This window comes from Rissa tridactyla, chromosome 15 (genome assembly GCF_028500815.1).
Source record: "Rissa tridactyla isolate bRisTri1 chromosome 15, bRisTri1.patW.cur.20221130, whole genome shotgun sequence".
Classification (NCBI taxonomy): Eukaryota; Metazoa; Chordata; class Aves; order Charadriiformes; family Laridae; genus Rissa; species Rissa tridactyla.
In genome coordinates, this window is record NC_071480.1 from 10,061,411 (window position 1) to 10,349,768 (window position 288,358).

Genomic DNA, 288,358 nt, shown 5'->3' on the forward strand with positions numbered 1-288,358 from the left:
TCCTGGGGCACAGACTCTCCCCCGCTCCCCCACGGGCATTAGCTCATTGACAGCAGCAGTGTAATTAGAGAATGTTAAAAATGATACTCCTGGGCTGCCAACCTGCAGTAAACATCAAACTACTGCGTATGTAAAAGCCAATAGTAACCTGCTTTGCCAAAACCACAGAAATTGGCATAGTATTCTGTCGCTTCAGATCTTTACTATTATTTCACATGAGGGTGAGCAAGGTTAGGAGAAAGTGTAAAAAGCTGCCAGTTTCTTTCCAAGGCAAAACTGCATTTCTAGGTGAAGGTCTGTACCCAGCAGTGTAGGATGCAGAGTAGGCACTGGACTTTTCACAATAGCAAACTGGGATCTGCCCTGCTTCTGGTCATAAAGGACTACACCAGCAAATACCAGTCTAGCCGCTGGGAATCTGTTCCATTATACTTAATTGAAATGCAAAATGGCATAATAGTTTTTTTTTTTCATTTTGTTCCATGTCTGAGAACAGTAGGGGGAGAGCAGGAAGGTTGATCCATAAACTGCCAGTAACATATTAATAGCTCTGGAGAAATGTTCTTAAGAACTATCCACATGGATATCGTGGCACTTAGCTCCACCAGGGAGTGGAGCACAGCATCAAAAGGCAGGACCCTGTGCTCCCTCTCCAGCTCTGCCACTGACTCCTCACGGAGCTGTAGGCCGCTCACTGCAGTGCTTCTGGGCTGTAAAGATCATTCCCACCCTGGACAGCAGGCAGCTGCAGCTGTAAATCTAAATGCAACCAGTTCATAGTGATGCTGGGACTCTTCCCATGGTTGGAAAGTGATCCAGGACACTTAGGTGCGAAAGGCGCTGTGGCAGGTGTGATGTATTTTTACATCTATTCTGCTTTGCAAGCAGTAAGCTAGTCCTAAAAAATGGGAGAAACCTGAGCAGAATTAGAAATAATATTAGAAATGGCACAAAACTTGGGCTAAAATCATGAGATGTCTCAAGTTGGAACTACCCTGAAGGAGAGGGGATGTATCATATTACCACTCGAGGAATGTCACTTAAAGATGTGTATATGATGAACCTAAGGTTAAACACGCTCATATGCTGACTAGTTAAATATCTTAAGTGTTTTTCTAGGTAAGCACTTTCTTCATGATCATGGTTAATTGACACGCTTGTGTTCAGATCTATGACATCTTTTCCATCTGCTATGATTCTGCAGTCTTTTATAGAGCCTTTGCAAGGTCTTCACGCAGATACATCCAGTGTGAGTTTGTGCAGAATGTTCTGCAATCCAGAACAGAGATTTCAATTTTTTATTTTTTTTTTTCTTCTGTCGGTATCCCTGCTGTTTAGCAAGAAATGGTAGAGTTAGTCACTCACACAAAATTAAAGCTACTTTTACTTATTAGTTGCTGAAATGCAAGCATATTCTTAGCTGTCTTTGGTAACGCACCTAAGATATTAGGTAAACACTACAAATTAGATGTAAATGGAATCAGAGAAACAGCTGTCACCTCTCTTGCTAGCTGATTATTTTTTTTCTGAGTGATAACAATTCCATTTCAGCATGTTACGCCCATCAGACTCTTTAAATCCTGACTGCAGTGGTTGCCACTCCTGCCTGCTGGTAGGCTGGGGGGGGGCAGGCCCGTGGCGGTGAATTTCGATGTCTCTCCAAAGCGTTTAGCAGACCCTCACCTTAGCGACACTTAGCAGTGCCCCCCGCCCCGAATCTTCTCCCCTCGATTCTACCTGCTGCACACAGGAGCCACGATGCGCTGAACCGTGCGTGGGCAGTTACTTACTGACTCCGAATTTCCTGGAGGAAATGTCTCCAGACCCCCAGCCTGTTTGCGAGCACCAGGGGCTCAGCCAGGCATTTCTTAGCTTCCACTGTCCTCTAGCGGTACTTCATCTCCAAAACCTCCTGTCGGCTGCTGGTCGCGCTCCAAGCCCTGTCCTCGCCATCTATCTGGACATGCGGTTTCTCCAGGAGCTGGATTCAGAGCCAGGCTTGAGCAAGAGAGATGCTGGGAGTTGTGTTGGTCCCTGGCACACGGGTGGGTTCCTCTGATGAGAAATGCTGTCTCTATGGAGCTGCTTTCCTACACCTCTTCCCGCTCACCAGCCCCTTCCATTGACACTCCAGGCTTTGTAGCCCGAAAGATGGAAAGCTTGAATGTGTGTCTCCAGCTCTTCTCCAAATTTTATCTCACGTAGTGGTGTCTAAGCCATTGCTTTGAAGCACAGTTTCCTAGATGAGGAGATATTAGGAGATACCCTAATACAGATAACAGCACATTCAGTTTTCCTGGTTGCCATTCATTTCCGTGGGAATGGGGTTTTTTTTGACCGGGATGTAATTATTGAGTTAATAGGGATGTGAGCTAACAGGAGTGAGAATTTAGATGAAATTTCATGGGTTCATTTTGTGCCTCGTGAGGGGGCTGCCACCGATGTGTGCTGTGGCAGCTGGGGACTCCGCTGAGAGCTTTGCAACTGGGCTCGCAGGAGGAGGGACTGCATTTAAGATATTGTCAGCATGTAGCTTGCAAAATGCTGTAGGGCATTAGTGGGAAAAGATGCTTGCAAATATAAAATATTAACTAGCCTTTGTTTTTAATAAGCCTGATTACTCTAAGGGAATGAATAAAGTTTGTCATAATGTGACTAAGTTTGTTGTGTTTCCTGGACTCATTTTATGAGTATCTGTCTTATCCCTCACCTGCATTAGGAGACCAGCCGAATATTTTATCAAATCAGTGTTTCTGAAATATTCAAATTACTGTATCGGTATTCCTACAGATGATGCAATATATAACAAAATGAATAATTCTCAGAAAGCTATTTATTCAACAAACCTAAGCCCAAATTCCCCAGAGACTTAGGTGTACACTTAACATTTCTCAGGGGAGTAATCCTGTTGGATTCAATGTCAATATTTGCATGAGTGAATGTTGACACATTTAGGGCTTCCTCCTTTTCTGATATCTATTTACATAATGCTACAACCTTGAATTAATTAGATGACTGATTCTTTGAAAATTTTCTTTACTTCCTTCTTTGAGCTGACTGACTAGCCGAGCTGTGATTCGGGTTGGGTGGCTACGATAGCGTAGCTATGATCTTGCTGGTTTGCATCAGGATAAATATACAGACACTTCTAGCAAAAATGCTTGCGCGCCAGGGTTATTTTGTTTGGTTTTCGTTGGTTGGTTTTTTTTTTGTAAAAGCTTGCATGGAAAGGAAGGTAAGCCATTAATTTGGCTTTTGTTGAACAAAGGATAAGGTGTTCTCCCATCCTTTATCTGGCTTTCCTAGCACACGTACTCTGCAGTGGAGACATTCTCTCTCTCCGGATAGGTTTTGTATCCTACCTTAAGCCTTTATTATAGAATTTATCCTATAACAATAATGAAATTTTGATATTGGTTGTCTTTCTCTGAAATTCCTTGAGTACTGGCAAGAAGTGAGATATAGCAGGGTGACTGGTGGAGACTAGTTTAAGGATACAGCGATCAAAATGATCATGGCAGTAAAAATCCAGGAGGATATTGATATCATCTAGTCCAGTACCTGCGGCTGCAGTTTCATAACTGCTTTAGGGTGATCTAAACACAAGCTGCTACTGAGCTGTTGCCTCCCTTGTGCCAGGGCTGGCACCTTGGTGCTTGTGTGGGCAATTCAGTCCAGGAGCCATCCCAGATGAAAAACAATTGAAAATTTAAAAAAAAAAAAAAAAAGTAGAAACACTGGGGTTGACTTAGAACAGGCATGAAGATACCCCAGTTCAATTGTCCTCAATCACTGTCTGAAGTGGCCTGAAGGCCGCAGTCTGTATAGGATCCAGACTCCCAACTTTGCATGCTCTGAATTGAATCCCAGTCAAATAGCTGAAGTAGATGGTGTGAGGCCCCTGTTCACCCTGGTTAATGTACCTGGGCTCCCATTACAGTTAATGAAGACAGGATCCTACACCTCAGAGGCTACTCCTAGCAAGAACTTAATTTAGCTGCTTCGACTTATCATCTGGGAGGGCCTGTCTTTCTTTACTGACTGCAAAGAGGAGCCTAAGGAGTTTAACCTCACCAGGCTGGCAGCAGCCCTTACGAATCCCCACTATCTCTGCATTGCCTCAGTTGATTTTTTTTTTTTTCTCTTTTTTCTGTGTCTTGCTACAGTGCAATGACTATTTGTAATGGAAATAACGCCCTTGGGAACTGCAACAAGTTCTTGCAAGACTTAATACCAGGGGTGTAATGGAGATACACAACCCCAGCACATGAACAGGTATAAGAAAGGAAAAAAAACTAGCCGTGCTACTATGGCCATGCTATTTACTCTCCTGCATTGTTGTTTGGATGTCAATATGAAAGGTATTTATTATGCCCTTCAGCAAATATTGTTCTCGTCAATATTTACGAGTGTATCAGCTATGGATTAGCAGTATTTATTCTCTCTGGAATAATGTTTTTGGTTCTCACTGGAGGGCCTTCAAAAAGAATATCTTTAACCTTTGCAAGCAGCTTTTTCTACCCTTTTGCTTCCCATGAGAGAAAAAGAGCATCTGAGATTTGATTAAATCTGTGTGCGGGGAACTCAGGGGCAGCCAAAACACCACAAAGCTGCTAGAACAAATTAATCTTTGGTGTAAATCCACATTTCTGGAAAAGACCTGTTAGCAGAATCTTGCCATGCAAGCCCTTCACGATTTCATAGAAGCTATATCTCCTCCATAAAACTGTAGGTCTTTAAAATGTGCAATGGAATTGCGCTGTTGGGTATCTGACCCACGATATGGTGGTCCTCAGGGTGGGACCCCCGTGCACTAAGGAATGGTGTCTGCCTGAGGTGTCTGTGGGATTCTTAACGTCAGCCTCCAAAATCAATGCTGTGTTGAAAACAAGAAGAAAAAGAATCCAGAATCTCCAGTGTCTTCAGTTTTCTTTCTTATTTGCACTTTCAGTGCTGCATTTCAAGGGGAATTAAATACAAAATATATCTTTTTATTTAGCCAACACTCTAGTATGCTAGTATTAACAGCAAAATACTGCTCAGGAAAGTGCTTGTCGGGATGTGTGTGTGTGTGAACTTTTGTCCAGCCTTGTAGAGGTGTTGAGATATTTTAGGAGAAATAACAGTAATTTCCCTCATGGTTTAATTCCATTGGTTTATTTCTCTAAGTTATGCCATAAGCTTCTTCAGGGGAACCTGAAGAGCCAGATTTATAAAGGGAATGGATAATTTCATTGCAAAAAGACAAAACTAGCATTATGCATGTTAAGTTAAGGGTAAACAAATCTCATGCTTCAGGGCACAAAATGATTTCCTATTGGGCTCGGGAAAGCTGTTTTTCTTCATGTAAAGCATTGTACGGTTGGCTAGACATATTACTAAGGGGTTTATTTATTCTTTTGCTGCCCTCTGAAGCATCAGTTTAGGAAGCTTCGTTTTAGGTTATGCTTAGAGGCAGGATGCCAGACGTTGTTATAATTTTATTTAGCATCAAGAGCACGCACTATAAACTTCTTGTGCCAGCAGACCTGTGATGTCTACAGATGCATAATGGAGTTCCTCAAATGCAGGCCAGACTCTCCAACCACGTGATGCAGTATTGATGGGTCCGTACAAGGATGGAGATGCTACTTCCTTATAGTCAGAAAGGAAAAGATGTAGGATTCATCTAACCCGTTTTCCTACTGTAATACTGCTCTTATCTCCTGCTTCTAGGGTGAAAGCAGTTCCTGTAGACGTGTAAGATTCCCAAGATGCGTTATCACAGAATCACAGAATCTTCAGAGTTGGAAGGGACCACTAGAGATCATCTAGTCCCACTCCCCTGCTAGAGCAGGATTGCCCAGAGCACATTACTCAGCACTGCATCCAGGCGAGTCTTGAAAGTCTCCAGAGAAGGGGACTCCACAACCTCCCTGGGCAGCCTGTTCCAGTGCTCTGTCACCCTCACCGTAAAGAAGTTTTTCTGTGTATTTGAACGGAACATCCTATGTTCTAGCTTGTGCCCATTGCCCCTCGTCCTGTTACTGGGAACCATTGAAGAGAGTCTGGCACCATCCTCCTTAAACCCACCCTTTAGATACTTGTAAACATTAATAAGGTCTCCCCTCAGCCTTCTCTTCTCCAGGCTAAAGAGTCCCAGCTCTTTCAGCCTTTCCTCATAAGGGAGATGCTCCAGTCCCTCAGTCATCTTAGTTGCCCTTCGCTGGACTCGCTCCAGCAGTTCCCTGTCCCTCTTGAACTGGGGAGCCCAAAACTGGACACAGTATTCCAGTTGTAGCCTCACCAGTGCAGAGTAGAGGGGGAGAATGACCTCCTTTGACCTGCTGGCCACAGTCTTCCCTATGCAGCCCAGGATTCCATTGGCCTTTTTGGCCACAAGGGCACATTGTTGGCTCATGGATAATTTACTGTCTACCAGGACCCCCAGGTCCTTCTCCTCAGAGCTGCTTCCCAGCATGTCCGCCCCTAACCTATACTGGTGTTTGGCATTCTTCCTTCCCAGGTGCAGAACCCTACACTTGCTTTTGTTGAACCTCATTAGGTTCTTCTCTGCCCAGCTCTCCAGCCTGTCCAGGTCACGCTGGATGGCAGCACGGCCCTCTGGAGTGTCAGCCACCCCTCCCAGCTTGGTATCATCAGCAAACTTGCTGAGGATACACTCTGTCCCCTCATCCAGGTCATTAATGAATATATTGAACAAAATTGGACCAAGTATTGACCCCTGGGGGACACCACTGGTTACAGGCCTCCAACTAGACTCTGTGCCGCTGATCACAACCCTCTGAGTTCTGTCACTCAGCCAGCTCTCGATCCACCTCACTGTCCCCTCGTCTAGCCCATACTTCCTCAGCTTCCTAATGAGGATGTTAGGGGAGACAGCGTCAAAAGCCTTGCTAAAGCCAAGTTATGATGGGAGTGGTATTCAACCATGCCAGTGCCTGCTTGCCAGGCTCACCTAAATACCCCAAACCAGCTCCCGTCGATGGAGCATGCAGAATTTTAGGTCAGTCTTTCAGCTGAGGGCCGGGAGCACCCTGCCTGCTCTGTGCAGGGAAAGTGCCTGTAGCTGCTACCCAAGAACGCCCCCACGCTACCAGGATTCGCGCTCTGCCCAGCCTTCTGTGCCAGCAGTAATTCAGCCTGTGACTTTAGCACAAAGATGGGCGGACATAAAAGCAACTTTGAAAGTTCCCACAAGAACTGCCTTTGTATTTGATGCCTGGAGTCAGTTTCCTTTAAGGAAATGGAAAGAGAGAGAAATAACTCTAACAGCCTTGGTAGTTTTTGCTTCTAAGTGGGCAGCCTACAAAATTTGGTAGAAACAGAAGGAACCCGAATCTGTGAATGCAGCAAAAGCCACAGGAATTTAGATGTATGCAGTCGGGAAATTCACTGACAGGAAAGGGAAGGCTTTCAGTTAAAACATTCCCATATACCATCTGATATCAAATTCAGTTCATGTGTTTGTCATGCTTGTTTTGTAGAAGTCACGTCTTCTCTCCATGCCTGTATTTTGCATCTGTAAAATGAGGGTGACAACACCACCGCTTCCCAATTTAGGTTGCAAGCTGCTATGGCCTGGGAGAGTTGCTTTATACAGAGCTTAAGACAATATTTAATATAAATAGCCATAATGCTTTCTAGACAGAAATAATCTCGTTGAGAATAAGGCTGAAACGTTTTTTCCCCATTTAAAATGTCGGGGGTTTTGTTGTTCTCTGGCATTTCCTCTTCTTTCTAGCCTGACTGTTACGTTTTTGAAACCTCTGACAGTTCCGTGAGTTAATTGCAACCATCAGACTGGGTACAGGTATTTTATAATGATCTGAATGAACCTGCTGGGGGAGGGGAGGTCTGCCTGTAGATCACTAGCGTTTTATTTGGGTGATGAGTTTGACAGCTTCGTGTCTCAGGGTCTGCCAGGGTGAGGATTAATCGTGTTGAGCTGTATTTGCAGCCTTTAGGGTAAACCCACCTTTCACGAGGGGGCCGGGGCTGTCTCCATTACTGCGCTCTCGCTGCCACCGTTCTGTGACTCAGCCAAGGCTTTCTCTGCTCTGCACCAGTTCCTGCAAACAGGGTCGCTCGGGCTGTGGCTGAGTGACAACTGGAGTAAGGAACACAGCTCTTGTAGGCATGGCTGAGCTACTTTGGGTGAAAAACAGAGTTCATGGCAACTCACACTTTACTCCTACTTTTCTGAGTTTGTGTAGGAGCTGGGGTGGCGATGGGACATCAGTCCATGCTGAAATCCATGCCGACACGTTTTTATGCAGAGTGGTTAGGTTAAAGCAGGCTCGTGTGCATCTCGGTGTTCACCCCTTGTAGCCTGACGTATAATTTTTTGGTCTCTGTGTCTCCGTTACCACTACAGGGGTCTTCCGAGGGCCATGTAGACATATTTGGCTTGTGCAGAGATCAGGAGGAGAGTCTGTTTATTCTGGACCCCTGACAGAGGAGGGAAGGATGTCCTTTGGCAGGAGGATGTTACAGGATGATGAGAAGATGCTTCCTCATGCAGACGATGTCTGGGAGATTTAATACTGTCTGTTTCCAAATGTTTGCCTTGTAGTTATCCCCACATTCCATTTGCTGCGCAGCAGAACTGGGATGATCTGGAACTGGAAAGGATTTGTCTTGAAGAATGGGAAATACAGCTGCATGGAACAGGATCTGCGTGCTACAAAGGGAGGTGGCCGTGAAATCAGATCAACAGCTGTTTTATTATGACGCTACTAGCGGCTGGAAGAGACGCCTTGTTTGAAGGTTAACTGGCTTACCTTTTTTATTTGAAATACATGTATATTCTGCTTGAGGCACTTTTGTTATCATAAAACTACATATATTTTTTTGTAGAGAAGGTAGAAAGCTATAATTTCCTGAAATTTAAAACTTCTGAAGAGCAGCAGATTGCAATTTCAGGGGCACCTTGTCCTTAATAGATACAAATATTGCATCTCTATTGAGAATTGCTCTTCAAATTAGAAATTCAACCCTTAATCTTTCAATCAAACAGCACTAAATAAAAACAGCATTTAACTTTTGCTGTCGCTCTTCCTTGAAATAGAAGATAAAAAGGAGAAACTGTGTTGCTGGAGCCTACTCCAGAAATTCCACATTCTGAATTGCAAATAGCTGGGCTTAGAAGTAATTAAAGAATTCCTACAACACTTCAACCAAGGACCTTAACACCCCACACAAAGTTACTTTAAAAGAGGCAGCTGAGATAAGTGGGGAAATTGGGGAACAGGAGACAAGGTCATCCTTGGAAGAGCTGTGTTATCACTTGTAGTGCAGCTGAGGCCACAGAACCCACCGAGACTGGGACATCTGAGAGCACAGCGTGATAAAAGCACCAACTAAAAAACAGTTCCTGCCTTGAGGACCTTGCAGTCCACACTGAGAGCAGGACACAGGGGCAATTCCAGTCGCCAGGTTGTAGGTAGGAAACTGAGGCAGGGGGCAAAACTCATGTCATGGGTCTGTAGCAGGAATTGTGCTTTCTTCATGAAATGACTGGTGTGTTAATCACAGGATCTTGTTTGTTCCTTCTGCTTGTGGTACGACTCTTCTGTATGAAAGTGGGGGACTTGTAGCCTCGAGAATATCAGCTCCTTGCATATGGAATTAAAGGTATCCATCCGTAGATGTCTACATGTCAACTTACTGTCTAGGCAAATATAATCAGTTGTGGTAACTGAGGACTTGTAAATTTATCTCATCTTACCCTTTGCTACTAGGGTGGACTCCACAGCAAAAACTTCAAAGTCGAGTTCCCTTCAGAACTGCTGTGAGTTGATTAGAGGTCAGGTTTTCCAGGCGCCGTTCATTTCTGTGCAAGGCCCCTCTCTTTTTGAGGCCATGCATTTTGCCGTTACTAGCGCTGAGAGATTCTCGCAGCTCTTGGCACAAACCAGGAGGCTTTCGCTCCCTCCCTTAGTAGTTCTTGTTCAGGAATACGAGGTAATGTCTTCTCCACAGTGGTAGAATGGAGCCATAAATGGAGCAGATGTGCCCACCATGAAATAACTTCAGTGCATGGAAATATCAGAAATATGGATGCGTAATGGCGGTTACGGTTAGAGCTCTGCAACCCCAGCTGCTGCAATAGCTCCCGCAGCTTTGCCACAGCAGAGCAAGGTAAATCAGGTCTGACTTGGAGGTACTTTATGCCCCAAATCAGGGAGGACCGTGGAGAGGCAAGAGTCTCTGTGAACTTGTCTGCCTTCAACAGAGCTTGGACAGAGGAGAAAATTGGCTGAATACATTTTATCCTTTTCATTTAACACTTTGCTGGGTTTTTTGCATGGGGTTAGTTCAATATATAAGAAAAATAAGCTCTGAGGTGCAAATGTCTCCCAACATAAGAATTTACCTGAAGAGGGCGGGAAACCATTAGGTCAGAAACAACTTCTGTCTCTTAGCTGCCAAATTTTGACGATAAAGGATTCTTGCAGGAGATGTCAGACCAAATTTGTATTTGACTTAATTTTGCGAACGTACGGAGAATGCTCGGTGTATGATAGGAGTTGTCTGGAAAATGCTATTCCAGGAGGATTAGGAAGCAATGAGCAGTTGTGCCAGGTGGCACTTTTGGAGGACATTTGCTACCTGCTAAAGGGGATTGCTTGAGCAGTCCGTCCCAGGCAGGCAGGCAGGACGGACGTTTGCGGTCCAGCACTGGGCTGTGTGACAGTGTAGAAAGCTTTGTTTCTTGGTTGGTTTTTTTTTTGTTTTCCATGTTTCCATGCAGTGAAAATAACAGTGAACAAACCAAGTGGTTTTGAAATACTTACCCTAGGGTCAGCAGTATGAGAAACAGCGCAGGCAGTTTTTTATTAATAAAGGAAAGGCTGTTGCAAGTAGAGTGTGACTGATGCAGGTTAAAGACCCGCTCCCCAGATTTCCAATCAAGGACAGCGTGAGTATTCAAAACCTATATGTGCAGTTACAACAGGAAGATTTCAAAATTTTTTTTTTTTTTCAAGTTGGCTTCACAGGTGAGTTACAAAAACTGGCGTTAGAAGCTGGCCCAGCCTGTGCAGTGAGGCTGCTGCATGCGAGAGGTCTCCAGCCCAGTCACACTCTGGCTCTCTACAAACCTCACTGCATTTCTGTGGTCTGAGTCCGTGGGCCTCCCCCTGGGCCCATCTTTAAGCTCCCTGGGGCAGGACTGGCCTCAGCAGGGCCACAGCTTCTGACTTCCTCCTCTAACAAGTGTATTTATTGATTTCTTCTTTTCCTTAACATGATTTTGTGAAGTTAAGACCCTCCAGGGAAGCAGTTGTTGAGTTCTTCCCAGAGAAGGAATGCTTTCTTCTAGTTTGTAAGTACCCACGGTAATAGCTGTTCCTTGTTAGCACCGAGAGGGCTTAAATTAGTGTGGTCTGGATCCTTCTGGGGCTCGCACATCAAAAAGGCATTTCTTCTGTGCTTTAATTTTTCCTTCTTCAGTATCAGTACCAAGAAGAGATGGCACAACTGCAGGCCGTGTAACAGGCTGTGTGGGCAGACAGATATAGCATCTTCTGTTTTGTTATTGGCAAGGAGAATCGAGTTGAGATTTGATTTCCGAAATGGAAAAGTTGGCTCATCTGAAGATTTATGAAACCAAATACCCAAAAGAAAAATTCGATGGCTCCTTTACTCATTTCTTCCTGACTGCTCATCCAGTTCTTTCTTGCTGTTGTAATCTCGCTTTGAAGCCCTCTGTTACCTCCACGGGGTCTGCAGAAAGTCTCGGTGCTGCTCACGAGAGCCCTGAGGGTGTTTGTGGGGAATGGGATAGTTACACCAGCTTCCATCCCGTACCAGCAGCTGCCAAACAAACTTCCCATAAAGAGTTTTTACAAAATCAGGAGGAATTCTTTGTCATTCAAGTGGCAATGAATAGAAGAAAAATAGCCCCAGAAAGAACCTTTTATCTGAACTCCCTCTTTCTCTCTGGTTTGGGGCAGAGAAACCAGTGCTTGGATGTTCTGGCCAGAGGCATGGAAATTTATTACATCTGCCGTGTACTGTGAGTGCAATTTTCTGAGAGTCTGCTGTGTGCTGAAAACAGCTCCATCTTGGTTTTGCTCCAAATGTATTGAGAGAAACCCACTGTGCTTTGTCATTGTTCTTACTTCTGCATCTCACCATCTAAAAATAATTTAAGCTGAAAGGATATGAATTTTGTTTGTGCATGGAAAAAACCATAATGGATTCAACTACTGTGATTTTTGGGAAACAAAGATAACAATAACTTACAAAGTCAGTCTGCCTGTGTTACCTATGGATTCAAGGAATGTTTAAAGCAATGAAATTTAGTGCCGTTTTTCCCATCGCTTACACCTAAACAAGTGAAGTCAAAAGCAAGTATAAATCAGTGCGCAATTGGACCAAAGCAAGTAGTTTAAGAAAACAGAAGAGGCTAGCAATTGTCTCAAAGATAAAATGGCTTTAGATTTAAATTCAGTAACAGAAGTTGGTGGGATTCATGGTGGAAAGTTTGTAGTTTTCTTCTAAGCCTCTATTCTTTTTTCTTTTTCTTTACCATTGTAGCAACTCTTTAGGAAGCAATATATACTGTGGATGAAGCTTGCTGAACTGGAGAATGGAGTATTTCCCTGGTGTCTCTGAAAAACTATGGAACAAATTGGACTGGGTACGACAAGCTGCACAGTGTTATTTTAGTTGCTGTAGATAACTGAATTTCTCCTTCTAGGCATTGAGTGTCACTAGTTCATGTATTAAGGGTCAGAGCCTGCAGGCGGCCACAGCGGTGTGAGTGTGAAGGATCTCCAGTGGAGACGAGGGGGTGACCGGGGAAACTCAGGATTTATTGCTGTGCCATCCAGAGCAGGGGCTGCCTCTCAGGGCTTGTACATGAGCAAACATGGCAGTTCGTAGCCAAGTAAAAACTTCATTTGCTTTTCAAGGCTGTGCAAATTCTCAACTGTTTAATACAGATGTAATTTATTTGTACAGGTCCGTCACGATGATAGAGGCAAAAGGCCAGATTTTCAATTGTCCTGGACCAGAACAGTTTGTTAGTTAATGATACTCTTGTGATTTGGTTTCACGTGTGGTGCTCTACGTGTGTTGTGAGTTGTGCAGCTTCTCCAATACCCTGTCTGTGTACTGCAAAAGGAGGGTTATTGTGCTTGGGAAGGAGAGAGCCTGGTGACTTTGAGCCAGGGCTGATATTAAAGACGTCTGGGCTCTTTTCCTGCTGCTGCCATTGATTTCTGGTGTGACTTTGAGCAAGTAATTCTGCACGTTGGTCTGAGCAAGCCTATGGGAATGCTGCAAGCCAGCTCCAAAACCAGCAGCAAGGTAGTTGTATGAGGGTAACGGGGCTAATTAGCCCTGTTTTTTTGGACCTGAGTAGTGCCTTGACATAGTACCGTGCACTGGGCAAAACTGCTTGTGGCAGCTGTTAGACACAAACACATATTCCCTAAAACTGTATTCACCATGCTCCATTGCACAGTGCAGACGTGTCCTTAAACTCTTTGTAGCTCAATCCCAGGTTATTCTGCTCATCTGGTTTGCTATCGGGGGAAGTGAAAGGGTGGTTACGTGTCTTGCAAACGAGAGTGAAGGGGAGTTAACAGAAATACACGGTAAGATATACCAGAGAATAACTCCCTGCCCCACTGTTTAAACTGGGATCTGAAGAAAAAAGGCTCATGAGCCATATAGGAAGCAAGACAGGACATACGTGAGCAGTAATTTGAAAATGAATCAAAATAATTCACAGAAAGCCCCTCGGACATATTTATAATCATACCATTGGTCTGTTATAGCAGCTACAGTGTTTAAAATGCAACACGTTTACTGATGATCAGTAGTTGCCTCCAGCAATTTACATCTGCTAATGCAAAAATGGATAAACTTGTCTCGCAAGTACTGGTGACAAAAGCTGGCATCAACAACTTCTTTAGTACCTAAACACATGCAAGATTTTATGAATCGAGAACAGTGTATGCCATCTCCAAACACAGACTGCAGTAAGAGCGTAGCCAAATTTTTTCTTTATTGCACTTTGAAGTACTATTTCATTAGTGGAGGAAAGAACAAATTTACTTTTTATCTCTTCCTTTACATTGAATTAAATCAGGTACTTTTAAATTATGGACCTGAAATTACCGACACTTTGGACTCATGCAGTTTCCCATTAAATGTGCTAATCAGTGAGTTACGTAACGTGCATTATTTCAGGTGGATTAATATGTCAGATCTGTCTGTATTCATTTGGTATCTCCTTAACAGTGTAAATATATTTGATCTGGGACAAGATTTATATTTTTTTATGTGTAATGGTGAGTTGGCAAAATTTCTTGGATCTTTCACATCCATTTGTATCTCAGAACGATTAAGGTCAAATAGAAGTTACTGCCACATCTCTCACCAGATAACAACTGAGTGCGAAATTAAATATTTACTACCAGAACCTCCCACAAAAGTTAGCTCCATGTGCAGTGTTCAGATAGAGCTGTTTGCTCTGCTCTTGAATTTGTTTTAAGAGTGGGCGGTTGTTTGAATATTTGGTGGGGTTTTTTTATCCACTAGACTGTGAGGATTTCAGTTCATAGTTAATAAGAATACTTGTTCTCTAATTAATTGTAAATTTTGTGATCATATGTATTAGGCTAAAAATATCTTCTAATTTAAAATTCAAAGAAGGCCTTAATAATATATAAAGTGCAGTCCTGACTAAGTTCATCTGTAAATAACGCGGAGAGGTCACGTGTAAGCAGGAGCTGACATCCTGGCGGTAGGCTGGCTCGAGCACAAGCATGGGCACATGGAGGCCATTCCCCTTCTGGGTGACCATCTGATTTTCCTGAACTACCATCAAATGCGAGTGTCCGTTTTTGTACGAGACCACAAAGAACATGGGCCACAGGTATTAAAGCACAGCCCCCGGACCTGTGCATTGCGTCACGTTGGTAAATGTCCACTCAGCGGGGAAGGTGGAGGAGCTTGCATGGTCCCTAAGCTTAGAAAATACCAGTTTTCCCTGATGGTTAGATGCTAATGCCTGAAATCAGGGGAGTAGCAAAACAGGAATGAGTTTTGCAAAGGTTTATACTTTGCTTGTCTTTATTAACTGCTGCCGTTGAAACTTTTAACAGCCACTCTGGAAATTGGGCGGACAAGAGGGAAAAGCGGCAAGGATCATAATCTTCTGAAGGACGCCATAAAGATGAAACTAAAACTCCCACTGAATTACCTTTCTCGTATACGCACACATTATAATAGAATTAGTAATTCTCATGATTCACCAAAATGACAGTTTCTTGCCCAGCATGATTTAATGGGGTGGTTGTTCTCTGCCAAGGGCTGCCACCTAAAATACTGAATTTATGAGCTAGCTCACTAACTGAAACTCTGTAAGCTCCCATTTTTTAAAACAAAGATCCTTGAATAATCTAGGTTGGTTCTCTCACGTTTGGGAGAACTGGTGGAGAGGTAAAATGAGTTGCATAGAGTAGCCCTGCAGAAATGTTTCTGACGTGAATATCCTTCTAATAACCAGTACAGCCATCACTGCGATATCGAGGCATCAGGGAACTGTATTATTTTTCATTTCTGTCTATAAGAATTTAATCAAAAAGCCACTGGAACTTATTTCTTTCCTCTGAAGGACTTCTACCATGTGCTGTTAGCCCAGCTTTATCTCCAGAAGGTCTGTTATAGTGTTATAAAAGACTGATGAGAAGAGGGAATTTTCCTACTAAAATGAGAATAAATCATCGTTTTTCATTCTGTAAGACTTGCTCATACAAACGGGATACTGCTACAATACAAAGAAAAATTGCTTCATGTTACTGCTTTAGTCACCGAGTCCAAATTACCTCTGGAAGTTGCAGGTTGAGGCCCGTCCTTCAGGTGCTTTCTCGGGCCGAGCTCATGTGCCAGACAGAACAAAGTCATTTCCCTTTTGCAGTTGCAGGACTCTAATGGTTGTTAATGGAATAAGCAGCATAACGGCCGGGGCTGTGAAAGCCGAACATATTTTAGCAAAGATTGAAGTCGTTAACGCAAGTGCTTGTGCTCTCCACGGTTGAGCAGTAAAACAGTGTAAAGGGCTGGACCACCGGGAAGGCGAAGGGCGCTGGGCTGGAGCTGGCTCCTTCCCAGGAGCCTGGGGAGGCTCCCCGGGAACCTGCATCCCTGGGGTTTGGGCAGGGGCACTCAAGGGCTAATTAAAGGAATTTTGCGCCACCTTTCCTATAATAGCAGGGAAGTGGATTCAGTGAGTCGAGAGGCTCCATCTATCTCTGGGATTGCTTGTTGCTGAGGGGCCTGAGCTAAAGTCAAGGTCTTGCCCTTGGTTCCTGCCCTGTTGCAGACTTTGAGAGATCCTGAAGCCCAGACTTTGTCACTGTAATGGCCGCACCATAAAATTAGAACAGATTCGAACAGCATTTTTTCCAGTGGAGACAGTTCTTGGATTTAGCAGAGATGATCATCTGGTTGTCAAGGAGCTCCTTTAAAGTAGGTTAATTTCTATTAAATCACTGAAGATTCAGACACAGAGCTGTGCAGGGAAAATCTGGGACATCATCTTTTTCAAGAAGCAGAGCCATTTCTTACTTTTTATGAGTTTTTTCTGGCCTAATCATATTACCTCCGCTGCTGGAGCATATCCACCTGCTGCTGAACATATAAGCACGCCATACACTGTGCTTTCACAGGAAGAGCACAATGTTAATCCAGGAACTGAGAATAAGGCTGTGGTCTTTCTAACAACGTCTTAATTTTTATTTTGCAGTAAATATATGTCCTAGAAATTGATTTAGTTTTAAAGCAGGTTCTTTTATATTCCACATACGTACAGCCAACCTAAAATGTAATTGTGCTAACGCTGCACCTATTATGATACAATAAATCCCTTACACTATGTATTGCATTCAGAATTGTATGTGAGACTTGACTGGACTCTAGGTTTAGTGAAATCATTAACCATGAAAGAAAGGAAAAAGGAACAGAAAGGCATGGATTGTCCCTGCAACCTGCCAGATGCTGGTCAGTCCACTTCCCTGTACCATGGTGTCCCCTTTGGGAAAATGGTACAGGCTGTCTGATCTCATATGAATATGTTGCACAAGTACAGAATATTGACATAAAAGTCCTACTTAGCAGCAGTTTTCTATCTAAGAGAGACTGAATTCATCGTGATGGATGCCTGTGTTAGGTTGTATAGCTTGCCATGTTATACGGACACTTTGCTGAGTAGACTGAGGCTGCAATCTATGAGAAAGCTGTATCTGAACCTCTTTTGGATGTTAAGTGGAAGGCCAAAATAACGTACGTCCTGGTGCTTGTTTTTTCAAATACCAGCTCTCTTCATTCTAGAGTAGCAAAGACAGCTTTGCAGTGTCTTCCAGCTGAACCTGATACACAGAGCAAGAGCCATCCTGTCAGTAGGATGGAGTATGTGGAATTCTCCCTTGGCGCGCAAGAGTTATAGGCTATGTTTATGTCCCTTGGAAAGTCCCACTGAGAGACTGCAGGGCCCAGGAACGTGGCAGGAAGCTCCTTTGCTGCATTGCTGTTGCTGAGCTGTAGCATAAAATTTGACATAGGATAATCTTTCTATAATCATCTTAGCTGCAGGAGACGCTGGGGAAGGTTACTTTGGTGTGCTGAACTAATATGGAGTTAAGAGGCAAATGACGTGTGCACTGACTCTTACCATCATTATTTTAAAATAATTGAACTAGGAATATTCCGCTCCGTGTCTTTTATCTGCTTATGCAGCAAATGCATTAGAGAGACAAAGAAATCCTTCTGCTCGTGCAGTAAACCAGACTCCCCCATGTGCTCAGTGGTGACGGCTGCCCAGCTGGGTTGCACGGAGGTGGATAAACTCCCTCCTCGCGGAGCAAATGGCTAATTTGCTGCAAGTGTGCTGGGAAGCACACAAGTAAAAAGCTGCTGTTGTCAGCTTTGTGTTGTGTCACATAAAGTCTTTTGTTCCAGAAATGTTACATAAAAAGGCCAGAGCATAAATTTGTTGCTGCCCAAAAGCCACTCTACCCAGGGAACAGCCGTACCCAAGAAATTTTATGTTCAATCAAAGAAATGAAAACTACTTACAATTGCAACCTTGGCATCAGTGATAGCTCTCAGGTAGGGAATGTGTCTTCAAAGAAGAAACGTGCTTTCAAATTTATTTTTTTTATGTACCCACATGTCAGCTTCAGTCCTATAAACTGGTTTGTAGAGACCTTTGAAGTCTTGGTCTCTCGGCCTCCATCTCCCACGTCCAGACAGCAGAGCTGCGGGCGCAATGTTTCAGTCTGTTCTCTCTTTAGCACCCCGTGCATCTCGGGCAGAGTCGATGAGCAGTGTCTGACGCGAGCCAGGCGGAGGACCGGCACCATGCTGCGGCTGAGACACGCAGGCGTGGAGACACGCGCTGCCTCTTGAAGTCAGGGTCTCTGCTCCTAAGAACTCAGAAAGTACCAATATGGATTCAGACTGGCATCCAGGGCATCACTGTAGACTTTCTTCTCTCTCTGAAAGTACTGAATTATTTTATAGTATCATATATCCAGATACAGTAATGAAGAAATATATCTTCCAGACTTTTGCCCTTATTCCCGGTTACTGAGTTTTAAGCATTCTGTTCGTGCTGCTTCAAGGACGATATTAACATGCAGCTTATTTCACCACAGAGCTCTCTGCAAGGGGGTTTAGATGGGCACAGTTATAAGGAGCTTTAGCTCAAAACTGTGCAGTTTTCAGGCGTCATTATTTCTTTTGTTTTGGGGTTCCCCCCCTCCCCTCCCTCCCCCCAATGCCCCAAGGTGAACTGAAAATATTTTATATTTGAATTTCTTCCATTCTTTTTGTTGAAGGTATATACTGGGGAAAGAAGGGGGAATGAATGCAAGACTGGTCCCTTGTGGTATAAAACCTCATTCCTCCCTCTGATAATCTTCCAGGCAGCTGCTGTCTAAAATTCTCAAAGAAGTGTCTTTAAAATAGGTGGCAAGAGCTGCCCGCTGTGCTGGTGATGCTCCCCAGTGCATAGTGGCTGTTGGTGGGAAGCCACCCCAGACATGCTGGGAAATGGGAAAAGCAAGGGAGAATCGGTATTCCGCTGTCTGCTCCCCATCTGGCTGGACGTGCGTGGTGGTGGCCTGATAACGTTGGCGTCCATGTCCTACACACAAATGGCACCGGCAAAAGCAATAGTGGAGGATCCTTGGCATTAGAGAACCAGGAACGGGGCTGGTGAGGTCTCCCTGGCAGAGGCCGAAGTCATTGAGACTGGGACTTTTGGCATCTGACTCCTCTTCCCCCAGCCTCCCTGAGAAGCCTTTTCATCCCCCGCACTCCTTCATGGGGCTAACGGCACTTGCTTCTTTTGTAAAGCCCTTTGGGATCTTCTTTTGAAGGAACTGTTTATTATTCTATGAAGTTACCAAGGGTCGGTTATATTTTTAATTGCTTGTATGTGTTGGGTCCTGTATTCTTCAGTAAGCACTTGGAGGCAAAGCTGACATAATGCGCTTCCCTCGGGCTGCTTAACTGAGCATCGCAGTGAGCTGGGCCTCTCCGCAGGGCCAGGGACGTGGGCCACAGGCTGCAAGCACGGGGTGTCACCTCCAGCGTCCGGAGCTCTTGTGTTCCTGGGATGGAAACAAACTTTGGGGTGGGGGTGGCCACAGCAGCTAATGATACTGCTGGCGCCTTCTCTTCTTCTCTGCTTGGCTTGAATGAGCAAGTCTGCGTAAGAGCAGTCTGGGCTGAAGCACAGAGCCGTCCCAGGGGACAGTGAGGTTCCCGCTTTCCTTAGGAACGACGAAGAAATCTAGAGGGGCATTGATGGCTTTTAATGCAGGAGGGAATTAAGGATCGCAGTGCCTTGGCTCTGTGATGTCTTGCTGTGTAACCCTGGACAGACATTGCCATAAAAAGTAACAGCTCTCTTATTTCATTATTCTTCCCTCTAACGTGAAACCTTCTTTCTTACTTTTAGGCGTTGCATACCATTATTAATATTTATAAACTGCTTTGTTGTTTTCTGATAGACCAAATTCCAGTGTAGCAGTCACCGGCAACTGTCTTCCAGTTGTGCCTTTCGTAACTAGTGTTACTGTGCTATTCCCTAGACCTACCTGGTACCATGGCAACATTATTTAATTGCAGAGTCAACTGGCCCACTCTTGAAGATAACTACTGTGCGGTGTAGTACGGCTTGACTCCTGTGTTGATTCTGGTCTCAGTGCTATCAGGGGTAATTTCATGTTTTATTCTAAATCTGTAATAATTATAATTTCAAATTATTAAGCAAAAAGTACCGGAAAAGGAAAATAAGAATAATTAACTTCTCATCGATGTCAGGGCTAAAAATGAGGCTTTCAAATAGTAAATAACATAAGTGGGTTGTAATTCAGGGTGCCTTAAGAGATGTCACAGGGGAACGCAATTCTAAAGAAACATACAAACAAGAGGCTTTGAGACTCCATAAATTTAATGGAAAAGTCCCATTAGTTTCAATGGGAGAAAGAAGATGATTGTGTGTCAGAATATTACTAAATTAAAATTAAGTGGGGTTAGAACATTACCTATAGACATTGCTGACGCTGGCAGGAGGTAAGCAGTTTCGCATTAGCATCAGATAATTTTTTCAGTAGCGACCGCCTTGCACATCGTGAGTTTTCCTCCTCTTCTGGCAGGAGAGATGCCACAGTGATTATTATAACGTAACTTATCCTTTCTGGGTCTATGAAGATGTTGAAGCAATTATTTTATAGGTTGCTTTTTTTTACTCCGCACGAGGATCAGCCATACCAATTAGGGATAAATGTGCACGCATGGAAACGCTGCAGAAAAGCTCAGCCTAAGACAGAAAGTCGGCAAGGGGAAGTCTGGTTTAAGCCTGGCAAAGTTACTAACAACAGAAAACAAGGTCTTGTAATGGAAAACGTCAGGCAGTTGCACTCAGAGGGACTGCGACCTGGCCTGCCTAAGGTGGATATTTTATGTAACCAAATAACAAGATAAGCATTATTTTTCTTTTTACTCCCATTAATTGCTCTGCTGTTGCAAACGTGTAATGCAAGTTGACAGGAAGGGGGTTTGGGAAAGAAGGGAGGAAAGGAGAAAACTCTTCTTTTGTGGTATATTTAAAGGGTTATTTTCCTTTTTTGGTGCCTATCTCAGGGCTGTCTTGTGCTCAGACAATGCCAGCTCTTCTGCCTCTCCTGGTCTTCTGCCCAGAACATGGTGTTATTTCAGACAGACCGGGAGTTCTCCTAATTAAAGTAGCTGTTTTATTGTGCTCACATCCAGTTGGATCCCAGATAATTTGGTCAGAGAAACTGGAGTTGCAGGAAAACACTGAATTTATCCCCACTTTTAGTTTTTGATTGTCCCTCTCTTCCTTCCCGTAATGTTTTAATCTGACCCTGATTTGACCCAGTGCAATTCAGCAGGAACATACGCAGCACCTTGTTCTGCAGTTCCCCATATGGCACAGTGAGGGAAGGAAAGCTGGTGCCAATTGCAGATCCAATTATAGCCAAGCAAGGTTGCTCCATTATTGCATTTGAAGCCATAATTAAATTCGCTAACCGTGAAGAGGTGCCAAACCTGCCATTTCTTTGGAATATGGGACATCTGTTTAGTGCTAATGCTAACATGGGATTTGAGAGGAAACATCAAAACTTCCATCAGATTCCGCTGTTTCATTTCTTCATTAAAAAAAATCTTCCAGTTAGTAGCTCCTTGGTTTCGGTTTTAAATTTCTTAAGGCGTTTCTAAACTGATGGTTGCAAAAGCTCTGGGTCCTGTGTAAGCCAGATCCCTTCTGGAACTCGAGAGAGACGCATTAAGGCAGCGCTGTTCCAGAGCTAAAATACCCCGGGGTGTTTTCTCTGCACACCTGGAGCTGATGCAGCTAAATGGCTGCTATTCAGCCGGCTGCGCGCAGGAGCTGGTGTGCCCTGCCTGTATCCATACTCCCAGTCCTTCTTAAATGTGGTTCCCTGACAGATTTTCTAATAAATGGTTATTTTTTTAGTATGACAGCATCTTGAAGCGTGACCGTGTTTTGCAGTCGTTGGCTTTCCCCTGCTCCACGGCATCGTGTGGCCTTGAGTTTGTCGGCTCTCCGTCTGCCCAAAGCTGCCTCCTGCCTTTCCCTGAAGGCGAACACACCCCTAAAGGCACAGTTAAAATTCCAAGCGTTTTGGGTGAATTCAAAAGTTCCTTGCTGTCTGTTGCTAGTACCACCTCGGCGTGGGGCAGGGTTTCCGATGGGAGACTACAGCAACCCTTACGCTGTGGGGACTCGTTACACCTTCCACCGCAGGCACGCTCCCACCAAATTGCTGTGCAAAAAACGAACTGTATTTTTCTTGCATCTGTCAGCATGAGAAAACCACGTGTACCTTAAAGTACCTGAAGTGGTAATTTTTCTGCCACCTGACCCACTGGTGTCAGTGCAATGCGGGACGGATTTTGTGCCCACTGGCCCTTTGCAGCCTCGAGCGCGTGGTGTCCAGGTAAATGAGAACAAACTTCCCAGCAAAGCGGGGGTGCCAAGGGCTGGGCAGGGAAAGAAAGAGTGTGAACAAGAGCAGATGCAGGGTAATGCCAACACCTGAAAGCTTTAAGTATATTTTAGTGATTGGGAGAAACATATGAGCAGCCGTTATTGCTGTCAGTGATGAGAGCTGCCCTTTAGCATTTCAGCATCCAGGTCTTTTGTGGGGGAGAAAAAGCTCTGTGCTTTGGCACTCAGCTCTGACATCATTTAAAACAGACTTGATACGTGTATCTGTCTTTACGTTTTTTCTTCACATGCCTTGCAGTTGTTCAGAGCTGAGATTACTCTTAAAACGATAACACAATTTGCGAAGTGGAACGTCAAAATACATGGGGGAGTGGGATGCACTCTCTCAGTATATTTTTCCCCCAATGAGTTATTGTTAATATACAGCCTGGTTATAAAAAATCAAAATATAGCAAGTCTGTGTAGGAGGGAGAAAAAGCAGCAAGGTTCAGGTAAAACGCCTCTAGAGATTCAGTTGGAGACAGGATGATGGATTCAGCCGTTCATTCCCAAAATATATAATGGCTGTAAGAACAGGCACTGAAAATATTAAAAATTAAAACATGGATTTCCATTATTACCTTCAAATGGCAGTTGAAAAATGTGTGAGGTTTAGGGTTGAGAGTGCATATCTTATGATCTGGCCTATAAGAGCCCCATTTGCTGCTGACAGGTATCAAAATGCAAAGTAATTACACCTCTAATCAGACGTGCATGTTTCATAATCACATAACACTTCCAAATGCATTTTTCCTCTTGGAGATTTAGAGAGAGAGAGAGATACAACCTGAGACCCAAGAGACTGCAACACGGATATAGTTATAAGGACTTTGAAGCATGGGTTTGGCTGGCAGCCTCCGAAGTGAAAAAACAGCGTCCGGTGGTTTGGAGCACCTGCCTGGAAAGCAAAATCTCATCATTCTTTCCTCACCAGTCCCCTCAATGAGAGGGTCCACGCGCAAACCAGGTAACGCCTTGGCTCTTTTTACTGGCCGACTAGAAATTCTAGTTACCCAGCAGAGTCTGAGTGGTTTCTAAAATCGCAGCATACTCTGCAATTCTTTTCAGTATTAGAAAACGTTTAAAGACTGCAATGAACAAACAAATGGTGCATCAAAGACCGTAAAATGTCTGTGGCCAATTCATTTACAAGAATACCAAAGGAATAAAAATAATGGTACAATAGTGCTATTGATATTACAGTCCTTTGCAACTCAGTAAGTTCTTCCTACGGCTTGGCCTGCTGTGCGAATGGGAACTGGTGTTGCCATCTGTTACTGTTAGGGAGCTCCTTCCGCTCCCGTGTGCTTCAAAGGCAATGCCCGCGGTCCCGAGTGTCACTCATGGAGACACGAAGCAACATTTTCAAGTTCATAGTGCATTAGACAACGGCAGGGAGGGCACTGAGGGCACTGGAGCTTGGAGGAAAAAGGCTGCAAGGGATTTTCATTTTTTAAATGACCCTGCAGAGAAGACAGCACATGTGGCCGCTAATGTCTTGTCCGAAAATTCGTCTTTTCTGCTCACCAGACATTTGTGATTTGAGTATTTGTTTTATGGAACCTCACAAAGCCTGTGCCAGTGCCAGGACCGAGTGCACTGTCAATGCTTCTGGACTCTGTTTGATAGCATAAATTTATAACGTAGATTAGCTTTTGAGGCTTTTTTTTTTACCTGTGACAGCTTTCATTTTATTGTGGACAGTCAGGGGTTTGTAAATCCAGGGGGATGCCGCCGAATGGAGTTCAGCTTCTGGGGATATTTCTAGTTTATGTGTCTTTTATGCGATTTCCTGCAGTTGCGGGGAAGTGGCTCAGCGACCTAAAGGATCCTTTCCTGTCACTAAGACAAATGCTTCCGTATTGAATCTATAATGATCCAATTTCATATAATGAATCGCTGCTACCGGCTTGGCATAAAACAATTTAAAAATATGCAAGAGGACAAAAGTATAAAATGATATACCAAATAGCAGTTTTCCATACCCAGTTTCTTTTATTTCCAGGACTTTGGGGGGTTTTGCTTGTGTTTTTGTTTCAACAAAGATTAATATGTGTTTAGAAATATTTTACAGAAGAGAAGTTCTAAGCTTTGATGAGCTCTGCAAAGTAAATAGAGGTTTGAAACATGCGTAACTTTGAATGGTGAGCTGCAACCCAGGCAAGACTGGGCGCGTGGTTCCTAGCTAGAGAGATGAGATACTTCAAAGCTGTTATTTTACCTCTCAGATCAATTGTTCTAATGGATCCGTCCCTCTGGTGTCGACCAAGTGAAAGCAGCAAAAGATTATGCACCCTCTTAGTTAACTTGGGGTTAACTTATGAAAGGGGTTTTTGGGAAACCCATTGCTCTTGTAATGGGGCCGTAAGCTCGTGGTTGCTGTCGTTCTGCAGCATTGCAGCTCACCTGGGTGACATTTGTGAGTGCCCAGATCTGCTCTCGTGTGTTAGCTGCTGTGCAGCTTCAGGAAAAAAAAGGTAAAGTCAGTCCAGGCAGTGAAATGTCTCATTGCAGGGCATTTATTATGCGGAAAGAAATATTGCAAATATGCCGGTTTCCTACTGGACTCTCTTGCTGACGGCATTAGTTTTTAAGTCATTTCTAGTGGATCCTCAGGGGCACTGAGGCATTAACCTACACAATTAATGGACGTCTTGCATCATAGAGGAGTTTTGGCAAGTTCAGCCGGGCAGTCGGCGAGGCTGGGTTTTGAGGTGTCTGCCAGGAGCAGAGGCCCATTGAGCATTGAAGGGATTTGAGTTCCTAAATCGCTCTTACACTTCTGGAAAATCTCCCTTGTAGTCTGTGAGTCTGGTCACACAGCAAGTTACAGCTGTGAGCAAGTGAACTTTAAGTGCTAAGATTGCTACAGAACAGCTGCTTTCTCATCTTTTTTTTTTTTTCCCCTCCTTCTTTTTCAAAGAGACTGGCCTTAAAGCAGTATCCACGTCAGCAGATTAAAAGGGATTGTTCACAACAGAAAGTCCAGCAGGAGGAACTTCCCTGAAATAAGCTGTTCTGGGAGGAAGCCAAGTTAATAGTTTTTTTATCAGTACTATAACAAGGCAGTAGGGTTACTCTAATTACCAGTGCTTAATGAGCAGCCCAACACTATATGAGGGAGAATAATAGTCCTGAGTCTTGTGGCCATTAAGGATGTAATTTTTAAAATATTTTTTGGGTTTCAGTCTTTTGGTTTTTTGATGCCACTTGCTTCCCACCAAGCCAACCTTGCCATACGAGCACCACCCTCATTCACCATTGCAGGTTCCAAACAAGAGCCAAACTTCAAGGTACAAATTCCTAGAAATGAAACTTGAGTGTTTCAGCTGTTCACAAAACTAACTACACATTCTTCAGTTAAAAATAAAAGAATTGCCTAAAGGGTGGAGCAAGAAGAACACGATTTGACCAGGTCTTCAGCTGGTATAACAAGATAGAGACCATTGACACGTGTCATTGAAAATATCATCTGAAGCGGAACTGTGGTCAAAAAACTTTCAATAATCACACAAGCCTTAAAGAGTGAAAAGCAATAATTATTTCAAAAATGCCGAAGACCATTCTTTTAGGAGAATCTTTAATTTGCTGATGACTTACTGTACATAGGGATTTAGATAATTGCTGAAGTGATGTCAATATTCACTAACAAAGAAACTTTCGGGAAGTAGCAAGAGGTCTGCAGGTCTCATCACCATCGTTACTGCCATCTGTGGACAACGGTGGTCAGCGCGTGCTGCAGCCGGAGAGCCGGATCTCTGGCCTATCGGTTCTTGCAGGTGACGAGGGGGTGTATGGTCAGGCTTCAGCAGGGTTTTTGGTTGTTTTCATTTGGAAGTACCTTGATTTAGTAGAGCGTGCTGCATGAGACACAGAGAAACATTTTTTGTGAGCTTCTATGTTCTGGACTCTGATAGGTATTGGAAAATATTATTGAAACTATGCAAAATGGATTATCCAAACTTTTTGTTCAATTTCCTGACTTTTGGGGAAAAAAAAAAGTCCTGAGAACAAATAATATCTCATTATACCACGTCAGATGACATTAGAATAAAATTGATGTGATGAATAACATCAAGAATCAGTTTTTATGCTTGGAATTAATTTTCTGAATAGTGATCCACTGAACGTTGCCATAATTAATGCATTCCTCGTAAACCTATTAGCACATCTTTTTTAGGGGTGAATTCACCATGCAGTTACAGCTCCACTTTTAAGTGCTCACCATCATCAGCTGCAGCCAGAATTTCAAGAGCACAGTTTTAATATTGACACCAAGAATGTGGCCAATGCATTTCTAGATCTAAGAGGGAGCTCAGTGTATTTTTTTCATTTCAACTGATCACCACTTCTTTAAACAAAAATTAAGTAACTTATGGTTTGTTCTGTGGGCTTTTCAGTATTCCCAGGACACTAAAGTAAGGCCTGAGGCTTGTGGGCTCAGTCCTGTCCATTGAAATGGGAAGACGACACAAGATTCTCATACAGGTTTTCAGTGAGCATCTCAAGATGGAGCATTGATTGCACATTCTGCCCCCACGCTGGCTTTGTCTCCAGGAGAGTTAGCATTCGTGGTGTCACTCAAAGTGAACTTTTACTGCCCACAACAAGCTATTTCTGTAGCAAAGGTCAGATTTGTTATCTATCAGGATGTAGCAGCACAGTCGAATAATGAGTTGCCACAATGAACCGGCCTTTTTACCTTCTGAATGGGCTTCTAAATCAAGCAGAGGGAGCACTGACTGAAAATCATTGGGTCTGTCTACTTGAAAGGTCATAGTCTGAAATACTGCAAGATAATTTCACCCTGGTTTATATAGTGAAACAATCTCTAGCACAAAACCCACCACCTACACCAGTTGTTCGGTTCTCTAGCCTTTTGGGGATTTGAGATAGTAATCAGAAAAAAGAAAGACTACTTGGATCTGTCACAGACCTAAATTAGTCAAGGAAAGATAGAAAACAATAATGATTTGGCTTTTTTTAAATTTATTTTTTGCTCTGTGGTGAAAGCCACCATAGCTTGCAATGACTTTCCCTAGAGAAGGCACATGCTTCCTTAATGCCTTCCTTGGCCAAGGGAGGAGGTCACCACAGCCCATGTGGGGGCTGCACATCTTTCCAGGCCTTGCTTTCGGTAAGCAGTTTATTTTGTCGTGCTCAATACTCAGTTAAATATACCCATTTCCTTTCAACCTTACCCCTCTGTTCTAAGGCCCTTCTCTTTACACTCCTCAGTCTAGACAAGGTATTTCTTAAACACAGGGCTGCGACTTCCAGCATAGCCAAAGACAGACGTGCAATTCACACGTTCTCTTGGCCTGTGACAGCAACCTCCGGTTTTCAACCAGTCAAACATTCATCAGCTTTGTCAAATGGAGACGCAACATCCTTAGGTGTGTAAAAGCAATACTCAACATTATAAAAGTAAAAAATAGACTTCAGTAACTGGTAAATTAAGCTCTTAATAAATACAAATGCTTCTTGATCGGTTTTGGAAGGGTGTTCGGCCCTTGGCATATGGATGAACATCCGATATTAGGCAAAAAATTCTCTGTCTTTCCTAAGCCAAACAAAGTTCGTTGTCAGTAGCACTGGAAACGAACAAAATTCTGCTGTTTAAGTGAAGAATATCAGTCTAGACAGGGTCCAATTCTCTACCTGAAGTTGGCTTTGCACTGCTGTGTTATTTACCTTTATGATGTTACATCGCTACATCCAGCTTTTTCCAACAGCCATAAAAATATTTAGTTTTACTGCTGCAGGACAATGTTATGACTTGCAAAATATCCTGAGCTCCTGGACCTGAGAGTGAATTTGTGAATTTCCACCTGAGTGAATCTGTCCTCCTCTGATGCAAGGCAATTTCGCCTCTTTGGTGCGGGAGGCAGAGCTTTTTTGGCTACTGATCTGAGGCTGCAAAGCAAAGTACTAAGAGTAAATGATTACCACAGACCTTTCCATCTTCCCTATCAAAACCCACCAGGTATCTCTGAATTACTCTTCTTCACCGAATGCCGAACAGTGGGTAAAAAAAAAAACAACAAAAAAAACCAACAAAAAAACCCAAAACCACATGCACCCTGTGAAAATAAAAAAAGAGCGCTCCATGTCTCACACGGTGCTCTCCAGAGGCAGGATGAAAGAAAAGAGAATAAACCATGTCTGACAGATGTTAATGAAACACAGAGACACATTTTAATGAAGCACTGGAAAGTGGCCAGTCTATTGTAGTTAAGACATTATAAGCCAAACAGGAAAAGGAAAAGACACAAAGAATTTTATCTTTTTTCTAAAAAGTATCCTTCTTTAATGATGCTTGGAAGAGTTCTGTATGGTTGTCACAGGGCATCTTCATGGATACAGAAGCAGAAACCCTTACCTCCTGAGAGGCAGAAAAGTGCTCTGATGACAGTAAGGTTCTCGGGCACCAGCACAGCTCCATCCAGATCTGCTTGTTAAATCCTCCTGTAGCTACCTGGGGAACGGTTTCAAAAGGTCAGTAAGCACCACAAATTCCAAATGACCGTTCCTGAATTTGGTTTAAAAAAAATCCTGGATTTTTCTCTGTTGTCCCACAGTAAATGCTACTCAAGCAGTTTAGAGTGATGCTGCAGAACAGCTCTTCCCAGGGACACCCAAAAACTTCCCACTGTTCTCTGAAAAGGTATCATCTGGTGACATGGCCGCTGTTGCTTGGAGCAATACAAGACTGTGCCTGGCTGCTTTGAACTGGATCTTGTGTTGCATTCAGCCCACTTTTGTGTTATCTGCCATCACCTAGGGAGGTTATGATATTTAAACGTATTAGATTTGAAACAATATTAGGAGGAATAAAATATTAAACTAAATGTAATAAAGGGATAAAGAAACACGTGCACAAGGTAAAATGCTAACTTTAAATATTAAAAACCAAACCAACACAAATGAGTTGAGGGAACTTGTGGACTAGCAGTCTCAAGATTTATTCCACATTATTATATTAACTTCAGGATTTAAATTTGGCTTTTGTTCCAAGTAGACTCCTTAAGGAGTTGTGGCTAATTTTCAACATACTTAAAAGTGTACACTGAGCCCTCCCAAAAGAGTAATTTCATTAATTGCTTGGTACTGCTGCTGCTTGGATTTATAATCCTTTTTTTAATACAAAGAGTATTCAAGCCAAGACATCTTCCCTACATGAAGCACCACAAAAGATTACCCTCTATGATTCTGTTGACACAGTGGTCCTCTGCAAATTTCATGATATTTCTGGAGAGGGATCTGTTTATAATAATATTAATGTGCACATGATCCCTACAAGCCTTCGCTTTAATCTTGGTTAAATAGCCATGTTATTAAGTAGTAATTCTTGGTGCTGGAAGAACATCATAATCCCGTGAGACAAAACAGGAACAGGGAACGTATAAGGCACTGGCATTTTAAAGCTAATTTAAGGAGGATTTATCACAATTAGAAAAAGAGATAATGAGGGACATATGCAAATTGTCTGGCTAATAGTGATCCGCATTCTACCACCGTCATCAAGCGGAAGCATAGGTTAGAAAGGCAAACTCCTGCCCTGTCTGCAAACACTGATGTGACTGCCTCGGCACAAGCCAAGCGTCTCCAACACCACTTTCCGAAGAATCAGTGCAAGAGCAGCTGTGAGTAGTATTTAATAGCCCAAGACAACTGAAATGTTATTGAAAAGAATAAGAGAATTTCTGTGTCTTAAGGCAATAAAATTAACCCTGCCTTCCCCTCTGGTTTATCTACAGAAGAAATTTTACCTAGGACAAATTTTATCGACTGCACTCATGATTTCTGCAAAGAAAGGTTTGTGAAGAGGCGAATGCTGGCTTAAGTCTTCAGGATTAAGAAGTAGCTTAAGTACTATCTCACAGGCGTTCTGCATCTCCTGCTAGAGCTGCCCGTCTGTCTCTACTGAACAGGTGGGAGCGCAGGTACCAAGCTCAATGCCATTAATACTCCACAGGCTCCGATTTCAGGCCTGCCTTCTAAAACTTCTGGTTCCTAGTCCCCTTTTAGTGATTATATAGACTTTATTCCTGTCCATGCTAAAACTGTGTTTTCTCTGTAAAGCTAAAAGTCTGTGTGTGTGTGAATGGATCAGTGGGTGAATGGAAGGAAGAAAGTAAAGCAAGCAAGCAAGGCACACAAGCAAAATGCTAGGGGTTTTGAGCTCCCTCCAGAAGTGGCATTAGTATTATGTGAGAATGGCAGCTGTGCTTGGCAAGAGCTGAGCTGAAATCCGCATCGATGAATGGTAGGGAAAAAAAAATAAAATTGGGCCGTGGAAAGGAAGCCATCTGATGGATGTGAGAGAGGTGGATATTTGAGAAGGTTAATCCTAATAGAGAAAGCAACAAAACATATGAAAGGAGTCTAATGTGTGCCAGTTCCCAGGAAAAAAACATTTTTAACAACCGTTCTGCTACAGGGGCAAGCTCTAAATAATGGGCAAGCACTGTCAAAGATTTGGCTGACTAGATTCTTCTCTGCAGCAATACAAACCACGCTGCTTATAGAAAAGAAATTAGTAACAGAATCTGATGTTCCAGGTTTTATTACTTTTGGCTAGTTGTAGTTGAAGGTGAATCTTGCAGAAGACCTCTTCAGAGTCTGGGGATCCATGTGAAATGAAAACCCCAGGTCTAATGAAAACCCCAGGTACATTACCTAAATGTATGCAAAAAAAAAAAAATAGTAACTTTGGTGTCAGTGTTAGCAGTGGGTTTTGTTATATTTTGCTGTGTGTTTTTCTTGGGATTATGGAAAAGAAATACCAGGATCTTTAAAATACATTAGCCCAAATTTGGAATACTTACTTTATCCATTGCCTCCGTGTGGCAAATTAAATTTCAGGGCAACATGAATTAGATTTTGGAGCAAGTAAAAGGGTCAGCCTGAGGGTCTGTAGCCCCATCAATAATAGAACTTGTGTTCTAATATGAAATTAATTCAGCACATCCTGTTTTACGTGGATAATTTAACACAGCAGCTTTCAAATTTGCTGAGACTGAAGGCTAAAGTCTCAATAAGTCATTTAAAACATTTTCAAAAAATTGAGATGTAGTAATTTTTCAGCTTACCTGACTCACAACTAGGTTATGTGCCAAAACTATGGAATAGAATCACTTCATTCCTTTTTAAGCCCTGCACTGGTTAGAGCCTGTACTGATTTATTTTTTTTAAAGTGAAGCTATAAACCATTTTTTGTGACTGATAAGAAGGGCAGCAAGAAACACACTGTGTCTTTGTAGCTTCCAAGTGTGCTTACTACTATAAAAACCAGCTTGATGCAAACTTAAACCCAAGCTGCTGATGCAGACTTAGCAGGAAAGCCCTCAGAGGAAGGGATGTGCATAGAAGAAAAGCAGAATTGACTGAAACAAGTAGGTCTGAAATTAAATGCAATGTTTCTAGTCTTTCTTACAAAATCAAGAGATGGTTCCTTTCCATCTTGAATTCTCCAGATGTGTCTGACCTTATTTTTCTCCTGTTGGATATATTTTTTTCTATGGAATCATCTAGAAATTATTCAGGGAGGTTTTGCTTGTGTTTGTGGGATATTGTAGGTTAGATAAAAATTTGGTATGTGCTTCAAATAAATTTAAAACTTGAAACAGTTTGATCTTTCATTATCTTTCTGTATTAACTCTGTTGCTAAATTCTTCTTGTTGCTCTAGTGAGGCTGAATTTGCCCTTTCAGTAATTCTGCAGAACTAAATCCAGAGGTAAAACAGAATCAATATTAATCTTCTTATGCCAAGGGGAAAACAAGTGTCTGCCCCTGTGGTCCGTCTCTAGGCTAGAACTGGAAGAGCTCCCACTTTGTTTAGTGCAGTTTAAACTTGTCACTGTAAGTGGATTTTTGCCAGCCTAGTCTCAAAGTCTGTCCCTGCGGCCCCTGCAGCCTCTTGCAACTTCAGCTCCCGTTGTGTCCTCTTCTCTAGAGATCCTCATACCATTTTCCTCACCTTAGAGATTTTCAGTACTGCACTAAATTACATGACTAAAATCTCACAGGCATGGTTTGTTTCTTCAGTAAGTACCAAGAGATGGGAGTCAGAAATAGAGCACTCGCTGTGCCACAGGGAAAATGTGGTAACGTGAATACAGTCTCCAGCTCCTTTCAACTTGTGGAGTTTTCCTCTCCTCCACCCTCCCGGTCCCACAGCTCTGTGACTGTGTAGGGAATATTAAGAAAAACAGGTAACCAATATAGTACAAACATTCTAAAGGAAACACACAGTTACTGAAGCCTGAAATAACTTGGTCTTGACATAAAATCCCCACCAGGTGAGCAAATCCAGTTGCCCTTAGCAAGTAATGGTTAATATACGGCAAATCTTGCTTTGAGCAACACTAACTACTAAAACAAGACTGAAAACCATGTCCAGTCCCACACGTGTTTCTGCTTCTTGGCCATTTCAGTTGTTTCTTCATCAAATTAGCTCTCTAGAGTCAAGATAAAGATACAGATGTCTTGGGTCTGTTTACATGGTGCATCAGAGATCTCTGACCCGCTCTGTTCCACACACACAGACCTGCACAGCTCTGCATAAAGATGCCAGCTCAAGTCCCAAAAGCAACACATAAGCTGCATCTGGCGTCATCTGGCATATGCTTCAGGCTTACTTCTCAGAGCGGGCTGTAGATGCAGCGAGGATCTCTCCCAATTCTAAAGCCAGGCTGGCCCTGCACATGTACAGATCCCCGTGTTGACTGATTTTTAGAATCCTTGTTTTCCAACAGGGAAACAGAGTTTGTTTCTGATTTGGAGCACTTTCATGTCTCTCGTGGAATAGGGTCAATTTGAAGTGTTACTTTTAATTCTAGCAATTTTCTGATCATAAATACAAGGTTTTCTAAATGGAAATTTGTTTTGAAATAAAAAATAAGTTGTTTTCAAACAACATTCAGAGGACAGAGAAGTGTTGAGCATTTGATAAATTTTAATTGGTTCTTATTCCTTAAAAGCTAGAGGCTAAAATCATCATTAGCACCTAAAGACAGACATTAACAAGGCCTGAAAGCAGGTGGAAAATACCGCATCACTTACTCCATATACTTACTTTCTATTAAAAAAATACAAGTAGGCATAACCAAAAATCAATATAAATGGGAAAAAATTCACAGCTGTAGGGAGTGGCAGTAGGTGTGTGCCCAAGCCCTTTGAGTGCTATGTTGCTGCTGTGCCGCACTGGAAAGAGGGGCTGCACAGAACTCCAGAGTGGGTGTTACCCTGTGGGACAGAAAGGAAAGGGAAAGGACAGCCAAAAGGTCTTGCTGTGATTCTGAGAAAGAGTTGAGGGTGTCTTCACATGTACTAACATTGTTCACACAAATAAAGCATTTGGAAATGACTTCTTTCCCGAATGCGTATTAATCAAAATGGTTCAATCTGCAATAAATTCTAAACATGCAAGAAATATCAGGGATTTCTATCACTGTGTACTGGCCCACTGTGCACAGTAGTAAATCTTCCGCTAGATTTGAATTTCAGCAGGAGTCCATGAAAGGACATGTCACTGTTACTCTGCACTTATTTTTGCACAGCAGATTTGTGCCTTCCTGGAATAGACCTGCTAGTCAGCAGCAGCATCTGGTATCGTCAGAAAGTTCTAAAAAAATATAGTATTAGATCAATCTGTTCATCCTAGAAGAAATTTAGTTCATTTTGCTGTTTGTATTTATGGGGCGGTTGTTCTTTTACCACGTACAGCTTGCACAGATATACAGATAAAGCAGCAGAACAAACAGGTTATTTTTTTTTCATTTAAGGATGTAAGTTACTAAATCATTTAAGCATACGCCTAAACTCAGTGGGTTTTAATAAGATTTAGCCACATGCTTAAGGTAAGTAGGTATTTAATGCCATATGAAAAAAATGGCTACCTAAGGAAAGCACCTAGTGATATAACAGTACTTTTTTACTGCATCTAAGAGGCTTCAGTTCAATGCACAGCATGGTATTAAACTTCTGAGATCAATCTACTTAGTTCTTTTGCATGCTGCAGAAAGACAGAGATGGACAGCAGTCGTGGTTGTCCATGTTTTTATGTATTTTATAATAGTAGTGATCCCTTAGTCTCCTGTCCTAGTCTAATGTCTGAGCCGTCCACTCCTGCAGGCCGAGGGGGTGTATCTGGATAACTCTCCCAGTTCCACACCGAGCTGCTTTAAAAGGTGATTGTTTTTCTCGACGTATGATACCACAATTATCTGGGTACTCGAATTTCATGGCCAGTGGTCACCTTCATGAATAAAATTTCATGACAGTGGCCTAGGCTGTCTTTGCCAAGCTGTTCGCCTGGCTCCACTCTATAAAACTATAACACGTGCAGTACAGTAGGTTAATGATTGCACAAGTGAAACTACTGTTACCTTCCCAGCTGAAGGTTATCAGCTTTGACAGCGTTTGCTGATGTCCAGTGAACCATAAGCCATATTCTAAGAGTACTTATCACTTTACGGTCTTACTGCCAAGGCAATTCATGAGCAGTTTGTGAGGAAAAAATGTGAACAGGGCTGAGGAGGACACATGAAATTTTGGAGGGGAAAAATAAAGTATTAGGCAATGCTAACTCATCAAAATAGGCCATGAAATAGGCTATAAAAGAGATGAAACAATAAGAGAGACATCATAGTGGAAATAACTACAGGACCATCCGTGTCAGTTTGGTACATACTTTTCACTCGCTCCCATACCTGCCTGATTTGAAAGCAATCTTTGACATTTGGGCTCTGTTAGGACACTTCTTGCCATGAGATCACTCTATAGTTTCACAAATATTGAAGTCTCTCACAGTGCCTGTGAGGTAGATCAATGAAGTTATCTCATTTTTTCAGATGAATAAATTACAACATAGAGGTGAGTGATATTTTTTTTCTTTTTCTTTTTTCCCCTGAGACCACAGCAAGCCAGCCATAAAGCCAGGAGCAAGATCCCAAGAGTCCTGGCTCCTTCATCCTGGTTTTATAACCTGCACTGTGCTACCTCTGATTTAAGAGAGCCCTGGTAAGGAATTTTTGTGTGTTAAATATCATGTCTGATTATGAGTCAGATGTGTCTATACGTGGTGCTACTCCCTATGCATTAAAAGAGAAGGAGGATGTGCTGCTCAATGGGATTATAGTTATGCCAATCAGCTACAGAAATGTGGATTGACTGGAAATAATATATTTTGCATTAGATAAAGTATACATTAAGTAAAACATTTTTATTCCGGAATGTAGCAAGAATACTGAATGGCTGTTTATTTGTAGAGGTTTGATTGACAACATTGTGGTCCTAATCAAAAAGAAACCCCTAATAAGTTTCCTTTTGAAAAGCAAAGGGGTAAGCACTAAGATTTTCTGGCTAAAAATATAAAATCAGTCATTCTGTAGAATGTATATTTACAATCAGTTATTAGAAATATAGAAAGAACTGAAAAAAATTACAGGGGAATAAAGATCGACTCAACTGATAGCTGAATATTAAATATTAACAATGTTCATAAGAACGAGGGAAATTACGAAGGGCTTGCCAAACTGTGAATTGTCCAAAATGACTGACTGAACCACGAAGTTAAACATCCTCGGGCAAGGCAAACTATATACCAGCAAAGGTCATTACAGTTTCCTCATCGGGTTTTGCTCTTTCACTTTGCAGTTGAGCTGGGTTCTTTAAAATAGTTTTGAGTATGCAGATGTAAAGGTCTTGGTCTGTGTTAAACAGAGAGGCTTTGAAACCAATTCCCCCTAACAGTTGTTAATGAATACTAGCAGGTTATTAGGATGTTACTTGTTGCAGCTTCACTGTGTGTGAAGGCTGCATCAGCCACACAATGGTTAAAGATCACAGGTTTAATTAGCTGTATTTTATGGGGCTTGCCTTTAGGCCTCAGAAATAAAAGGACTGAAAGAAGAGCAAAGGAAAGATTTTTCTGTCTTCCATGGCTGCAGTCTCAGGATGGCGGCCTGCCAGAGTGCTCTGCACTGCATCTATGCCATTGCACCTATTACCATCGCATTGCTGTTTCAGATTGTGGCAATAGAATTGATTTCCTTTATTATGTCTGTATTCCATTTGCACAGGATTTACTAAAAAACTAGAACTGATGTGAAACACTGAGAAACTTGTGATCACTTTCCTCATGTGTAGGTAAACATACATCTATATTCAGAAGTCTGCTGACAATATTGCAGAATATTGCATATTTTCTGCGATTGATTTGAGCAACAGGAACAGCGGGAGTCTAACGGCAGCTCAAGTACCCTGTTCACAAGATAATGGTGCACTGTTAACTGAATCAAAGCTAAGACTAAGCAATACTTGAAGCTTATTACCATTCAGCTGAGACCAGTTAAAAAGCGAGCACCAATTTAGAGCTAGTGACCTTGAGGTGTGAGTGTTGTATTATCGGATACAGCTAAATATGGATCTGGCTCAGCTGAGGGGTAGGCACGAACTCACAGTAAAGAAATTATAAGTAACAAGGTACTGCATGAGAGGCTCTGTCTGCCTTGCTTTCAGCCCTCATTCCCCACGAAATCAGAAAATTGATGGTAAATGCACAACATCTTATCGTCTATGGGTGGTTAGAGAATTCCAAATTGAAAGGGGCTGAGGTTATTCTTGCCTAGCAGATGAAACGCTAACTATATTTCAGTGCATTTATGTATAGCAATGGAAAACATAATTTATCTGGGATGTCAGGAACGACATTGCTTTTCATTAACCTTAAGTAATGTTATGAGGCTTTGCTCTACTACTGTGTAGGTACACGTACTGCCAATTTCTGTGCATATATATAGATACAGAATTAAGACTGTTGGAAATTCCTCAAAACCTTGCTAGGAGAAACCTGTTAAGAGCTTGTAGCAGGTATTTATTTTGTGTTTTAAAAATTCAATAGCCTCAAATTAATCTGCCCTCTGGTAATCCACAGAATAGTGATTGAGCCAGACACTTAGCTGGTGTAATGTAGTGAAGCTCTCCTGAAAGCAACAGTTAGGCTGCTACTCTAAGATATAAGAGGCTTAGGCTCAATTCCCTAATTTACCACCGATCTCTTGTGAAACCTTGGGCAAATTCTGTATTTCTAGATGAAAAAAGGGTTTACAGGCATCGAACAAAGTTTGAATCCTGACAATGCTCAGACTTCCTACATGATGCGTTAAGGACAGCAAAGCTCATTACATGGAATGCTCCTTAGCATCCTCACATAATTTCTATGTGCCTTTAGGAAGCCAATTCTATGATATTCCCAATAAGAATCCTCTGGTACTGCTTACATCAAGAGCGGAGCACCTAGTTTCTTGCTGCTCCTGAAGACAGGCAAGAATTAGGAGCCAAGCTATTAAGTACAGCCATGATAAAAGCCTTTGTGGACAGGCTCCGGTCAAGCCACAGCTGAGAGCATGTTTCAAGCACCAGATCTCTGGAATTGGGCATCAGAAGAGAGACTTCAGAGAAATTAATGATTCTAACATTTAACCTTTCTATTGTTGCTTCACGACCTCAATATGGAATTGGAAGGTAAATGCATTAAGGAGTATAAAGCATTCAGTTATGGTAGCAATGGGGACCATATAAGTAGCTAAAATTAATAGATGCTGTCATTTATAACTGCTGAGAGTTTGAGTGCCAGAGTGCACTACAAGTGAGGATGGGGTGAAGGTCTGAGCACTTCAGAGTTAATAGCCTGATCTCTGATCCATACAGGTAGAGCTGGCTGGGGGGCCATTCTATGGAGATGAGACAAACCATAAAGGTCTACCCGGCAGGCAAGACTGCAGAATAGGCACCTTCATAGCAGCAAAGCAAATACTGGATGTAGATGCTCTGTAAGCAAATGGTCAAGTTAGCAGTGATGTCAGCGCCCTTTCTGTAGCTTTGTTTTTCAGTTCATAATGGAAGAAATCTTTATTGTGGACACAGTTCCAGGTATAAGTGGATGGAAAACATTTTAGGGAACAATCTGTCATAAGAAAGGGTGGAAAAATGGGCCTGGCAACAATTTTAGAGGCCAAAAGAAAATGAGAAACAAGCAGGAGAAAATATTAAATCAAATGAGAAATGTATGGTAGGCCTTCTGTGAAATTAGAGAAATGTTTTTGGGCAAATTCAGCAAAATTACCACAGGACAAGTATCTAAGGAAGACGGGTGTGTAAGCATGCGTGTAGTACATCAGAAAACAAGTTTTTAACGCTTCCCACCTACAGGATACTGCTTTGTCAAACGACATCTCAGCACGAACTGAAAAGCTATTTGCTCTCTGTTACTTTTGATGTTGACAGCATTTTCTCCAGCCTCATCTTCTCCCCCTCTTCACGTCTGACCAAGGACAGGTATTGGTATCCACTTTGACTATTCAGGAACATTTTCTGACACAAAATCTCACTTTGAGAGAAGTGGGGCAATATATGGATGAGTTACTTATTGCTGGGTTTCAAAAGCTCCTTTAAGTAGGACTACCAAAAGACAATGATTTCTCAAGTGTGTTAGTGGGAGCCAAGCATTGTCCTTAGTGATGAGAAAAACTTGCACCGAACTATTGATAACTCCTGGCATTAGGCTTTGCATAGAATGAAGCATGCACAGGAGAGCTCCAGCCGTCTTAAAGTGCTCCTTCTGTACAAGACAAGCAGAAAAGGCTGAAACAATTACAGCTCTGCAGCTGGCGTATTTTCCTTGTACATTGTATGTGCTGTTAAACTGCACAAAGTCCCTACCAAAATCAGCATGAACTCTGCTATGCATCCCTGTCTCTGTAACGGGGATTGTTCAGGCAGGGAATTCCTGTCCAAACTGGTGCTCCTGAGCAGGCATTTGCACCATCCAGCATGTGTCTAATGAGTCGCTGCCTTTGCCTCTCCCTGTGACCTCTGATACCTGCTTCTATAGGCGATGCAAATACCCACGTCCCTTCTCCTCCCTGCCAGGGCTGCTGTTCAGCGGTCAGCCGGAATAAACACAGACCAGGACTGAGCAGGGACCCAGTTCAGGTCTCCTGCATCCTAGCCTGGTTTCACAAAGACTGCTTTCATGCTGTAATTCAGCGATGGTTTTCAGAAAGCATCAGTGCAAAGCCAAGGCTTATGGTTCTTCCAACCATAAGCTGACCTAAGCTGAGAGGTCAAAAGTATAGTTCAGCTCTGAATTTCATGCATCGTTTCAAGCAGAGCTATGTGTACAGTTTAGTGGTCTTTCTGCTCACAAGATCAGAAGTAGGGAGTGCACATAAATGAATGTCATTGCAAGGAAAAATGAGTGTCCTAAATTAGCAGAAAAGATGGAAGAACTCTTGTTTGTTTTCAAAACTAACCACATTAGTAAGCACCAACAGACTTGGTGTAATGATGTATGAGAAGACCTCTGACACATTGATCGTGGTAGAAAAAGCAGTTCTTGGAGGCTCTTCCTCACAGCTGTCTTCACCACAAATAGTTCAAATAATTTTTATACTCTTCTAGTGTATTAAATATTTCAGTAAAAAATTCCTATATTGTTGACAAACTCAAGTACAGACAAGCTGAAATTTCCAGTTTGCCTACAGAACATGTGCTGTCTGTTAGAGTGAGCATGCCCAGTGCATCCAAAACTATTCTCTGGTTTTGGAAATACCAGTGGGATTCCTGCAGTGTGTGAACTGTACCTTTTAGACATAATGAGAATTGTTTCACATAGCATTAAATTACTGGTAGCTGCACGGTCTTGCAAATGCCAGTGCACCAGCTCCCTGGGTAAAATGTACTGCAGAGAAATGTTTGCCAAAAACATCGGTATGGAGAAGCAGCCAAAGCAGCAAGTATATTTTGAGGTTTACAGCTGTTTTGAGCAGAGATTCAGAGATTTTTACCTTAAGTTTCAGAGCAACAAGCAATAATTTCACCCTGCTCCATCCTGATACAGGGGATGTACCTTCTGCAATTGCTTTCCTTACTGAACTTAATTACAGTGAGCTCACGCTCCATGACAGGTTGCTGTACAACCTGTTCCGTTTATATACATGCTGCAAAACCCAGTGAACTGCAATGCAAACTAAGAGTCTGAACTCCATGAGAAATGTGTGCGATTCTCCTGCTCCACAGTACTTGAGGCTCAGCATCACACAGAGGTGACAATGCCATAAATCTCCATTTAGGCCACGTGCATTAATCTATGAGCACCAACTGTGCAGAGAGCCCGTAGGTCAGAGCCACGCATGTTGGAGAGCAGTCACTAACCACGCAGAAGTGCGGTGGAAGTAAAAGAAATCTGAATAATTTCTTCCTCAGAAGGGGGCTCAGTCCAAACATGGGCACACTTTATTTCTGTGTTCAGGCTAAGAAACCAGATGAACGTTTGCCTCCCTTAGCAACAGGGAAAGATATTTTTCAGCTTTCATTGAGTTATGGCATTAAAATCTGCATTTGTTTCTTCTATTAACAGGTGGATATATAGCCGAGTCTTTCCATTTAACAAGTTGGCAAAATTTTCTCTACGTCTTCCACAGTAGGAAAATCACTGCCTTTCAAGTGGGCCTTTTGGTAGGTCCCCATAGCTCTGTCTCCACTATTGGAAAGATGTTTTGTTTTCTTTTTTAACTTTCTGTTAGCTCTGAAGCAATGAACGTGTGGTAAAATCTACACCTGGGGGGGGATTTTTCCAACAAAACCCCTCTGATAAGCAAATACTGATTTGTCATATCAAAACTGTTCCTGGGAATCTGTTTTCATTCAATTCTAGTTCTGAAATTGTCAGCGTATCTGGTTCTGCATTCTCAAAATGAAAGCTAATGTTTTTTGGCTTTGAAAATTTTTTTGATTGACTTGGACGAAAAGTGTAGTTTGAACTGTCCTTTTGTTAAAGAAAAAAACCAACAAAACCACTACGGAAATCCTAACATGGGCAAAATACTTTGTCATTTTTTATATGGTACAAAATAGCTCATACGTGTGTTCAGTTTAAATAAAACAAATAAAAACATACAAACATTGTAACATTTCCTTCCCTAACAGAAAAAAAAAAACAAATCAGGGACAGAGAACCCGTATCCAAATGACCCTCTTTAATAACGAACTGTCTACTGAAAGACTGTTTCCTCAGTTCAACTAAGAGACTTCGTGATAGATGAGACTTGCTGAGACCTCGGATAAAGGCTCCTGTGGAAGAGCGTAACTGATGGAGAGCTCAAAATCACGGCACTGGCTGCTTCTTGCTTTCCCTAAAATCCTGACCTTGGTAGCTTTTCAGGCCGTGCCTGTGTTTCCTATAACGCATTTATTTGATGTGAGCTAACATTCTTCTAAGCTGCTTTGTCAAGAGATTGAAGTTATTAGTAAAATTATGACAACATTTGTTGTCCCTTATGAGAGATGGAAATTAATCTTTTACTTCATGTTATATATATATACTCAGTTTGAGTAACAATAATTATAGTATCCAAGTAGTTCCTTCATTTACTTTGGCATCACACAATTTTTTTAAAACTAAAAACCTAAGAAAATAGTAGATTTTATTTTTAGAAGGAAGAGGAGTAAAATGAACCCAGCAAAGGCTATAAACAAAATTAAGAACACAGATTTGTAAGCTTCTTTACCTTTAAAAACTAGACAGAGCAAAATCTGTTGCTATTGTTATTTTTATCCTGAGAAGTCACCCTGCGCTACAATATACTAAGTGGTACTATGTACACTGCTCACTGTAAAACAGCTAAACATCCATGAGTCATTTGTTTAATCATTTCTGAGTTTTTATGCCAAGCACCTGCCTTTTAATTTGCTATGACCAACCTGAAACATCTGTCAATTTTTTCCCCATGAATTAATAACTCTGTAATTAAAATCCAGCAGAGAGCTCAGCTGAGACTCCTGGTTAATTAGGACAGGAGATAGCCATGTGAGCGGCATGGCATTACATTAGTTGGAGGAGGCTTGGATTTGAACCAGGGCTCTGTGGGTGACACGGAGCTACCAGTCCAGGATTTAACTACGAAGCTTTTGGATATTTGTTCCAGTAGCCAGTACATCTATTTGTGGGCAATCAAATATTGCTGAAATTATTTAATCAGGATGCAGTACCTGAAAACTATTTTCTTTAAATGTGTATTTTTAAAGGATCTGCTTTTAGTTATTGCTATTCTCCAAATACTAAGAAAATGAGAAGAAACAGTGCTGAACAAAGCTCTTGCCTAGAGCTGTTTTTGCACTTCAAGTGGCAGTGGGAGTGTCAGGAAGAGAAAAATAGCTTTCTTGGTAAAGGCCATACCTGCCGCTAATGTGCAAAGTTGAAGATTTTAGTTTCTTCCTGGATTGCTTTCTACACTGATAATTGCAATGGTGTCCAAATAATCCAGGTTGTTTCGGGTACTGAAAACATCAGCTTGATGCAGGTTGATTCCTGCATATTTTGAAAGGATTCATATACCACATACTTGATACATAAGGATTTGGCGATTGTTTTTTGCTTTTTGTTTTGTTTTAAAACAGTAGACAAAAATATTTGTTGTCATATCACATCTCAGCCCATGTATAGATGAAAACATCTGAAGACCTCATCACTTGTCAAGTCTTTTTTTAATTTTAAAAAGTGCACCAATTAATATCACAGGATTTTTCAAACTTTTTCACTGAAGGCAAAGAAATTTGTATTGCAGCTAAGAGTGAAATACGAAAGATTTTTATCATAAGCTTCAATAATAAGAAAACAAAATTAAACTAAACTTGTAGCACACAATAATGTATACCGTATGTAATATGAGTGTCCTGCTGTGTACCACAGAGGCAAAAAGTGTCGTGGTAACTCAGAAAGCATTCCTGTTTTAATTGGACAATTGTGTTTTACTACTGTCCAAATTCACAAAGGATCTTCTGTGAAATAAACTTCTTTAAATAACCTCTAATGTAAAGAGATGTTTGGCCAATTCACATATTCATTGTTAGCTTAAATATGAAACAATTATTTGCCATTTTCCTTTGCAGAGAAGATGATAGAGAGGTTCCCAAGTTATGATATGCTAGTCTGCTGTAAATCTTGAGTTAGTGAGTTCATACCTTATTTTCCCTTTTGAGCTTGCACTTTATGCAGCAGTGTATATATATAGAGAAGTTGCATGCCATTCATGGGGAAAATATCTACAATTTAAGATTCAGGAAGTTTTTTGTTTCTTCTTAAGTCTTCCTGTGAGATTCAAGCAGAGGATTCTACCTACCAGTGGATAAGGTATATTTAATAATTAACCTCATACAGGAAAGTTGAGTCAAGACTTGCAATATTCTGCAGTATAATAACGATTTCATCGTTTCTTTCTAAATCTAGACTCTATTGACAGAAAATACGCCTCTGGAGAGAAGCTGGGGGAACTGGATGATGCATCTTTGAGAAGGTGAACTTGAGAAAAGGCTTTGGTAAGTTTCCTAAATATACGACAGAATATTTATCTCCAGCCTTGATCCAGGGAAAAGGGAGGATTGTTTCCTGAAAGGGAGGAGAGGTAGGAAAGCTTTTGGATTAACAACACATCATGAGGGTAGAATCCCAGAGGGAGGTAATGTGTAATATCTTTAAAAAATTAAAAAAAGCTAATAGATATAAAATACTTGTTTCTGAAAGATTTTACACTCAGCCTTATGTAAAAGAAGGTATACGTTGTTTTAGTTTCAAATTAGCTGTGACTCCCATAGTGTGTTATTAAAAAAAAATAAAAATGTTTTTCACTTGGAATTCTCAGCATTTTAGAAGGGGGAGAAATACAGATTGTCCAACTTCATGTGAAAGTCCCAGGGAAGTGACACGTGCTGAGGCTGTGGGGTCCAGGAATTGTAGCACAGAACCGAGAGTGAGAAAACCTGTCATCCACTTGTCAGTCCTGAAAACTACCACATCTCTTACCTTCCTCTGCCTTCTGAGATCTTTGCATTGCATATACAAGATTATTTTTTTTTAATCTCAAATTAAAAGAACGCATTGTAACGCTAAAGAGCTGCATCTGAACCACATCGTGTATATGAGAAAACCCAATATGGCTGATAGGGTATTGCCTTTTCGATAGACCATCCTTCACTTCGAGTAGCCACTGCATGAAAAATGAGGATATTCGTTGAACAAGATTGCCCTCTGCAGGCCTCAGACACCTCCCGCCTTTGCTGCGATGCTTGTTCCCCTTTTCTACACAGCCAAATTAAATATGCTGCTAACATAATGGGGTTTGGATTTGAAAAAAAATAAAACAGTAATTACTTAAAGAGATATTTGGGGACAGCTCTTTATTCTTAGTGAGACCAGGTCCCAAACATTAATTTAATTTGCCTAAATAGCTCCTGATTAGGTTTGCTGTTATCTGAAGGCAATGAGCTAATGGAGATGATGCAGAAGGGATTTGATTTAGCCCTCTAGCTGTTTGTTCAAGTTGAGCTACCAGCACAGGCCATAACCAGCATCTGGTCTAATGAGCTACAGTGAGAATCCCGCTGATTGTATCTTTGTTGTACTGGATAACAAGGAAGAATCACACTAAAATAGACTTCTGGTAAAGGCTGTGAGAGTAAATACAGCTCTTGGGAGATAGAGGAGGGAATACTTTGCAACTCCTCACCTAATCTCTGCTGAATAATGATCTTTTAAGAATCTCTCTCGTTTTTAAACTAAACCAAAAATCATCTCCATGGTTTATAATTTTCATATAACAAGTAACAGCAGGTACGAGTCAGTATCATAAAACAGTGTATGAATACGACAGCTGTTTAAGTATTTCACTCGATGTGTTGTGTCTATGTGATTCCTTGAAAATAGGACTGAAGACTAAGGTAAAGGTGGGATTTTTAAAAAACTAAATCAATTATATATAACTCTGAACTTTAAAACCAGCAAAACTAGGTTGAACCAATATTTGCATAGCTATAGCAATTAGGGATGTGATTTTGTATTTTTAATTGACATAGCAACATCAACAAAACCTCTAGTACAAATAAAATTACATTGAGAAACCTGCTTATGTAGATCTAATACATGTTAGCTCAAGCGGCAGACAAGCTATGCCACTAAAGACTCCCATTTCAAAACATTTTGCAGAGAGAAATTATTTAGCCTCGTCCTTCTTTCCTTTTATAACATACTATTGTGTGCTGGCAAGAGATGGAAAATGTCCCTTAATAGTAATAATTAATACTATATCTGCAATAATAGTAAAATTGCAAAGAGTGCAGTAGGACTCTCCTGGGACTCTTTGCTCACTGACTCATAAATAGCAAGGACTCCAGCCCAGAGAAGGCTGAAGAGTCAGGCAGCCTTGTTTCAAGCAGAACCTGAAGCCCACTAGGAGTTCATAGATCTAGACTAGTAGCTGATTTCAATAAGTAACTTTAATCAGTAAATTCCAATGAAAAAAGACTTCATCAGATTTTTTTCCCCTGAGTAGCTCAATAAAATACACTCTCTGAAACAAGATCTGACTCAAATTGCAGGTTTAACAACGGCTAATTTAAATAGGCCCTTATTTCAGTTTTGGTATTAAAAGAGCAAATGAAATAAACACCTAAGTTTAGAGGACGACTTCTGCAACGAAGAATAAATAAACAAACTCCTGTTTTGACAGATGATGTCTGGCTTATAACCAATTGACAAGAATAACAGAAGCATGGAAAATTGAGGTGCTTTCATTAGAAACAGTCTCAAATGGAACCTCACCAAGCTGTATGAGGAACTCTGCCCACTTACTATAGAAAAAGTAAGAAAAAGACTTAGCTGCTACATTCATTGTACACGATCAACTTGCCTAAAAGTTCTCATAGTAACTTGGTTTTTTTAGAGATGCTTGCAGGTACACGAAAGTGTTCTTCTCCAGCCTTTATGTTAAAACCATCCAGTAGATGGGGCCATAGAGTTATTCAAAATGCGAAAGTAAAATGAGTTTATCCTAGGAAGAACGCTCATAATCAGTGCAAATACAGCTTTGTTAATTCATGAAATTCTAATGTCAGGCAAACAATTTATTTGGTTATATCATGTTCTGACTGTATGACTGATTAAGCTGTATTCAAATGCTAGTTAATATGATTCCGTATTTGTTTGATACTGAAATAATTACAACTCCCAGTCAACAAAAATTACAGCAGAGGTTTTAATTTTCATTCATGCTACATTCGTTCCCAGGTTTTGTACAGGTCTGAGATAGACTTGTGATGAAGTGACACAATGGAAGTCATTGATAGTAATTGTAACAAGAAAGTCCCACGCGTGGAAACGTATATGTGGCGAGAGGAACGTGTTAGTGGTTCCTACATAATACAAAGGTTGACTATGAATGTAACTTACGTGCACTAGGGTTTTTTTCTCTGTTTCTTTGAGATCTTTACATCTGTTCCCGTTAAATCTGTGAAACAGAAAAGAACATGGGTTTCAGAAAACAGGTATGAATGTTGCAGGAGCAGTGGTCAGCCCCAGTGATTTCATGGTGGTAGGCACTAAAGTCTGCGTCTGCATACAGGGTGCAGTATGGTGTAGCAGAAGTTGTCACTCTTGCTGTGTTTGCAGTCATCTTTTAAAATGAATTAATTGTGTGTAATCAACCAGCAAATTGCATCAGGTATCAGTTTAAAAGTGTACATTCTATTTTGCTGCCTTTGAAAACCCTGATTTTCTGTGGTCTTGTACCTGAAGTGAAGGTCTTAACATTTGTATCATAAAGCTGATCCTTTGAATCAGTTCTGCTGTAAAAAGTTCTTCAAAATACATGAAAACCAAAATTACCATTGGTCTCGTGCGTCACTGAACAGATCCATGGGGTGAGTGCTGCAAGGCAGGTATTTTTTTCCCCTTTCCACTGAAGTAAACACAGATTTCCAACTCACAGGTGCCAACAGGCACGTTGGAGCCCCTCGGTAGGTTCGACCCAGGTGTTCTGAGCTTTGCCTTACGAAAGGCCAAGTTTCTCGTGGTTTCAGCTATTAATCCCCATTTAGGAGGTGGCTGAGGGACCTCTGAGTTTGCCATAAGCCGGGGGTCACACGTTAAACACTGGCCAAGGAGCAGGGAAAGGAGGTCGTGGCCACGCGATGGACTCAGTGGGGCGCTCTGGGCCCGCGGCCGAGGCGCGGGGCCCACCCGACGGTGGGGCACAGCCGTGAGGGGCCGGGCTGCCCCAGCCCTGGGGCCGAGCGGGGCCGCTCCCCGCCCCGCGTTAGCACTTACCCCGCCGCTCCGCGGGCGCAGCAGCCCTGTAGTCCTGCGGGGGCGGCGCTGCCCGCCCAGCCCGGCTCGGCCTGGCCCGCGATCAGCAGCGAGGAGCCGCGACGGCACCTGGAGGCGGCTCCGCCCCAGTCCCAGGAAGGGAGCGACCAGCGGGGCGGGAGGGGAGCGGCCGGATCCGGCGGGACGGGACGGGGCTGCCGCCCCTCAGAGGCCGCGCGACTCTATCGGCAGCGGCCATGGCTTTCGGGAAGGCTCCGAAAGACCCTTTCGGCACCGCCGTGGGCAGCCTGGTCGGTGAGTAACGAGGGGGCGCCGCCGCCCGCGCGCCCTGCCCCGCCGCCCCCCTGAGGGGAGCCGGGCGCCGCCGTTTCCCGCTTCGCTGCCCGGGCTGTGAGGGGCGCGGCGGGACGGCGCCTCCCCGCTCTTCCCGCCTGGCGGGGCTCGGCGGCCCGCGGGGTCCCCGGGCGTTGCTGTACGGCGGCTCCCCTTGTCCTTTCAGACCGGGCGACGTGCGGAGCGCTGCAGACGGAGGAGTGGGGACAGTTCATGCACATCTGCGACGTGATCAACGCGACGGAGGAGGGGTGAGCGCGGCGGGGGCTGTGGGCCCGGGGGTCTCTCTGGGCCGGAGGGTCGGCCGGTGCCGTCACCTGTGGGAAAGGAGAACAGCCGGGTTTTCGTCTTAGAGGTAGCAGGCGGCGTACGACGCATATGTAAAGTTACCCAAGTGTGAGTAGCAGCAGGGAGCAGGTATCCTTGGCTCTTAGGGAAGAGTTTTGCCTGTTTGCGCTCCTTACTCAGCCATCAGGACTCGTAGGGATTAGACTTGTAGGTGCTATCCCATAGACGAGCGCTAGAGAAAGGTTATCACATGGGTTCTTACTTGAGCCTGGCATATTTTATGTAACCTGCACTGCCAGTCAGTGCCCTTGTGCTCTGCAAAACCCATTTGGTTGCCTACAACGCTGTTTAAAACTGTGTGCTTTCAACTTAACCACAGTTCCCCACCATGCATTTTCTCAACCAACCTACCGCACAGCAGGAGCGAAGCGATGGCTGGGTTTCTGTTCAGTGGGATCTGTTGTATCAGTATATGTACCTGGGACTCCTGGCACAGAGGTGGCCTCTTGACTGAATGGCCACATTCTGGTTTGCTCAGCCACTTGCTGCTTTGTGCTTCCTTGTTCGCACCTGTAAAAAGGGGAAAAGAAAATTTGTTCTCATGTAAGATCTGCTTCAGCATTGCATTGCAAGAACTCACTGCTAGCAGTGGCATGTTTTCACACCGACTGGAGAGCTTTCTCTAGGAGAATGAGGTATGCCTTAGTTTCTGCACAGGTATCTTTTTTTTATATCAGCTTTTCCTTCCTTTCATTTTTTATGGATCCCACACTCTCACCTGTGGCTCTTAGAGCTTGGAAGGTCAGTAATAACTCCCCTCTGGTTATTGCCATAAGCAACACCATGCCTTGACCTTCAGTGTTAGTTTTTATGTGGAGCTTCTATGTAACAGAGCTTTTTTTAATAAACAGTTTCCTCTTGTGCGCAGCTTATGCTAACAGAGGAACTCGTTATAACTTCCTCCTAAGCAACTACTGCTAGTCACAGTCTGTAACAGGATACTAGGAACAGCAAAACTGCTGTATCTAATTAGGCGAATGGTTATTTTAATGCAATATCCAGCTCCTGAGCAGAGTGTTTCCAGATGCTTCAGTGAGAGAAGCAAGAAGCAGGAGTGGAATAGTAATAGTACGGCTTTCTGTAAGGGAAAGTTTTCCTCTCCAGTCTCGTGCTCCCATCTGTCACTAGATTCTCTACTGGTATGACATAGGATTAAGAAAAATAGAGAAATCTCTTCTTTTTTCCTGATGAAGTACGACAACATTTCAAACTGAAAAATGCAGTAATGGTAAATAGCTATTTAATGTCATTGGCTTTGAAATATTTTCAACAAAGATTTCTTTTTTTCTTATTAAAACACTGCATTTATGCATATTGCTCCATCTTAGATTCTAGAGAGATCCTAAAGAGACTTTAGGACATCTTGTTTTTGTTGATCATGAGCATTGAGCTGGCTTTAATAATTGTACACATACAATTGTAATTGTATGATAGCCCATATTAATCAGGCAAAACTGTTTTCCACGTGTGATAAGCTTGATGCCATCTTCCACCCTTTTCCTCCTACATAGATAGTTAAAAGATAGGGGGTGTATTTATAGAAATCAAAATGACTGTTCTAGAAATGCCACTATCTCTGGGGTGGAATGGGTTGTCCACCTGTACATGGTAATTATTCAGATGAGTTAAAAGCATCCTGCAATTATAAGATTGGAAGTTAGCCAAGACACCCCAACTCCTGACAGCTCTCCCAGGAGAATATTTTTTAATTGCATCATACATGAAAAGTAGGTACCAGTCAACTCTTGATGCAGCTGGCAATTGATACACCCTTTCATAGCAATAAAAGCTAGATAAGTAAATCTATTGTACAACAGTGAAATAATATAATTTTGGAGGAGACTTTGCAGAGGAGCGTAACTTTATTTCTCTGCACAAGTCTCTGGAGTAACGCACAGTCTGCAGTAGCAAACCTGATTCACCACTCCAACTCAATGCTTAAGTGATTTTGCTGAAATCAATGGGGCAATTGCTCTCGTTCTATGTGGGTGTAAATACAGAGATGAATATGGCCCCATATCTCAGGCTGGTTTTTTTGGCTCTTGGATGAAGTTACAAACTAGAAAAACAGTCTGACTTCACTGGTAACTTTTTCTACTTAATTTCTTGTCACAGGCCTAAAGATGCAGTTAAAGCGCTAAAGAAAAAGCTTTCAAAAAACTGTAACCACAAGGAGATCAGGCTTACCCTGTCCGTAAGTACAGCTATATTTATATTAATTAGACACTGAGAAGGAAAACATTTTAAACGATAAGGTGGCATGCAAATTATCACTGACACAACTCTCCGGGATGTTTTCTATCTTTGTGTGTACAGCACTACCACAGTGTAGATCAGGTGGTCTGCTGGTGTTCTGGAGAGTCCTGGATGATGCGAATTCTTAAATTTATTGTTGCGATTTAGGTTTTTTTTAAACTTGTACTACGTAAAAGTAGTATAGTTGTTATTTACTCCAGTGATTGTACTTCCATGAGTGCCCCACCTGTTTGTGAAAGATATGGAGGTTGGGATATTACATAAAAGCTACATTTGACCATTCTGTTACCTTGTGGTACTGAGCTTAGTTAAACTAAGCTTGGTATGCAGCAGGGTGGAACGTGTGTTATCGTGTATAAATGAGAAACTTGAATGAAAGGGTAACAATGGCGAGTTAAGCAAGGCAGCAAGACACAGGATAAGCTACATAAGATTCAGATGTTATGACTAAAGGTTGGAGTGGCTGGGAATATCCTTGTTTGAGATAATCTGGCCTCCAGAATCTGACAGTGTTTCTGAACTATCCCGGAGTTTGGGGAAGTGATGTGATTTCAGTCAATTTAAGGTTTACTGAAGTATGTTAACGTAGTTCTCTGTTCTCCACTACACCAATAATGTAGGTAATAGCAGGAAGTTCCTAACACTGTCAAAAGTCCAGAGTTCACAGATTGAATTACTCTTGACTAACAATAGTGCAACTATGAGGAGAATCATACCACTTGTATTTTAAGTTGTTGGGGATTTGTGTCTGTCATTATTTGTCTAGAAGTATTTTCTTCACCATTTCCTTTTTTGAGGTTGGAGAGGCCTGTCTGCATTACACTGAGTACTATTACTCATGGGTTTGGTATTTGTTGTGCAAAATCATTATCTATATCAATATGTGCTGAGAAGTGATTAAGGAAGATGGGTGGTTGATAGTGTCAAATTGTAGGTCACTTAGCAATTGCCCAAGTGTCTCCTGACAAGTTAGAGATGCAGATAGATGTGTTAAACATACCGATGTATACCTTCACCTCGTTCCATTTCCGCACTTCTTTCCTGGCTTCCTTCTCCACTGTCTTATGAGTCACCTTTTTGTGTGTTGTATGTGTTTGCATAACAGAAACACTCGGTTTCCACTGTAATTGCAATCCCTGTATCAGATCTGCTTTCTTTCTCCTACAGTCTTTGTGCACCTAGGTCCTTTTCTGAGTATCTAACACAGTCAACTGTAGTTATGATAACCTAGTGCTTAGATTTAGGAGCCTTTCTTTGGATATTTACTCTGCAGATACACCCAAGGTGACATTATAGCTTAGCTCTTAAGAACATAAAAGTGGGAGAAGGGTCTTGTTTCAGGTGTATCCATGGAAGAACTTTATCACATTGACCTGGAAGCTCGTTGTATTTGCTCGCAGATGGAGATTGTACCACGTTTCAGTTGTGCTCGTAGTTCAACACCTTCTCACGGTATCTTTACCGTTCCAGGCCCCTTTCTCCATGTCTGTTCTCACCTACCCACACGTACGCATGTAACTGTGCCTGCCAGGCAATCACATCCTTTTGGCACAGCTTCTGTTTTCTGACTGCAGGTTTTTTCTCCCTGAGTTCCTTTATCTTTTTGTTGTTGTTGTTTTGGGGTGTTTTTAATAAGTGCCAGCCTTTCCTGTAACTCTCTTCCTGCTTCTGTTCATATGTAAAAATCTTCCATCCTTGCCTCTACCTCTGCTCCGGCTCCTTTCCTTTTTCTGGTTTTCTTCCGGTACTGCCATCAGTTTAACATGTGTGAAACCTTTGCTTTGAGGACCTCATTGCTGACCGTGTATGACTTTTAACTCCTTTGTTCCTAAATCAGTCTTTCTATGTGCTGTGTCTGCTGGTTTGGGTTCTTGATTGCCTCAATGAAGTCGTTCCTGTTTCCCATTTTGAAATGTTTACATTGGAACAGCAAATCATTACAAATGGAAAAACAGAAATAATTTTCAATTCCTAAAACACAAGCCTCCCCCCATGCAGCTCTTATCTCTTAAAAATTGTTTTTCTCCCAAATTTCTAGAAAAGTAAGGACTCTTTGATGAACTCTGAGTTTACTTACTGTGTGTCCTACAGTAATTGTGGTCCTCCTGCTTTTGAGACTGTACATCAGTTTGTCTCTCCTACCTACATTAGAAACAACTAAGAAGGCAACAGATCTACAAATCACTTTTCTTTTGAAACGTACTTTTTTCCATTTTTATTTACTCCACCTTGAAATTCTAGAATTTAATCTTTCTAATGACACTGCTTAAGGAGCTTATTCCCAGAGAATACACATAGAGGAAAATGTGAAAGTCTTTATCTGAAGTAGCACAACTGCACATGTTGTCTCTGGTTCTGTCATCAAGACGTGTTATATCTCAACAGCGTCTTCCTTTCTGGCTCATAGATGCATGTTTATTTACTTGGAGGAAGAAGGGTGAGTGCCAGCTTTATAGTGTGTTGGTTGCGGCTTGACTTCATGTACTCTGATCTAGTGACGTTACCTGTTGCTTGTGAAGTCATGTGGATTGAGGTGTATGCATATCAGGCCATGAAGTTGTTTCATGCACAGTCTTTGATAAAGCCAAGAGATCAGGCTTGATAGTGGTGATTTTGCAATCAGAGTGAAGAGATTAGAACTTCTGAGCAGGAACTCAAAAAAGTGTGTGTTAATTGACTCCTTATTACTAATAGACTTCAGATACTAAACTCTGTTTACGAAGTGAATGCTGAGATACCTGTTCAGTTGTCTTGGTTTTGTAAAACACTTAACTGCAGTTCCCTGGTTCTGATCCCTGTAAGGTCTTAGGAACTGAACAGCACATGGGGAAGTAGTTTATTGAATGTGTCTCTCTGTACCTGTGTCCACGCACACACACGCTCTTACATACAAAGCAGTGGGCAGAAATTTAAGATGGAATTATTGTTTCATTTTTTCATTACATTGTTGGAAAATATTTTAAAAGAAGTCATTGGATAGGTTTAAATCTTGGAGTTTGTTTTTTTTTTTACCTTAGGCTTTTTTCTAGTTTTCTTTTTAATATTCTGTAAGTTTTCAGATGTAAAAAAATAATAAATTAGCATGGCAAATGTGACCTTCATATTTTCCTTTAAGTTAACATTTCACAAAGCAGAGGATCTTAAAAACGTGAGGGAGCCCTCCAGCTCCTCAATCAAAAAAGTCCTAGTCAATTTTTTTACAATTTATGATATATATAGGCAAAGAGGAAAAGGAAAGGAGCATTGAGTGGGAGTAAAAGAAATCCATATTTCAATATCTTATATATATATATATATATATATAAAATTTGAAAAATTCAAGACTTCTGAAAAAGTACTAATTTTGAAATGCAGAATCTTGGTAAAGTCTACATAGCCACCACACTATAAACGATGAATGGGAGCTGAAAAAGCTGCTCGTATAGGTTCCTTTTAAATACTGGCACTTGGAAATAGTGCCTTGGTGTTCAAAAACTCTACTGGGTAGACATCAGTATATGTTTAGTAGAGTGTAATCCTGGAGATAGATTAATGACTTGTTCCCTTTGAGTCAGAAAGACAAAGAAGCAAACTGTTTATCTGTGTTTTCTTGCATTCACCTTAGGTCTGAGAAGTATCCGTCACAGTTTGGTGGACCATACCTGTCTGCTTTAGATGAGTAGATAGTCCTACTGAACTCTTGAGTGTGGCCTCTTACTGACAGGGAATGTAGCTGACTCTCTGTTATCCCCATGAACGTCTGCCTTTTTTGTGTCTGCCTTACAGTTTGTCTTCACCTCTGTTCAGATGCATTTTATTGTTTTCATTTTGTGTTGCTGTCACATGATCCAGAGAGCTTTGATTCTGCAGTTTGCCCTCCTTTTTGCTCAGTGCACATCTCTTTTCAACTGGATGTCTGGGATCAGCTAGCCAGGAACATAGCAGCTCTGTCAATTCCAACAGTTCTCAGGTCCTGCCTATCATTTAGAGGAAGTTTAATGGTTTGCTTGAAGTTAATTTGCCTGTTCTGTTATTAAAACAAGTTTCTATTGAGATTCCATTGTGCTATGTGGAGCAGTGGTTGATTTGGCCACCTTGGATCTATTCATTCCAATGGAACTGCTTGGGAAGGTGAAGTCCTATTTGCAACAATAAATAACTATATTGAAATTCTAATGAAAGATGTTATTAGCATGAAAGTGGCTTGTTCATGAATGGTCCAGTTAAAAATAATTGAATCAAATTCTTCTTTTTTTTACACCAGCTTAGTTTTACTCTGAGTGGCGCGTACTGGCGTAATTGAGCGGAGGATCTAGCCTATTAGTTCAGTACTTTCATTCAGAGCATAAATACGCAGTCCCTTAAGTAGAGAATTAATAATAGGGAGTAGCATACCAAATTTCCCATGCACTGGGTTGAAAATTTTTTACACAGACCATCTTTGAAGTAGTGCACAGGCAAATTATTTGGTTTATTAGCATATGTTTCATGTACTCTTTCAAATGAAAAATAATGATTCGAGCCAAGATTTTTTTGTAATTATCTCTCAGTTAGTTTTTTGCACAGCAGTCTGCCAGTGTCTCTTTGTTCTACCCTGTTTTCATTTCAGCAATATGTTTTCTTCTGGTTTCAAACATCTCCCATAAGTTCCTGATCACACTGGGAAAAAAATCCCCAAGTCCTGAGGCTAGAACATGAGTTACTAAAATTATTTCAACTTAGTCAAATATAGTCTGCTCTGAATAGGAAAGTATATTTAACCTACTTTTATCAAGATTACAATAGTGTCCTTTAAAATCTGTGTATCCTTTTGAGAATATATCCTGTCTGTTATGTGATTCAGGGGAAGTTTTGTCTCAAAACACATGAAATTTTGGAAACTTTTCTTAATTTCTACACTTTGCTTTCACCTTTCCATGTTCCCTCTTAAATCGAGAGGAGAAAATAAAGGTACGGTAGAAGAGCAAAAAGCACAAGAGCACATTTTTCTTTACGTGGGGCATCATAGTCCTGTCATTGATCTCCTGATTTGAGCCAGGCAAGATGAGTTCTGTTCCTGATTCTGCACCTGATTTGACTAACCGTAGTTTCCTGTTAAGACTTGCGTTAACCTGATTTCGGGTGACTGGGACGCAGCGACTGCTTTTGATATCTCTTCTGTAAAATGGGAATTGTAATCAGCTACCTCCAGGTGTACAAGGGAGAAGTATTATGTTATTATCACATACTGCTATATTTGATAGGGCAGACATGTTGCTTGCACAGATCCTACACTGAGCATTCCAAGCAGAGTTTTGGAAGTAGGCTTCTTTTGTGAAGATGAATCTGACAATTGGAACAATTCAACTTTTCTGTTCCAAATCAATGTGACCTTTAAAACGTGTGAAGAAATCGTAGTCCAAGTTGTTGAATTTGTTCTTTTCCATTTTTTCATTAGTCTCTGGCTTACAGGACAAATTACAAGAAAGGCATTTAGTAATCTTATTTCCTCTCTTGTAGAGCTCTTCAGAATCTGTCAGACTAGGATATCTATGTGCTAGGCAGTGAATTAATTCTATTACTGAATCTGTACAAGTCGTTTTTTAAGCTATGGGCGGCTTTCATGCTGTTAAGGTACCGTATGTTCAGTAACTGCTATGACATGGAAACAAGTGTGACCATACTTCTCTGTTAAAAATAGTTTAACTCTGGCTAACACATCTCATTTTGTATTGCATAGGTATAACAGTGTGCACAGTGAGCTACTGTTTCCCTGTAGTAACCTTATCAGACGTTCTGGTGAGATTGCTGGCCATAATCTGTTCATATCCATTCGTACTCTTCCCCATAACACCTTGGAACAAAAGGAAACAAAAGCAGTTAAGTTGTGTTTTTTTCCCTAGTATCTGTGTAACAGAAGCTTTTTGTGTGCGCAGCTGCTTGACATGTGCATAGAGAACTGTGGCCCAAGATTCCAATCTTTAGTTGTGAAGAAAGATTTCTGTAAAGACAAGCTGGTGAAACTACTGAATCCAAGATACAACCTGCCAATTGACATGCAGGAGAAAATCTTGACCTTTATCATGGTAAGTCCAGAGCAAACAGTAGATGTTTATGTCTGTGCTATGTGGTAAGCATTTAATGATGCAGCCTATTCCTGTAACATACTTATCGGAACCTCTTCCTAAAGCAGACTTTATTCTTGCTGCTCCTGCTTCATGCAGGAATAGCACAGACTGGAAGACAAAGAGAGGGAACTGGAAAACTGTCAGCTTCCACCTTTTATATTCCCTTCACGGTCTGTGTATGTGCTCCCTCTGTGGTTGCACTTAGCAAGCAGGATGAGAGGTAACTTTGGAGCTTTCGTGGTTCCTGCTCCTTTGAATGGAGTTAGCTGGAGTGGATGGACGGAATGACCTGTCTTTAGGACCACATGTTTTAGAAGCGCTTGTCTGATCCACCGACTGTCCATTTTTGTGACTGTTACTGTTCCTGTTATTTCAAAACTAGACATGGGCCCGAGGTTTCCAAGGAATGGTGGATGTGAGCGAAGTAAAAGAAGTTTATCTAGAATTGCTCAAGAAAGGAGTGGAATTTCCATCTTCTGACACCAACAGAGGGGGACCTAAGGTGGGGATACACAAGGATATTTCGTTAACTTTTGTAAATCAGAAATGGGATGTGTTAATTGTATGAGTTCTGTAGACAATGAAGGTGTGTTTGTTTAGGGGTTTGTTTTTTTTTTTTATTTGAATGCTCCAGGGCAGAATGTGACCAACCTACTTAAGCATATGATCAGGAATTGGTTTCAATTATAAGAGCCAAGATAACAAAGAAACCTGGCCTATATAATAGTTTATTTTATTTCAAACCACAGATTAGTGGATATGTTCTCAAAAAGGAAGTATCTCTCTCTTGAGGCTTTCAAAGTGTGTAAAGGATTTGCGCATGCTGTTTACCTCAAAATGAGTGAGAGTAGAGCGCTCCAAATGCATCAACTTCTGAAAGCCTCAACTAAAACGAGAAAGATTTTAATGAAAACACGTACTGTTCAGAATATGAGTATTATCTGTCTTTAAACCAAGAGAGGTAGGAATCTTTAAGAAAATATTATTGTCTATATATGTCTCCAGCTGTTTGCACAGCCTGTACACAATAAATGTTATTTAAGCATATGTCATAGGTATCATTGTGTAGCATCTAGGACATTAAGCATGCCATGAGCATTGGACATCAGCTGAAAATACAGTGCATGTTTTAAGGCTGTTCTTTCCAGAATTTTTTGCCCTATGAGAAAAGTTTTCACAACAGTTTTGGGATGTGTGAAAGCCATCCACCACTGTGTGGAACCTTGCAATTACAGAATTAAATGTCTGCAGTCAGTGCAGACAGGAATGGCTCAGGTTTATCCTGAGTTTGATTTGATGATTGAATAGTGGAGTGCACAGAAGCTTATGTATTCAAAGGTTTTTTGAACAAGCTGTATGGAGAATGCCCTCAATAAACAATATTTCCTTTTTCTCACCAAGTACAGTAGACAAAATTCTGTCTACCATGTGTATCTGCCAGTTAAAATCAGTGGCAAACTTTCTGCTTATCTCGGCAACAGCAGACCTGAACACAATTTTTAGCTCTGTCTCTAGGAAGTGAAGGACTTGAAGTGTGTAGTCTTGTGTAGGTTGGGTTTTGGATTTGGATTTTTTTTTTTTTTTATAGCAGTCAGTTCAAATGCAGTGCAAGTGAAGTGAAAGTGTTCTAGCTTTTCGTCCCAGAAGGCCTTCGTAGTTGATCATCTGTAGAGCCCTAGACTTAACCCCCCCACTGGTTCCAAGTATGATCGCATTCTAAACTATCCTTTGTAAAGTTGCCGTGGCAGTTTGGGAAGGACTCTTGGCTATTAAATGGCTTAAGAGCTCAAGAAGCTAGCCTGTTCTTAGCCATTCCCGCTTCATCCTGTGGAATTTACTTGCAAACCCATTTAAAAGATATCTGAATTCCAAACCTCATTTCATTACGAAGTAGCCATTAGATTTATTCTTGAAAATAGACCTTGCTCAACAAATTCCCTGGGAGCATTGATTATGAAAAGGCTGATGCCCAGTTGTTTAGTCTGAAAAAGATGTTTTGTAGCTCAAGCTGTGTTCTTTTGTCTCTCCACAGACTTCATCTCAGCCGTCTACCAAGCCATCACCATCTTCTGCTACTCCTGCAAAACGTTCTTTACTGCCTCTTCCCACAGGACCAACATTATTGTTGACTCCTGAGCAGGTGCAGTACTACAGGTTTAGAGGGGGGCGGGTCCACTTGAAATGTACTAGTAGCCTGTGATTTCAACAACCTGGGTGCATAGACCACGGGAAGGGAGCATCAGTTCAAGTGGCATAGTTCTATATTTCTGGTTTTAGGCTTGTTCTCCTGAAGATGTTTTATATGGTGATGTGCCAAAGCAGAGTAGGCAGAAGTGAGTTCAGTAAATGCCAGGCTGTACCCCAACCAGAAAGTGGAATCATTTACTCAAGTGTGAGAATATCTAATGATCTCTGACAATGTTGTTATGCAAATTGATAAAAGTTACCTCAAAGATAAGTGAGGAAGCCAAACTTACTTTTGCATAAGACTTGTGTGAAGAGATTATTCTAAAAAGAAGAAAGGAAAGGACAGTTCACTTCCATTCCTGCTTGGCCTGTAGGTAACTAAGAAAAGTAACAGCAACATTAGTGAGAGGGATTAACTGTAAGAAAAATGAGTAGTACTATCAGATTTGTATTTTAGTTTGATTGCACATACAAAAGCTGAGCTAACTCCTTCCTTTTCGTGGCATGTCACAAGAGTAAAATAATGCTAATTTGGCCCATATTATACCTAATAATAAAGAAACTACATATTAGGGGTAAGAATTGTTCTGCTCACTCTGTTCACCTACACAATATTCTCTCATGTTGAACCCAACAGATTGGGAAACTGTACAGTGAACTGGATATGGCAAAAATGAACGTAAGAGTCATGTCATCAATATTAAAAGAAAATGTTCCTGGATCTGAAAATCCAGATGATATGAACCTTTTACAGGTATGTGATAATTCATTGGTAGGGGCTATTGTTTTGATTTGGTCAAAGTTGATTTTAAAACATGTTGAGTCCTTTCTTGTAACGTCTGGATTCAGATTGCCACATAGAATCCAACAGCAGGTTTCAGTCTCTGCTTTTGCTCTGCTTTCTCTTGTCTTCTTCACCTTCCCTTGACATCTAGATAGTCAGGAAAGGACAATACAGCTTGCAATGCAAATTTAAGCTCTAGGGAATTCCAAGGGCAAAGGAATTTCATAATGAAGTGTTCTCTGTTAAGCGTGTTTTGTCAAACAGCCCCGAGAACATTCCAGTTGAACGCAGTTGGCTTGTGGGAAAATAGATGATGACACAGTCTGTCTCTCATATCCGTCCTGGAGTTTTCAGTGCCCTTTTTATTATTACCGGTACCTTAAGGCAGACTGAAGGCCAGTGAAGAATATGAAACATTGGGTTTATATGCGTGACCTCAAAGATTGGGAGCTGTGCTGTAGATGAATCCACGTGCTCTTAAAGTGTAGCCTGAAGGAAGTGTATTGCAATAGTCCAGTTTAGGTTTGACAGTGAACATGTAGATGTTATTCTTTCTGTGATGTCATTTCTTCTACTTGCTCATGCTGTATTTTCTATTTTAGAAATTAAAAATGCAGTATTACTTTAGCATTTCAATAGCAACCTGTCCCTGGACGTTTTTGTATTTCATACTGTCTGCAAGAATTTAAAAAGCTTCTGTTGCACCCTTCTGTTTCTAAACTTACCTCTGAACTTTTATTACGAGGAAGCATTTTTGGTAATTTGTCAGCATTGAATGTGTTGGAGAAGTGATTGGTGTGCTACTTTTGCCCAGTGGAGAATTTTTCCTTTGCAAGGAACCCTCATTGGGTGCTCTTGGTTTGCCTTCAAGGTCATGCTGTTCAGCTGTGTCCGTTTATGGATTGGTTTGCAACTGGAGGTGAGATATGGAGAGATAGCAGCAGTTTGCCACTATCTCTCATCTTTAATGACAGGCAGTGCTGCTGGTCTGGGGAAACCAGACAGGAGATGGGCTCAATCTCTCAGTATTTTTTGTTCCCCTGGAAATTGCTCACATCCCCAACAGTGTTTCCCTTGCAGAGATTTGTGGAGCTACAAGTCCAAGGAGGAAGGGCTGGCGAAGGAGGGTCTGAGCCAGAGTAGGCTTTAAAACATGGGCAAGTAGCTGTTGCAGTAGAGTGCAGAGGGCTTGCCTTGCCTGCACTAAAGGATTGAGTATAGGTTGTTCCAGCAATGGGTGCCACCAGCTAATCTATGGCTGTTCTATGCACAGTACTTTACCTCTGTGGTGGTGCTTCCAACAGGGAGGTTGCCAGTACACTGGTTTAACATACTTGGCAACCTCTGTCCAGTCCATGACAAGGTAAGTGTTTCTGGTTGTGAAACGGGAAAAGTATGTCTTTTATTTCCTGTCTCCTACCATAGCCCTTATGCATGTGAACGCACGGATAAGGTTGCCCACGCTAAACCAGTGAATTCTTATTGACACTCCCAGTAATAAAATTGTTGGCAAAAATTTGAGAACAGGGTGTGGAGTTCCCATTTGTGGGCAAGTGACTAAAAACTCATTTCTTCTATGTTAATTTCACTGTTGTTCTTTCTCTTCTTTTCCCCTGTGCACTGAGTGGTATAAAGCATCAAGCATGGCTAGCCTATTAATAAACAATGTTTAATGTTCCCTTTTGTTTGTAGCTCTACTTGGATTGCTTGGATTAGGCTTTTGTTGTCAAAGAACAGTCCTTTACTAAAAAGAGGTGCTCGTTTAGGCTTTGACTTGGAGACATTAATTTCAGTCCTTCTGATTGTCTGGAGTCTCTCAATAAAAGCTGTAGCAGGGTAAACTGCTACAGTAAAACAACATATTTTCAGTTCTGTAGCGTCATTAGTGGCTAGGCTCCTCCCTTTCTCCACCCTGTTCTGGGCAAGGCTTAAGATCGCAGATCTGACTTGAAATATTGTGCAGACCAGTAACATAAGTTAAAGAATAGCTAAAGCTCAGTATCAGGCAAGAAGAGTAACAAACTTTTGTACTGGATAATGAATAGGCATGCTTGATGGACATGCAGGAATTTGCGTCCAGATCATCAGCTGGTAAGAATTAGCACAAATTCATTGGAATCACTGATGATTACTGTACCAACTGGTTGTCCATCATTGTAGAACTCCAGGTTTCAAAACATAAGACCACAGGCATCGTTGTGGATAGGAGCAAAGCCTACCAAATCCACGCTTGAAATGAGTGTCTCAATTTTCTTCTCTAGTGAATATTAATCTGTACAAAGGAGCTAGTCCGTCTGTATAATGGAGTCATAAGAAATACACGTTTTTTTTAAATGTAGATCAGGTAGTAAAGCGTGGAGTTGGAGAGGTTTTAAATTTCATTACAGACATTAAACTGAATACGTTTTTCTGTGTTTTATCCTGGGCTATGAAGATTGAGTACTGGAAGGTACAATACTCTGTAATCCTTGTGCAGATTTGGCAAAGGAGTGCAAAACTTCTTTTTACAGAAATAAAATCATTTATTTACATGAAGTATATGTTTTTTGATGAAAAATCAGATCACTTTGAAAGTAATACCAGAGCAATTTCTGAATAGCAGTGTGCAGATAGAGTAATTTCCCCCCCCCCTTTTTTTTTTTTGTTTCCTCCTTAAGTGGAGCCTGCCAGCATTTGCAAATGCACTGTGGGGGGGAATAAAATGTTGGCTGAGTTGAGGTTCCTGTTGCTAAAGAATTTGTTTCTTTGAACATGCAAAATCTGCAGTAGAGAGGAATATAAATAAACTATCTTGCATTTCAACTGGCAATAATGCAAAAATCTGCTCAATAAACTCTCATAATTCTCCTATCAACTGATTCTGCTAGGTTTGTGTTAGTTTCTCAGAAAGTGCATAGGTTAAGTGCATCCAAACTTCCCCACTTAGAGCAATACTTAGAGCTAGAGACTTGTGTCACAGAGCACTTCTGCCCTTTGGACTGCTATTGTTTTTTCTTCAAGCAGATGTTTAACAGGATCACATTCATTACATCCATGTGAAGTATCCTGCTGAGTTTAATCGGCTTCAAACAGGATCAAATCAAATTTGCTCTGCATCGCCCAGAGGGGTCGTTGTTATTTTGCAATTTGTAATTTTGACTTTAGAGATAGATATATCTCTAGAAATAAAGGTGGGTCAAGAGGTAGGGATTAGGTAGGAGTGCTGGCTGTGATGATAGTAGATGTCACCCTGCCTTGCAGAGATCAAAGACATGAAAATTATGCTATTTGCAATGTTTGGTATGTGTGTGGTTTGTGTAAATTAAGGAATGTTACCTGTGAGTCTGCAGTGCTCAAGTGTCTTGTCGTTTTTCTCCAGAACTGACAAATTGGGAGACCACAGTTACGATTCTTTTTTTTTCTTCCCCTGCCTTCGGCAGAAACTGTATAAGACCTGTCGGATGATGCAGGAGAGGATCATGGAGTTGTTGGTGACAGTGGAGAATGAAGATGTGATAGTTGAATTAATACAAGTAAATGAAGATCTAAATAATGTCCTTCTGGGACATGAAAGGTAAGTACAGGACTTCTCTCCTCGCGTTTTTGGTATCCTAACCGAGTAAGGGTACTTAATGCTCTATGTCTAATGTTGATCCTCAACAAGGAGACAGATTTTATCCTTAAATCCAGAAAAGAAACGTGATTGCAAAAAGAGAAGATTGTGTATTTGTCTTCTCCTAAACACTTCAGGAACAGCTTATAAAGGTGGTTAGAAAACCATTATACTGGGGTAAAACAAGTTAACAGCACAGGCAGGAAATCAGATGGATGCACACAAACAAAAATTATTTTGGAATTTGATGTTCCTTTTTGGTACTGCACAGAGAATTTGTCATCAGTCTGCTACAAACCTTTTGGTACTGGTGATGGTCCTTATCTCTGTTAAGCGTATACACTTCCAGAAAAGAACACTAGTTCTCCTTTCTGAACAACTTTGACAGTTTTACTGCAGAAATTGGCCATGGAATGGCATTCTGCTTCATTGCATGCTAAAGAGAGTCGCTTGCTTTTCTCAACTGTATTGAAACACGCTGTTCTACTTGTCTTACAGCACAAAATGTTTCTTTCTTTCACACATGGAAGCACCGCAGTGCTTGTGTTGACATTCTGTGTTTGCATCTATTATGTCATTGGTGGCATTACTAGATGCTAGCAAAACTGAAATTAACTTTAAACTCCAAATTTGAGTATTATCCTTCAAAATATCACAGTGAGTATACTCTCAGAGAGTATTCTGGTTTAATAGGAAATAGCCTTCCATGTTAAGTAGTTTACATCTTCTCCATGGCTAAGAAATGTTATAGAAATCTTTATACATCAAGTGCAATGGTTCATCATAGTCATCTTTTCTTTTTAAACCTCTTCTGAATGCTGCACTGAAAATATCAGTAGTGTTTCTAAGCGTCACAGCACGAACTTTGGTTCTAATGTTGACAACATTTAGTTTTTGTTTATGGTTAAATCTTATGTCTACAGCAGTGTTGACATTTTTTACAGTAAGTGCCTTGAAAAAATAGCGTGCGCACTTCTTGCTTTAGGAGGTTTTTCATTTTAGTAAAGCAAAACTAGAATTCTGTTCAGCTTCTCTAAATCAACTGAAGTCAGATGCGGGCTTACGTTTTTGTTACAACGGCTGAATACTGGCAAGGCCAAAAACCTCTTAACTATCAATAGTAGCTTGTGGGTATAATTCAAGCAATTCCTTACGAAAGACTCACCTGGTGATTTAAGGAGCAGTTAATTGGCTGTTGTGAAACTGGACAGAAAACTACTGCGTTTTAGCAGTGTAATGTTATGGTTTATGTGTGATGAGTCTCCCTGGGTGCAGAGGCACTGATTGCACTTCAGATTTGGTAGGTATTGAAATGTATTGGGTTAATGTTTGCAGCAGAAGATTTGTTCTTTGGAACTCCCTCTGAACAATGAGATCTGTAAAGGGCAGACCGATTTTAACTAGCTGCATCTGTTTCAGACTATGGGTATTGTTTGAATACAAGTCATGCTGCATTTGCTGTTCTGATTGTTAATGTAGAGTCTAAATGAAACCAGGAGCAATCACCATTGTGCAATAAACCGGCCTCATGTATGTAGCAATGACTCCCTCTAGTGGCTCTAACAACTTTTCAGTTCTTCCTGTAGTTCAGATAAATATTTTATGTTCTGCAGCTGGAAAAGTTTTTTGGTTTTTTTTTTCTCCTGTTCCTCCCTGCATATATACTGTCTTTGTGGGCTTCACCAGTTCAGTAACCCAGAATAGCAAGTGCAGTTGTGTAGACAGTCTCATGTCCATACCACTTGGGGCTCTTCTGAAATGGATTGGCTTATGGATGCTGAATATCACTTAGCTGTGTCTCCTCTAGCTCTAGTGCTTGTTTAGCACTTCTGGAATCCTTTGATAGTCAAGCTTTGATTATAACTGGTTTCATATTCTTACAAATGACATCACAGAAATGTAAGAATGAGCACTTAACTCTGCAACTTCAACAGGTTTTCTCGAAACAGAGTTCGTTTTTTGGAGAATCAAAGAATACAACGTGAACGCACAGAGGTGAGTAATTATAGATGAACTCGTGAATCGCAGGACTGTAAACATTCCTTTTTCCGTTCATTGTGAAAAATACACTTTTAATAGCAGAATTTTATTCTCTAGTTGAGCGGTACAGGAGACAGCAGGCTGATACTACTCTTACTGATTTTCTGAAGTCTCACTTGCAGAATTTCATGCAAATTCATGTAACTAAAGTAACAAATAATGTAAAATTGAAAATGGAAGTTTGGTCAGGAAAAATGAGATCTATTCAAATGAGAGTTTATTACCTCTACAGCTAAGCGCTATTATCTGCCATATACAAAATGAGGAACCATAATGTTTCTTTTCATTTGCTCTCTGTTAAGCATTTATAGGCTGAAATACTATTACGCTATCAGAATTCACTATTACTGATGTCTTTTTCTGAGTCAAAGCTTTTTTGGAATTGTGAATAATGGCTTGTAGCAAAGCTTTAATGACTATCCTTTATTGATTGATAATTGTGGAGTCATCTAGGACTCAATATGAAAATGACTGCATTGTGACTGCTGAAATACAGCTGACAATTATTGAAAAAAACGTAGAAGAGTGTCTTGTTCTCCTTGAAAAGCCACTATTACTACATTCTGATTATGTAGGTGGATGTTTTTGCTTGATGGATGTGCGGTTGGATTCGTTAATAGTCAAAATGGTGCAGTCTGTGCATTTTTGTATTATTCAGGAGTCTCCAAGTTTAAAATACATCATCTTTTTCTTTTTTAAATCTGGTGTGACCAAACCCATATGATTCAAGCATGTTGTTTTATTAAAATCTTTGGTTAGCTACATTTTTAATTCTAACATATTCACAGGAGGAACAAAGGGAACCCTTTTCTGTGTCCTAGCAAATATTGTTGTGGTTTTGAACTTTTCCTATCAAAACAGGACTGAAAAAAATCTGTTCCCTAAGCGTGTATCAAATCTCAATAACACCAATAAGTAGCATAAAAATAGTTGTATAGGATCAGTCAGAAGATTGGTATGAAACTTGTATCTAAACAAGTTCACAATTGCTTTTTAGAACTGAGTTTGCACTGTTTCCTACTTCGGAATTGTTTTCCTTAACTTTTTGAAAAAGCAGCCTTGCTGAAACTGATCTTTTCTGGAAAGCATTTAATATTTCATTAGCTATCTTTCACGCACAAAAAAAAAAAAATAATCCTGGTCGTCTTTCATACTTGCCAATTTTTAATATTATGATTTTTAAAGTTTATATTCTGTGAAAATAGCAATTTGTTTAACACTATACAAGTTCCTTTAAAAGAAAAAACAAAAAACCACAACCGAGAAACTCCAAACAACTTTATTCCTTTTCAAATGTTAAGCTGTACAGGAAACAGCCATCTGCTCCCTCAAGTGATCTACTTGACCTCTCCATAGATTCTCCATCTCCTGTGTCAACAGTGGTGCAAACTGACTCTGCAGCGTCTCCTTCAGGCCTTAGTAAGTGATGAATGCACATTGCCCTTGCAGTCTGGCTTCCTAAAGCAAACCAAGAGCTTAGTGGAGGAATCAAGAAGTTTCTTGTAAGAAAGAAAACAAAGACACTCCTTAACTTTAATGATGTTCCTTAAATCTCCTTAAAAGGAGAACTGATGCGTTTACATAGGAAAAAAATGTAAGCTAGTATAAGATTGCCTGTGTTTTCTTTACAGTGGAAGCAACAATCTTTTCTCCCATTACATAAATTTGAACAGTAGAACATGCTCTGGTTTCTATTACAATGAAGTCTGTAAAACAGCTCTGTAGGCTTGGAAGAAAGAAAGAAAGAGAGATACGCTTTTCTGATACCCTCTTGATGTCCTGAGTTTTTTCAGGAGGCCCTTGGTGTTAGAAACAGTTCACCTTGAGAAAGGTATTTATCTCCTCTAACTTTAGACTTCTTTCATTGTCAGAGGAGTGAGCTACTAACTTTTGGTACCCTGAATTACTGTTTGCAGAAGCTCCTCCTAGGGGAGTCTGTATACAGAAGTTAAAGGTGAGAATTTCCACCTGGGTATAAATGCCTGTAATTCCATTTTAATCTTTTAGAAATAGTGAAAGCGATCTTAAGTGGTGTCTACCATATATAGCACTACTGATGGTTTTCTGACGTTTTAAGGAAATAAATACATTGCATCTCAAACCTTTTCATGCCTTTCATGTGATAAAAAGCAATTTGTTTCAGATTCTTTATATGCCTTCCAAACAAAACTTTACCTTGCAGTGTTCATAGTACAAGTAACTAACATTTGCTTAAAAACGTTTAAATGATCATTAATTATCACTTTGAATTTCAGATTGCGTATCTGCAGATAAAAACAGGCATCATCCATCAATTTATCCACAGCTAGATTTAGCAACTACTACAAACGCTCAGCAATTCCTGTGAGTAATCTCTTAACAAAAAATGGTAACAGATAACAGAACTTCAGAGGTATTAGTACTCTGATTCATCTGAGGAATTTATAGAAAGCTCTGAGAACACAGATTTCCTACTTTTACACATTAGTCCAGTAAAACAACTCAAAACTACCTGTGTACTAGACGTTGCTTAAAAATGCACTGCTCCTGCAGCACTGTTTAGTCATAGATATAAATTTATCTCAACAGTCAAAACGTACTTGAGGTATATATAACTTTCTGCTTGAGTGTTGCCAATGCTGCAATGAAAGGGAGAAGCAGATGAATTGTACAGGTCAATAAGAAGAGTTTAAGACAGGAGAGGTGTCCTTGTAGTTCCCTCTTACATGAATGGGACAGTGGCCCACCTCCCCATGCTGCTCTCAGTTGTGACATAAGATAAAGACAGACCAGTAAAAAAATAATGTAACAATTGGAATATCCAGTTTTGATAGTTTCTCAGTTACTTTCAATGTATTACTCTCTCCTAGATTTGCAGCTGAAGCACAAAACAATAGTGTAAGCAACCCAGCTGGACATTCATATTGCAATGTGAGTAACACTCATGTTCAGAGTAATCATTCTTTGCTGGCAACTGTCAAAATGAGAACTGTTTGGATTTATCCCGGCTACTGTCCAAATGGGATACAAAGATCTGTTCTGTGGCTCTTCTCCATACATCAGGGAACACTGTATTTGGTGAACAGGGCAACTTTCCTCTTTTGATACCACAGCCGCTAATATGAAATCATATTTTCTTGGGTCCAGCACAATCTCAGGGGAGTTTGCAGAAAGCAGTTACTCTATTGGTTGTGTTTAATCTGTTTAATCTGTTGCTGTGTGAAATAAGATGAGATCTCCCCCAAAAAACCCCACAAGCACCAAACAACACACCAAAAAGCCCAAACACTTAAAAACCAGGTACAGTTTAGGACAGATGGCATGTGCTGCAGGCAAAACACCCGTAACAGAAGGAATGCAAAGAATATGAAGGGGCTTTGAAGGTAATGTTATGAATTTCAGTGCTATTCTGTGGTAGGCAGCATGAAATAGAAAAGATGAGAAGCAGGCCCCAAACACACCTGCATGTACCCTGTTTTAAACGGCAAGTGAAAGCACGTATCTGTATTGTGAATACTGCGGTCTTTGAGTCTGTGTAGTGTAACAAATTACACAGAAGTAAATTGTACAAATGTGCTATAGATAACACTAAAAGATGTTTGAACTTTGTGCGAAGAATGGAGATTAATGAGATTAGTAACTGTTGACCTTAAAATTTACGTGCTATAGTCTCAGAGTTTAAAGATAAGTCAGCAGTTATGTAAGTTAAGTCAAACTGGTTCTCATGGAACGATCTGTTCATGCTCTGTTTTGCTTGATGTCCTTAGTTGGCGACTCTTTTAAGCCCGGTGCCTCTGAATCCAGTAAATCCGCAGACTGGACATACTACATCATTAAATGGACTGTCACCAGCAGGTAATAAATACTGCAGACCACCTAACTTTCATGGAGATATATTTTTCTTGTTAGAACTTAAGGGCTTTACATAATGACTGTTAAAGACTAGCAGCAGCATCAAACATCGACGAAATCTCATATGCTCGTGGCTTCTCTTAGACATGTCTGTCTATTTTAGCATTTAAAGCAACTAGATGCATAGGAGATAGTCTGCTGCTTTCAGGAAGATATATTCTGTAAGCGTGCTTGTCATTCACATTTAAATCTGGATTATATCTGCCTCTCTATTCTTCAGCTGCATCAAAGAACAAGTCACAGTCACCTCATTACTACGAGATCATGGAATTTGATCCTTTGGCTCCCACTGAGTAAGTAACTTTTAAAATAGATACTATACAGTTTTCTGAAGTGCTGAAGGCAAGATGGCTTTTTCTTCTGAGTGAGAACACAGACCACACTATTTGAACTGCGTTAGCTGACCAACTGGATCACTAACGTAAATGAGAGTGACTGCATTTTGTACGTTTTCTTCCAATACTTCTGGCATAACGAATTAAGGAATGAACTCCTATAGTGTGTTCATTATGGTGTCTGTGAAACTGGTGGAGTAATTCGGTGTCAAAAATGATCTACTAAAATCCTATCCAGTGATATGAGAAGATGAATAAAGCTTGAATAAGGGTCCTGGTGGAGGAAGCTGATTGACGCTTCAACACAGGTAGTTCTGGAGCAAGGTAACGAAAGTGATTCCTGTTCACAGGAAATGTTTTTTAAGAATGTTGTTCTACTGCATATCAAGAAAATCCTCAATTTGAATATGAGCTACAAAGTTGGGGGGAGGATGCTGGGACTCTCCAGAGGCCCAAATAGTCAGAAAACTAATATGAAACTAAACGGATGGCAGAACTCTCTACCAGTAAATTGCAAAAAAAAATTGAGCCATCTACACAAAACTTATTTCCCAGGAACTGTCAAATTCTGAGGTAGAAAAATCTCAACAAAGTTTTTTCTTTATTTTTTTTTTAACTAGCGCAGTAACTGCATGCCATGTGGTATGCTTGCCACTTGCATTTTGCAGTCCTGTTCCCAAATCCATTTTGTCAAAATTGACAATGTCCAGAGGTGTCTCGTTAAATGTATAATCACAGGCGCCCCGCGGGATTGGCTCTTTGTTACCATGGAAACTTGGGCATCCTGCAGCTGATGCTACTCCATTTGGCAAACACTATGAACTCCTGGCAGTTTATGCTTGGGCAGGACTTCGTTAGTGCGTTTTGTCAAAATGAAACTGCTGTGATGTAGGTGTTGCCCTGTTCCCCTCTTTCAGAGCTATTTATGAAGAAATTGATGTCGTGCTGAAGACAGAAGTTAAAAAGGATACAGAATGCTGAAGGTGGAGTCTTTTACTGAACACACATTATTCTTTGATGCTGGTCCTGTGCAGCGCTTCTTGTAACGTACAAGTGAATAACAGAACAGGCTTTGTATGTATCGGAATACTAAACTGTGTGGAAGTTGAACAGTTACTTGGATCTACACTTGATAATTTGTCCTAAATGTTCAACTGTGTGTTCTTCAAGGTGACTTGCATGATTATTTTTGAAGTATTTTTGAGGCCTTTAAAATATGATTTCCAAATTCACCTGCGTATGAAATAACACTTGACACACAACACATGTAAACAAAAAGGACGCTTGCAAGTATTGAGGAAAGCTTTTCTTCCAAGTTAACTGTTCCTTTGCATTGTTTTACCGCTTTATGCAGCAAACAAAACAAAACGTTATTGTTTACAGAAACTGCAGAATCCAGTTTCTATTTTGGCCTCATTGCTGTCTGCTGATCTCCCTAGAAATTTATAAAGGGGGTTTGATATGTAGGACTTTTCTAAAATTGGGCCTCTTGATAGCTGTCTGGGGACATGCAGTGATACTTTCCTACATTCATATTCTGAATACAGATTTTGTTTTCTTCCTAAAAGCCTACAATATAGTTGGATTTTTGTCTTGCTAAGAAGCTGTGCTGGGACATGAGGTGCCGTCATCCATGATTAACAGAACAGGAAAAAACCCTGCTTGTTCCTATGTTGTTGTTGTTGCTGCTTTTATTTACGCAGTAAATATTGGAGGGGGATCAATCATTTCTTTCAATGTTCCTGCCCTGCAGAGACTGCTGTTCTGGTGAAGGAAAATATAATCATCTACAATGCAGATGAACAATAGTTACACATTTATTTTAGTCAAGTTGTTTAACCCTGTTAATAACAGTTTTATCTTTTAATAAGTGAAGTGCCTTATCTATTTTAATGCTGAATGTAAAGCGTGCACTTTAACAGATACAGTTCTCTGAATTTATAATTGATATAAAATTTGGGAACTTAGTTCATGTTCATAGCTCATAAGCTAACTTTGTGAAATACTGCATTATAAATGTTTGTTATGTTAACTGTTTAAGGGATAAGAAGTTCTCAGTCAGTTTTGCAATTTTTGTAGCATAAAATTCCAAATAAAAGCAAATGCTTACTGAGACATTAACATCATCGTTTCTGAGTTTTTACCAGATGACACGCGTATTCCGTGAAATACTAAATGTAGACAGTATCGGAAGTATTTTAGTGTGAATTTGTGGTGTTTCATCGCATAGTTAGCAATTTTGCAGTTTGCTGTAGGACCATTAGAACCCCTTACTTCCATCAAAAACAACCTTGAAGTAGTTCGGGGGGGTTTGTAAGCAGAGATGAAAAGGTAAGCTACTTTATTATTCTTTTTCTTGTATTATTTGCAATGGTCTGGCCAGCAGCCTGAGAAAACTGCTGAAAATAGGATTTGAGGTGGATTGATTTTTCCCTGCAGCTTAGTTGTATTGGTAAAACCCTTGCACACTGAAGTGTAACAAATTAAAATGCGCTATTTCAGTATGGTAATCCATAATGGATGATTGCTAACTGAACTTTTCCGTATTAAAGAAGCAAAATGATCACAGACAGATGAAAGGGAACTGGCTAATTACTGAGGTTAGAGCTTGTTTTATATTTGGAACGTGCTCAGTATCTGTGCAAACTTAGGCCTTCAAAGTCGGGGGGGGGAAACCGTTTTTATGAAACCGGCGCTTGCCAAGGGGATATTCCTTTTCTTCTGAAGAACGTGGCCGCAATAAAACAATGTGTGGACAACTGTCATAATCACTTCAACTTTCAAAAAGACAATGGACTAAAGACAGCCCAGGTAAGAATTTTTTTTTTCCTAGCCTGGATTCAAAGATTTGTCTTGATATTTTTATTAATTTTTTTTCTGAAGCATTACTGGAATTAAAGATCATACATCTGCATGAAGATAGCAGCAAGCTTTATCTCACTTGTGTGGGCTCCACATGTTCTGCTGGGTAAAATGCATTAGAGAGATGAAAGAATTAAAAATTTTAAAACTTTAATACATACACAGTGAAGACCTGATACGAATGTCATCCAGAATCTATTTAAACAACACATAGAAATGGGTACAATAATGCATTTTAAAGGTAGCATCCATTTATTTTCAAAAAAAACACTTTTTAAATTATTGTATGCAAACAGAATTGAGATAAAAATAACTGGAAGTTATTTCTGATATACCTATTACCTTTTTAGAGTCCAAACAAACCAACACTAGTCTGTCTTTGTTAGATCTCATTTGCCGAATGGGGTAGAAAGAACTGGCCTAGCAGATGAGATACTTGGCTGAGATTAATTCCTGTCTGAAAATGAGCAGGTCATTTAAACTCGCTCTGCAACTCCTCCTTTCCAAAGCTATGATAGTTATCCCTACCTCACAGATAATGATGAAAAGTTACATAAATGCAGGCTTACGTGTTCTGGTGGTAAACAGAGAACCCAGGTGTACCGCTGAGCAACTGATGCTGCTGGGCAGGCTTTGTTGGACTTAATCTCTGAATGGGCTTGATTTCCTTTGGGTTTCTGAGGAGACTCCTATGCTAGTAATTTAGCCTGCAATTTAGAGCAGTTGTTTATGGCGCTGCCTTTCCCTTCAAAGCATTTCATACATAAGCCAAGCTTGTCTCTGTGTAGAGATGCGTGGTGTACAGCCCTCTGCCGAGTGAAAGAGCAGTCATTAGCAGTACAGGTATTTTAAATGAATTGAACACAACATGGAAATTTGAAGATGGTATTTCTAAATGGAAACCATACCACAGCTTTGACGTGCTTACATTTAAATTACTGTTCCTCATTCAAATGATAACAGTTTTAGAGCAGTCTGCTCTTACCAAATGAACTACTGATTCAGTAATAATTCGAGAGGGTGCAGTGTATTCTGACTCATCATATCCTCCTGTGCCACGGGAGGGTTACATAGCAATACAGTCTAACTTTGTTTAGTTTTGAGAGTTCATGAGCTGATTACCTGTTTTTACCTTTTTATAAAGTATCTTACATGGAAGTTATTCTTTAGAGACAGCAATGCAATTTAAGGTGCTTAATAAACTGATTTGTTCCTCTATATTCAAATGAAGATCTCAATTTACACTTAGGTTTAAAAATTTGCCTCACAGTATTTAGATAACATGTATCATCTTATAAAAAGATGGCTTGAGAAAACCCCCTCTCTTCCAGGAACAGCATGTTCCCTTCTATTGTCTGATGAAGAAATACTATCCCTAAGAAGAAATATTACAACTACGTTAAGTTTTTGTAAACAAAAAAAAAAAATAGAAATATATCCTTTCAGAACAGTAGCATGGGCCCATGGTGCTTTAATAATATAATGTCATATGGCACAGTACTCCCGCAGTTTTTCCTTCCATTGAAAAATGGTTTCAAAACTGGTGGTCAGGTAGCAGAAGTCCAATTGTCTAGAGATTGCCCATTACTGATATCCAGGAAGTGGTAACTTCTGTCCTTCCTTGGCTTCAAAAAAGGTGTAAGAGAGGGTGATCAAATCAACTTTAGCCATTTTAGGGTCCTCTGCAAATTCTGGATCAATGTAGAAAAAGACCGGCATGTCCACTTCTTCTTGAGGATTTAGCCGCTGTTCTTCAAAGCAAAAACACTGCATGAGGGAGGAAAAAAACCCAAAAGAATGAGACAATAGCTATGGTAAACTTTGTCTCTGACAACATGACAGAAAGCTTCATATTTTAAAATCAACTTGCATTCCTTGTATGTCCCTAAAATCCTGGGAAGGATCAACCATATGAGCAACAAGACAGTAATTCTGTTCTTCTTGTGTTACAGGGGGGAAAAAAAAAAGCTTTTAATTAAGTGTCCAAATGTGTAAATTGTCCAGGCTAGCTCACATTGTTACCGCCTGCCCTCAATGTCACTACTACTAAATACCATATATTTGGGAGCCACTCTTAATTTGACGTGTACTACAGCTTGCTATGAAGACAGACAGGCTAAGAATGAACTGTTGCACCGTCATTTGAAAAAAATCAACGTATTTTCTTCAAATGCTGGCATACAAAGGAATGGTATTCAGGATTAAAATGAGAAAAAGTTAATCTATGGATCACAATGCTCATTCATGTAAAGGAAAATGTAATCTTTGTTCACACTTACTTGTATTTTATTGAAATACTGTCCTGCTTCAAAGGGTATTACGTTGTAGGTAGAGATTCCAATTATTGGTTTGTCAGTAGGATTTTTTGCTTTATAAAAGGCCAGTGCGGTCTCTCCTGGTACCACCTGTATAAAGTAATTGCATGGTGATTTTTAATCCACTGCAGCCTTCCACCCCTCAAGAGGTCTTTAGACTTTAGCTAGAATTAGTTCATTTTCTCTTTTGCTGTTTCAAGCTGGTTACTTCACCACTATTTTGCTGATAGGCAATCCACCCCATTCAAAGCATTAATGTTATGTTACATGTGTGCATTCTGTTTTTCTCTGCAGTTTATCAGCATGCAGAGGTTTTTAATATGCAGATTTATATATGGTGTATGTTTCATTTTTAAGGTGATGATTCTTTCAGTACTGGACTCAGAAACCAATTAAGAAGCATGACTCCTTTTGTGAGTTTTTATTAAGTAATTTTAAAGAGGAAAGTTAGATTAAAATCTTTGTTTTTTAAAATATAGCAACAGTCCTCCAATGATAGGAGTAAAAAAAGAAGGTACTAGGGCTACCCACAGGTACTTACAAATATAGGTTTCATAATGGTCCTTTTTTGGCTGTTTGAGGGGGTGGCAGGGGCCACTTTAACGACAATGCAAGAGACAATAAAAGCTCTGCCTTCCCAGCCAGCACCGACGATTAAGTTCTGCAGTGGCAGTACGGGGGTGGCACCCGGACGAACGGGACACCACACGGGCTCTGTGACTCCCACACCGGGGCCCAGCGCCATCGCGGGGCCGGGGGACAAAAAGGTACGAGGCCAAACCCTGCGTTTTCCCCCTCCCGGCGTCGGCCGTTCCGTGCGGGGGGGGAACGCAGCCGGTCACTCACGTAGATTTCGCTCTGCTGGGGCTTGAAGTTCCACTGGATGCTGGAATGCACGTCCGCGTTGAAGGTGACCCTGATGACGCGGTCCCGCACCGGCTCCATCCTCTCGATCTGCTCCGCGCTGTGGCCCGCGCCCGTCGTTCCGCCCAGCCCCGTCGCCTGGCAGAAAGGGACGGCGGTGAGTGACCGGCGCCGGCCCGCCCGCCTTCCCCCCTCCCTGCCTCCCGGCTACCTGGCAGTACAGGCGGTAGAGCGGCACGGCCGCGTACGACATGCCCACCATGCCCACGGCGGCGGCCGCGATGTAGGCCAGCGCCGACCGGTTCCGGCGCCGCCATTCTTCCTCCTGCCTGCGGGTGAAGGGGTTGGAGCTCCGCAACCCGCGGGTCCCCCGCGGGGCCGCCGCCCGCCCGCCCGCCGCCCAGAGGCCGAACCGAGCCTCACCCCCCGGCCACCCGCCGGCAGGGCCCGGCCGAGGAAGGGCCCGTCCCAGCGCCAGGGCCCAGAGGGGGCCCGGCCCCCCGGAGAGCCGCAGGCCCCCGCAGCGCGCCCAGCCCCGCCCGCACAGCCCCATGCCGCTGCCGGCGCCGGGCGGGGCGGGGCGCGGCTCCTCTCGCGAGAGGCGGCGGCGGGGTGAGCCCGTCCCCGTGAGGCGGGGTGAGTCCGTCCGTGAGAGAGCGGGCGGCGGCGTGTGACTGGCCTCGCCCCGCGCCCCTTTGTCGGCGTGAGGGGGGCGGCCGCCCCGCGCCGCCTTCCCGAGGAGGCGGTGGGGCTCGGGGAGCGGGGCAGGTCGTGCCGCCATCGCGCCGCTGAGGGGAGGGAGCGCTGCCGCTGAGGGGTCGCCCGTCGCTCAGCCCTCGGAGCGGCGCTGAGGCGCGGGGGGTGCCCGCCAGGCCCCGCCCGTGGTCTCTCCCTCCCTCCCTCGGGCGGTAGCGTGCGTATCGAGGTAACTGTCGCAGCCCCCGGCTCTCCTGGGGGCCCCGCCGGGCTGGTCCGAGCGGTGCCGGGGCGGGCTGGCGCTGGGCGGCCGCCGAAAAGTCCGCCAGAAGTGGGTTAAGCGAGCGGAGAGGGGGCGATTATCCCCTCTAAGTACCTCAGCAGGGCTAATGGCGGGGAGGAGTGCTCCGGCGGCAGCGGGACGGGAGTGGACCGCAGGACCTTCCTAGCTGGTTCCTCCGGGGCGCCGAGCGCGCCGGTAAAGCGGCCTTTGTGCCTGCGCTCCTCGTCTTTCAGCGCTCTTCCATAGGCGGCCACCAGTGCGCTGTGCGAGGTGTTTTACAGAGAGGAGGCGGCTCCGTCCCTTTGTCTTCCTGCAGCTCTTCCTGTCCTGTGGACACTGACCGCGATTATTATTTTTTCCAGCGGTGCTTTGTCTCATGTTTCGTTCCCGCTCTTTGTGTACTGATTTAGTTTTGTTTAGGCACAAATATTGGCGCGCTGCAGAGCGACTGGGCATCCTTTGTACAAACAGCAATAGCTTCAGGACAGACAGGGTCAGGCAAACTTCCAAATGCAGTCTTCTTCGCAGGACCGGTCCCAGGCATTGTAACAAACTGCTGTAGCAGTGCTCGGGTGTACTGCGTTAGAGCACTGCTCTGCGGCTGGCTCCAGGAGTGTGAATCACACAGTGACTGGCAGCTCCTGATCCTGCTTCATTTTCCGTTTAGATGTCATGAATTAGAGGATGATAAAGCCCAGAGCAAAGCAATATTGTGATGTTTTCTCTGTATTTAGATGGCATTACTTTTGATCCTGTAGCGAGAGATCTGAAAACTTTTACTGCAGGAAAAATTGTGCTATTCCAGAGCAAATTTAACGTTTTTTTTCCATGCAGACCTGTAGGAATTGGTCAGTGTGTTTTTGTGGAAGCTGACATTGCACCTAGGGAGCCTGCTCCGTTTTAGCCCAGGTTGTAGTGTATCACTGGCCACTAGCACTTGTGGCCACCTTTGCCCGTGCATTGCTCAGAGAGTTCCTTGTGCCCCTCGTACCATGTCTTAGGAGCAATATCTTTTCTGGTTTGTGGCCATATGAGGGTTTACCGGTGCAGCTCACGAAGTCAGGAGGATTTGCTACTGATACAGACAGATATTTTTGCATTACTGCTTTTGCAGTAATTTTTCAAATGATTGTAGCTCAGCCCATTTAGGATTGTATTTCTTGTCAACCTGTTGTATGTGCTAATAAAAACACAACGTGAATGACTGGATTTGTTTCTCCATTAGTGGTACGTAAATTCATTTTGCATGCATTTTGGCCTATGTCTTACATATTCCATGCGAGATTTCCATAGGCATTGAATACTAAACAGTAAGTTAAAAAAATGTGAGAAAACAAGACACACAAAACACTTTTATTATGTTCAAAACAACGTTCCCTCCCCAAGTAACCTCTGCTGGAAAAAAAATAAGATTGTTTTTAGCAGTTATATTACTTTATCCTGCAATTGTAATCTCAGTTACTTAATTTTTTAGAAGATTTTAATCTTAGGGGGTCCTGTCTCATAAATCAAGAGGAAATCAGGATGTCAGATGTTTTGGTACAGTATACAGTGAAGTCTGTGTTGTTAACTGCTTACTGTTTCCAGCAATTAATTGTAGGTGTTTTGTCCTCAAAATTCTCTTTTCCCACTTGATTTCAGCCAGGCAGTAATACATCTGAATTGTTGTCAGTGACTGAAAATAAATATAGCCCTGTAAATTTCAAAAAGGGGTTTCTCCTTTTTTACAGCACTTATTATCTTGGTTACGAGCCAGTTCTTCATGTGTCAGAATTCTTCATTTTGAACTTTTATTATAATAGTGCACCTAAGAAGATGTCCAGTACAGATCCCCTAACAAATCCAGATAAAAAGTAAGTACAATTTCCCATACATAGGAATACAACAATTACTGGATTGTACTATGAAAATTTTTGCAGTTTTATTAGTAGGCGCTTGTTTTGATGGAGTCTTAATAACTTTTGATATTAAAACAGTCTGAAGTAACTTCCTAGAAAAGCTAATACCAGCACCAGTGAATTTACACATAAAGGGAAGAAATAGCTCTTAATCTTTTCATTAAGTTAATCAGCACTTAGTTTTAACTGGTTCTGTAGAGATAAAACCCCACAAAGGAATTCCTTAATGCTTCTGCACCTATGAAAATGTAAGGTATATAGCAAATTATTTCCTTGTACGTATAGGCTAACTATAGTAACATAAGACATGGTATGGGGTTTATGTATTATAATGCATTACTTCTTCAGACTACTATGTCTGTATGCCTTTAATGTTTTGTGCTTTGGAACCATCTTTTATCAGTGCCATGTGATATATAATGATAATTATATTCCTTCTATAAACTGTAATGTTATCCACTTAAAAGTTGGATCAGATTCTAAATGGCAAACTTAAATTCAGTCGTGATGGAAAATCGTAACTCCAGACCCTTCCCAACCTGCTAAGTAACCAGGCCCACGCTGTCATCAAAACCGTAATTAAAACAGGCACAGGCAGCTGTTTCTGGACTATCACGTTTGCTGTCTTGTGCAACAGAATCCAGCAAGTAGTATTCAAAAGTACTGTCAAACAATTTAGCATAGGTCTTGTATTATGCTACTTCATAAATAACTTGATTTTTTTTAAAAAACAAATCTATAAAACATTAAAAAAATTAACTTGCTTTGAACTGGGATCTGAAGAAGCAAATGCTCTGCTTGTCTGATGGAAATCCAGGGTATGTAATACAAAGATAGGTCTTTAAAGCAGCTCTGGTTTGCTAGATTCACGTGGAAGGTACATTGTGTGAGTAGTTACTAGAGCACTGTATTCCAAAGGCAAATTTTCACCTAAGAGATGAACATGAAAGGTGTATATAACTGCAATTCAGCTACATGATGATGGAAGACTATAATTCTATACTAACTACTTAATTCCCCCCCCCCCGGGAGACAGTATCAATGCACAATGCTTCAAGAATGTACTTGTCCTATGTTAATTGGGGTTTACCTAAACTTTAAATAATACCTTTCTTCTCTACACAAGGGATGAGCCTCAAACCATTCATGCTTCTCCACATTACAACATTGCTCAAGCTTTTTTTTTTTTCATGCTTAACGATTGCCATGTAATGACATAGGTTTTGTTTTAATCTTTATGACCTAATCGTCGAAATGTATTTTGAATAATTAGTGGTTTTGGATAATCAGAATTAAGCGTTTGTTCATGCTGTATGATGCATCATTCTCTTGGCTGTAGTCAGTATCATAATGAATTTTTAGGGTTAGCGAACCTGGAAGGCTACAGTTGCATAATTGACTTGTACAGGATTTTTATGAAAGACCTTGTTTTGTTTATAACAAAAAGATCTTGTGAATTTTGCTTCTAAAGATTCTGCAAATCTTTCTGTCATCTGCTAAATTACCCTCTAATCCGTCTCAGTTCTTAAAACATTACAAAACTTCCTTTGGGAGAGGCGAGTCATAACTAAAAATGTTGCCAGAATAGAATAGTTTACTATCTGTTTGAAAAAGAATCTTTGTTTGCTGCCTGAAATAAGGAATGATGTCTCTTGTAAATTTAGTCTTACTGATTGGTATTAGGTTTTATGGGGTTTTAAGTTGTTACAGTATTCCTAGATCTTTCTGGAAGTAAAAAGTAATTTGTGCTGCCCCGAATATGTTCTTGAAAGGCAGAGAACTTACAAAAGAGGCAATAATACCGTTTTTCTATACGAGTCCTTTAGAAATATTAAAAGCAGCACAGCAGCAGAATTTTACGGTAAAGAGTAGTAGAAGCCTTGGGGGTGAGGTCAGGAAGCTGAACAGTGCATAGTTTACTTTGAAGAAGGGATGGAGGAGCAATTGTTTGAACAAGTGATTTATTACTGATAATATCTCTATTAAAAAATAGGTGGGAGCAATAAGAAGCTTAATACTACTTTGTGTCTATTTAAATTGTTGGAAAGTTTGTCTTGCCTGGTTTAATAAAAATCATTCTTTCACTTTTTAATAATGGAAATACACAGCCTTGAGTCATATTTTGAATTGGGGGGTGTGGTGTGTGTATGTGTTTCTATTGCAGAAAACATGACACTGGAAACAAGCCATATTGGTCTGAGTGACTTGTTTTGACAAGTGTTCCTGTTACTGACACCACAAATTGAATTCCACTGGTGTTAAAAACAATGACAATTTTGTGGGAGAAAAGCTATATTTATTTTATCTTCTGTAACCTTGCTTAAAGCAAATCTAATTGATACGATGCTTAAAATATTAATGGCTTTTCTTCCATCGGACTGTAATGCCAGTAACACCAGCAGAGTTAAACTGATTGAGAAAACACTACAAAGGGCCTTATTTTCATCCCTGAATGGGTGTGAGCAATCCAAACGGTGCCAACGGAGCTCTTAACTTTTCAGGAATTGGGAAGGCTGCTTTATGTCCCCACTTCCATCATGGATCGGCTCCTCGGTGTGGGGGGGGTCAGTTTACCCTGCTGCCCCTCCTGTGCGATAGCAGGCTTTAGGGACTGACGTCTACGTACGTGAACACTATATAGCATGTTATCTATAAGCAAAAAGATCCTCTCCCCGGAATGATTATGTGCTAATGAAACCACAGGCACTACAACTTTAAAAAAAAAAAAGGTACCTGAGATAAGCATATGCATTCCGGGCATGGCCAAGCTGCCCTGCTGTGCAGCGCTAGACACCGACAGATGCTGTCTCATCACGGGGTTACTCCCTGCTGTAGGGAGGATTCACCTTTCTACTTAAACAAAGCCATCAGTGAACACAGAATACTTACTTTTCATTTTAAACTGTAATCTTTTTAAGGTCTTTTAGAAAGAGGGGGAGTAATGCGAGTGCATCTTCTGATGCAAGACTGGAAGAAAACAGTAGTAAACCAAACTGGTGTCAGAAGCTCTGAACTTCTGAAAATATGCGTATCTGTGCAAGACCAAGCCTCCTGTCAGAAGAGAGCCCCTACATCTAGGAACAGTGGTATATTTTGTACTTTTTCAACTAGATGATTCGCAGTGTAATGATATAAATTCGCCGTTTTTATTTACTTTCACAAAATACCAGATATGTCAGCTTCCGTTTCTAGAGAAAATATATAACCCAAATTCTGTGTTAACTTTTTGACTGTTGTATCCTGGAAGACCAAAAACCAAGTTAATGCATGGCACGGGTCAATACCATGATTGAGAATGCAAATAGCATAATGGCATTTGTTTCATTAATGCTTTCAGTCTGTCTGCTTTGTTGGCTTTCCCTTTTGTGTGTGGACGTTCATAATCCGGTCTGCTAGGAAGATTGCTTTAGAAAGGTCATGAGTTATTGCTTTTGACCTTGTTTGGAGGGAGCATGTAAATAAATTACTGAAGAACATGAGAAAATAAGTTTATTTTATTTTAATTATTTCATTTGCCTCCAGCTGCTAGATATAAATTGCATAATCACTGTTGTAGTAAATGCAAGTAAATTTTCTCTTCTTTGCTTTTGTCAGTCTTCCAAGTTGCTATAAATTGCCATTTCAAACAGGAAAAGTAAACATTACCTCGGTAGGTGAATTAGTCCATGTGACGCAGAGGGTTTCAGAGAAGATTAAGTAGGCAGAGACACTCGTCTGGAGCTCTGTCTGATGGTGGGTTTTTTTTAGTTAGTAGCAGAAATTGTCCTGCACGTGACCTTTATCCGGCTGAATTAGAAACCTCCCGTGGATTTTGGTTGCTTTGTCATTGTCTTTGCTGCTGTGCTGAAGAATGTCCCTACTCTCACCAGGAGATGAAGACGAACCAGAGCGTTTTGATGGTCTTTCTCTCTTATACTGGTATGCTTAACCATTAGGTTCTGATGGCATTTTTCTAGTCTGTAATTGGGAAAAGTAAGGTAAAGATAATTTAAAAGCTGTAGAGATTTTCAGCTTCTTTCCGTAAGCAGCCAGAGTTTATCAGTTGTTAGATTTTTGTTTGAGTGTCAAGCACTGTCTGTTTTGTGAGGGAAGGGTATTATTCTTCCATTGATAAATCTAGATAAATATTTTGTTTGTGGACGTAAATGACTAACAATTTCTCGGGAATAAGATCAGAAGAATATCTGGAGCCGCATGTTCTGATAAGTCTCTAGAAGATACAAAACGTAAAGGTGTTGAACTTCCTTGTGTATGCTTGTAAAAAGTAATAGAAGTATCGAAGATTTCATCTTAATTGCCTTTACTGGAACACCTACACAAAATTAGACGCGCTTAGTCTATTTGCATTCCAGGACTTCAGTTGAAGTGTCGAGTTTAGTATTTTTTAGTGTAACATAGTGTGATTTTATAGAGGCTTGCTTGTTTATTTCCTCTCTTGCCTCACATCTTTTCTTCTCCGTGTGCTAAAAGCTTGCTTACAAGTATTTTTGTGTGACTTCTGTAAGAATGAGCAGCAACATCTGATTATTTAATTTGCATCTTTTTCTACAACAAACATTGACATTTTTTGTTACTACTGCAAATTGGTTTAGAAGCGTATTTCCTTATTCATGCTGTTGAGCATATTTCTAATGTTTTGGGGGGAAGCATTCTAATATTTCATAAATATTAAATAACTATAATATGAAATAGATGTTGGATGGGTGATAAATCCAAGTCTTTTTATAGTGAAACTGTTGAAGTCCTATTTATTTTATTAGCACTATGACAAGTACTTGACTCGGAGATCCATCTCTCAGTTATATAGGAGAAAAACTACCATCGAAAGTCAGCAAGACGTGATATTCTAAACAAATGCAGGGTATTTGAACATCCTTGTCTTTTTATGTGATAAAGTAATTTTAAACCTCATGTGTTGGAGGGACTTAGTCTTCGGAGCATAAACACAATTGAATGCCTTGTAAAGGTGTCTCTTCAAAGTGTCAGCCCTTTCTAATGGTAGGTGGCAACATCATAGTAATTTCACTGTGTCAGAGATACCCGATTCCTCTCCATTGTGAATTATTAGTTTGTATATTCTCTGTATCCTCTTTATCAGAATATGCTTTATATTAGGATCTCCCTTTTTAAAGTATTGCCTGTAACTCCTATCAGTGTAGGTCCTTTCCTACTAAGGGCTCTGTGTCTAGATTTGATCATATATCATGATCGTTTTATACGGTAGTATATAAATAGGTTCTACCATTTCTGGTGAAATATGAACTTCAGACTTAAAAGTCTGAGATTTGATCTTTTAAGGCTTCATGAAAGTACACTCTGCAAAGCTGAAACAACATTTGTTCTTGCTTTTTTTATTTTAACAAAAATTGCTGTGTGAAAACTGCGGAGAGGATGGCAGAGCAAGAAACAGAACAGTAGTAGCAAAAGGCAAGGCATAAATAAAATAAAATAATTGCTTGTTTTAAAGATCAGTGTTCCTTCTCTCAGTTTTCAAAGATGGATACAAATCAGGACAGACCTGTAAAGAACATGACTAGTATGTTTCTTCCAGCTTCAAAACATTTTAAATTCATGGGATAATCAAAGTGACAGTACCAGGCAGTAATGCAAAGTACTCTGCTGTCATAGCATAGAAGTAGTTTACAAAAAAAGTTTTGTTAGAGAAATAGCAGACTTAAGGATTTCTTCTTCCTTTCAGACTGTGATTAAGTAAAAGCAGTTCGGTAGCAAAGTCATCGCAGTCGCGTCAGCGGCCAAATACACTAACTAGGTTTCATAATTTCTCTTTATCCTATGAAACAGATACTTTGAGGAATATTAAAGTGAAAATTGTACAATGTTTGAAGCATAGGCTTCCTGTTTGTTGCTAAAGATGAACTACTGCGTCTGTTCACATGGCCAGCCTTTCTAAAGCAAAAGCTAATTTTGCAAATGTTTGGGAACTTGAGGTTGTGGAATAAGTTCTTGCTTTTCAGAGCAAGTGCTTATACCTTGATTTAAAAACTCATCCAGTTTTCTTATACAAAACCAAAAGAACTAGAGATGTTCTTTAGAAGCTGGACCTCTTGCCTGCTGCTGGAATTTAGGAACATTTGGACCTTCTGGATTTCTCTCTTCCCTCTGGCATGGCACCTTTTAATGACATGTACTCAGCTTTTGCAGAAATACCCAGTTTCAGGCCTGGAGTCCATGCTGTGTCCTGGATTTGGCTGCATGGGAGGATTTGGGTCACTATGTCCTCCACTTTGATCTTCTTTTCCCCCCTGCTAGAATTCTAGTTCTTCCATTTCACTTTAACATCATGCTCTATAAAATGCAACTCATTGTCTAATATAAAACAATATGTAGGTCAAAGCAGAAAAATCCACGTGGTGGTCCTTTTTCTTTTCCTAGAAGGGATCTGGTGAGTCTTCCCCAAAAATGGTACAGTGGGAGGACAAAGGAGCTATGATACAACTTCGATTTTTTATAATAATTAATGAAAATTAAAATAAAAAATGGTAAAGGATAATTGGATTTATAGGACTTCTTAACACTTAGCATTTTCAGAGCCGTATGTTGGTCATGTTTCTGATGAAGCTGTAAATTTAGGTTTCAAAACTCTTGTATTCTTCCTGAATTCTTTACCATTATCAGCTGCCTCCAAAATACTCACCTGCTTTTAGACAATTTCAAGTGCCATCCTGATATCTTGTCTTGGGGTGGGAGGGTACACAGGGACAGCCCGCAATAGAGTTTGGAAAGAAGCCTTTTTTAAGATAGAACGAAGCCGTTTTTCTCTGATAGAAGGAAAACAATGTTGAGAGAAGAAATGAGAGACTGTAGGGAAAAGATTCTGTTCATAAATAACCACAAAGTTAGATATCCTAGGAAGTATTTTTGTATACTCTGTCTTAGCTGTGGTTTTGTTTTAGTATTCATTACCTAATCTAAGACATTATGATGTGTTTTTCTTGCCTAAATGCTAACCTGGACCAGGTTGTGGGATTTTGTTTCTGTTTAATTCTAATACATTCTTTTACCGTACCATCTTATATTTGTTAGGAGGAGATTGATTTTTCATTGGGGAGAAGGGGTGGCACAGAGGTTATCAAACAATATAAAGTTGTCAGTTGTAGAAAACTGTGTTTGGTTTGTATTAGAGTTAAAAACGTGGTCACTGTACTTTCTTCTATATTAATGTAGCTCTACCTATATTTCTATAAATAGGGATTTAATGACTTTTATTTTATTCTTTAGGACTATTATGGGCCCTCATGGAATCAATCGAGCTGTTCACCGCATTTCTTTTTCTGATTGTCAAAATGGATTAGGTAATGAGATTGCACATTCTGTTGATTTGGAGTAAACCAAATCTAAAAGCCCCTGGTGAGCTTTTCCTGTTCGCACTGTCATCAGTAAAAGTTTAATTTATCTGGCTTTTATGGATTTGACTGTAAATCCGTTTAGCACAGTAGGTGGAATAACCAATTTCTTGCTTGTTTCTTTTGTTCTGCAGGAGTTAAAATTATTGGAGGTTATCGGGCACAAACTGCAGAAGATTATGGGATTTTCATAAAGAGAATTTTACCCGGAGGGGTCGCTGCTGTAGATAGTAAGTAATTTTAAATTTTTTCTTACAAACACGCTGCATATAAAAAGCTGTCAAAAGAAGTCATCTTTATTTTACTTTATGGATAAAGATATTTAAAAAAAATAGCATGGTTTTAGCCGGGATTCATGATGTTTTGGCTTACCTTAAGATAGAGAAATGAAGCTTGGACTCTTCATGGGAAAAGTTTTTAATGCTCCCAGTTCTTGAAACTAAGTTTAAATCTAGATAAGGCTGGTGTGAAAGCCATTGGCAATCTTTCACCACTGCTAAATAACTGTGGAGATGCTGAACTTCTTTTAATTCATAAGGGGTAAGAGTGGTGTTTCCTTTACAGAACCAGTCTTTTTAATGAGTACTGATAATATTTTTTTTAAGAGGTGGTTTAGATATTCGGTGTGGAAAGAATAAATTATAATAGGTAGAGTGCAATAATAAAGTTACAGAATACACTTCTGCCCTAGGTCTGTACATGGGATTTTTTGAGATTCCATCTGGTCTTGTGCAGAATGGTCATTTAATCTAAATCTACTTTAAAAGTGATAGTTCCTGAACTTGGTATTTGCATAAGGTTAAAAATATAATTGGTTCTAAACAATCTTTTAGGTGTCTTTGTTAATGTGTAAAATATTAATGAATTGATATGTGGTAACTTACATGTATGTTAAGAGCAAAATTCAGCTGGAAGTTAATTCCACAATTATGAAATGTAAATTCTAGTCCCACAAATACTTGTGCTATGTGTAAATAATACAAATAGCTAAATAACACTAATTTTCAGTCGCTCTTCTGTGGTTAGTAAAACTAATTGATAGCTATTAACCTTATGACAGTAGTCTAGCTTAATTACAATGAGAACCTAATCTGTTAAAAGTCATAATGTTATTTATTGCATTAGATCACATAAAATTGAAAGAAAAAGCCCAGTTTTGTTGCCATGATATAATATGTTCACCATTTTCTTGTTGATTCATGCATTTTACAACCAGGCCGTTTGCTCACTGGTGACCTAATTTTGGATGTCAATGGAGAAAACTTAATTGGAGTAACCAATGAAAGGTACGTTTGTATTCATTACTAAATGTTTATTAGAGCTTGGAATATTATATGGGGTTTTTTTGGACATTATGGACCACTGATGAGAAGAGCACGCCACCACTGGGGTCCCTGGAGTTCAGCTGGCAATTAATTTATTCTATAAATCTAATTCAGCAAAACCATCGTGGAAAAATGACAGGACTTTATATGCTTTTATAATGACAGAATAAGCTAGTTTCTTAATGATGTAGATTATAGAATGTATGTGAAAAGAGCATTAAAACATATTAAGCTGTTAAAATATTTTTATATCTATCTGTTGGTTCAATACCGGTGAATGTAAACAAGGCAGCCAGGAAGTATCATTGCAATGGGGCAACGAAGGAGAAATTGTTTAGAAAAGTCTGTAGAATATGTTGGATGTTTTCTGTAGCTGGATCACCAGAAATCAATGCAGCTTGGTGTTGGAGATGTAGATTTAAAATTCAACGAAAAACCACAGTATATATTGCTGAGGGAAATCCTGAGCAATGAGGCGTGCCCGAGCGGCAGTGTTTCTCTGGAGCAGGCTGTTGATCCTGAAGGATGCCCAGGAAGGCAGTGGGATGGACCAAGGGGAGATGGGGACAAAAGGGAAGGGAAAGAGAGGGCAATCCCAGTTTATTCCTGTCACCAGGCACAGGCTCACCCCAGTCCGCCTTTCGCTCAGTTCTCCAGTGCTTAATTTGGGTTCTGCTGCTGGCAAGCTTTTTTCTCTGTACCTGGCAGTCAAAATTATGAACTACATTAAGAACTTGTTCGTTTTCCTGCTCTTTTAGCATTACTCACCATGTACTTCTTGACAGCACCCTGGTATACTTATTTGGCTGGTTTTCCCCCCTTCTAGGGCTGTTGACATCTTACGAACAGCATCAGCGTCTAATCACATGTCTCTGCTAGTTGCCAGAGATGAAGAAGCAAAGTAAGAGAAAAATAAAACATTGTTTTAACCTCAAAACTAATAAAAAGTCAAGACTATATCGAAGGTTGGGTGGGCGGGCTTCCATGTATTTTTCTTTCAGATTAGTTTTAATCACAAAATTGCACCACGTTACGTTTTTCTGTATTATTTGATACCAATTCATTCTGAGACTATTTGCATCCATTGAAGTAGCAAGCTCAGGCCAATTTCAGTTTAATGAGAAGGACTGAAATGTTATGTTACCAGCTAATGCGACTGAAAACTATTTGCTGTGATAATTTTTTTTAATATTTCTCACATTTTAAAATAATAAAAATTGAGGAGTATGTTAGATCAACAGTACCACAGAACTGCATGATTTAAGCTGGTCTTGCTGTCTGAAATAAGGCAGATTTAGTTATTGTTTCCCCTCAGAAGTTTGCTTTTCAATCTGTAATAAGCTTTAAATTTGTTTGGATAAGTAGGTTAAACCGTTCACTGCAGCAGGTAGTCCAAAAACATCCATTGTAAGGACATCTGTGTTAAATATTGCATTAACCTTGCTGTTCAAAGTTAAGCATATAAACCAATATTGGCAGAGAATCATCAGAAATCCTAGGATCCAGGTCTGTGTCCCCTTTTGATTTAAATCTCTGGAGGAAATGGCTTTTATGTAACCATATTTGATAATCGTTGCAAGAGTATCTAACTGCTGTTATTTGCCTTTCCTGGGATGTTCCACTTACAGAATAATCTCTCCGTAAGGGAATTTTCTCTAAATTCCTTTAGCCTTTTTCCAATTTAAGCTTCCTTTTTCTGCTCCTTTATTTTTTGTATTTGGCAGACATTTGAATCACTGTGTAGCCTCCGATCTCTCCTTTTTTCAGACTGCCTAGATACATGCGAGGTCCACTCTTAATCTGCTTTTATCTAAAGCATACTGACCTAGTTCCTCTAAACTCCTTGAATAATTAAAATCCATCAGTCCTTGTACCGTTCTGGTGGTATGCCCAAAGGCCTGTGCAGAATTTGCCACTGAATACGGTCCCTCACTCAGACGCCTGTGAATTAATATCTTGTGACTGTACATTCCTGTGCTAAAAGTTTATTTGATTTACACTCAACTGTGTTAATGTGTGTTCCCTGGGTCTGGCATTAGTTCAATAAATTTTGTCATTTTTTAAAAAAATAATGCATCCAGCAGTTTTCAACAGTTCTGCGGTCACGGGAATTACTTGGGAATTACCTTCCCTGCAGTCAGTTCTCTCTCTAAGTCTGTAATATTAATTTGCTGATGTTTCTGGCTTACATCATTCTAGATTCTTTATATTTTTTTAATCTCTTGTCATTGAAGGAATCATAGCTCAGCTTATAAACATTTTTTTAAATTAGGCTGCATTCGGTATTAGATTAATCAAGAGGTTTTGTTTTCTCTTTAATGTATGTAATACAGGATGTATATCTTCGCTGCTGTTTTGCCAGTTTATTGCAGTATGATTGGTTTCTGCAAAAAACGTATCCTTCTAGTTTTTATTATTTTTTTTTAAACAGCGTGCCTGACCAAGAATTGCCCTTTATTTTATCTGTTGGGGATTTTTAAAAAAGATACTATAATTAAAAGATAAGCAAAGCCCAAGCACATACAATATTTAATATGTAATGATATTTACCTCATGTGAAATAGGCTGCAAATTTCTGAGAAAGTTAAATTGAAGTTAATAATTTGCATCTGTTTCACTCATTCTTGAATGATTAATAAATACTTCTTCTGTCCTCTTTTATGAGGTGCCACAGCTTTGTTTGCCAGTCTATTCTGGGTTCTTTTTCAGTATAGTAGAACTAAAAGCGTTCTTTAAAAATAGGAGTGTACTATGGGTATATTATCGGATTCCTTCTAATACAAATAACTTGTTCTGGACCTAAGTAATACCACTGTCTTATTATCTGAAGTTGACTCGAATTACAATTTTTTAAAGTTTTTAAATCCAGGGTAAAGAGAAGTAATAATTAAACTTTTCTACCAATAGTCCATTTCATTCATAGTTTATTGCTATTCCATCCTTATCCTCTGTACTACATTATCTTTTTCTTGCCGCTTCCCAACATTTGACAGGACTTTTCCTCTTTCAGTTGAGGTTAAACTTCCTTCTCTGAGAAGGGTAACCATTCAGTAGAAACGGTAGCAGATTTCAGAGGGTGCATTTAAACTACTGCCAAATCCTGATGGGGAGCATCTTTTTATTGCCACAGGAAAGAATTTCTTGACCTGATGGATAAGTATGGCTCTCACAGCGACACCAGCTCTGCAAGAAGTTCTCCAACACAACTGTTAGCTGGTGAGAGATTGCTTTCTAGCCTGGCGTAATCCTGTAGAACAACAGTCAGACTTTGGTGGGGTAGAAGCTAGTACTTAAAACTCTCCTCATTTTGTGGAAGGGTATATTGGGGGAAGTGACTGAAAGTCAAGCAAAACCCATGTGTTTACTTAGACTTTAACATTTAGTTTGTAGTCTAAACACATAACTTGACAGGTTTGTGCATCAGTTTCCCCGATTCTTAAAGTAAATATACTACCACCTACTTTCAGCAATTCTAATTCATGAATAATGTGAGAAGTATTTGGTATTTGTAGACTAAATGTACCATAATATTTCAAAGTACTAATAAAAATTTGAACTAGAATACCATAAATTCTAATCCTCCTGGAACTGTTGTCTAATTAGGATGCCTTTATATAGCATGACTGATTATTCAGTTAAGATTATTTTTGCACCCAGTTTGAAAAAAAAATCATCACTTGCTGTGTTTTTACTCCTGAATTACTCCTGGAAAGAATTACTCCTGGAACCCTGGGTGGCTTACAATTCTTAGCTGTGTAGACTTAAGCTTTCTTTTGGTTATTGGATTGCTTGTAGTTTGTCTGTTTTCTAACATGAAAATAGTCCTACTGGACTCTTCTTAGATCAGTTGAAACTTTATGCTTTTTCCCATATGTGTGTTTTATTTCTTCTTTTCGTTGTTTCTTTTCTTAAGCAAAATCTACAGACAGTGCTTCTTCCGGCTCATCCTCAAGGTCACAGAGTCCTCAGTTGCATCCAAAGGATAATCTCACAACCGTCAGCAGAAATAATTGTGTCCCAGCACCACCCCCAAAGCTTGCAAAGTAATTTCCAAAACTGACTGTAACTCTCTTGTGTGAGCCATAGAAAATGGTGTATTTGGCCGCTCAGGAATATTTTGTGTTGAGCACTAGAGGTTGAACTTTTTATTTTCTTTTCAATCCTGTAAGTTATAATACTATTGATATTGCAAATTTTCAGTTTTAATAAAGTATTTTTCTCATTTATTTATTGTTTACATGATAGAAGTAGATTAATCAGTGTCTTAATTTGATCTTAGTGTCTCCTAATGAATTGATGCCTCTGGTTTATGTGTACCTACGTCCTCCCATAAGCCTTGGATAGATATAGTAGAGAGAAGCTATTATTCTTTTAAAATAATGTATCAGTTCTTTCTCTAATTGCCAGAAGTAACAACTGAAGTTGCTGGTTTTGTAGTAAGTAGGCAGTGTAATGTTTGAACATTGAGATTAAACGTCCACCATTTCTGTTTGTTGCTGTAATACGTATTTGTGAAATCAGTAAGATAAAGATACTACGTCACTTCAGTCTTTATTAGAGTATCTAGTTCTGTGAAGTAATTATAATTGTCTTTTTTCCTTTCTCTTTGTAGGGATAGTGCATTTCAGATTATCTCTATTTGCAAAGAAACAAGCCTAGGTTTGAATATTGTAGGAGGAATTGACAGGAATGAAGGGCCTTTGGTATATATTCAAGAAATTATCCCTGGTGGTGACTGTCATAAGGTAAAGAACTTGTTTCCCTCAGTCTACCTGTATTTTTGCCTTTATTTACTACCTACTTCAGTATTTGATACATACAGTTATATTTTAAATGCAAATTTTGTTTGTGTTTCTGTGTGCTTTCTCTTTAAAGAGAATTATCTCATTACACCATGGCATGGTTACATGGTAATGAAAATTATTCATGAGTTCATTTGAGGTAAATAAGAATCTTGTTCCCCAGTTTACGTATGAGAAAGTAAGAAATCAACTTCTTTAAGAGGCTGCATGATGCAAGATAAGTCAGCACGGGTGGGACAGAGCTACAGATTGCATCTCTTTTTTTTCTTGTCCATTCAAAAAATCCTTCTTCCTTTAGACTTAGTTTAGGTGGATCCTTGCAGTTGGAAAGTATTGTGTAGGCAAATTAGAATAAAAAATATTCTGATCGTGCAGACTAATAAAATGTATGAATCAGTACTGATTACCGTTTTCGTTTATGACAAATGCAATATGTAAATCAGGAGGGTTTGTCAGTTTTAAAAAAGAAATAAGTAACAGAACTGGCTGATTCAAGTACACAAAACTGTTTATCCAAGCGTCTCCTTTTCCATCCAGAGTTGTGATGTGTAGATAAACCGTGTTTTCCCTCTTGCAAAGCAAGAGGGCATGAGTTAATTTGAAGAGCAATGAATTTGCCCCAAAATAGTCTATAACTATTTGTGGCTGAATTTTTGTAGATTAAGGTTAATCCCAAAATGCCAAGGTGGAAGGAAAAAATGCAATGTTTCTCCAGGACTTCTTTTAGTAGATAAATGGTAAATAAGATAAATTCTTCTTTTGTTTTCTTCTATTTTGTTGTGGCTTCTAAAACGTTTTTCTCATTGTAAACATATAATTTAAAGCCCATTATACATAATCAACAGACAGAGTGAGCCATTAATTTGTAGTAGGTTCTAGTATTAGCAATATTAGAGGTAATTTATCAATCTTGGTTGTCCTGTTTGAGAAACTTAAGTAGGAAGCATATTTGAATCTCTGCCGCATGAGGGCAGCATTGAAAAGGATATCCTTTTATAGGCTGGATGCAAGCGAAATAAAAGATCTACAACTTTTTTCTTTAATCAAAACTGAAACATTAAGTGACAAAAAAAGGAGTAAAGTGCTATCAAAGGTTTGAAATAACATGACTAAAATCATGGTATATGGGTATTAATATGTAAAATCATACTGGTCTTCAAAAGATATTTTACATATTTCCTGTTTCCTATATATCTTCTTCTGTACAGTTTGTTTCACATGGTCAGATTGATTCTGTGATGAATTTCTTAAGAGCCGAAGAACGTAGATGTGTTATGTGTAATTTAATGTGTATTACATTAGACAAATGTCATAACTAACTCTGTAACCATAGGGAGTTATATGAATTTTCAGTTAAATTATTGAGGCTTCTTTTAAAATGTGAGTAAAGAAAGCTTAATCTTAGTATGAAATCTATCCTAGCACGTCTAAAGTCTTGTCTTACAGTCTTTAAGACAGAAATGTGATACGCTTCTGTATTGGTAGAAAGTTTGCACTGAATAATTCAACAGAAGCACAAAGTTGACGATATTATTTCTATCATGGTTTTGATTGGTGAATTCCTAATAAACTAATCTGGTTTTCTCATTAAGATTAATATGGCTAGTAAATGCCTGAAGAGTCCCATGTATAGCCAAGAGCATTGGTTTTGAAATACAAATTAATCCAGCTCACAGCTGAATTAATTAGTAAAGAAGCTTCCCATAGTCCGATGCATTGGTACTCCTTGCTGGAAAAATTACTATCTGGGTTGGTTTGTTTGGTTTTTTTTAACAGAAATATGCATCTTGGTCCAAATTTCTTCTTTACACAGCATCTGAGATCCATTCTGTCTGATGAGGCTTTTGTGATGAGCGCTGTCATGGTGATTAAATGATCGTTTGATCCACTGTTTATTTCTGTAAGATTGTCAGGCAAAGTGTATAGCCATTCTTGGTATTTCTTGTCTTAACAGATCCAAAGGAACATGTTTAAGGGCTGTGATTATACAGTTCTTTCATAGTGCTAGCAATTAATATAAAATTTGTAGGTTTGATTTTTTTATTTGTTGTGTTAGGATGGACGATTGAAGCCTGGAGATCAACTCGTATCCATAAACAAAGAGTCAATGATTGGTGTCTCCTATGAAGAGGCAAAAAGTATAATCAACAGAACAAAGACGAGGTATCTGTTACTGTCAAACAGCTAACCCTCCAAAATGGTTTATCATACAATATTTATGATTAAATTAATGTGAAATGTCTTGTCATGTACATTTAGAGGAAATGCAAGGGATATGAATGTTTTTGAAATATTCCATTGCAATATTATTTCGTAGAAAAAAACTGAAATGCACCGTTTAGACCTGTAAAATTGTGTGATACTTTCATTCCTTTCAAAAGAAAAAACAGAACAAACCCCAAAACCACAGTATTTGCCTTTTTTAATGATGGGCCATAGAAAATCCTTTTAGAAAAATAAATAAATAAAATCACACACAGTGTTTGGGAACATGTAATTTTTGCAAGAGTACTGTATAATCTTATTAACAGTATATTATACAATATGTTGTAACGTTTAATTAAATTAAAATTTAATTTTAATTTTAGGTGTGAAAATTTTTGGGAGATAGCCTTTATTAGACAAAAAAATATTCCCGGTTATTCAGAGAATCTGCAACGTCCTTCCAGCCTGTTAACGTCTTCTGTAGCATATGGAGAGCAACAGGCTGCAGTACTTGGTTCTCTTGCATCTCCTAATGGGAAGCCTGTTTCAGCGCTCACTCCAAATGCTGTGAGTATACTCGTTACTCCGCTTAGTATAAAGTGAGCAAATGATACAGTTATTTTAATTCAGTTTCCATTATAGTAAGAAAATGACTGGCTCTTTTTCCTGCACAATATTAATTCTTTGGAATATCAAGACTTTTCCAGAAAACATGTTGCATAACGGTAGAGTAAACCACACTGATGAGAGGAATAAGAGTATTAGTTGACCTGTGGTAAGAAAGCAAATCAAATAAAATAAGCATTAGCTGTGTTCTTAGATACAAAGTTCTCCTTACAGTTTCTCTAGGGAGTAAGGTTTCAGAATGAGATATATATAGTTATATATTTCAGAGATACTCCCTGATTACCACATATGTGTGAGTACAGTACAATCTCACAAGTTACACTTCCACCATGATGATGAGATTTTTGCTTAAAAATGAGACTCCTAGAAGAACGTGGGGTTTTTCACCCTTTCTTTCAGCTAAGCAGCGATTGTTGTTTTAATTCATACAGCTCACCATTAGTGTAATGAACTAATGTTGACCATAAGAAAGTAGATTTTAAACCTACTCTATTATTTCAATTTTTCAAAAAAACATTTTCAATTTATTGCGTTTTTTAACTAAATAAAGTATTGTCTTTGAACAAGGAAGAATAAAATGTTCTATGTTAAACACAAAGTGGAAACATTTGTACTTAAAATTCTTGCCCGTTTTTCTTTCCTGTTAGAGATATAAACATTGAAACAGGTTCTCTAGAGATGCTGTACTATCTTATCTATGACGATATTCAAAACCTAACTAAGGTTTTGATAAGGCCCTGATCTAAGTTTTTTGAATGGCGTTCCTTCTCACCACCACCCACGCCTTCCATTTTCTTCTAGGGTTGTTTTTATCTATCAAGCCCAATTTCTCCCTCTGGTCTTCCTTCCTCTCCCTTTCTTTTACGCTAATGTGTATTTCTTCTTCGGCTTGTGATCTGCTTTAAAATGGTATTTCATGGCTTTTGATTTTCTTTCATAGATGGAAACTGGAGACAAGATGGGAGACCAATCTCCAATTACTTCTCTAGACAGCTGTCCTATTGATGTGTCTGCCGCTGGTAAATGCTGATTTAATTCCCTGCCACCTTTTTTTTCTTCAATAACTGTCATACAGAAAATAGTACATAGTGAGACTCAGTAGTCTTTAAAAAAAGGAATATTGCACATTTTTGTAGTACTAAATAAAGGACTGAGATCAATGGATTGTTTAGTAGCTTCTGTCAAATATAACTTACATTGTCTTTAACAAACAGCTGAAACCAAACAAAGAAGAGTGATCACAACATTTGCTATACAGCAGTAATGATAATAGACTCAGTAGAAACCAGATAATGAAGACTCACATATAGATCAAGATTAGGTTGCCATAGAAACTGTGCTTTCTTGATTTAATGAAATTCTGTGGATGTATACTGCTTGCACTTTTTTCTTTTAAAAAAATCAGGGCAGCATATTGGAAGGATAGAAATAACACGCGGACCTCTAACAGTTTTTCAATTAATAACAAATACAATATATATGTGTATATTTATATTTGAGAGTCATGACATTCAAACAAAAGCAATAGTCACTTTGATCATATCTCAAAATATATAGTTTGAAAACAACACTAAGGGAAAATAGAGGTTGTAGAATTTGATCAGAATCAAATCTGAGCTGAAGAATTGTAATTCTTTTGGGAAACAAATATGTGTTGTATTTACAAACAGTGAAAATGTAGTAATCTGACATAATAATGAGAGTCTCGATTGGCACAGTAAAATAACTGATTCATTTCTGTATTTCTATATGAAGACCTGAACCATATTCTTTTGCCTCAGGCAGTAGTAACAAAGTATAACCTATGCTTCTCAACTTGATCTCTAATATACTGAGAAGAGGAAAGACAAAGATGCAGGATGTGATTCATTCTAGATGTTGCTCCACTGATGTTATTTAAATTGTACCTGCATTTATTATGGTCCATATTAGATATCCTAATTCTAAATGAAACGCTCTCCACATTGCAAATCTGACCAGTTGGCTTCCTTCCTTGAAGGGTGAGCTGACTGAACATGAACTTCTGAAACTAGAAAGGTTGAATACACCTGGAGTGTAATGATCACACAGTTTTTTCATATTGATCTTGAAAAACACCAGAACTAAATCAGATGAACAAGACAAAAGGATATTTTTTAATATATTCAGAATATAAGACTCTTGTTAATGTAATGCAATGCACAGGAGCATCGTTGTTGCTTAAAGAGACCAAGAAGGCCACGGTTTCTTAACATGAGTAACATAGCTAGTAGAGTGGAAAGCAGAAATACTTGCAGCTCCAGTTTGTACTGTTCCTTGTCATTTTTCATTTTAGTCTTATTTAATAGCGCATCCTTAGTCAAAGCTGCCATTTCTCACGTGCTGCCCTCTTACTAGGATAACCTTTCAAGGATAACCTTGAAAAATTACAGTAGCTCTTAGATTATTTTTTTAAATGCTGTAAGAAAAATCAGCATAATTTTGAGAAATTCTTGCACAAACTCATACACAAGGCTTTTTCATTCTGAGTTGAAAGGAAGTGTGCCAATTCAGCTGAGGTTTTAGCCCACTGTCTTCAGAATTTAATATAGCTTGTGAGAGGTGTTAGTGTCAGAGATTTTCAAGATGTTTTGGTTTATGCTTTTGGCATATAAAGAGAATGTAAATTACTTTGAGCTTGGAAACAGATATGCTGTGAAAATGAGAAAAAAAAAGAAAAAGAATTCTATGTAATTCCTTCTGTTCCTTTAGAGAGAATCTCAAACTGCAAGATCCTTTAGTTTTCAAATGTTGGTTTTGATTTCGGCACCTCTCTGGTCCATTAATGAAATAATGAATTAAGATCTAAATTACATTTATGAATAATAAATGCAAACAAGTATTCCATTTTCTTCTGCAAAAAATAAGCCAATGAACTTGCTGCATTTACACACATCTAAAATTCAAAGAAACCAATAGTTAACTGTTCTTTTGCCTACAGTCTGTGATCAAAGGCTTCCAAAGGTTGCTGCTTCTTGTGTTGTATCCGCAGGTGTGTCTGAAACATGACAAAGCTGTGACTGCATTTCTCAAGTTCCATTAAAACTAAACGTGCACACCAAAAGAAAAAAGCAATTATTCTGAAATCTTGCATATGGACTGATTAGTACTGCTAGCTTCTTTTCGTTTCCTCAGCTTAATCATTTGTGTATGTTGGAAATAAAGTAGATGCACCATAAGCTATTAGTGTAACTAGCTAAAATTACGCAAACTTGTATTTCTGAGTGAAAGGGGAGAGGAGAGGATGATGGGTGATGGCTTGATTGGTGGTAGTTCTTGGAAAAGAGTTCCTCTCCAGGAACAAATACTGAGGAACCTGCTGGAATTCAGGGTAAGCTACCTCCACACAGCCCTTAGTTGGCAACAGGTCATTCCCTCCCTTTCCACAGAGTTTTCCAGATCAGTAGATATGCTTTTGGGAACTGTTGATTATGCTGAGGTTGTGTCTTGAAGGTCTTAGAATTCACAAGTGTGTTTCCCCTTCTGTTTCCAGAGTAAACGTGTCTCTCTGAGTGAAAATACCACAAGTGTAAGCCATGTGCTTGATGGATCACTCAGAATTATTCCTGGTTTCTTTCTGCTAATTTGATACTTGTCACTTTTTGGTGTGAAAAAATAGTTTAAGTGATTGATACACATAGATTTTGTTTATTGCAATTATGTTCTTTTTTTAAAAAAAGGCAATCTAAATATTAACAGTTAATTGTGGCAAGCCCGTATTTAGCTGGCATCCATTTGATGAGCAGATCTTCAGAACAAATTTTTCACAGCAATAGTTACAACTGTATCATTATTTAATTTTTATTTTTTATTTCTTAGTTATTGCCCCCAGCCAGAATGATGATTATGAGCTGCAAGGAAGAAACTCTACTATTCGTCTGAAAGCGGAAAAGCTGGAGAGGGTAAATACTTACAATCGTTTGAGTTTTCCTTTCTCCCCCTTCATGGTGCATGTAAAATATCTAGAGAATATTTCTAGGTTGACAAACTTTAAGGTATAAATTATACCTCAAATTTTCTATTTTAATAGGTCTTTCAGGTTGCAGGCCAATATTTCATTTTATGTATTGGGCAAATTACTGGTTTTGTTAATCTAATTACTGATTAACTCTTCTGGGAATCTGAACATCCCTCAGGATTTTTAAGGCAGTTATTAAGGACAAAGGGGTTTGCTTATTACACTCATCTATATTCAAGGTTAAATACTATCTGAACACCTCTCAATTAGAAGGAAAAGTCACAGAGTGGCTCTGGAATAAAAGTGTTGTCAGTGAGAGTGTACTGTGATACAAAGGCTCTTTGAAGTGTAGCTCTTTAATCACTCCCCTATGTCCCTGCAGTCATTATCCCTAGTCCTTTTTTTTTTCTCCAAAATAAGTTTTCTCCTTCCAGGCATTGAATTATCTTGGGATTCAGCCCACAGATGAACAGCAGCAAGCCCTAAGGCAGCAACTTCAGAAAGATTCTAAAGGAACAGTGTCTTTTGGAGGTAATAATCTGTTAATTACCATGGAAAATAATGAAATGTAGGAATATAGAAATAACAGATAATAACCATTAATATATTTTCTGTCAGTATTGGGTTGCTACTGCAAATAAAATGATACTTTAAGGCAAAAATTTATTCTACTGTATAAAAGTAAGCTTGGAATTTTTGAAACTAAGCAAATCACAAATTTATCCAATTTGCAGCAGCCTTGTGAAACTTTTGATTTTGTACTCACAAATTCCTAAATTTTTGCCTTGGCAATAGGGTACTGTAATTGTTCCAGAAATTACTTGGGAGAGGACTGATGGTTAAAGAGACCTCGTGAAGCATTATTGATGGATTATTTAACTTGCTTAATTTGTGCAATTTAATTTTGAAGCAAGAACATTTTAACTGATGCATATAGAAAGAGATTTACATGGAGGCCATCATGGTTCTTCTTTTAGCTAAACCTGATTCTGATGGGGATGAGTTGCTTCTGTTGGTTATGACAATTTTGGTAGGTGACACTAACAATTTAAGAATATTTGTCATAAACTGTGAGACATATGATAGTTCTGATGCTAAAACTGATGGAAATTTCACTTTTGCTAAAGTTTACGAAAAAAGGCATAAAGTGCTAGTATATGAAAAATAATTTCTTGTATTTAACCTTCTGAAAAGACCCTGCATTTGTCAAGTACCTATCTATTCAAGTATCTATCAAGAAACATTCTGGATCTTCCATCAGATTTTACACGGTGTAAACAAACTGACATTTATATTTCCACTTTTCTCCCATACTGTAGCAGAATATTTTTTTTATGCGTTCAAAATGAATGGGTAATCCAAGCCATGTTGACTGAGATTGCTGTAGTGTTTTTATTTAAAACTTTCAACTTGGTCAACACCAATTTTACTACATCTTTATCAGGGGTTTAAAGGACCTGCAAAGGAAACTATGAGCTGAGAGCTATCGCAATTTTTTCTCTCTTCCTGACTCCACTAAGGTCAATTCACTGGGAAAGGCAGGTGTATACCAGGGATGCAGATTTCTTTTAATTTTTCACAGGGATCTGGCAATGTAGAGCATCTCTAACCAGGTGCTTTCAAGGTGAACTTCACACTCCCTTTTGTTTTCTTTTCTCCTCCACAACTCGACTTAGGGGTATTTCATCCCAAGACCTGTTTTAAACATTTTTGTTCTTATTTTTACCAGCCGCTTCTGTTCAGATAGGTGTGTCTGACAAAATTGTAGATTAATTATATATTCCTTTAGAAAACTTATGGAGGGCAGACAGTGCATTTATAAAGGATAGACATACATTGTGATATTAGTAGTTGTGTTGCATCTAGTGAAACTGCTACTAAACTGAACTTGTGGACTACAGCAACAAAATCTAAACTGTTTTTTAGATTTCGTTGAAGTTTCAAGGAATCTCTTCTCTATGCAATTGAATGCAACGGATGGTGGCCAAAAATCTGTAGCATTTGGTGTCAGTGAAATGGCCGGCTTACTGGATTCAAAGGTAAAATGTGTGCCTGTACGGTGTTCATCGGTTGGGAGGAGATTATTGGAGAGCTTATTATATGTAAGATGACTCCAGATCTTGGGCAGATGTTTAGTATAGCTCCGTATCATGGTGTTCTGTAAGATAACCTAGTTTCTGTGAAGCTTTTTAAAGCAACCTACTTTGCAGAAAGCAATTCGCGTAATTATGTTGTGATTTGTTGTAAGTACGGACAACTGATTTACTGAGGTTTCTTCATGGAATACATACGGCTACTACCTGTGTGAGTGATAAATGAGTATTAGGCCCAGTGATTTGAACTACTGCTACAATGAAAATCACTTTATTCTAGAGGTGTCCTTAAGAAAGAAAGAGCATTTGCAGCATAGGAATACTATAATAAAATTATGAATTATTTAAAACACTGAAGAAAATGGGCTGTGTTGTATTCTTGGTACTTTAAAAATACTGTTATTAATCCTTTTTAATAGGAAAAATAATTGTTCCTTTGAAAGATAAGTTGGTCAGAATTTTCTTAAACATTTTTAGTATTTTCAGAACTTTAAATTATTTTAAAATTAAGATTATCCTCTAATTTTATTAACAAGACCTTTTAAGATTAGATGTTAAAGAATATGGAAGATGCGGTTGGTCATACATTCTAACCCTACCTATTTAAATACACACAGTTTGTAACCTCTGATTCTTCGGAGGATGACATGGAAAGACTTAAGAAGGAAAGAAATGAAGCGTTAAAAGAAATGAGTAAATTAAAGGTAATAATTAATTTTTATTTGCTTTAAATTATTCAAGAGACTAGCTTCTTTTTGAGTGTATAAGTAATTTGCTGGTTTTCTTTTGAATTTTATTTGCAATTTTTGATTAATAAATAAAAAGGCAGAGCAACCAGTCCTAATTATGTTTGAAGATTGTATGTTTACAATATATTGCTGGAGACCATGAATTTTATTTGCTATACTGAATACTAATGCATTTTTTAATCTGGTTTACAGAGAAATAAGACTAAGCAGTCATTTCACAAAATGAATTTGGAGAAGAGACCGATTTGCATAGCAATTTTATTTAGCAATGTGTGATCCTAGTAACTGCAGTGTCTGAGCATATGCTAGTACTTTTGAAAGAAATCGGAACTGGAGGGTAAATTAATCTGTTTTCAAAATTAATACATATTTTCACAGACATTACAAAATACATAAGGCCTAAAGCAACAAATAAATTTATTGTTTCTTAATACCCTGGGTTATAGCCATGGTCTTATGCTCCTGAATTTCTTTTGGGAGAACTCAAAAAATTCTGGTTCTGCATTTAGCATTTCTAACTGTTGTTCTTGGACAGGACTGGAAAAATTGATCCCAGGATATAGGCAATTCTGTAAATTGCCTCCTGGTCCAAAAAAATTTGTTCTTGCTATAGATTACAAAAACATTGTACTGACATGCCCAGAGATGCGTTCTTCATTCTGTGCACAAAGATTCTTCTTCTGAAAACTTTGTGCTGAAATGAAAGAACCCGATTTACATTGAACATTGAAGTAGTGAATACTTATCACGAGTCCTTAAATTGCTGATGTCAAGAACTGGCAACGATCAATCTGTAATTGCCTCATTTCTTATACTCTTCCCTCAGCAATCTACAGTCAAATACTTGATACTGAGTGAGAAATACCCTTGGTCTGACTCAGAATGAGAATCTTTATCTTTTTATAGCACTTTCTAACTGTTAGAACTTTTAACCTTCTGAAAGTGGTGTACCTACAGGTTTCTCGTATAAGTAGGTGAGTGAAAGAATGGTTAAACATACAGTGTTGAAAACAACTTGATGAGAATATTAGGCTGTACAGCAGTCTGTTAAAGCCACAAAAATGTCTGCTCATTTGCTAGGTGGCTAGGTAACAAGAGACTTAAAATGTGTATTTTTACTTCTGTCACAGAAATATTCAGTAAATAATCCTCAGATGCTCAAGAAACTTGAACAGTATCAATGAACTCTCTGAAAAACTAAGTTTTAGAGATTAAAATTTGGTTTTATCGCAGGTTTTATAAAAGCTGTTGATTCTCATTTCCACCAGAACTGTGGAAAGGATCTGTGTTTCTGATTGTACAACTTTATTAACAGACATATGTTGTGGCCTAGAAAAAAGGTAGTTGTACAGAAGGCAGGAGTACATTGATAGAAGTTAAGTATTGCTACCTGTAGTTTTGAAAGAGCTAATTGGGTTTTAGGAATAAAAACTCTACCTCTTTCACACCTAATCATGAATTATTTCTTCCCCCCCTTTTGTTTTAAACAGGAAAAGTTGTCTGAATCTGTGAATTTACAGAAGCAGTTAACAGAGGAGCTACAAATAGTCAAGCAAGTATGTTGAAGTTTCTTAAAATATATTCTCTTTTCTTCTTTTTGCTGTTTCTTGTGGAAGGGAGAAGGGAGCACTTCTTTCTCTCTTGATGCTCGTTTAGACTGTACTTTCACACTGATTTCAACACAAAGTGGTTCAGCTGTTACTACGAAGCTTTTGATTAGAATTGGAGAATATTGATCCTTAAGTTTTTAGAGCATTAATACTTCTCTGCTGTTGAACTGAGGTAGAAACCTTAAGACAAGCTGCATCAGGTAAGTTGGATAATAATGTAGTAGTACCTTTCTGGTCTGAAGTATTCTTGAAGTGATTTTGCTGTTCTTAGGCAACAGTGTGCCCAATCTACAGTCCTAACTTTAGCTATTTTATATGTTAACCAGAGTTTTAAGAATGAAAAAATAGACACACTTGACGAATTCCACCTGGTATTTACCAGGAAAAAATGGTAGGTAGAGTTTTGTGAGGAATGTCTTGTTTCTGTCTCCATAACCATCTATCTATAATTATGAAAAAAGAAAAAATCTTTCTTATGAAATGTACCCTTCTTTTGTCTCTTAAAGGAAATTTCCAATTATAGGTAAGTCTCATGTCATTTATAGCCTGGATTCAAACCCAAGCAACTTTCCTGATTCCTGCTTCTACTGAACATCATCCCGTCAGCTCTTTTCTTCTTATGAGCTGATTCCCGTTTTTCTCTCCCCTTTTACTACACATGTTCCTTGTAGGTTTCTCATGGCTATCTGTTCCATCAGATGTCATATGTAAAAATGAAAGATACAGTTGAAAAATCTTTCCATGTACTGCTATATTAAGTTTAGGTTTTGCATTTTTGCTCATATATGTAGATTTGTTCAGCCCCCTGCATTATCATCTTTTAATTTTTGAACCTAAGAGAACTGCCTGAAAGCTTTTCCCAGTAATTTTGTGAGGTTGCCATCTGTACACTGCGGGACAGCAGGGAAATAAATTGGATTCTTTGTTGGATAAAATTTAACGAACTATGTTCCAGTGGTGCACTACATGTTCCCACTCGCTAGTGGGTGCTCAGTCTGTTGCTCTAGACCAGAGCAGACGTTCAGTCTATCATTCTAGACTAAAGCCAGTACAAAGTACAAGCCCCAAAATGCAAACAGTATGGACGCCCGGTCCTCAGCATCGTTTGAATTCACGTACTGCTCTTGTTGGGAAGGTAGACTTGGACAAAGATGGTTTAAGATGGTCTGTTAGAAGTGGCAGCAATGCCCTTTTTCAACCACCTGAGGTCCTCCTACTTTTATTTTTCAGTCCAGTACTGTCATGTGATGGTGAAGGTCAGCTTTGCAGTACCAACCTCCAGGGCATAAATACTCTAATAGTCTAGTGTGCATTTTAAGCAACTGCTGTTGAACAGTGAAATGAAAAATAAATAATAAATCATATGAAATTACATATGTAATGTGTGACCTATTTTAGGAGATACAAGCAGGCTTTTAATGGAAATTTTAGTTCTGTTTATACTTGGTGCATTTTCAAGTGTTTTATATGTATTTCCGTAGTTCAGAACGAATGTTGATACTGAGATTCGTGGTGATACAAGGTTTTAAAAAAATGGGCTACTTACAGTACAAGTTGCCATTTAACTTATGGTGATGCATTCTTGCTCGAGCTGAAGTTAGTGAAATGAGTTAATGAGTACATTATTGAGCCCTTATGGCCTGATTAAAAGTAAACAAACAAACCAACTTAAGTATGTGCTTAAGGTCTTCCATATTCAGTACAATTTAAACATTATTTTCTTTTAAATCGCTGCTTTCCTCAAGAAACGAGGTTTAAAATTAGGATGCAGTCTGCCAGTCATATATAGGAGTACCTTTTGTGGTGTTTCTATTGTCTACTATTTGTGAATTGCAGAGATTACAGCTTAATTAGAACAGGCGTACAACTGTTCTGGTTAATGGACATGTTTTGTTAGTACTCATTAATCAAGTAGTGCTTGAGTTGGTAGCTAACAGGATAAACAAACTCTTAGGGTTAGAAATATTGCTAAATTTGAAACTAGGTAGTAATTATTTTTCTAATATTGGTCTATGGCAATTAAAATATATTAATTGATATATTTTTATTTTCATATTGTAATATAGCACTACCTTTAGGTCTTCCTTGAAATCATATGGAAGCTGAAATTGGCATAAAACATAGAAAGGCACTTTTGAGTACCTGAAGTCCTGTCAACACCATGAATGTGAAATCCGTAATGGTGTCTTTGTCTTTGGGGACGAGTCTGACTGTGTTCTGAGCTGCCTGAAAGTCCTGGGTCTTGCCAACCTGAATGAGCTCTTCTTTACTACAGCTTTTTTATGCAGTTATTGTCGGCTGAAGCACCTCAGCTAAACATAGTAAATGTGAAAGGTCGTAACGCTGTTTGTGGTATCCCATACTGCTGGACTTGTATTTCATAGGGCTAAGATTTGCCATTCTGTGCTTGTGCTTTCTGAGGGGAAAAGAGCTACTTTGAAGTCTAGGATCTGAATGGCTACTATTTTGGAAGCAGTATAGAATTTATTTCACCCTTCCTTAAAGAAGTGTTGGGTTTAGTTTTACTTCATTAGTTTTTTTATTTTAATATATAGTAAATATACTCAAAGTTCTTTTAAAGGATGTTTCAGCATACAATTTTTGTGAAATTAATGAATAAACATAACTGAATTGTAACTACACTTTTTCGTGTAGTTTAAAAGAATACCTTTGTTCCAGTGTTTGTGGTGGCTGGAATATTATTCAGATAAAACCTCCTGACACTTGAATTTATACAAGGAAGAAATAGAAACCTGGCTTTGAAAGAAACCTGTACCTTCGGATTGATTCTATAAGGATTCGGTTTCTCTCCTCCAGCCTGCAGTTTCTTATTTGGTGTAGTGGCTTCATACCAGATTAGGACAAATGGTCCCATCAAGCTTTTGTACAGATGAAATATTAGCAGCTGCAGATTCCATTTCTGTTGCGTCTTCCATCATACAAGCCGTTGAATGGGACAGGAGAAAATGTTGCTGAAGCGTGCTGTGATCCATCTGTTCTTCACTGCTGGGGGCCCCTACCAGCTTAAGCAGGAGAACCCACCAAGTCACCGCGGTGCCAGCTTCAGTAACTGTAGAGCTGGGAAACCTGATGGTATGGTTTCCGTTTGTGCCTCCCTGCTCTAGCAAACAGCTCTGGTTTGTCAGAAAATTTTGCTAATTCAGTTGTAGTGTGGATAATCGTTTCCTTGTAATGTAAGAATCCATTGTTCGTTAATTATTCCTTTAGGTCTTTCACTGTTGAAATCTGGTCATACTTAGTCTGCTATTATAGAGAAATTAATATTCAACAATTGGGTTTCTGAAAAAACAATGAAAGGAGTAAAGGCAATTCTGGATTATAAGAGATTAAACCTTTATCTCAAGGAGGTCTCATTTCAAAATGAAGACCTCCCTTTTCATTATAGCAATTTTCCCATGACTTTTCTGATGTCAGTTTACTTAAATAATTCCTATGTGTGCATTTTTAAGATGCCACCCTTTGTCAAGGCCTCTGTGTTCATTTATATTAGTCAAACTTAGCAGCAGAGCATCTTTTCTTTTGTCTCCAAGAGTCTTTTTCCCACCTCCAGCCTATTACTGAAGGTTTCTAAATCATCCTTGGTATCAGCAGGGCCCATCTTTTCTGCTATTGAGTCACAGTTTCTTATAGTGGCGAGAAAATGCCCTCTACAGAGGCAGTGATTTTGACCTCTACTGATGTAGTTTCCTAACTTCTTAGAAGCCCCTGTGTTCTTTGAATTAATTCTAGGAAAAAGAACTGCTATGCGCAGGTTGCAGGAGGAGTGGAGTTTTCTGGTGGTCTTTCAGTGAGTGCTTTCAGTCATGGCCCCTTGCACTGCTTTTAGTGCTGTGCCAACAGACAACTGTATAACGAACTAGTTGAATACCAGAAAAACATGCAGGAATAAACTTTTGAATAGTGTGTGTTTCCAGGTGGAGATGATCATCGTGTAGAATAGGCTCATCGAATGCTTCGTGCTTCCAAAAGAAAAGAAAATAAAAATCATTATACTTGCTGTCAAATTAAAGGCTATTTAAATGTACCTCCTATCACTTGTGTTTCTAGAACAGAAACCTATAAAACACCAATGTCATCTGTATTCATTAATGGTGTTGCTGTTTGCTACATGCAATCACTTCTTCTAATGCTTTATTTTCTGGGACCAGAATGTCCCTGGCAATCATCCAAATTGGTATTATATTGCAAAACCATTATAAATATGAGGAAGATGATGTCCTATATATGTCATTGAGATTAGCTTACTTATGGCCTGAAATAAATAGGTATTGTTTATTAAGGCTAAGAGTGTACAGGTTAAAAGTTATCTGAAACTGAGATTGGTAGATCATTTTACGGAGAAAACGTTATGAAAAATCATAGGAAAACCTGACTTGAAGAATATTGATTGCACGGAACAAATGCTTCTAAGTTAGGAAATAATAGAATTAAATCTGCCTTTGTAAGCTCTCTAGACATTTATATTATGACACCTGTTAAATATTACATGACATTTCTTCCACAAAAATTGGAAGAATTGGTCATTTAGGTTTTTCAGAAACAGCAATTTCAAGTCTCGTTTCTAGAATGTTATGTCCTACTTACTACAGATTCTTAGTATCTGTTTCTTCTCTACCTCTGCCCGTTTCCCCTCTAGTCCCATTTCCAACCAGGATATAGTTGTAACACTAAAATACAATAAACTAGGAATAGGATATTCACCCAAATATCCTTAGCTGAGGGATTTGTACAAAAAATTTCTAACTCTGTGAATTAGTATAATTTAAGCTTATAACTTTATTGATTCAGGAAATCAACATAAAGAGAATTTTTCCACAGATTAACAAAAAGCAAAGGGGGAAGATGTTCTACTGCTTTTGGTGCCAGTGAGCCTGTATGTCTACGTTTTTTGATGAGCAGTTTGTTTGTTTGTTCCCAGTGTAAACTCATTTGTTGTCCAGACCTTTACTTTGACTTTTAAAATTTACAAATTAAACTTAACTTGAATTAATACTCAGTAGTAAAGTGAACTGAGCAATATCCTTCTCTAAATCAGATTTTACAACATTTAGGATTTGCTTTGGCTGAATTAAAAGCTAACGGTTTCTAATTTTCTGTTTCCTATACATTATTTATATATAAATTTTATATAACACTCTTCAGTGATAACACAGGATAATGATATAAAAGCAGGAACTAGGCAGAAAAATAAAAACTAGCACTTATTTTGAGAACAACGTCAACTGAATACTTGCATTAGGAGTCCATCTACGTGATGTACGAACTTTGAATTGTGTGAATTCAGGCAATAATAGTAAAAGGAAATAACGTCTCATTAAAGTACTTTTTTAGTATGGAAGTGATGGGGCAGATTAACAGCACCAGATGCATTTCTAGAAAACCTTTCGTTCGATTAGATTTAGAGCAATCATAGAATTCGTAATTTAATTTATTAGGAAAGTTATCTCTCTCTGTAAATACCTGTTTTTTGTTTGAACATAGTACACTTAAAAATTAGCAATTGAACCATCTAACCATGAATACTGAAAGGCAGCCCTAATGCCAACTGCAGTATTTTTGAGCTAAATCTGTACTTCTTTGTTAGCTGCAGTTGTAACTTTTCAATTAAATCTTATCATCTGTAGGAAGCCAAGGCAGCTGTAGAAGAGACAAGAGCCCTGCGAAGTAGGATTCATCTTGCAGAAGCTGCACAAAGGCAGGCTCGTGGAATGGAGATGGACTACGAAGAAGTAATTCACCTATTAGAAGCTGAAATTGTAGAGCTGAAAGCTCAGCTCACTGATCATTCTGGCCAAAATAAAGTAAGCAAAGCAGTCGCCTGTCGTAGTTACCATGGTTTCCTTGCTGTTGTCGTGTATCTTGTTTTCATTTTCTTTTCATCTGCTTTTCTAAAGTAGGTCACTGTTTGTCTTGTATTATTCAATAACTGGAATGATGTGTAGTGAAGGGGGTAATGTGAAGTGTACGAGTCTTCCTTTATCCAGATATCTTTGGGCTCGGAAAATAGGAGCTAGAAGCATATGTGGATCATAGGTCAAAATGGCACCTCTCAAGCGTTAAAGCACAGAGTAGTTTCTGGACTGCAGATATATTGTCTTTAAAGATTATAGGTATATTTGTATGCTTTTGTATTTATGTAAAAATGGCCTTCATCTTTATGTTTCTGTTAGGCAAATAATAACAATATGGTCCCATACTGTTCTTAAATAAATTTAGATGTAATCAAGATAATCATTTTAATGCTACTAACAGTATCCTGCCAAAAAAAGATATATTTTTTTTAATTGAGCCTCATATTTTAAAACCAATTCATCTCCAGGGAGGCGTTTCAAATCATGCTAAGAAATAAATATTGGAGGCACTCTTAAATTTTTCCCCATAATTGTGAATCCGTTCTCTACACGCAGTTTGAACAAGTGCAAGCAGGTTGGCATTTGTGTGTTTACCTTGTTTTTCTCATGAAAAATGAATGTGCATATGAACTGATGAAAAAAACCTACTGAAATGCTGCCTTACTTCATCATGAAAATCAATTCAATATTACAAGATATTAAAAGGTAAAACCGAGCTCTATGATACACAAGTTTGCAAAGAAGTGACATAGCAAGTACTTGTAGCTCGCAGGGAGGAATTCCTCTTGTCTAATTGTGAGTGTGTGTGATGAGATGAATCACACCCTAGAAGTTCTTCTTTCTGAACATCTGGGTGAGATCCCCCATCGTTTATGGCAGGTATCTTTGAAGCATAGTTTGTTTTCTAGGACTTGAATAAATATCAAAATCTTAAGAAACTCAGAGCGTGTGGGTTGCTTTCTTAGAGTTTTGTTTCTGAGGTGCTAGCTTGAATTCCTGAAATTCTGAGAGCACTTGAAAATCTGAGTTGAGACTTGATTCTCTGTGTTTCTTACTCAAAAGAAAATCAATATCAAGTAGGTACCAACTCTAGCATACTCTTTTTAATATAAGAGAGTGAGGTCCCTCTGAGGGCTTGCCAGCTCCTTCGCCAGTAGTGGATAGTGAGATTACCAAAGAAAGGTGTTTTAATCAACACTGTTTGACATTCAGAGTGATCGCGATTCTGCTGCTTTGTACGATGTATACAAACAAATGTGCATGCTCATTTGCTTCGAGATAATAACTGGGTTTTGGTGGGTTTTTATACGGGTTTTATAGTAGGAGATCACCTACAGTGATGTAAAAGTTTATTTTTAATGATAGTGATATTTTCTTAATTTTGGAGAGTATTTTGGTCTAGATCTTCTGTTCAGCAAACAGCTTAACTAAACAAACATGCCCATATACGTGTGAAGACTTTGCTCTCACACGAACTCAGGGACTCAAGCTGAAACCTGGGGCCTCCAGAACTTGATCTAATCGGACTCACATTCTGTATAGCTGAAGTACAGAGGAATGCATAACACCGATCAATACGTTATACAAGTGCATGCAGAGAAACCCTGGGGGGTAATTTTCTCCAAGATATGCCATAATTGCTGTGTTGGCCAAAGGCTGTACAGATGCAAACTAGTGGATTGCATTTGTTCACATACTGGCTATTTATGCCACCCTGCTGAGAGATGCAGTCACCATCAGGTTGGTACTTTTGACCCATTCATGAATCAGTTTAAACTTTCTTAAATTTTAGCCCTAGCAGTGTTGTTAGCTGCCAGTTTCAATTTACCTTTATATCATTTGCCAAAATCTGTTGCAGTTTGGGAGCTGATTTACCAGCAGATCAGGCATATCTGCATCAGGAGCAGCTACGTTTTTCAGAGATGTAGAAAAGAATGTATCTTAAACATATCAGACATCTATTGCAATTCACACCATGTATCTGTGTGAGCCATTGGAGGAAATTATTAGAATAAAAACCTTAAAATGTCTTGCCCAGGATAACATCCAAGACTTGAGAAAGAGAGTGACAGTGCTTGACTGCCAGCTGCGGAAATCAGAATCAGCTAGGAAGACCTTTGAGGTGGCTACTGAAAAATTGCTGCAATTTGTAGAGGTAAATTTGCCTTTCGATTCTAAAGATGGTGTATAAGTGTACAGATCCATGTAGGAATTTACTTAATTTTTATGTTTTGCTATACACTAAACAAATGAAACGGATCAGATGATACTTTTTTTCACATAATTTTTCACTAACTCATGTCAATTTCTGTGAAATTCCCCAGAGGAAAAAGGCAGAAAATGCAATATCTGATAATATTTTGAAATGTTATGAAACAAAAAAAGTGATTTATTATACTTATGTAATTTGAAGGGGCTGTAATATTTTGATTTTTACTTTTACACTTCTAGCTGGGAGAAACTAGACTCTTTAATTACAGATCAAATTCCTCACACCCAAATGGAACATTGAATTATAAGGTATTAACGTTTTGACTGTGTTGATTTATCAACTGTTAACTTCTTGACTACGGCCAACAGGTTGTGCATGAAATACTCTCGGATAACTCTACTTCCTCAACAGTTTTAAGGTAATGCAATGGCATAGTTATTAATATTTAAATGGCAATATTAATATTGAAAAACTCTTCTATTGTTTCAAAGTCTCCAAAAACTGTCTTGTAGCTATTTTTCCTATATTTTTTGCAATATGTTTCTGAGTGTCATTTTACTGGAGGAGGGGGAATGGCATGAATTATAAATTAGGCTTTCAGGATTCATCTTCATTAAAAACCTCGGAATTAAATTAAAACAGTTAGTAATTACATAGCTATGGTTGTCTGGATGTTTCCATAAAGTAATTATGATGTGCTAAGGATTAATTAAAATTGCAAGGAACCTTAAATGTGGGTTATAATTTTTTTTATTTTTTTTTTTTTTTAGATTTGCCCAAGTAGTTCTGAATCATCATTAATCCTGTGGCCTATAAATAAATTGATAACATGTATATCCGTTTAAGTTTTATTACTTTTCTTGTTTAAAAAGGTACCTAGGAATATTCAACAAGTTTTAGAGCAGCCTTTGGTCCTTCAGAATATCAGCATGATTGTGCCTATATATCCCAGACAGTGTGCCATTAATATTTACGTTAACAGTAAAGTTGTTTGGTTTCTGTTCTGCCATGTCAGTAAAGCTCTCAAGGAAATCAAATCTATTTAAGTGAAGTTACCTGGAACTTTATTTAAAAAAAAAATCTGCAGGATCAAATCAACTATTATATTGTAGATGTCTGTGTTCTCATATGCCAATTCTAATCAATTAAGTGCAGTTTCCATTGGCGCTGCACAAGAGTGATGTTGCATATTTTATGAAGTTCGTAGACTTTATGTTAATAAATGGATTAAAGTATAAAACACAAAGCTAAAGTGACAAACTGACTCAGTAACAGCGTAGAAGATAAGAATTGGGTCCCCTAAAGCAATGTCCTTTCTTAAATGCTAATATGAAAATTACTTTTAAGTAAGTTATTTTCCTGACACCCACTGAGTTTTTGACACTAGATTTTGAGACGTGAATGTTGATTGAACTTTCCAAATACCTTTATTGTACAGACAGAACTGCTTCTGAGGCAAACTCATCAATTTGGTAGTATGAATCTCTTCTGTTCAAACAATGAGACCAAAACCAATCTAGAAACACAAGTTTGCTTTATTAAAAGTAACCATTTCTTCTATGTTACAAATAAACACTTACTATTTCTTGTTCTTTTAGTGATAGAAGAACAGCATTATCTACTAAAACACTTCTTGCACGGTTGGGAAGGATTGGACCTCCTGTCACAACAGCTCTTGCAGCAGAAGCCAGAGACCTTGCCAAGTCTGTCCGTGCCATTTTGGAAGTAGATTGTGAGTGAGCGTGTGCGTCTTTGTGTGCGCGTCGGCATGTATACATCCACATAAATACTTCCTTTCTTCCATCAAATGTTGTGGCTTTAGCATCTTGCTTGCTAACTGAGAGTAGTGGGTTTCAGTAGTCACCATGTGGGGTTGTTTTTCCAAATGTGGAAAAAGGACCCTGAGTAGAGGATCTGCTTGGCTTGGGTTAGGACTGTGCTATAGCCAAGGGGTCCAGAGTCCTGTGTCTTTCAGAATGGTAGAAGACCTACAAACGCAGGAAAAGAGCTGCTGCTGCTAAGGGCTATCCCCTTTGTTTTTCTAACCCTAACCCTCACCATAACCTAAACTTACCCAACCCGCCGTCAGAACCTTCCCTTACAATTGGATTGGGCAGGTTGGATGGGCTTTGAGTAACTTGGTCTAGTGGGAGATGTCCCTGTCCATGGCAGGGGGGTGGAACTGGGTGATGTTTAAGGTCCCTTCCAACTCTCACCATTCTATGATTATATGACTGTTTTCATATGGTGATTTGGCCACTGTTCTGTTGTGTTCTTCACCCAGTAGAATTTGTTCAGTGTATTTAATTCCAATTCCAGTGCATTTAATTCCAAGACTACAGAGCTTCCTTAATTCCGTCTGCTTAAGACTTAGTCAGTACTTCCTAGGAAGTACTGCAGAATAAGGAAAAATTCGTATCTGTCTAGAGTTAGAAGTGGTTTTCCCTATTAATGACCTTAAAATATTAAGTGCATTTCCTCCTTAACTTTAAGCAGATATCCCAGGATAGTTTATTGCATGCATTTTACCAGTGTCAAATGGGTATAGTAATAATAATTACTTATTTAAGTAAATTTGGTATATTTTCCAATTTACTGAAGGTTGTGGAATAAATAACAGTGAGACTTCTATGGAAAATACATAGAGTAAAGAAAGAACAAAAAAGTAAATCAAATCTTTATAACGAACTGCATCTTGAATTATAATGAAGTCACAGAATATTTCTGGATCATAAATGCATCAGGTATTTCTTCATGTTATGTCTGAATAGCACGTATGGGTTTTTGTTAATTGTCAGTTGAAAATTTATTCTGTTTATATTAATCCAAAGAGAAGAGTTTGGTTCCTCTTTTACTAGCTTATAATAAGAATACAATGGTTTAATAAATCAAGAAAATATTTATTCTTCTGAGGTTTCACCTAGGAGCAGGTAGATTTCTGAAAAGACCTCATAATTCAGAGACCTACAATACATTTCATCCCATTCTAGAAGGGTTGATTGGGCAAGTGGTAATTTCTATGCACGCTGAAATTAGTCACCTGTTACAGAGTGCAGAAAAGCCAATGGATGGTACTGGAGACTTCAGTGATTTGCTGCCATGGAGCAGATTATTTAGAGATCTCTCAGTGGATTCAATTTTTCTTTTTACTTTTATTCTTCTGTTTCCCTTGCCTTTTGCACAGTCTCTTTACTCTCAGGTTCATCAACAGGCTTTTATCTAACAAAGACCTCACAAAAAGAAAAATGGAAGTATAATATGAAAATGTTATTTTGGTTCTTTTAATAGCATTCATCACTTTTCTAAAAAGAATATACCAAGGACTTTCTGTAGTTCAAGATCATCTTGATCTAAACATTAGAAGGACATCAGAAGTAAGCATCACATGGGGTTCTAGAGACTTGGGTTTCCTTGTCTCAAAAGACATCACCTGAAACTCATTTCCATTGACCTTGATGGGCTTTAAACAAAAGCAGTGAATGCAGTCTATCAACAGGACTTTGGAATGTAAGCTTTAATAACTCGGTGTCTTAAACCATGCAGATATAGATCCTTCTTCCAAGATGTGAAGGATGCATCAGAAAGAGAAGATTTCTGCAAATTCTTAGAAAGTCAGAGCATTATTGTTAAGGATTCTCAAATGTGATTTTTGAGGTCAGGAAATGCCCTTGAGGAAACAATTCCTCCAGAGCTTTTAAATCTGGTATCAATTCATTAGCAAAGAAGATAGATATTTTTACTTAAAATTGGATGTGAACTGGAAAAATAAATCATTCGTAGCACCAGAGGACAGTGCAGGTTCAGTGTCAGCTCAGTATGAACTTTCATCAAACTATAATTAGAATATTATTCCAGGCTACACTTTTTTCCTGGAAAACATAAAGCAGAAAATTAATGCCAAAATGAGGAATATGAAGATTTCCAGAATCATGTAAAACTACCAGAATTTCCTGGCTGTAATACTCTTAACATAATACAAACATGTAATACAAAACAGATTGTTTACGGAATGTTATTCTGCTGAATTTACATGAATGTGTATCAAAGCGTTTTAATGAAGATTTTATTGCTTTAGGGAGTGAACGTAGCCTGCAGTTTCATTTGGAGATACATGTATATCCTCGGGTCAGTAACAGAAAGCTGTTCCCATTGGTAAAAATAATGCTAGTTCATGAGCAGTTACTGTAATAAACTGCATGCAGTTGGAAATCTAAGAAACAATTGTGGCTTCTTATACGACTCCAGGTCCAGATCATAAAAATGTGTATTTTGATCGTATTTACCTATAGTTGAATTACAGTTTTAATCAAGCTTAGACGGATTGATTTGCAAAAATGAAACAGAAATGGCCTGACACATTACAGGAGTTTTTGGAAAGCTGGTGAATTATGGTTGACAATAATCGTTGTATCAAGGATTTGAATATCCTTTTTACATTGTTTAGCAATTAATTTAGAAAGGGACTGAATAAATATATTTGTTGAGGAAATGTTTCAAGATATGAAAAATGTTTTATTTGACATTATTTATGCAACACTTATTTATTAAATCAGTCTATGGAGAAGAAAACAAACCAAGAAGATAAACAAATTTTTCAGAATTGTCCGGAATATTAGAATTAGAGTTACTGGTGGAAGTGAAGAAAATAAAAGTGGCCAGAAGAGGAGATAATTCTCTTTCCACCAGTGACAGTGGTAGAGTTCTGTCGCATTGAGTTGTTTCTATCACACTGCACAGGAAATCGTGCAAGGAAAACCTTTAGTTCTAAACGCAACTGAATTCTAACATGTGGCTGTGGCAAACATAATAGGTAGGATTCACGTTAGAAAGCTCTGGATCCACAGCGGGGATCCATTTTTATGAACCTGAGGGTTAAAAATAGCTCTGCAGAGAAGGATTTAAAGATCGAACGTCATCCTTCTGAGTTCATTCTGATTTGGAGAGTATTACAGATAGATTTGGGCTCTGACGAGCTTGTGCATGAGATTAAAGCTTGAAACCTCGCTCGCTTTAGTTAAGGCAGAGTAACTATTTAATAGCATTCTGTCTGCAGTCCTCTGTGCCAGATTCTCACAAAACATTTCCCATGTGATCTTCAGTTTTCTTGCAGATGGGCTGTCAAAAAGGGGGCTCTTGTGTATGTAGGATTTCATAAATATCATGCATCAAAGAAAAAAGTAGAACAGACATTATATTGCAGACTGAAGGTTTTCCTTTTTTTCTGGAAAGATGTCCACAACATAATAATTTGTTAATGAATTCTTAGAGAATTGGAGTTAATATTTTTGAAGGTTGCTAAATGGATAAAAATGTTTAGCTGGGCAACCAGCATGATATATTTTAGCTTCTAAATAGAACTTCTCTTTCTTTATTTGCTTCATTTTGTACAACGTGAAGTAAAGAAGCCCTAACCAAAATACCTTTTTGATTCATTTACGATAGACGTGAAACGAAGTCTAGGTATTAAGATAAGGTTGTGGAGTGTTCTTCCAACAGAAAACTGCTTCTCTTGTTAAAGATCATCCTTGACAACCAGGTCAAAATGACATATTTATAAATTAGCTACACAAACTGTCCTCTTCTTCCATAATAGCATGACATTTTGCCTGAGGGAAGAAGTTTAAAGAAGTTCAGTGTATTCCTGAAAATCTCTAAGTACATATTGCCTTGTAATAATGCTGCAGATCAGTTTTGAGCTTTGTAGGTTGAATGACAGCTATGTGAAGTCAGTTCGGCGATTCTTCAAATGAGGGCTCTGTTTAAGAAAAAAACAACTCGTTTTCCAGTGCTTACTACTACGGGATCCTCAAGATCCAGAAATGCAAATGAGAACGTAATAAACAGAATAATCAAGCTCATCCCTTGAAAGATCCATCCTTCATCTTCTTGAAAGACTCTGAGCTATTTTTAGAAAGTAAGTCTTGAGAGGCCTTTCTGCCTTGTGGAATACACGCATCTCCCGAAGACATAAAGAAAATTACTTTCATCATACAAAGGATAATAATGCCTCAGTGCAAGAACTGCAGCATTTAAAAGTAGTTGCTGGCTGCGCTTAGTAGTCCATATGGTTCAAATAAAGCTAAAAAGAATTGAGAAAGCATTTTCTTCTTTTCTGTTACAAAATTAGAAGAGAAATACACTTGGTACTGGTAATGGCGAAAATCTGATTAACCCTGGAACATACTTATCTCCTCATAAAATAGCAGGCAATCGGCATTTTGAAATGTGCACTAGCATAATGCAGCTTTCAAGTATTTTGACTGCTGATTTCCTCGCTCTGTCTCTGAAATTTCTATCCAGAAATACAATCTTGCTCTTGTTGGTATAATCCCAGTCATCAGTATCCATTAAGAGCTATGAAGCCTGCTTCCCTGCTCGGCAGGAACTCAAGCAGTGCATCTTGAACTATTTTTTCCCATCGTGTTCCTTCAATCTTTTGTCAGCCTGGGATGTCACACATGGCAATCATGCTGAAGTTCACTAAAACGATCTCCAAATTAACAAAGCTTCCAAAAAATCCTACTTAGCTTACTGGTACTGATCTTGCCGGTCACAGTAGTCACTATACATTTACTTATGAAGATCCTACAGGCAGAATTTCGGTTGCCCAGCTGTTGCCTTCATTTTCCTTGTCATACATCTCGGGCATTGAAAGCTGAAATATGGAATCTATCCCATTCTTCAGTTTAGTTTTTTTCTAACTATGTTATGGTCAATTGCCAACACCGTTCCATATTCAGCAGTGTTAGTTGTCCCTTCCTATTCTTTTGACAGTGTGGGCGGAACACGCTTATAAGGTAGAGTAGCGAGTCTTCGCAAATAACAGTTTTGCTATTTTGAGAAGAGCTACTATTGTTAAGCATTCATATTCCTTTTACTTATTTGTTGCAGTCCTGGTGTGTTTATTAGAACAGAATTAATGCCATATACATCATTACTATTTTGTTCTTGAAATTAAAGCCACGGTAGTGCTATCGTTTTGTACAGATAATTGCCTGTAGTTCATCAGGAGAGTTCTGGAAAAGTTGACATGTAAGCGTGTTCCCCCCCCAGCCCTTTTTGGTTTATGTCTGTACATCAGAATCCAGATGTAATTGTACCGTGGGTGGGCATTCCCTGGCTATCTTCACTTTTGTTAATTAGGCTAGTGATATTAAAGATGCATTTGCAGAGACTGAATATCAAAATACGAGTCCTAGTCCTCTGTTGACCCCAAGAACACTGTCTGGTTGCTAGCATTTGCTGAAGCTAATGCTGCTGTGTCTTTTTATATTTTTAGTATCAGAAAGAGAAAATTATTTCCTGCAAGATCATCTTTGTGGGCACAATTCTGCATTGGGAGGAGAGCATACCTTTAACCTTCTTTCAGCGGATAAACTAGAAATGTACATTTTCTTCCTTACTGGAAGAGCTGCTTGGGAAGGAGCAGCATAATGATGACCAAAGAGATAACTCTGTGTATTCATTGTTCTGGCAAGGCCATAAATATTTCAGTGAATTAGTGAAATCAGAAATAGAAGACAACTATTAAATTATACAATGTATATCCTGAAAGCATCCGTACAGCTCCCCTTTTTAATATTTTTTTGACTAGCAAAAGAAACTTAAAATCAGTGCTGTATGCTTTAATGATAAAGTGGTTATGTTTGTGAATGAAATGTTTTCTGACGCAGCACTTCCATTAGAAAATACTTATTTGGTGAAATTAAAATATATTATTGCTTTGAAACTTCCAACAACAGCAAAAATGGTGAGTTTTCCCAAAAGAGAATTTATCAGTGGCTTTATCCAGTGGAAAATTTCAGTTTTACTAGTCCCTGAAGGTTGAAGAATTTTTTCTCAAAACAAAAATATTTAATGGTAATTTCATTTTTGTGGGAAATAATAATATTAAGATATGAAATTAAATTTTTACTGTTGAATCTTTTCTGAGTTGGCATTTAAGAAAAACAGATAAATCCCAAAATCACATTGGTAATTTTGGAATATGACCCGATCATCAGTGGCTCCTTCTACTTACAGAATAAGGCAGAATTTTGTGCTCAGGGGGACTGCTGTCTTTTGCCACAGAATATTGGCACAGTATTCTTCATGTAGCATCATGGCATTGTACCAAATGTTGTCACCTTCCCAAGAACAATGCTCCAAAATCCATTTTTCCTTACACAAGAGCAGGAGCAGGTGTGCCTGTAGCGCATCTTCCTGGCCTCCACTGCGTTCTGAAGGCAACAGGAGACTTAAAACCTCTTCCTTATGTAGTAGAAGCATCTCCCAGTTTGTCTTGAATTCGAAATTTAGTTACTTTCTTCTTTGCTCAGTCTCGTCTTGCAAAGGCAACATATGGCAAGACAAGACAGAGCAAGACAGGAGGCTCATGCTGCTGCCGAGTGCATGGTTTGATGTAGTCTCTGTGGGGCAGTGCTTTTCTGGTTTCCAGCTCTGCTCAATGGAAAACTTCGTAGGCACAAGGAGCAGTTGTCTTCCAGTTCAACATGGGCTCCGGACTGGAGATCCCTGCTATCAACCACGCATTGGGAGTGAGTGACACTATGCAGAAACAGTGGCTGCTACGCAAACCAATAGTTTGTCCAAAAATTAAACTTAAGGTAGCAAAAAATTTTAATATTATTTTTTATTAAATTGCAGAGTACCTGCATTTCTTTACTGATCTGAAAACTTTGCTAGTGCAAAGCAGGAATATAATTTGGGAAATGAAATAAAACTTCATCTTCAGTGATGTAACCTGAAAATAACCCTTGACTTAATTTTAATTGTTCCAGCACATGACATCAAATGCACAGGAGATGAGCAGCGGATCCATTTTGCCCTGTAATATAGATATTGTTGAATTTTTGCCTTGTTCTGAAATGGAGGATGTTTCATAAAAAAATCAATAGCTTATCAGCAACGCTTTAGATACGCTGCCAGTCAGATCACAGTGAGAAGCCCAAAGGTGGACAACTTAGGTACTTTCAGAAAAATTAAAATTCAAAGTTGCGTAACAGGCAAAATGGTTTCTATAATCCTCAGGAAAAAAAATCCAAGCACATTTAATACAATTTTACAAGGACACAGTCTAGAATTCAAAAGCATATTCTACATAACTGTTTAATGCAGCAAGACTTTTAATTTTATTCAAATCATTTGAATTTCCACTTTTCCCTGCATGGTAAATAAGAATGAAGAGTTGTAATTTTGACAGTGTTCAAGAACTTTAGTTCCAAAAGGAAAATCTATCCAAGAATTTTAAAACGTTTCATTGCAACAGAACGGAAGCGTTCCACTTGAGAAATGTAATAATGTACATTTTAAAAAATATTTCCAATTTAAATTAAATTAAAATGAGTGTGCATGGATATTAAGTTAAAGTGGAGCACTAGAACTGTGAGGTAAGTCCATTCTTCAGTCTGTAAATCTAATATGCTCTGCTTTATTTCCATCATTTGTACACCTTGATTAAAATTATTATCCCCATTTTAAGGAGGAGTTTGAGCCACGAAGCATCTGACTTGCTCATTCATAGGCAGGGAAAAAAAGAAGGCAAGGATTTAGCAAAAGTCTCCTGAGTTAAAGAAATGATTATTTTTTTCTGCATAGGTGTCATATCGATATTTCTTCCTGGAGAGTAACCTATTATTACTAGAATCTATTGCAATATAGATAATATTCTTCTGCATTCTTTGAAAACTGTCAGTTTTATTACTGATCTATAAAAGTACTTTGTTTCTGTTTTATCATTACTGTATGTTATATTTATGCGGTGCATTTTCATTGAACCAAAATGTCGGGTGGTGCCTGGACTGTGGAACAGTGACAAGTATCACCTTTACACTCTCTTACCCTCTTAGAGGCGTCGTTAGAAAAGGGCAATGACTAATGAGGAAGCACAGACTTCAGAATAGCGACAGCCGGCACAGGCTCCGTTAAAGTTTTCTGAAAAAGTTTTACTGATTTTGGTTTCTTGCCTTTTTTATTGTAATTGCTATATTTTGGTACTGTATGTTTGATGCTACATTTCAGTGCCGCGTACTTGATCTGAATTACATTTTTAGTGCATGGTTATCCACATATTTCAAAGTAATTTAAAATTATAGCTGTGGTTTCCGAGCTGTAGTTTGTAAACAGCCACTGAACCACAAAAGTCTTGTAACTGATTTACAGCTTGTCTACATAAACTTAGCATTTTTACATTCTTTTCAATTACAAGATTCATTATGATAATCTCTGAGAATTTTTGATGGTGGGTGGTGATGCCTGACTCAAAACAATTTGAGACCAGTGAGCTATAGCATCATCACTGCTGAAACAGTAATATTTAGGTGCATACCTGTACTTAAACGCAATGCCTATAATGTTACATAGATAAGGTCAGTGAAGCCAAATCAAGGTTGAATAGTTTATTAGAAAGGTGGTAAACAGCAAAAAACCTCAAAGTTTCACCTTTGTCTGTGTTTTTGTTGTTACCGTTTTCGTTTGGGTTTAGTGTTGTTATTGGGGTGTGAGTTCAGGTGCTATCTGACAAGCCTAAAATAACCACTATAAAGCCTGTTTCTTTGGCAGGATTGGTTTGGTTTTACAATAAATACTTGGAAGGAGATGAGTAAAGAGCTGTTTGGTAGGTAATATAATATATTACTCCTGTGAACACAAGACACAAAAATGCCCTGCAAATGGGAAGCAGAAATATCCGCGTGTAATGTAAATTATACAGAAGTTTAGAAAACTAACACTCAGATAGTACTTTGCCACCAAGGAGTCAAAAAGATTCAGCTAGAAAGGTTCTCCAGCAATGACGTTGTACATCCACCTGCCTCCAGCAACATGAATTATATCTACGTTAACCCAAACGGCTCTTTGTCTAGCATATTTCACAGCTTTCTGTAGGCTAACTGTTCCCATCCTGAATTATCTTTGCCATTAAAAAGCTTCTACTTTGGCTTAAATCCTCCTCATTGCAGTTTAAGAAGTCCATTATTACTTTTTTTCATCTCTCTAGTTATTGAAAACACCCTACTACTTTCCTCTTTGTGGCAGCTTTTAACATATTTGAAGACCGTATCGTGTCTCCGCTGTTTTCCGTTCCCCAAAATAAACTGATACCAGCTTGCGTATTTTTCCCCTACAGAGCATGTCTTCCATTGTATTTCTCTGAGTTCTCTCCAATTCATCAAAATTGTATTGAGTTCTGTAGCCGAGACCTTCCTGTGGGAGACAAAAATGGAATAAGTTTGTTTGCTTTAATACATGGCACACCAGCTCTTATGTCCCCGGGTGGTGCTGCCTTTCCCTGATCGCTTCATGTTTCTGATTCATGTGAAGTTTGGGATTTCCTGTACTTCCCGAGCCTTTTCTTCTGAGCCAAAGGCTGGACATACCCCACTGGCTTTTGTGCAGCTGATTATTCACACCTAGGGAAGTACTTTGCTTTTGTCTTTATTGAATTACACCCTGTTTATTTCAAACATTTGATCCAGTTAGTCAAGCTCTTACAAAATTCTAATCCTGTCTTTCAATGACATTTCAAAGAAATGTCCGTTTACAAACGGGTTTTAAATCCCGAGTTATCCCTGAACTCTCCTCACTTGGACTAAAACCACCTTTTGTTGAATGTGAGTGAGCAATGACATTGTTTTCACCTAACTGGTCTTACTTGTGGGGATTGCTAGGGGACCTGAAAATTAGACCCCACTTGTTTAATTTGGTGTCTGAGATTCAGAACATTACACCTGGTAATTATGTACAAGCAGAGAAGCTAGATAAAAGGTGAGACTAATAAGGACAGAAAAATGTTATAGCCTGATCAAATAAAAAAATATTTAAAATATCAATTAACAAGTTGCTAGCTAATTTATCAGTGCTTGAACATGTATGTTATTCCCAATGTTCACAGCAAGGAAAAAACCAATTCATTGTCTAAAGCCTGTATTTAAGACAGTTCTTTGATGTGACCTAGATTTCAGAACTCTGTTGTTGCTGCTAGAAAAGCAATTTATTCTCTCTCCATTGACTTACCTTTAATGAGAAGAGATGAGTCAGCTTTTGAATAGGCACTGTCTGTACTGACTTTCGAATCAAAACATTTTAATAATGAAAAACAAGTAAGTGATATTATACCTTAAAATGCAGATGAGCTAACAAGATTAGTGTGGTCTCGTTAGGTTAATTTCCAGCATCTCTGAAGGAAGACTTCATTAAAGAGCAGACCTTTAAAAGTCTACGGACTCATTTAGTTCACACTGTGACCCCACTATGAAAAACTTAATTGACTTTGCGCCTCTTCCCATGCAAGTTGTACTAGCCCTTGGTAACTATGGAGACTGAAGTCAAAACTCCCCAGAATCAACAATTTTACTGGGTGGTAAATGCTTCCTAAATTGTCCCTCTATTAATTTCTGTTGACATAATGCTTAGAATTGTGGTATGTTAATCCTTAGTTATAGTATTGGGGAGGAAAAAAACTTCCAGATTTTTTAGCGTGGAGGTGCAGATTGCTCGCAGTCAGAGGAAATCCCCAGGAGACGGGAGCTGGACCTTGAGCTCTCAGTCCCAGGTCGGTGTCTCGCTCCCGGCTGACGTCCCTCGTTGGATTTGCGAGCGCAGTTCAGGCGTGTTCGGCTGCTGATCAGCAGAGGTGGGCAGCCCCGTGTCTCGCTGTGGGTACGTGTGCCCGCACGCCACTCAGGGAGCGACTGCCTCATTACTTCAGGTACTGAAAAATAAAGTAACCGTTACAACAGGGAGCTGAACCACAGGAGTTGCGCGTACTTCCGTGCAGTTAATGCCGGGTTAATTTTCTGTGGCTACACAACTATGAGCATCCTGAGAGAGCTGGATTAAAGCTGGCGGAGGGGGATGATCAGACCTTTGTTTTGAATGTCAGCGTGTGCTAAAGCTGTGAGTGCTCATCTTGTGGAAGAGGGTTGGTACGCTTTTCTGTCAGTTCCTTCACTTGGCACATTTTTTCCCTTTTTTTCAGTAGGTAGGAGTGAGAAGCTGAGGGCTAGCGGAGTTACTTAGACATGTGTGGTGCACAAGTGTGATAATTTAAATGGAAAGAAGTACAGAGAAAGTTGATTGCCAAGAATGATATAGGAAGCTTTTTAAACGTGTATTTTAAGGAGAATTTGCAAGAGGAAAAATAATTGCTTGGTGCTTATGAAGGAGACCTAAATGAGATGCAAAATGTAGATAAATCTCATACTAGCTCTATTACCTCGTGCCATAAGGGACATCTGTCGTTAACCGGGAGTGAAGGGTGGAGGTTTTGCCTTGCATTAGTGATTGCCACAGGTATTATGGTTGACTCTTTTACAGTTAAGGTGAAATAATGTATGCTAATTTAGGCACATGGTGGATTTTTTTTTTCTTCAGATTTATAGCAAAAAAGGAAAGGTATCTATCCTAGTTTCTAATAACTTTTGATGTTATTTTTAAAATACTTTTAAAGTCATATATTCCTGTAAATAAAACCCTTCTTTAATTTATGTGTAGCTGCAGCGGGTTTTGTAACAGGCTAAAAGGATATCTTGTGTTAATGTATTTTTACAATTCTTGCTTCAAAAGGAAAAAGTATCACTTTAGTCTGTACTTTCTGTGAAATGAGCTCAGCAGAGAGTAGTTCTGTGTCTCGCAATTGGAGGTGGTTCATGCCAGCCCCCTGCGCAGTTTAATTTCATCATCAGCGCAAAAAAGTAAGATATTACTTAGCAATAAAGGCATATCATGTAATACTATTGCCTTTTAAATCTCAGACAATTTCTGCTCAATTCTAATTTTAGACAGTCATTTTAATTTGTTACCAATGAATGCTTTCTAATTAAACTTATATTTAACAGTCACATGCGTCAGTGAGCAATGTGAGATGACAGTGATGGAAGTGGGTGGATAGCACAATAGATGGTGACAAGAGAAGTTGATCCAGTAAGGAAAGGAGGAGACGGATGAAATCCGAAACAGAGAGTAATCAGGGGAGCAAGAGAGTAGGGAAACTGAGGAAAAAATAAATGGTTCAGAGCTGGGCCATACAGTCAAGTATTCCAGGCTATTCCTAGTGACCTAGTGGGGGTGGCGAATGCCCTGTGTGCAGAGGCTGGCATTTCTGGAATAAGAATGTGTTATTCCAGGTTCTTTTTAATCAGCTGGAAGTGGATTCTACCAATTCAGAACAAGGATGTTCTCAAAAGAGTACTTACTTCTATGAATTTAACTTTTTTTTTTTAGCCTACGTGGCCTTTGTGTAGAATTTGCCAGTTAATGGACCATTTCTCTAATTTTGTAATAAATAATGTGTTTCCCATCTTCTTTTCAGCAGTTTGAGATTCGTAGCTATGAACAAAATTAATTTCAAATTAAATTCTGCAAACATTCCTCAAAAATTAATTTGTGAATTGTAGTATATTCAGTCAGCAGTGGAAATAATAGTAATGTGTTCTTGACCAATCACAAATAGACAGCATCATGTTAACAGCACTGGAAGACTGTAGAAAAAAGCCTGCAATTAATTCATAGAAAGGAATTTTTTTTTTTAAATCTGGATAAGACTGAAAAAAATTCAATGGGGAACATACCATTTTTAAGAGCTTATCAGGGAGCACTGCTAGCTATATAGTCCGAGGGTACTCTGTTTTTCTTGCTGTGTCACTAGTTGACGCTCGTGTCATTGGAGCCTTTAACATTAAAATAAAATAAAACATCTTTGATTTGGCAAACTATAGCAGATGGGAGCCAGTAGCGGATAAGGAGCTCTAGTGTGATTTTTTTTTTCTTTTTTTTTTTTTCTTTGCAGCCTTCTCTGTGAAAAAGGTAGATTTTTGCATTCTGCAGTTCTATGATTTTCTGTATTGCTTCCACCTTATCCACAGATTCTTCAGCCACAATAAACAAAAGAACTTGGGGGTGAAGGGGGTTGGTCACTGCGTTCTTACGTATTTTCACTGGGCAGCCGGTAGCATTTTAGTAAGAAGCAGTGTAGGTGAAAAATACAAGAATTGTCAGGTAATCAGTATGTTAAATGCATTTTTAAAAGCAAATAATACAAGCCAGTAGATTATGCAAAGTTCAGTGTATGGTCAGAACGAGCTAGTCTTAAATTCCTCTTTGCTTTCATTATCCCTTCCCTTTGAGGGCTTACACTTTCCTGGCCCTAATGACTTGACAAACATATTACGTTCATGACCAAAAAAGTTAAAATGTTGAAGGACAAACTGCATAATGGTATCGTGGCCTCTGACTGTCAAATGTGTGTATGTGAAAAGGCGCTGTAAGCCAAACGTGATGCATATTGACTATGTTATAAGTGTACTGCAATAATAAGCTTGGTTTTTTAACTTAAGTTGCTAAATAATTCCTTTTTTTCTGAAAGGTGATTATATTACAAAACCAAAAATCATTAGTAGTACTTTGAATTCCTTTCGTGTCAGCATTTCAAGGCATGCAGTTTGTCTTCAGCTCTTTGTACGCTGAAAGACGTTCCCAGTTCCACATCAGTAGTTGGTGTAGATGCTCAGATCCTAGCCCGCGACTGTAGGCAATGGCATGAATCTTCTCTTTTACCCCTGGGCTAAAATGAGGATTTATCCAAAAGCCGATGGTTTGGGGGTTTTTTTGTTGGTTTCTGGTGGCTTATTTACCTTCCCTGTCCTCACAGAAGTCTGCATCTTCTCTCAGGTACCTTAGAACAGCTTCTATTTGGTGAAGCGGGCTGATCAGTACTTAATTTGCTGTACTCTTCCCATTCCCTTTAAAAGTCAGAATGTTTTATAGTAATGTTATTGTGAAGTAGGTACTGCAAGCTCCGATGGCCTCTGCCATTTCTGTATAATTGGTTGTAGGCATTCAATTGCCATCAACTAAGCAGAACAAAGGATTTTATTGCCCTTGTTAAGTGTGTTGTGCTTATGTTGTACTTTCACTACTAACCTCCTGCATGGATAAAAATGCGCATCAGCTAGACTGTTTGCTTCTCCTTTTAATAACAGTCTAAATTGCTTGGGTCCTGCAGTACTTAAAACTTTATTTGAAAAGAGAATATTAGTCTTCATTTGAAAAATATGTAGTTTAGGGTTTTTGCCATATTTCCAACATTCGATTTTTGAAAAGGTAGATTTTTTAAAGTAATGTTTCAGGAAGGTAATTCTTTATCCATCTTAAAGACAGCAGCAACCTCATTGCTCGGTTGACTGTAGCTCTCACGCATTTCTGAAGAACTTAAGTGCACACACTGGGCAGAGTTTGTTCTAAATTTGGATTTCCTTATTTGTTAGGTAGGAAAGCATTATGTCTACAATGATGTCTGATCACATGTACTGATTGGAGGTCATTCTTATTTTCTGAAATTAGTCAGTTGACTGATCATTGTTTGGATATTACAATTTCTGTTGTATCCATACTGTTTCTAATTAACTGTACCAAGCTATTCACAGACAAGTATTACAGTAGACAAAAAGCATTTATAACAGTTTGTAATTTAAAATTATCATAAAAACCTTAAAGTTTATCGTATAAACATTCAGCATGAGAACCAAACTATTTTATAACTCTCATTCTAAATTGTAACTTGAGATGATGTAATTGTTTTAATAAGAGATTAATGAGTTTGCCAACATAGGTGGGTCAGTATCTTATGATTAATAGGAAATGTGAAAACACAAAGTCATCTTTCATCATACCCTGAATATCCAAAGTAAGAAAAATACTTTTCCTGACGCGTGGTTTCTAGGAACGAGACTGAATGGAGACAAGCCGATCTGCCAACTATACTCTAAATTAGCATAAACTGCAGTTGCTAGTATTTCCCAGATGTCTCCAGTTGAAAACTACTTGCTCCATCTTTGTTTTATTAAATTACCAACAACAAAAGAAAAAGGACAACTTCTTTAAAAAGGAATTTGATATGTGAAAGAAAGGAATGGAATGTCCCCTTAGCAGAGTATTATTCATAAAATGAAACACATTTGTTTGTGGGAAGAGCACTTGAAATGGTCTAAAGAATAAAGTGGTACACAAGCAAATGCCAGAAGTGCATATTCACTTCTGAAAGCTGTTTTTCTGAACCTGAGTTTTTATACTTAAATCACAAATAAGCAGTAAAACACAATAGATGTTATTGCCAGCCTCACAAAATAAAGGGCCGTTTTATGCCTGCACCCTGCTGAACACGCTCGACAAGCCAGGCTGGATGTGGATCCTCCACAGATTTTTGCTTTATCTGTGTCAAATTGCATAACTCCGAGAGGAGTTCCTCTGCCCGTCTCCCATCATACGGTACCTCAGTCTCCTACCTGGGATGTGCCCATATGCCAGTAGGACTCAGGAGTCCAAGAGCAGATAACTTAGAACCAACAAGTCAGATCTTCAGCTTTCCACCCCCTTTGCATTGCCTGGAGAGCTCAGAGGAGGAGCCAAAGGCACTGGGGATCTTAACTAATGAATTTTCTGTTGAGACCACATGAGGAAGGCTTCAGTGTTGATAAGAGCCGAATTAGTGGATCAGAAAAGAGATCAGAATTCAAAACTTCGTTCATCAAGTGACAGAGAAAACCGTTTATAATGTCCTTTAGCAAATCTTTTAGATTTTAGAAATACTTTTAGCAGGTAATTCCTATTTTTTAAAAATCTTCATCATTTTTGAGAATCTACTATTAAATATAAATAAATTATGAGGTGGTAAATGAAGGGTAGCTCTGAGCTAGCTCATGCTCTCTTACTTAAAAAAATATGTATAAGTGGGAAAGTCAAGCTAGGTAAAAGGCTATGTAAAAAAGACATCCTTATTTCTGTTGTTGGTCAAAGACTATGTTTGTTGTGAAATTGAATACTTATACTGTGTGGCTTTTGAATTCCAGAGAGATATTACATCCCTTAAGCTTGATGCTTCATATTAATTCCAGACGAGGTGGTTTAATGATACAGCCACGAGGTTGTTCAGCCCTTACAGGAAACGAATTGTAGGGAAACATCCTTTTTATGGTGGATGGCAAAGCTGTGAACACTGCTGGAAAGGAGTTTATGCTTCACAGAAGAGTTTTGAGGGTGACATTCTGGTAGGCAGCTATCCCTACGCAGTCTTTTCCAGTTCATCAGTAACATTTGTGTGACTGTGTATAATGGAAGCAGGGTTTTAAAGTCTGGCCTTAAGGGCAAAATAAAGCGCTTAAGGGACATATTTATCTTGAAGCATCTAAATAGTCACACTTTGGACAAATCTAGATAAATTCCTACTGAACAGTACCTTTTTGAACAGTTCTTACCGTAGTCTCTAAAACTCTCATTTCCTTTTGAGTAATTCTGTCAGAAAATAAGAAAAATAAAACATTTTGGACTGCAGTATTTAGATGTTAGGGAAATAGCTGCCAGTTTTGAGTCAACTGAATATTCATGCTATGGTGTCTGCTTTTATTTTCATCTGCTGATCTCCACGTTTCTTTTTCTTTAATATTTTTAAGCTGACCTATTGGGGGGAAAAAACCCCAACAACTACATTACTGCCGAGCTTCTAGGTTTGATAACTGCCCAGTAAAATCAGGCTTTTTCCTAATTTTTGTATTTTCCCCCTTCTTCCTTGAGGGACATCCTTTGATCATGCTAAGTGCAGTCTTTTTTGCATGTGCAGTGTATGCATTCTGTCTTGGAAACAGTTGGCAAAATCTTCAACATCTGTCACTTCATACAGGTTTATAATTTGGGCTGATGCTTATCTTTCTGCTTAGTGCAACCAGCCGAGTAGCGGTGGTGGTGCATTTGCTTTGTCCTGGTAACCCAAGGAAGTGATAAAGGTCGAGGAGATCCACGCTTTACCAAGTATCAAGAAAATTTTGTTTGCCCTAGGGTTTCAGTCCCTTTCTGCTTTATATAATGTTAATTTTACAACAGTGGTTATGGCAGCAGGCATCTTGCAGCTGGGGAGCAAGCAGTCACCAGGGATACTGCTTTGCTGCGCTGTGACCAGCCCCAACGCTACCGTGTACGTACAACAGCAAGTGGTTTGTTGTTTTTCACATAGAATTACAGAAATCTCTTTTGCATTAAACCTAATTAAATGCATATACTCAGAACAAAATAACAGTAGGTTATAATGTATTTTGGCTAACATGCACTCTCTCAGGAGACTGTTCTGTTTGGGCAAAGGATGCTTTAGACTGTATTCTGTTTATTTTGCATGCTTAATCACTTTTGCAGTTCCACCTTTACCTTAGAAAAGGTAAACAATCACAAATATTTCCATAGCAAGAAGCCCTGTATTTTCTGCTGAAAAGAAATTATTTTTAAATATTGTAAAACTATACTTTCTTTTTAAGATGGTATATGCAGACAACTGCAGCCAAGATATATTATTTATGAAGTTTCATCAAAGACTGTAGCAATTCACAGAAGAAATAATAAATATGTAGGAAATGTAAGACTGCCGGAGTTTATATAGGCTAAATCCTGTGTCTTTCAGACTATGTTTCTGACTGCTTGAGCTCCTTTACCTGCTGTTTACTCCAGGTGAGAGTGTAGCAGTCTTTCAAAGCAAGTCCTAGGACAGGCAACAAATCTGACCCTGGAGGGTGTGAAAAAATAGAGCACTAGGAAGTAGATCAACTTATGAATGATTCATGGAGAAAGTGGGCTTGAAGGAAGTGAAGATGATGTCTAGGGAAATACGATGCAAAACATGAGAGCCTCCTGGCTACTGTGGGAAATACCAAGAAATAGAAATACAAATCTAACAGCAAAGGAAAGGAGCAGAGGGAACAGGAGTGAAAAACTAGTGGAGAAAGAGTAAAAATGTTCAAAATAAAGGCATTAAAAAACCTACAGATGTAGGTGGAACTTTGAGGCGTATAAAGAGTGGATAGGATATACAATCTAATGCATATAAAGTCAAAAAGGCAAATAAAGCGGTGGAGATGATACCTCCAGAGTCTGATTTATAGGTGACAAATGTATTCAGTGTTTTTGAAAAGCATAGTCTTTTGTGGTTAAGAAAAGAATACAGAGCACCAGTTATCATTGCTACCTACGTACCGTTCTTCATTTAGAAGAAAAAAAAGAAAGACATAATTTTAATCAAGTTACTAGTGAAAAAAGTGTAATTATCACTGATGAATGAAACAGGTGATGTAGGGGATCCATGTGAGCACAGAGCAAATGCTGAGGGTTTATTCATAACTGAGCAAATCTGCTGTCATTTATTTTGGATATGCATGTTACATGCAGGAATGAGGAAAGGCCAGGGCAGATGGAAGCAACTGAAGGATGAATCCTATTGCCATTTAAATCATTAGAGAATATCCATGTTGAATAAAGGTCCCGTCTTTTATGAGAGAGGAAGGAAGAACTGGTGATCATGTCTAGCATATTAGCATATTTATAACTTAAAACATCCTTTTCTTCCTTCCTTCATAATGGAGTCAGAGCCTGAAAACTGTTACGCAGCAACTACCTTGTATTTAAAGGGAAGTGGCTGTGGATTATTCTCTCTCAAAGGTAGTAGGTGGCATGTTTGGAGGAACAGATTGTATAGATCTGTTCTAAAAATGGGAACAAGCTTGAGATAAGTGACTAATATGGGGTAAAAGTGAAAGGGAAAAAAAATTCCAATGGGCTTTTTACTTTTCAAGCTGTACTAAACAGTTGTGGTGCTGTTCTACAATTACCAGCTCTCAAGTTCCCTTCCTGAGTTCCGGGGTTCTGGTAGGCTTACTTGTTGCTCTTCGCTTGGTGCCTACAGGTATAATTACTTCTCAGGTGGTCTGTACCTGCTCCACTGTGCCAAGTCATGAGCTGTAATGAGCTCTGTTTATCTTTGAGAACTGAAGTTACCCCATTCTGGATTTTTAAGAAGTAAGGACCACACTAGAGACAAAGGTGTGACGGTGGGAGAAAAGAAAATGAGCCTTTTAAGAAAGAAATTAGAAGAACTGTACGTGTGCACTCAGGGCATGCCTCGGTATGAAGCGGCTGTCAAAGATCCTATGGTGCGTGCAGTCCAGCACATTTTCCAAATAAAAGTTTTAAATCTAGAGCAGGCTCGCAGATGGTTCTAATGAGCTGGTCTTTGAGATATGCTGTGCCTTGAACAAAACAGCTTAACTCCTAAGACACTAACATTTCAAGATGACTTCCAAGCTAAAGCACTTCCAGAACAATTTTCATGCACATTTTAATTTTATTTGTATTTCTAGTCTCCACAAAAGGCAGGTTTTTCAGGACCTTGCACTTTTCTTTATATACATTACAGTGGAGTATCACAAAAGCAAACATCAGGAGGACTATTTTCGCCCATTGACTCATGCTTTTTTCTCCCGCACTTTTCGAACTCTACAGACATTTGGTTTTGAACAAATAGTAATAAAAAAGGTAAAGGTTTCCTATGAAAAATGAATTTTTAAAGTGACATAGTGTAGTACCCTACTAAGAGTATTACTCATCTTTCTCATGGATGCGGCTTTCAAACCAAGAACAAAATCCAAGACTGAGTTTTGAAGATTAGCATGACTGATAATTACAAAAGGGGAAAAGAGAGCAGTTTCTTAGTGCATGTAAAAATGGCAGCCTTTTAGAATTACTTATTTTAATTTATGCTAAATGTTGCAGTATTAAATACTTTAACTCCCAGAAACACTACTGTAAATCAAAAAATTAAGCAATGCATTTAGTAAATTAACCTTTTTCAGGATATGTGGACATAGATAATAATCGTTAGGTAGAAAAGTGTACGTACAAACATCTGCACATATGTTTTCTGAATCTGTCTCTGAGTGTCTTCAAGTTTGTGTCTGAATTCCCAAAGAATTATGTATAAACACAAAAGTTGGGGATAAACCAAACAGCAGAGGATTTAATTCTACCCAGCCTTCCACCTCGTATCGTTACTAGCATCTGTGTGTGGTAGCTGTAAAACCAGAGTAAAATGGACCTCAGCAGACCACAGACGCAGGGCGTTTTTTGGGCACTTCATATAGGTGTAAATTACAATAAAAAGTTCAAAAAGAGTTAACTGCTACACTCTAATTTGACCAGACTTTCAGCTTTTATAAAAGACATGCTAGTAATAAAAGTATCGTCAAATGGTTCATAACTTTGTAGCACAGCAAATATTTATTAAATTGTATTGTTTATATTATCTATTGCAAACCTAGCGAGAATTCATTTATAATCTTTTTACGACGTGGTTTGAAATTACAGCATTCTAGCTTACACCATTTCAAAACTATGTTTTTGCGTCACCTAAGCTTTGAGCGACATCTTATATCTTCATTTCATCTTAGGTCTGCCTTATGGATGGGAAGAAGCTTATACAGCAGATGGAATCAAATACTTTATCAAGTGAGTAGGTCTGGGGGAAAATGGATCAGAGTGGAACATCAAACTAAACGAATTAATGGAAAAATGAGTAAAATAACAAAAGCTGTCGTATGTCTTATATACATCTTTATTACTGAAATCACTTGTTCTTTTCTGGTTTTTGTGACTTCACTGTCAAGAGGGTCCTAGAGGGCTTCGTCACAAATCCAACTGAAATTCAGTGACAACTGTGTCTTTGTCCTTCAGATGTCTTTGAAAACCCTAGTCTACGGTGTTGAGAACTTCCCCGGTTACGTGTTTGACCCTGTAATGGACCCAGGAGATAAGAAGAACACTCATCCCCTAAATAGTTTACAAGTATAAATATCTATTTTTAAAAATGCCCTTAGATTTTGGGGAAGTGGAAGAATTCTTAGAATTCTTTTAGATTTTTAGAAGGTAATGCTCTGGTTTCGCCTAGCTCTCAAGTTACTGATGGTTTTTTTGACGTCATATCCTGCTCCCTTGTGTGGGAATAAGTGGTGCTGCTGCTGCAAAAGGGTGAAGGAACAGGACTGAAAGCATTTAGTTATATTTATAAAATGATCCAGAGATTTCCAACTGCCATACCATTCATTTAGAAGAAAAGTCATGATACGCTAGACTTTGCGCTGAAGATGCTAAATGGAAGCTTACTAACTTGAGTATCACAGAGTATTGACATTTGGCGGTGTCACTGGCTGCAGGTAAAGCAACCTTTATTCCTTGGGTAACGGCACTGAAGCTGCACCAGGTGCAAAAGCCGCCTCTCATATTCTGCATATATATTACTTTTTTGTTCTTGATTTCTACTCCATTAAAATGATACCTATGGTTTCCATAAGGTTTGCTTTCTACATTTTCAGGGGGTTGCCAAAGATAAAACCATACTCTTCATAGCCGGCTTATTAGAAATACTTACATTAACTAATAGCGAATTTCACTGGTGTATGCTCAGGATAGACATTGCAACCCCCCCAAAAAAGTGAGCACCCCCCAAAAAAAACTCCAGAAAAATATCTCTGTATCGGGGGTTACCTGTGATTTTTATTTTTTTTTTAGAAGATATTGCAAACAAATTATTTTTTCAAAACTCTCCAGAGACTAGAGGAAAGGTGACATTGATAAGATGCTACAATAACACGGTGTCTAAAGCATAAAGAAAACCTCTACAAAAGCTTTTAAGTCAGTAATGATTTGAAGTTGTAATCATCTGGGGCCGGCGGGAGGAGGGAGGGGGAACAAAGCACTGGGCTTGGGGCCCCAGTACTTGCTTTTTGGCTTTCCTTAACTATAGGATTTCCTTAGTGATCATTTATCTGGAAGAATAGAAGGAAAAATGCAGTGCAAATTCATTATTTACAAAAAAAAAAAGAAAAAAGGTTATATTATTTTTTAATCAAATCAGAAATATGGTTTATATCCTGCTAATGTGTTGCAAGTAGAGAATTGAAGGTTTTTTTACAAAAAGCTATAGAAATGTGTATACTATAGGAAAGATTTTTTTTTTCAATTGTATTCTCTGATTCTGGAGGAAAAATGCATGAAAAAGAAGTAGCTCGTGTTGTGTGTCACAGAAGCTTCAGGAAGTGAATTGGACAGTATGCTGTTGTTTTTTCCAGAATATAGTGAAAAATAATTCATAAAATAGGGGTTTTTTATTATTTCTCTAAAAGATTGAAAGAATTGGTGAAAAATACAATTCATCTCCATTCCATGTATATCACGAATCATTGTTTAATTAATAGTAAGTTATTCTAGCCGCTGAATTTTGCATGTTGTTTAATTGTTAGAGGTGCCAGGAAGACACTGTTTTGCAGGTGGACTTCCACAGTCTCCTAAAAGACAGGAAGGGCAGCAAATAAATCTTTGCAGTGAGATAAAATTACTTTTATCCCAAACTCTCATAAAAGTCACGTAAATAACACTGAAGTTTATGTATTAGCTAGCCAAGAAAAGCAGGGACATTTTCTTCCCTTTTTTTTCAAATACACTGCTCTGTTGTCCTTGCCTCACCCCGCGGTGCCTCGAGCTAGATGTATTAAAGCAGACGTGGTTTTTTCTGCAGAGGTTTCCAAATACACCGTATATGATACTGCATTCCAGCTCTAATCAAAGGACGGCTTTTATTTTCAGACAGATGTAGGTTACTACATGGGATTTGTACCAAAAAGAATGGTAGAAAAATAACTTAGGAAATGAAAGTGAATTAAAAGCCAATTTCATAGCAATGGAAACAAATACAAGAGCAACTATTAAAATAGAGCACTGTTCCCTTGGTCTCCATCTGTTGATACAGGGAGCCATTATACAACAGTTGGAAAGTTAAAGGCGGGTGCTGGATTCTGTTTGGGTAAAACACTTGCAATATTCTGTGTTTATACCTGCCTAACTGGACATTGAGCTTGAAGATAGTATTATCTAGCAATAACAGCAAATAAAATTTAGAAACAGAATAGAAGAAATCTCATATTCTTGAAACATTTCTCCTCTCTTTTTTTTTTTTTTCTGGTTTTGTTACCATGCTTCTCGTGCAAGTCCTTATCTTGGTGACTCAGCAGAAAGTTAGATTTGCTGAATATGTGCCAGAAATTTCTTTTTAAGTTCTGCACTTGCATACTGAACTATTGCAGATGTGACAATAAGATGCATATTAGCAACAGTAGAATCTCAGCTAGTGTCAGTGGTGGAAGCCTAATTTGCAGAGAGCATCAGATCTTTTGCACGTCAGCCCCACTTGCTGAAACTACGGATTGGAATTCAGTAGTTCACATGGAAAAGCTTTTTCAGGGATTTTTGCGTGTCTGATCTTTGATCATTCATGACCCATGAATGTTCTTCCCTCTTTTTAATTTACTCCTAGTATTACAAGTGATAGCACCGCAGGTTTTCCATCGTTGTTACCTTCTGCAGTCTGTCTTAGAAAGTTCTGCATGTCGGTTTTTACATGGCAGGAAAGCAAAATCTATCCATTTTAATGGAGAAGGGGATAAAATCACCCTTCACAACCACTGTCTAAAAACTTACATTCTTCTGAATGGAGCCACCACACTGACATGTTAAGAGCTCTTAGTGCAGTTCATTAGAATGAAATTAACTGTGCATTGCAATAAGACATCATAGTAATTAATGTTCCTTTTAACTATTTCCTTATTTTGCTTTCATGACTGTTTCCAGATGCCTTTACAGAGCGTAAGCCAGGCTTTTTGCGTGCTTGAAAATTCATACCTCTTACTACACTTTGTAATGTGTACAAAGTCAGTCTAAGAAAGTTAACTATTTCGAGCAAGGAGCGGGGCTTGCGTAGGTCCCTGGTTTCTAACGTTGGATGGTAGAGATTTCAAGATGAAAATTCTCCTCAACACAGAAAATATCCTTTTCTAGGAGGAACTTAGCTTGAGGTGCATCTCATCAGCTGATCCTTTTCAGTAGGATTTAATCTAATTGTTTAAATGGGGATTAGCAGAACAGTTGATACTTCACAGCCCTGGTACTAATGCTGTAACCTTCTTGTTCTCTCTGGCTGTGAATTTCAATCCTTTCATTCTTTGGTGTTTAGAACAGCCAAGGCCATGAGGGGCTTAGGAGTGTTTCAACATTAGCCCACTTCCATGTATACAAACACATAGAAAAACATGTTATAATTCCCTAAACGTAGCCACAATTCAACTGATCTTGCATGTGAATGCAGTTAGGCTGTGGGGCTATATAGAAGCTGCAATGGCTCTGTTTAAATCCACAGCAGTTTTACAATATGCTAAGGACAATCAAATACTATTTTAATTAGTGGTTGCCTTCAGTTCCAATGTGCTTTATTGGGCCATCAAGTAGCTGAGTCCATAAATCTGTATGTTAGAAATCTAATGCAGTAAACACCCCAGAATGGAATCTTAATAGCACATAAGCTTGAGACAGCTTGCTGTGAGATTTCCATAAATATCTCTGAAGGGGGTGTAGCAAGATGAAGTGCATGAGAAATCAGAGTTTAAAAGAAGCAAACCAGCTGGCTTGTGTTACACACTAAAGTGAAACCCACTTATGTGAATAACTGACATGAATAAAACATTTACATGGCTGTATTCCGAAGGGGCTGAACAGCGCTCTGTACCTGCCAGGGAAAGCTGTATCTTGTCCAGGAATAGTCACCTTAAGAGAGTTTTTGAAATCAATTATTTTATTCAGGAAATCATTTCAGTCTCTCAGTAAATTATTTTCAATCAACCAAGTTGCTAAAATCAGTCACACAGTACTGGCAAGTGTAAGAAAACTACTGTTTAGGCTGCTGGTGTGTCATAAATTCACGTGATTCTGTGCTAGGCATTAAGGTCATGCGTATAGGTTTACCATGAAATAGCAAACAGTAATGTAAGCCTCTCTGAGTCACATCTCAATACGCATTAGGGAAAAAAGCAAGTTCAAGTGTCTTACTAATATAATATAAACTAACAGTTACCAGAAGGACAAAAATTACACCAGTAGACTAAAAGGTAGGGATCAGCTTCATTGCTGATATAACTGTGCTTTCCTCCTGCTGGAGAATAACGGTTGAATTTGGCCTCAGATATATTTTGAAATAACCTGGCGTACTTTAAAGTGATGGAGAGGGCGAGCACTATTTTATTTTGCATGTAGCAATGCAATCAGTCATTCATACATAGCACCAGATTCATGCCCCATCAATTAATGTGTTATAGAAACACATTGCCAGCGCCTGTTTCCTCACCAATTTACGTTTGGCGTTTCTGTCACTGTTGATGTCAGCCAATTTGGGTAAGAAGAGTTGAGATTCTGACCTCATTTGCTCGAAGTGACAATTGAATGTAGCCTAATGGGGTTTTCAGCTGTCCACTGCAATTCCAAAATCATAGAATAAAATTATAGAAAAGTCTGGATTGGAAGGGAGGTCTGGAGGTCATCTCGTTTAACCTTACCCAGAGCCCTGTCAAACCAAGCCTTGAATATTTCCAGTGAGGGAGATTCCACCACCTCTCTGGGTGCCCTATTCCAATGTTTAGCTGTTCTCACAGTGAAGAATATTTTCTTAATTTAGATGGAATTTCCCCTGAAGCAACTTGTACCCATTGCTTCCTGTCTGTTGCCATACATCTTTGTGAGAAGAGTGCCTCCATTTTCTTTACAACTGCCTCCTGGGTACGGGAAGGCTTTGATTAGACACCCACCCCCACCCCCCGAGCTTTCTCTTCTCTGGGCTGAACGAACCCAATTCCTTCAACATTTCTTCATGTGCCAAGTTCTCCAACCCTCTAATCATCTTGGTGACGCTCCACTGGATGCTTTCCAATTTCTCCCTTTTCTGTCTTGAACTTGGAGAACCAGTGTATTGAAGAGACCCCACGTAATAAGATAAAAAAGTGTGATATTAGTTAATTTTACTTATTAGATGAGTAAGGCTGTTCCTCTGTTGTGAGAAATTCAGTTACTGATTTTCTAATAGAAATTCCTGTCCCAAGTAGACGTTTTAGCTGTAAATCCCAGAAACACAAAGGGGCTAATGAGCCTTTATGGAGAATCGCCTGATCCAGATGTGTATGAATGCACTTACCAGCTGGGAGGCATTAGGATGGGAGAAATCTTGTAAGAGCGAGCAGGTTCCTCTTGTTCACTTTTAGAGCTACTCATGTGGTTATTTTTGCCCGGGCTTAGTTCAGGTGTAACGTTGCATGAGTTTACTAAGTGTTGTAACCACTATTAGAAGAAAATGTCACTTTTGTTGTATGCTCTGGCAAAAGTCCTCATGGAAGTCACAGCATTTCCGCAGTGCAACAGAAAGTGTATTCTGTCATTCAGTGGATTTTGTGAATTAGGAACTTCGGGGTTTGATTTTTAAATAGGAGAAAGAGTCTATGCATGACTTTGCTCTCCCAACGAAGTATCATATATGCTAATTAATAAGTGGTTATACATTGGTGGTTTAGAATCACACAGGAACAGTATATAAAAGCATAGCTGGGACACTAATTTTTTCCCAGAAAACCCATTATCGTTAATCTCTTCCAGCCTCCCACTGTGTTCACCTTTAACATATGGCAGCTCTGTATCATGAGACTGGCACCTAAAATTAGGCAGGGCCTTGCTATTCTGCCTCCCACTCCCACCCACTCCTTGCATATGTATACAGTTTGTAAGGACCAGCTGTGAATTTTGCCCCTGTAAACACTGTTTTTCTAGCTTTTTAATAGCGCAAGGTTCCAGCTATTCCACATTAGCTGTCGTTTTCCTCAAGAACATTTATCTTAAATTAAATTTTCCCAAAAGACAAGTAGAAGTTCCCAGATATTTTAATATTTTGGAATCTTTTCCCTTAGCTGTATCAGGGTCTGCGATGTTTTCTATCTTATACCAAAGGAGTAACAGTAATATTTGATTTCGGGCTGTCTTTCAGCAGTTTATCTAAAAATCAGAAGTTTCTCATGGAAGCATTGAGTGCTTCAGTGTGACAAAGAGCAATGAAAGTGTTCTGATAGTATACCAGTACAACTGAGAATAGAATTTGATTCCTGTTAAGTAAGAGCCTAAATTCAATACTTGTAAAATACAATTAATAAAACCCACACATGATGTGTTCTGGTAACGAATCAGGCTTCCACTTGGAAAGCCAAGACATCATACCTATATATTTTATAATATTCTATTTTGTTTGGTTTTGCTTGGGAAGGAGCAATCATTAATTTTACTGAAAGCTGGGCATTCACAGAAGCTGTTTATGATTTTATGACTGAACTAAGAATAGCATAGCATGTGTGATAGATGAAGAACTTCTGTAGTATAAACATTGATGTTTTATAGCACTAGAGCTAAAGGTATCATCATAAAAGGAAAATAAATCACAGTTAATTTTACTTACTGCATGCTAAATTGAAAAAACAAAGCTGTTCCTTTGGTAAGTGTACTCTGCCCGTTTCTACTGCATTATAAAGGAAGGACCCAAAAGCCAACACACTGAGATGTGTTCGGCTTCATCTCTGCTGTCCCATTCCAGTATATGCTATGTACCAGTTACCTGCAGGGTATCTAAATAGTGGTTGGAGTGGCCCTTCCTAGAAGAAATCAAGTTCGGTAAAGTTCAAATAATAGTACAGCTGATCTCAAGTAAAATTCTGTATGTTCCACTCAAATTTTAGTGGGATCAGGGCAGCAAACTAATTAAAAACGTTATCTGCCGTACTGAACATGCCATAGAAATCCCCCTGGATTGAATCCAGTACCAGCTCTGCTCCCAACTCCTGGTATAGCAGATAATTTAGTTGCACCAAAGTTATCAATTATCAGAATTATCATTGGAGGTGTCCCCATCTTAATAACTTTGATATTTTGTGCATAGGAATGGGTATTTTGAGGCATGGAGTGCTCTCTGTTTTCATTGAGTTCAAAGAAAGATGCAGTTACTGTGGATCTCTTAAAATTGGACCTTTCCTATTTTACATGTCACTCAAAAATAGAGGTTGCTTTTGAAAATGTTTCCTTTTACCCGTCATTCTCAAGTCCTCCTGTCTGAAAATAGAGAAAAGAATAGTTATATAGTCACAAGAAGTTGCAAATATTTAAATAAAACTGGCTCAGCACTAACCAAGTGCTAACTGTTATTGCTCCTTTTTCACGTATAATGGTCCAAAGCTCTTTGCAGCTGTCAGCTCAACATCAGTTCAAACACGTTGAGATATAATGGTATGAATTTGGGTAATCCTGACATTTTTCTCTTTTTTTTTTCTGATAACCAACTTGAGACATCTCGGAGAACTTTTATTTTTGCAAAGTGTTAATGCCTGCCATCTGAAGTACATGACTCTTTCCTGTGTCTCAAGTTGGTCACTAGGAATAAATATATCCAGAGGTAACGGTCCTCTTGGAAAATTTTGCCCCCGGTTGTTCTTTGTTCACTTGAATAAAGAAAGACTTTGTATTAAAAGACACAGCAGTGATTTCATGTAAGACATTGTACTAGCTAAAAATTCATGAAGACTTACAGATAGCTGAGATAAGATGAAAATTCAAAATAATTTCTAAAATTTCTGGTTTATTGCCAGATATTTGGGTTGTCAGGAATTCAGTTTCTCTGACTTTTCACTGAAATCATTTTGCATGACTATAAGTAAAATAACCTCCGATGTAAAACTAGGAAAGTTGGCATTGGATTTTATGATAACATGAGCTTGTAATACAAGAATGTTAAGACCTTAAGCTGCTTTTGGTTAGGCAATTTTTTTTCCTGAGAGGTTGTTTGTTTTTTAATATCAAGAACCAAAATGGAGAAACATTCCTTCAGCTTCCACAGATACTGCACACTCCGTCCAGGCTCTGGCCTATCTTATGAGGCAGCTGTTAAAACTTCTTCTGTGCGAAAATACATGAAGCTGAAATTGTTTTTTGCTCTAGACCTACAAATCCCAGTGAAATTAGTGGGCTGATTTTTGTCACCTCTGCTGGGTAATTTTGCTGTTGCACAGATGTGATCAAAGGTCTGATTCTCACCTGTCTAGTTACTTCTGTGAGTAGGACTGGAAATGTGAAAGTTCAGACTCCTGTTATATTCTCCTTTGTTAGGGCAGGATTTGGCCCTTGTGGAATAAGCCATGTGCACAGCCCTGCGCCCTCGGCTCTCCTGAGCCCTCCTGGGGTTTGGGAGAGCCATCAGAAGCAGAACAGCGCACAGCAAAGGGGTTTTTTAGGCCCATGCTTCAGATAAAACACAGACTAAGCCATCACTTTGGCTTTGATTCATGTTAGGACACAGTTTAAACAGAGGCCTTGAGCATGCTCCAGGTGGTGGTAGAAATAACCTTGTGTGATGTTGGCCTAAGTGCGCGACGTCTGTCTTATCGCGGTGTCGGGCCCATGATGAAAAGCCAGGGCTGATGTGAGCGAGCAGCCTGGTCGTGCAGTTCTTCACAAAACTAACGCCGCTCATCTTCACGTTCTGATGCATTTTCAAATAAACTGCACCGGAATTTTTATGATGTTCACTTACAGACACAGGGTTATGAGTAACTGCACGTGTTCCAACAGCGCCTTTAGAGTAATAGCAGTTGGCTAATATTGGGGTGAGACAGATTTCAGGTAGTGCTTTAAAACCGTGAAAAGTTTGCATATGTCACTCAAACCTTTGGGCTTATTCAGCCTTGGCTCAGATCCTACTGTTACTACTGTTTTCCTTTTATATTGGGCCATTTGTTTATTGTTGACAATTTTTAATAATATGGCACATTATTTCGCTATATAAATCTTCTTCCCAGTGATAACCGCCTTCTGAAATTGCTCATAGATTTGTCTTAGTAGACAAGCGTTTAATCAGTTTAATCAAGGAATAAACAGCAAGGCGCTCTTCTGGGGTTTCACTTTATATCCCTCAATCCTTAATTAATACTCAAGCAAAATCTGCAGTCCCTGAGGGAAATGCAAGAAACATTTATGTCGCCTTAGGGGACACGGTTCCATGAGGTAACAAGTGCTCTCAATCTAATTACAGCCAATAAAAGTTCAGGTCACTGCCATCTTCCAGGGCCTGCCCAGCATCTCCTGGGCTACTATTGTACGCTGTATGTTCCTTTTGAAATGTTGCCTTGAAAGAGGGTCCAGTCTTAAATAATTTAGACAAAAAGGGGGAGGGTGGAAAAGAATGTTTAATTTCAAATAATCTGATTGTGATAAATGCAATACAAAACCCCTTCCCAAATTGCCTATATGTTCTATGTCTGGAAACCCTCTTCCCTAGATGCTCTCAGGATTGATTGATTATACTTGCATCAACTTCACCCAGTTGTTTTATCTTGTTCTAACTGCTTATCCACAAAATTAAAATCCTTTAGTTACAGTTGAGAATAAATTATCCCTTGCAGATCCTCCCAGCATTTGCTCTTCAAAATAGCAGCAGTTTTCAGTTGCTTGACTTGGTATCCCCTCACAGCTTTTAACATTTGCTTTCCGGCCACCGGCATTTTCAAAGGCGATACCAAACATGAGACATACCATGACTGGGTCTGCACGTGTGTGCTAGCTCTGGGAGCTTATTTCAGGATAAACACTCTCACTGAAGAAACAAAAAATTTGTAAGTTTAAATTCTTATGAATTTAGCGTCCTTTATCTTAGGACGGCAGCAGTGTGAAAAGCATTGGTTATTGAAAGCTGAGAAATAGTTCTGCTCCCAAAAATCATGCACTCCTGAATAAAATTAGGAATGCATTCACGAAATGCATCAGGTGCAGCGCCAGGAACTACACGTTATATTCACTGTATTCGATCTGCTCGTGCAGATTGTAGAGCGATTTAGAAACACTGTCAGGTCGAGATTTGAGGGCAACAGAATTAGCAGACTTCCAGCATTTAGACCATCCTATGTACCAAATCTCGCTGTATAGTATTTACCTAAACTCCACAGTCATGGGAAGGGGCTGAGCTATAACTGGAAGGTCTGCGATTGTCATCATCCCATGATCAAACCTCCTTAAATGCCATCAGGAGCAGCAGCTCCCTGGTACTGCCTTAGACACTCCATTGCCACCTGCTGGCATGAGGAAGGGTAATTCTGCCTCACCCTACCCAGACATAATCTTCAAGGTGGCTGGTGCAAACTCGGACTGCTCCTTTTTTGTGCAGGATCTAGTTTTGATGGTGTATTTTCTCCTGCAAAGGTTCAGAAGGTGTGTGAGAAACGTTGATCGTGGCCCAAGAGACTTAGAGAAGTACGAGTGAAACAGAGATGAGAGAGCTGGGAACCTTCTCAAAGGTGCGAGATTTAGGACAGTACATTTTAAAGAGAAAAAAGGTATCCTTGCAAAGCAAAAGGCCATTCCAAGCACAGACCAGAAAATTTTCCCCAGAGAGGCCCAGCAACAAAAGACAAAGGCAGTAATTAAAACAAATTTTGCAAAGCTGTGAGAGCAAAGAGCTACACAGATTCTGTGCAGGAACAAGCAAGGGGGATGATATAACCTCTAGATGAAGGATTATGTTTCAGAATCTTTATGCAGTGGCATTGTCCTTTATTTTCCTGTTGCTCTGGCCCTCATTAGCCTCCAGACCACCACTGCATGGGGGCTGCATGTTAGTGGGTGACGAAGGAACGCAGAGTCCCCCACGGAGCTGGTCATCTAGCAGATGGCATATACGCCTTTCACAGCAAGTTCAGAACTTCCCATTGGGGTATGCGTGTCAGTCGAAAACCTAAAAGAGCATAATACAAAACGTATTTCTGGGTAGTATAGAGCATGTCCCCTTCCAGCCCGCTGCATCTACATCTAGCAGCGCTATTCTTTGCTGTGGGGGTGGTGAGCCCCTGGCCCAGGTTGCCCAGAGAAGCTGTGGCTGCCCCGTCCCTGGAGGGGTTCAAGGCCAGGTTGGACGGGGCTTGGAGAGACCTGGGCTGGTGGGAGGTGTCCCTGCCCAGGGCAGGGGGTGGCACTGGGTGGGCTTTAAGGTCCCTTCCAACCCAAACCATTCTCTGATTCTATGATTTGCTACCTTTTTTAAAAATTATTATTTCAGTAACACCAGTGAAATTACTAAAGGTTAAAGCTTTCAGAGTGTGCAGTGTCCGATGTCTCAGCCCTGCGGTTGTCAGCTGTACGGCATCGCGACAATGGCTTGTGCGCAGGTCGGTAAAAGCTCCGTCGAGCATCAATACTCGTTAGCTGAGCATTATTGCATTTTAAAGGGCTGGTGAAGTTTAGGAAATCAAAGTATAAGATAAGGAAGTTTGAAAGTTTAGCAAAATTACTACTATGAATTAAACGGATTTAGGTTATTGGGTATGTTCATTTAGGGAGGAAAATAGCTACCTTGGGTTTTGTGTTACTTCAAAGAGCAGAGTTTGCTTTCACTTTCATCTCCAATACTGCTCAATTTGGTAGAGCAGCACAGGGTTCATATGAGGCCAGAATTTGCCTTTCCAGGTTCAGAGACAACTAAATTCTATTTGGTCCCTAATGAATAATGATCATTATGAGAATTTGGTTGATTAATTGTTTAAGGCTGCATCTTGTCTCCGCAACAGATCTCAAACAAATGGGTCTTGCACAAAATTGCTTCTTTTAAAAAGCTAAATAACCCCGGTGCCCTGGGAAAATTCAGCCAGGTGTTACGGATGTGGTCCCATGTAAAAAGGGGGAAAGAACCCACGGCTTCAAAGAATTCCGCCTGACTGCTTTGTAGCTCAGCGTCCTGCGCAGGGATCTCCAGCGGTGGTGGTGTCTGCACGACTCCTCAGGATTCCCCGTCAGGATACAGAGTCTGGCCCTAGTTGGAGAATACAATTTAGGTGAAAAGCATGTCTTGATAATGCTCAAAATCTAACAAGGATACAAACATTTTTTCTTTCTGAATTATTCTTTTCTTAAAGGATTGTCTTAAGTTCTCGTTTTAAAATAAATCATTTTCCATGCAAATAAGGAAGAGCCATTAGGAGGGTAATTATAATGGTATTTTAAATAATTCGCTACCATTTCTGTGCCAAAAAAGTATCCCTGTGTTCTCGTGTTTTGTTTTTCCAAGCTCTAAAATTAAAAAGTCAGAATAGAATGTTAAAAAGACAGAATAAGCTACTGACATACTTCCAGATCAAGTGTTTCTGTTTTCTAACAATAACTTTGGCCACCCTCCGATAGCAATGACTTGTCTGAAAACCTAAAAATCTTTAAATATTGTTAATTGTTCTGAAAATGTGAAATTCGTCTTTTGAACAAGAGCGTTTGCAAATGGAAAACATTTTGCGTGTAGAATTTGTAATGCGGGTTTTCCAGATACTCCTTTAGTATTCACACCAGTTCCATCAGTTAAGCAAAACCTAGAGGTAGGTTTGAATTCCCTCTCACTTTTATTGCGGCCCTAACACACAAATCAGAGAGGACGTATTTCTAATACAAGAATGTTCTGCAAACCAGTAAATCTGGGATTATCTCTTCGGACTGATTATGTCAAAGCTCTTTAGCCACAGCACTTTTGGAGAGCTAAAAATAAATAGCGGGGGGTTTATACGTTTATTCTGTACCTAAATAATCTGTGCGCACTGTGTGTGTCTGTCTACAATGTGAGATATGGTATCTGGGCTTCATGTTTATGTATAAGAGTTCTTTTCCTAGTAACGATGTTGGCAAAGGGCTCAAAAGAAACTGTTCTACTAGAAGAGTTCATGGGATAAAGCCTAGTGCAACTTTAAAAGAACTGAGTTCAAATCAGAAGTATTTACAGCAAATTGGCATTCGAGCAAAATTTGGCCCCGTATATTTTGAAAATGGGTGAGAACTAGTTCTCTTCTTTCTTTCCAGTGATTGAACAAGGCTATGCCATTGAATATAGACAATCATAATCCTGATTTCAGTGACACAGTTCTGCACTGTTAAAGGTCAGGAGAATTTTTGTATTTATTTGTAAGAGAACAAAAGTTCTTACAGCGGTTAGCAGAAGGGTAATCGTGCTATCGTTTGCCTCCTGGTCCTAAAGTATGTCGAAGGAAAAGCTTCTGAAGAATAAACACTTAACAAAGAATGTTTTAATTGGTTACATCAAAGACCAGCGAATGCTTTTCCACATAACTCTCCTACTCCTGTGCAGTTTCTCCCATTTCACAGGAGTGATCCTGCATGCTCATGAGAAAACCGAGCTGAGGATTTGGGTACCCAGCAGGTCAAGGCATGCTGCATGGGGAAGTCAAACAGGAAAAAAAAAATTAAGAAATAATTTTGTTCTTACTTAAATTCAATAATGGATTGCTGAGAAACGGCTTGGTAAAAGCAGGGAATATAAACACTTAAAATAGTACTGCAGGCAATAAATCTTGCATTGGCAGAGCTGGAATGGATGGAATCCAGTTATTTCAGTTCCCATGATTCCCCTGGCGTTGGAAGGAGTCCTGTGTCGTTATGCAGATAAATGAAATCACATGCTGGGACTTTAATTTAGAGTGTTATCTTCAGTATTAAGCCATAATGACTAATTTTTTTAATTGAAAAAAATATAATCGATGGCATTTCCTGACAGTATAGAAAACATTGCAGAAAAATTCAGCAGACATTTTCCATATTATATTTATAAATATAGTCATAATGTGAATATATATCTGTTTCCCTGTGTTGTGGAATAATGTTCTTGATTAGGCAGATTTCCTCCTAAAATGGGATTTTATTCACGAATCTCTCATAAAGCATTTTATAAAGACTCTCTTCATATTCTTCATTTTGGCTATCATCTGACTTTCTAAAGGTAAACACTGGAAACTTCTGGAAAGTTGCTCTTATTCCTAGTACAAATGGTTACATTCACTTTCTTGGAATGAAATGATTGCTGTGCTTGAGAACGGTCAGTATCTGCTGCGTTGTATTTTCTGTAGCTACACGTTGCTCAGTTACGCTTCTGGTTTGTCTTCTCTGGAGCGCATCTCCACAGCTCCAGTAAGGTGCTGCATGTTTGTGCAATACACTCATGAAGGAATGGAGTCCATCCAGTGCCGCTCTCACCAAAAAAGCACTTTTGCATTGTTTTTACACATCAGTGGAGCTTTTGGGTTTGTTGTTTTTTTAAGGATAAGAACAGAGGATATGGCCTTTATCTTGCACATTTTGTTTTTCTTGCTTGGTCCTTACTCAGGTGTTGTTTCAACTGAAGTAGTGCCTAAATACTCAGATTACGAGTTCAGAGATTGGTTAATCTAGTTAATGCAGCTCAAGATGTGATTTACTTTAGCATCATATTTACCTCTTGGTGAACAGTGTTGTTGTTCTCACCATATCCAGCTTATTCTGAGCTCAAATGAAAGGTGTGAATCCAAGGTAAGATGATAGCACGATAGAGTTGACGGGAGTAGTGATCCCCATACCCATAACTCAGTGTAGTGCAACATTGACTCGTATTCCTACTTCAGCGTATCGCTTGCCATAATCGCGTGTTCGAGAGAGCATTCTTGAAGTCAGAAAGACAAAATCTGTTTTGACTTGAGAAGGCAAATCTAGAGTAGTTCCACCACGGCACTTCTTAGTTCACTAACCCAGTGCTCCTGAAAGGTGAGTAGAGGCACGGCTTTAGGCACGCTGGGGGTTAGGAGCTGTGGGAAGAGCTGTTTGTCTTTTATGCTGTATATTACACGTACAATATTTTTCAGCTAGTTCTTGTAATCAACTTGTATTACAAAATTCATCTTTGCACTGACTTGACTGTAAAAACTGTGAATTTATTAGCAAGATTTTTTTAAGTGAAAAGAAGCTATTTCCTTTACCAAGAACACATTATTCCAGAAGGGAGAAGAGGCTGTGTCTTGCCCACACACAGTATGGCTAGCATGCGTACCACCGATCACAAGGTGCACAGTTCTCACCCGCGAACAGAAAGCCTATTCCATCTCACTGTCCTTACCAAGCCTTGATGAGGTTCTTTCCATTCATACAGAATCCTACCAAAAACTATAAAGCAGCTTAGACTGCAAGTCAAATGTGGGGATTAAGCCGTAAAAAGTAGTACTGACTCCCTTTTACGTGTTTAAAGGCTGTGGAAGCATGTCCAGAATTCGGTCTAGAGGACATGTAAAGAACACCCTTTTTTGAATTTATTCGTCTGCCTTTTTCTGCAAGAAGAGGAATGGCTTAATGATGCTGGAATGTTAGTTTGTGTTCTAGGAAAGTGAGCGTATTCCTATGATGTGATTCCATGTTTGGCCAGCTTCCTCTTGACCCCTGTGCCTCGGGCTTTAGCTGGTATGATGGCAGTGTTAATACCTTGCTAGCTTATGATGGCAGTGGTAATACCTTGCCAGCTTGTTGGAGTTTTGTAGGACTTTGCTAGACTGGGCTGTACGCCGTTCCTGAGTTAATTGTCTACAGCTCTATTAACAGGAAATGTCACCAGTCTGTACCAGGAGTCTCTTATAAAAGCATTCTCTCTAACGTATTGGGAAATGAGACCTTCAGTTCAGGTTCTAGCACCCAGAAGACTCCGTGTTTTGTTGTAAAATCTCGTAGTTAGCAGGAAAAAGAGAACTCTGTATTTGAACGTGTCGTAATTATCATTACATTACAGACTCCATCTGGTACATCTAAAAGTATTTCTTCTTTCTTTTTAGCCATGTGACACAGACAACATCGTGGATCCATCCTGTAACAAGCGCCCTAAGCTTGCTTTGCTCTGAGGATGACGACGATGGAATAAGAGAGCTTCCCGGGTCCAAGAGCTGAGGACGTCTGTTGGCAGAAAGTAGTTTGTCTAGTTTCTGTTAGAATATCCGTGTGCTTTCTAGCCTAATGTAATAGTACCTGATGACGTTTCTCCCCTTCAGGTCAGAGGAAGTTCTGCCAGTCTTTTGGGGGGGTTATTGATGCTACACAAGATGCAGGCGTTGCAGAAGTCTCCCTTCAGTCCTTAGTCTGTCCCAGTTCGGTGCGCAGGGACCAGTCTTACCCTAGGGCCCGATCCTGTCTTTTCATGAGTTCTCTACTGGCGTAACTCCACTGACCTGAAGTGAAATTTTCACAGTTTGGAGCAGTGTGAGAGTTAAGATTGGGCCATTGGTTGTAATTTCACATGGTAAGTTCCAGGTAATGGTTGACTGAAGGCTGCAAGGTGAGCTTTTTCCTTCTTTTAACCAATGCTAGTGAGCATAATGTAGATACCTTTTCTTTAACTGCTGAAAATTTTTATTTTTATGGAAGAAATTTGCAAATAAGTTTTGCAAATAGAAATTTAGCAATTTATTACAAGTGTTGGAGCCCTGATGACTTTGAAAACAAATACTTCTTAAGATTGGTGGTTGGGCTTCAGCAAAATGAGTCTTTGATAAGCCGTCAAGTAAAAAGACAGTTTTGGTAGAGGACACCATATTCTGCCAACAATATGAGGCAAGAATGAAAATTATTCTACTTTTGTACTCTGCTAAACCGATACATACATGCATCAAATACTTCAGTGGAAGCTGTGAAGTTTCAAGTACAATGAAACCTGTGAAACCACCTCCAGGATCAGCAGAAATCAGTCACCTCCTCAGAGTTGGTCTTTAAGTAGAACAAAATCATTTTTTACACTTTGGTGATGATTTAAAGAGGATATAGAAAATGACAGGGGGGTGCTGGTGCAATCTAATGAACAGGTTTCACTGTACCTCAGTAGCACAGAACATTTTAGATCTCATTATTCACAGCACAATGCATGGTGGCAGCTTGGTCAAATATATGGTTCTACGCTACATTTTTCTAGAGGCTCTTTACATATATGTGTGTGTGTGTGTGTAATATGTATGGTAGGTGTTGACTAATGAATGAAAGAAGGATCTGAAACTTTGCAGAAGCACTGATGAATACGCCAAAGGAAAACCCTATCTCAGACCTTCAGTCCGAGAAGGAGAACGGGAATGTAACGGTGTTTGGAAGGCACGGGCTGCTATCTGCAATTTTCTGAGCCGCGCACTTAAGGACTGCAGAGCCGCCCTGGCAAGGTTCAGGCGCACTGCTGCGCTCCGGCTCACCTCTGTTGGCCGATACAAAGGACTGAGGCTGCGCGGTCACATTTGTGGAGGTCTGTCTGCAGCAGGTGCGGCACCGCACGTAAAAATCCTTGCGCTCTGAGGAAGGGATGTGGAGACCAGGCTTATTTGCAGTTTTGGTGCCTATGCCCCACGCTCTGTCCTTAGCATTACGGAGCTGTGCCAAGTCAGGCACACTGTAGATGTTGATCTTTTTGAATCAAAAATAACATACGTTTTTTTTAAAACCCGAGTCAAGTCTCTTTGAATAGCAGTGCAGGAATCTACTGCATTTGGCCTGTGAGCTGTAGAGCACATCACCAAACGTTCTTCCTGGAGGAACAAAGTGCAGCTCACAAGAGTTTTTTGCAGGCTTTGCTGAAAGTAGATGTCAGGATGTATTGAATAACCAAATAGGAAAATTTGTTTTGTACTTTTAACTAGGTCAGAACCAAATTATCCGTGAGTCTACAGAGGTGGTGTGGATTAGGAGGAAGAACTTGCTCAGCAGACCCACAGTAACTTACATTTCTAAGAAAACTTCTCATAGCAATAACACGTAAATGCTTTAGCCGTATTTTGCTCCAGCATCTCTTGCGTGTTTCACAGCCTCCTTTGTGTTCCCAGAGAACGCAATCTGAAGGGACAGAGCTTCAGTTTCAGGGTTGGACACTCTAGAAGCATTTTTATTTAAATCCCTTTTCTGAAAATGGTACAGACTCGTGACCCATGGAGGATTTATAAGGTTCTTAATTCCTTGTGATGTTTGCTGTAGCCGTAGTAGTCGTGTGGATTCTTTATGACAAGCTCTTCCAGTTCATACTCCCATGACACCGAGCGTGCACGTAGATTCCAGTTTTCCAGTTCTGTTCAAGAGAGGTTTGAATCTCCACTTGAGCCTCCCAGTCCTGATTTATTCTGCTGGTGGCTTTGTGGCAGCTAGCTGGGTGTTTCACGTCAGAGAAGCTCTTTGGGGGCAGAGACGATGGATGAGGCAGGCTGCACGAGCAGAGACTTTATGGAGAGCAATTTAAAGCTGTTGGTCAGGGGGTGGAGGAGAGGGATGCGTGCCCTGCCTGCCCTGCCCGGGGAGCAGGAGAGGATGCGTGCCCTGCCTGCCCTGCCTGCCCTGCCTGGGGAGCAGGAGAGGGATGCGTGCCCTGCCTGCCCTGCCTGCCCTGCCCGGGAGCGGGGCGTGCGATGCCCAGCCTGCTGGGCACGAGGGGGGAGAATCCCAGACGAAATGTTGGTGTTCTGCCTGCTCTGCTTTCTGTCTCCACCCACAGAGGGGAAGCTTTCAGAAACTTGGAGACTCTTTCTCCCTCTCTTTTATAAATTTGCCTAGAAATCAGACGTTAGCAAGAGATCTCTGCATCTATCCAGCTGCTTCTCCGGTAAGCATTACCTCTTCAGATAATCCGCTGTTCAAATTCTCCGCTACTGAGACTACATTTTCATACCTACAACCTCCGAATGTTCTAATCTATTTTTGTACGCTGGCATACTTGTTTCCTAGGTTATTTCTCTCTATCTCCTCTTGTCTCTTCCTTTCTGTGAAATAGTTTGTGAAATTATTTTGATTAAGATAACTGTGTATATTAAGAAAATGGTTCTAGGATAACTTAAAAAGAATTTGTAAAGAGCAGTTGTCAAAATATACAACACTGTAAACATCTTTTCATTTTTATTCCAGAATAAAAAAAAAAAGTGGAAAATAAATGAAAGCGCACGTTATATCCTTTAAAATAATGAAACTACAGCTTTATAAAGGGAATGGCCATGAGTCCATAAATGATTCCTGTACCTCTATTTATTTTCCATGCAAAGGTGACATTGTGAAAAATACTGTTCTGATACACACTGGTGTTAATCTTTACCTGAATACTTGCACCACGCTGCCCTTCAAATACTGCAGATATTCCAGTAAATTTAAAATGGCACATTCTCCCATCAAAGCAAATAGCTCGACATAAATACCTACACAGGTATATTGGATACTCAGCTTTGCAGGTGCTAAATAACTTCCTTGTAACACTACTCAGTGTCTCAATAAATTAGATGATCCTTTCATCAACCCCACCAGATAAATATAAGCACAGACACGTATGTGAGCCGGCCATTCCATACACATCACGTAAATATTCATAGCAGTCGGGCGGTTCAGCACTGGTGAGGCCTCACCTCGAGTGCTGTGTCCAGTTCTGGGCCCCTCTGTACAAGAGGGACATTGAAGTGCTGGAGCGTGTCCAGAGGAGAGCCACCAGGCTGGTGAGGGTCTGGAGACCAGGTCATATGAGGAGAGGCTGAGGGAGCTGGGCATGTTTAGCTTGGAGAAGAGGAGGCTGAGGGGAGACCTCACTGCCCTCTACAGCTACCTGAAAGGAGGGTGTAGAGAGGTGGGGGTTGGCCTCTTCTCCCAGGTGAATAATGACAGGACCAGAGGAAATGGTCTGAAGCTGCAGCAGGAGAGGTTTAGATTAGATATTAGGAAGAATTACTTTACTGCAAGAGTGGTCAGGCACTGGAACAGCTGCCCAGGGAGGGGGTTGAGTCACCATCCCCAGAGGTATATAAGAAACGTGTAGATGTGGCACTTCAGGGCATGCTCTAGTGGCAGAGATTGTAGGGGGTTCTTTTGTGTGTGTATGGTTGGACTCGATGATCTCAAAGGTCCCTTCCAACCATGAAGATCCTATGATTCTGTGTGCTGGCGGGCTGTAACGGCTGCACTGTATTTTTCTACAGCAAAGCCTATAGAAAAGATACGGTTATTATGGAAGTAAATACATACAGCCTCTATAGATTTTTATGATCAATCGGGGGGAGAAAACCCAGCAGTTGCTACTTGCAGACAGACATTGTCCATGCAAAGCAAGGGCCGTCCTGGACACAACCTGACACCGATTTCACTGGGAGCCGTAAGGACTGACGTGGGTTTGCAGCGCTGCCAGGCTCTGCACAGAGGATTTCACTGTAAATTCTCGTGTCGTTCGCAAAGGATGATCCTACTCAGACTTCATCTGGAAAGGCTCCTTTCTAGACAAGTTTAATACCATCCCCTTTAAAACTGTAATTGATACAGACTGCCATTCCTCTTTGTACTCAAAACCATTTGTGCTGGTGGGAATCTCTTGTGTACTTCAGAGTGCAGACTTCAGCGACGGAAAGCACTTACTTCTATGTAATTAAACAGCACAAATCACTTTTCACCTACTCGAGCCACACACATTACTGGATCAGCTTTGCTTGCGTTCTAGAGCTGTTGTAGGCTTGTAAACGGGCAAAACCTCAATGGTCAGCAAAGGAGAGAAGGAGAGAGAGAACAAATCCCACTTTTCCTGCTATAACATAACATTTTTCAGAATTACCAAAAGCCAACTTTTTAAAGAAGCTAAAAAAGCAAATAGGGCTTGCTACAATTCTTGTGCGAGCCTCTGTGGAGCCTCACCTACTTTACTTACGTTCCCCATGGTTGTAGTTGAAGGCACAGAAGCTAATTGTATCCCATCTAGAAATCGGTTGGAGGCTTTAGTCTCAACTGTAAATTAAGGAAGAAGAAATTACTTACACTGAAATGAGAAATACAATAAAATAGGGGTAATTCCTGTAACTTATCCTTTTATTTTGCTGGTTTACTTCAGAATGTGTTTGCTTCACAGACACTCTCTGTTGGGTGGCCTCATCCGCTCCTGAGAGCAGGCGGAGCGGCAGTTGCCTCGAGCCCCCGCTGCCGGAGGGAGCTGGGTTTGGCCGCGTGTCTTCTGCTGTGGCAGATAAAGCTGGCGAGCCGGAGCGCTGAGAGACACGTTCCGTCAAGCCAAGTGTTTAACAGGGGCTGATCTGCCCCACCTAACGTTCACCATCTCCTTCACCATCTGTATAAATGCTTCTGGTGACAGGCTGCTTTATGAGCCTGAAACAAACGATTTGGTTGATTTCATTAAGTCTGTTTCTGACAGGCAGGAGGGTGTCTATTGGCATTGAGTTAAGGCGAGGAAATCCTTTAAGAAAAATGTTTGTGGTTGTGGCAAGGCCAGGCCGTGCAGGAGCGACTCGTGGGAAAGGCTCTCCCGAAGCTCAGCAAATGCTGGTGTGACTTGGCCGGTGAAATCTTGACTTTTCTGGGAACTGATGGGATGCTTAACACTCGGATTAAGAAACTCTCTGAGTCAGAAACCTTAATGCTCATTCCAAACCAAGCACCCAAATTCAGTGCCCTGTTTGTGAATATTGCTCTGAGTGGCTTTTGCGTGGCTCTAGCTTAAGTCAGCAGCAAAACTTCGAGTCAGCTCGGGAGCCTTTGTTCGCTTTGTTCGCTTGTGTGATCCTGGTCCTCACATATCGTCCAAAGCCCCGGCTCCGAGGAGCCGCAGCCGCGCTCGGCCCCACCGCTTCGGCGGAGACACCGGCGGGCTCAGGTGCTGGGGCCAGCTTTGCAAAGATGGTTAGCAGCTTAAAGCTGTTGATGGAGTTAATGGGAATTAGGCACCTAACCTACTTAGATGCTGCTATAAATGCCGCTGGGCATGTTTAGGTACCTAAATACCTTAGTAAATCTTTCCCCTGACTACTTGCAATGATAGCGTACCAAAAAATCAAATACTAATGAATAAAGCCTAACCTTTGCCCTCTGTAACCAGCTTTGCCTTTCCCTGGGGATTGTTTTCATGTAATACTAAAAATACCAGCCACCTCACAGGTTGTACCATCCCCATTCTGTTCATAGCTTTGGTGGCTTGATTATTTATTGCTTATTCTAGATTTTTTCCCCCCAGACAGTGGCTGATGTTGCCATGGTTTAACAGGTTGATATTTTCGTAACATTCTTTTAAGATAGTCATTTTATTACAAGATAATGGTATTGAATTTCCTTCCCACAAAGATGCAGTGAGTTTTGCATCATTCATCATTAAGTTGTAAAGTTGAAAAATATTGAATGGGCCAAAATCTGTTACAAATAGAGCTTCGTGTTTCCAAATATGAGGGTGGGAAGTTGAAATCATTATAATAACTAATGCTGATTCTGGGCCCATGGTACAGTATCTGAGTCAAACCCAAACTAGTTAAAGCTGTTCATTTAAAGAGAGTAGATGAAAAAATATATATCTTTATCCCTCCTGCTCCCAGCTGTGTTTTGGGAGGTCAGGGTGTCACCTGTAAATTCTGTCCCTGAAGCCATAAGGCCACGTTTGATCCGATGTATATGATAAGGATCTCCATTTACAACTTCCAGGATTAGCTGAGCTTAAATATGTATTGGGTTAACTCGTGTCTAAGAATATTTTCTTGCATCAGAACATATGTATCTTCTGAGTTCAGCTATTCGCAGCATAGCAGAAAGGACAACGATCTATTTAGTAGTTACGATGGTGCTCGAGACTCAGAATACAGCCCAGCATCTTTTCCAAACCCTACATAAACTGTGTTCTTCCTTCAAGTTATGAAGGATATTGGTGAATAGAGGTACTGAGCTGCAACTAGGTGATGCCGCCTTATTCACCGGGGCACCAAAGGAGGGAGTTTGCTGAAACGATCACTCCTCTTGACGAGGAGGAATCCAGTTTCTCAAGACAGTCATTGTGGGGAGCAGTGGTTTGAGTGCTAGACTTCGCGGCTAAAAGCAAACCATGAAAAATCAGTAGTTTTGCCGCTGCTTTGGATAAGTCCCAATTTCACCCTGACCCCCAAAAGCCACGCACCGATCAGAAATGTCTTAATCTCCTTTTAAGTACCCCGAACTTTAGCTATTAAACAATTGATATTTCCCTATGGCCCAATTATTATTATTATAATCAAGAACAATCCTTGCTCTTGTACATGAAGAGAACTCATTAAAACATACGACTAAAATGGAAAAAGAAATAAAATTATGTTTGTGGCCTAAAATAAAAATAGAACAATAATAGCACTGATATGGGACAGAGAAAGGATGTTAGGAAAGGCAAAGCATTGGGCTGCCTTCTAATGTTCGCATTTTTACTCCAAAGCCTGGTAACGCATCACCAGTCCTTTCCAGCCCCGATGGCCTGAGCAAACCAGGAGCACCGAGCTCTCCAGGGATGGGGGGGCTTTCGGTCCCCGACAGCAGCCTGAACTGCATTTTTTAATCTGCAGCTGGTGCCACCAGGGACCCTGACGTTAGGTACTGTAATTAGTCACCGTGGGGGTACACGTTCCAAGTCAAAGACAACTGCACATAATTGATGTCATGGCACGAGCGGGAGCAGAGAAGCCCACTAAGCAAGCTGCCTGTCACTCTCAGATCATATCATTCCTTCAAATTAAACGCAGAAGTGTTGTAAATAATAAAGAGAGAGAGGAACGGGAAATAGGACACCAGCAGTGTTAAAGTAGGACTGCCTTCTTATTTGGCTATTCGAAAGATGCAACCGAAAGGAATCTTTTTTTATTAAAGGAAAATGTGTAAATGCAATTAATTTCATTCACTTCTCCATCCGCTCATCTTTGGCAATGTAGTCTAGTCACTTGAGCCTAAACTCTCTATGTATGTGCTTAACCCGTTCTGATTTTAGATGCTGAAGTAGCGTTGCAATATCGGCTCTGGTGTTCCAATAACCATTGGGAGTCCCACAGTGAACGATACAAAACCCAAGTATCAAATCGATAGGAAACGCCCGCGACCAGGCAAGCCCTGTGGCTGGCTAAAGATAAGGGAAACGGCTGGTTCACTGCTGTGCTCGGGGGCTGTTTGGTACAAACCCCTGAAGCCTGTTTCAGTGCAGGTTTGTCACTGCTCATCCTGGCTGGTCCGTGTACGCACATCAACCTACTCACGAGTGAGCGCAGTTTCAGGAAGGCGAAGGAAAAGGCCTTAGTAACTTCACCACACTCATAAAAATACAGATTCCCCCTTAGAAGAAAACTTGTTACCCTTCGGGAATGAAGTGTTGCTACGGCACAAGCGGGTGCTATAAGAGGACTCCCCCGGGCCAGGGACAAGCGTCACCCAGAGGTGAGCAGCACAGCAGGGCAATCAGCAGCTCGGTGCCTGGTGTGGCTGAGAGCAATCGCTGCCCTCCAAGGACGGGGGAGCGTCTCATTTCTTTATTTGCTGCAGCCTGGTGGGAAAGGCAAGCCAAGGGATGCCGTGCAGCTGGGAGGGAGGACAGGGGCACAGCTGGGTCCGTCACGTCCCTGAGGAAGGTTCCTCACCAGGTAAACTCTGCCTTGCTCTGACAACTTTTAGCCTATTGTAGTGGAAAGTCCTCAATCAAAAAAAAACCCCACGTTTGCTCTGGAAAGGTGCTGAGCATTGTAGCTCTGGGCAGGAAGCTTAAATGAAAGAGACATCCACAAAGTGTCTGTAAGCCCTCGTTAAAGCCAAAGCCACAGCACGGCCTCCTATGGCTTTTAGCACTAACTGCATTTCGTGGTTGTTTGCAGCTCTGGTGCCAACACAACCACCTTCTGCAGCCTTCCGCTTGCCCTCCCCAGCCCCGATGACTCCCCCGGAGCGAAGCAGAGCTCAGCTGCTTGTCCCTGCCGTCTCCTCTGTCTCCAGCGGACAGCCGGCAACTCTGACAACTGCCAAGCAGGTAAATTGCATTTGCAGTGATCCCACGTACCTGGGATAATCAGCAGGGCTCTGCCACGGAGGCTGAAGGTTTTGGGAGCAGGGAAGGACAGGGAGTCAGACGGAGGGACGTGCCTTACGCCATGTGTCCCTGCCGGGGCTGGAGCCTAATTGGATTTCACAAATGGACATCTGTGTCTCTTGATCACAAAACCAAATTAAACCTCAAGAAGGTGCGAACCAATCCCTACCTGACAGTTTGCCTCACAAAGCAAATGATGACGGATTGTCTCATTTCAGATTCTCCTCTGCCCCAGAAGGGGAATAAAATGAAAACTTCAAACCAAAAGCAAACTCCATTGCTTTAAAGCAAACAGGAGAAGCAAAGCACAACCAGCAGATCTGCTGAATTCCTGGGTGCACTGAATAAAATCAGCCATGTGATAATGATGGGATTTTCTAGAACACCTTTTAGGCATGCAATTTCTGAATTAAATCTATTCAGATGTCCCTAGAACATCTGTTTCTTCTATAAAATGGGAATAACAACCGCCTTTTACAGTGCATTGACAGCTACAGATAAAAGCATGGTAATTGCTAGTAGTGACTACTGCCTAACAAGAGATTTTTCTTGAACGTTAACTTGTCAAGACTTTTAAGACTATTGCACATCTACATGCGGATCTGGACAAGAACCTGAGCCGTGATAGCCTTGTGACGGTTCACACTGTTATGGGGGGCGGGGTGTTAAAATTACGGATAACGGTGGGATTCAAATAGATTCAAGCCTCTCTTGAAGCCAGATCCCGAGCGGGCTGATGTCTGGAGCCGAGGCAGGAGAGGGAGCAGAGCATTCCCTCCCTCCGGGACTGCCTGTTCCCTCTGATTTGCTGTTAATGTGACCTAAAATCAGCCGGAGCGGCTTTAACACGCTGGCGCGATGGGCTGCTCTGCCTCCCTTCGGGGAGACACTCAAACACCTGCTAAAATACTGGATAGCCCAGAAAGAGAGGAGCCAATTATGGCTAATGCCCGGGAAGATCCACAGCTCTACAGCAACGTGGGTCCTCGCTGCTTTTCATCTAGCCCCCTCTTTCTTCATGTTTATTCATGAGCCGGGGTGCAGAGAAGATGAAAAGGCTGCTGGCAGACTTCTCCCTGGAGTCAGCACTTGAAATGGTACCACATTTCCAGGGAAGCCTCGCCGGCTCTCACAGCCAGGCTGACACCCATGGGAACGCCGCGGTTCTGCCGGAGTTCCCCAGGCAAGCAAACATTCCCCTTATTGCCCAAGCACTGAGGCACGAGGAGAAGTCACTAAACCTAATCTCATTCGGCAGACACCTCACCTAATCTGGTACGGTCACAGACCCAGAGTGAAATTTTACCTCTCTTGAAAAACCCAGTGGCAACATGGGGATGGATCTGCTTGGTGCCAGGCTTGTCTTCTGGTGTTCACGGCAGCCACGTGAACAGCTGTAAAAGAGCGCCGAAACTACGAGGGACAGGGAAAGGCGGATTGCCTTCACGCAGGGCTCTAGCAGAGCAAAATTCTGCTGCAGGAAACCTGGTTGACATCTTTCTTTGCAACAGGGAATGGCAGGTATTGGAGCAGAAACAAACCCCATGCCTGCAGGGAAGGAATCGCTCCCGCCATCCTTCGTTACAGCCTCGTGCGTGAGGGAGATGGCCAGGAACGGGCTGGCAGGGTCCTCGTGTCCCCGTGTGCCGTGTCCCCTTGCTAAGGAGCAGCAGTTACTCCCCTGAGCACCTGCCACCCAGGAAAACGCTAAATCAGATTGTTTTTTTTTTTAATTTTGAGGGGAACTGTTATAAATATTGAAAAGAAATCACATCTCCTGTTATCTATTATAAAACTGGAAAGCTTAAAATTAAATGTTTTTCTCAGTTGGTTTGCAGGCTCTCATTAGTGCTGTCTGTGCCGCTGCCTTATCGTAAGGGTGTCTCCGAGTGCTGAAACGTATACTCTCTAAATGAACCAAAAGCATTTTTGCAGCAATATGTTTTGTGTCTGTAACTGCTACGTGTGTTAAGGCTACAAACTCCTCTCCCATGAACTCATGCATATTTTACTTTTTGTTAAAATTTACAAGCACCTTCAGATGACAGCAAATCTTAGGTTTATAATAAAGCCAGTGGCACCTTTCCAGAAAAGCCAGTGGCATGGACCACGATGGACCTTTTTCTGACCCTTATGCCAGAAATACGATGTTTCTACAGATTTCTTTGATTTTAAAATCCAGCCTGTGTGGCAGTGAGGTGCAGCACCTGAGAAATACCAACAGCCTAGTGAGAGTGAATTGTTCTAGCAGAGATTACTCCTGAGCTACTAATCTCAGCATAATAAAGCCTTTGACTGACTTCCAAAGGACCTCAGTGCCACTGGTAAGCCAGCCCTGAGAAATCAAGGTGTTTTCTTGCGGGACAGGATCCCGCACCGGTTCCCAGCCCCACGCCGATGCCTCTGCCCGCTCTGACAGCCACGGCCTGGCTCTCAACAAACATTCTGCACCCGGCAGGACCAACCCTCAAAATCTAACCGGGAGCTAAGCAGTACGGATTCCTCACGATGAGCAATTATTGGGCTGTTTGCCTGTGCTAGCAAAGTGCAGAAATCTGCAATAACCGAGATCAATACCGACTCTGTTACCAAGCTGATGCCACCTCCCAGCCTCTGAGCAGCTCATTAACAGGGCTGGAGAGAGCAACAAGAGGTTCAGAGAAATATAATGTACTGCTGCAGGACTTACTGCTGGAAACAAGTACCCGGCTGTCATGTACGAGAGGCGTGCAATCTGTCAGTGTCACAGTAGACCTCGTTACCCTATTTATATACGAAAGCACACAGCTAACTAACTCCTGCAAATATTCACCTGGGATAGAGATGTTACTCTCTTAAGATCCTCCTACCTGCTCCTACAGGAAATGGAGACAAACAACAAGAGAGACAACACTGAGCAACTTGGCCAAGGTCACGCAGCAAGTGGTGGCAGAGGCTGGAGAGATGCGCACCGGTCGCCAGGCTGGTGCTTTAACCCTGTACTGAACTGGCTTGGTAAGAGACGGCTGCAGATCACGTGTGAAGCTTTCAGTTAGAAGAAAATTTTTTTCTTCAAATACAGTATTAAAAAACCAGTTCTGAACTTTTCCATCTGATAACACACAGAAGATCATTTCCAGTGATGAAAACTCTTGGACCGCCTGTATGATAAACGTCAGGTTCGGCTCTGCACCTTTCGGTGTTGTTGCACGGCTCTTCCCGCCCAGCTGGGGCTTCAGTCTTGAGGTGCCCCGTAGCTTAAACCCCAAATATAAGGGACTGTAAACAGAGCGAGAGGGGATACATTTCTTAGACCGATGGCCAGGTGTAGAGGATGCAGAGAGGTGAGAGAGCCCAGCACTCCGGCATCTCAGGGTGCCCGGGTCTAACACCTACTGCTCAAGGAAATTCAAATAATGAGACAATATGGCCTGCTGGCAGAGGGGACAGCTTTGCCGAGGAAGAACTCACCTAATATAACAGTTGACAACTCAGTTAGATAATGACCAAGATAAAACAATGGTGCTGGATGTCTGAGCAAAGCATCACAGCAATGTGCTACGAAGCATCAGAGAAATGTGCTACAAAGCTTGTCTAAAAGTCTACAGCAGTTGCAGGTTTGTTTCTGTTGCACGGACGCTTCTTGGCCGTACAGGCATTTCAAATGGGCCTTTCGAATGCCTGCTGGCTCTGGTTCTTGCCAGGACATAGAGGAAGGAGCATCCCAAGGAGCGAAACCATCACTCAGTTGTACAAGTGCAAGAGCAAAATATTGTGAAAGGCGGATTGCACTTAATGGAGATGAAATGCTGTATCCATGGTATCTAAGAAGGTGACTCATGTCACCGCTATAAATACTAACTTGCTTGCAAAGAATATCTTCTAGTAGAATCTGCATTTGTGCTGCATTTGCACAAACTCCTACTGAGGTTCCACGTCTTCCAGTGTTAGTAGTGCATCTCTCAGGATGAGATACTGGTGTAAAAGAGCTGTGGCCCGGAGAAGCCATGCTCCACAGGCTCTACCTCTCCTTTCCTCAGCCAAGGATGCCAAGGTCTGCCCACCGCGCTGCCACGCAGGGCCCCGAGCTGGGCACCGTCCCACGGGCAGCTCTGCCTGGGGTGAGCAGGTCGTCACCCCGTATTGCGAGCATGTCAAATCGGTGAGGAAACATCTCTGTGCACATCGTCAACAGCTTCATGCAGTAACTGTACTCCAAAATCACGCAGACACAGAGTCACAGAATGGTAGGGGTCGGAAGGGACCTCTGGAGATCATCCAGTCCCACCCCCTGCCAGAGCAGGGTCACCCGGAGCAGGCTGCACAGGAACGCGTCCAGGCGGGTTTGGAATGTCTCCAGAAACGGAGGCTCCACCACCTCTCTGGGCAGCTTTGCACAGAAACAAGTCACTGTCTCCTCTCTGACGCTGTCAAGGCTTTCAGCCATTAAGAATATAGTGATGGCAACTGGAAAGAAAGGGAGCACAAATGGGATAACCATTAAATAGCTGCATGCCAGCTTCCTCAGATCTTTCCTGGGAAGCAAAAGCACTGCTCTGGAGTGTCTGAAAGTTCCTAGAAGAAACAACAGACCTCATAAGGTAAAGACATCAGGCAGAGCTCCACTGGCAATCTGGAATTCGCATCAGCAAATGGCTTTGGATGTTTGCACTTGGAGAGGAGACTGTAACTTGCCTCCCGGGGAAAAACGTTAAGGGGAAAAAAAAAAAAAAAAAAGGAAAAAAAGGCAGCCTCTCCAAATTGGCAAAGTGCTGTTCACTTCACAGCTCAGAAGCTCAGTGTCCCTGAAGCGAATGCAAAGATGCCTATGGATTCCGGAACACACAGCTAATTTGATGAGCGCGGAGACGTGGTCCTGCTCCTTCTCTGGCTAAACGTTGAGGGACGTGAGTAAAGAAGCAGCGGGGAAGAGACAAGTGTATTCGTGGCTGCTCTGTAGTCAGAGGTCTCTAAGTGATATAAACAGGACCTTTTTTTTTTAAATAATATGCTAAATTCTTAATGATTTTAGGAGATACAAATAACTTTCTCATTACAAGAACATTCTTCACTCCTCTTGTTTAAATATTCCTGAGCTCAGGGAAAAAGTCAGAAAGCTAGAGTTGGTTCAACACTACATGGCTTTGAAAAAATGAGTGATAGACAAGCACTTCTCCACCATCCAGGGTCACAAACAGGTGAAATCTAGCTGCTTTGGTAGTTTTTTTGCATGCGTTACTGTATGTCTTGAGATTCTGATAAAATGGAAAGATAATCATATGGGAATCCCATTACTGGTACTTTCTGTAAGATTAGTAATTTCACACTATATTAATTTTTTCCTAGATTAGTTTAAATATGTAACAGCACTTGATTTAACAGAGAAGCATGGGTAGACAGTATTCTAACATTGCTGTGAACATCTGTTCCGAGTTACAAAAATTCCAGCTGAAAAACAAATATTTCTCCTATAAATCAACCAAACCATTATCCAGAGTGTTGTAACAGATGCAAAATGACTCTGGCTCCCTCTGCCCTGTGGTTTGGCTCCTTCCCTAAAATTGCTGTGAATCTATTTATTTACACACTTTAAGAAATACACATTTGAAATGGCTATTTAAGCTTACTTAGAATATGACTGATGTTAGTTCAAAGCCAATGGTCAGTTGATAGACTGTCTAATTAACTACAGGTGTTGCCAATTAGCATAAACTCTAGTTACAGCTCTTCAGATAAACCCGGTGTAGGGCAACACCTACAGTCCTGCTCAAGGGCTGTGGTCACTTCAGCCCGATGCTGCCAGACGCGGTGACCTGGGGCTTCTGCGCGGGGGACTTGTGTTTGGGGGTTTATGTTCAGTCTGTCCTGGTGTGCTTTGGTGGGGCTTTTACCCGCATTGTTCCTGCTGCTATTCACCTTTAGTTTCATGAGCTAAATGAATCAGAAGAGATATTGATTTAGCGGGGATAAAGAAATGAGATTTGCTTGCTAAAGATGAAATCTGGAAAAAGGCTTCCTGGTTAACGCTCTCAGTATGTGAGTAAAATGCTTTGTTGAGGCAATTCCATGCTCTGAGGTGTTTAATTGCATCAAGCTGCATCTGAGCAACTCTGGTTGAAGATGCTCTCCTTTTTTGAGATACTTCCTATGTAATAGATAAGGCAGACGTGGAGAGAACTGAACTATGGCACCATTAAATAACAACAAAATCTTGCAAGGGGGAAAGAGAAAAGTCCTTTTGGTTTACCCCTCTTTGCACAAAGTATACTTTGGGGGAAGAAACAACGCTGTGGTTTGATGATGAAGTTTTGTAGCTGTTAATCATTTTTTATCTTAAATGCTTGGAGAAAAACAGTGTGTGTAGCCTAAATATAACCGTGCCTTTTGTGCTGGTTGGGCAATGGGAGCTGCAGGCCAGTTCTCCAGCCCACAAACAATAGGAACACATGGCCCATCCCAAGATGTGCTGATGGCAAATGGAGCATTTAGGGGAAGTAAAAGGGCCCAGCTCCTGCTGTCACTGTGACGGTGGCGTGTGTCCGATGGGGGCTTTCAGGAGCCCGTGCCAAAGGGAACGGAAATGGGACAGGGGTTCAGCCACAAGCACCTGTGTTATTCCCCCTCCGAGATGTCAAAGTTGTTATAAAAGTCTAGGAGCACATTTTTCTAAAGGCAATTTGTTAATTAAGGCATAACAGTAAAAAAAAAAAATAAATCTGTGTATATTTAAAACAGCATAAGAATGTGTATTTTGTTCAATATTTCTATTTGTAAAGAGATTGAAACACATTCTATATGCAGTAGGCTGCATCCCTTTTATGGCATTATACATTTGCTTTATATATTGTTAATTAGACCTAATTTAGGCCTCGAAAAGAAAAATCTCATTAAAATTCTGATTAGTGATATTGGCAAGCAGCCATCTAAAAAGCCTCTACTTCTTCCTTTGATAAGTTTGAAACCGCTATAACAAACAGTAAAAATAAGATCACAGCCTTCTTTCTCATGCCAGTCAACATAATATATTCTCCAGGTCAAAGCAATTTAAGGGAAAACTCAGGAGGAGGGCATCTTTATTTCCTTGCACACATGCTGTCAGATGGCTATAGGAAACTGTAAGCATGTTTATGCCCTTTGGTGATTCTAAAAAAAAAAAAAAAAAAAAAGGCAAAACCCAAAAAACTGCCTATGAAAATGGTATTTGCGAGCCTTCAAAAACATCTTGCACTGCCAGGCAATTAATTAAAGATTTTTTTTTTTTTTAAAGGCTTTAAAACTGAATGGGAATAAAAATAATACAAAGCTGGTTTAATATTGAACTCTTTATGTCTGATTTTTTCAGTATAACTTTCTGCCTGATGCTTTCCATACAGCTTATAGTCTAAATGCCTGGCCAGGAAAACATATGGAGAAGAACATCTTTAGTCCAAATACAGTCAGTTAGGCACCCACATTACTGCGGATCGGAGCAGATCACTTTAAAAGCAAACATGACATTAAAAAAAAAAAAGTAAAGGCAGAATAAAACAACACACAATAGCAATGCTTCTATGCTTCCTCGTGTCCGCCTGTCTATGGAAGGGTTATTAAGATACACCTGCTGGCTATCATCATACTCCTCTCAATTAACTTAAAGCATTTCACTTTAATGCGTAAAAACAACTTTACAAATCTGAACACTGTTTGAAATGGCAAATATTACGCATCTCTTTTAATGTACATTCTTTCTGCACACATCTGTCCCCTAAGAGACATTAGCCATCAGCCTACTCTTTCAGAAGGGAAAACGAGGAGCAGGACCTCTGCAGAGCTGCTGACTCCAGCGGACGGGAGAGGTGGGAGGACTCCTGGCCTGAAGACTCTGAATCCGTTCCTTTCCTTTCCCTTGGAGCGCAATCCCCAGCGTGCAGCTGCTCCATCCTGCGTCACAGCGGGAGGCAGCCCTGGACGCTGGTAAGACAAAGCCAACACATGATTATGGGAAAATACCTCCTTTTGCTTTTGATAAACACAGAGCCATACGACTGAAATCCAGCTTTTGGATGCTCTGGATCAGTAAAGCTGATTCTATGTTTGAATATACATTAAAAAAATCCAAGTTAGTAATACTCTGTTTCTTCCAAGCCATTTTAAACTGTAATCTTTAGAGATCTAATCAGACTTTCTGTATCAAATAAAGTAGGGAGATACATGCACGGAATCCAGGGTACATTTGCCTCCCAAGAGAGTGTTCGTTGTTACTGTCTCTATGTTGCGTTATGATATTTGCATAAGTAGGTTTCCAAAAACCTGGGAAGCCTGGAATGCTCATATTTAACATATTCAGTGTGTATATGCTGATACTGAGATAGCAACTAGTTTCCAACTGAAATTTCTGATGAGATATTTAAACGGAATAAAATGGGCCATAAAAGAGGGGATAATTTAGCAGAATCCCCCTGGCCGGGCCAAGGAAGGGTGCTGCAGGCTGATATTAGTACAGGGAATCTCTTCTGCGGTTCCGTAAAACTGAAAGTGGGAGTACATTAAAAAAAAAGAGAGGGGGGAAAAAAAACCCCAAACCAGTCTCATCTGCAAGCCTTAATGAATCTAAGCCTACAGGATAAACTGCACACAGATTAATAATGTGTGTTTCTGCACTACTTGCTGCTGTTTTAAAATATGTGCAGTTACAATAGTTCTTTCATAAAGAGACATAGCACGACTTTAATACCTTTATGTTTAGAAGCCTGATTTTTATCTGTAGGAATTTTCCCAGTTTTCTGCTGAAGATTAGGATTTCTTGCCAAAGATACGAGAGGTTTAGCACGTTGCTGGGTTCTTAATAATCTAAACCCGTGGGACTAAAAAGTTTGCGTTTTCTGCATTATTTTTTTTTTCTTCTGAGAGGGAAACCTGGGAGCAAGGTGGATGTCACAGAACTGATCACAGAAGTACAGCACAGCCAGAAATCCCAAGCTCAGGGCAGCCTTGCAGCCTTGAAGCCCAGGAAACAAGTCACTTCAGTGACTTTCACAGACCTCATTGAACATGGGTTTTCCGTATCAAGTTTTAGGGATCCAGATCTGTTAAGCCTATGCATGTAGAATACTTCAGGCTAAATGCTGCCTGACCTTCCCCAGCACCGTGCCTTCGGCAAGCTCTCTGAAAACAGCCATTTGAAATCAGAGAAATCTGGGTCATTGACTTCAATAGAAACTCTGAATAAGGAGGAGATGATCAGCTCCTGCACCTTTCACTCCTCCTGTCTGTTACAGCTCTGCCTGGGGATGGGCTGTTTTATTCTCTGCTCGTGGGTGCTCTTCTGTCTCCAGTAAAACCAATGCCAACTTCCAAAATCAAACAGCCTGAGCATGTAAGAACAGCTATTTCTAACTGTGTTTCTGCAGCGTGCAAGCCAAAAGTGAGAAAGGAAGAGGAATGGAGCGCAGAGGAATAAATGGAAGGATCGAGTTGTTTCTCCCATTGGCACCAGCTGGGAGTTGTCCTTTTTGGGGGAAGGCCTGACTGCAAAACAGGCCAGCTACTCCCTTATCGCTCGGCTCAATCCCGTTCTGTCATCTGGCTGCTTACACTGACCGGGTCTAAGTAATTTGCCGAGGCACCAAGGGCAGTAGGTGTTTGAAATGGGCTCAAGAGGCTGGTCAATGCTTTACAAGGTTAAGGATGCTTTAAAAAAGCATAGCCGAGGATTTGTTCCAAAAATGTAGTCATCGTTGAGACTAACACTTGCTGAGTTCAAACCAGGTCAGCTGCCCAGGCAAGTTCATGTATTTGATTTACTGTCATGGTAAAGCCTGACTGTAAACTTTGGCAGAGAAAATTATTAATCTTTCAACTCATAGCATATAAGCAATGACGAGTAATACCTATTTTTCTGAGAACTGGAATGCCTTTTGGAACCAACCCAGATTACTTAAGAGAAGTTCCTCTGCCATCACCCAAAAGCAGTTCCAAACCTGTCTCTCCCACATTCAATTAAACCTTAAAAAAAAAAAAAAAGGAAGGAAAAAAAAAAAAAAGGCAGGGGCAGATCGTGGTTCATTCAATAAGCATTTTTCCTCTTGCAAGGAGCCACAGCAGCTCGCTCAGCTGCACACCACGTGGAGAATAAACATCAATTTTTAAGTAATTCAGCGCTGTTGGTAGCTGCTCTCACTTGGGAAGCCAAGCCAAGCTCCTTCCAGAACCTCTACGATGGTGAAGGAGGTGGGGAACAGGCTTTGCTCCTTGGTGCTTCTCAACCTTGTCCTCAAAACCTGCTGGTTTTTAGCTCCAGGCAGGGTGTGGGTACCTGAACCTACTCACGTGGCTTTCTATGTCTCCCTGAGTTAGGTGTCACACAATATAGCTGGAAATGTACCACTTTCTGAGGGCAGCCTGGGAACATTTCACTATTTTAGGACAAATTGGAACTAAAACAAAGGCTGAATCTTAAGTCTCTTCCAATTCCATCCTGTGGTTTTTTGTGCATCTCCCTCAATCCTTTCACCCACTGTTTTGGCTCCTGAAGGGCCGAGGCGGGGATCACCCTGTCGATAAACCAGCAGGTATTTAAGGTACGCAAGCCATTCGCTTTTCCAATCGGTCCTGTGCCTGAACCGAAACCCCTGTTCTCCTGCAGTATTTATCCTCTCTCTCCACCTTGTAGCTTTTCATCCTTCCCCCCAGCTTTTGCAATTCTTTTCTCCGGACAGAACATGTTTAAAAGAAAGGGACCCAACAGAGGAATTGGTTGGGTCAACCAATTGACCACTGGCAGCCCAGCTGCAGCTGTACGCATTCCTGGTCAGAGGGAGTTTTGCTCAAGTTCAAGAGTTTTCTCGAACTGCACATGCACTACTGGCTCCTGTTGAACCCGGGACAGGATGAGCCGGTCAGAGGAAAGGACTGGATTCCTCAGACCGATCTATATTTAAATACATGTGAAGCTCAAGATTACAAGTCGACTGTGACGGTTCATGATTCAAGATCTCTTCCAGGACAGGAGTACCGGGGTCTTCTAGTCTATCGGTACTGAATCATAGAATCATAGAATGGTTTGGGTGGGAAGGGACCTTAAAGCCCACCCAGTGCCACCCCCTGCCCTGGGCAGGGACACCTCCCACCAGCCCAGGTTGCTCCAAGCCCCGTCCAGCCTGGCCTTGAACCCCTCCAGGGACGGGGCAGCCACAGCTTCTCCGGGCAACCTGGGCCAGGGGCTCACCACCCTCACAGCAAAGAATCTCTTCCTCAGATCTCATCTAAATTTCCCCTCTTTCCGTTTAAAACCGTTACCGCTCGTCCTATTGCTGAGCCGTGCTTACCACACAGTCCTCCCGGCCCACTTTTTGTCAGCTTTTATGGAGAAAACACAAGGAGAGAAAATACAAGCAGGTCCCCTGGAAGATGCTGGCTGGAAGTATCTAAACTTTCACTCAAGCTTTCTTTATGGGGGGGATAGAAGCTGCGCTTTTGTTTCCGGGTGATATTTCAGAGCAGAAATTCCCAATTAGCATTACAAATGCAATAGGTAAGGATATAATTGATAGGGGTAACGGTTTTAAACCGAAAGAGAGGAGATTTAGATGAGATTAGGGGGAAGAAATTCTTTGCTGTGAGGGCGGCGAGCCCCTGGCCCAGGTTGCCCAGAGAAGCTGGTGGCTTGCCCCATCCCCGGAGGGGTTCAAGGCCAGGTTGGAGCGGGGCTTGGAGCAACCTGGGCTAGCGGGAGGTGGCCCCGCCCGTGGAATTGGATGCTCTTTTAAGGTCTTTCCCGACCCGAACCATTCCATGATCTTCCGTTGAACCCTCCGAGGGGCAGCGCCCCCCCGCCCTCCCCGTGCGGGCAACCTGCCAGCCCCCCAGACGGTCCGTACGGACCGTCTGGGGGGCTGGCAGGTTGCCCGCACGGGGAGGGCGGCAACCGGAGGCCCTGAGGGGGGGCAACTCGTTTCGAGGCGGGTTCACGGGAGGTGAAACCGAGGTTTGGGGAAGGGGGGGGGGGGGGGGGAAGAGAAGGGGGGCGGCAGCGCGCGCCGCGGGGGGGGGGGGGAGCGCGGCGCCCCGCCATTGGTCCAAAGTAGGTCAGCCCGCGCGCGCTCACGTGACGGCCCTCGCGCGGTTTGGCCCCGCCCTCCCCGGGTCCGCGTGACGGCGGCGGCGGCTGAGGGGGTGGTTGTGGCCGTGGGCACCGAGGGAGGAGACACACACCCCCCCCCCCCCCCGATAATGAGTCACGCCCCATGTCTCCTGTACCCTTCAGGGACTGGAAGAGGCTCTAAGGTCTCCCCGAAGCCTTCCTTCTCCAGGCCAAACACCCCCACGTCTCTCAGCCTGTCCTTGCAGCAGGGGGGCTCCAGCCCTCTGAGCATCTCCAAGGCCTCTTCTGGACACTCTCCAACAAGCCCATGCCCTTCTGATGCTGAGGGCTCCAGAGCTGGATGCAGCACTGCAGGTGGGGGTCTCACAAGAGAGTGCACTGACAAGAGTATATTAACTCATGTATACTTGGTTTGAAAAAAATAGGATTCTTGGGCCATATCACTGATCAAATTTCTGTGATGAAAACACCAGGGGCAGAAACACAAACATTGGCTGAGATATTTTTTTTAATGGGGGACCAATCAAGATGTTTTCTATTAAAAAAAGCCCTAAGTAGCTGGCATAGTCCTTTATAAGCCATAAAATAAACATTTTCTGTGTGAATGCTAAGCTAAGAATACATGCCAACAAATGGTATTTTGGCTGGAAAATGCAGGAATCCAGTTAGCGTTATCACTAGCTCTGGTTTGGTTGCGTTGGCCTTACCTGGAGTGCAGCGCGTGGGGTCAGACGGTGGTCAAAATAGCGTGAAGGAATTAGGGACCAGCTTTGGAAAACTGTAGCCAGTAAAAATTGGTAACTCCTAGGTGCACACACCACTCCTGCTCAGAACCATGTGGTGTTCTGACAGCCGTGCGACTTTGTCTACAAGCTATGCAACCTGCCTGTGCGGCAAGGTTGGAGTTAAATTATGGCTCCTCTTGTGAGACAGAAGCCAACAGCTCGAGCACCACACTCAGGTACTTTTCTCAGCTTTTCTGGCTTGTCCATGTATTGGGAAGATTTGTTTCAGCTTTCTCACCCAGGAAATTCCCAGCTCCTGCACATTGGGAATGCAGGGTGTGTAGTTGTATGTGATCCTCAGTGCCTGTGCCTTCACCTTGTGCCATGCTTGCACAGATCTAAACACAATATATCCTATTGAATGGCAAGTAGTGAAACACAGTTTTCTGTTGCAGAGAAAATGCTCTTTCTTTTGGTCAAGTATATTTTGTCTGCAATGGTCAACAATCATAAGAATGAAAGTAGTTGCACTCAGCTTGAGCTTTCGTTACACCCCTAACTAATCTCGTTTGTTACTGGTGTTTCCCAGTATCCCCATTAGTTTTACATCTTCTGTTTACTCTTCCTTCTTGCTTGCCAAATGTCCTACATGTATCCTTTCTTTCTTTTCTTTATACTGCATAGAAAACACATTCTGTACCACATCTGCATGAGGACGGCCAATCGTTGCCCTAATCTTTATGTCACCCACTCTGTACATCTGTAATTAAAGGTTTCCAGTAACTAGCAATTTGTCCATCTGAAGCAATGCTGGTATGTGTACAATCATTTAGTAATCTAGTGCTTTTTTGTTGTTGTTAGTTGACTTAAAAAATACCGTGGTGCTGCTACCACATTCCTGCTCGAAGGCCCCCAGGTTGTGAACCCCGCCATGTCTGTGGCTTTTGGAGGTTCTTCCATAAGCCCTGTGCCAGGAATATGTTGATGTTACCCTGCCTCTGGTTCTGAAGGGCCCAATGAACCATTGCCACTCTTCAGGTTTTGGTTCTGCCAGCACAATTTTATTGATTTGAATGTATTTTGGACTTTAATTAGTTGCTTGGTTTAGTGGGATCGTTTGACCCGATGCTAGTCAGCACACAAAATGATAGACAGATACGTAAGGGGAGAACATAACAGTTCAAGGCAGCCTTCTGTTCCTTAGACAGCTTTTATTTCTAAATACTGGGCACTCCAATTAAAAGTTTATGCACATAATTTACCTTTATTTGCTTATAGTGAGTATTTATGATTATTTATATTTGCTAATGGTAAAAGAACTGACTTTTGAAGAAAGAGTAACAACTAAATACGAATGGTGAAGCTTTGCAAAATGCCATCCTAAAAAAAAGTCAAGAAGCAAGGAGATACAAATGCCTACAGGCACCTGACGGGTGGCAGTTACTACAGCAAGACCGCACTAAGGGTAGAGCTCGGTGCCTGAGAGTGGCTGAAGGCCTAAGCAGGTAGAAAGTCAACTGTACTTGCAACAAGGACCTTTGCAAGTAGAGAGGAAAGCCCCTTCAGACAGAAAACTGGGACAAGATAGCGGGAACCCTGCTAGTGGTGACAGCTCTCTCACCCTGGTTTATCTTGGTAACTGCTGAGAGAAGCAATCTGCTTACCGAAATGAGACGTACGAAAGATTCGTGTGGCTCCAGAACTACAGGTTTGTAAGCCCAATAACCGTTTCCCTCAGCAATGGATAAAAATATCATCCTCCTTGCCCCCTTCGGGGTGCCAGGGCAGTTCTCGGGTGGGATCCCCTGCCATGTCCCCCTCAGCCCACGGTGCTCCCCACTGGGCTGGGCGTGATCCGCCGCCCCTCACACAGCGGTAGGGCCCGGCTCCCTCAGGCCGCCGCGGCCAAGGGTCCCTGCCTCCCTCAGGAGTCCCCACTCCCCTGAGGGATACCCGCTGGCCCCGCTCCCCTCGGGGGTGCCCACTCCCCCCGCTCCACTCAGGGGTTCCCGCTGGCCCCGCTCCCCTCGGGGGTGCCGGCCCCGCTCCCCGCTGCCCTTGCGCTCGGATGCACCGCGCGAGGTCAAACATTCAAACTCATTAACATTCCTCCCGGTTACCGGGGAGACGGCTCCCGGCCGCGGCCTCGCCAGGCACGGCTCCCCGCAGGCGGGGGTTGCTGCGCGGCCGCGCTCCCCGCCGGGTCCCCGCGGACCGGCCGGCCCTGCCCCCCCCCCGGGCCCCCCCTCGTCCCCGCCGCGGCCGGCTAACGGCCGCCGCGCGTGCCGGTTGGGGAGGGGGCGAGGGGCGGGGCGGGGCGAGGGGGGGCGGGGCCGCCTGCCGCGCCGCCCGCGCCAATGGCGGTGCCGCGCCGCGCCTGACGTCAGCGCCGGCAGCGCTTGCACATGGGCGCGCGGCCGGGGCGCGCGGCGCAGAGCGGGCGGCGGGAGCGGCGGAGCTGCGCGGCCGAGCGGCCTCTCCCGCGCCCCTGCTCCGGCCTCCAGGTGCCCCTCGCCAGCGGGGCTCGGCTCCTGCGTCCGACTCACCGCGCTTCGTAGCGGCGCCGCCGCGAGAGGAAGGGGGAAGGAACCGCTTGCCGCGCAGCTGCCCCGAGGAAAAGCCCACCATGTCGCGGCCGCTCCCGCTGAACCCCACCTTCCTACCTCCCACCTACGGGGTGCTGAAGTCCCTGCTGGAAAACCCGCTCAAGCTGCCGCTCGCTCACGAAGACGGTGAGGCTTTCCCCGGGCAAGCCCGCGCGCCCCCGACCCCCCGGAGCCGGCTCTGCCCCCCGCGGGTCCCATCACGGCCCGGCCCGGCCCGGTGAGGGCAGGCGCCCCGAAATGGCGGCCCCCGTCCTGCTGTCACCTTAGGGACCGTTGCCTCGCTTTCCCTTTTTCCCTCCCTCCACGCCCCCCCACCCCGAGGCGATTAACGGGGTGATTTCGGTGAGGGTATTAGGCGGTGAGCGACGGGCTCCGTCGGCCGGATCTAACGGAAGGCGCTCGGTTTTGCCGCCGCCGCGGGGACGGCTCCGGCCGCCTGGAAAAATTAAATTAAAGGGCGCGATGTGCCTGGGGCGAAGTGTTGGGTTGAGGGGGGGGGCGGCGGGGACACCCCCGCTTCCGCCCGGCCTGAGCCGGGGTCCCGCCGCAGCCTCCCCTCGGGGCGGCTCCTCATGAACCGCCCTCCGTGAAACCTGCCCCGGCCACTGCACGGGGTCACTACTTAGCAGTAGAAAGTTTCAACTTTTATGGGAAGCTGAGGTAGCGCGGGTATAATTGCACCGTGTATTTCTAATCAATCAAATGCACGTTAAAAAAAAACCCAACCAAACCCTGGGGAAGGTCTTGCAGAGCCAAGGCTTTTTGTGTCCTCAGCTTTCCAAGTTTTATTGTGAAGCGACTCACAGGATTTCACGGGGGTTGTTGCGTGTTGTTAAAAAGAAAATGTTAAGAAGGCACGGCAGTTGACAGGTAGCTTTATTGGTTAAGATTCTTGCAAAACTTATAGAGAAAACAGATGTTTCCCTTCAAAAATGTGTGTTGAAATCACTGGATGTATTAGGAGTGAGTAGGAAGCATCATTTTAACTTCTTTTTTTGCTTTGCTTCTATTTTTGAATTTTTCCATAGCTCTTCTACACATCAAAGTAGTTTTTCTGCCACGCTTCACTGTTTTTGTAAGTTACTAGCTGCCAACAATGTTAAGTACTGGATTTGAGGACTACTTTCCTTGTGAAAGGACTAGCAAGACTGGGACTTCATAAGTATGGGAGGATAATAAAATACAGGGATGTTAGGTTAAGACTGCTCTCAACAGAACACATAACATCTCCCAGTTTGCTTCCACTAAAATACTGGCTTTTAAGTCTGAGTACTTATTGAAGCTGACATTCAAAGCTATGCATGTAGTGGAATTGTTAACTAAAAATAGAGGAAAATCTTAAAAACGCGGTTGGATCCAGGAAGGGTGCTCAGTTGGCATGACCCTTCAAAGCTCTACAAAATGGACTGTATCAAAGGGTTATTTTTATGAAGGGACTATTCATTGCTTACAACTGAGAGTGCAGAAGAAATAACTGAAGTAGTAGTACCTGTTATTTTAATTGCTCAGCTCTTATATCTTTATTATGTGTTTTGTTTAAGCATTCGGTAAAGAAAAAGACAAAGAAAAGAAGTTAGACGATGACAGCACCAGTACCACAGTCCCTCAGTCAGCTTTCTTGGGCCCAACATTATGGGACAAGACACTGCCATACGATGGAGACACTTTCCAGTTGGAATACATGGACCTGGAAGAATTCCTCTCAGAAAATGGCATTCCACCCAGCCCAAACCAGCACGAGCATAGCCCACACCAGTCAGGTCTCCAGCAAGCTACCTCAGCATCACCTTCTGTCATGGACCTCAGCAGCAGGGCTTCTACTTCAGTCCATCCAGGCATGGTGTCGCAGAACTGCATGCAGAGCCCAGTCAGACCAGGTAAATCATCCCTAAGAACTTCCTATGGATTTTGGCATGAGCCCTCCTCCCCACTGTAAATCACCGCTTCTCCCGATATGGTTGACAGGCAGCTTGGAGAGGGCCAATATGATTCAAGTCACTCACGCTCCAAAAAAATAAAAATAATAGCTCTAGGTGTTGCTAACTTGCTCCACAGGGATTTTTGTGTAAATTATGTAAGGAAACTGTAGGAATTCCAAGGAAACTTGCCTATCTTCTTTTCTTTGTTGACAGCCTAGCTATTAGCAAGTAAAAAGACCTCAAACAGAATAGTAATGCATAGATGCCGAGGTGTTAAATGAACAGGGAGAAGGACTGTGAAAGAGAATATTCCTTTGGCTGGTATTTGATGTGAGAACACAAGAGTGGGCCTGTGTTGAAACATAAAGACAATATTTCCTGTTTGAAATTTTGGCCATAATCTTTTTCTCTACTGGGCAAAGTAAAACTTGCCACAGTACATGGGGCAGGAACTAAATTTTGGAGCTGCATTGCAATCTTGCTTAAATTAGCATAGACTGAGTGTAACTGACCTGAGTTGATAAATTGTATCTATAGTCACCTTAAGCTGGAGGCAAAGAAAACATCATGGAGTCCAAGTTCTGATTGTAATGCATGATTCAAACCCATTTGATGTCAGTGGAAGTCTTCTATTAGTTTATTAGCACTTGAAATCATCCCTTTAGAGACACTAGTCTGAATCCAGAATAACTGATCTGGCTTGACACCAGCATGGCTGAGATCATGGTCAGGGGAATAGTGTCAACATTGAAGTTTGGAAAACATGGAACTGTGCATTTTTTTTCTTAAAAAAAAATAATAAAAAGACCAAGGGTAACTTATTTATTGTGCTCTTCTGCTCACACAAGATTTGGTAGAGCAAAGTGTGCTCTTGGGAGCAGGAAACCACTCCTCTCCCTTCTGCTTGATCGTTTGCCATGCTCAGCGTGCGAAGTCATTGTCAGAATCATCTGATAAGGAGGCAAAATAAATAAATAGAAGGACAAAAGTTGTGGAGCAGGATGAAATAGAAAAGTCTTACAAGCCTGCAACATTCCTTTCTCATTAAAAAGAAAGAAAACACCCCTCAAAAGACCCCAAACCTGTCAACAGACTCCTTGGCCCTAATTCAGAAGTGTGTGTTTAGTTGTGGATTTGATTTACTTTGTGTGGATTTGACTTTGTTTTGTATTTCAGTTTCAAGGCATTTCATAGTGAACTACTAACTTATAAGGGCTTCCAAAGTTAAAATATATTTGGCCTCGGCAAGAGCAGAAAAAACCCTTGCTTTTTTTGAGCCAGTTTTTAAAAATAGTGCATATATGCTACACCACTTTCTGTCACATATGCACATGTAAAATTAAAAGCAGATAATCTGTCCTCATTCTTTTTTTCAGAGGAGCCTGGTTATGAGCCAGACTTTTAACGATCACCTGTCAGAACTTATTTGTAATCAGCTGTACACATGACTTTTCAACTCATTGATTTTTTTTTTTTTTTGAGATTTTCCTGAGCTCTTTGCAGCTCAGGGTTACAAACTTTTCTCACTAGAAATTCTGTACACTTTTTTTTTTACTGTTGTAAAAGAAGTCATGTCTCTTGGTGTAGGATAAAACATCTAAATTTGCAGGTATTTTTTCCCCGTGCCATCTTGCTTTAAGAATAGTACCATTTTTTTTGTTAAATGCGGTTTTTTTGAAAGGTAACTCATTCAATTTCCTAAAATATTTTCTTCCTCCCCATTACAATTAACTGTAATCTGTTTATCATCAGGTTGTTGAAATGTTTATGTGCTGTCATGTAAAAAATCTTACTTTGACAATCCGTTTTGAAGAGAAGATCATCTTGGAGTTTAGCATTTGAGCAAGTCTTAAAATAAGACAGTATATATTTTAAAAAACAGATTTTTAGTAAAACTGAGCATTTATGGTTGTCATAAAAGTGCCAAGGCAAACGTGCTGCTTTGAAACATGAAAGTTAGGAGGTAAATGTCAAAATCATTATAATGGAGCCTTTTGGTTAATATATCTTAAGACTTCTAAAATACGTTTTTTAAACTGTCACATGAAGAAAGGGTTTTTTTTAATTGGTGTGATCTACCGTGCCAGTGTGCATGGCTGTTGTAATTTGTATTACTGTAATAAACCCAAGAACAAGTAGTATAAAGTATACAATTTCAATAAAAATTAATTCCACATGATCTTACTATTTTTAGGAAAATTGAATTTTTCAGGTGATAGTAATTCTTCTAAAAATATTTTGGTGTTGTAGCCTCTGAATTTTGTCTTACGATGGAAGCCTATGCTGAAGGAAGGGTCAAATCCTGCAGGGCTTATGTCCCTACTTTAAACGGCTCCACAGCATTTAGCATCAGCATTATCGCGTGCAGTTGGTCAGAACTCCTGTACCTGCATGCTCTGAGTACGGGGGAGGATGTGCACATGCATGTGGAACACCGAATGTGACTTATGTGCGTACATGGTGTATCTCGGACATAGAGAGTCTGTAGCAGAGTGGCATAAGAAGATTTAATTTTTGTGCGTGTGTTGAAATACAAGCCTTATCTGTCTTTAGAAGCTAATGGTATTGCCCAAATATGTATTTTATACCATCTCTGGAAATCTGCACTGGGATTCACTGAGAAGTGTCATCAGACTCAGCAAAGCTGATCTGACCCTGATGGTAAACATGACATTACAGAATTCTCACTGGTTTTATTTTTTTTTCTTAAAGGTAAAAAAATAAAACAACAAAAATGTTCCTTATAAATTTAACTTAATTCTGTATTTCCAGCTTGTATGTTCTGGCTGATGGAAAAAATGTTTAGGCTCCGCAGTTTCTCTGTACTGTAGCAAAGAAAGCAAGCAAGCACCTACTTTCCCATAAATCCCTGTTCAGGGAATATACCTATAGCAAATACTGGTTCTCTTTTTGAAGAGGAGGGACATAGGGTAATGGGTGTTGCAAGATTACAATGTGATGTATTTCTTTTTCACAGTACTGATTTTGTTAATAAAAATTGTATTTTCATTTATTTTACATTGCAGACCACCATTCACTGTAATGTGTAGACGCGTTGGAAACTTTTTTTTTCTCTCCCTGTATTGGATGCTGGTTAGTTGGTTGAAATCTGTAGTCTCCCTCAGAAAAACAGATTTTTACAAAGCTAGCTTCTAAAGTAACCCACTACTGCAAACACACTTTCTTTGTTCTTAATCTGTTGCAGACCTTGTGATGTCTTTTACCATTTTTTTTTTTTTGGTGGAACGTAAATATCCATTTAACTGCGTAGTACTTTAAGGAAATTGGGAGTATTTTTAGCTGTTTGTATGTAAAGGGAGGTTCGTATTTTGCAGGTAACTTGGTGGTGGTTACTTTTACCTGTCTCTCTTCCCTGCGTAGCCCTGACTTGAGTGAATGGGGCAGCTACTGTAAAGGGTTTGAATGGAGTGAATTAGGGTTCAGAAGCATCAGCTGAGTGTGGTGGAAGACCCTAATTAGAAGGTTTGGGGGATTTTTGTGGTTTAGATCTCAGTTTTCTCTTTGCCCTCAGAGCCTTGGATGTAGGGCTGTGTCATGGGGATGCTGCTGACGCTGTGATAACCCATGTATTGTTACTGCCCTGCTCCTGAAGGAGAGTAGAGCTGTCGGAGGCTTTGAAAACCTCCCTCATTCTTTGTGTTCCTATGACAGTGGTTTTCAGTCTGTGTTGCCTGGATGGCTGGGTGCCTTAGACTACTTGCAAAGATCTGCCAAAGATTATTTAAGGAAAGAAAAAGAGAAAACCAAGCTTTGTAATCTGCTGCAGAAATGCACCTAGGCGCAGTATCTGCAAGTCTTCACTTTCAGTTTAAAAAAAAAAAAGACTTAGGGGTATATTAATCAAAGCTGACAACTGTTTCCATTTGAAGTGTACTTACACATCCCACCCCCCCAAGAACACAAAGATTTTATCAAATGCCATGTTTTATTTATTCAGCCAAGATATTTCATCTGGAGCGCGGTATCCATTACCTTTTACTTCTTATATATATACTGAACTGTAATGATTGACGCTAGGCGTGATTGGGTGGTTTTCGGCATTTTCTTTTTCACTCTTGTTTGGGATAGGCACAGCAGCCAACTGGGAGAGGTTTGTTCTTGCTCCATCCAGCCTCTCGACTGCATGCTGGGGATGACTCGCTGAAGGGGGCAGCCTACAAAAGGGTGTGTGTGCACAACACTCCCTTTATTGCAGTCTTCCTTCCCCTGTGTTTCTTAACGTGACCTCCTCTTCCAGCACAGCCTTTGTAGTGTGAAGAGCAGCATTCCCAGCAGCCAGCCTGTATGTGGAATCCTCTACTAAGCTTTAATCATTGTTTACAAGGAGTTACTAGGTGCTGCATGAGCCACAGTGTGAGCCCCCTCTCTTAGAGTCTACCTCCAGCACCAAGAGGAGCTGGGAATTTCCTGACCTTTGTTCTCCCACGTGACAACATGGGAATGACCGGCTAAACCGTCAGGCAGGCTGGTACCGAGAGCTGCTCTTCACATTGACTCTCACGTGAGGCTCTGGATGGCTGTTGCCTGCATGACCATGTGCTTTAGGCACGTGGCAGTCCCCTGTGCAGTCTGCTCAGCATGGCTTTTGCTAGAGCAGCAGGCACGCACGGCTGTGTGCTCCTGCCATTACCAGCCCATGCCGAAATTGCAGTGAAATGGAAAAGCTTCGCTCCGGACTGCCACGGCAAGGGAAATGCAATATGCAGACAAGCCTCAGAAAACTGCTTTCTGGATCAAAGGAAGATGCAAAATATATTCAGGCAAATATTAAAAATAGCCTGTCACATGATAACAGGGGAAAAAACTGCTGAACGCACAAGCTTTGTTAATGCTAGAAGCAAGAACACTGTGTCTCCTTCAAGAGATCTAATTTTAATATTCACAGTTAAATGTTGATTATTGGTTAAATAATTGCTTGACTGCATGAAAGAACTTGAAGTTAATTCAGAGTTCAAACAATAAACAGCATGAAATGTCTTGGGGTTTACACTATACTTTTAAAATATACCTGGCCTGCCTCTTCAGTTCTCATCGTGAATAGTGTTTTCCACACTGATAGAGCTACTTAGGCAAGTAAGGGCTATCCAGCGTTAGGAAAAGGATACACAGAGGGAAGAAGTAGGGTTTTCTGTCCCCTTAGGAAGACATTTCAAGGATGTCTGAGTGTCAAACTTGTTGCAATTACCTAGAAAAAGTACGTCTTTCTCAAGAGTTGTGTTTCCCATCTCAAAGTGCGTTAGGAGAGTGTTTGATTGAATGATTCTTTGGTGCAATGATTTGATTTTTAAGAAGCGAGTACACCCTGGAGTCTTTCATAAAACAATATGTTATAGTTAAGTGAGAAGACCTCATCAGGAGATGTATATGAAGAAGACATTGATATTATCTGATTAGATGAAGGTACTAGGAAACACATTGAACTGTTCAATCTCTACATGTTTATACGACAGCAGATTGGCAATTGTGGGAACTAGCAGTGGCCAGATTCTGCCCAATTAATCTCAGCAATGAGTACTTTCCTCCTCATGCGGTCTGGCTGATTTCAGTATTGCTCAGCAGGCAAGCTGCTTGTTGACTGCTCTCCATCAGCTCCTAGGTGGAGCTGCAAAATGTCACCATTCACTCTCTTGTCATTCATCTTTCTGGATTTTTTTTTTTGTTTTTTAAGGGGGGGTAACAGCTCTTCGTGTGCCAGTTGAGTTTTCTCAGGATGAAAGAACACAGTCATCATCGGTAAAGAGGACTTCAAAGCATTACGAAATCAGAAGCTTTGTTGGCGGGCAGTACACTATGGAGCTATTTAGTATTTATATCACACAAACATGATCATAAGTTTCCTTTTTTTAAAGCCTTACTTTCATAACAAATAAAATATATTTTCAATATTTTGACTGAATTCCACAGAAGACTGTGATGATCAGTAAAGAGTATTTCAAATCAGTTTCATTCAAGAAAATCTGTGGTTTGATCTCTTCTACATGAAGTAGATAATGAAAGCTCTGGAAAAAATATCTACTTAAACCTCAAATCTGTTCCATTTAATGAGTTAGTACAGAAAATGAATGTAAAATGCACAACTGTGTCAAAATTAATGCATGATAAACAGATTTTGTAGCTTGTATCACCATTTATTTTTTTTTAAATGAACAAATGTTATTAAAGCAGCTGTCTATTTATCACAAAGCTGAATTTGGTCCTGGGAGCTTCAGAGCTAATGAGGGGAGAGCTGACACAGGTAGGTAAGGCAGCACGTGTTGCAACTTTTTTTTTTTCTTTTCTTTTCTGCTGGGGCTCTTCGTAGCGCTTCAGCTTTACATAACTGAGGTACTATCCATCAAGTTTTAAACTAATACGAGTTACTGTTCAACCTCTCACACTTCTGAGATGCTTGAAGCTGTTGTACAGTTACGCTTCCCTGTCCCGTTCTCTGAACTAAGTCTTGCCAGGGCTAAATTTGGCCCAGATTTTCATTGTACGCCATCCAACACCGTTGCTTAGCTTCTCTGACGTGGCATGCTCTTGCTTCAGGGGTCTCTGCTCAACTTTGAGAGAAACAGCTTTAGCTCTTCATCTTACTGGTGTATTCTCTTGCTCATATTATTTGCCATTTAGTGAGAACAGGCATTGAGGATCTTGAAGCTCTCTGCTTGTGTTTTCATGTATGGCCATTTGTGGGAGGAAATAAAAAAAATCCAAATTCCATTAGGGTCCTATAAAACTCAGATCCTTATTAACTGGAACACAAATCTAGATTATAACTGAAACAAAACTTGACAGGAGCCCACAGATGGATGTATTAGCATGCATTTACTACAAGCAGATGCTAGAGTGAGCTACAGCAATAATTCATCTGTAACAAAATGTCATTCTTAGATATGTAGGTGTATAAGTGGAGAGGCAAAAATACATAGTTTGTAAAAGACTTGTTGAGGATGGAGAATGGTTTTAAAAAAAAGAAGAGAGTTCTTTTCCAATTAGCCTTAGGGAGCTCAGCTTGCTATAAATTCTTTGTTCTGGAACATGGCTGTGGACAATAGGTCAAAGATTAAGTAATTCATTACAGAACTGGTCGGTACTCCTGAATTTAATAAACAAAATGAATGAACAGGGTTCTCCATCCACAGCATGATCCATTACTTTGTGTGGCAATGATTGGATCTTAAACTTTTTTAAAAACGCTTGTAAGGCTCCCCACTTACTTAATTCATGTGTGCGGATGTTGCTATATTTGAGGCGAGCTGCTAACTTAGCAATAATGATACAAATGAAAGCACTCAAAACAAAAATTAAATGCGGTCTTGGTAGTAACTGCTTATAACTTGAGATTCTAAGGAGGTGAGGAAGGAAATTGTAGATTGCATTTTGAATAACTGAAGGAATGATAACGTGAAACTTCTAAACACAAAATACTCCTGCAGAACTCTGTTTGACAGCTCAATCAATATTTTTAGCACAGCGAGATTACTGAAATAACAGCACTAAACCTTCTTGTAGAAGATTGCGTTACTCGAGGCTGCAGAATGTAAAACACAGGCTCAAAGTGAGAGGGCTGCATTGAAACAGAGGAGGTGACTTAAAACAATTTAGTCACTTTTACAAACTCTCCATTTCAACATTTGGAAATGAGTCCTACTCCAGCACGCAGTCTGGCTTAGAAAACAGCCATGCACTGAGCTTCTAATGCTTATTAAGTAGGAGCTGAGCACTGAAAAACAAATCATGTTCCTCATCAGAACAGAGAGGGTTAAACCGACTTAGTTTGACGAGCCCTGCAGCAATCAGACATACCACTGTTCCTTCTTTCTTTGTGCTCCATAGTGGAAATATAGATGTTACTGACGTCTGTAATCCCTGCAGCTGCGGCCCCTTGTTGCAGCATGGGGCGTTTGGCCGCTTTATGTGTGTAACTCTTGCAGCTCTGTTGCTTGCTGCGATAGATGAGTGTTGGGGTATTTTTTTTTGCCTCGTTTGCTATGAAAACAAACCATGTGCAGTCATGCTAGGTATGTGTGGCCTCTTGCATATTCCTGCTTCATGCTTTTTGAGTATATTGGCTGATTTTAACTAAATGTGGCGAGAAAGCTGTGGTTCTGAAAGAATAATTACGTTGCTAAAATTTCATTAAAATAGATGAGTGGATAGGGTGGGAATATGTTACTGAGCAGGAAGAGCTGTAATGTAAATGTGCATTTTCTACATCAGTGAATTTACATAAGACCTTTAAAATGCCTGATCTATGTGAAATGCTTCTGGGAAAGCTGACACCTTTCTGGACACCATGAGATGTCAATTCACTTTAAGAAATGAATCTGCAAGAAACCAGGTTTAATTGGTTTAGCATGTGTTGAGGTGGAGTGTCACAAACTTTTCTCCACCATTGTTCTCCCTTTAAAATCCTCAACTTCTGGCATCTGGTGATTATATGAGACTCTAAGGTTTTATTTAAAAAGAGAAGTTAGAAAACCAGCTATAAAGTTTGTAGGGAAGATCTCGAAAGCACTGAATCTAGGCAATGGAACAATCTTCATCCTCTCCAAAGTCGAGCACAATTATTTTGCCTAAAAATTTTCTGAACTTTTACACAACCTTGCTATATCCAGTTCCTCTTGCGCAGCAGAAGTCTCCCAGCTCCGCTGCCCTGCTTGAAACTACCTTGCAGTCAGCCAGCTTCAAATGTGAGGCCTGTTATCACAATTATTGCAGTATCACATGTGGGCAGGTGTCCAAGTGACCTTGTGTATGCGTCTTGCCATTCATTCTTTACCGCGCGCTTCGGCCGGGACGCCGGGCACAAAGCTGCCTTTTGCGGTTCACTCTCATCGACAAAACTTTCCACTCTGCCAGAGGGGTCTGGGGCAGAGGTGGGTTAGAAGTGAATGAGAAACAGGGGAGAGCGAGAATGGGCTAAAAATGTTGAGGGATCAAAGAGGAAAAGTAGGTCGTGGCAGGGTATGTGTGTTGGGAGGAGGACTGGGGGGAGCACAAGCCAGGGGAAGATTTGTTTTCCTATTGGCTTTTCAAAGTTGTGCAATTTAAGAATTGGATTAACCTGATATGACTTTGTTTTTCTGCCAGATTAGATATGTTGAGTTTCTTGGCATTGTGAGTTGTACAGTACATTGTGTGCTGTAAATATGGGTGTGTCGGGATAAAGCTGTAATGACACAACATGCTCACAGTATAATGCAGCGCTGCTGGGTGGACTCCCCTGCTCCCTCAGTGTCCCATTGCCTCTACCCCTGAACGCACATGCTCGTTATGGCATTCAGAGATTTGTTAGAACCCCTCTACTTTCCTACGTTGCGTTTCCAGCACAGCATCAAGATATTTCGATACCCTTTGTGGTAAGGTAGCACCTGTCTGAGGCCTGAAAGTCCATTTGGTCTGCCACTGGCTTATGCTATATGAAGTGTCTTTAAAGAAAAAAAAAAGCTGTATGAAAAGACACTCAAGAGTTCCTTCCTGTTTTCTCAGTATTCAGTTGGAGAAAGTTTATTGGGAAATGTTGTGATTTTTTTTTTTTTTTTTGCTTTGCGTTTCTTTTTTTTTAAGCTGTGTCTAAAACAGTGCCTTGAGATTAACTTTGGAAGAGTGAAAAATCAGATAGAGATCTGAAATAACTGCAAGTGCTGAGCTCACTGCTGTTTGAAGTACACAACAGCGGCATATGAATGTTAAAGTAAAATTTTCACAGCAGTATATATTTGCGCAATGGGGTGGTTTTTTGTGTTACATACATCCTGACATAATTTAATTTGGTGTATCCATTTTGTATGCTGGGCTAGCCCCACGGAGTAGCCCAATTCTCCTTGCTTACTGCAGGGTGAGGGTGGAGTAATGACTGATCTCCAGCTGAGGCAGTGCAACTAGGCAGCGAAAGAACCACAGCCCGCTTGAGATGGGTGATCACTGCTCTGAGGACTAGCAAAGAGTGTGCAAACTTCAGGGAGTGAAACTACAAATACCTTAGGGCCCCGTCATTTAATTCCCTCTCCTGACTTCCAGACTTCTGCGGGGACCGCAGCTACCCAAGCAGGTTAGTCACAAGAGACTGACGATAGTATGGCCTTTGTCACCAACTGCCTAGGGGCCTGCCCTCTATCAGTACGTGTACATTGAAAAATGAGGAATTAATTCCCCCGCCTGTAGTCAGGATTATTTCTGTTGGAAGAGAAGAGCATAACAGATAAGGTTAATAAGTAAGATATGAGGACTGTGTCATGTTCCTTAGCCACGTGTTGTTCCAGTGTCTTACTCTTAATTCACGTAGGCAAAAACCAGGCGGCTTGCTCATTCGATGAGGTGGTAGTAGTCTGGTGATTGAGGCATTTTTTGAGAGCAGCACAAATTGAGTAAAATGGAGCAGGAGGTTGACCTTGTGAACACCTGCACCATTCAACTCCATACTTAAATGAGAGAATTAGGAAAGAGTGCAGCATATTTAAAGTTAACCTGCATATCAGCCTTTTGAGGAGGTTAAACCACAAGCCTTCAGTTACAAATGTTGGGCAGCTGTGGTTTGGGTGTCTGCTTGAAACACCTTAGCCATTGGTGTCTTGATGCTTAAAAAAATCAGGGCATGGATTGTCTAGACTCTGAGACCTGATGTTCATGCATCTGTAATCACGTGTCCGCTCCTGGGACGGCTGATCTTTCTGGTGGACTGGAGTCATCACCAGGTTTAAGAAACAGTTTCCTGAACTCTCTTATCTGTTCAATTTTCTCAGTGCGACAGGGTTGAAGTCATTGTTGAAAATTGTGGTAGTCTCTGTCTGGAAGCTGTTCTGAACACGTGAAAAGAAATCATTAGCCAAATAGAAGGAAAGGACTGGAGGTGTAATTGTCAACTCGTGTGTGTCTCTGATTTCATCAGCTGCTGCATGTGTCTAGGTTATCAATTAATTTCTGTTAGAAAGTAAACAAATCTCACTTTTCTTATTTACTCTCATGACTGTTTCATCCGAGTTTCTCTTATCTGTAGCAGGGATGTACTTCTGAGGCCTGGCATTTGGAGGCTTGTCTTTCTGCTTCCACATGTAACATGCTCTCACGAGTCACGTGCACCTCTAAAGCTGGCCAGGGATGCTGTTTGTCTCTTCCTAAGTCAGTTATTTAAAAACATTATTATCACTACTATGAAAATGTACTAACTTATCATCAGGGCAGCTTTTATCCCATTAGACCCTGTGTGTTTTTCGGATTGAATCCTTCAGCCAAATTCTATCTCGCTTCATGAATGTTTCTCTGTGTTCAGCAGTGCTACTTGGTGTGGCTATTTAAGTAGGGTCAGCAAAATCTGAACCACAGGGGATGGAAACCACCATTAGATTCATACCCTTCCTGTCCTGGGACACATCCTGAGAGGCCTAGGTACCTCTGATTCTCCTGAGTATGGAATTTGAGAAGTCATACAGCATTTTGCATTTTTGAGCACCTGATGGGAAGCTTTCTTAATCCTCTACAATGAAGAATTTACCGTGCTTTTTTCCCAATCAGGTCCTTTTAGGGTCTGCGTCCTTGAAGTCCCTGACGGTGCGTAACTCCTGTCAAAATCCAGGCGGATGCCTGGTGCTCAGCACCCTTGCCGAATACGCTCAGCCCTATGAGCCTGGTTAATACCTCGTGAAAATACAGCACTGGCAACATTAGCGTTTAAGGAAAGCCCTTTACTAATTTTTTTGCTGCCCTTCAGTTTATAGCCTGTGGCTTGTTGTTTCCCACTTTCTCACGTTTTCCCAAAGCCGCTGGTGTGTACAGTCTGAAGATCACATTTAACCAACACAAGGAAATCAGCTTGGCCCGACGGGCTTCTTTATCACGTGGCTGAGAATGTGTTCACTCTGTTCTGCCAGACTATGGCTAGCTGAGCAAAATACAGTGAAGCTCTGGGCTTCTGGCCAAGCTTTTATTTCAGTTTGGAGCTTACAGCCACATATTTGCTATTTGGCAGGACATCCACTGGGGTATATTTGGATAGTAATCTAGCATTGTTTTGCTGCTTTTTTCTTCTCTCTCTTTTTTTTTTTTTTTTTTTTTTTTTAAGTGCACACAGATAGCATAATCCTAACACTTACTTTGGCCGGTCTATACAAGATTTCTCAGTGTGCACCGTTATGTATGTGCAGTCAGAACTTGCAGCCATGACCTTTGATAAATATAAGTCACAGCAATTAACTTTCTTTTATTGAAAAATTCTGGATGTCCTACTCTTTGCCCCCTATGTGCCGATAACAGAGCTATGTTGTTACTCTTTCCAAGATCAAAAGCTTTGCTAGGGTTTGATTGAAGTCCAATTATGGAAGGAAGTAGCTGTGCTGGAGCTCTGAAAATAGCAATAATTGTTAAAATAATAAAGTGTGTCCTTGTGTGTCTTTATAATCTTTAAAACTTCTTTTGGGGGGAAGGGGGTGGCTTTCCTCTAGTTTTAAAATGAAAATATTAGCAAATGTCTTGGGAAAACAGGAGTATGCTGTTAGAAGAACAAGTATCCCTCTCTGGATTTCGTACTTCAGTTCTATTCTCCACCCCAAGCTTGCCTTCCTCTGAAGCTGTTTGCATGCAGCCTGACTCATGCAGGAAAATAAAGCTGGATTTGATTTTTAACTGTATGGGAGGCTTTGGGTTTGGGGGGATAAAGGCTTTATGATGCAAACTCATTTATTTCTCTGTGAAACAAAAATGGGTTTTTCAAAATGCAGTGTGTTTTGGAAAGTTGGCTCTGGGTTTGAAACCCCAACATCTCTAAGGGCACCCTCGTATGAAAAAATAGTACAAAAAGACATAGTGCTTGGGGAGGGGGTACAAAACATGACTGCAAGCAGTAGTGTTTGCGGAGCAGTTCCCGTTACGTTGTGAAGGCACATCTCATGAAATGGGGGGTGGTGGTGGTTGGTTGGTTGGTTTTGTATGGATAGTGCTGAGCCTGGAAGTCTGTTTTATGGTAACTTTATCAGATGCTTCGACCTGTTTCTGAGCAGATGAATACTGGCAAAAACTGAAATACTTTTCCCCAAATCTGTATGTTATCCTTTAGGGTATAATTTTACAGTTGCCATCTCTTAGTCTCTCCTGCATCCTCAGAGAGAAGAGAACCTGGGAGAAAGAGCCCCAAGGTGAGACTCCGGCTGGTGTCGACTGACAGAGCTTCAGGAAGGGAGAGCTTGGTTCTTGATGTTAAAACTCAGCACGTATAAAGGTCCATTTATCAGTTGCAGTGTTTAGTTCTTTGAAGGTGAATAAATAGAAATGAAGATGATAATATGGACAGTGCTAAGTAAATCTTTTCCAATATTTTGCAGTGATTGCTATAGATGCTGCTTTGGTGTTTATACGGTTGTGACTGGTTTGAATTTATAGCAAGATTTTACCAGGGTTTGTCTTATCTTTTTTTTTCTTTTTTTAAACTCACGTGCTTGCACACACATCTGATAAAGGACAAGATAATCCCTTTGTGAAAATCAACTGTACTTTTTAGTCAAGTGGACTCAAAATCACGAATTACTAGAGTAAAATCTTTGCATTATAGATAAATGGTATCAAGTAATAAGCCCAGAGGATTGTACAGATCCAGTGAAGCCCTTTGACTTGTCACATGAACCTTCAGAACTAGAATTTTCTTAGCCCCTTAAATTACTAGGACAGAACCTGTTACTTATTCCTTTGAATCTTACTGTCATGCTCTCTCTGTTGCAGTGAGAATTATTTAGTCTTTCTTCATTCACTTAAACATTTTTTAAATCATCTGTTTATTCTGACCATAAGACAGTTTTATATATATAACATCTATAAAATATTCCGCCTAAAATAGTTCAGTTCCCTGCTTTTTCTGGCTTTGGATGGATCTTTGGAATACAAACGGCTTCACTGCCTTCTGGAAATTTTAGTTGTCAAAACCGACCTTAGTGAGGGTACCCTGTTGGTCGGCTTAAAGCAGCTTTAACTGCTCTCAGAAACAGCCTTGCCTGATCTCTAGGAGCTGCTGAAACTCATCAAGCAGGTTCCTGCTAACCGATTATCCAGTTAAGCAGAAAGAGGAAAGGTGTTTCTCTTGCTTGTTTTCAATTTGCGAAGTTTAACCCGTTTTTCCCCAGCCTTCAGTAATTGCGGACGTTCTACCGCTGAAATAACAGCAGTGGGAGTAAGAAGGAGGAGGGTCAGAAGGGATCTCTGATCTTTGTGTTAGTGTGTATCCCTCAAGTGCGTAGTCACACAGTTCCCAGATAAGTCTAGAGCACTCTGATTCTTAGCTATGAGTCCTACCCAGTGTCCCTCACCCACCTTATTGTCTTTTATTTTAACAAAATCTTTAAAAAAAAAAATTTCCTCTTCTAACCAAACCCCTCCCCATCCCAAACTCCATAATGAATTGCTGCCAGGGCAAATTTGTTGATTCCCAAACACTCCTACTGTGTCTTGGTTGGAAGACTTAAATTACTTGCATAATAAGTGCTGCGGATAATATAAAAAAGCTCTTTCTAGTAGAGCTCTGGTTTCCACTGCATATTATAAGAATAAATAAATGTTCAGATGATACCAGACAGCTGGGTTGTCCGCATCCGACTTTTACATTGATTTTTAAGACAGGACATGTGCATGACTGTTTTAATGGCTATCAATACCAGATGTGTCTGTATGGAGTTCAGAGAGAATGTCAAGTGACAGTGCAGTTGTCAAACAAATAATTTTGCTCATGATTACTGGAAGTAGTAAATGAGTGGGTGGGACAAGGTGAAAAGATATTCTCAATTCCAGGAGAGAACAAGAGGATTAAGTGACTTTTCTGACTGCTGTAATAAATAATAGCTTGTGAATACTTTTCTTTTTTCTTTCCTACTACCTGCCTAAGGAATCCGTTCCATGAGCAGCAAAATCTCCATGGGTTCTCTGATGTGTAACGAGGCTCCTGCAGCCTTCCTCCAGCCGGGGAGTTAAGAGCTGCTTTCATTTACGTTGGTTTCACAAAGCTTGTTAGTAATAGATGTCCATACCTCTGCCAAATTTGTTTGAAATTGGCCAACAGTTTCAGAAATTGTTGGGAGGAGGCTAGACAGATACGTGCACAGCACAGCTGAACAAAACTCATTTCTCTAGGAAATTAGGCTAAGGACTGTCAGGTAGTGGGGCACTGAAATGAAGCTTGCAAAGTCAGTGAAAGAACTGAAACGCCACTTGGTATCTTAATTGTGTGCATAGGCTTTAACCAGGTACACGAGATACAGCTCTTGCCCACAGCTTAGATCCGTGTAGGCAGATTTCCATCTGCCCAGGACCTGTCTTGGTAGAAGCGAAGTGTAATTTGGTGACTGCATTGATTGCTTTGAAAGTGACTGGAAATGCTTACGAAGAAGATATAAATACTTACCAGCTTAGGCCGTGGCAGAGCTTGATCGGGTGGTCTGAGCTGTGCTAGCAGCTGAGTGGTCTGCGCAGTAACCTTTGACTATAGATAGGGCTTTCTCTAGTTCCCTGAGTAGCCTGAGGGTGTAACTGAATATTTACTACTGTTCCACTTTTTTTTTTTTTAAAGGAGGATCTGTGAGTGTATGAGTTGGAATGCATGTTAATAACAAAAATTTAATAGAGCCCTTCCGTCATCAGGATTTTATTGAGTTTTGCTTGTACACTGAGTCCTCAAAGACCTTATCCAGGCAGTAAATGGAGGCAGAGGAGATAGCGCTAAGTTCTTGGGTTTACTGAGCAAGGGAGCTGCAAAGCCTGGTGGCCACCTCATCCCTAGCAGCTAGGGCAAACCTGAAACGGGTAAAGATGGGCTGAGACTTCTGCTTCAGCAGATGCTCTGCCAGGCTGGGGTTAAGCAGGTGAGGTGCGCAAGTTGCACCGCGTATTGTGTGCAGTGGATGGGCAGCATCATCTAAGCTGGGTGTGAATTGTGTGGAATGTATGTACATAAATGGCCTGGGCACGAGGAAGCAGGATGTTTTCACCCGTAAAAAGATGAGTTACTTCTGGTGAAGTGCACCAGAACACAGGGTTAGCTTCTGTAGGAAAAACACATTAAAGGTGGCACGAAGCATCTTTATCATGAGACCAGCTCTTAGTTTATTTCTGAACCTCTGGAGCACCATAAATCTGGTCAGTGCCGCTTCTGCATTTGTAAAAGGAGAACAAATAAAAATGTTCTGTAAGCTTTGCGACATTTTTAGAAAATATCGTTTATATGGCACAGCTCCATTTTGTGTAATTTTTTATATCCAAAATATAGAGGGCTTTAGAATAGAAGAAGAAAAGCTGCATATCTGAGTTTAAGATAAAATAAGATGATCTCTGTGACAGAGACAGCTGAAATGATGTGATATGACAGTTGCTGTAGCAACACCACCTACTTCATGAAAATCAGAGTTAACAGGAGTGTAAAAGGTAAAGCCCACATAATTTTCCAAGCCTATGAATTGTTGCTGCCCTCAGCTTGCCATGCTTTCCAACTCTCCAGTGCTTCTCCTTTCATTTGGGCACAGATACACCTTTTGCTGCATGGCCGACTCCTGCAGACCCGATCCTGTATTCAGCAGGGGCTGGCGGTGGGAGTTGCGCAGGGGCAGTGAAGCCTGCAGTGTCTGTGCCTACAGGTGACCCGGCAAGTAAGAGGAAAACAACGCGAAGGATTACGTCATGTCCCATCCTCTCCCAAAATCTTTGAACAGTAAAATACTATATACTGTCTCATAGGTATCCCGTGTAGAGAACGGAATGACCACCATTGCGAAAGGGAAGCCAGACCAGTCAATTTACTTCTGTGGGAATCTGCTTTTAGTAAAGCACTGTTATATTTAATATAAATTGTAAGCATTGTAAAGATTGAAGTTGCCAGAGATTAAGTACATTGGCACTTTACCCCCTCCCGAATAAACCCAAAATAGTGGTGTTGTGTACCTTGCCTCTGAAAGCAAGAAAAAGCATTGCTTTTAATGAGACCAGCGTTGAGCTGGTTGGCTGGCTGCTGGGAAGCGCCGAGTACAACGTAAAGGGCTTTGCTCCCGGGCGGGCAGACACTTCTACAACGTGTACTGTATTCAAAGGGGGCAGAAGGGTCTCTGTTAAAGAAATGTTTCAGTGCCAGCCAAGACATTGCTTGAAAGTTATTTGGTATGTCTGGACTGGCAACTTATTTTGAAATCTGCAGCTACGGTTACTGGAAGAAAAATACTGTATTAAAAATACAGTTACTGTAAATAAGGCTGTTATTGGCTTACTCTTTTCATAATGATAATTTTCAGTGAACAGGGTCCTCTACGTTTGTGTGTATTTATAAAACGCAGACAGGTATGTTTAAAAGCTCCCATATGCAGTGAATTGATAAGTGATTTGCCAGTTCATATTGGCCTCAAGGTTATATAGGCCAAGGTTATATATACTGGCACTCAAATATATATTTAATATATTGACTTAATTTATTGATAATATTTTTATCATTGATTGGCAATGGAGAGCCATGATGTGTGCGTTGGCAAAAGTAAAATCTCTGTTACTCATGAACTGAGGAAAAGAGTTTGAAAGAAACGGCAGTCTCAAACGGCAGTCAAGTTAAGTTTCACTGATCCATTTTGTTGCGATGCCTCCTGAAGGCATCACCACGAATGCACTGCTCAATAGATGGAGGAAGGTTTGACTTTTGTGTCTTGGGGCATTTTCATTTCATTTTTGACATAGTTCAAAATCTTCACAGGTTCTGCATATCTGTTGTATTCAGAACATGCAGACATAGGGTGTTCAGAGTCTCAGTTCAGGGCTGTGGTTTTTTGCAGTTTGCAGAGGAGATCACGAGAAGGAAAATAAGTATTAGGATTCCAGGATTTCTTCAAGAAATATTCCATTGCCAACTGTTTTCACTGCTACTATTTTTAAAAGATAAAAACATAAAGATTTTGCTATGCATTGCTTTTTCTGGTCACTTTTCCCTGAGATTTTTTGCTTACTTAATCTTCATCTTTCTATAAAAATGTGACTAGTGTTGTTAGGTGCAGAAATCTCTGCAGGCGTTACTTCAGTTTTTGGGACTCCTCAGCATAGTAGTTTCTTGGCATTTTCTGGTGCTAGATGACTCTCTCGCTTTTAGAAGTGAATTTATAAGACAACGTCTTGCCCAGTGTTCACTGTCATCAATTCTTTTAATCAGACTTGCTTTTTGAAGTTCCCTGGTTTTGTCAGTGTCTGATGTGCCACGAAAACCTGTATTAAGCAGCAGCTGTAAAGAAGTAGTTACGGATAGACGGGTAGCATCCGTATGCAACAGCCTCTTCTCCTGGAATTTTCCCTAAGCCGCGGTTACGTGTTCCCTTCCTCCTCTGACCCATTTTTCAGACTACCCGAGACTGATGCATTTGTATACTTTGTAAATGAAGATAAGTGTATCAATAGAGAAAAAGATACAACCGCACACTCTTGGGCTTTCTTTGTGTGTGCTCATCGGGAATGAAACTAGCGTGTTACAGCAAATTAGACCTCTGCAGTCATTGGGCTGTAACAAATCAAATACAAGTTTGGGGGTTTTGCTGTTTTGGTTTCTTTTTCCAAAACATGTTAGAGGGCCCTAATTTAAGGCAAGGAGAAAAGAAAATGTACTAAGTCTTACTTAGAAGGTTATGGGAACAGCGTGTCCTCATTCTGGCACCTCTGCTTCTTAAAATGTGATTATTTTATACACATTGCCCTTTCTAAAGCATCAATATAGTTTTGTCACATAAGGAGTGTACTTTGTTTTAGTGAACAAAAATGTAAAAAAAGTAAAAATAAAAAGCTACTGCAACGGAGAGTTCAGATTTGTGTGTACAGAACAGAGCAAAAGAGAAGGCGAGATTTGCGAGTTCCTGTAACTCTGCCCAGTGACCCCTTTTTCTTCAGGGATGTATTCAGGGAGCAGCTGATAGCATCTGTTGTGTGTCTCTCTGGCTTGCCATTAGCTACTGATTGGAAGTTAGAGGAAATGTACCTGTTTCACGTGGCTTTTCCATGCCATTTGAAATCTCACTCGGCTGTGTTTTGATAACACACCCAAACGAGATGGGCTTGGGTACCAGAACTGGGTAATAGATACTTGAGTCATGGGTGGCATATGCTTTCAGGATTACATGATGGCTTTTTGCAAGACCTGTTTACTGTCTGAGAGCGTGCTCTCCTGGATGTTCATTAGCCAAATAAATGGAACAATGTGAGAGGAGCTTCCTCGGCCTGGAGTCTTGCAGAGCACATTGGCAGTGGCATGAACACATCTTGAGGGCAAGTTTTGCCTTTGTTTTGAATGGTATTCCATGTGAAGGCATATTTATGGATGCCATATGAGGCTGTTATCTAAAGCAGGGACTCTATCTAAAATCTACTGTTTGAGATTGGTTTATTAAAGCTGTGTATGTAGTTGTCCAGGGAAAGAAAAATGGATCTTGTCTCCTTGAGAACAGGTTAACAATTCTGATGCTTCTCTGGAACGTTCCCTTTAAGAAAAAAAAGAATTGTACTTTTTGAGGAACCTTACTATATGTGACTTGCCAATTAACGAAAATATACACAGATATGCCAAAGGATGTCACGAAGCTCCAATGCACCAGAGAATATCAGCATCTTGAAGCGAAACGTGCTTCTAAGCCAAGTGTAAATCAAAATTAAATACGGGTCTGAACGTTCTTCCCTGCAGCTTCTCTTCAGGCCCTGTCCCCACTGAATGCCATCTTGGCCTATCTTTGGAAGGAAAGCAGCATGCTACAAAAAAAATTAAAAAAGCATTTAAGAGGGCTGTGGATTTCATGCTTTTCAAGAATTTGAAAATCCCTGTGCAGTGTCCCAGGAGCATTGGTTAAGCCCATAGCTCTCTGCGTGTAGCACATCTGCTAGGGAAATGCTCACAACAGAAACAACTACCTTCAGACCTCTTGCAGTTTGGTTGTCAGAGGCTGGTTTGGGAGGGGATAAAAGTTTGATTTCCTGGTAACTTTCAGAAATGGGGCCTCATTGAGCCAAGTGCTGCCTTCACACAGGCTAAAGACGGGGTAAGGCTTTCTTCTCGGATCTTACAGAAGATTGGAGTATTAAGTCCATTAGACATAGTGGAAAATTTTACCTGGTGGTGCCTCGCATTTGTTTGTTTATTGCTTTTGAAGGGCAGAATGTTACTGGCACAGCAGGCATAGCATATTACATGCACGTTATGCTAACCACATGCAGGACTTGCAAAGTCAAGCCCTCAGAAGCCTGCAAACACTCGACCAAAGGCCACGTGTGCAGCTTCAGACAGCACATCTCCTCCCTTGTCTGCTTGGAGATGCAGGCTTTAATTACATTATATCCTCTTTTTTCCCTTTTCCCTGTTTGAACGCAGAGGTCAGGCCAGCTCTGGGTTGAATCAGGGCTGTATCAGGAAGGAAGCGGTTGTCTGTCGGATCTTGGATCTTGACCTCATTTGCTGCAGATGTGAGAGGATGCAGGGAACGGCAGGAGCAGGAGGAGAAGGGAAAATCTGGCAGGAAGGACAGAAGGATTTTGTCTAGAGAGATTGGATTTTGCCATGAAGTTTCAGCAGAATTCTGGGCAAGTCACTTGATTACGTGAGCTTGTCACACCGCGTGTTTGCTTCCCTTTTTGTGAGGAGCCCAGTTTGATACCTTGGGTGGCTCTCACTTGTCAGTGTACAGCCCCCAACCTGCAGCAGAAAATCAGTGAGCGTTGATTTGAAATGCGGACAGTGCCTATAACGTTAGCTAACCTGAGAGGCTGGCAGTGTACTTTTGATTTTAAATGTCGATACTTCTGTCCTTTGCCTGCAAAGAGAAGTGCTGCCCCTTCTTTCCTGGGAGTCTTGTGGCGAAAAAAATGGTTTCTGTGAAGCACGCGGATGCGGTAATTGTCAATGCTGGAGGGCACTCCTGAAAAGTTTCGGATTGTGTCTCTATAGGAGGTTGGAATAATTTATGGCAAATAACGTATGGTCCATCCATAATCCTGAATGAGGAAAGAATCTGGAAAAAATAGTATGTGGTTGAAACTTTACGGATTATTGCAACCATGACTGTGCTTCATAAAACAACTCTTGCATTTAATTTTAAAAATTAATTGAAAAGACAACCTGGATTTTCCCATGTGCCACCCCTACAACAGGCACATTGGAAATGAGTAGGAATGGACCTGACAGCACCCCACAGCATCCTGCCGCTCGTCTGAGTAGACGATGACAAGTTACTCTCGCTGTAGGGAGCTGAAGGGGGACAGGGCGCTTTGCCAATGCGCTTCACTATTTGCTGATAGCGGAGGATCTGTGGGACTCGGGAATCTGGAGCTGTGCTTGTACCATCAGCACAGACACTTCCCTGCCCTGTTCCCTTCAACGATGCTCTTCTACTGAACGTGTTCATCCCAGCTTTTGCTGAAGCAGCCTTCCTCTGCCAGGCTCTCCCCCTCTTTGGCTGCCAGCCTCCCTCATCCTCACTGCCTTCACCTCCTTGCCCCCTTCTCAGCTTTGAGTCCTCGTCACCTATTGAAATTGCCCCTTTCTCGCCCAGCCTTACCATGCGTGCAGTAGATTTTAAGAAGGCAAACGAAAGGGAAATAACACTGATCCAGGAGCTGCGCTCTCTTCCAGCGCACAGGCCACTAGTACAGTTCAGTGAAAAGTTTGTCAGAAAATTTTAACAGGTTCAAAACAAAGTATTTTTGCTGAACCTTTTTCGGGAAACTGTAGAACCATTTTGGCAGAAACATAATTGGCACACACAAATCCAAACAGAATGGTTGAAATCTGGCAAAGGTCTGAGGAACTGAAGACAGCATCCTCTAATGGGAAGTGTCAGACAATCTCAATAAGACTACCAGTCCTGCCTGTAATAATACTGTAGAGGCCCAGAGCGGGAGGCACACAATGCCGAGAGGGGAAATGACAATTCTTTTATAATTAAATGCACAAGGTTTGTAAACAATGCTGATATCTTTAAAAAGTACACGTTTTAAAAACACTTTTATGTGCCAGTCTTTTAGTGTGCGTTAAGAGCGGTGAATATGTTGTGCTTGCATTGGATTAAGATCCTTCTTTCCGCAGGAAGTGTTTGCAGTCACCCCATGTTCAGCAGAATCAAGTTAGTGTAAGATAAGGAATAGAAGAATGTCTGTGCCAGGATGGAGCACTGGTCCAAATACGCTAATCTCCAGTTGCTTCGGAAGAAAATAAAGCTCCTCTAATAACTGCTTACATAAATACACCCGGGGTGCCATGTCTTCTTCACCCCCAGGCAGAGAGTGGTTGCTCTTGTCCTGCCATGTGAGGGCTGGAAGATCATACAGCGTGGCTTGTCATCCCCTTTGGGATAATACAGATTATGGTCTTACTATCCATGTAAATGTTTTGGTTTCTGGAAGACACTAAAATTCTAATAGTAGGGAAATTAGATGATGTTATAATATCGTAAGTGAGGAATTACAGCCTGACAAGATACTGTACTTAGATAAATCTTGGCCTCCAGAATAGTCCTTTTACTTTACTGCCTGTGGGGATTTTTGCCTCTTTGGATTCCTGCACGCTGCCTTGTGTTCTGCACAGAGATCACTTTTCCTAGAGGCTGAAGGAGTTAATGCAGAAATAGATGACAGATTAGTCTGGGACAGGCTGTGATTTGGAGTAAGAGAACTATCCCAAATAGCTGGCCAGCCGCCAAGCGGATAGATGAGTTGGAAAGCGTATCGGCAGAGCAGTGGGGTTCTCGGGAGCAGCAGTGAGGATTATGTGTCAATTTAACTGCCATACTCTATAGCCTGACTGACATACCCAAAGTGCCTTTAGTTTATATAAGGAAAAATTATTAGCAAACACATAATTTATCTCTGGGCTGCTAACAAATTGAATGAGAAACTCCTCTTTTCTTTCCCTCCAATATATGTGTAAAAAATAGGGGAAAATATTTTGATTAGAACACTTCCACTCCCTTTTCTTTTTCTCATCGCTGTTCTCCAGCCAGCTGTTGAGCTGATGAAAACTGTGGAAGGGCTGCAAGCAGGGAGATTTTTCTGAAGATCAGGCGTATTTCTATGGGAGTTGAATGATTCAAAATTGAATTCCACATAATTCACCGGGGATCTCTTGCAATACAAATAAGAAGTCTGTCAAGCAGTGGTGCAGTTGAAGAGGTTATTTCCATCTTAACTCTCCTGGGCACAGCTGGTAGGTGGGATGTTTAAAAAGGGGGAAATTAAGAGTCAGGATACGGTGATTGAACTCCCCATAATACCAGATCAGCGTTTTGGTTTTGTAGATGTATAAAGATGCTACTATACTTTTGAATTGTGCGTTTTAATTATTGCAAGCAAGTGAAAGCTGCTATTTTTTTTACCAGCCATTCGGTGACCTAGATGACACAAGTGAATGGCCCCAGTCCATTTCTCTTTGAACAAGGAACCGCACTGAAAATATAGCCGTTACGTTGGACTTCCTCACTGGCAGCCTCTGCTGGGAGGAGGAGGACTGAAAGGGATAGAACAGCCAACTTTCTTTCAAGTCCCTCTTGCTGGAAAATTTTCCGCTATTGCTAATATCTGCCAGAGCAACACCAAGAGCATTAGCAAAGGCAAGATGTTGGGGCAGCCGTAACTGCTGGGGTTGTCAAAACCTGCTGATTCCTTTGCCAGGAGGCACCTGGAGCTGTGTCTGTCCTGGCATACTTGGTGTTGCTTGAGTGGAGCTCTGCAAGTGGGAACGTCTCCAGGCAAAAGGCCAGTGTTGACATAGTTGTGGTCTCTCCAGGCCATGGTTGAGACACATCACCGGGGTGGTATGAGGGGAAGTTTCCATTAACCATTGTTCCCAGCTTGCATCCACCACCACCACCAAGGAGTTCTGCAGCTGGATTTCCAAAAGAGCTTAATGCTTAAGAGCTCTCATTTCAGCAACTTAAATAGAGGGGGCTAAGTTCTTTCCAAAACACTTGGCAACCGTCAGCCCCCACTGAGAACAAAGCTAAGCACATTAAACAGTCCAGCCACTTCACTCTTGTGAAAATCTGGTCGCTGTTGCGAGTGCAGGGTGTTTAAATAATACAGAGACTGGCAGCAAAGGCACCTGGCTCCCGAGCAGCGAGGTGCTTTACCTTTGCCCGTCCTTGGCGGCTGCTGTTGTAGGCTTCCTCCTTGGCCGATTCCTTGTGCATCGCAGCCTACGACCAGCTCTTTCTCTGGATGTTGTGACAGCTGTGAAGCTTGCTGATGTGAGGATTAGTAGGCTGCTGGGCACATGACGTTCAAATTGCTGTGCTTATTTGACCTACCTCTGATTGCGAGGAATTTAGTGCATAAAAATAACACCCTGAACAAATTTGGCAGAAGGATGCACAGCTAAAGTGCCATGCACACGCGGGGAGAGGAGCCTGGAGAGCAGTGTAACGCGAGGCCATGTGCTGCACTCCTGCAGCAAGCGCCGTGCCAAGTCCAGCGCAGCCCACGCTGTCGTCTTGGATTACGACGAGTTCCAGCACCACATAGAGTGGCCATTAGCCAGTAAACTAACGAAGACAGGTTCCTGGCTTGTATTATTGGCAAAACTTGATAGAATAAATAAAAAGAGTGCAAGTGCCAGGAGTTGCCTAACGTAAGACGCTGGACAAGGAAATACTGGTTTTTCTGCCTGGGCTTTTAGACACCCTTATTAACTCTGTTGCTTTCAGTGGAGTTCCTGATCGTGTAGAGGGGCGTGAGAGAACGGAGAGTCGGCCGCCCAGACGGATGGAGGGCTGTGAGCAGTGTGCATGTAGGAATATATCGCAGGGCTTCAAGCTCCTGGGTGATAACATTTACCTGTGTGCATGATTTGTTCAGGCTTTGCATGAGTGAACAGCATTCACCTTGAACGAGCTTCGTGTTTGCAGCTGGGACATCTTGTGTTTGCTGAAGGACCGTGTCTTTAGTAGTGAGAGCTTCTGAGATTGAGGGAAGTGAAATGTGTGCACAGAGGGAACAAGGCAGGATCTGGATTGCTGTAGGCTCTTCTCCCAGATCGCCTTGGAGATGCATCGCTCTCTCCTTTATTTTGCCATTGCATTGGTAAGATGCAACGCCTCAATTTCACATGTTTAAAAGGAGCATTTTTGCCCATTTTCAGAGAGGTAACGTAAAATTTCTTGAGGCCAATGATTACAAAGCTCATGTAATTGTGTAATATGGCACGTTATAGATAAATGATAATATGCAAGCTGATACCGTGTATCTAGAACTTCAGCAAGATTTAAATACAGGCTCTTTACTTTAGGGCAATTAGAAAGCTGGGGCGGATTTCACAATCCACTTGACTTTTAGAAACACCCTGCGTGCTCACCAGAAACATTATAAAAGTATTCAGAGCTCCTGTCTTCCTTCATTTTCATCTGCATTACAGAATTTGCAAGATGCGTGCGTCTATATATTTGTCTGCATTAAAAAAGTACCTGCCTGCTCTGGTACAAGCGTATTCACATCAAAGGAAGCTTTCCCGCACTTAATCCTTTAAATAAGCCTGTTTCTGCCAGCCCATATACGTGAAATGAGATTAGCCAGCCATTTAAAGCAAGGCTACAAGAACGCCTTGCTGCCGTGAGCCCTTTGGGCTGGCTTTAAAACGGCCCCCAGCCAGGGTTTCCCCCCTCCCCAGCACCACCCTTACAGCCAGCGGAGCGTTTTAAACACAGAGGCGTCAACGGCAGCCTGGCTCCGGCCCGCTCCGCTCGCTGGGGCCGGGGGGCCGGGGGCTGCCCAGGGCGGGCAGCTGGAGCGGGCGCGACCCGGGGCGGGCAGGGGCCGCTGCCGCCGCTGCCTGCTCCTGCCTGCTCCTGCTGCCTGCTCCTGCCTGCTCCTGCCGCTGCCTGCTCCTGCTGCCTGCTGCTGCCCGCTCCTGCCGCTGCCTCCCGCTGCCTGCTCCTGCTGCCGCCGCTGCCCTGCCCCGCCGCCCCCGCGGCCGGCAGTCGGGCAGGCCCTGGTTCCTCATTCTCTTAATGAGGCCCAGCAGGAAACATCTCGTTGCCAGCACCGAGGTCTTGGCAGAGGGGGAAGCGCTCTGCTGTTGGTACAAGGCAGGCAGCGGGGTCCTTTCCTCTCCTGTAGATGTGTATAGAATCATAGAATTTTCTAGGTTGGAAGGGACCTCTGAGATCATCAAGTCCAACCATCAAGCTAACGCTGACAAAACCACCACTAAACCGTGTCCCATATGATGGTCCTCACCCCCTGAGAAGTGACACCACAAACCCTACGGCAAAATGTTGGCGGTGTTGATTTCCAGCCCTAAATTGTGACATTATCAAGATCATATGCAAGAACAACAAGCAGATTTTCCTCCCTCTTCCAAGAATTAAATAGCTTCTCAAAGTGACTGAATCTTTTCTCGAGATGTGAACATCTAAACAGTCCACAAAGATGCTGAGCTAGGGAGCCCTCGGCCTTTTGAACTATGGATATTGCTCCATTTTTAGGTCTTGAAGCAGCAAAGAGGGGAAAAAATAGATCTTTTTTTGGCTGCTAGGTTTTTTTCCCATCTGTTGATGGCAGCCCTCTTGTATTGATTAGCTAATGATCTTCCATATGTATTTTAATAACTTTGATCCTCCTTTTCTTTTCTCCCAGGCGTCACTAGCCTTTCCTGGAAGCTGATTTTTATCAGTGCTGTTTTAAAATAGGAGTTACAAAAGAGGAGCTCTCTGTTAGCAACCCCTGGTTTGCGCAGTGCAATTCCCCGGTGCGTTTTCTGTGCAGTTCCAATATTGTTGCCGCGATCTTCTAGATTAAAATAAAAACTACATTGTTAACACTGGCCTTGGTTTGGAATTAGAAATGACATTTAATGTTTACCATTTTACACACTAAATATTGCAGATGCAGGCACAAATAAGGAAATATTACACAGTCACAGGATGTTTGTGTAGTTATTATGAAAGCCGTCGTATCTCTAAAGTCAAAGTCAATTAGCTAATAGCCAAAATTATAAAGGGATATCTGCTTCAATCAGAGGTCCTCCCTCTGAAGTCTGTGAGGCTTGTACTTCTGAGGCATGTGAAAACTTCTGAAAATTCTGCCCCCGGGGATAGCCCATGTTTAGGCAGCTGACTTTAGAATCCTATTTTTGGAACCTGTGGTTGAGATTTTAAAATTGGATTTTTAGTGAGAATGGTGCCTGAATTGGTGCTGTAGGTCTTAAAGGCTATATCTAAGATTAAAAAAGGAAAAAGAGGGTGTGTGTCATTCTTTTCTGGGGATAAGCTCCTTTTTATTAGATTTTATATACCATAAAAGAGCAATGCGGCATAAATAAGTGTTCTTTCATTCTTTTAGAGCGTCTTTAAGTAGTCATTGTAGCCTTTCATGTTGCTAGTTTCCTTCACTGCCTTTTGGAATATCACCAGTAGGATTTCATAGAAAATAGCAATCTCCTTAGTGGAGTGCTTCAGCACAGCTTCAAAGTACATTTTCATGAAATATTGTCCTGTTGTAAGTAGTGTACATTGTTTGACTGTAAACTAAGCGTACCCTCAAAGGCAGGAATGAAGAAATCTGTGTATGAGAAAACTGGAAAGGATTACAGTGTGGTGGATAAGTCAGAGCTAAGTAACAGTACTTTTGATTTGTTCCTGAGGATGTGATCTTAATGAAGTGGCATGGATTGGAGCGATGGTCTTCTGCCAGCAGTCTAGTGCAACTCGGTGTTGGATTCAGTTATCTTAAGTGGGCATCCGAGATTAGCAACCAGAATTAGGGGCCAATTCTGAAAATAATGACATGAGCATGTAAAGTATGCAGAGATCTTCTAAAACCCATGTTCAGTGATGTTATTTACGTATTTTCTTCTAACATATCCTTTATTTCTGTAGGTCAGATCTTGCCAGCAAACCGAAACACACCAAGTCCCATTGATCCTGAGACTATCCAAGTTCCTGTTGGCTACGAACCTGACCCTGCAGATCTTGCTCTTTCCAGTATTCCTGGCCAGGAGATGTTTGACCCTCGTAAGCGCAAATTCTCTGAAGAAGAGCTGAAACCACAGCCAATGATTAAGAAAGCTCGCAAAGTCTTCATTCCAGATGACCTGAAGGTAAATTGGAACTGGTGACGAGGTTGTTTGTACAGACTCTATGACAGTTATTCTCTGAGATACAGGTTTGGAGTATGAATCCGTTTTCTCATGTAAGCTAAATCTGCCAAACTAAATACGACTTTGTTGTAGAATAAAACTATAACAGTTCTGAATCAGACCGAGGGGAGGATGTCCCTTATTAGTTATGCAACAGTTGAAATTCATGAGATCAATATTCATTTCCTTTGTATGCCAGAAACTTCCTGCGTGACCTTGGACAAGCTTACTTTGTCCCATATTTCCCACTTATGAAACAGTCTGATCATGTTTCCTTTTCCTCCATCCTCTGTCTGTCTCATCAGCATAGATTGTGAATTCTCTTACAGGGTCCATGGTTGTCCCCCATAATGACAGAATGAAGTATATTGCGTCTTGTTCGGAAGTTGCTTTAGCTCTGTGTGTAATAATGAATGGGAACACAATAGTAAACGCTACTAATCTAGGTGAAAGAATCTAAACTAGTTGTAGGAAAACAGAAAATTCTGCCAAGAACTGTATTTTAATACGATATTTTAAATATATTGCAATAATAATACGATATTTAAAAAGAAAGAGCACCCTTATCTATGCCTCTCACTGCTTTTGAGATGTGAAGAGCAAAGAGGAGGAAGAGCAGAAAAAATCGATCAACTGTGAAAATTGTCATTATTTGCAAAATTCTATTCCCAGTATGTGATTTACAAGAAGACACTCTTTTATCAGAGGTAGTCAGTGCAGAATTTAATTCTGCTGTTGCTGTTCCCTCCGAGACACAGACTGAAAGCCTGTTGGAATCGGTGGGAATCTCTGGCTGCACGTGCGAAGAGCCTGGGATGCCATGTGTTTCCACCAGATTGATAGCATTAGGGAAAGAAGCTGATGCTATTCGCTATTTTTATCCCTAAGGATACCGTGGTGCAAGTTAAAAGCACAGAAATCACGATTCCAGTAGTGTTGAGGAGGTACGTAGCTGTCACTTTGTGGGCAGTACCCTCAGCTTTCGTTAGAAAGGTTTATCTGCACTGGGCCATTTAATTACTGGGGCGAGTTTTACTAGCAGTGGCGTTGGCATTGCAGTGTACCGAGAGGTCTGCCTGAAGAGAGGTGTTTGATATAGAAATGGCCACGTGGGTGTAAGGAGACTGGAGTTTGTGCCTTGGTCCCATTGGTCATTTTGTGATCTCTCCTAGGCATCCTCATTCGTCAAAGCAAACTTTTGCCAAAGATGCCCTTGGACTCCTTCATGCCAGACGTGGAAAATGCCAGTCTTGCATGCAGCAGGGGGGCACACAACTTCAGCCTAAGACTGAACTGGAAGTTCAGGGTCTGTCGTTGCCCTGAGATAATCACATCAGTTGCCCTTGACTCGTTTCAGAGTGCTTGACCTAAGTGCTGCTTCTGCCCTGGCATGTGGAATGGTTGGGTTCTGGGGGAGGGTAAGCAGATTAGGCCAGTCAATCGTCTCTGGGTTGCATGTGATTTTGAAATGCCAGCCTTACCTCTTTCAGGCCTGGATTAAGGGATTTGCCATAGCAATTTGTTAAAATAAAGATGGATGAAGCCTAGGTGGCACACTAATAAATTGCTTAAAGCTGATTTTTATAGAGTGGAATGAGATGGGAAATTATAAACAAGATTTGGGTCATAGCTGTTTGCTGCATGCTTGGTTTTAAGAGGATTTTTGGGGGTCCTATCTAAGTACAGGTGAAGAACAATTTAGAGGCACACTGGTTTCAAATCATCATCGCTAAGCTAAACTAATATAAAGCAGTTGTAGAGTACTCGCAGCAGTTGTTTTGCTCTTGCTGTTCCTTATGCAAGCAGCAGCAGAAGATGCAGAGCGGCAGCCTGGCGTGCTTCGTGCTGAAAGGGAGAGGAGGGAGGTATTGGTCTGGTCGGTGCAGGTGGCTCCTGGTGCTGGTGGTGGGCATGGCACTGTGCCACCACGCTTGGTGAAACCAGAGCCACACAAGCATGTAGAAACAGAAGGATGACTCCAGGAAGGGAAGTTTGAGCTATATGACTTGACCAATGTGAGAGTTGAATTGTGCATCACTCTGACTCTGCAGGGGACTGAATTCCACGTTTTGTGAGGGATTCTGCCTGCTTTGTATTTACTCACTTGTTCCAAATCTCTAGAACTTAATTCAGTTTCAAAGCAACATTGAAGCTGCCATTTCACTGAAGGCCGCTTCACTTGAAAAGTGGAAAAATCAGGTGAAATGTAGTCGTGACTTTAGAGCCATCGATGCAGCAATGCAATAAGGTGATCTCCTAGTGGCAAGTCTTTAGGGGGTGACACTTCGGGAGCGCGTTAGCTTATGAAACTTCAGAGGTTAGTGGACCTATTTCTGGCAAATGCTTTTTATTCCACAGTCAAAGCCTATTGTACTAATCTCTTTGCGGATGGTACCAAAGCAGCCATCCTTGTAGTGCCAAGAAGATCTTCCAGTGACTTGCTCTTCTAGGCTGTAGACAGGGGACCTGTAGAGAAAGCTTTGAACAGAAAAAAGACCTGAACGGTAGATGAAATGGATGATACCAACAAACAGAACGAACCAGGTGTTGGCTGGCAAAGATGAGCAGGGACATACAAGAGGTAATTAGCACTGCTCCAGCAACCGGTAGAGAATGAGTCATTGCATGCGAAGGTGGATGCGCTAACTAGGTCAGCATAGATGTGGGATGAATTGTACCACTGGAATATTGCTTCGTTTTTCCTTGGAGGAAATTCACAGTCAAGAGGATGAGGGCGTTATGGTAAATGTTTTGACAGAAACACGGGCAGGCAGTGGTGCTCCCTGGGTGGATTGTGCCTTGTAAATCTGGATTTTTTGTCCCAGCCATGCCTGGCACTGTCAGGGCTCGCTGGGCCAGGTGTGCAAAACGTGCGGAGGCTGTGGCTGAGAGCATATCCTGGTGGCCTGGTTGCTGAAATCTAATATCTTGTTTGTTTCTTTCTGTGTTTAATGAGCAGGATGACAAATACTGGGCAAGGCGTAGAAAGAACAACATGGCTGCTAAGCGATCGAGGGATGCCCGCCGGCTGAAGGAGAACCAGATCGCCATCCGCGCCTCGTTTCTGGAGAAGGAGAACTCGGCTCTCCGCCAGGAGGTGGCCGACCTACGGAAAGAGCTAGGCAAATGCAAGAACGTCCTTGCAAAGTACGAAGCTCGACACGGCCCCCTGTAAATTCAAGGGGGGGGAGCGGGGTTTTTTTCTTTTTTCTTTTTCTTTTTTTTTTTTTGTTGCGGGTTGGCATTTGAATAGATGGACAATGTGTTTCCTGTTTGATAGCACCACACCCAAACCAACCTTTCTGTCTTCAGCACTTTACCAGAAGCAGAAACAAAACTGACTTACGTTATTATTTTCTTTTTTTTGGTTTGCGTATGCGTGTACCTGCGTATGTGTGCCCATGTGTGTTCACGCGTCTGTCTACGTGTGTGTGTGCGTGCTTGTGTGTGTGCATGTGCGCGTGTGTGTGTGCGTGCGCACGCATCTCAGCACTTCCCATTTTTATGAAGCCCTCTCCAAAGGGTGCCACATTTTTACCTGGACTGTTGAGAACCGCCATAGTAAGCTTTTTATTATATTTTTTTCAGTGCTGCTTCAGAGTAGGGTTTTTATGTTATTGTAACCAGTTCCATCCTCCTGATTTACTTGGAAAGATCCCAGTATAAATTATAAAAAAAGGAAAAAAAAAAAAAGAAAAAAGAAAAAAAAGTAGATCTCAGTTTTTTTCGGGAGTAACAAGCTATTGTTTAAGTATGTCTAATCAGAAAAGTTAACATGCTAATAAAGTGCACAAATAATAATTTAGTACTACACTGCAGAAATATTAATTTATAGATTGCTTTTGTTGTATTTTAAGTTTTGGTGGTAATTGTCTTCAGATTTAAAGTGCTGTTAGACTGAGTTAGCTGTACTCATTATAGATCCCATAATGGCTTCTCTATAGCTATTAAGGTTCCTTTTCTTTCCCCGGACCCCAGGTAGTAGCAGAACTGTCCATAGAGCACAGAGTGTGTACTTTGCACTGTCTGTACCTGAAGCAATAATCCTGTTGTACGCTAGCGCATGCTGCCCGGGTGTTCCTAGTGGACGTAGGATGGTTTCCCTACCCAACAGGAGTTTTAATGTCTTTAACAAAAAGTTAAAAAGTAAAAGACACGTTAACGTGAGCATGCTAATTGTATCCCTGTCCATAGGGAGCGCATGTGTAAGAAGCAGGATAATTAGTTGAAACGAGAACAAAATTAATAGTATCAAATCAGATCCGACGTCGAAATCAGAGGGGCTTTTCTGTTTTCAGTTAGTTATGCGTTCCTTCAAGTTCCATTTTGTGATTAAAATTTAAATAAATACCTAAATTCAGTTGTTTTTTCCTATGTTCTGTAATATATTTTCTGTGGTTTATATCTTGCTGTTTAAAAAAAAAAAATCACTTTTATTCAGTTAGAAGTCACTGGTTTGCAAAGCCCATTTTTCCTAGTGATTGTTGTTTTGAGTGTGACATGAACTGATGGTTCTGAACTTTATCGTTTTAAACTCTATTTTCTTTTGAAGACGTATGTTCTAATATAAAGTGGACTTCTGAAAAATGAATGTAAGAGACACTGGTGTATTTCAGAAGGGGATGGTGTTGTCATATACTGTGGTTAATCCAATCAATCAAAGTGTTTACTATAGACCAAAAGAATAGATATTATAAAATGTATAAAGTTTATACAGAATAATTATAGTATGTTCGTTTTGTACAGTATTTTTCAAGTACAAATACTGACAATGTATTTTGAAAGACATATATATATCAAAAAGAAAAAGCTATTCCATGTTTAAAATATATAGCAAAGATATATATTCTCCATTATTGTACAGAAAGGAAATGCTTAGGGGTTTGTTGGTTGTTGTTGGGTTTTTTTTTTAAAATCTTTAATATTTTAAGCCTACCACTGGCACACTGGCACGTTCTGTGCTTTAAATTAAATTTTTATGGAAGTAATATGGCTTTCCAGGATGTTCCATATTACTGAAAAAGAGAGACTTTATTATTTTCCATTAGAAACACATAAAGAAACTGTTTAATAGGGACAAAGCACAACATGGATTGTAGTCAACTATTGATTGGACAATTCAATATTTTGTAAAGGCAGAAAAATAATCCGTAACACAAAAAATCTCATAGTCATTTCTAATCTGCTGCTGCTGCTAGAATCTGTTTCCAGCTGAAATTTTTTGTTATAAATAGCTCTGTTGCTGTATACAGTTGTACGTACTGCATACGGTTATTAACATGTGAGGAAAATATGGTGCTACATGTCTTGCTCACAGTTTTCTAAGTGTTTGGACATTATTTTCAAATAAAAAGGTTTGTTCATTCCATTAAATCATTATTCATGCTTCAGGAGATTGTTACAAAGGACTCAACATTTTCTTCAGCATTAAAAATACCCTCACATCAATGGCATTTTTCCAGTATTTTTCCTCAAACATACTCGACTTTTCAGCGTCCCTTAACGTGCAGTACCTGCCTGTGGACCATTTATTCAGCACGTTGAATTGCTCCGTGCTGCAGCAAAGTTTAAAGAGTAGTAAGTTATTTTCTAAAGGTCAGTATAAGCCACTGGATGCGTGGGTGGAGAAATGAGACTGGCAGTGGCTGGCACGAGCCGTGGATCTGCTAGAGCCGCTAGGAAATAAACTTGATTTTTTTCCCTTTGGAAGAAGGGCGACGGTGGCAGGGCTGAGCCGGCCCCTGCTGCGGATACACTTTTAGCAGCAACAAAGCAAATTGCAAGAGCTTCTAATTGCCCTCACCGTGATTGTTCTCGGGGTGAGGCTTGAGCAGCAGGACCGGGGTGTGCGAGATCAGCTGGTACGAACCCCTCGTGGGTTGACCGCAAAACTTGCTTTAAAATGTAAAAGGCAGCTTGGACTAAAATCCCAGATAATTCTTTTGTTTCTTTAGGGCAGGGAAGGGGGGGGAGATGGTAGTTTTTATAGGCTGGCTGGCACAGATTCATCAAGTCAGGGCCACAGAGGAGCACAGAGCTTTCCAGCAGCCCAAAGCTGCCCAGGTGTCTCCTGGCCCCAGCCGGGCGGGCGGCTCGGGGGTCTCGGCCCCGGCCAGCTCTTTTCTGGGGGTGAGGACTTTCAGAGGAGCCTGGGGGACCCGGGCACTCCCCGCTCACCCTGGGGGACGGGTACCCGGGCGCCTCTGAGCAGCTCCCCCTGGAAGAAAGGGTCGGGGGGGGAAAGGCAAAATTTGTGGGCTAAAACTTGGAAAAAACCCTCTAACCAGGTTGTCTCCCCAAAATAACAATAAATGGAAGTTTAGCTCATTTTCAGTTCCCCAGGACAGCTTAGTTGGGCTCATCACACCTCCGATGGCTTTGTTGCTCATGAAGGAGCTTGTAGGTATATGAAATTGTAATTTTATAAAAATAGAAATATATATATTTGCAGAATAATTAATAGCGTGTCTAAATAATTCACTGACCTCTCTTAAACCATAAGCATTGGTAAAATGCTTGTCGTCTTGTTTGTTTGTTTGTTTTTGCTGAAACTTAGACGTGATTTTTTTTCTTTTTAAAAAAGAACGCCCTCTAAAAATAAATTGAATTTGAGACGTATTTGTGAATACGAGCACCTTGGGGCTCTCCATGGGAAAGCCCGTGGCAGAGGCGGTGGTGGGGGGGTGTATTTTTTTTTTTTTTCTCTTTTGAATGGTGCTAAAGCCACTAACCCAAGCACCATGGAAATACAGCTCTGACTTGAATCCACAAAGGCAAGAAATGGAAAATGAAGGGGAGGCGCCTGACGGGGCACATGCGGTTGTTCCGCGGAGCAGCCCAAAGCCGCTCTGTCCCGGCGGGGGGGCGGGTGGGATGCGTCCCGTAGTGCCGCAGGACCCCTATAACCTTTGAATGTCTTGCCTCTGTGGGTTTGTAATAACCCCAGTTATCGCTTTAAAACTATTTTTGCATGTAATTTACACTAGAGATGTGCAGTTTATTTTTATTTTGTTGACTTCTTTTTTATGTGAAGAAAAAGAAAAGTGTATTAAAATTTACAAGTGATCAACCATTGTATTTCTGGCAACACCACAAGACAGCATCTGTTTAAATACAAGTTTAACAAATAAGATCAAATTAACTGTATGACATGAAATGGATTGCATCCTGTATGCTGTTCAGCCCAAATCTTTTTTTTTTTTTTTTTTTTGTTGTCTGTTATTCTTAATGTTTAATAAACTTTTAAATTTTTCTTCTCTCACCCGTGTGTTGCTTTGGTGTCTCAGGGGTCGGGCAGCGGGCTTTTGGGAGGGTGTATTTTTATTTCCCCCCAGCTGTGAGTGGTGCCGGTAGCCCCAGCCCCAGCTGCCTCCCACCACAGGGACCCCCCCCGCCCCCGGTAACTGGGGTGCAAATGTCGTCGTCGTCGTCGTCCCCCGGCTGATGCCAGGCCCCAGCCCGGCTGCGAGGGTTCCCGCTGGGCTCTGACCATACCCAGGGGCACGTACAGTAGGTAATAGATTTCTTAAGTGTAGTATATTTAGAACTATTTTTTTATATATATAAGTAAAGTACTTGTTTTACTTATTTATAATACTATATAAGTATTAAAAACCTGGTATACACTACATTACATCATTTACATACATGTATGTTTATATACACATTTTATATACACTTTATTTATTGTGAGATGTGATCATTTACCAAAAGACAGTGCGCAGACAGCAATACAGCCATAAAAATTCTGTATCTTAAGGAGCATTTTTTCTTTCTAGTTTGAAAAAAATCACTCATTACTTTTAATCACCGTTAGACTTAATATTTTGTAGAGAAGGCACAGCAGATACTACGTGCTTTTACATATATAGTTTATATGCAATACATACAGTGAGCAAGCGAGAGAAAAAAAGTATAACTTACTGCGAACACTTTATACAAGGTAGTAATTAAAATATGTGTACACGTTTCTCTATATATGTATATAAATATAGACTTCATTGGTATAAAGGTCTGGTTTTGCTATATATGTTACATATTATGCACACCGTATATTCGTTATGATACACACGTGGGGTGTCTGTGCATGCCCGCGCTCCCAAACATACGCGTGTTCTTCTTCTATCTAGAAATTAAATAATCATATTTTCATACAGCCTATTTAGCAGCGTTTACTTTAATAAAATAGTTTTATATATGTAAAGTAGATTCAATTGATATCAAGGACTGTTTTCAATGTAAATAGGTTATATATCATGCAGGAAGTATATTTGTTATAGTGCACACACACACAAACCACTTGGTTTTAATACATTGTGTGTGTGTGTGTGTATATATATTTAAAAAAATACACAAAATATGTGTTTTAATAACACCAATACATGTACTCACTCACCCCCCCGCCGTGTGTGTGTGTGTACACACATGTGCACACACAAACTCGTTAGTTTTATATATACATATATATAAGAAAATATAAATGGATATATTTTTGTGCACTTAAACACATCATATAAAAAAAAGTGTACACAGAAAAAGGTTTTAAAATTATATTTTATATGCCGTATTTAGCAGAAATTATTTTTAAAAGGTAGTTTTATATGTTAATATTTGTTTATAAATGTATAAGTTTTTTAAAATAGAAAGGTCTTGTTGTTAATATACCGGAGACACAGAGCATATTAGTTTACACGCACGCGCGCGCGCACACACACACGCAAGCACTCTGCCCCCCCCCAGTGTATCTTCTGCACATGCCCGTACCCCTCTCTCTGTCTCTCTACACCAGATACTTAGATCTTCTCTCACACACAAGCACACACACATTTTATTGCTCTAAAGGTCTGCTTTTACCATATATGGTCTATATTAGGCACAAAATATAGTTGCTGTAATGCATTCCCCCCCCCCCGTGCCTTCCTCCCCACTCCCTGTGCGTCTGCACCCCCGGGGCGCTCTCTCTCACGCTCCCTCCGTACACGTCTGTGTAGCTATACGTTTAATAACGCTATTTCACATTGCGTATTTGTCAGGATTTACTGCTTAATATAGCTTTTTAACACATGTAAAAATAGATTTTATTGTTATAAAGGTCTTTTACAATAAATGCTGTGTGTATTAAGCACAAGATTTGTCATGACACCCATCATACGCCCCCCCCGTGCGCACAGGTGTGTTCACACGGCCTTAGCTCTGGGCCTGTATATACAGAGGGAAAGTCAACCCTATTGCCATACAGCATATTTAGCAGCATTTAATAATTTAGTTTTATGTTTATGTGCCTGTAATTGTATGTTTTATTGCTATAAAGGTCTGTTTTTAATACACAGTTTACATTGTGCTCGAAGTACAGCAGTTAGCACACACACGCGCCCCCACACGCCCGCAGTATCTCACCATCCCGACAGCAATTTATTAATGATATTTTCATCTAGCATAAGTAATAGCATTTACAGAAGATTTTTTTTTTATTTTATTTTTCTAGAAAGATGCATACATAAATGTTAGTGATTGATATATAAAATCTGGATTTAAATATATAGAATGGTTTGGGGTAAGAAGGGACCCTCAAGATCATCCAGCTCCAGCCCCCCCGCCATGGGCAGGGACACCTCCACGAGACCAGGTTGCTCACAAAATATATGTTTTAATAACACAGAAACACTTTCTATCACTCGCTCTAAACCCCCCCCAGCCTCTGTGTCTCTGTGTATGTGTGTGTCTGTGTCTCTGTGTGTGTGTGTGTGTGTGTCTGTCTGTGTGTGTCTGTGTGTGCGCGCGCAGGCGTGCACACTCATGAGAAATATATTTTAAAAATTTTAATATTTTTATGTTCTGACCTACACATACATAAAAAAGTTTTAAAAGTATATTTCATATAGCGTATTTAGCAGATTTTTTTTTTTAAAAAAGTTAGTTTTATACTTTTCTATTTACTTAAAAATATGTAAATATTTTATTAATAGAAAGGTCAGGGGTTTAATGTATGTTATACAAGACACAAAGTATATTCATTCTAACACACACTCGCTCTCCCCCACCCCTGCCTCTGGGTGCGTCCATGTGTGGTACCTCGGTACCCACGCAGCTAGATATAAATTTAATAATTATACTTTCACATAGCATATTTAACAGCATTGACTTAATTAATATGGCTTTATACATTTTTATAAACACATTTTATTGATAAAAAGGTCTGGGTTCATGAGAGATAAAAATATATTACATAGGATGCACAAAATGGATTTGCTGGAATACACACACGCGCTTGTTCGCCTGCCCCGGCACTCTGTGTGTGTGTGTGTCTGTGTGTGTGTGGGGTGTGCGTGCGCGCACACGTGCCTATTTACTCACTACTTATAGCTTTGTAATACCTAAAAATAGAGTCTATTACTATAAAGGTGTGGTTTTTACCACATACTCTATATTGTGCACAAAACAGATTTGTCATGGTACACACAGGCGCGTGCACACTCGCTTTCACGTGTGTGTGCACGTGTGCGTCTGCGCTTGGGTGTCTGTGGCGCCATAGCGCTGTGTACTGACGTATCTATGTACAGGCATACGCACAGGCATAAATGCCATTATATTTTCATACAGCAAATTTAATATAAAATTATAGTATATCAACATATAAATATATATTTAATTAATTATATAATTAAATAATTTTATAACAGAATACATATTATATAAACTATATACTATAAATTTAATAATTTAATAAAACAAATTTAATAAAACTGGTATAATTTAATAATCTGGGTTTATATTTATATGTCTTTAATTACATATTTTATTGCTATAAGGTCGTGCTTAATATACACTATGCACAAAGTGTATTATTTGTTACAATACACGCGCACAGGGCCTGTGTGTGCGTGCACGTGCAGCTCCAGCAATAAATAGCTATGAACGTTATAATTATGTTTTCAGAAAGCATATTTAGCAGTATATGTTTAATAAATTCACTTTACATTTCTATTTATAAAATAGATTTTAGTGGAATATAGAGGCGTGCTTAGAGGAAAATAATTTTACAGCTTTCCCTGGGCCGTGCACCTTCCTCTGCACCACCTGCCCCCGCCCCGGGGACCAAACGCCGGTGGGTTCCAGGTGCCGCGGCGGGACCCGCTCGCGGTGACGCCCCGCACACGCGTGTTGTGGCTGTGGCCCTCGCTGAAGGGTAGATTGAGCAGCTTTTTGTTGTCATACTTTACATCATGTATATAACAGATAACACACGCCTCTGGAGATGGTTGTGTTTTTTCTATACAGCAGTAGATATGACAGAAGATTTTCACATACAATTAGATAGTCATTAACATACAGATGCAAAATATAAATTTTAAGAATTATCATTAATATAGCATATTTAGCAGCATTTTAATGTAATACATAAGTCTATAAAATGATCCATTTTAGGTATACAATGTTGATTATGGTGATAGACAAAACTTTTCAATATATGTGTATATAGACATATGTAAAACTATGCATATAGATATACATTTAGAGCTATATATATGTACCTATAAGCATAGTTTTATGTATATACACACCCCCTATATATACAAGAGAGAGTGTGTGCGCGTGTGTGTGTATACACAGAGGACGGGTAAAGCAAACTTGATGCAGGACATGGTGGGGATGGAATAGATGTGTGTGTCCCAGATGACACCTCCGCTGGCTGTGGTGGCTTCCAAGGCGTGTGTGGGGTCACGTCCAGGTGCTAGAGGCCGACGGGTAGTTTTTGCTTTTCCATGGCAGCTGCCCGGCTGTCGTTGGTTCCTGTCCCCCCCTCAGAGGACTTTAGCCCCCGTGTGCGACCTCCCGCCAGCCCAGGGCCCCCGGCCGCTCTGGCCACCCCAGGGTGCGCGCTTGGGCTGGCGCCATCCCACAGCCCCGTCCCGCGTCCCCCATCGCAGGGACGACTCGGGGCAGGTCGGGTCACCTCCCGGCAAACGTTAAATAAAGGCCATTAAACAGGCAGAACCCTCTCCCCCAGCCATTAGCACACACGGACAGCAGCTCCCACCAGTGACAGATGCCGACGGCCCGTGGCCCGCGGGGCCACCACGGCCCCTCTGCTCAGCAGCCCCCACCCCAGGGCCACAACCCCCAACCCCTGCGGAGCCGCGTTGCCCAAACACCCCGGGTTCCAGCCCAAACTGGGCCCGAGCCAGGGGATGCCTGCGCCCACCACAGCCCAGAACCAGCTCAATCAAAGCAGCTTTTAATTGAGTTTTTAATCTGCCGGTGCCTGGTGCCCTCTGGAGGCCTGTGGGGCCCAGCCGCCCTGAGGAGGCACTGATGGAACCCCCCGGACTCTGCTCCCACCCTCCGTCCCACACCCCGGGCGCTGAGATTCCCCCATCCCACCCACGCCAGGCAGGATAAAGACATAAAATACGGCATCACATTTATAAAATTGCCTCCAGAAACAGCCCACATGACATCACTCAGGCAAGGCACAGCAGGGCTGCAAGTCTCGGCACGGGGTAACGAGTCCTGCTCTGCCTAACGAGCAGCAGAGCGGGGAGATGCATTTTATCCCCAGTTCCAGACGGATCTGGGGCCGGACGCCTGCTTTGGGACGCTGAATTTAAGCTCAGTTTGCTGGAGCTCCTCTTCCAGAATGGGGCCACTCAGGCGCTGCCCCACAGCAGCCACAGGGGCCCGGGCACAATGCCCACGGCCAGCTCCTCCTGCCCGTCCTCCTCCCCAAACCCAGGAGGTATGAACCAAACACATCCTTACAAGGGGCAAAGAACATGTTCTGGATTAGTGGCATCAACAACGGGATGTCATTTATGATGTTGCTGTCCCTGCATGATGGCAGGGACACGATGTCAGCCTTGGAGACCCGGGCTCCGACACAGCCAAGGCTCCGGATCACTTCTGGTACCTCCAGGAGAAGTCCTGAAGGCAGGGACTGGCGCACGGGGGTGGTGACCGCCCAGCTCTGCCCACCATAAGCCTGTCCCTGAGGTGTCCCCGTGGCTGGGCACAGCCCTGGCTGGTGGGGGCCGGGTCTGCCGACGGGGGCACCCTGCAGCTCGTCCCACACTGGAGCATCCACAGTGCCCAGTTCTCTTTCTCTTATTTTTTACTCAAGCGCCAGTTTTCATGAAACCTGTCAACATTTAAGAAGCTTCGAAGCCCTTTAGACCCTCTATTACGTTTACCTGCTGCTTAAAAAAAAATTATTCAGGAGCGAAATAAACAGGCAGTCTTGCTGTCCCCAGCAAGTCAGGCCAGTAACAAAAAAAAAAAAAGAAAGAAAAAAAAGCCTTAAAGTGATACCTGAAAGTAATAGACAGGACTTGCCGTCATGCCTGAGTGTCACCGGTGTTTCTGCTGCATTTTTACACGTCATCGTCCCTTAATTGTTACTGCACACCACCACAGTGGGAGCTGCCCGTGGGTGCGCAGAGCTGGGCGTCCGCACGGGCACGGAGCACCCCATGGTACCATCACCGCCCCGCGGTCCCGGCGTGTCCCACACTGTGTCCGGCTCCCCCAGCCAGCGCCGACACAAGGGGTCACGCAAGAGCCGTGTGTGGCTCCAAGTGCCGGGCTCGGCTCAAAACCACCGTCATTTTTTATTCCTTTGTATCCAGCATCTCCTCCCTTGTGTGTTTCTCCCTCTGTGAGGCTGCAGCAGGGTAAGGGACCCCCCCCAGGCTCTCGGCTGGGGACTCGCCGGGCCCCACAGCGAGCAGCTGTGGGGTCAGAGACCAAAATGACACCAGGGGTCAGGGGACAAACACAGCATCACCCCATCAGCGCCACGGCTTCACCGCACACTCTCCCTGAGGGCAGCAGGGCTCCCCCGGAGCACCCCAGTGCGGGACATGGTGGGGCTGTAACCCCCCCGCCGTGCTGGCAGTGCCTGGCAGCAGGGGCAGCATCTGTCCGAGATGCTTCAGCTGCCATCTGGGAGTGTAAAACATGATTGGCCTTAAAAGGATGGTGCTCAATCAGTTTGCATACTAGTAGACCCAACTTTAATTGAAAACATGAGAATTAGCCACACTTTTAGACAGCAACCAATAGCCGGGTTTCACCTGGGACTGATGAAACGAGGTAATTTCTTCTAACAAAGACTTTGGCCCAGTGACCTCATTGCTCTCACCTGTATTTCAGTCGCTGTTTTACCTCTCCACCTTTGCAGCCTTCAGCCAGAAACGTCACCTCCGGGAAACGACACATTCACCTGCTCAGCGCGACGCTGTGTCCCTGGACCTGCACCGCGTGGCAGGTGAGCTGGTCGCCCAGTACGGGGGCTGTGAGGTCCCGGTGGCCCTGGAGGAAGCGAGATGGATGTCTCACGGTGGCGTCGGCAGGAGAGGCGACCATGCCCACGCAGGGAAGGGGCCTGTTGCCCTGCCCCCGTTTCGCAGCCCCTCAGGCCCTCCCCTGCCCCTTGTCCCCCTGCCCTGCCCAGGGGACGGGGCTGGAAGCATCAGCATCCGGCGTTGCAAAATGGGATTGCGAAGGCAAATGTCCCCCGAGGCAGCGCCGCCGCAATGGCCCAGAGGCTGCAGCCACCCCAGCTGCAAATGACCGGCTTTGCCAGGCACGGAGCGGAGGACACTGCTGGGTTTAGCGAGGAAAAGTTGGACCCAGCACCCCGCGGGTCAGCCCGGGCTCCCCCCCAGGGCCCTGCTCGTTTCCTGCACCCCACCACGTGTGTCTGTGGCGAAGGGTCAGATCCGCTCCCCCCAGCACAGTAGTGATGGACAAAGCCCTCCCTGTCCCCCCAGGCTCACCTCTGTGCTGGCCCGTGTCCCCCTGTGCCCACCACGGTCACACACCCCACCCTGGCACCAGGGCAAGGGGCTCAGTCCCGCTCGTGCCAACCGCGGACCCACCGTGGTTCCAGCGGGAAGTTATTTGCTGCCTGGCAACCAACTTCTGGCTGGACAGAAGTGTGTGTCTGGTGGGACCCCCAGCACCCCCGCCCACCGGGATGCCGGGCATTGGCCTGGAATCGCTGCTGGGAGCTTCGCTGGAGGCTGCCGGTGTTCGGTCCCAGCTGGTGTTCCCCCCGACGGTCACCATGGCCAGAAGCCATGTCGTATCTCTGCCGCGCCTGACGCTTTCACACTCCCCTGGTTGCACAAAAGCCAAATCAGTGACATTTGCAGCCCCCTCCCCAGGCAGTGTCGCTCCTTTTCCCATTCCTGCCCAGTCCCTCAGGGACTTTCCTCCTTCCAAGTTGATGCCGTGCCCCAGGAGCAGATGATTTTTCCCCTCTTGGGTCTCCACCGGTTTCTGGGTGGTTTCCTGCCCCAGGCTTGCTGTCCCTCTCTCCTCAAACACAGAATTACAGCTCCTGCTGCTCCCTCTCCCTCCTTTTGCACTGTCACTAATTTCTCATGTCCCTGTGTCACATTATCAGCCAGGAAAATTGTGTCTGAAGTTGTTCTGGAGCACCCCGCTGGCTCTGTGAAACGAGGTGGCCTTGAAGAAAGATTGAAGGGCTTGAGCTTGTTTAAACCTAGGGGAGAGCAAAGCAAGGCAAGTGACAGCCTCCAGCTACAGAAAAGCTGCCTGTAGGGGCTCTGCTCCGAGCCCACCGCAGACAGGACCAGGAGTAACGGGCTTAAATGACAGCAAAGGAAATACTGCTTGGACAGCAGAACGACTCTGAGAGGGCAGAGGGTGAAATACTGAAATAAACTGCCTGGGAGGATTGTGAAATCCCCTTTGTTAGAGGCTTTTTAGAACAGGTTGGACGAGCACGTCAGGAATGACAGGCAGAGTTGTCCTGCCTGCAGGCAGAGGATGGGCTAAAAATATCGCAGAGTCCCTTCAAGCTTTATTTTCAGTGATTTAGCAGAAGGCTGATCAAGCTGCTCAGCACCACCGTCAGCTTCAAGACAAAAGCCATTTTCATTCAGTCAAAGATGTCGATATATGAAGACACATATTTAAAAAAATAAATAAAAATCCATATTCCCTTCCTAAACTAATCCCTAACTTCCCAAGTGCATGGCTTTTAATCTGAGAAGGTGGTTGAGTTCCCACAGCAATGATGGTCAAGCCTTTAGCATTTACGATGCCACGAAACCATTGCTGTGTGAGGCCGAACCGTTTGTACCGTGGGTTCCCAACGTTCAGTGGGTGTTGTGGGTTGGCTTTTGGTGTTTCAGCATCCTGAATAACTACAGCTCTCCATCCAAACATCCTGTGGTCTGGTCTCAATGTCCTGTCGGAGGCAAGGCTCGGTCACTGTCTGACCGTGTCACGGAAGCCACACACTGTGGCTGGTCACTGCCTGCACACCAAACCCCTGCGTCACTCCTGGAAGCAAACGCGACACACCAGAAAGCAAGGCAACGTCTGCTGGAGCTAAAACCACGAATTCAGAAGGTCCCTACTAACAGCTTTTCACCTGTGTGCCGATCTATGGGAGACTTTCACAGGCACCTAAAGGATTTGGGCGTCAAATCCATGGCCAGCAGGACTCATGCTGCTAAGCAACAGAGACATGTGAATATATCCTTGGGAGAGCACGCTCGCCTCGTTAGAGTCCGTGATGTAACTTCTGTTATAAAACTGGTGCCGGCTTCACTGCTGGCCTTTTGCAAGAGGATTTTGGTTCCCAGGCTTATCCTCGTAACAAGTGCCCTGGTTCTGCAACACGAAGAGCCGTGGCCGCCCTTCCCGCTCGCAGCCAGGCTCACCACCGCCGGGAGGAGGATGCCTGGTGCAGAGACAAGCAAGCAGACACCCAGTTCAGTAACAAAGCGTCAGCCTGCTACAAAATACTACCCAAACTGGAATTTGAGAAGTCATTTTTAAAGCAAGCACTGCTCTCCCTGGGGGCTGGACCTGTAAGAATGAGCTACTACCTTAGTTCAGCCTGTAGAATGCACAGATACTCGGAGGTGCTTCACCTCAAACCTCTTTGTGCTGAATCTTCAAGACTGGCTGCAAAACACCTCCAAACCCCAACACCAAGCGGCCTGGGGGGGTTTAGCCCCTGGCACAGTCCTACAGCTACACTGCTGCCTGTACCACAGCTGGGCAGCACAGGTCCTCCCAGCACTGCTCCAACACACATTAAAAGCACCTGAACACTTCCAAAGAGCCACCAGCCACATTTCAGGTGTCTTACGAACGCTCCCTTCCCAGCCTATGACAGTGCTTACTGAATTCATTCCGACAAACGATGAATGAAACACTTTCAAACAGCAGGACGACAGCGAGCAGCCTCAAGCCGTTGAGGAACGCCGGGGCCACGCCACAAGCCAAGGACTCTGCTCAGTGTCACGGGGAGGGCACAAGGGCTGATGGTGCCCACACCGCCTTGCTATCCTGGTCGCTCTTTTGTTAACTATTTTTAGCTTTAATCTTATGATACCTATTGATGGCGAATGCAATTAGCGAGCAGAGACTAACATCCTGCATTCTTTTAAAAATAGTAAAGCACAGAGGAAAGATTTAGTCAAGCATGATGTGAACATGACAGCCTTAGCCTCCCGAGAAATCACATGGCTACATGCACCAGGCCTAAATAAAGAAGCATTTAGGTGACTCAAAGAGGTTTCCAAACAAGCGTCAGGGTCCTCGGAGTGAGGGACACTTAAGCAAAAGCTTTAGCAGAAAAACCTCTATGAAAAACTTTAGAATCTTCTCCTCACTTGCTCATTCCAGCCCCCGACACACACACGTTTCACCAAGCAGCAGCACTAGAAGTGCTGTGACACCCGCGCGATTGACACAGCTCGGGTACCAGCACGTACGAGCTCAGTCACCAGCTGGGCCATCACGTTAGAAACCACAGGACAAATCCCGTCCTCCGGCAGCGCTGACCCCGAGCCTCGCACCGCCCGGCTCCAGCCACCGCACTGCCAGCACGGAACAACCGCAACGCTCCGGCCCCACGCGGCCTTGGCCCTTCAGACCAGGCAAAAACCAATTAATTAGAACAAAATGGTGTAAAAACACATTAAATGGAACCATCCTGTCTGTCTGCTAACACTGATCTAGAGTTCAGGTAACTTTTTAAAATTTTGGAAAACTGTGATAACCAACTGTTCCAAAGAGTCTTTGGCACATCCCACTTTTACACCATAATTCAACAGATACAGCCAAAGTTACAAAAACCTTGTTCAGACACTCAAGCCCCCTTTGAAAGGACTTCATCACTTACCTAGAACTGGAAGGCAGTAATGCAATTTCTAACCATAATCACAAGTAATTAAGAGGGATGTTGGGAAGACAGAATTGGAAAAGCCGCCTGCTTTTGTGACTGCTTTTGTTAACAGAAAGCAAGCTGAATGCTTTCTTTGTGCATTTCTTGCTGCTGTTGAATGAAAAAACAATACCATGCAAAGAAGTGCACTCTAGAATAAATCCTTAAATGAATCCCTTCAGATAACTGAAAAATATGACCCAAAGTGATGAGTAGCCAGTATCCAAACCTCCTGTTGCACCCTAGACATCCTCGGGAAAGGCCCCTCTGCAAAACTAAACGCATGTTATCGCTGCTTCGTTTAGACCCGGTGTGCTTGTTGTACTTCTAAAACCTAGAGGCATAGAAAATACAGAAGTGCTTTTAAAACCCAGTTGCTTCAGGAAGACAAAGAAATCCCATCTCTGCTACCGCGGCAACCGTTACTGGAAAAAGCACTATTGTTACTGCCGGGAGGAATCAGCCCGGAGAGCTGCAATTAGGCAGAAGGATAAAAAAAAAAAAAAGGCTAATTGAAATATTTGTTTTCGAGACAGAAATGCATTTTTAGTTCAGCTTGTCTATATGTAATGCAATGATACTCCTATAAGGATGGGAGCAAAATTATGTATTTTAGTGTTATATAATTGAAGACAAAACCCCGACACAGTACATAATGGTATAAGAAAACTGATCCAAAACAGCAAAGGGGAAAGTAGCAAGTTCCCAATATGGACCAAAATTTACACATAAACATACCAAAAACTGAATAATTTGGATTGCAATCCTTCCTATTTTCCCTTAAAGACTTGACAGCGCAAGCGCGAGAGTCATTCGGTTCAAGTCTGGATCTCTCGAGTCAAGGGTGGCAACAGCGTCAGTGCCTCACTTCCCTGCGTAAGTGTTGGAGGGAGAAAAACCCAACCACCAAGAATGTCCAAATTGCACAAAATGTTTATTGTTAGTCTAGTACATTCAATATCATATTGACTAGAATACAGTAATTCAAAATATTTTTGGCGAATTGAAATTTTTTAAAAACCATTTCAAACACTCCAAAAAGCAATGCCATGAAAAATTAACTTAAAATTAAAACAAACATATTCAAGCAAGAGTTCCGCTTCTGACTACAGAAAATTTTTACATGTATTTTAGTGGTTTTAACAGTACTGCATTTAAACAAAATATATGAACTCACAAAAAGTGGAAAATAGTAAAATAGACACAATGTTAAAAAACCGAGGCATCCAGATGTGCGAGACTGTTGTACTAGGAATTACCTGCCCAGTTGTTCCACTCCTCCGGGGCAGTGAACTAGTCTGCTGTAGTGGTGCCGCTTCTCCAACCACCCGCTAACACCCTACAGCAATTCTTCTTCAATGCCTTGAATTGAAAGTTTGTCCCTCTTGTAAATTCCGTATACAAATGTATATAATTCTAAAATATGCAACCCACTGGCAAATCTAGGTGCGATATTAAACGGTACCTTGAAAAACTTCCCTATCCTGCTACTTATTGTCTGCAGACAGGCAATATCCAGAACAAAATCTGAAAAAGGCAACACGTTTTGGTTTTCTTTTTAAATACTGACATGAAAAACTGAGTAAATTAGAAAAAGGATAAAGTCAATCTTAATATAAGACATTCATTATATAGTGGGACAGGATGCAATTATTGGGCAAACAGTATTACAATGACTCTTCTACATCTGGTCATTTAATGCACGTGTTCTACAATCATGACCTGCAACCACACTGGGTTTTCCTGTACAGAAAGACAGCAACACAATTAAAGACCAGTTTTACTCTGTGTTAATTCCCAGAAGGACAAGTGACACCGGCTCAAGTTCTGCAAGCACTCCTCCCCGAAAGGCTGCGCTTGTGAAGAACCACAACCATGAATTCAAAGTGGTCAGCAATTGCTCAGCGCCCACAGCTCTGACCAGGGTCTCCCAGCAGAATGACCCCAATGAGAGCTGGTGGGAACAGGTTCTGTTGGCCAATTTAAATCCCTTTGAAAATCCAAGCTTTAATATTACAGCACCGATATGTGTGTACACATTTTGGAGAAATGACCGACTCTCTGGTTTGGACAGGGGGATATTAGCTGTCCACCTTCCTTACCACCGCCAGCCCTTGGTAAGCCAGCTTTCACCCAAACCACTGCCCGCCTGCGCAGCACGGAGTAGAATTGGGAATCTTGAGGAGAAAAATCACATCGACTATTTCTTTTAAAGCACTTCATTTCCATCACGGATAAAGCCAAATTAAGGTGCTGTTTAAGTGGTAGTTTATATGCGCAGAATACTATCATGTTAAAACTCAGCAGAATCACATTTCGATCTTAGTTTGTAGAAGTGGTTATTACAATTACACCTGTAATAGAACCTTTGGAAGAGGTACAATGTTTGCTTATCAGTACAGTATGTGGAATGTAACTGTTTCTTGCAAGACTTTGCAACATGAGTAACTGCATAGATGACAGTTGTGTGTTTTCAGTTCAACAAATGTACTTTTAAAGTTTACAAAAAACACAAAAAGTTTCTATAAAAGTCACATTATACCAAGATAATGGGTGGTAAAAGTAGACTATTTGTCTGTGATTCATGTTTAATAAGTGACTAGCGGAAAGGTGGTAGAAACCAATTTCAAATCAAGAGTTACATTTTCGCTATTGCACTGACTTCACCATTTGAATCACTAATTTAGAAAAATTCACGTAGTTAAAAATTGTAAAATTAAACTAGAATACAAAATTTATTTGTAAACATCAGGTAGCCAGTTCTACTAACATGGAATGGACTCTTGGTACTGCAGTACAGTATCTTGGTTACTTACAGCACTTGCCAGATGACGGGCAATTCAGGACACAGACATCAGTTCACAGTAATTGTGTTCAGAGAACTACCAAAGTCAGTGCAGTTTTTCTGTGCAATTTTCCAATTTCCCCGAATTCCTTAAGTCAAATAATACTGTTACAGAGGCCAAGCGCAGATTATTTTTTTTTATATATCTATCACAAGTGACGAATTATGTCTGCAGGACTTCTGTAAAGGTACTTCCAAATGGCGTAGTAATGAACAGCAGCTGCTGTGGCCACAAATATGTGCCAGATGGCATGGGCAAAGGGAATGACTCCATCGCTCTTGAAGAACACCACACCCAGGCAATATATCAAGCCTCCCCAGGCAACCTCCTGAAGTCCATCGGTGTTGCTCTGTTGATTAACAAGGAAAGGTCAGAGGTAGGGTGCAAAGGAGAAGCAGGGTATTCTATGTACAAAATACAAAGTGCTTTCTCCCCAAGAAAAGAAAGCTGGCTGCCAACTCAGAACATCCGGGATGTGACAGTAGACAAGTGAGAAAACCAGTATATTCGTATTACACTTTGTGAAATACATAATATATTTATATAACATGTCTCAATAGCACTATAAAATTAACAGTGGGGTAACTCAAGAATTAAGACAACTTTGATGTTTTGCTTCATGCTCATGAGCAGAGCGGACAAACATGGAGAAAAAGAAAACCACATTACTGCACCTAAGTGTGAGTTTAATGCAACTCCGACTAGCTGGATGATGCGTCCAGCAAGGTTTTGGTATAGCACAGCGTTCATGTGGAACAGTTAAGTACTGTAACTGACAATACCTTGTAGACGTGTCAGATTTACATTAGCACCAGAGAAGGTTATTCAAAGTTATTTATTTGTAGTTACACATTTTAAATAATAGGACAATATGGAGTAGGATGCTTTACAGAGGCACTAGGAAACCTTTAAAAAAAACACAAAAAACAAACCAGCAACTGCTAATTGCTGAGAGATCAAGCATCCCAGAGATAGTGCATCCATCAGTTTGATACAGTTCAACTACTACTCAATTTTTCCCCTGCTTCACTGATAAAAAGAAGCCCCTAGTAAGAGGCAAAATCTTCAAGCTTTGTTACCCATAAGTAATTTTCAAAGGGACAAGAATCAATTTACTTCCCCCATCTTGGTCCAACCACAGAATCAGTTGATTAGGTTTTCCAGAGAGCTCTTACATACACCAAGAAAAAAGGACATGTTATCAGAAGTCCATTCCACCTTCTTAAATAAAAGCTTCTTTCCCAATTTGTAAGTGGTAAGTGGGCATTAAGTAAGTTTATAAATAGTAAAATCTAGAAACATTCCTTGACAGGTTAAGGTACTTCACATCTTTATCATCACGTTTACTAAAATGGAAGTAATTGAATTGTTAGATCCAATATCCTTTCAGAAGTGAGGGTCTTCAGAAGTGAAGTTTGGAACCTAACTTCTTTTTATCTAGACCCTGCGGCCCAGATTCAACAAAACAAGGTAGAATGTCATTGAATGCAAACTATAAACCCAAAATGTAACTGACTATATGTGGTTCTTCTACAGGGAAGAGTTACAATTATGGTGGACTAAACTGAACATCTTTTGAGAAGAAAGAACTGCACTGGAACTGAAGCTAGTTATAAAAGGAAAGTTTGTGTGTTTGTAATGTTAACAGTCACATTCCTTACCATGGATGTCACTACCAGAGCAGGAGAAAATCCCATCGCTAAGTAGAAAAAGAGTTCAACGATCTTATACCTAAAAAGGAATGATTTTAGTCTTTTAAGGAGGTGTACAAGAGGATGAACATTTCCTTCAACAGTAAAGAAAATATTTTAAGTTTTATGTTAGCATGGGTCCATTAAACTATTCACAAAGCTTTCCATGCAGATAGATAACCAGTGTTTTATGACAAAAATAAAGCTAGTATTTATCTCTGCATTGCACAATTGCAGGCAATACCTTCTCCTCTCTGCCTAGATACATTCATTTGCATTAAGTACTAGTGAGAATAAAACATTGAGACAACTTATATTTTCTTATTTGACAAGAACCTCAGTAGCTCATCTCCAAAACAAAAAAAGTTGGATCTTGCTCCCTGAGGATAAGTAATGAAAGCAGGCTCAAGAATCCAAATCTGAAACTCAAGGACTCGCATCTCAAAACAGAAACAAAAAGGTAGCAGGAGTCAATATGCATCACTATTATATAAATAATATAATGTTGCAGGATAATCTATACACATTGCTGCAGAAATTCGGGGTGTAAAAAAAGCTATCATTTCAACTGGTTTCTTACTTTACGACCTTACCTTACCTCTCTCACGCCTGCTTTAAAGTTTTAAGAGTGGATACTTCCCTCCCACCCCTTTAAGAGGAGGCAATAATATAGCCTAAAGACATGATAAGGTGAATACAATTATCTTCTGACAAGATGTAAGTTTGCATCATTCTCATTACATATTTCCACTGTTTCAAAGCTCTTATTTCAATGGGTGAAAGGCTGGATAGGAACACTCAGAGAGCAAGAAAGCCCCCACCTTTTAATTTAATTTAGTTAATTTAAATTAAATTAAACTAATTAAAGCTAAACGCAAATAATAATTCTTACTTTTCATGGTAGAGAAATACATAAATGGTTCCTCCAGCAGCCATCAGCCAGATAAACCAACGCATGTGAGACGCTAGAGGTCCAAGCTCTCGTAGATTTAACCTGGAAGTACAAAGATTTCAGGAGACAAAAGTGATGAATGAATGGACCATGCTGACACAAGAATAGTGGGGCGTGATAAAAACAAATAAATATTCACAGCTATAACTTAAGACATGATGGGGGAGAAGACACTTAGACATTCTATACATAGAGAGGCAGAAGGTGTGTTTGCATCGATGCGAGGGAAGCATGAACTGGGACATGTGAAATATAAATTAATTACTTTCTGCTGTTTTCTAATATTACTTTATGTTCAGCAAATCCCAGGAGATTACATTATGTTGCATTTCACAATGCAGAATGTGGTCACTTGCATTAAGAAGATACCTACAAATTTTGGAATGCCGCAATGATAAACTGTTTACATTGGAAAAAGCTTTAATACTACAGCTGCACTTGAGATTTCTTACCATGGTGCATATGATGCTGCAATAAAGACATAGATCATCATTCTGTCACACATGTGAAAGCAATGCTCCATTGTCCTAGTAAGAGAGAGAACAAGTCATCAAGACAGATTTTGGAAAGATTTTTCTATCATCTCAGTTTCCTGACACACTTCGGAGAAAACACCATCAGCTCCGTAACCTCTTAAAACCATCTGGAAGACTGTCCAGCTGGCTTCAACTTCAGGAGGTCATAAGCAAGACACATAGGAGAGGATTGTCACATCAACTCTGCTAATCCAGAAACTGTTGCTGTTCAGTGACTACTGGTTAAATCCAATTTATGGCCAAGAATTATAACAGAAGTCACAATGGGACCAAAAAAAAAACCAAACACAAAAAGAAAATCACTTCTTAGCTTTGCTATTGCTGCCTTGCTCCCAAGGAGGCTTTCTGATACTTAGCTGTATATTTTATTATAATTCCCTTGGCAAAATCCGCGTTCTTCAAAGTGTTTGAGCATGCCACAGTCCCAAACAGCATTCTCATTTCTGCAATGGGATTATATCCGCCATGAACTCGAATTATGTTTTTCTCATGCAATTTGTGGATTAAGACCCACTAGGGCCTAGAAAAACACATATTTTCTGCATGAAAAAGCATTAAAGTTTGTTTGTATATGAGCTTGGCTCACTATTTCTTCCAACAGAATCAAGGCTGGGTTTTTCTTCCATGATTCAGTAAAAGGTACCACTGCAGCCTTCTGTAAAATCATGGTTTTGACTGAGAAACACAATGGAAAAACAGTGCAGAACGTGAAAATAAAACATCTTATATATCTTACAGTGATACCTTAAGTGGCTCTTTTTCCAAGAAACAATATGAAATACTGTGGAGACAATGAAGAGCGCGCAGAGCCCCATGCCATACATCCATGCTGTTATCTTTTCCCATCGATCATCAGAAAGCCGGTGGAGAAGGGCACTACCCACAATTGCAGGAACGATGAGGAACTAAGAAAACGAAAGGCCATTGTTAAGTCTTTACTCACTACCACCCACAGCACAGCAACAGCCGGGCAGATAACACTGCAACACACCACATGAGACCATGCGTACCACATTTGATGGCACGTTCCTGACAGGGGAGAGTTGTTCATTTAGTTGTATGTTGACACACAACCGTCAAGACTTCCACAATGTCTCAGACACCTGGGTTATACCTGTTTGTGATAAATTTATCCTCACAGGACAGACCAAAAAAAACTTAAATCCCAGATGAAAAAATAAGGCATTGGGAAGTATGCAGTTAAGTAGAAGATAAGAGAATTAAGGAAAGGCTTTGCAGAACTTGAGTTTTAGATATCATAAATAAATTAGCTACAAACTTGTTTTATGAATACATTCTTAATGCATAAAGATGATGTTCTTTTAATGCAGCGTATCCAAGTCTGTTTTCCTTACCACCTCCCTCTCAAGCAGCTTTAATTCAGATCTTCCAAAACAACCCCTGTAAGATCATCATGATGGAATTAGCATGCTCTTATGATATATCTAAGAAGTGGGCCGCAGGCTCCATATACATTTGAAACTCCACTCCTTTCCAGAATAAATTACACCATGTACCTTTGTCTCATTCAGAAAAAAAACAAAGAGGGGTGGTGGGGTGGGGGAAATCACGTCCAACAAGTATTTAAAGAAAAGAACCTGCTGTCTCAGACACTTCTACCCATCTCCTTCCACTATGAAGGCGTATCTTTGTCAGTCTTCTAAGTTAAAAACTCCACACAAATTCCCTTCCAGCCCCTAAGGCATGTCTTAAGATGTTAATTAGTTCACTTGAATTGTAAATAAGGTTAAATTCTTCTTAGTTTAATCCGAGTCTCCTATGCTAAACAATAAAGCTAGAAACAAGTAATGTTTAAACAAATCTGCCAACTCTGCTTTGCATTACAGGTTTGATAGCTTCGAGTGCAAAGTTCTGGTCTAGCCTGCACTGCCTCTGGCCTTTATCTACTCACAGACTAGAGGAAACTGAGGCTCTGATCACGGCTACAGATGAGACGATGCAGAGTATACCGAATGAATCTGAAAAGTACTTGGTTAATCCAGTGAGTTTAAAAAAAACAAAACAGTGGCTTTGTCTTCTGGCTTTTGAGGTACATCACTGTAGCTTCATTACTATTATATCTTCTACATTCAAGCCAAAAAGCTGTAGAGCCATGGAAACGAAAAGTATGGCATTCCTATATCCGCAGCAGTTGGACCAGAGGTGAAACGCTTTCCGCGTTTTGTGATAAGAATAGGGAAGCTGACCTCATGCACTTTAAGGCCAAAAATAGTCTGCCAGTCTGGCTTCTCATTTATCACAAACCATAAATTTCCATATACATATCCTGGACAGCCCCCAGATTCAAGAAAGGTTAAAGTGTTTCACTCCTCAGGAGACCAGTCACTCCTGTTTTCCACATATGGCAAACAGTTTAAAGTGTGGCTGAAGCCCTTGAGACAGCAAGGAACTGATGAGATGCGGCAGTTGTTTCATTTAGATTTTGCAGGAGACAGGAAGATGCTAAGCTCCAGAAATAGTTTCTTAGCTGTGTTTCTTTAACAGCTCATTATTTCATCAGTTTCCTTCCCAATTTCTGGTGCAAATTTCAGTTTTGGCTATACTTGACAGAGAACTAAAAGGTTTCAGAGAGATTACGTGTTCACGACACTTGCAGGTACAAGTAACTAGGTAAAATAGCAAATGCCTACTAATTCCCTACTGGATGTGAGCTGCTCACACCTGGAACTCTGACTGAACCGTTTTATAGGAAGACCTCTTTGGAAATCAGATTTAGCTATTACACACAACAACTTGCCTTTGTTACACAGATATCCCAGCTTTTTACTAGTCTACTAAAATAAATATTTCCCAAGTTAAGCTATGATGCGCAATGCTCAAATGGGCCAACGCATATTTTGCTGCCAATCATTTTTTCCCCAGTAATTATTGTATATAAAGTTACAGGGTTAAAACAAATAAGAAATTCTCTTATCACCTCTTTCTTTGCACCTTCAGAACAAAGAATACAGCTACAAACGAGTACATGGATGAAGAGCTGAATTAACCTCTTTTCTGCCTTGTCCTGGCTCTGAAGAACGGGGGGCGGGGAACAGCACTATACTAACATGAGAAGGATTTATTGTTTTTTCTAAGTATTCTATTTGGAAACACTTTCCCTCTGTGCCTGATATGCATCATGGGAACAGTTAGACTAAACAAGAAATGTTTTATTACTCTTTTTCTGATCAAAAATAGATAGATTAAAGACAAAATCCAGAAATTATATCCTGCTGTTCCAGCCAACTGGATAAAAGTTCTTTAGAGATTAATGCCATACCAGATAACATACGACAGAATGGACTTCATTTTATCTAACATCCATCTTACAAAAGAAATATGATACTTTAGTCAACAAAAGACAGATTTTCACATGTTCATTTGAACAAAATCTCTAGCACAAGAATTGCATTTTAATCTTCAGAATGGAGGAGCAATCAACTGGTCCTTTAAAAGATAGTCCTTTTTCACTACAAAAAAAGAGTAGTCAAACAATCAGAACTAATAGGATGAGTGTGATTGTGCCGTGTCATTTTACAGCAATGCCATAGTATTTCTAAACTGCCATAGTATTTCTAAGTATTTCATAGTATTTCTAAGCTGCCAACATCCCTAGTAATAAACCTAGCTACAAGTCACAAAAAGCTTTGCTTATGCATCATGCATTGTTTGCATCACGAAGCACAACTCTTCCAAATGAATATTGTCAAACTCACCAGCTTAATGTACTATGAACAACACCAGGACTGTGATGCTCCAATTTACTAATTTTAGCACTTTCATTAATACTCGCTAAATCAGAAATGGGGCTGGTAGAGAGATTTACAGAACAAGAGAGCGGACAACAATTTCACTAGGTTTTGTAGAGAAACGCCAGAACGAAATGAGAGCATGAAGTTACAAACCCCTTTGCAATATGGAGGAAGAGAAAGGATTAAAATGTATTTATTTACAGCTATAGGCAGGAATCTTTAAGAAGAGACTTGGGCACAGCCCCAAGTGTGATATATTTTCGGAAACCGACTACCACAACCCCTACTGTCACAAGTAACAGCCACTGCAAAGAGCCTTAAGGCACGAAGAAGAGACTGAAACAGCAAGCTGCAAACCTGATCAGGCATACTTCAGGGAAATTACACTCCCTGGTTACTAACTTACTGCAAAGTATCTGGTATCTTCCATCTATTTGGGGTTGCTTAGGATACTGGTAGGTTGGTCAGTATTTTATCTGTATTGCTTCCCTATTTCTGTAGACAATCTCTCACATAGAGAAGTTTAAAAATCTGTTAAAAATTTTGCTTTTGTATATAACATTCATGCCGAATTAAGTTATTTTCTTTGCACACAAGGCTATGCAGGTCACATAGTTCAGCAATAATGACCTTTGATGCACAAGCCAGCGTAGCAAAGCATGGTGTTATTGTTGTGATCTCACGTGCCTTTCATTGAGAGGGAAATACTAACAGGATAAAGATGGTCCCTACACTTCCTCTTTGGAAGGGAAGAGAACGGAAAGATCAACAAAGCAGCCAAAATCACATGTGACACTTAGAGGGAACCATGAAGGACTGTGTCCATCCTGCCTGCTCCAGGAGTGTAGTTCTGAAGCCAATTACAGTAATTTTCTCTTCTCAAATAAGGAGACAAGCACCGTGGAGCGGGAAGCCTACTGGCAACTTGGGTTGTGCAATGCACAGAGAGCAGAGAAACTGCTAATATCAGTCAGGTAGAATGGAGACATTTTCATCATAAGAGCCCTTCTGAAATTTTGGTGACTCCTCCTTCCATGCTCAAGTGGCCTGGTAAATGCTCCAAGCCTCATTTTTGAAATATTCTTTCTTCTTTTTTCCCTGCTCTGCATAACCAAAGACTGGAATAGAAAGACTATAACTTATTTTAAGAATAGTTGCTCCTTTTAAAGCAGTTGGAAGAAACTTTTAGAACAGTACAGAGCAAGCTGTGCCTAAATTCTAAGGTTTTAATACAACAGAGCATATCTTTTGTCTGATAAACCTCAGGTACGCTAGAAAGTTTCATGGTGAAAAAGTCACCCCCCGCCTTAGATCTAACTTACCTTACAGCTCAAATTCTTATAACTCCTGTTTCTCTCATACACTGTTTCCTTCCTGTTCTTCTAAACACAGAAAGCAGTCTTTTCTGTCTCTGTACTCAACTGCTTAGCTGCCCTTCCTGTCTCCTAGTGTCTAGAGACAAGTCAGTGCTTCATTTAAAGCTAAAAAAAAAATCAAGACATTTTAAATAGCCTTACCAGTTGGAAATTGAAGATACCTTACTACGCTACACAAAGTTACCTTTTAAGAATTGTAACAAGAAGTTACGCATGGGATTCTGTATCCCCATTTATTGCTGGGTTTTTTGTTTTGTTTTGTTTTTTAAAGCAGCTGCCTAAACTGACAACTGTGTATTTTTAAGTCAAAAAACAGACAGGATACCTACTGAGGAATACAGCTGGTAAAATACAAGCTGACTACTTTCCGAATTATGAATAAAGCTTTGGCAAAAAATAATATATGGAGAAACATTGCTAAACTCTGTTTTGTAGAAATGAGATCAATGCCTAACTGAAAACTCACACTGTCATCCAGCAGCAAAGACTCAACCACTTGGCAGTCTAACATTTAGTAAAACAATCTGTAAAACAGAGGAGAAGCAAGCATCCCTCCCAGCTCTTTCTGTATAATCCACTGTGCTTTCCCGGATTAGATTCCTATTTGAAGGCTTTGAATTTTGATTCAAAGTTGTTTATTGCATAAAATTTTATTTAAGGAGTAACAATCCCTCTTTTCTTCCAAAGGATACATTAACAGTGCATATCCCCAAGTTGCTAACAGTTCATAGTAGGTTTTAGCACATAGCTTGACTGTCCAGAAAGAAATTAAGACAGCTTCACCAGGAACAGCAGCATACCAGAAAACACTGATATAACGTCTTGGCTGTAACCTACTGCTAACAGGCAGGAGTAAGACATGCCTGTTTTTCAACTAGATGAAGGCTAGAATTGCTAAGGAGTACAGCAACTTCTGCCAGATATTTTGAAATCTAACTTTTTGGCCAGAGTAAACAAGATTTGTACAAGGATTATGAGATAAACTACATATTTGCGCTAACCAACAGAATGTTGCTTCATTCTCTAGACAAATAAGCATATATTTACATAATGCTGTACATGAGACCCTTGGCTTAAAAAACACATGAGCTTCAGTTAGCTTTTCTATACGTAAAACAAGGTGATTTTGTTTTTACCAGCAACACAGAGCTGTATGTTGGTTATTTATAAAATATACACAAAGGCTCCTTAAGAACAGAGCTCCTTCTAGAGCTGAAGAGTCCCATGAACCACCTTGCGCATTCGTATCTGTAGCTCACTCAGACACTGGAGATAAGAGACTGAGGACAAGTCAAACATACTTCAGATGTTTGGAGTTAAACAAGGGATTGAGAAGGAGCACAAGCTGCTTTTATAAAAGGGCAAATGCTATCTTAAAAAGCAAACAAACACATTTTTAAGTCCTTTTCAAAGTGCCAGACAGCAAATTAAACTTCCCAATTACAAAAAAGAAAAAAAAAAAAGGACTGCTTTCCTTATTTTGTATATATTGTACATTCAAATCTAGTATGGGTCCTGACATTATGAAAACAAGGACAAACTAGGATTTTTAGTAAGGCTGTCAGCATTATTAGTGCCTCTTTCAAAATAGGAGATTTTTTTAAGAATCAATTAATAGATATTAAGTATCAGAACTAAGCCACTCCAGCTCTTCCAGCTAATATCCACATGATAGTCTTAAGAAGCCTTCCACTTCTAACATGAATAAATCTTTCTTATACTTGCAGTACACAATTTGCACAATACTATGTCAGCACAACACTGGGAAATCTGCCTTGCAAGACTAACTAGTACAGGCTTATATTCACTTTACCGTAGCCATCCTTTGTCTGAGACAGAAGAAAAACATCTAGTTAAAGACATGTAACTTACTTTGGTGAAAAGGAATCTTATGAAGCATCTGGAGCTCCTAGAGATTCAGAACAGGGACTAGTGATTACCAGCCATCTAATTAACATTACGTTTTCTGGACTGTTATAGCTGAAGCTTATATAACAAAACCAAAGAGGTTGTAAATACAAATATACTCGGGCAAAGGTAAGCATTCAGCTATCCAAACCCACAAAAATTTACCAAAACATCTGGTTTAAAAAAAAAAAAAAAAAAAAGAAGTGTACTTACTGCATGTGTGTAACAGTTAGCAGCATGTTCATAGCAAGTGGGTTTGTAGCGGCTGTTTGCTGGAGCTGGGTGGTTCATGAACCTGTTGAAAAATTAAGAGGTATTTTTAGGAAAGTTAATAAACCATTGCTTTAGAGTGTCACAAAGGAATATCTCCAAGCTAGTAATGTTAAAAATTTTAAGTACAGACATGTTAAAAGTAACTTATTGGAATTGTAAGTTCTCTTAAAAGAAACATCTGGTAAATAAATTTCTGTGACTGCATGTCACAGCGGATGGTTACCTTTAGTCAAGACTTTGCATACGGAAGTCAGACCCCTCTTTTCCAACAGCTTAGTCAGATGCAGAATGACCTATTTCCTATTTAAATTATGTAATATGGACTCAAATTACTCTTGAAATATGGACTTCATTATAGCTGCCAAGGGTTACTCTTCTTCTAAGAAATTCTTGAAGCTACTATTCTAGTTCTGTAACACCTCAGAACAAAACAACTTGAACACTGACTTTTCAATTCCTACAGCAAGCAATATTTCTGTTTGGAGCATTGGATGGCTCGATTTTTCTTTGAGGCTAATCCTATCTTCTGTCTGTAACTAAGATCCAAGCTGCTCAGGGATGAAGGGAGACTCTAATGGTTAGGTCTCAAGAGGAAAAATGTTAAGAGGCTTACCATAGACGTTCCACCTTTTTCTCTAACAATTTTCAAACGTTACCTAACAAACAATCAATCACACCAAAAGCAGTCTGTGCAAGCCAAATGACACATGATGAAACTTGAGAAAGTTTTGGAAGAACTTGCCAAGACAAACATTGCATTTAACTGTTTCAAAAAAACCCCACACACTCAAGTTGTTTCTGTGTAACTACATAATTTAAATTGGTGTATGAAAGCCCCTAAGACATCTATATGCAACCAGTTAAATCAAAGTTATGCGCTACTCCAGCTACAGTACCATGCATGTTATCCCAGCACAGCCTACTATCACACAAAAGTGATTCTCTTTCACTAATAAATTCCAGTTTACTCCAGACTATTATAAAACTATGCATTGACAATTAGTCAGGTATCCAACAAGCCAGGAACAGCTTCACAACAAATACGGAACACGTCTGCGTGTTCAGAACCGAGAGCAGCTTTGTTAGCTAGATTTATATAAAGAGCTTGTTAGACAAACTGGTCCTCCCCCATGTCCCTCCTGGTTTAAGGCAAAACCAGTCCTATTTTTATGACAGCCACAAAATACTGGCAGATCTCAAACCAAAGAAAAACAAACAACAAAAAAAACCCCAACCAGATCATTATAGTTTGAGTAAGTAGTTCCAGATTTCTGGCATAAAAGACACCTGGTTTTCTTGACTGATTTAAGACGTGATTTTTAAACCATTTTTTTCTAAACTGATATACAAAAATTTACCAGCATTGATAAAATAAAATAACACTGTCTCATGATCTCTCTTCCAATTGTGGCAATTTCAAAAAACAGTTTAAACTGTTACTAATACAAAGGGTAAGAAAAATGTGAATTTCGTTCATGGGCACCAAGTATAAATGGTTGTTAGCAAATGAATAATTCCCTGGGAGTTAATTTATTACTAAAAAAATGGCAATTCTTTCATCAGTGACAAATGACACCTTGCTCTCACCTCCAAGAGGATAATGACATTGAAGTCATATACACGGCTGCACAGAACATTCGGAAAATGGTTTTGTTGCCCAGTGCGTACAGGTCTTCAACAGCTGCTGAAGACCATCTCAGCATCCTCTAAAGATGGAACATTCAGTTCACTCAGTTCTGCTTCCAAGTTAGGAAAATATTTAAGAATAAAAGCATCTGTTGGCTCAGTTGCGTGACCAGGATTAGACTGCCCTTGCCCAACTCCATAAATTCAAGGTTTCATAGGAAACCTTTCACTGATTACATCTAGAATATTATTACCTTTCTTCAAAGGCTATGGTAGTACCTTGGAATTCTCACAAGAAGTAAAAACTAAAAAAAACCCCCAAAACTAAGGAACCAAACGTTTATCCTCAGTATTAGCTTTATGATTTCTGTTGTTCCAAATTTCTATATAAGATATTATTATCATCTAAAAACCTATAACTACCTGAAGGTAGTCTGCTAATATGACCTTCTATTATCCACTAGAGGATTACTTTTAGATTTTTTCATTTTCATTTACATTTATTTAATAGAAAGAATACTGGATCTTTCTAAAGCAGTCACAACAGAGCCTGGGCTAATGTTAGATTTTAGACAGAATTATGAACAAACACTTCAGAAAACTCCGTTTATTATTAGAACATTTTATTCTCACTAATTTAAAGAAAGTTTTATTTGCAGTAAAACAAAACAAAGACATTAACAAAGCTATCCTTTCTCTGTTATCTACACAAAGGGTTAGGTTATTTCCCCTTTGTTTGTGCCAGCACAGGAATGATGCAAATATTCGTTCATCTATGTGGTAATTTTAGGCTGGCAAAACAGACAAGCATCAGGTTTCAGAAGATTTCACACTTAAAAAAATAACATTTGAAATGTTTTGTAACTATATACTTCAATTCTGATTATTTAACTTAACAAACAAAAACAGTTAGTAACACGGCTGTTGAACAGAAAGCTTTACTGGACTCCCACAACAGCTGAAACTCACTTTTCTTTCACCAGAAAGAGTTCTAGCCGAACACCACCACTAGCAATACTTCCCCCATCCCCTTCACCTACGTGTTTATACTAATAACACCAGAGCACCACCAGTGCGTTTTGGCAAAAGAAGAAGAATTAGACTTTACCTTAAAGAAAAGGATCTCACAACACCCCAGTACCTAACAGTGCTGTCCATTTGACATACCTGCACCTCTCCTTTCTGAAAGGTACCGACCGCAACAGGCTGCAAGACCCAGGCAGCAAATGCTGGGGAACATTTGCTCAGGTCACCACTCACAGACAACGCTATCAGTAAAGCAAACCTCCAGTTATTTCCCTATGCCTTTTTATAATACTATTTATAAACGTTATCAGGAACAATTTTAGACGAAGGATAATTTTAGAAGTGGTTGAACAGGGCAGTAATTGCAGCCAATCCTTCTCCTGAATTTGTTCCATTTCCAGTTTGAGAGTTTGTGTTTAACAGCTTAAGAAACAGGCCTGAAGTTTGAAAATAGCTCCTTTGGGATACTACACTGAAGTACTCATCAAGACCAGGAAAAATTATTTTGACACATACAAAAGTCAGTCATATGCTCCTGTACTTATCTATATGTATGATATTGCAATATGAAGCCATAAGAATTTAATTGCAGATTTATTCGCAGTCTAGAGGCAAAACTGTTCTGTTCTTTCTTAAAGATAAATAAATAAATAAACCTCACACCACCAACAACGGATGCTTTTTGTTTTCTGCCACATGAATACTGCAACACAGGGACATTGTTTTTCCTCCTATCTACAGGTCAAGTTTGCCTCTTCTGAAAAAAGATAATTGTGAGGAATACAATCTCACCTTTCTAAAAGCAGAAACTCGATATACAGCACTCATACTGTTTACTCCTAAATAAAAGCTCTCTCTAACACAACCATTAAGGTTACTATCAAATGCAGGACAGTCTGAGGTCCCACTGAACTGGACTACGATTTACAGGAAACACCTTTAAGTGAAGTCTAACAAATCTCTAATGTGTTCTTTAATAGACGCTCTAGTGAAACCAGAGTAATTTAATCAGGGGATATGCAGCATTATCTCACAGGAACACATAAATTGTCAGTATCATTTAGGATACTGACAATCCAAGATCTCCAATATAAAATATTCAATATTTTGAATTGTGAGATTTCTGAAATTAACAGACTAAGTAGTACTTGCTGCCAGCCATGAGAGCAGAATGCTTTTGGACTGAACTGAGGTACAAGTTCATTTTCACAATTTAAATGCATTCTTAAAGCTCAAGATCTACTCGAGGCCAAGGAATTCCAAGCTTCATCATTTCTACTCGAGGTCAAGGAAGTCCAAGCTTCATAATTTCACAGCATGCAAACAACTTTCTTTGATGAGCACGCTCCCAATATAAGTGGAAAGGGGGTACGGAGAAAGACCTATGACAATTTAAAATGAGAGAAGAAACTCACACCCCTCCCTTTACACCACTTAAACTGTGATTTTGAAACACTTCAAATATTTAAAATGTTAAACATATGGACTGATCCATTCTTCGTGAGAGACCCCCAATCTCAAGTTCCTATTCATTTCCAAAGAGTAATCCTGTACGTTTCATAGTGATTCCAGAATTAAGAGAACATTGCTTTCAGGAGAGAAAGCAGGAGGAAAATCTTCATGCTTTGTCTTTGCATGCAAACCCAGCTTAGAAAAATAAATGATAAAATCCCAAATCTATAGCATATATCTGTATGGCACTTGGCTGGTATCACAAGTTCATACCCCAAACTGCAGAAGAGAAGAGTGCTTTTCAAATCTCACCTTATTCTTGATTCCCATCTGCTGAATGAATTATTCTTTTAAGCATGAAGTAAAATGTCAGTAAAACCAGCAAACTGATAATAGCCTCAAAGATCTGGATTTTTTTAGTCTTTTCAGGAAGTACATTTCCTTTATTCAGCTCAAAAGGCCTCAAACTTCCTTTTACCAGCTTAAAAGCACATTACCCCTTTTTGTGTCTTTTTTTTTTTTCTTGTGCTTTCCAGCAGCAGGAGAGGCCATTTAGACCTAATAAGCCACAAATAACAGCATATGAGAAACGGCAACAAGGTGGGGATAACTCCACAAAAACAGCAGTGGCGTACATTAAATGGGGTGACATATTTAGATACTGAAACAATTTTTATGTTATCTAGTCTCTTTGTTTTTGAGAGGAAAACCAGAACAAAAATCATAAGCAAGTCAAAATAGATCAGCACTACATTTTCATGATGACCATTTAGGTAAGATTTTGAAAAGAAACAAATAGGTTTATAAAAAACTTGCTTCCTTTGACCAAACTGGCAGGTATTTCCTCTTTATGAATTCAGCCCATTTAGTTAAAAATAGAGCCATATTCCCCTGAACTAGGCGTCTTCCTTCCTGGATTAGAAAATACCTAATTGTGGTTTGTAACTGTTCACATAATCTTTACTATCACTGAACAACTGAGTCACAGAAATTATTCAGGTCAGTACAAAAGCAGGCCACTTATTTGGAAGTATTGGTGAAATGACATGCTGCGTAAAGGTTCGTGTACTTACAGCACGATACTAAAGAAAAAATGAAGTCTGCAACGCTCTGAGAATCCATTAACAATTGTGGCACCATACATAGATTAGTCACGGAAAACAGTGTCTGCGCATCCCACTGACCTCCCAAAAGACTCCTCAACCTTCTATCAAATATGAAAGGCAGAACTTTAAGTGTAGAGCAGGGAGCGGACAGAAGTCACATCAGGTGCTGCAGCACATCTGAGCTCAGGGGCAGGGTACCAGCCAGCCTAGGCATGGGCTGGTACAGAAACCAGGTCTGACCACATTCGTATTTTTCTCTCAGTTCTCTTTCAATTTTATGTCCCTTTTAATAATTAGGTTTTGGTTTCTTGAGGAAGTTGGTGAAAGGAGAGAGGGCAGCCCTGCAGCGGCATACCTGCTGAGGGAAGCCATGGCAGGCACTGGTCTTACCTGGGAGATGGACTGTCCCTCAACACTTACTGGCCTTGCATCTGGACTTAGAGCAATCAAGTACCTAAAGCCCACATATGGACGCGTTTACCCAAGAACCTCAACCGCGCTGTTACCAGCCGACCCCCCGGGCACACGAGCACCATCTTCAGCCCCGGGAGACCCGACCAGGGCGCGCCCGGCTCTGCTGGGGGCACCGAGGGGAGCCGGGGCAGCCGGCGCTGCCTCCCCCGGCCCGGCACGGCTCCGCAGCCACAGGTCGGGGCTGTGACACACGGCCGGATGCGCGAACCTTCACCCATTTAACGGAGGGAAGAAAGGAAAATAAACAGAGATAGACGTGCAGAGCCCCCCCGCCCCTTCCTCACACGCCGGCGGGACAGCTCTGCTCTCCTCGCCCGGCACCGGCGATGCCGCGGGCCCCGGGGGTGGCGACCGGCACCTCAGCAGCGGGGACAGGCGAAATGCGGCGTGGGGACGAGGAAATCCGCGGTACACCCGCCCCAGGCCCAGCCCTCACACGACCCCGGGCTCTGCCGCGGCCGCCCAGGGCCCCCAGCCCCAGCGCGCTCGCCCGGCCGTGAGGGGAGCGCGGGGGCGGCCGGAGGGAACGGGGCGGCGCGGCTCCGCTCCGCCACCAAGGAAGGGGGGCACTCCCCGCCGGGGGAGGGGGCGAGCTCACCTCCTGAACCTCTCCTGGAGCCGCCGCATGGGTCCGGGCCGCCCGCCCCGGCCGGGGGACAGGCGGGTGGTCGGGACGGGAGGCTGCGGGCGGCTCCTGAGGCGGCGAGGGCCGGAGTCCGGGCCCTCATTGGCGTGCGAGCCGCCGCGGCGCGCAGCGACGGCCGGTGCCGTCCGTCGGTGAGGCGCGGGAGCCGGGCGGGCGGTGGCGGGCAGCCGCTTTAGCCGGCCTCTCGGCTCCTCTCAGCCCGCCCGGCCCGCGCTTCCCCCCGCCCCTGCCCGCCCACCGCGGCCGGGCCCGGCGCGGCCCGCCCCCGCCGCCGCAATGGCGGGAGGACGCGGGGCGGGCGGCGGCCTGGCGCGGGGGACCCACCCCCCGGCGGGGGGAGGCCGGTGTCGGAGGCCGCCCCGCCGCCGTGGCCGCCTCCCCATCGGCAGATGGGGGCTCGGACTGGAACCGGGAGCCGCGGCCTGGCGGCGGGGTCGCGCCGAGGGTGGCCTGGGCTGAGGCGGGTTTCCAGGCTCGGCCTGGAAAACAACAACAACAACAACAACGTGAAGGACCGGAGCCGCAGTGGCGATGTCGGGGGCCGAGGGCTCCCCCAGGGCCCGGGGCTGCAGCTCATCCCCTGCCGCCCTGCGAGGGGTGGATGCGGTTCAGCAGCACCGAGCGGCGGGAGACGGTGGTTGAATTGCCATTGTTTCAACCCATTCACCCAAATGAGCAGGTTATATGAGGACTTGGCCATTTCAACATGCCTAATTTTTAAATTCTAGAAGCTGAAAGAGCCCTTCCACAGGGAATATGGCATAGGCTGACCGAGGCCCTGGCCCTGCCCAGCAGAATGCTCCTCGGTGAAGCCGTGGCTCTGCTGTCGCATAGACCCGCACGTGGAATAATTTCCTCTGCTCTAAATCAAGGTTACGGTGGCTGGACTGCTTGTGATAACCCAGCTAGCCATCTTCCTAGTGCCCCCAGCTGTAAACCGTAATAATCTTATCTACTCAAACCAAACTTTTCCAAGCAAGGGTTATTTTATGAAGTGGAGACTACGTCAAGCATGTTCTTCTAAGATGAATGGGGTGTTGCCTTCTATAGTACAAATCAAGGCATGAATTAGGAGAATATTAAGGTCTATTCAAGCTGTCTCCTAATCTAAGATCTTGTTTACAATGGTATTTTGAATGGTTCCATCCCTCAACAAAAGTGATTAGTATAGGCACACCAAAGCAAACCACCGGTTTAGACAAATAAACTATATCCGGCATCAACATCTTTTATGGTAGGACTGAGACAGATGGGATCTGCTCACAGCTGCTGCTGTGGTTTGTAAGTCACCTCCCCAGCCGAGTGTGTCACCTCTGCCAGGTAACCACCTCCACCACAGGCAGCAGAAGGAAGTGTGAGCATCGTGACTTGGCTGGCTGTCAGGCTAAATCTGACTTTTCATGGCCCTCAGTCCCTTTTACTAAGTCTTCATCCATGCCAGCAATGAGCAAACAATTAGGTGGCAGCAGCTTTGTAAACTGCCACAGCAAGACTTGCCCCCAGGTTTCTCTGGTTTCAGGATGGAATGATTTTTTCTGGTACAAATTGCAGATTTTGGTCTCCACCAGGATGCAGGGATGTCTGGGCCTGGGCCAGGAGACCACTGCAGACAGCCAGTTGCTCAGCTTTGCTCAAAGGGAAGGGTAGAGCTTCTTGCTGGAAAGGAGAGCTCCTGAAATGCTGAGCCAAGCTAGTTCCCTGAGAAATGCTTCCATTAATCTCAGTGAGGTATCACTGTTACTAAGTTGGTACAATCTGTCATCTGATTTAACAGTGTCACTGCTAATAAAGTTTCATATTGCTTATGTTATCTGTTAATGCAAAAGGAGCAAAATTTGAGGACACTGCTGAAGAACCCAGCCACACACGTGTGGCTGCATTTGAACATCTGAAGCTTCAGTAGTATCCCAAAAGCATGGTTTTATTTTGAGGTAGAACTTGTGGTGGCACAGCTACCTTCCTGCTCAATACCGCACCCCCATCCTCTGTAACAGCCCCAATAATTCACTCTTTCAGGCTGTAAAAATGTTCAGGAACGTGTGACATTATGGACACCATGAACGGAAAGGCTGGCTGCTTTGTGGTTCTGGTGAAAAACTGGGCTGTAAAATGAACCTGCTGAGCCCTTCAAAGGTGCACACAGAGGCATTGCATTTTGTCTCCAACTTCTCTCACTCCCTCTGCTCCTCTTTGACTCTTTCTTGTGTCTCTTCTGATCTAGTCTCTACTGGCAAATGTGTCACAGAGAGTTTTTCTCCTCACAGTTTTCAAAGCCTGTTTTCCCCGCTTTGTTCTGTGGTCACAGATCTCACAAATTGTGAGATCTTTAAAACAACAATGGGTGTAGCTTCCTGTTGCTGGAGCATCAAAGACTTACAGCTTCAAGACAGAGTTAAAAAAAATAAATCACTGCTTCAAATTTGTTTATTTTGAATGAAAACACGAACATTCAAATCATGAAGCTTGACCGAGTGGAGCCAGGTTAAGAAGACCACCAACCATCATGACAGCAGTGATGACACTGGAGGATTTTGAAATGAATGTCTGTGTCTCTTAAGGAGACCACTAAATTGCTCAGCGTGGATATTGTTGGAGTGCTCCTGACCAATAACCCGCTTTTAGTACCAGTGACTCCTGTTGAACTCATCTCTGTAATTGCTTTTTATGATCTAATGAATCAGAGTGCCTTAAATTACTCATTTAAACTCCTTATTATGGACCAAGTAACCATTACATCCAAATTCTAAAAATTGGCATTAAGCATACAAAATTAAGGAAGAAAAACCTTATTAGTTGGATTACTCTTATTTACAAAGTATGAAAGAAAAATACCTTCAAATACCCAATGTCCATTTGATGAAAAAAAAACATTCTTATGACTAGAAATATGTCATGGTGAGCTCAGCCAGAAATGTATTTTAATAGATGAGTCAGGGTTACAAGAAGATGGAAGAACATTCCTTACTGAACGCATCCCTGCTGTGGGGCTCTATCGCATAGTGCATTTGGAAGAAGGAGCAATGTATTGAAAATGAACAGCCAAGGGCTCATTAATAAGAAATTTAACCTATTATTTTTTCATTGGGCAAAGAGAATTTAGTTCTGATCAGGGCTGTGAGGTACTTGTAAAATGGATTGTCCAAAATGAACTAGGCAATCTCGGTTTGATCCTTAATAGACACCCATTTGACACCTAATGGAAGGGGTTTGCATAGCAAATCTGTTACTAATTGCAATTCTTGACAGTCTCCGCAGTGAAGTCAATGAGTACATGAGCTATGTGGTTTGCCCTTATTATTTCTAGGTCAAATTTTACCCATGCAGAATCTCCCATTGGTCCTTCACAGGCACTATCTACTTGTCTAGCGACGGAGGAGTTTGTACTCCTGGGCTATTTATGAGCATTAAGTTGACGCACGCAGACATACATAATTTCTGAACGAGCCATAAAATGGTTTCATAGGATTATGCAAACAGGGACATAAAAGCGGGGTCTCTAGTTTTCACTGCATCGCAAAATTGTCTTGGGTCCTGCACATCTATCAAACAAATAGGCAGGACTTGACAAAAGCTTCCTTTTCGCCACCCAAGATGAAAATTTAAGTGCTGCAAGAGATGTCAGAAGTGAATGAAATTCTATCAGGAGGGTATATTAATAAAACTAAACAGCTCACACAAAAGCTGAGTTTCTTCTAGCCATTTGGCACAGACAAGTTCTCATTATAAGCCCGCAAAATAACTAGTCTCCCGATTTGTTAGATAAGAGAGAAGTAAACATGCGTAAGCAGCTCCATGGTTGCCAAAACGGATGTATCGGTGACAAGACATTGCTCATGTTCCCAGGTACTTACTTTTTGGAGTTGCCAGTGGCGACAAGCCGACTTTGGAGGCAGCCGGGCAGCACGCTGCGGCTCAGGAAGCTCTTGGCCAAGTTAATGCAGCAGGGAGGCGAGCTGAGAGCACGGCCTTAATGAGGCAGGGGAAACAAGTCTGACAGGTGAGACTCCTCTCCACTCCCAGTCTACACGGGAGAATAAATCAAGCATTTCTGGTAAATAAGGGTAGGGAAAAAATACCCTTCTGTCTTCTTTTGACTTTGTAACAAACGAATTATGAAGATCTAGCCTTCCTCTCGTAGGGGCGCATATGATAAAGGAGGAAGGTGATGGTTTTGCTAAGGTTTGATTTAGAAGCTTTAGAGGTAAGGCTCTTTCACTTCCTTACATTTAGAGAGCAAATTCTGAAGAAGGCACGGTTGTAACCAAGTGACTGCTTCATACGTGTGTGTGACTATGGTAGAAATGCATTATAAAAAAGATCTTGTCTGTTATGTCTTGTTATATAAACCATAACTTATTGATACAATTTTTGAAGGACATTCTCTTTTTTCTTCGAATTTCTAATACAGAAATCAGTTTTGCAGTAATGAGGACTGTAAGACCAGGACAGCAATAGGTCTCAGGTGAGCCCAGGAGGAAGATCAAGTGCGAGCTGTGGGGTGCTCTGGAGCACTGGGGGAAAGCTTGAGGTTCTGCTTACTCTTAGCGTGTCCTCAAACATGTCTCTGCAGTACAGATCAAGTCAGCAAATCAACCCAGAGCCCTTCAGAGAAGGGCTTGGGCTCTCTTGGCGTGTCCGAGGACACATGGCAGCAGAGGTACCCCATGAAAAGCTATGCTCTGGGTCTGAACCAGGACCAGGGTCTGCAGGCAGCATGCGTGTAGCTCTTTTTTTCTTTTTTTTTTTTTTTTAAACTGACCCAGATTTCTGCTTTATCTAACGGTCTTTTCTGAGTATAACGTGAAGGAGAAGCACCTCTTACAGAAATGCATGTCAACGGTCTTGTGAAATGAGCTCGTCTCCCTCCCTCAGCCTTCCCCCAATCTAATTAATAAGGTCATTCCACTGAAGGCAGGCTTATAAATAGCTTTCCAAACACTAATGGAATTAGTTCTGGCCTGGACAACTTTTCCAGGGTGACACAGGTATCTAAGAAGGGCTGGCTCCTTGGCATATACAGCCACTTGCAGTGGAAATGCTGAAACATAAACTTTTACCTGATGTTACGCTGCTCTTGCTGGCAGCAACAAACCCAAAATGGGATTACAGCATTACCTAGTCATATAATAGAGAAGATTTACTGCAAGTAAAACAAGTGATTTTAGAGGGATGTGCCGATTAGATAAGGCTAGATAATGAAATCACAAATTCTGCTGAAGGTTTCTTTTTTGTCCGTATTTAAAAAAAAAATGTATTTTTCCTGGCCACAAACCCACAAGCTCTTGTGGGGACAATAAACAGTTACCTTGGGGAATAATAGCAAAGGACTTCAAGTCGATAGGAATCTTTAATATGAGAGCAATTATTAGGAAATGAGTAGCGTACCTAGAAACTTTCAGAGGAGACTGATGTTTTAAAATTATTTGACTATTTAAGTCATCTGTGAACTGAGCCATTGAACCCCTTTGAATGCAATGGCTGAATTATTAACATTTTAAAATTTGGTGTGAGTCTGGAATTTTATAATAAAAATAAAACCTAAATATGTCATAGAAAATGTAAGTTCCAATTATTTAGAAAACTTAAACCAAAATGCAGAGAGAATATATGTTGGTTGTTCACTGATTTAGGGACTTCAAATCAATGAGAGCTGAGCTCCTAAACAAGAGACAGACAAGAAATTATAATTTGATTATCTAAGTGACTAATGAAGTTTAATTGCATCTTCAGGAAAATAATGGAAAAACATTATTTCGCAGTCATTTGGTCTGGGTATCAAATAATAGTCCTGCCACGTATCGCATTGCTGGTAGTAAACAAAATTACATAGATTTCAAAATGCGTATTGAGAAAGCCAAAGAAGCTCAAACTTAATATTAATCTGTATTTCCAAATGAAGGAAAATAGGAAAAGGTCTTTCATTGAAAGTTGCTAAGATCCCATGGCATACTTGATCCTAAAAGCACATCTTCTAATATACCAGTTGTTGAAACTGTTTCAAAAACATTGATAATTTTTCCTTGTTTTGATTAGCAAACTCGGGTTCACCTGGATTCATGATGTACCTCAAGTGTATTTCAATCTGCAGCATTTCCTAGTAGGATCACACTGCTTCATTTGTTACACAGAGAACTTTCTGTTGAAGCAAAAAATCAAATTCCTCATTGTTGCATGTAACGCATTCAGCCTTCTCCTTGGATGAAGAAGTTACCGCAAGGGCAGGAGGTGCTTTGTGTAACTGAGATGAGATTGTATCTTTAGGGAAGAAGGGGAGAAGAGCAGCACTTGTTGGTCTGTGCTGGCCTTGGACCAGCTGCACAAAGTCTGAGTCATCGGATGAATCAAGTCTGTTAATGACTGCAGGGAACTTTTACTTCAAAAAAATTACAGAAATATCCTGCTTTCAGGTATTGATTCTGTAGTGTTTCCTTTGCAAAGCTTTAGTCATAAAGGCTTGTTTAGAAATAACAAACGTCATAGGTTTTGGCTTTTAGTAATTGCACCATAAAAAAAAGATGATCAGGGATTTTAACCTGCAGGTTATGGCTGAGTGGCCCGTAGCCCTTGGAATATCTATCAGTTCCTCCAACAGAAATCAGTACACAATTTAAGCTAACAGGCAAATAGGAGTTTATTAAAACGCAATATAACGGTAAAATTCACTCATAAAGAGAATTTTATTCAAAAGGCCAAATCAGGACAACCTGACTCGGGAGCTAAGCAGCTGCTCAGCTTGGTCCGTACTGTCAAGAACCCCTGAAAAATCACAGTTCAGTTTCTTAAACCAAAGGGATAACGGAGTCATGAGATTCGGTGTTGTAGCCTGCCTTTAGGAAGTCTACAACAGAGAACAAAGAACTGCTCTAACTGTATAACAACAATATGTACTTTCCGTGTCAGTAGATCCTAGGAGATGGAGTCTCCCACCTGATCTTCCATTTGGCACTGATGGGGTCTCAGTATTGTGGCCTGCAAAGAAAAGCAGCACCCCCAGCTGCACCCCACCCTTGGGGGAAAAAAAAAAAGTGCATTAATTGCCCCCTTACAGATGTTGGATTTTGGCATCCACACTCAGCCTCCAGAAGTGGAGGCTTTCAAGGATTTTTTTAGCAATGTGTTACCCTTGCAGAACAAATTATTTCTCTTTGGCCCCAATATTTTATATATCCACAAATTTTTGCCTTTTCAAAAGTAAATGAAAAATGTTCACACTTCTACCAAAGCCAAAATAAACCAGTTCCATGTTTACATCCCTTTCCACAGGCAAAGGAGACCATCTTTAATCGATATTTATGACATCGACATGCAGAAACTTTTACCCTCTTTTTTTCTTCCCACCATTGGGTTTTTGCTCTGTGAACGTGCCTGCCATCCATAATCACTCTTAATACCTCATTTTTGACATCACAATCAATGAAGTGAAATAAGCTGTTACTTAATGTGTCTGACATAAAATCCATTTAAGTTAACAGAAAGACTCTCGTTGTTTCCTATCAGCTCTAGGTCAAGCCTAAAGTGAACAGAGGGGGTGGAATGGAGCCCGTCGTTTGTCATCTGAGAGGAAATGATTTCCACATCCCATTTGGGCTGCTGGGAGATTTTAAACACATTTAGCAAAAGAAAACAAATTGATCTCTTGTCAGTGGTTAAATGGTTGAAATTTTACTCTGATTGTGTAGTCTCTCATTTGGAGCTTTTTAAGATAAGTTTTGTTGAATTATTTTTTTTTATGATTGTATTTGAGCTTAAAATGGTACCTAGTTTTCTCAATAATTTAGAAGAAATAAATATAAGAGATAAAGATCAAGACGAGTGGAAGTCAGCCGAATTGAAGAGGTGTCTGGCTGCCCTGGGTGGGTCACGGAGCACGGTTTTGCGCGGGGGCTGCTGGAGCCCGGAGCCAGGCCGCCTGTGAACCGCCTTCACCCTTCTGCCAGCGACGCCTGGGGCTTCCTCACAGAGCATCTTGCTGACAGCTTGTTAGGTTTGGGTTTTTTCAGGTACCTTAAATACATTTGGAATGGGAGAAAACATCTATACTCGAACGCGCAGCATTATCTCTGGTTTTCCAGGGTTTGTAAACAGACTTAATAAAATATGAATCCATTTTTCTCTATTGCTTGCAAATGTTTACAAATATAACTTAGAAGCAAAATGAATGTGTTCTTTACTGGAGTCCAACAGCCATCAGACGGACTGTGCTTACCATATCTCCCAATCTCAAAACGCTTGTTAGCCTTGGGAAGAGGGGGCGGAGGGGCTGGCAGGGACAAGAGGAGCCGGATGATCGTCTAACTTGCAGTTCCCCTGATATGTTGGGAGACTATTTCTTTTCAGTGTTTCTGCAGAAATAAATTATTATATTCAAGGACAGAAATCCAAACACTCTTTCTCTTGGTTGTGATATGTTACAAAGAGTAAAGGGAGTTCTGTTTCACAACCTCCCTTCTGGACAACTGGAAACCCTTGGTATGTACCATTTAATTACTGGTGGACAGGCCGAGTTGCTGAGAGGTTAGAGGACTTGCAAAAGACAGCTGAATCAAGAGGTTTGATTCCAGGGCAAATTTGTCTATTCGGCTGACAAACTGATTGCAAAACGAATGTTACTGCTATTGGCAACCTTTGTGAGGCCTTGCCCCCAGCATCCAGTTAATTTTCACCCCACCCTTGAGATAGAGTTATAAATTGTGTTATCTTTGGTGGAAGGGATAAGTTTTCAGACAGACTCTGACCTGAGTTCTCTTCCTGTTGTGGTGGATGAAAGTCTACAGCGTCCCAGTGATGTAACTGAATGACTGCACTTACACCGATGAGACTCTGACCCATCGTGTCACTGCTGGAAGGCCTAGAGGGAAAAGCCAGTTGGACAGTGAGTGGAAAACAACAATCCAGAGGGGCACAGGAATCCCTCACGCTGTTTTTCAAGGTTGGACCCTCAGACAGCAGATTCCCATCCTCTGGGTTCCTGGGTCTTGAGGTTCAGACAGCAATATTTACAAGGAAATGATAAATTGGCTTAACAAAATTAAGAAATGAACAATGTCGCGGATGAAGAGCTGACATAGAGATGTGTGTGTGTACAGAGCATGGCTTTTCAGAAACTGCTCCTTCCCCGGGGCTGTCGCTTCTGAGCTGCTGCTGGTTACCCCAAGAGAGGAGTGGGAATCCCCCCCGGAGCTTACCTTGTGCTGCTGCACTGGGCGTTACAACCTTCCGATCTGTAGCTCATGGGTGCAAAATTGCAAGGCTACATTTTTGGGAACGGAACCCAGAGCCTTGGAGGAAAGCCACGCTTTCAAAATCTGTTTCCTCAGTAGCTTCCCCAGCGGCCGGGACATGGCGCTGGCAGCAGATCAAAGCCCCAGAATTCCTGCTCTGTGCTTGGACCATTCCTCCTGTCTGAGGTCACGCCACTCTCCTCCTTTCTGTTTGGTTTTAGCAGGATCAATTTTATAAATTACAGGGCGAGTTACAGCCCCGGTGTGAGAGCGGGGATGGGGAAGGCACGCTGCTGTGTCACACAGCCAGCCACCACAGTGGCATCTGCCCGTGACCTCGGCTGGCCCCTTGCTGGCCACCGTGCCCCGCAGTGCTGTTATCGACCGTACATGACTCATTTCCAACAGCCTCCCATCTAAATAGAAGAGGAATGTTGGCTTCTGAATCGCTACCAATTCTTTGTAATTTTACTGGAGTGTTGTAATAGTATTTTACTTAAATACTAGCTTTTTAAATTGTGGAAAAGAACACCAAAGCTATTAGCTCCCTTGTCACTGGGAAAACCTCTGAGGAGGTTTCAGTGAAAATGGCAAAAGCTTTTCTCAGAATTTTCTAAAGGCACATTTCAGTTTTTCAGTGGAAATCCAAATTCCCTTGTTTTGGCAGTAGAGCTGTATCGGATACGTTTGAACTAACGCTCACAATTTAAAAGATCTTTAGTGTCCTTCAAGACTAAAAGGAGAGAATCTCTGTCAAGACAAGATGCCCCTCAGCAGAGGAGAGGTGATGCTCTGGAGGACCTGGTCTCCCTCCTTTTGTTCTAGAGTTTTGGGGAGCAGAGGCCCAACCTTCGTTAATCCCACCCAAATCGGGGGGACACCGTGCCTCCCCTTGCACGCCTGCAATGTAGGTTAGAATAAATGGTTGTTAAGCTACAGGCTGTATAGTGCAACAGGTGTTAGTGCTGCTTTTAGTCATCAATATATTGCTATTTAAAAATAACTGATACTTCTACATGTCCAGATTATTCTGTAACAAGCGAGTGGGACCTTAAATGGAGATGTTGTTTGTACTCATCCCTTTGCTGCTAAGGAGCAGAGAACAAATATTTGTACAACCGCAAAGCCAGTTCACATAAACCCTCTCCCCTCCCTGCAATAAAAAGCTGCCAAAAAGGTTGGCTCTCCATTAAACTTTGCTGCAGGTGATAAACATGCCTGCTGCCGAAAGCAGTCCTGCATTCAACGGCAAACACGGCACGACAGCAACGAACCAGCCGTTCTGCTCTGCTTGAAGGGCAGATCCTCCGCGGGGCTCGAGAGCCCCGACTCCAGTGCAGCCGCAGTGAGCCAGGGCTGCTCCCCGCACCTTGTTCTGCCTGATCAGCTGCACAGCTTCACGGCCCAAATCCTGCTTTCTGTACTGAAACATAAAAACACAAACCGAGCAGTTCAGTCTCTATTTCAGTCACAATTTACCCACTGCAACTAGGGTTTGATGGAGGAGGGATGGAGAAGAGCAGCATGAAGACACCAGCTCTGCTCATCGTCAGTCTTAGCACGCGTGAAGGACCGATCAGCCCGTGTGGGACTGCATCCCAGTCATCACGCTCTCTGGCCCCCACACAAACACTGTGCACTCGGCTGCCGAAAAAGGGCTGGTTGCAGCGTGGGCTATGGCGTGTCTACGCCAACTGGACATTTTTTGCACGCTGGAGAGAGTTCCCAGCTTGGAGGGGAATTGGACGAAGCCCATCCTTCCTCCAACGGTCACACAGAGGAGGTGGCGAAGCTGTTCTGTTTTGTTGTCATAAAAGGGCATGACAGCGGGGCCCGTAGCCTGAGCTGGAGCTCAGCACGTGGGAACGCGGGCAGCCGCTCTGCATGCCTGCCCCGCGGAGCTCGGCCAGCTCACCTCCAGCCCTGGCCTCACGTAGCCCCTGTTATTCCAGCTCCTGGGGCCAGCTCCGAGCAGCGGCTTTGTCCTCAGCGCAGGAGACTGGTTTGTTTTGACGGCAGGATAATTAATGTGCCTCAGCTCCATAGCTGTAAAATCCCTGGGGAGACGAGGCGTGTATAATTTTTATTGTGCCACAGCTAGGTGAGCGTAACACAGTATTCCTACTCAGGGATGACCGTGCTACCTGACTGTAAAAACTGCAGCTGTTTTCTTCATTTTATAGTGGCAAAGTTGGTATCTATCTATTAACCATCCCACTTGGAAAAATAACACCCAGCTCCCCAGAGAGGCCACAGTCAGAAACTGTCACCTACAGCGAGCTTCTTTTGACATGATCAAGGAAACTGCAATCACTTTTCTTATGCTGGGACTTCAGTCAGCATTGAGGGAGTGAGCCCTGTCTTCTGCTGCCCTGCAGGTGAGGTAGTGAAGCTTTTTGTTATTTTTTTGTTATTAAAAATGGGCTACAGCCGTCCTTAATCAAAGAACCCCTTGGCTAATGGCAGGTCCTGCTCTGTGCAGAGAAATCCCATCCTGATGCAGCATCACTGTGAGACTCCTGTCGCGAGTTAAGGCCTAAGGGAATCTTGTATATGCACATTCATCCCTTCATATAGCAACCTCCACGTTTACACACAGCTCCTCCATCCACATTTCACCCTGATTTCATAAACAATAATCACTATCTTTTCCTCCTTAGCTCTCCTTGTAGCTGAAGTGTTCAGTCCTGCTTTGGGAGTGCTCAGCACTAACACTGGATAAAAGCAGCAGCAAGGAGAGGTTTACTGACACTTCTCCCATATTTCAGTATGGTTTGTTTTTTGTTCACTTCACCATCTATTTCTGGTAATAAACTCCAAATATAAATATGGAGCCACGCTGTTTTGCACGTGTATTTGGCATTGACAGAAAAATTTGACAAGATGGAATAAATCAAATCGATAGGCAGATTCTCAATTATATATTACCTTCCGTTATGTGCTGCATTGACTTGAGAAGGAAACATTTGCCATTACAGCCCTTTGCAAACACGGTTCTCTTCCAATCTTTCTGTCTTGATACCAAATAAATATGGACGCAAGATAGCGTGTGCGTGTATTACTACAAAAGACTATTATTTACACAACATGCAAACTTATACAAATTCTTATACAAACTTATACAAATGCATAGCAAACATTTTCTAAGACACAGCCGCAGTGGACCTTCTGTATAGCTGTGCTCACACCACCTCCAGGACCAGAAAACCAAAATGTACAGTAGAGACCAAACCTGCATTCTTCCCACTGAACTTCAAGCATCCAAAAGAAGTGCCTCGTCACCTTCAGCTTTCTCTTGGAAGAGCCAAATTCCAACTAAGATCCGCATTTCCTCTGGAGGTGCCCATCCCTCTCCCCTGACTGTGCAAGCAGACCAGATTTCTAATCAGGTGCCCAGGTTGGTAAAAGAGAGGAGAAGTGTTTCCATAGCCATGAGCTTGGGCTTGAAATCTATGATTCACCCCACAACGACAGTTCTGGAAGAAATCATCTCACCCAACCAAAAAGGTAAAATAACAAAAATTTTCAATACCCCAAAAGACAACAAGATGCCTGGCCAGTTTCAAAACTCTTTGGTAAAAAATCCCATCCCACCGAGTTTTCCAACCGCCGACAAATATTTTGCTTCCCTTTACAGCCTCCTGCAGCCAGTGGGTACTCAGCCACAAACCATCGCTCCTAGAAGAGCAGCAGCCGCCTGGCCCTGAGGCAGGAGTCACGTCCCAGACAGCGTGAGCCGGGACTGCAGACCGGCAGCACTTCCAGGTGCTGGGCTCCGTCTCCACATCACCCACGATCCAGCCCTGCGCCTGGGCACAGCTCCCACGTGGCCAAGGAACGGACCCACGGGGAGGCAGTGGAGCTGCTCCAGGGACTCTCCGTCCACCCTTGGGAAAGAGGAAAGCCCTGGAATCAGCATCTCCTGACCTCGTTCTGTTCTTACTCTCATTTCCATTTAGTGTGTTTGCTGCCATTTTGCTTGTACGATTGCATTGTCAGTTTAGACGCAGCTCCTGGAAGCCTTGCGAAGTTGTATATACGTTGCAAACCTGCGTGCATGTTTATACATATGGATATACACACAGACAAGCTACCCTGCCTAAATTTGACTGCAGAAGTGATAGAGAGGGGAGCAAAGACTGGGGTGATTTATAGCAGCTGAAGATCTGGTCTATATATTGCAACATACCTCACGCAAAGTAAACATGGCCTTGCATCATAAGGCATAGGCTGGAGCCAAGAAATAGCTCAGCTGGAGAAGTCACAGAATAAGGAGAGCACAAGCCTCTTCAGGTAAGAAAGTTCTGTATCTAAAAACATGTCCTGACACATTCACAAGAGGCGGCTAGGTATTTTTGAAGCTGATTTTTTTTTCCTTGCAACTCCCCAATCCTCTGAGCTCATTAAAATGAAGACAGTCTAATTTCCAGGAGTGGCCAAGAGGGAAAGGTCAAGGAAGGACTTCTCTGTAATGTTGGTTCTCAAACTGCAGTGAGAAGAACAGCAGGGTTTTCATTAAGCCACTGTGAAACGATAAATTACTCCATTGTCAAAAGAAAGTAGGACTGCTATTACCTTATATGCAAAAGGTAGTGAAAGAAAAGACCCGATGATTTATAGCTTGTGTACAAGTCTGCCTTCTCTGATGCACAGCTCATTGTACAGGTCTGCCAGAAATGAGATCCCTGGTTGACAAAAACAAGGGTGTTGTTACGAGCAGCTGGCCCTGCCTGGGTGAGGAGCAGCCAGCGCTGCTCCATCAGTAGCATCACACCCCCCCTCCGCGCCGGAGGTCCGGGGGGGTTATATCCGTAGGACCCCAGTTCTGAGGGGCAAAGCTACTCAGAGAATGAGGCGCTTTGCCAGACACCTGAGACTTCAGAAGAAGCAAAGAAGCTGTTTTGTTTGTGGACCAAACCTTAAATACTGCAAGAAAATCCTGGGAATCCAGGGAAATCTCTTCTGAACTGGACACGCAGTCTGTTAGGGAGGAACTGGAGCTGCAAGTCCAGAGCCGTTGGTTGCCACTTTGTATTTCATGGACAGACGTCAGAGGAAGACAGTCTGATTAGACAAATTATATTAGTTCAAATTGAAACAAATATTTGATTTCATTCATCCCATCTCCACTTGAAAAATGTTGCCTGTCCACTGTGAAGCATCCTGACTGATGACAGAAAAAACATTGCTGGAGGCCCTTGAAAGGAAAACAAAGTGAAGTGCTGTGTCTCCCAGGTGCACGCTCTAACGACATGTTTTAGGGTGTTCACAGCTGTAACTGCCTTTACTTCTCAGGAAATCTTTCCTCAGATCCAAGGGTTGGTCTGAGGAGACCAAGACACTGCCTTTTTACAGTTAATTAGCTGGAGCAATTAGTGGTCATGTTGTCGTACAAAGAGCAACAAAGGGAGTGTGAAAACCAACCCCGGAGAGCTGCTGCACCGGAAACCAGAGACGGGTGGCAGAAACGCTCAGGCAGCACGGCCAGCAGCCAAATCGTGTCTTGACGCAGGCTCTGAAGCATGGCAGCCAAATGTTTATCGTGGTTGTACCCATGCAAATTTGGACCTTCTCTCCCTCGTTGCACTTGCACTCATGTCACCCCTGGGTATTTCCACTGAAATCCTGTTGAATTACCTTCAGTAACCTCCCACCGGCAGCAGGGAAAGGGAGACCAGAGCACAGCCCAATGGCTCTGGGGCTAGTCCAGGTTCACACCTGAGTCCCTAGCAGCAGAGTCCGTCCCTGTGAATCCAAAAACTGGAGCATGGAAAGACCAGTGAGTTGTGGGGAGACGCAAAGTGCACAGGGTGGGCTGAACCTGTATCCCAGCATGTGCCTTTTGGAAAGATGATGCTTAGGACAGCAGTTGCTTTATGCAGTGGACTGTCAAATCACCTGCCCTGTCCCATGAGCTTCTGGAGAAGAGAAAGAGGGCGATCCGAGGTGGGGTGAAGAATGAAATCAAGCTGGGGTGACTTCTGTATTGAATTGAAGATGCTGTAATACAGGGTCAAAATAGAAGCACCTGCAATCTTTGTACAACAACCTGTAATTACGTGCACAAAGACATGTCTCTGCATGTGTAGGTGTATGCATGCATTATACATTAATATGGGTATAACAACCAAAGAAGCTGGTATAGTTGCTTTTCTTTCTATATTATCTCTTATTAGGAGAAACACATTACGATTGTTTCAATTTTTTAAATCTGTGGCAAAAGCATTTTCTGACTTCGCCATGTGCCCCTTGCAGGAGCCGGTGCCGTGCCAGCAGCCAGGGCTGCACCTACAAACCTATTTCTCTCTCTGACGTGTGGTAGCCTTGCTCTGCTCAAGTCATCTTGGGCACTTGCTGTCCCCACCCCAGGTTAAAGGCATGATCAGGCACACTGCAAGTTTTAAGACCAAAGTGCCCCTTTGAACTCAGAGCTTATCTGAGCCCTCGCTGCCTTCTGGTGGGTTATTCTGCGAGTTCAAGATGGACGTGATCTGGCCGGCAGAGGTTTATCTGTTAAGACAGAAAAGCTGGTGTCCTGTAGGAGCAGAGCTAATCTGACGGGGCAGCACTTGGATCAAATGAGAGCCGTAAAATGCTCCTGACCCAAGAGAATGCGTTCAAGCCCTGCACTGAACAGGATGCGGTGACAGGGAGCTGCCCCACGCCTGCAGCATCACTACGCACTGCTCCGACTCCGGGCCGTGCCTCTGGCAGCACACATCCCGCCTGGCCCTGCTCAGGACAGGCGTTACGGCAGCCCAGCGAGGTCCGGGTGCTCGTCCTGCGGGGTCTGACCTCTAAGCACGTGGCAGTGGCTGCCAAGACCCAGCTTTTGCTCCACCCATCTGTGCAGGGTGGGAAGTACCTGGAGATCAAAGGGTGTCCTCTGCACGGCAGGCAGGTGAGAGTGCTGCTGTACACCTGCCTGGAAAGCAAGTCATAACAAAAAACTGGACCTGGTCCAGTCCAGGTAAGAGCAAGACTTTACTAACTGTGAAAACAGAGAGAGGTGCTTCACCTTTGTGTGATGAGGGCACGACCCGGCCTTAAGCCATTTTCCTCCATCCTTTTCATCCAGTAACTACGCCTTGATGTCTGCTCTAAAAAAATGGAAATGGTCTGGCTTCTCTAAGGTCTGTTACTCCAGGTTACCCTGCGCGCTTCCCAACGGAGAGGGCAGAGGGGAGCAGGGTCACAACCGCCTCCTCCCAAGCAGCTGTTAAACAAAACAGGAAACAGTGGCCCGACAGCGTCACCGTGCTTTGAAGCTCTGCCCCGCGGGACAGGCTGCCGTAACCTTTGGGGGGAAGCTTTCACAGGCACCGCTCAACCCCCCCGGAGCTGGAACCTTTCTTTGCCCTCCTGCTGCCTGCTCCTCTCAGGGGCTGTACGCTGGGCTGGGGGGTCCTCTCATCCACTGCCTGCCAACAGAGCAAACAGGCAGCAGAATAAAACCACACATTCACCTTAAGCCCTTAAGCAGATAAAATAGGCAAAGCATTTTCTGTTTGTAAAAGGGGAAGAGCGGCGAGTCCATCTGCAAAACTGTTTCCCATTAACCAGCCCACGATAGTATCTTACGACCTCCTAATGGCAGTTTAACTGTCACCCCAAGAAGCAGCTGGACTTTTGTAATACTGAGAATGCAAAATCACAAGAGGGAGGGAATCCCCAGGCTCTGCCCATTGCAAAGCTGGGGAGACAAAGTTAGCTGGAGGGAAAAAGGGTCCTTTGTCCCTTCAACTCTATAGAGGTAATAACAGGAGTGCAGCACGTGTCCTCCCCGGCCAAATAACCCTGCCAAGACAGTTGCAAAAAACACACAGACTTGACAATGATGAGCCATATCCTCTCCTCCAGTTACGGCTTAGACCTCCCACTCATCCAAGCAGTTCTCATGCCTCTACCACGACGAATTGGTAAAAAACCTCCATTCTCCCAAGAAACTCTTAAACACCAGCACATTTCATAAATATGCATCCCGAGGATGCAGTGTTAACACTTCGCAAGTATTTTTTCCATGCCAGCACGAGTTAAGGTAGGAGTCTCTGTCCTGGCTTCAAATTTCCTGGCTTTCCCCTGTCTGCGTCACGACATAATTCTTTCCAGCCAGCCTTTTCCTCAGATGTTCAGAGCAAGCATTGGGATCCCTGCCAGCTCTCCTTCCCAAAACAAACACGGAGCCTCCTCATGCCAAAGATTTGCCTTCTCTTCAATACCCCAGGGACAAAACACTTGGTTTTACAAGCGCTGCCCCGATTTTCAATTCTGCAGATGTATATAAATAAAAACGCAGCTTTATAGAGCCTTGTCTGCACTGGAAAAGACTTGCTGGCATGTCCCTACAAGCTGCCTCTCTCCATCAACTGTAAACAGACGTTCAATTAATTAAAGAGGTTATTTGCCAAGTAAGTACACATAGTTTCAGCAAGCAAAATAAGGCTTATTGTCAAATTACTTTTTCCTGGTGCAATCGTGTCTACACCAGAGTTTTTGCTAGTAATAGAAATACCCACCCATTATTAAACCACCCTGGTTCCAGTGTAAACCTGGTCTAAAACTAATGCCCTGAAAAGTGATGATACTACTCCCATCTCAGTAAAAACCTTTTCTTTCCCTCCGGTGTCCCTGGGTTCACCCCTTATCTGCCGTTGTAACCTGTGCGCTTTGCCTGGAGGGCTGGGAACTGCAGAGCTGTTGGTGGCTGATGAGAAATGATTCAGTGGAAACGTTGCCGCGAGCCGTGTCGATAGCAAGCCACATCCCTGCGGTTACCCGAGCAGGTAACCAACTGGAATTCCGACAGATCCAGGCTCGGGACAGGTGAAGTGTGTGACCTCCAGCAAGCCAAGGCTGCTGCTATTTTCCCTTCTTTTGGAAGGAAAACAAGTAGTTTTCCTCTTTTTGGGGAAACAAGTGTGTGACTTACATCAAGTCTGTGCTTAATACGCTCCTGAGAAGGGAAGAATATGCAGAGAATAGGAAAGAAATCACCTGTAATAAGCACTACTAACATGCTTCCATCAAGCACTGGCGTTTGTTTTGTTGTTGGGGAGGGCGCGTGGCTGTACCCAATGCACATGGCACATGTAGACACTAAATCAAGTGCTGCTACTCACAGATCTTTTTTCAAGCCACCTTTATGTTTACTAGATTTGATTTATGAATATCCAGTTTCCAGCAACAAACTTGAGGCAACTCACATTAATCTGCCAGAACTTTGGGGGCTCTGCTGTGTCGTTTGAAGAAGGCATAGGTGGAAGGATGTGCCCGATTTCTGCCTCCCATCACCCTTCTCGAAAAGTTTAGACCTAGAATTGGCCTGAATTTGTACATTTATTTTATTTAAAAGAAGGGGTTGGGCTAAATAAAAGCCCATGAAAAATATTACCTAATGAAGTTATACAAAAATATTGATGATTTAGGCAATGTCATTAATACAAATAGAGGTGGATGCTAAGCCTGTATTCTTTGTTCGTGCTGAAGTCAATAGCAGTTAAGTTCAATGTATTTGTAGGGTAATGAAGAGCTATACTTCATTATACTGTTCATATACATTCAATACTGAAGGAGTGTGAAATGTGGGTGCTTAAACAATATGTCCGAGTCTCCTATGCACTCAGAAAGAGACAAAAATATATAATCATTCATAATTAACAATATATCTATAGCACCGCCCGTAAAAGGATCTCATGTTCCTTCATAAATATTAATTAAATGAACCCAACACCCCAGTTGTGTAACAATTATTACTGCCATTAACAGATGGAGAAACTAGGGCACAGTTCCATTGCCCACACAGAGCATCTGCTGCAGATCTGGGAAGAGCCATCCACAGCTTGGGCTGGGCCATCAGATGCTGGATTTGGATGCCTCGTGACAAGTATCTGCCTCCAAAAACTGCACCCAGATTGTCACGTTAGGAGGGAAATGCCTTTTTGAAAGGTTAATGTCAAACAGTGTCATTATTAGAGAGGGAAACTAAGCGTCAGTGTCTCCAAGGAAACCAGCACACGTGAGAAAGATGGAGCCAGGAGACAAAAGAGGAGTGGGAACAGAAGCTAGAGATGGCAGCCATTCCGATTTCCCCATTTTTTATATTTCTGAGATGATTTTCTCTTGTTAAGATAGATAGCTTTCTGCTGTGAATATCAGAGCAATCTGTTTATAAACAATTAATTTAGCTTTCTATCACTCAAGCACAAAGGATGGGATGTCTACCTCAGAGCCCTGACAGCTGCCCCAGGAGTCCACCCGCTTTCCTCCTGGGTAGCGACCGGCAGACTCCAACGTATGTCCCCCCATCCTTCACACCTTCCTCATTGCGTATCCTCATACAGCCCTGGCTGTCATTTCATCCGCCAAGGAAACGCAGCTATTCCAGGTACAGGCTGCAGGAGCCCCGTAGGGACATCATCAGTACACATGCATTTGCTTTCAACACCCAGACCCTACGTGACGGGACAAATTCAGCACAGGGAGTCAAGCACTTGGGAAAGTCACAAAGTCGTTTGGACTGGAGCAGGACCAGGTCAATGCTCTGCCTTATAAAAAGCACAAAGGTAGCTTGAGAGACTTGGGCTTGCAGTTTTAAATCCACCTCAAAGATGGCACGCTGGGCTGTAAGGCTCCCGTACGCAGTAGCATCGGCTCATGGCTGGAAGAACAGTACTTCCAGTTAAACACCCAATATAAATTCTTACCTTGTGGCATTCCCACCAAAGCACCAGCATTACGCAAGCCGATAACGCAAGGTGATGTGGTTCTAGGCAATAAAAACTATTCTTAAGCTCTTCTTACAGCCAAGGGGTTTGACGTGGATGTGTTACTGTGCTTCTATACTTAGCCCTATCAGAGGATGAGCATTTGCACACTAAGAACAATGTGCTAATAAAAAAAAAAACAACAACCAAAACCGAGAGAAGATTTATCCCTTTTCAAACTAAAAAAAAAAATAAAATAAATCACTGCATGGGGAGGAACTCTCCCTGGTGAATATGGGTTAGTCTGTCTGGACTAATCCTCTACTCATATGTAGTGGCTTATTAGGGATTTAAAAAAAAATCTGAGGGCTGAGACAGTATATTCACAGTGGAACAAGCTCACAAGAAAGATGTATTTTCAGTGACTTTAATGACATGTTTGACTTTAATGTTGGAGAAATCTAGAAGTCTGGATTTTTTTTCCTGTTGTTTCTGTGAAAGCCTTTAATAAAGGTTTTACAGGAGCAGTAATATGTAACTTTAAAAGGGCACTAAAGCCAACTGAAAGCAAGCCAGCGCAGACTGAATTCCTGCTTCCTGCAGAACAGCAATAAATCCTCCCACCACCACTCAGTTCCCTTCAAACCACAGAGCTGCAGATCGTCAGACCGCCACGATGACCATCGCTCACCCAAAGCAAGTGTCTTAAGGCTCTGCGTCCATGGTTTCCCCAGATTTACTGTGGGTTGTTCATCGACTTCTCTGTTCTACCCGCTCCGGCCATTTTTTGGAGTACATTTTATTTTGTTTTCTTTGAACCTACTGGGGTTAGTTCACAGAGTGAAATTCAAGCCCAGCCCCTACACATTTGTAGTAATCTCCTCATGAACCGCACAAACATCTAAGAAAAGAGAGAAATCTCAGTGCAGAGGGCAGCAGAGCAGACAAAATTCACATGGAGCAGAGACACACGGAATGAAGCGCAGCGGGAACATGAGCTGCCCAAGGATGCCCCACAACCCAAGGGCAGAATTGGGAACAGAGCGTATTTCCTAAATCCTTGTCTGTGCATCCAACACTCTCCAACTCATGTTGCTTCTGAATTTAACAGAATTTTTACCAACACCTTATTCATTTGGAAATGGCACCTACTTCAAAGCAGAATTTCTATCCTAGATATCCAGGCCTTAAAATACTGCCTAATCCTCCAGGCAAAACAGACGTCTACATAGGCGCAGTTCAGATTAAGCAAGGCACAAAACCGTGATCAACTGCACAGTGACGGAAGAGCCCGTTATAGAATCACAGAATGGTTCGGCTTGGAAGGGACCTTAAAGATCATCTAGTTCCAACCCCCCTGCCATGGGCACAAACTTGTCATCGGCAAACAGGGTATGGGCACAGCGGCACAGGAGTGCTGGCCTGCTGCAGCTGTACATCCCGGCAGCGTCAGGTCCCAGCGCCTTCCCCATCCTGGCAGCTGTGGACCAGAGCTGGCAAGAAGCTGCAGATATCTCCAAGGGATATCTCAGGCTCCGCAGAACTCCCCCGCACGGCTCGGTCTGGTACAGCTGCCAGCGAAGCCCGGTTTCAAGATGCTTTTTGTACCATGTGAATTCCAGCAAGGGATACGTATTTTACACAGCACAATTTAGGGGAAATGGCTGCACTGCTATGAGAATATTTGTGCCCATTTTATCACAATGATGCAAAGGACATGGCAGAGGACTGCAAGCACTCCAGGGAATGCAGCTTCAAGGGTGATTTCCTGCAAGCTTGGCCTGATAAAAGCCCATTTGCATGTATTAATCCTGCCACAGTCATTAAGCAAAGCGTGGTAGCAGAGCCCTCCCCAAAGCAGTCATTTCATTCGCAGTGACTTGATCATTTGCAATTCTCTGTACATACCCAAGGGCTCTCTCACTGCTTTAATACACCAATATTGTTCCAGTATAGACAAAGCTAAAAAAGCCGGTTTTATTCCCATTGGGAAGGCAAACTCCTGATGCACTTTAGTCTCTCATTTTCTGGAAGGGGATTTTACCCACTGTTTATAAATACTAGCAGGAGGAAAGCCTCATTTGCTGCTTTTTCCTCCACGTTTCAGGGCAGAGTCCATCACCTCTATCGCTACTGAAAAGTTTCCGTACAAGTGAGCCCTGTGCCCGCGGCAACGGCTGCCCTGCCTGCAGCCCCCCCAGGCACCGCCTGCCGCGCCACAGCCCCGCTTCATAAAGCTTAAGCAAGAAAACCCGACCACGTCAAAATCACCAACTTTGCCACTGAGCCCAAAGTCTGCGGTTGGTGTAGACAAAAGGCTTGGTGTTAGAGAAAACTCTGTATCTGGAGAATATCAGCTATCTAAAGGTATTTATTAACATAGCCTTGCGAGTCCCTACCCCTGCATGCATTACTTGCATAAACAAACGCTGTGGCAAAGATACAGCAGGTGTATCACGGTATCATTACAGTGTTTGCATGACCTTTGTCAAAGAACTGCGGAGCTTTTCTGCTGGCATTGTGGCCTTTTATATGACATCTCACCATCAACAACGAAAACAGCTGTGCCACACACTCTTTGTGATATTTTTGAGCTCTTTTTAGTGCCACCAAGGTCTTAGCTAGCAAAGATTATTATTTCTTTTCCCTACCACCAAGGATCCCTTATCACCAAGAAGGCTCCTAGCATGTCAGATGATATATGAACACACAAAAAGCTTTAAAGAGCTTAAAAGCAGAAGATAAGGCAGATAAGAAAGCCCAAGGAAAGATAACACCGGCCTGCGTGGGTGACAGTGGCCATAACATACCAGCAGCTTAGTCACTGCCAGGTTTTGCCAAAGCAGCTACAACTTGTAGTTAGCTAATTGCACTTTTTCGGTGCTAAATAACCGAAACAAGACATTCAACATAATTATTTCAGTATGATGTGTGGCAGAGGATTATGCCACCAACTTCTGATTTATTACCAGTTTCATCACCTCACAGGTTTTACTCCAGCCCCCCAGCTGTCAGGTTTGGGGTTTTTTTATCTTTTTCCTTCCAATTCTGGCTTCCTTCCAAAACCAGGCATATCTGTAACTCACAGGGGTGCGAAGGACAGCTCGAAAACAAAACCTGGGTTCACCCTTGAAGATTCAGAAACCTAAAGAAAAAATATTAACCATTCTGGCTGCTTTTTTAAAAAATACAGATAAATAAAAAGATACTCCATATCTCAAGGTTTCTTTGCCAGTGCCAGGATGCTCTGCCGGCTGGTGCATAAATCAGCACGTCTGGGGCTGTAGCACAGGCAGCCAGTTACTACCCAGCTGGAGTACAAACCATGCAATCCAGCCGAAAGCTTTGTTGAATTGTGGTTCAAATTTGCTGCAGTTTATTTCTGGAAGTATTTAAAATGCCTGTCCTGAAGGCATTAGGACCACTGCATCCAGCGAGTCATCCGTGACACCTGACATAGACAGGTAATAAATCTCACCGTGTTTACTAAAGCTTTCTCTAGGACTGTGGGTACTTTGCATTAAGATGGTATAAAACAGCATACAGAACAGACAACTGCAATAATGTGGGTACAGTGCTATTTCTCCCTTAATAACCAGTAAAACCCACCAGTTAAAGAGTGCCATATGCAGTAACTAAAGCACTATCTAGAGGAACACAGTAACATGGCGTTAAGCATCCCATCTTAGGATTTCAGAAAACAGGTCTCGGGTTTTTTGCTCAATCATGCACATGTTTGGGTAGAGTAAACCACCTTAAGCCGCAAATTCCCTGTAGCCAAATTAGTTTTAAAAGCTGGTTTGGCCACCAGTGACAAAGCATCTCTGCCAGCACAGAACACCAGGGACCAACCCGGGCAGTGTCTCCCTGGCTTCTTGGGTGGGTTTTGCAGCCCAGGCTGGCGGGACAAAGCAGAACCCGAGCTGGCTGCGCTCAGGAACAGCTGCCCAGCACCGCAGCCACGGCTGTGGCTAACGAGAGCAACACCTCTCTTGTCTCTGTCCCTTTGTGCTTCACCTGGAGGACAAAGAAAACATTTCCCTTCCTCTCAAGAGATGTGAACTTAAGTCTATCAAGCATCAACAGGGGGAAAACCAGCAAGATGCAGAAGAAACTTATTAGCCAAAAAGGCCTTTAGCTTATAACTCCCAAAGTATGGGAAGAATAACAGGAGCTGATGCAGATAATGTTAGATCTACTGGAGATACAATAACAGCCTTCATGTGGCCCTGCTGGAACATGGTAGAGTTGAAGGAAGGCTTGGGGCTAGAGGCAGGGTCAGACTTGTGGAGACGCGCACTGAAAGCCAGGACACAAGTCGCACTTGCTGCAGAGGGTCAGAAATTCCTGTTTCAGCGGGGCAGACGGCAGCGATGACTCAGGCATATCACATTACTGGTAAATTTGCCCCCGGTTCACGCTTTCCCTTAGGCAGGAGGCACTGTACCCAGCTTTTCCAGGAAGCATATTGTATCCTGTCAGGAGATTTGTGTGGGGCAAGGGGTACTCTGCCCCGCAAGAGCAGAGCTCATGTTCTACGTATGGAAAATAAGTCCCAAGGCAGGCTTGGCACTGCCCTCTGGGGAGCTTACAGACAACATGGAAAGTATTAAATTCTGATGGGAGCAGCAGCTGGCTCCTATCGGAAAGCCACTATCTCTATCCTTTTAAAATCCTTAGCGTTTCTTTTCTCACTGGAGAGATAAACAGCCGACCAAGGTCATTTGTGCTCTGCTGGCCAAGGAAGATGTGCAGAGGCTGCAGGGCGGCGCAGCTCGGCCCGTCAGAGGTGGGTTGCTTTGGACAACACTGTTCCTGCAAAAATAACAGTACCAAGCACGACCTGGGGTTAAACCAAGGCCCTTCTTCAGTGCCTGAGTGGATCATAGCGTCACTGCTTCCGACTGCCAGTGGGCTGCAAGGCAGCAGCAGCGTAAGTGGAAATTAGTCTCTTTATGGATGTCAGGCAGGACTGCAACCCTCTATCAAAGCAGAACACAGCTGAACATAAAACGACCCCCTTGGCAACGGCACCATATCAAATAAATCGTTGTCTCAACTTACCTTGTGAATGCGTTATCCTTTTGCAAACGGAGAGTAAACATAGCAGACGAGGCAAGCTGATCGGCAGAAACCGGAGCTCCGAGGCAGGGTCCCCTTACACAACAGTAGTCCTTTTCCCCGGCAGGTCGGAGGAGTTTTCGTAGGCAGAGACGAGCCCCTTTGCCCAGCGGGTGCCGGGGGAGCCCTGCTGCATCACCACCAGCCGGATCGGAGGCTGGGTGTCTGCAGGGACCTCAGGAGCATATTCCTTGCTGGGATCCTTCCCCCTGCAGTCATAGAGCACGCAGGAAATCAGGAAAACCAGAAGCAAAATAACATAACTAGCTACCAGAATGATGAGATTCAAGGTAACAGGGTCAATCTCCAAATAAAACTCCATTTGGTCCCATACTGTTGAGTGCAAATCCAGAGAATGAAGTGTCATATGCACGAGTGAGCGACGGCTAACTGATCAGAATAGATGTATTGGCTTTGCGGTAAAAATACATTAATCCTCAGGTCTCCTGTAGCAATGGATTTCCCCAAACTGGATGATTAAAGCAGCTCAGTTTAATAACTTAAGCTCCTTCTTTTAATGCCATGTTGCCTACAGTGGCAGAAGCTAAATTTGAATGCTATATTGACAGGAAAACATCCCCCTTGCTCAGGGAATATCTCTTTCCTTGACGGGCAGGTACCAAACGGGATTTCCACTAAGGGCGTTTTGCAGCATCTGCCTTCTAGAAGGGGTTTTGGGCTCATGGGCTGAAGAAAACTGAACTGTGTAATTAGTAAACGAATACAAAAATAAATTCGGGAGAAGGTAATTTGCAAAGTAACTTTTCTCAAAATCTAATGAGCCTGGCTCTGATTTTGACTTAAGACCTTTTTACCATGCCCCAGTGCTATGGAAGGGCTTTTAAAGTGAATTAAAGACTTTTATTCCCCACTTCCATACCAGGATTACTGGCACACGTCACAGCACCGTATCGCACGCTGCCCAGCCCGTCCTTACACAAACTGAGCTGTAGGACCTGGCTTCCCGCAGGCTCCTCTGTCCCCTTCAAGTCTCCTGCATACAAGATGCAACAAGACTGGAGGATTTCTGCAGCCAGGGCACCACCGATTTCTTTTTGCTATGTCGACTCTCTGCTTGCTAAAAAAATGAAGTTTGAGATGTGTCTGTCCCCTGCCTGGGAGCAGCACCAGGCTGCCCAGCCGTAAAACCTGCAAGTACTTTTTGAGTCTTCCAAGTTTACATCTCTGAAGCTGATGAGCATGTAAGGACACACGTACAGCTGCCACACTGCCCACATGGGGCTTGCTTGTTTCCCTAGAAAACTGTCCTAGAAAGACCACCCCTCCTCCAAAAAAAAGATGTACCAGTGTCTAAGATACCAGGAAGGCAGATGGGAAGGGCAGGAGGTGATGCTGCTGAGCACCACAGACCCTACGTCAGCACGCTTGCTGCTTCCACGCAAAACTCCAAGGTCTTGGTCAGCATTACAGCACAGGAGGGTTTTAGGAAGAGATTAGACTGTCCCAGCTCTTAGTGCTGGCAGAGCTGTGGAAAAGGGCTTTACATGTCAGCAGGAATCCAATCCGGCCCGTCTAAGCTGTGAGTAAGAAATATGTCATGGGGCCATCCTGCTGCCGCAGACCTTGACACATGCTGCTCGTTTTAAGGCCAACATATCTGCATCCTCCACCGTCTGCCCTCCCGGCCCTCTGTAGCCGAGAAATTCGCACTGAGAGGTAATTCCAAGCCCGGCATCGCAGGAGGCACGCTTAGCAGCGAGGGGGGAGCCCCACGGCACATTTGTGTGACCCTCACGTCATGTGTCTGTTGCACATCACATGCCACGTCTGAATCAGACCAGGCATTTGGCTGTTCAGTGCAGTTTAGACGAGGTGGAGATTTTTCAAGACGGGCTAAAGCTTTTGATTATGCACTTCCCCTCCAAAGCAACGACGACTGGAGCTGGGACTTTGTTTTGACGCTCACTGGGAAACTGGAAGTCTCTTGAAAATCCCTCCAAAATGCCTCAGAAGCACAAGTACCTTTGAAAAGCAATAGGGTGTCTGGTCTTAAATTTCAATTACGTTCCACTACAAAAAAATTCGTATTGAAGTAGTAAATACCATATAGTTCACATGTTGGGAGAGATATGGGATTTTACATTAGTTTAAGTCTTTTAAACTAGTTCTTGAATGGCAGCCTGGATTCTGAAAACTCAGCACTGTGCTTGCGAAAGAAAGTTTATGGGATTTTTCTCCCTTGCATTTATTTAGTACCAGCAAGTTTGCCAAACCTGAATTGTCTCCTCTAAAGTCCTCCAGGCTAACAGCTTGGTTTCAGATTTCTGTCTAATATTGCAGCTGGGAGATACATGACATTGAGTGTTTAATTTAGATAGGCACCACGCCAGCTTTTAGGGGGACTTTTCAAAACTTAAAATCAGGGACTAGATTACTGCACCACCTTCCGTGTTGCTGCAGACGTGCTCTCTCCGAGAGAGAAAAGCCTCCACATTTCTACATCTCCGCAGCTTCTCAAAACGCTGCCTTAGAGTGAAAATACATTATACTTTCAAAACACCTCTTGAAGGCTGTACAGGGCTGGGTGTGCAGCAAGGAGAGCTCACATTTATGCTTTCGTTGTGTTCCCAGGAGCCCCATCCTTGAGCTGCTTACAGCAGCCTGCGTCTGGAGTCAGCACACTGAAAACAGAAGGCTACAAGGAGATTTGGCTTCGATACGATTACTTATTCCCTCCTCCCAGGGCATGTCTAGGGCAGACTGTAGACATTCACTGATATTCCTGTGCCCAAGGATGGCCAGGGTCTAACACCACCTGCCAGCAGCCCTGTCTCACAAGCAGGAGCATCACGCCACCTCGGGAACCTTGTCTGCGCACACGCTGGGGCTTTAAATAGTGAAGCCCGGCTCCAGCAAGCTGGCAATTCTCCTGGGGTCAGTGTCCCAGAGTCCTCCCCTGCTTGACACCGCTCCCTCCTGCCCATCCTGCAGCCACAGCTCCGAGGCTGACCATCCCTTGGCAGCCATTGGCATCTCACCCTCCTCCTGCTGTTTATGCCTACACCCTTTTCTTAAGAAAAGTCATTCAAATCCCTGTTCACATCTGCACTGATGGAGGACTGACAGCTCCCCCAGCTCTGTGGTGAGCAGGAACACATTTCCCCCAGGCAAGTGAGAGTCTCAGAAGCTTTGGAGGACTGGGAAAAACCCAAGCAAGTTGGGCTTGTGCTTCCCCAGGCAGTGCCAGGAGCCCGGCTGATGTTCGGGGCAAAGCTCTGCCTTGCGCTTGTGCAGGCAGCTCTAACAGCAGCAGGTGAGACACTGTCTGTGGGACCCACATTCCTCAGATGTCCAAAACTTATCTGTGCTATAACTGCTTCAAAGGCCAGATCAGCTCTGCCATCGGCTGTACCAGGGTGCAGAGATGGTAGTTTGCACAAAACCTTTGCTATATCCTCTAAAAGTAAATTAGCTGGAGTCTGCTATTTATTTATTCCACTATTCCATTAAATATTGTTTGACAAAAAGCCTACCCCAAGGGCCAGAGCTCCCAGCTAGAGACTCAAGGCCACCAGCTGACACCAATGCAACTCCACACTCAGTTCTTCCCTCTTATTATGTCCACTTCAATTTATAGACACTTCGGGACAGAAAGCACCTCTTCTTCTGCAAGAACTCAGTTCAACTGGGATGAGTGATGAGGGAATAAGATGTAGATAACAGAAAATTACTTTTTTTAAAATAATTTTTGCTTGAAGCCATTGTACAGTGAATTTCACAGTACAAAAGTTCAGAGGTTATTAAAACAGAAGAGAACTTCTCTATGATCAGAGAAAAAAAAACAGATTTTAAAAAGAAAGTCTTGGGAAGAGGTTCTAGTGGGAGAGAGCCACAAGTGCTCTGTTTTGAGAGAAACTACAGCAGAAATAGCAAAGGGATTACAGGCAATGGCTGAAGAAAAGAAAGCAGTCTGTGAGAAACTACAGCATCTTCTCCTCTAAGGCAGGAGTTAACTAATAAGTCCCTGCTGTGCCAGCTCTTCTTGACTACAGCAGGTCGGGGCTGATCACACGAGCATTTTGGCTGGCAGATCCAAGACACAGCAGCTCAGAAGGGTGACCCATCGCACAATGCATCGAGATGGATGTACACAGAAAGGGACCGGGCTCTGCTGGACTCGGCCATATGAAAGCAAAAAGCAGTTCCCAGTCCTGGTGCTTCCCAGATGAAGCCTGAGTAGCCAGAGGCCTGGCAGAGCCTCGTGTGCTGCATAAAACACAGCTCGCCCGATTCCAGCCAGCTGCACCTCGGAGCTGCCACCCAGCGAGACAGCCATCACTGCCGGGCTTGATTGGCTTAACTGCGGTGTCATTGCTAAAAATAGCACCTAGGAAATAAATCTCTTGAATCCTGGTGCAGTGTGAAAGAGGGGAATACAGATGGCAGCAATCCCAGCATATTTCAAACAGAATAACAAAACAGACAAGGTATCAGAAAGGACAGACCTACCTCCTGGATAACGTCCTGCCTTGCCTCTGCAGCTCGGGACAGCGAAGGTGGACAGGCTGCAGGCAGCTGCCCAAGTCCATCGCCTTCCTCATACGAGAGGTCATAACTTAAGGCAAACTGCAGAGATTTAAGGGCACTGAGGAGAAATCTGGTGTGACCAGGAACCAAACTCTGGTTACTCCAATACCTACAGTCCAAATCTTAAACACTCAGAGCAAATCCAAGGAAAGCAGATTTGCTATACGCATCGTGTGCGGATACCAGTGGCAGAAATACAGCCACTGAGCTCCTCCTTGGGGACATCTCAGGGGTGCAACAAACACCTGCCTGAACTGTGTTTGGTGTTTGAGAAGGGGCCACACACAAGTGAGTTTAGCCTATGGCTTCTGGGCTCTTGCCCTCCTCTGGCACAAGCTCTGCTGGGGTGGAAGAGGGCTTGGACCCCCCACCCTTACTCTGGGTATAGCAGCGTCCTGTTCTGCAAGGAGCTGCTCGCCCAGGTCTCCCCTGCTGCCTTTTTTCCATAGTGCAGGAAGTAATTTAACGTATTTGAGAATTTTGGTGAAAGGGGACTGGAACTGAGCAGCGCCGCTAAAAATAACGAGGGACAGGAGCCCAGAGGATTTTTCCTACAGGCCTCTCTCAGCTCACGCCAGTTTATCCCGGCAGCGTTACACGTGCCTAATTCGGGCTGACCACACGTAGGTGCTGTTGCTTTCCTTATGGAAGCATCCAAAATGCCAGGGAGCGGCGAGGAGCCGCTGGGCTGCGGCAGCGCCCGGCAGGTGGCATTGGAAGATCGACCCACAGCCCAGGCACAACCCTCTCTGCGAAGTCCTATAGCACCGCTATACATATATACCTCTATGCATCTAATTATTTTTTTAAACTCTTTTGGTCAATAGCGTCACCTCTTTGTCAGCATCTGAAGAGAGAAAGGACCTTCCACTCCAGATGCTCAGGGCTTACACTAGGCTCACTCTCAGGAAGCATTTGAGTGCAGCAGTTAAACCATCTCCTGCTTTAGGGGTGCATTTATTATCTATTTGATCTCTACAGCATTAGAAAACAGCTATTAAAAACGCTGCTTCTGAGAAAGGAATGGAAATTCAAAGGAAAGTGAAAAGGAAAAATACAGAACAGTCATTATCATACAGAACTAGTCTACTTGGTTATTTGTATTGCAGTTCCCCCCTCAGACCCTAAACCCACAAATACACCAGTCAGTGAAATGCCTGACTTTGAGACTATGAATAATCCTACAGAGGTGAAAGAGACAGCTGATACTTGGGGTTAAGCACATCCTGAACCATGCTAGAAAAAAAGTCAGAAGCTCAAAACAAAGACCAAAGTCTTACCATATTAAGCATTGCTCACAAACATTGCCTGCACATCTCCAGCTCCTCTCCGCAAAAACCTAGAGACCATGGCTTCCCCACTCACAAAAACACTCCCCACCTACAGCCCCTTACACCCAACAGGCCAACACACTGACTTAAATCCCATTTCCTCTATCGGCAAATCAATTTACTAGAAAAGTCTCAGCTGGAGAGGATCCGCTCCTCAGTAAAATAAAACCAGTTGCCATGAGGTGGCAGATGCTGATCAGCTATTTTTCTGATTGCCTTTTCTTTGTCTCAGGGCTCCAGGTGAGATGTATCTCTCAAACCCATGGCCCAGCTGAGATGTATCAAACAGAAACGGGGTGCCAGTGTTTGTTCCTACCTGAGTTCCCTGCTAGAGGGCTCTGCTGCCATCAGGACTGGCTCTCTTTGGTGCTGCAAGAAGCAAAACCCAAAAGGATCTGATTTTTTTTTTTCTGTGACATTTGCTTTGGATACGGATTTTGCAATCAAAAAGTTAATTTCCCTAGAGAGGAGTGTGCACAAGTCCAGGATGACGCATGACAAAGGGGCTGAGGGGTTGGAGAGCTCAGCCCTGGCCGGTGGGTTCAGGAGATGTGACAGTCGGGCGGCACTCCTTCCCATGATCTCCAGTAGGATGTAATTCAAATGATGCTGAACATTCATACAGAATAGTTTAAAATTTAATCGCCTATTTTGTTAACCACAGAGACAGATTTGATGTGAAAGGTAAAACCCTTGACTTGATTTTAGAAGTGGTCCAAATCTTCATGTGAGATAAATCTCCATAACTTTATCAATATAACGGGGCTGATATCAACAGATGTGGGTGCGTTTTAGCCAGTGCTACTCTGTAAGGTGAGAGCCTATAAAGGATTAATACCTGAAGAAAGGGTCCGTACTTGTTTTTCTTCTCTTGGTAACTTTCCAATGAGAGCTCAACTACCTCAAACTGTGGCAAATCTAGTTTCACAAGCTGTGAAATATTTAGTCTTGTCCTCAGCTGCTTGAGAAGCATATGCAAATGTAAATGCCTTCTCATTATTAATGGTGAAATGATTTCCAAACAGGAGGAAGAAAATGAAAATGTTTTGTATTGAGTGCAAGTCTCCTGGAATGGGTCACAGATGGGTAAAGCAGACTCAAACTGGGTTTCGATTTTGCTGGAGCTGGGCTGCTCGCTTGGTTTGTCTTCTGTCCCGTAACATATCTTCTGCAAGAACTAATCAAGATAATGCAGATATAAAATCGGAGTGACATAGACATGGTTGCATCAAATTCAGTGAATTTCCTTTTGCCCGCACCATCTGAGTTTGTTATTAAACTCAAAATTACAGGGTATAAACTATCCATCCTTTGCACTGTTCTGACTTGGTGATGCACAAATAACTTCAGTCAAGTCTTTAAGGATACACTTCCCGTATTTCCCTGGCACTGAAGTACACGCTTTGTGAATTGGGATGGATTTAGGTGCACACAGCATTCAGCTCAGGCACGTGGATTTAGCTGAACTTGGGCTATTAACTACATTATGGCTGTCAGAAATACAATTATTATCATAGGTAGTAAAGCACTTAACATGAGAAATCACAAAGTGAGAGCTATAGCTTCTTGTTTTAGAGCACTACAGCTTCTTGGTTTATTGCTTATGAAGATGAAGGGCTATATTCTTTCCTTCTTCATTCCCAGTAAATCAGGATTTTGCCGATCTGGCTCACAGTGACTGGAGCCGCTGGGGCATCTTCGCAGGAGGCACTTGGTGTGCTGAGAGCTGGGGTATGCTGGGGACAGTAACTTCTTCTGCACAACTGCAGCCTGGGAGAGGAAAATAGGTGCTGGCACCCTTTGGTGACGTCCCAGAAAAGCCAGGTGTTAAAGACATGCAGGAGAAACTCCAGTACCCGGGCTGAGAGAGCTGAAATGAAGGCTCCGGCTTTTGGCAGTGCTGTGCACCAATTTTTGCCATTGCAGAGAGAGCTGCTGAACAATTCCCTGGTTCTGTTTGGCACAAAACCTACACATCTTTCCTCAGGGTGGCATATGTGTGTTTGCCTCTCCTTCTGTTTGCCTTGCATAAACCCCCGTGGGGTGGGATGTAAGGAATACATCACTATTCCTGGGGCATGTTTGAGCACTGGTGTGATCATGTTACAAATCTGTGGGCAATAAATCAGTTTTGCTTCTGAATTCAATCTGCTTTTTCTTGATTTGCTTTTAAGACTTTGCTGCCTTGGGAGAACCGGCAACATGTAGCTACTTTTCAAGGAACTTTCATGAGCTGGGCACAGGTAGAGGCTCTTTGCCCAAGTGTGCAGGTTCGAAGGCAGAATAAAACACAAGAGTCACCACGGTTGTGGTGCCACCGCTGAAGTGGCCCTACAAAACCACTGGTCTCCAGCTCTGACTCCTGACCCCTGCTTTGTTGAATACAGTGGTGGGTGAAGAAGAGAGAGAGGATTTGGATGATGAGAAGAAGAAGGATTCTCTAAAAATAACGTGGAAAAATCTGCCTAAGAAGGTCTCGCAGAGCTCTCTGCTTGATTCAGCTGGGGTGCAACCTGAGAGAAAAACCCCTGAGGTTTCCTGAAGCAGCTTTTTTTGTTTGTTTTGGTTTTTCAGGCTCCTCACTAGGACCTCTGCAAATCTGTGTCACATCATGTGTGAAGGCAGCAAATAAAGTGAACTCTGAATTTAGCTTTTTTAGTTTTTTTCAGGGAATCCAGGCCTCCCTCAGAAGAGGATACTTGAATACCAGTCAGACACCTGGTGAACAAACCAGCTGTTCACAGCTGTTCTTTCCATCTCTCTTTTTCATTGTTTGCAGAAACAATGAAGTGATCGAGGACTAAGAGGGTTGAACTGACGAAAAAAAGAGACCCAAGTGCCAAACTCTTTAGTGCTCTTTGTAAAACCCAAATAAATGGAAAAATAAATCAAGCTTAGACATCAACAGGAAATTGAAAAGTTACATCAATGGGAGGACAGAAATGTATACGTCAATCATTTGGCTGGAGATGTTGTGGTATAAACAGATTTTTATCACATATAGCTCTCTATTCAAATAATTATGTCCTAGATTTCTTTTGTACATAGAGTACAATTTTGCCAACAAGCCTCTGGGAACAAATGTGAAAAATAGAGCAAGACTGGCTTTGCTGTCCCTGATTTCAAGTTCGCAAAGTTTTTAAATCATCGGTTTAATTCAGAAAAACAGAAAAGGCTTATACCTAATCCTCAGCCAAGGCTGCAGGACTTGTTCAACGCCTGCAGCTAGGCACATGCCTACATGTTTTGCTGAACAGAGATGGCCTCCTTGAGCTGTGCCATTCCCACTGTGTTCAGACCTAATCAGTGCTGTGACCTCTCTTTTCCCTCCTTCACAGCGACCTGCATTTCTTTCAGTTAGTTCATTTGCCCACAGGGAAAGGTTAAATGTGACAGCAGCCCATCATCAACCCAGCGCCCCGAGCTCCCGTTCCCATCACCGCACCTCGCGGACGATGCAGTTCCCGTCACCACACCTCGTGGCCGACGCACAAGGTCAGCCTGGCGCCACCTCCATCGCAGGGACGTGGTCCCTCCTGACGGGAACCACGCCGCTGCCAGTCGCCCTTGGGCGCAGATAACCGGCCCTTGAGGACAAAGCCTTTGCCTTCCTTTTGAGATGTAAGATATGGGGATACAAACAGTAATAAATAACTGATGTGTCAGTCTGAACTGAATCCTGTTCCCCTGCCTCACCCACTTCCACTCTGTTTACCACCAGGCTTTTTTTTTCCTCTTTCTGCTTCTTCCACACCCACCTTTTAATTTTGTATTCCCTTGGACAATTGTGGGCCTCCAGTCTGCAGCAAGGGACTTTTCCTGGGAGTATTTTTAATCTGAGGAGGAGGGAACCATGTCCCCATGCTGTCGGGAGGTTTGGGCCTCTGATCTCCTTCCAGCCTTGCTCCTGACACTTGGGCTCTCCCTCTTGTCTAGACCCATCAGTTATAGCGCAGTCAGTCCTGCCATGTTCCTTGGGTTTCTTTCTTGGCACCAGGCACTGTTTTCTGCTGCGAATTTAGCCCCAATCATTTTTGCATTGTTCTGTCCCAGTCACTATCTTATCATTGCTGCATTGTTCCTTTTTGGCTTCCTCTGCGGTTCCTATCTGTCTTCTTTGTGTATCACTGTAGGCTTAGCTTCAGTCAAGTTTTGATGTCATTCTTCGGGCATCTTGTTACTGCTAATTCATAACACTCTGGTTTCATTCTGTTCCTGTCAATGCACTTCAACCTCTCTTAGCAAAAACTCAGCTGAACTCAAGTCAAATGTATCCTTCAACTGACCAAGAAGTCTTGAGCGGAAGCGGAAGTCAAGGTGGTGGGAGGGTGACCACGAAAATGTTCACAAGCACAACACAAAATGAGGACTTGTTTGACCCAAGCTTCCCCCAGAGCTGCAGAGCCGAGCCCAGCTAACCAAAACCCCTGTGATGCTCTGCAGACCCCATTTGTGTGAGCTCCAGCCAAAATACTGTTATGTTCTGGAACCTAGTTGAGCTCTAAATGGGTACCTCAGGTTGCTTTCCCTAAAAATGGCAATATTAACATTTTCATATATTGGTAGGATACAAATGCCACAACTGAGATCTGCTCCAGTCTGGAACTGAAGTTGAAATGTAAAGATCAAAAAAAATTACGACCCCACAAAAACATCACCAGATGCCTACGTCAGCCCACAAGTCAATATACTGGTTCCAAAGCAGGGGAGCACATATGGATAGAGCCGGATAGAGCCACGCAGGTGTGTACATCCTCATCTCTGAGGCCCCTTGGCTGCTCTGGTTGCAGCCAGAGGCTCGTGCCTGTTTTCGCTGGCATTTACTTTTACTTTCCTGCTGAAGAAGATCTTGTATGGAAACACTATTGTGTTTCTGTCTCCAAGTGACTGCTGAGGTCCTGGTTTGCCAGATCAAGCAGACGGCCAACTTAATGCACATGTGAATAAAATGACTTCTCTTCATGCTTTCAAGTAAGTAATTAGCTACCCGCTAGCACTTAACTGTGTATTGTGTCATTCAGTGGAGACAAATCAGAAGCAAGACTGACACAAATACATGACATTCTAAGTATGATTTCAACATTTTTGCCAATTGCTCAGCAACTTCTTTTGGTTAGCAGCACACTTAATCTTCATGTAGCAAAGGAGGCCAAGGAGGAAATTTTGAGAGCTTAAGCTTTAAATCCTCCAGGCATTAAATCCACCACTTGTGTCAGAGGCAGGTCATCTGTGAAAAGGGAGGATGACACAGCAATTTATGCTCTTGGCCTGAGTGCCACACTGTATAAGGACGTCTGTTTTCAATTTAATATAACAAACCTGTCGTTTGTCTAATGTTTAGTGGCTCTTGGTCACAGTTATCCTCAGATAATCAATAATCCCTTGGAACAGAGATGCTCTAGTCAAATTGTTAGCCATGTGTCATCTTTGACTGTGAGTCGGTGATGCATTCCAGCAGCCTGGCAGCTGCAGCCCTCCCGAACCCGATCAGTGCAGAGACATAACCAAACCAAAGCAAAACTTTGTGCGATGTGAGACCGGTACATGCCAACCTCCTCTCTGGTGTCACCTCCTCACTGATCACACTTCAGTTAACGTGAGGGCTACATCGGGGCAGCGGTGGCTGAGCCTCCCGATAGTGAAAAGTCTGAACTCCACCATCAGTATTGTCCTGGTTTGCGTAGTACCTCAATAAACTAAGTGCAGCCAAGTGTTTTCATTCTTATTCTGACAGATCAGCTAATTAGAGTGCAAAATAATATTCTCAAGCTTGGCAAATCCTTTCGACTTTGAAAGATTTTGTTATTTATTTATTTTTTGCTCAGACAACATGGAGACTCAGTGCTAAACTACACAAAACAAATTAAATATCCCATTTCAAACAGTTGGCTCTGGTCTGGAAGCACTTCAGTTGATTGCCGTGATTCAAAGGAGAAAAATTATTTCATTTTGAATACAGTAATGCTTTTTAAACAGCACATTGGCTGACCCATCCTGGATCACGACCTCAAGAGCTTCACATACATGTTTTTGAAAATAAGGTTTGTGTCTTGCCTCATCAAATGGGTGCTCAAGATTCACAGCTGCGGTAAGGGGAGAGGAGTTGCCCATCTGCCCCTTGACACTGTTTCAAGGGAGACACACAGAGGTCTAGAATGACCCACACTGGTGTGTTATCCCAACCCCAACCGCATGGCCCTGAACCACAAAGCAGTGTACAAGAAGCCCCACAGTAGACACGGACAGTTCTTCAGTGACAAAGGGAATGGCTCATTTGTACGAGTGTGTGTCTGTAAATGTAAGGATTTAAAGGTCAGACTCATGTGGAAAAAGCATAGAGGATGTATCTTTTTCACAGATATAGCAGTTTTGCTTTAGGGCTTTCCATACATCCCACCACTTCCTAGAAATCCCCTCTCCTTTCTGTTGAGTACGTGTTTGAGGTGGTTGTTTCCGAGGGCAGGGGTCAGTCTCTCCCCAGCAAGCCTGCCTTACCCCTGCTGTTGGAGGAGCAGAGGAGAAGGGCTGAGCCACCACGGGCTGGGACTGATCTGCGCCAGGAGCGCTTGGAGACAAGATGACCACAAGACAGCAAGGAAGGGGTATGCTGCTCCATCAGTGGTGGGTTTATCTGGGTGACCTGACCCATGCCGCAAGGGCAGAGAGCCCAATCAGCTGTGCTGAAGGCCATCGCAAGCTCAGGCCACCAGGGGAGGCTGTTCTCAGTGACACCTGGGTGTGTTACATCCCCAGGTCTTCTGTGGCAGTATCTGCAATTGCTGCCATCAGAGGTTGACTGAACCATCCTTTTGGGCTGGATTCACACCAAAGTGTGTTTTTGAGATCCAAGGCTGAAATCTCCTAAGAAGCCACAGATCCTTACAGATCAGGTGGAAATCAGTAGCCATCCCCCAGGACATGTCCTTCAGCTTCACAAAGGGCAGAGTTTTAAAGCAGCAGCACATGGCTTTAGCAAAAGTCTTGGGATGTAATGGAAGGTAAATGAGATGCCTGATCCTGCAGAGATGATATTTGTGCTCAGAGGTGTGTTAAGTTTCACAAGACTCAGCACAACACTCAGGCTCCATGTGGACCACCCAGTTGCATGGCAGGAAACCCATTTTCCTCATGGTTTCAGCCATGTCTGTGCCGGACTGCTGCATTAAAGCTCTCTTGTTTTCCCAGCTGGTCTGTGTGCTTGAGATCAGGTCACTGAAAGCAAAGGGCTTGCTCAGAAGTTAAACAAAAGCTCTTTCAAGTTTAAAAAGAAGAAAAAAGAAAAAAGCCCACCTGCAGGGAGCTCCCTTCTCCAAAGAGGAAGAGTTAGGTTTGGAGGTGGTTCTGCAAGAAATCCAAGGCTGAACTGGCCCACGACACACACAAGGTGTGTGTGGTGGGTGAGATTTGACTACCTCTTTAAGAATGAGAATTTCAGGAAAAGACTTCAGCAACAGAAATATATACCCAGGATTTCAGATAAGGGATCAAACTCCCTTCCTGATACACAGACATCAGAAAAACTAAGGAGGACACAAGGGACTGGCTAAAAGGAGATCAAAACTCAAATGGATGGATCCAGAACATAGAAGCTCAGTTCCTACCACAGCCACAAACTTCGTATGTGATTTTAACACTTAGTTACTGCAAGCATGAAATCTGTGCCTGGCTGCAGGACACCAGGAGCTGTTAAGTCACTCGAATTCAAGGGAGGAGGGAGAAGGGAGAAGTAGTCCACCTGCTCGCAGTCCCAGCCCCTGTTCTCCTCCCCCATCCTCGTCTTTGTTCACCAAATATCCCGGGGAGCAAAAGGGAAGGAGATTCTTCTTTTCTGATTTTATTTTCCTTGGAATATGGGTCAGGCCCCTACTCTGTGGGAATACAGAGACAGGCCCATCTTGCACTGTCCTAAATGGGTGTTCCCACCCCAGACAGCTGCAGAGCTCTCTCAGATATTTTGGGACTCACCCAGCCCTGTTGTCGTGAGCATGCTGAGCATGCCAGTCTTCTCTTGGGAGAGGACCTGCAGGATATGGTCCAAGAGAGGAAGATCCATAGCACACCATCCCCAAAGGCAGATGCCTGGGTCTAGGGAGGTGCCAGTATGAAGTCCCATCTGTCCTTCAGGTGGTACCATCTACCCTGGTGCTATCAAAGTAACTCAAGAAGCTCAACCATGAACATCCACAAGTGAAATACAGCTGCATGTCCTGGTGGGACAGCCATCATCATGGCATGGCTGGGCTGCAGCGCAACGAGGAGGAGCTGCTGAGGGGGAAGTTTCCCTGGGCACATAGTAATGCTTCCAGTTTTACTGCTGATCAGGTTTCCCAGAGCCAGGCACTGCAATCAAGTCATTCAATGGCAGCTCTTTTTTTTTTCCCCCGGAGCACAGAAATCAAGACCCCTACTTGTCTGGCAGGAACCAAACAGGTTTTGAATGTATCAGAATCACTGGAGAAAAACATAAAGCCTTTAATGTTTTATGCAGAAACAACAACTGTAAGTGCTCCATGAGCACACTGGGGTGTCACACATCGATCCCCTGATATCTTATGTCCTTGTAGACATACTGTCCTGATTTTTAAATAACTGCAAGAGCAGAAAATTTGTTCCCATGGAAGCTATTTTTTATTACAATCCTAAACCTAATCTTGATTCTTCCAAGTGTACTTTGGACTATAGCCAATCTGTGCACGTGTGGTAGGAAGCCGCCTCGCACAACTCCCTGCAAAATGGGACAACTGAGAGCAGCTCCACAGGCTCCCGTGGCATCCAAGTCCAGGAGAAGCAGAAGGCAGCAACAGCAGGCTCAGCTGGCGAGGAGGTTGGCAAGTGGCACCCTGCAGGGGCCAGGGAAGAGGCTGGTGTTATGGTAACGAGGTGGAAAAGCAACATGTAGAGATTATAAAAAAAAAAAAAAAGGAGAGCGAGCTCCTTTGATAGCCTTAATATCACAATCAGGAGAAACTTCCTGGCCTCATATTTTCCATATAAACACTCTCCACTGGATAAAGTTAATGGTTCCCTAACTGCAACGCAGAAGGGCTTGATCAGTTCAATTGACGTCACAGATTCAGTATTTTAATGAAATGTGCTGTGCTTCCCCCATTTATATGTTTGACCCTAACCTTTACCAGATGTTCAATTCATGCTCACTCACAGACACTGCAGTACTGTGTTTTGGAGGCTCTTGGAAATCTGAAATGCTGAAGTGGAAATAAAATCCTCTGACACGAACTCTTTTGTTTGAGCTGCTCCCTGCTATGGGCGACAGGCTGTGTGGAGGGCTCTGCTCTGTACCGAGGAGAAACAGAGAAAAAAGGGGCCAAAAGGGTTATATTGTGCACTGCCTGCCTATGCGGGAGTGTAAAGGATCCCCCTGCCACTGAATAGGGCTGAAATCACAGCTCCCCCCTGTACCCTCCCCAGGCAGTGGCCCTGAGACCAGCAAGGAAAGGTGAGCCTGTGTCAGAGGGAGCAGAAAAAGAGCTAGAAAACCTGAATTCAGCGTTTGGCTCTGCTGCATCTCCCTTGGGCAAACTGTTTCTGCCTCTCAGCCTTGTTTCCCAGCCATAAAACAGGACAATGTCCCTTTGCCCAGTTACACCCGTCAGGGGCAGGGCTGCGCTGGGGAGAGGCTGCATGGCTGGGACTGCGAGGGCTCACTCGTGTCCCCTGGGACGGCCCGGGCTCTTCCTTGGGTGTAAAGCATGTCATCAAAAAAGATGGCATCAAAAGTTTTCTGGCATTTGGTGCTCATTTAGAAAGTCATTTGTTCTGCAAAGAGAAGATAAAATGATGGAGCAAGAGAGGGTTAAAAGGAGATCCACGTTCCCAAACCTCAGCTTTGGTTTTCGATCACTTCATTTTAGATAAATTGGAAGCGGGACCCAAGCCACCCTTTAGTTCTGGGTTTGGATTAGCAAATTGAAAGTCACTGATGAGGTTTTGCAAAACCAAACCCATATCCTTGGCCTGATCCTAGCTGAAACTGAGCTAGCCCTGAGCAAAAATAAGTGAATCACTCTTTAAAACACACACACCAAAAATGCTGAACTCAACAACCACAAACTGAGAGAAGGAGCATATGAGAGCCTGTGCAAAGCACTCATTTCATTTAACCCAGGAAAGACCGAACTTGCAGCACCAGCACTTTGCAACAGATTAGACAGTAAAAACATTTGAAAATGTTAAAAAAATTAAAATTGATGGTTTTGTTTTTAGTAATTCCATGCACACATATAAAAGCTATGTATTTTGCGTCCAAACAGTTTGCGTTCACCCCTGAGCAGATGACAGTGGCTGTTACCACAGCAACCTCAGACCTGCTCATGTTTCCCTTTGACATCGACCCTGCAATCACAGTTCCGTGGGTCCAATCAAAGTGGGACCAAGGTTCTCCTGACCCTGGGATAAAAGCAGCTACATATGGAGCCAGACCAGCATAGCTGCCCTGCCTCACGCGCACACCTTGCTGTAACCCAAAACAGTATCCATGTTTAAGTAAATCTGACGTATTGATTATGTTCTTGAAAGTCACAGCTGCCTCTCAGCACCATCTAACTGCAAGGAAATCTCCCTCCCGCCTGCTGTGGATGAAGAGATGCTCGCGAAGGACAAGCCCTCCCCAGCCCGTGTGCCACAGAGCAGAACACGGGGACAGGACTGATGGGCTGGGTGCGGGCTGGCTGCATCGATGCAGACACCCAAGCCCGAGTCATGGGCTGGTTTCTGTGTGCCAGAGGAGGAGCAGCAGCACCCCAGGAGCCATGGGTGAGGGTTTGGGCGAGGGCTGCGCACCACCACAGCGATGCCACTGCAGCACTGTCCACGTCAGCAGCGGCTGCCTCACGGCACCACCAGCCTGGGCTTTTCTTCCCAGAAGATGCAAAAAGAAGTGGGAATCATACAGTAACTCAAACCAGGCTGCAGAAAGCAGATGCTCTGCCTGCAGGTTCGCAGCTGAAGCGCTTGGGGCTTGCTGTGGGGTGTGCACAGTGTCACAGACCTGCGTGGCCGCTGCAGCAATGCCCCCTTAATCTCGTCTCCTGGTCACCAGCCCATTAACACCACCACACTTTTATTAGCAGGAAATCCTAAATTCAACCATCAAGATGTTAATGTAATTGCAATCTGATAAAAACAGCAGGCAGGGCCCCTCTTGGCCCTGAGGTGGGCAGAGGGGCTCCTCTGAGTTCCCAGGTTCACAGTAAATACAACCTGAGCATGAACAGTTAAGAGTATTTTACCAGTGGCAACAAGAGGGATTCAAGCAGAGTAGGAAATAATAACATCTTCATTTGGATCAGGGCCGCGAACTTGACCGGGCTGTCTTTTCTGCCACAATTTACACATCCCTACAGACATACATATTGGAAGTGATTTTTACAGCCAGCCAGGAGACAGCCACACAACCCACACCAGCTCTGGTAGGAATCACATGCCTCGGTCCCCTACAATGTGTCTGCCTCTCTGGCAAGAAGAATGCAGAGGCTTGTTTTTCTGGTATCCCTTAAGCTCATTTGGTTTTATTTCCCTTTACTTACTGGCAATAAATTGTTCCATTTTTCTTGCTCACCAAACATTTTTCTTCATATTCTGGGGTTTTTTGTTTGCTCATTTGTTGCGACAGGCATGATGAAAAACTCTGTCTGGGTTTGCCAGATCACGCACCAAAGCTAACATGGGACGCGCAGCTTCGTTAGTCACTTCTTAGAACTCCGCCTTCAGCTCCCGATCCCAGCCCACCCCCGAGGGACAGAACCACACTGGAAGACATCCAGACCCTGGACCCGGCCAGGCTTTCCCACCTCCTGCCTTCCTACGCACGGCTTTTTGTCCAGCCCTTCGCCCCAGTGAGGGTTAAAGGACTGATGGATCTTGTAGGTGCTCGCTGTGTAAGGATTTGTACCGCAAGGACAAGAAGCTAAAAAGGAATTCTGGCTTCTCTTTCTGAGGAAAATCACTTATTGAGGGAAAGGCTCTGTCCCCCAGATGCTCTTCTTTACAATGTCAGCTGTGGCTGACACATGGTCTGACACAGTGGGTTGGAGAAAAAAATTTGAGCATCACCTGGTGTGCATTGTTTGGAGACCAGTTAGCTTTTCCTAGTTTATGTACTTTTTTCCCCTGATTAAAAAAGCACTAAAAGCAATAACCTGTAATACCAAAAGTGTCAAGATCAGAGATGCGCTGAGCCCAGTGAATGCACAGCTCCTCTCGCAACAACCGTCTCCCTGGATGGCTTAACTCCACTGCCAAAGGAAACTGCCTCAAGTGAAGGGAAGTGGAGCCAATGAAGCAGACAGCATAATCATTTTTTTCTGTTTTCACAACTGGCCATAGAGGACTGACAGTCTGGATTTATGGCTGGGTTTACAGCCTTTGCTGCCTCCTAGCAGCTGTTGTGCAAAATAAACCACCACCCAAAACAAAAATCACCAAGTTGAGAATACTGCGCCTGAAAGGAAAAAGTGCAGGCACTTATTAATGAAATTAATTATTGATAATAAAATATCCAGGAGGGAAAAGTATTTATCATCCTCTCCTTGAGATGAGATGTGCAAGTCTCTCTTTCCTCTACTCACGAATACATGCTCACTCAGGAGAAACACTTGGCAGCCCCGGTGCTTGTCCGGGGCACAGGTTTTTGCTGAGGGCTTTACCCGTCTCTCCCACTCCAGCTGGAGCTGAACCGCAGGAATAAACTAAGAAAAATGTGGAGGGAAAAAAGTGAACAGGATTATCAAAACTAAGAGTGGGAGCCACAGAGCAATCTGGCCTTTCTTGCCGGGTTGCAGTATTGGATTCACCACGTGGCACTGAGGTCTAACTGGGCTTCCATGCAAGATGTGCAGATCCTGGTCGAACCCAAGCGGTGACACTGCCTGCAGCATTTCAAGCCCTGCTCGTCTGGAAGACCTGCCCAAAAACTGCAGCCTCAAGCAATCAGAAAGACATGGGAAAAAAAGAAAGAGTGGGTCAATACCATGGATAAAAGTAGGGTTGCTATTAGGGTTAAAGCGTGGGTTTGGGGACGATGACACTTTGGGGCCAGGCTGGCAGGAAGGCTGGCTCCAGCATGGAGGTGACAACTGCAGTGAGTTTGGTGGCTCTGAACTGAACTCGCTGGCTCACGTGGGAGGGGAAGAAAGAAACGGGATTTGAAAATGGTGGTTGTATTGGACATGCTGAAGTCGCTGCTGATTTTAGGCCAGGGAAGAATGATCTGCTGTGTTCCCTGGTCGTTTTGGCTCTCTCTCATAAAAGCACTTAAAAAGCTGTCTAGCTTCAAGTATGTGCTTAAGTGCCTTGCTGAATTAGTCAATTAGCATATCCACTTGCCTGCAATCTTTGCAAAAGTCAATTGAAAGCGCTGGGATATTGATGAATGCTTTCGACGGCCTGTGGAGCAGACCACAGGTACCGAGTTACCCTCCCCAGTCACACCTCCATAGCCTGTGTCAGCCCAGCCCTGCTGCCTGAGGAAAAGCTGAGCTTGGCTGCTTGTCTCTGGTCATCTCTAAGCTATATTGAGGCAGTTTTTGTGATCAGCTTTGTCGAGTCATTTGAAGACTCAGTGCCATTTGGAAACTCCTGGCTGCATGAAGCAGGGCTCAGCATGTCCTGCCAGAAGTGGGCTTAAATGCTTGTGTTTGGAGTTTGCTTTTCCTGCGAATTGAGGCTCTGAACTCCAGTGATGCTTTTCCTTTGATTTAATTAAGGGAAGCTGTTTCCAAGGAATCATACATATAGCTCACATCACAGACTTCAAGAGCAGTGATGCACCCTGAGATGCAGCGGATGTGATTCACGGTGATTCACGGGCTGAGTCCAGCTGCCAAATGAGTCAGCACTTGCAGCAACCTCACCGTAATCCACCCGCCAAAATTAAGGACCTGTGGTACCATGTCTATGCTGGGTGGAAGATGCACCCCAGCCATCCCATTGCTCCTCGGACCACAGCACACAGCAGTGGCCCTTCCCCGTCCCCAGGACAGTGTCCTGTGGGACCTGCATCTCTGCACCATCACAGACACATTCACATTCCCCAATGGGGAATTTAAAATCTTGCCTTGCTGACGTCTCTAGTTTGGTCATGGGAAGTATATAGCAAAAAAAAGCCGAATTTCTGGCGAATATCAAGCCTGGGTGCAGAAGACCTCAAGTCTTCTCAGCTCATTAAAAGCCAGACTCGAGCCAATTCCAAAGGAACTTGTAGCCAAATGAAGTGCTGAAACAAGTTATTTCTTTTAAAACTTCTGTGGAAGCAATATTCTCGCTGGTGCAGCCCAAGGGGAGGATCACAGCGCTGGCCCGCGTGCCCCTTCCCCTCTCACGTTTGCCAAACAGCAGCAAATAACAGATTTTTTTTCCCCTTTCCGCAGAAGGTGCAATCTGAATTCTTGCCGATACTTGTAAAATTTGAAAGCTGAGCAAGCCTGAATTTTGCACACACACCCCCAAACACAGACCCCATGTAATTTGTGATGCGTTTCTGCAGATGCAGGGGAGGACGGCGACCATCTGTTTTTCTGGATGGGAGAGCAAAAGAGCCATGAAGAAAGTTCTGGTGAGGCGGTTCAGCTCTGGGCTGTGATTTATAGCTGTTAATACAACAAATCCTCTCCAATTGCCTGGCGTTGCTCAGGAACCAGCATCCAGCTAACAGAGCAAGCTAAGGTCAGGCGAGTTTAATGACGACCGACTTGACTGGGAAAGCGAGGGAAAGGCCAGAGAAATCGCTGCCCTCGGGGCCAAGCTAAATCACTGCAGGCTGGGGCTTCACAGCTGCTGGCCAGGAAGGAGCGATGGGCGCTGCCACGTCCCAGTGGCCTCACTCGCAAAATGGGGTTTAACCTGCAAATGGAAGGACTCATCCCTCGCCTCCGCCCTTGCGGAAGCATTGCCAGAGACCGACTGCAGCGGTCAGCTCTGTCCCGGCACGTGTCAGGGCAGACTGCAGCGTCGGCACTTGCAAGGAGGGCGGCAAGACTGAAATTTTATTTTGGATGGACTGAAAAAATTGCTTAACAAACCAAACTTTTTATTTCAAATTTTTGGGGTTTAATTTTTTTCCTTGTCCTTTTTTTTTTTTTAATTATTCAACTGGAGGAAATGCTGAACTGCTTCCACCACCCTGTCCTGAAATGGGGCACCACCTTAGTTTTGAGAATATTAGAAAAGGACATTGAAGTTATTTTTAGAGAAAAACCTAAAAATCTAAACAAAAGCTTCAGCAAACACAACATAGGCTCAGAAAACATCCTGATGTCACCAAATCCGTACTTTTCACTGGAAAAAGAGGCATGAGAACCATTTGTGTGTATTTACAGAGAGCCGATGGGAACAGACGGGCTGCTGCCACCCCCCTGGGGCCCATTCCCATCCCCTCCCAACCTCCCCACCATCCCCTCCAAACTGGGAACACCCCGCATCC

The 288,358-nt window shown here is 41.9% G+C and overlaps 6 protein-coding genes across 17 annotated transcripts; 3 read left to right on the forward strand and 3 right to left on the reverse strand.

Moving 5' to 3' along the window:
* Positions 1-43,882: 43,882 nt before the first annotated feature.
* Positions 43,883-71,829, forward strand: TOM1L1 (target of myb1 like 1 membrane trafficking protein). 2 transcript variants are annotated; one of them, XM_054221668.1, is made up of 16 exons: positions 47,901-48,027; positions 48,233-48,317; positions 50,530-50,608; positions 56,565-56,714; positions 57,139-57,258; positions 58,789-58,896; positions 59,581-59,697; positions 63,147-63,280; positions 65,254-65,314; positions 66,661-66,778; positions 67,615-67,702; positions 68,209-68,269; positions 69,106-69,193; positions 69,471-69,543; positions 70,503-70,568; positions 71,154-71,829. In XM_054221668.1, the coding sequence occupies exons 1-15, from the start codon at positions 47,970-47,972 to the stop codon at positions 70,564-70,566; spliced, it is 1,404 nt and encodes a 467-aa protein (XP_054077643.1). In that variant the 5' UTR covers positions 47,901-47,969; the 3' UTR covers positions 70,567-70,568; positions 71,154-71,829. The 2 variants fall into 2 exon arrangements, with proteins under 2 accessions (XP_054077644.1, XP_054077643.1); XM_054221669.1 differs by lacking the exons at positions 47,901-48,027; positions 48,233-48,317 and adding an exon at positions 43,883-43,952 and having other exon boundaries at positions 70,503-71,827.
* Positions 71,830-72,580: 751 nt separating this feature from the next.
* LOC128917932 (cytochrome c oxidase assembly protein COX11, mitochondrial) lies at positions 72,581-76,201 on the reverse strand. Its single transcript, XM_054221670.1, has 4 exons — positions 75,838-76,201; positions 75,609-75,764; positions 74,727-74,852; positions 72,581-74,214 (listed from the first exon to the last, which is right to left on the reverse strand). The coding sequence occupies exons 1-4, from the start codon at positions 76,177-76,179 to the stop codon at positions 74,032-74,034; spliced, it is 807 nt and encodes a 268-aa protein (XP_054077645.1). The 5' UTR covers positions 76,180-76,201; the 3' UTR covers positions 72,581-74,031.
* STXBP4 (syntaxin binding protein 4) lies at positions 75,492-152,786 on the forward strand. Of its 8 annotated transcripts, none has more exons than XM_054221662.1 (23): positions 75,666-75,783; positions 78,336-78,458; positions 85,743-85,816; positions 86,002-86,097; positions 87,084-87,153; positions 88,019-88,093; positions 90,323-90,408; positions 91,106-91,235; positions 91,805-91,937; positions 94,051-94,157; positions 94,583-94,766; positions 95,767-95,845; positions 98,664-98,746; positions 99,237-99,333; positions 100,729-100,841; positions 101,513-101,599; positions 103,135-103,200; positions 108,900-109,076; positions 111,166-111,282; positions 111,708-111,757; positions 112,938-113,071; positions 133,593-133,650; positions 149,709-152,786. In XM_054221662.1, exons 2-23 carry the CDS (start codon positions 78,421-78,423, stop codon positions 149,818-149,820), a joined length of 2,166 nt encoding a protein of 721 aa, XP_054077637.1. In that variant the 5' UTR covers positions 75,666-75,783; positions 78,336-78,420; the 3' UTR covers positions 149,821-152,786. The 8 variants fall into 8 exon arrangements, with proteins under 8 accessions (XP_054077640.1, XP_054077638.1, XP_054077637.1 ...); XM_054221661.1 differs by lacking the exon at positions 75,666-75,783 and adding an exon at positions 76,285-76,551 and having other exon boundaries at positions 149,709-152,785; XM_054221660.1 differs by lacking the exon at positions 75,666-75,783 and adding an exon at positions 82,251-82,421 and having other exon boundaries at positions 78,364-78,458.
* A 21,124-nt stretch (positions 152,787-173,910) lies between these two features.
* On the forward strand, positions 173,911-211,374 carry HLF (HLF transcription factor, PAR bZIP family member). Its single transcript, XM_054221798.1, has 4 exons — positions 173,911-174,234; positions 175,650-175,985; positions 203,864-204,084; positions 207,083-211,374. The coding sequence occupies exons 1-4, from the start codon at positions 174,129-174,131 to the stop codon at positions 207,296-207,298; spliced, it is 879 nt and encodes a 292-aa protein (XP_054077773.1). The 5' UTR covers positions 173,911-174,128; the 3' UTR covers positions 207,299-211,374.
* Positions 211,375-223,246: 11,872 nt separating this feature from the next.
* Positions 223,247-242,200, reverse strand: MMD (monocyte to macrophage differentiation associated). 2 transcript variants are annotated; one of them, XM_054221647.1, is made up of 7 exons: positions 241,948-242,200; positions 235,606-235,687; positions 229,101-229,261; positions 228,273-228,347; positions 227,761-227,862; positions 226,839-226,908; positions 223,247-225,526 (listed from the first exon to the last, which is right to left on the reverse strand). In XM_054221647.1, exons 1-7 carry the CDS (start codon positions 241,974-241,976, stop codon positions 225,326-225,328), a joined length of 720 nt encoding a protein of 239 aa, XP_054077622.1. In that variant the 5' UTR covers positions 241,977-242,200; the 3' UTR covers positions 223,247-225,325. The 2 variants fall into 2 exon arrangements, with proteins under 2 accessions (XP_054077622.1, XP_054077623.1); XM_054221648.1 differs by lacking the exon at positions 241,948-242,200 and adding an exon at positions 235,889-236,500.
* A 3,650-nt stretch (positions 242,201-245,850) lies between these two features.
* Positions 245,851-267,557, reverse strand: SMIM36 (small integral membrane protein 36). 3 transcript variants are annotated; one of them, XM_054221653.1, is made up of 3 exons: positions 266,984-267,557; positions 250,731-250,843; positions 245,851-246,016 (listed from the first exon to the last, which is right to left on the reverse strand). In XM_054221653.1, the coding sequence occupies exon 1, from the start codon at positions 267,405-267,407 to the stop codon at positions 267,078-267,080; it is 330 nt and encodes a 109-aa protein (XP_054077628.1). In that variant the 5' UTR covers positions 267,408-267,557; the 3' UTR covers positions 245,851-246,016; positions 250,731-250,843; positions 266,984-267,077. The 3 variants fall into 3 exon arrangements, with proteins under 3 accessions (XP_054077628.1, XP_054077629.1, XP_054077630.1); XM_054221654.1 differs by lacking the exon at positions 250,731-250,843; XM_054221655.1 differs by lacking the exons at positions 245,851-246,016; positions 250,731-250,843 and adding an exon at positions 252,579-252,639.
* Positions 267,558-288,358: the final 20,801 nt, after the last annotated feature.

Excerpts from the sequence above, each read along its gene's own strand:
- HLF (XM_054221798.1), top strand. The coding sequence starts at position 174,129 with ATGTCGCGGCCGCTCCCGCTGAACCCCACCTTCCTACCTCCCACCTAC. Across the intron at positions 175,986-203,863 it reads GCAGAGCCCAGTCAGACCAG|GTCAGATCTTGCCAGCAAAC; the intron begins GTAAATCATCCC and ends TTATTTCTGTAG. Across the intron at positions 204,085-207,082 it reads TCATTCCAGATGACCTGAAG|GATGACAAATACTGGGCAAG; the intron begins GTAAATTGGAAC and ends TTTAATGAGCAG.
- TOM1L1 (XM_054221668.1), top strand. The coding sequence starts at position 47,970 with ATGGCTTTCGGGAAGGCTCCGAAAGACCCTTTCGGCACCGCCGTGGGC. Across the intron at positions 59,698-63,146 it reads ATGATATGAACCTTTTACAG|AAACTGTATAAGACCTGTCG; the intron begins GTATGTGATAAT and ends TGCCTTCGGCAG. Across the intron at positions 69,544-70,502 it reads GATCCTTTGGCTCCCACTGA|AGCTATTTATGAAGAAATTG; the intron begins GTAAGTAACTTT and ends CCCCTCTTTCAG.
- LOC128917932 (XM_054221670.1), bottom strand. The coding sequence starts at position 76,179 with ATGGGGCTGTGCGGGCGGGGCTGGGCGCGCTGCGGGGGCCTGCGGCTC. Across the intron at positions 74,853-75,608 it reads CCCAGCAGAGCGAAATCTAC|GTGGTACCAGGAGAGACCGC; the intron begins GTGAGTGACCGG and ends TACTTTATACAG. Across the intron at positions 74,215-74,726 it reads AGTATTTCAATAAAATACAA|TGTTTTTGCTTTGAAGAACA; the intron begins GTAAGTGTGAAC and ends TCCCTCATGCAG.
- STXBP4 (XM_054221660.1), top strand. The coding sequence starts at position 82,354 with ATGTCCCTACTCTCACCAGGAGATGAAGACGAACCAGAGCGTTTTGAT. Across the intron at positions 94,767-95,766 it reads CAGCGCTCACTCCAAATGCT|ATGGAAACTGGAGACAAGAT; the intron begins GTGAGTATACTC and ends TTTCTTTCATAG. Across the intron at positions 133,651-149,708 it reads GGAATCAAATACTTTATCAA|CCATGTGACACAGACAACAT; the intron begins GTGAGTAGGTCT and ends CTTTCTTTTTAG.
- SMIM36 (XM_054221654.1), bottom strand. The coding sequence starts at position 267,407 with ATGACACTTCATTCTCTGGATTTGCACTCAACAGTATGGGACCAAATG.
- MMD (XM_054221647.1), bottom strand. The coding sequence starts at position 241,976 with ATGCGGCGGCTCCAGGAGAGGTTCAGGAG. Across the intron at positions 235,688-241,947 it reads CTCCAGGAGAGGTTCAGGAG|GTTCATGAACCACCCAGCTC; the intron begins GTGAGCTCGCCC and ends ATTTTTCAACAG. Across the intron at positions 227,863-228,272 it reads GCAGCATCATATGCACCATG|GTTAAATCTACGAGAGCTTG; the intron begins GTAAGAAATCTC and ends TTGTACTTCCAG.